The sequence below is a fragment of the Antechinus flavipes genome, chromosome 1, assembly GCF_016432865.1.
Source record: "Antechinus flavipes isolate AdamAnt ecotype Samford, QLD, Australia chromosome 1, AdamAnt_v2, whole genome shotgun sequence".
NCBI lineage: Eukaryota > Metazoa > Chordata > Mammalia > Dasyuromorphia > Dasyuridae > Antechinus > Antechinus flavipes.
In genome coordinates this window covers 702457986-702678466 of record NC_067398.1, presented here as the reverse complement: position 1 = coordinate 702678466, position 220481 = coordinate 702457986, and the positions used below count along the sequence as shown (strand labels likewise).

The following is a 220481-nucleotide window of genomic DNA, read 5'->3' as shown; positions in this document are numbered from 1 at the left end:
GAACTGAATCAGCTACATCCAGCAAAAGAACTCTGGGAGATGACAATGAACCACTACATAGAATTCCCAATCCCTCTATTTTTGTCCGCCTGCATTTTTTATTTCTTTCACAGGTTAATCGTACACTATTTCAAAGTCCAATTCTTTTTGTACAGCAAAATAGCTGCTTGTACATGTATACTTATATTGTATTTAACTTATACTTTAACATATTTAACATGTATTAGTCAACCTGCCGTCTGGGGGAAGAAGTGGGGGGAAGGAGAGGAAAAGTTGGAACAAAAGGTTTTGCAATTGTCAATGATGAAAAAAAAAACCCATGCATATATCTTGTAAATAAAAAGCTATAATATAAAAAATAAATAAATAGTCAGTAGGGATTATAAAGACATGTATATATGTAGGGTGTGTGTATGTGTGAATGTGTGTATGTCTACGTATGAATACATAAATATATCTTTTCTTAAGATATATTTATCTTAATGGTGGGAATGGGGGGTGGGAATGAAAGAGAAAAAAAAGAATAAAGTTTAAAAAAAGCAATTTACAAGGAAGTAAAAAATGGATATTCATGAATGTAATTTCTTCTATTGATATATAGATATACTTTCTTGATCTGGTAATTTGTTGTTATATATTTTTAATCCTCCCCAGTGTTCTGCTGAGCACATGAAAATGTTTTCTTTTGTTTTATGTTTTTTCTTTTTTTCTTACTCTGTTTTTTTCAAATAAAATTAAGTTTTTAAAAAATGAAATTTGATAAAGATAAGTGGAAATTCTTACTCCGATTCAAAAAAATAATGTTCAGAAGGATATACTGTTTAAGGTGTAGCTAGCTGGCAGTTCATATACTCTGAAAAAGATCTAAGGATTTTAGTGGATCACAAGTTCAGTGTGAACCCAAGATGTAATCTAATAGGAAGAAAAACTAATTCAAATTGATTCAGAGCAAAGAAAGCACAACTATATGGTGACTCATATCTCTATATTCTCAAGAAGACTATGGGTATGGAACACTGCATATAGTTTCTCCAACTTAATTCTGCTTGATTTTTTTTCCTTTGAGACAAGGAAGAGGTTTGGTGTTCATATTAGGAAATAAATGTAATATAAGAACAAAGGGAGGAAGATGGAGAAGGAGAAAAAGGAGGAGGAGCAAGGGGAGGAGGAAGAGAAGAAAGAAAAGAAAGAGGAAGGGAATAAGAAGAAGGAGGAGAAAAAGAAGAAGGAAAGAAAGAAAGAAAAAAGAAGAAGAAAGAAAGAAGAGAAGAAAGAAATGAAAGAAGTAGAGCTAAAGAAAAGAAGAATAAAGAAGAAAAAGGAGAAGAAGGAAGAGGAAGAAGAGGAAGGGGAAGGGGAAGAGGGAAGTAAAAAAGGAGATGAGCGAGAAGAAAGAAAAGATAGACATCTAGACACAAAGATAGAAGGAGAATGACAAAAAGAAGAAGAAAAGGAAAATAAGATATTAGGTTACATTAAAAGAATCATAACTTGTAGGTCTGTAATCCACGTTGTATTCTGTCTTGGTTTTATTTATATTATGATCCAGTTTTAAAAATGCACTTTTAAAATACATTTCTATCTATGTGCAAGGCCTTGTGCAAGATGCTAAGATTACAAAAACAAACTGAAAGTTTTTGCCTTCAAGGAGTTTGGAGTCTACTCCAGCTTTTATTCTGTAGCCTTCACTTCTGAGCACCCCATTATTGAACACTCATTGATAAAATGGAAGTCAACCAGGATATCAAAAGATCTCCAGAAAAGGTATAGAACATCCATGAGTGTAGAGATGGTTTCATATATGTTTTTGTATCTCCAGTGCCTAGCCCAGTGCTGGAACATGTTATACGTGTATATACATGTTATACATATATAATGTGCTTCATAGATGCCTGTTGATTGATGGAGTTCATGTTGTGTGCATATGGATCGAAGTAAATAGGGACATTTAGCCTAGAGAAGACTTAAGATAAAGATGGTCTGATTACTGTCTTCAAGTATTTGTTATTTTGAGAACAAAATAGGTCTCCCTGTCCCATTCAGGCTGGAAGTGCAGCAGCTACCCCTCAGACTGATAAAGCTCCTCTCATTTATAGACACAGGAACCTTAAGCAGCACTGACATTTTCCAGAAGGCTGATTGACTCTTCCTCAAGCAGCCTGATGGCTCTCCGCTCCCAGGGACTGGTCCAAACTTAATGTAGACACCCAATTGGCTTTGGCTCTACTTTGGAACTCTTCCTCAGCAGCAGGGATTGCAGACATTAGACACCACTAAATGCCTTCAAGCATTCAAGAGTTTAGATTTGTTTTCTTTAATTAAAAGCCCCATAAAAACAGAGTTTGTTCTAATGTCAAGCAAGCACTTAACTCAGAGAGCTGTTCCAAAGTAGAATGAGTTGCCCAGAGTCCTCTGCCTTGACCAGACTACATCCCATCAGAAGACGGCAGTCTCACTCGCTGTAGGTCCTTAGGCAAAAGCTATATACCTGCTCTTCAGCTATGTCATGGGGGGGATTCCAATTTAAGTATAGGAACTAGTTGACCTCTGGTGACTCTTAGAACTCCAAGACCCCGTGATTCAGCATGGTACCGCGAAAAAGGCACTGGCCCTGGAGTCTACTAGTAGACCTCTGACCCTCATTATTTGTTGTTCCATCATTTCACTTGGATCCAGCTCTTTGTGACCCTATTTGGGATTTTCTTGGCAAAGACAAGTAGTTTGCCATTTCCTTCTCCAGCTCATTTTACAGATGAGGAAACGGAGACAAACTGGGTGAAGTGACACACCCAGAGTCACACAGCTAGTAATTGTCTGAAGAAAGAAGGAAGACAAGAAGAAAAAAGGAGAAGAAAGAAGGAAAAGAATTTGAACTCGGGTCTTCCTGACTCCAGCACTTCACTCTCTATCCACACCACGCCTAGCTGTCCCTTGTTACTTGTATTGTTGTTGATTCATTGAAGCTATTATGTTCCCCCCAGATACTTGGACAGGTCACTGCATCAGTGAGGGGGTTAGTCTCTGAGCTTCCTTCCAGCTGTAAATCTAGGGTCCTGTGATCTATTGTTTCCCTGCCTTTCCTTACAAGCAAAGTGTGTCAGCCGAGCCTGTGCCAAAGCTTTTCATCAGCTTCTCAGGGGAGGAGAGGCAGTTGCTTGGTGACTGAAGTGTTTCCAAGCCTTTGGGAGGTTGGTCTGTGTTGTGCAAAGTCTAGATCAAGACTGAACTTCCTTTTTTCCCCACGCTTCAGGCTAACGGGACTAATCATACTGAACGTGACCCCACTAAAAGCTTCCAGTTGCTAGGTGAAAATTATAGGTGCCAAATTACTCTCAGTGCAAGGCCATTACCCACAGGGGACACTGCCCCACCTCATTTCCCCATTATAAGCAAGGCAAAGGATTGGTGACAGGCTAGTAATCCAGAGAGCAGGAATTGGATCCTGGGAGCTTCAATTCACTCAGCCTACAGATGTGGCTCCTTTGCTCTAGGGGACGAGGAAGGATTTGGAGGGTTTAGAAAGTAAACAAAGACTTCAGCAATAAGAAATATTACCTCTCTGAAATTTCTTTGGGGATGTGTGAGGCAGTGAGATTAAGGGACTTGTTCAAGGTCACACAGCCAATATCTGTCAAGTCTCTGAGGCAGCTTTTGAATTCAGATTTTCCTGAATCCAAGGCTGATTTTCTATCCATTGCACCACCTAGCTGCCCCATTTTTAAAACATAATTTCTGCGTGTGTGTTTGTGTGTGTGTGTGTGTGTGTGTGTGTGTCTATCTCACTGTCTCCCTCCTCCTCTTCTCGTTTTTCTTGTTCTTTCTTCTTGTTTTTGTTCTTGCCCTTCTTTTTCTCTCTGCCTGTGTCTCTTTCTGTTTCTGTCTCTTGTCTCTGTGTGTCTCTTCTTTCTGTCTCTCTGTTTCTGTCTTTCTCTTGCTCTTCAATGACACAAGGAGAGATTTTTTTGCCTTTCTTTATACCAAGTGATTATCCTAACACCAGTTTGAGTGAAGAGTGACTGAAGGGGCCTTTGCTATTCTTCTCCGACTTTATCCTGGAGTATTCTACTAACAGAAACCCTCTCCTTGTTCTTCCTGACACCAGTCTTCCAAGATGGATGAGTGGATTAGATGGCCTTTGAACTGGGGACCTATTTAGTTTAGCCTGAAGAAGAGAAAGCTTGGATGAAGGATAAGGGGGAATATAAAACTAATTTCAAGCAACATGCATTTATTAAGTACTTACTGTGTGCCCCAGTACCTGTACTTGGTGATGGTGTTACAAAGACAAAAAAGTGAGACAGTCTTGGCCCTCATTCATCTTATGAAAGGAGGTTAAACATATTTTCTTGGTTCTTAAGGTTACAAATAAGAAAAATGGGTAGATGTTAGAAAAATATATATTCAGGCTCCTAAGCAAGGACAAACTTCCTAATACTGTGCCTAGTTGTTTGCATGCTGTCTCTCCCATTAGAATTATGATTCTTTTTGAGAAGAGTCTGCTTTTGCCTTTTTTTTTACATCCTCAGTGCCTGGTACATATAGTAAATAAGAGTTTAATAAAGATTTGTTGACTGACTAACACTAAGAGCTGTCCCACAATGGAATGAGCCACCTGTAGAGGTGGGGGGGGGGACCTCTCTATAGGTCTTCATTCAGAGATGGATAACCCTTGTTGGAAATGATACAAGGAGAAACATTTCCTGTTCACAGATAGCTTCCGAGGTTCCTTTCAACACTACATTCTGTCATACCTATTAAATTCTGTTTTTTTAATCTTGTCTTAAGCTAAAGGCCTCACTCCTGCCAGGCAATTAGTCAAATTTTGTTCAATTAAGTTAAGACTCCCCTATCTTCAGATTAAGAAGGTAAGAGGGAAAGTGAATGTAAAGGTCACTTTACACATAAATACAAAGAGGGAAGAAAAGGAATAAACCTTTAGAAAGCACCTACTATGTGCCAAGCAGGATGCAAAGCATTTTACAGTGATCTCATTTGGCTTTTTCATTAGTCCTGGGAGGTGGGCACTTTTATTATGCTCATTTTACTGATGGGATAACTGAAGCAGATAGAGGTAAGTGGACTCACACAGCTGGTAAATGTCCAGGTTGGATTTGAATCCAGGGTCTTCCTCCTTCTAGATCTATGCGCCATCTACTGCACTACCGGTAGCTGCTTTGATCTAGGCATTGTGCTAGTCACTGAAGATACAGAGATAAAAAAGAAATAATCCCTGCCCTCATGGAGCTTAGTTTCTCAGGAAACAAGACATGGGTTCAAATCCCACATTTACTAGCTATGTAATCCTAATTAAGACGCTTCATCTCTTGCCTTAATTTCCTTATTTGTAAAATCAGTTCTGCTTAATTTAAATCCAATTCATACCAAAGTCAAGATATCATCAGTGATGCCATTGGTCCTCTTCGAAAATGAAGATTGAACAACAATTTTTTAAATGGAGATAATAGTACTTACCTCAGAGAATTATTGCAAGGATCAGATGAGATAATATTTGTAAAATACTTTGCAAACCTTAAAGTGAAAACCTGTAAATACTACCTATTATTAGATAAATATAAACAAATTAAAATGGGCAAGTCTGGGAAGATCAGGAAAAGCTTCATGTAGGAGATGAGACTTGAGCTGAACTTCGAAGCAAACTAGGAATTCTAAGAATCGGAGGTAAAGGGAGAATTTCAGGCATGTCGGGAACAGCCAGGGCAAAGGCATGGAGTTGGGAGATGTTGGGTCATGGGTGAGGAACCGCAAGCATCCCAATCTTCCTAAACGGGAGAGCATGTAAAGGGAAACATGTGCAATCAGTTGAAAATGGTAAATGGGAGTCAGAATGTGTGACCATAAAGATAAGGATAAATTCAGAGAGGTCCTGGACCACTTGGGTGGGGGCTGGTGCCAGCCCAGAGCTTGAGTTGGTTTCACTTTGCTTTGTCTCAGGCACACATTTGTTTCCTAACTCCCCTCCCCCTTTTGCCCCCACTTCAGGACTAAATGAAGGGTAAATGAAGACTAAAAAATGAAGCCCCTTCTTTACTCCCTTCTACTCAGGAGGAATTTCCACAAGGCAGCCCTCCAGGAGAGCCTCCGAGTCTCTATGGCAGATTGTTCCTGGGGAAGAGTAGCAGTATGGAAGAGGCAGCTTAAAAGCCCTATCAGTTAGTTACTCATTTGATTTTTTTAATAATTTAGTAAAATAAAATCCCAGGAACCAATAAAAATAAATGATTGGTCATAAAAATAGAATTTCCAGCAAGTGCGGGCAATGATGAGCTTGGTCAGCAACTCACAGATGCTTCAGAAGGTCAGGGAAGACCAACTGGCACCAGAGGTGACCAGCTTTGGTCTTGAAAGCACAAATTGTTTTCCAAGCTCGTTCAACCTCCCAGGCCTGCTACTGGCTCAGCCAGCTAGGGGTCTCCTCCAGACCAGCTCCCCCCGGGTCTGATAGTGATGCATCCAAAGGTGAACACCAAAGGGGAATCTCCTCCTTGTTACTTAGATCATAGTCTTGGAGCTAGAAAGGATCTTAGAAGTCTTCTAGTCTAATTCCTGCAATTGACACATAAAATAATCATAATACTATTTAACATTGTGTAATATTTACTATGTTCCAATAGAGTTTGAATGCTTGAAATTTAGCTTGAGAGGACCTCAGTATCTGATACCTTATCCTGCCGGGTGATCTGCAGCATCTTCCTAAGACAGTTCAAATGCAAGCCATTCATTTTCCCAGCAGGGCGCTGGGAGAATATCCAGATTTCACAGGCACACAACAATGAGATCAGCCCAATGGCTCCCAGTTTAGTAGTTAGTCTAATATCTCTCCTCTCCCAGCCCTTCCTTTGGAGTTTCCCAAACTCTGAGCTAACTCTGGCAATATGTGTGTCAACCTCATTATCATTGTGGACATCCCTGGAAAGAATACTGTCAATATAAGAGAACTTCTCCACAGCATTCAAAATTTCTTCATTTTCTGTAGCCAACGGTCCCACATATGGATGTTGTGGTGGAGAAGCTCTGTTTTCTTGGCATTAATTGTCGGGCCAAAATTAGTACAAATAGCAGGGAATTGATCCATACTCTGTTGCATCTCAGCCTCAGAGGCTGCAGTGAGTGCATGATCATCTGCAAACAAAAAAATTAATGCATCAAATCTCCCTCCACTTTAGTCTTGGCTTGTAGCCTTTTCAAGTTAAATAATTTACCATCACTGCCGTAGCTGATCTTTTCTCCTCATTCAAGGCATCTGACAATGTCAGTGAAAACATTAGGCTAAAATACATGGGAGCAAGCGCACAGCCTTGTTTCATTGGTTACTGGGAAAGTGCAAGAACATCATCCATTACTCAGAATCTGGGAAACTCTGCCATCATGAAACTGTCATGAAACACTGATGAACTTCTCCGGGAAACACAATTTTGCTATAATTTTTTACAGCTTCTCAAGACTGACAGTATCAGAGGCCTTGGTCAGCTCAAACCCTCCTGCAAAGAATGCAGCTTGGATGGGCTGACCATGTTGTTTGAATACCAAAAATAAATTTGCCCAGTAAACTATTTTACAAAGGGCTCACATAAGACAAGCATTCCTATAGAGGTCAGAAGAAACTTTGAAAGGAGACTCTCCAGGTCTCTCTGAAGAACTTTGGAATCAACTATGAGACATGTGACATCTGGAACCACCCAACATGGCGCACCCACATCAAAACTAAAAAGATGTCATGCTCTATGATTGAAACAGAATTGTAATAGCTCAAAAGAAATGTGAGATTTGAAAATTTAGACACATCTCCACTCCAAATGTTCAAATGGAGTATTTGTGTCCAACATGTGGCAGAGTATTCTGAGCTTGTGTGATCTAATAAGGTCATTTTAGTCCTTTTCAAGAATGAAGGATGACATCCAACCATGTGTCAGGAGCTGTGCTAAGCACTTTATAATTATTAACTCATTTCATCCTCACAAGAACTTTGGGATAGAGATGCTATTATTATCCTCATTTTAATGAATGGGGGAAACTGAGGCAAATTGAGAAACTGATGGGCAAACAGTGGTTGAGGGACTTGAAACATTCATTCATTTATTCAATAGCAGATATATCTATGTATATATACACACATGTATGTATATATACATACATATACACAGGCTTTTAACATTTTATACATCATCTTTTGCTGCAGTTTTGTCTTTTGCTTTACATAATTTGGCATTGTACTCACCAGAATTGGATGTGTTCTTGAATTCTTCAATAGGAAACCACGTGTGACATTAAATATTAAGTATATATTTGACATTTTTTCCCCCTCAGTTCTAGTTTTAATTGTAGAAATAAGGGATTTTTTTCAATTTCCTCATTTTATTTGATTTTTCAATTAATATTTATTTATCCTTCCACCCTGTCCTAAGTTTTTAACTCACCTCATAAGAACTATGCATAACCCAGCAAAACCCATAAGTATGCTTGTGTTAGCAGTTGTGTGTAAAGCTAATTGGAGAGGAAAAGAAGTCGAAGCAGAGAGACCAATTAGGAGGCTTCTGTAGCATGTAGTGTTGCAGGTGAGAATAGGCTGGTGGTCATGGGAGAAGGATAAAGATGCACAAGATGAACAAGGGGCATAAGCAAAACCTAGCAGCTGACTGCTGAGGCAGCCCAGTCATCAATAAAGAAACAAGGGTGGAAGAAGGCAAATGAATTAGGCAAAATCATTCAGCTAGTCCGAGGCAGTCATGATTGGAATTCAAGTCCTTTGATTAGGAATTCAGTGCTCTGCCCAATGTATTCCTCTTGTCACTCCTAATGTGTATACACACACAAATATAGCTGAATGTGTAGACATTTGCATATAATATATGTGAATGTATATATGTGAATATATTATGTTGTTTCTGACGTTTTGTGATCCCCTTTGGGGTTTTCCTGACAGAGATACTGAAGTGATTTTGACATTTCCCTCTCTAGCTCCATTTGACAAATGAGGAAACTGAGGCAGAGTTAAATGATTTGCCCGGGATCACACAACTAGTAAGCGTCGGAGGCTGGATTTGAATTCAGGAAGCTGAGTCTTCTTGACTCCGGGTCCAGCACTCTATCCACTGAACCACCTAGCTACCCCAATATAGAATTTAAACTATATCACATAATGTATATTAATGTGTATATAATAATTAATGATGATATAATTACAAATAATAGGAATATAATACCTGCAACATAAGCTGTACATAAATGTGTGTGTGTGTGTGTGTGTGTGTGTGTGTGTGTGTGTGTGTAAACAGTTTCTCAGTGGCAGAGTTGGGGCTAGAACTAAGTTCTTTTAACCCAGACTGATGCTACTTTTCCCATCACATCACATTGCCTTCTCCACAGAATGAGTAGAGGACCATCTCCAGTTGTCCTGCTCTGTATCTGGCCACTGGATCCAGATGTTCCTGAAGGAGAAAGTGAGGCAGGTGACATTGCACAGTCCTCCATCACTTAAACCCAGTTCACTTGCACATCATGGTGTAATCTCCCTCATGATATGGTCCTCTTCAATAACAGAATGGGTCATCCCGGTGCAGGGGGAGGAGTAGAGAGGAGGACCTTTGACCCCCTCAAGCAAACTACTTATCCGCTAGAAAGAACTTTAGACATTATCTAGTTCCACTCCCTTACTTTACAAACAAGGAAACTAAGACTCAGATGAAGTCACTTGCCCAAGGTCATACAGGCAATGCACTGTGTCTCCCTGTAGCAGGATGCCTCGCTTAAAAGTGACTTGCCCCCAAGGTTACTCAGGGAGAAGGGAGCTATCCCCAGATTCAAGTCCAGGTTCTTAGTTTCCAGATCGCAGAGAATCCAAAATCTAGCTCTGCCATCCAAGTGATATAGCACATTTTATCCAACTTCTCACTTTACTGAGGGGGAAACTGAGGTCCCCAGAAATAAGAGGACCCCAAGGTCACCCAGTTACTAGCGATAGGTAGCGTTCAAACTCAGGTCCTGGGTCTCCAGTGTCCGAGCCCTTTCCTCCCCACGTCGCTGCCTCTGTTTCCCTTCCTGTAGAAGGAGGAGGTGAGATTCGATGTTCTCTTGGTTGTCTTCCAGCTCTCAGTTCTACCATTACTGAGGGGCCGGGATTTTAAGAGTTTAAAAGCTTTTCCGTGTGGTGGGGGCAGGAACGAGAAAGAGAAAGAGGAAGGGTTAAAGGCTATTCCCCTCCCCCTAACCTCCAACCCCCATCCCGGGAGCCTTCGGAGCCTTTTCTGACCTCCAGGTCTGCGCTTCTCGGTCTCCTGCAGTCTCGGGAACACGGCAGGCTCTTGGACCCGGCGGACGCGCGCGCGCGCGCCCGCCTCTCCCCGTCTCTCTCTATATTAGCTGGAGCTCCCTCTCCCCCCAGTTACTGTACTCTTGGCTTCCTCCCCGCTGGCCCCAGGGCTGCTGCTGGGGCGCAGTCCGGGCTGCAGTGCTGAACCCGCGCTGGCTCCGGCCGGCCGGGAGGACCCACGGGGGCTGCTGCTGCTGTTGCTGGGGCGCGCTGCCCCGAGGTGCTCTCCTTCGAGCGCCTCCCTGCCTGCGCCCGCGCTCCCCTGCCCAGCTCGGGGCACCCCAGGGCAGTGGAGTAAAGGGTGTCGTCCGCGCGGGCTGCTCCCCAGCTCTGTCCCCGACCCAGCCCCTCGTCCAGCTCCCTTCTGCAAGGATGGGCTCTTCCCAGTCCATGTCGGAGGAGGTCCGCGAACTCGTGAGCAAGACTGGTTGTGAGTACCCCTTGAGGATGGGCCGGCTGCCTGGAGGGGCTCCCGGGCTAGGGGGCTCTCCTTTCTGCTGAACAGGGGCTCCCAGGCCAAGGGGTTCTAAGGGGTTCTACCTTCTGCTGGACAGGGGCTCCCAGGTTGTGAGAGTCCCCTGAGTGGGCTCTCCCTTCTGCTGGGCAGAGGCTCCCAAGCTGCTGGATAGGGGCTCCCAGGCTAAGGGGTTCTAAGGGGTTCTACCTTCTGCTGGACAGGGGCTCCCAGGTTGTGAAAGTCCCCTGAGTGGGCTCTCCTTTCTGCTGGGCAGAGGCTCCCAAGCTAGGGGGCTTGCCCTTCTGCTGGGCAGGATCTCCCAAGCTATGAGATTGCCCCAGTGGGCTCTTCCTTCTGCCCAGCAAGGGTTCCCAGACTAGGGGGCTCTCCCTTCTGTTGGGCAGGGTCTCCAGGGGTGTGAGATTGCCCTAAGTGGACTCTTCTTTCTGTCTGGCAAGGATTTCCAGATTAGGGGGCTCTCCCTTCTACTCAGCAGGGGCTGTGATATTGGTCTGAGTGGGTTCTCCCTGCTTGGGGTCCATCCACTTTCTTGTCATTCCTCTTGGCTGTGGAAGAAGGGGGGAGAAGGACAGAAGGGAGCCCGTCTGCAGGTGAGGGAAGGAAAGTGTTGGGGAGACCTCAACAGCACGGTGTCCCAGGGACTGTCAACACGCACAATTATTAGAAGAGTGTGTGTGTGATGGAGTGGATGGAGAACTAGCTTGAGTCCGAAAGTCCTGGGTTTAAGTGGTCCCCTGACACAAACCAGCCACTTGTGATTCTGAGCAAGTCTCTTAAGCCCCTCAGTGCCTCCAAACACTCCAGGAGACTTGAAGTTTCAGGGCAGGGGCCACCGGCCTCAGTTGAGCTGATTCCCTGCAATAAGGCAGCCTCAGGACTGGCCCAAGAATTCAAGTAAATGTCACTTATCTAGCACTTACAGGGGAATGGGTTCAGTTGGGAGTGAGACAACAGGTTGGGGTGGGCCACTCAGCCTGGTTCCAAGAGCAGCCTGGACACAAACAGGCTGTTTGCTTCTAGGCAGATAATTTAATCTTTCTGTTCTTCTGGCAACTCTGAAATTGTTAGAGATGAGATGCTTTTCTACATGGGTGCTGGTTCACTGATGAAATAACAAGACCAGACCCCACTCCACCCCCACTGTCCCCCCAAAGTACAGACGCATGGCTTTGGGGGTTCCGATCTGGATCACTGGAGGGAGTTTCCATACCAGAAAGTTCCCTCCCCCCAATAAAATGCCAGGTTCAGAGCATGAGGCAGTGTTTTTCATACATTATCCCATTTGATCTTAACTATCAGACAAGCCTGTGAGACAAGTACTACCGGCATTGTTATTATTTCCATTTTACTGATGAGGAAACAGGCTCAGAAATGGGTCAAGGAACATTATTTCTGGTCCTGGAGGTGAAATCTGAATCTAACTCCCTCTATACTGTCCTGGAATTGGAGCCCACACCTAGAAATTCTAAGTTCAGCTCTGCAGCTGGATGGCCACAGGGCCAGCAATCCCATCTTCCCTCTCTGAGACTCACCTTCCTGATCTGTCCAGATGAACAAGTAGACTAAACGACAGTTCATCGGTGATTGGTTGTTGTCCTTTATTCTGGGAGAGGGCCCAAGGCAGACTAGAGGTCCTCCTGCATCATGGTACAGTAGAAAAAACACTGGCTTTGGATTCAGAAGAACTGACTCCAAATCCAGACTTGGTCCCTCCTGGAGGATCCTTGTACGCTGGGTCTCAGCTTCCTCCCACATAAAATAAGGAGAAAGGACTAGCTGGCCTCTGCTGAGGTGGCTTCCAGCTCCAGATCTAGCATCCTGAGGTGCCCTTTGCCATTCAGTTTCTCCTCAAAGAGTGGGCTTGGCTGAGAAGATGAGGGTATCTCAGGCTCCATTCTGAGTGACTGGTGCTGAGAAATGAAGGCAGAGTTGAGGGAGGCGCAGGACCCCCGTCACTGAAGTGGCCCCTCTCTGTAAAAGAGGGTCCTGGTTTTTAGACAGCGATGACAGCAAAGGCAGCTGAGGGCAAGCTTCCTTCCTTATTTCACCATCCCTGATAAGGGAGAACTCCTTGTACAAGAGCTTCTGTTCTTATCAGGTACTTGCAGCTCTGGGATGGAAAGCCCCAAACTGAGGGCGGAAGGGAAAAGGGAAGAGATGTGCAATTTGGTTTCCTAGAGAAGGCCCTTCTAGAGTATTCCATCATCTATCAACCAATCAACCAGCATTTATTAAACACTTATTGAAACTGGTTTAGGCAAAGGGAGATAATATATGTAAGGACAGCCAGGTGGCGCCATAGTGGATAGAGCACCAGACCTGCAGTCAGGAAGTCCTAAATTGAAATCCGGACTCAGACACTTAGCTATGTGACCATGGGCAAGTCACTTCACCCTGATTACCTCAGTTTCCTCATTTGGAAAATAACATGGAGAAGGAAATGGCAAACCACTCCAGTATCTCTGCCAAGAAAACCCCCAGTGGGGTCATGCAGAATTGGAAACAACTGAACAATAACATATATAAAGTGCTCTGAAATTTTTAAAAATGCTAGATATTAACAATTACTATTATCAAAAGATGAAAATAAAGCAATGTATTTATTACAAAACAATCCCTTCACTCAAAAAGCTTCATTGTACAGGGGGCATACATTAATGGTCGATCAAGATGCCAGCTGTAGGAGTGCCATTTCTAGAAGAGGGAGGGAGGATTTGCCCGCTACACAAGTAAACACTACTGTGTTTGGGCTTGACCGATAACTATGATTTCATTGTTCCTTGGAGTTCCTGGTTCCCCAATCAAAAGTTCCCTATTCTGGAGTTCTCTGGATGTGTAATTTACACAAAGTTATATGAAGCCATTTGAAGGAGAGCTTTAATATCAAAAAAGAATCAGTTGTGGGATCTGGGAGCTGAACAGTGATTTGAAGAATTGTTGGGATTTATAATCAAGCTGACATGTACTTTTTAAACCCTGGGGATACAAAGAAAGATTTTTAATAAAAACACCTTACCGTATCTGCCTTCAGGGAGCTCATAGTCCAATGGGAGAAAACATGAAAACAATTATATGCATTCAAGATATAGGCAGGTTACAATAGTGCTGAAAGTGACCATAGAGCTCTCCATTTAACTAGTAGATGAATCAGTAAATCTGGAGGCAGGAAGTCTTGAGTTCAAATCTGTGGAATGAAAGACCAGTTCAAATCTGGCCTCAGACACTAACTGGCTGTGTGATGCTGGGCAAGTCATTAAGCTTCTTCCTGCCTCCGTTTTCTCTCTGTCAAATGGGGATTATAATGGCACCACCTTCCCAGGATTTTTGTGATTCTCAAATAAGATAATATTTGTAAGATGCTTTGCAGACTTTAAAAGTGATGGTTACTAGGGCAAGTGACCCCCCTCGATTTATGGCTTTAGAAAGTGCCTACTGTGTGCCAGGTACAGAGGAAGAAACCAGAGGCCAGAGTGATTGAACGATTTGCCTGAAATCTCCCAGATAGAAAGTGACAGATGGAGGCTTCTAATAGGTCAGCGATGGGGGGGAGGAGAGGCTTGTGTGAATCTGCTATTCCCTTCTTCTCTAAGCGGGGAGTTGGCTCACGATTCAATCCCAGCAGGGAGGAACTGAACAGCCCACAAAGGTGACCCAGCTCCTTCCAAAGCCAGAATGGACAAGGCCAGTTTTATCAGCACATCTCCCATCAGCAGAATTGCTCCTCGCTGTGACTCTCCCAGTTCCCTTCAGAATCCCTGCTCCCTCCCAGAGCCACTGAGCTATTTTTGGAAGGGCCTCGTCCTGCCAGGCCAGTGACTCCACTCCCTAGAGGTTTCCCAAGGCCCCCAGGGGCCTCTGGGTTTCTCTCCGGGGATGCCCACTGACCAGAATTCTAAGAATGACCAATCTCTCTAAAGCCCAAGAGTTCTTTGCTACTTCAGAGGGGATGAAAAATGCATTATACATTATACAGAAAAATAATGATTGACCCAAAGTCAGGTGGAAAAAAAATAACCTGGAGAATATTGATCTCTGCCAAGAAATCCGAGCGTCACTGATGCCTTTATTTATAAGAACCTGTGATGATGTCATTAGTGTTGAGCAATGGTGATATGGGGAGTTCCTCCAACAATATAGATTGCCACTCTTGTAGAATAGATAGCCTTAGAGAGTAATGAGAAGAGGACACAGCCATTATGGGTCAGGCAAAACTCACACCCAGGATTTCTTGACAGCGGAGCCAGATCTTCATCCACCACACTTCATCCTAGCTGAAAAATTGGAAAGAATCCCAGATCAGAGCAGCTACCTCCCACCTGACATCTTTCTTGAGCCCTGCCCTTCCCCCTCTTACTAGGGGAGAAATAACAACAAAACAATAGCAAAAAATCATTTGTATTCGTTTTGTTTATGTGTTTTGTAGCTCCTTGTATACTTATCTGTGCCCAGGCTATGCCCACCAATAGAATTTGAAGTGAAGACCAGTTTTAACTTTGATCTCTGCAGCAACAAGGCCTGGCTCACAGAAGGAGCTTAATAAATGCTCATTGATTTATTAAATCAAATCCACTTATTTTCCTCTCTGTAAAGATTAGGACTATAAGATTTGTTTAGACTCAGGGTGTGGGTCTTCCCCAACATCAAGAGCAATTTCTGTTGAATACTATAGCTGAAAGAGAGCTTTAAAATATCTCATCCATCCCCCTCATTTTTAGAGATGAAAAAACTGCTCCAGAGACATTAAAGTGTTTTGCACAAGGTCACACAGCTAGTTAGAAGCAGACCCAGGATTGGAGACTGAGGCTCTTGAACCCCAGTTCTGGACTCTTTCCCATGCTCCATGCTGCCTGCCATGATACTGAACCTCCAGGTAGAGAGCTTCCAGGGAGACCCTGCTGCTCCATTCCCCGCCTCTAGAAAAATGCCCAAAGACGCATTTGCCACAGAGGAAAAGCTGGATGGCCCCTGAGCCACTCTGATCCTGTTTGGGCCGGCGCTGTTCACAAATTCTGGAGGAGGCCAGGGTATTCAGATTCCCCATCTTCCCAGGTCCTGATACTGATCCCACTGGAAGGACAGCCAGGTTAAAACCTTCAGAAATTAGATTCTCTGAGAGATAAGATGGATACTCCCAGATTGTAGGGTTCGGGCTGTCTGTTTTCAGCTAGATCAATAACCAAAGTCAAGGTGAGAGGAAGAGAGAATTCTGGATCCTTCGGTTCCACTCTGGAGTTAGTATAGGTCAGGAGGATTGAGAATTAGAGGATTTGGGTTCAATTAACAATGGGACTCTAAATCTCTCTGGCCTCGGTTTCCTTATCTGTAAAATGAGAGAACTAGGGGAAGTAATTTCTCAGCTCCCTTCTGACTCTTAAATCAATGCTTCTAGGATGTGAATGTGAATATCTTGATATGTATGATCTTGAACAAGTCATTAGTACCTGCTCTCTAGGGTTTCCTTCCATCTATATGATCTATATGCTTTATGTGTATAGTTGCTTACATGTGATCTCCTCTATAAGAGAAGCTGAAGGGCAGGGAGTTTTCTCTGTGTTCCCAGTACTTAGCATAGAAAATATTTAAATGCTTATTCCCAACTGAACCCTTTTGCCTTGGTTTTCTTATCTGTAAAATGGGAGCTTTGGACTCCATGGCTTCTGAGATCTTTTTTCGCTCTAGTCCTGTCATCCTAGACAAATGCCTTCCCTTGCTTGAGTGTTTGGATAACAGCAGCTCATATTGCTGTCCCTGGATTCCCACAGCAGGAGGGTTTGAGTTCTTCCAGACCCTGTACAGGGTCCTTCTTGGAAAAGAGCACCCAATGTAATTATGGGGAATTAAATCTGCTTAAATGGTCTGTGTGGAGGCTTGGAACATGGACAGATGGCAATTGCAAGCTGCCTAAGAGTTTCGAGGAGTACTGGTACCAGATCTTCTGTATCTTCACTGAAATGTCAGTGGATTTCTCTCCTGAGAATCATTTTGGTTAGTAAATGAAGAGAGGTATCTTTTAGCTTCCTTCCAGTCAGACTCACAGAAAAATAAAAAACAAGAAACAAAACTGAGGATGGAGTCACTAGGAGTTCGGTCCAGAACAAGGAATTTCCCAGAAGCCCAGAATATTTCCTGAGATGGGAAATGTAAAGGATCGCTGACAAATGTTTGTCTTCCTTTGAGGAAGAAGGTGGAGGTGGGAACCTGGGAAAGAGTGGGGAAAATTGGCTCCCTATCTAAGCTAGATTGTATGTGGGGCTTCCTAGGGCAAAACTCAAGCCAGAAGGACTCAGGATAAAAGACTACTCCTTAGCAGCAGCATCATGATGTCCTCAGGGATCTGTCTCCCCTTCAGAACCACACCTCACACATAGGCTGATGCTCCCCCTTCATATCATTTGCTCCAGGTATGGTCAGTTAGCCAATGAGCATTTATTAATCTCCTACTATGTGCTGACCATTGTCCTGAGTGTTGGGGATACAAAAAGCAAATAAAAATAGTTCCTGCCCTGAAAGAGAATGCCCTGCCATTCACTTGGGGAGATAAAATACAAATAAATAAATATAAGACACAGTAGGGAAGAGATGTGACTTTAAAGGGGAGGCTCTGACTAAGGACAGCTGGGACCAGCCAGGTTGTGAAGCTTACCCTAAGTTCAAAAATATCCCACTAAAATGTTAACTCCTTGAAAACAGGGACTATTTTATTGTGTCCCATGTTCCTTCTCTCTCGCCTTTTCCCTCCCTTTTCTCTCCCTCCTCTCCCTCCCCTCCTTTCCCCCTTTCTCTTTCTTGCTGTTCTCATTCTCCTCTTCCTCCTCCTCTTCTTCCTCCTTTTCCTACTGTTCCTCCTGCTTCTCTTCTTCCTCCTCCTCCTCCTCCATCTTCTTTCTTCTCCTCCTTCTCTTCCTCCTCTTTTCTCTTTGTTTCTCTCTGAATCTATCTCTGTATCTCTCTCCTTCCCTTCTTCTTTCCCTCTTTCTCTCTTCTTTTCTTCCTCCTCTTTATCCTTATTCTCCTCCTCTTTCTCCTCCCCCTTTTTCCTCTCCTCCCTCTCTTTCTCCTTCTCCTTCTTTCTCTGTCTCTTTCTCTCTGCCTTTCTCTATCTCTTTGTCTCTTTGCCTATCTCTGTCTCTATCTCCTTCCCTTCTCTCCCTCCCTCCCATTCTTCTTTTCTTCCTCCTCCCTTTCTTTCTCCTCCTCCTCCTTATTTTCCTCTTCTCCCTCCTCCCTCTTTCTTCCCTTTCTCCTCCTTCTCTTCCTCCTCTTTATCCTTATTCTCCTCCTCTTTCTCCTCCTCTTCCTCCCCTCATCCTTATTCTCCTCCTCCTCCATCTTCTTTCTTCTCCTTCTCTTCCTCCTCCTCTTCTTCCTCCTTTTCCTCTTTCTCCTCCCCCTTTTTCCTCCTCACACTTATTGTCCTCTTCGGCCTTATCCTTCTCTTCTTCCTCCCCATTTCCCTCTCCTCCCCTTCTTTCCCTTCTTCCTTCTCCTTTTTCTCTGTCTCTGTCTCCTCTCCTTCTTTCTCCCTCTTCTTCTTTCTTTTCCTTCTCCTCCTCCTTTTCCTCTTTCTCCTCCTCTTCTACCTCCTCCTCATTTCCATCTCCTTCTCCTCCTCTTCCTCCCCTCATCCTTATTCTCCTCCTCCTCCTTTTTCCCCCTTCTCCTCCTTTCTCTCTGTCTCTATCCATCTGCCTCTCTTTCCTCCCCTCCTTTCCTCCTCTTTCCCTATCCATAGTGTCCATGGGGCATAGGGATTCTGTTCTGGCTATTTAGGGACTATATTCCTTTCCCACCAAGGTAGCTGGCAAGTAGCAGAAGCTTAAGTGCTCATGAAAAGATTGATAACATATATGGCAGAGCAAAAAGAACTCTATATTTAGATCTAAAAAGACCTGAATTCTAATGTCAGCTCTGTAGTTACTAGCTATGTGACCTTGGCCAATCCCTCCGCCTCTCAGCCTTGATTCTAAATCTAAAGTGAGAGAATCGGGATGAATCATCTAAAAAGTCTCTTCCAACTCTGAGTCCAAGAGTCTATTTTCTTTTATTCAATTCATTAAGGGAGAACATTCATTATTTATTTATTTATATTTTTTTTTGGTGTAAATACACATTAGAATTTTAATTATGAATATCAGAGATCTGTGATTTGATTTGATTTGATTTTACTTGTTTAGGCCAAATTTATTTTTTAATTTTTTTATCATAGCTTTTTATTTACAAGATATATGCATAGGTAATTTTTCAGCATTGACAGTTGCAAATCCTTTTGTTCCAACTTTCTCCTTCCTACCCCCCATCCTCTCCCCCAGATGGCAGGTTGACCAATGCATGTTAAATATGTTAAAGTATAAGTTTAATACAATACATGTCCAAACTGTTATTTTGGTGTACCAAAAAAATCGGACTTTGAAATAATGTACAATTAGCCTGTGAAGGAAATCAAAAGTGCAGGCGGACAAAAATAGAGGGATTGGAAATTCTATGTAGTGTTTCCTAGTCAACTCCCAGAATTCTTTCCCTGGGTATAGCTGGTTCAGTTCATTACTGCTCTATTAGGACAGATGTGATTCATCTTATTGTTGAGGATAGCCACGTCCATCAGAATTGATCATCGTATAGTATTGTTGTTCAAGTATATAACGACCTCCCGGTCCTGCTCATTTCACTCAGCATCAGTTCATGTCAGTCTCTCCAGGCCTTTCTGAAATCCTCCTGCTGGTCATTTCTTACAGAACAATAATATTCCATAATATTCATAAACCACAATTTATTCAGCCATTCTCCACTTGATGGGCATCTACTCACTTTCCAGTTTCTGGCCACTACAAAGAGAACTGCCACAAACATTCCTGCACATACAAATAGGGGGAACATTTATTAAACTCCTACTGTATAACTAGGCACAGCACTGGGGGCTAGGGATACAGTCCCTCTTATGGAACAAGATAAGCATAACAGCACAAATTATTTTATTTCTCAGCAAAATACAAGCTTAGCCCTCCTACTGAATGTTTCTCAACAACATGGTGCTGGTTCTATGTGAACAATCTCTCTCCTTACTTTTCTTCTCTCTCCATGCACAAGCTCCCGCACTCAGTACCCACCTTAAGTCTAAACTCTCAGCACAGGCCCTCAGCACTCCTCCTAGCACTCTCACTCTAGAGAGTCCTCAGCCCTCGCCCTGCTAATGTGTAACAGTCTACCCTTTGGTTTTTGGTTCTCCATTTCTCACTCCCTGGTCAATCCATCCTCCCCACAGCTGCCAGAATGATAAGCTTGAAGCAGAAGAGTGATTAAGGTACCATCGCCCCCATTCAGGGGCTCCCAAATGACTGGAGATAAAATACAAGTGAAATACTAATACCTGCATATGTCCATGGTCCTTGCTGTGGGGAAGCTGAAGCTGGTGGCTCTCTTAGGCTGAGGTGTTCTGAGCTTCAGTAAGCTAAGCCTGTAAGGTGTCCATGAGAAATCAGACAACATGAGAGCCCCCAGGACTGAGATTGCCTCAGATTGCCTTTGGAGGGTCAGGACTGAGCTGATTCAAGAGCTGGAGCTGATCAAAGTAGAAAGGGGCCAGCGAATAACCCCTGTACACTCAGTCTATTCAAGATTGGAAGAGAGAGGAAGGAAGGAAGAGAAGGAAGGAAGGAGGGAAGAGAAGGAAGGAAGGAGGGAAGGAGGAAGGAAGGGAGGGAGGGAGGAAGGAAGGAAGGGAGGAAGGAAGAAAGGGAGGGAAGGGAGAGAGGAAGGAAGGGAGGAGAAGGAAGGAAAGAAGGAAGGAAGGAAGGAAGAAGGAAGGAAGGAAGGAAGGAAGGAAGGGAGGAAGGGAGGGAAGGAGGGAGAGAGAGAGGGAGGGAGAGAGAAAAGAAGGAAGAGAGGAGGGAAGGAAGGAAGGAAGGGAGGGAAGGAGGGAGGGAGAGAGAGAGGGAGAAAAGGAGGAAGGGGAAGGAAGGAAGGAAGGGAGGGAGGGAGAAAAAGAAGAAGAAAGAAAGAAGGCAGGAAAAAAAGAAAGGAAAAGGAAAGAGAGAGAGAGAGAGAGAGAGAGAGAGAGAGAGAGAGAGAGAGAGAGAGAGAGACGCTCCTTTGTTATTTAAAGCCCTTCACAATCTGGTTTTGCCTTCTCTTTCTAGCCTGATTATAGGTTACTCTTCATGCACTGTATTCTAGTCAAACTGACATACTGCTATTTGTTGGGGAGAGTGGGGCTTTTTTTCATGTTAGAAGTTGGATGACATGGCTGCTGAGATCCCCCACAACTCTGAGATTCTGTGATTTTAAATTGATTTTGTCTACACTTTGTATTGACTTCTCTGTCTCTGCTTCCTTCCCCCTCGATCAACATCACCATCACCACCATCCCCTTAGACTATAAGCTCTTTGTGGCAGGTACCGTTTGGCTTTGGTCTTTATTCCCAGCACCTGGCCTAGACTTTGACAATGAAATGGAATTGAATTGCACATAAACTTTCTGGAAAAGGTAACTATCTTCATCAGGTGATGATGGAATTCCCTTGTTGGGCAGATCACCCGGCTCCAGAGAGAGAAGGGTGGCTGGACTGGTTATCCCATTAAAATGCAATTTTTGCTTTTAATCAATTAATCAAGCAGTGTACAAATAATTTATTAAGCACTCTAAGAATTTGAAGAACCTGGCTAAGCCTTCAAAAATAGACATTAAAAGTCCCATTTGCCTGAGAGCCTCAGAAACCAAGATGATTTGTTGAGTGAGAGGGAGCAAGTGATTGGGGTAATGAATGAGTGGTAAGTGATTGAGTGGGTAAGTGAGTGGGTGAGTAAGTGTGTGAAGGAGTGTGTGTGGGTGAGTGGATAAGTGTGTGGGTGAGTAAATGGGTAGGTAAGTGGATGCAAGTTGGTGAGTGGATTAGTTGCTAAATGGATGAGTGGGTGAATAAGTGAGTAACTGAGTGAGTGAGTGAGTAAGTGATTGAGTGAGGGGGTGGTTGAGTGAGTGGGTAAATAAGTAGATAAATAGGTGAGTGGGTGAATAGAGCTGTGCCAATTTTATTGTATAGTTCTCCAAACCTTCCCTGCTTGAGTGCACTCTTTGGACCAGGAGTGTTGTCAGTCTCCATAGGCTGCAGGCCTCAGACCCCCATAAACTCTCTGGACCACTCAGCGTGGGCTTTGTGTCTGGATTGACAAAAGAAAACCAAGTCCATCTTTTCCTTTGGGTTGATATTAGGGTAGTTTCACTTCTGGCTTGCTTGGTCATTGGTTCTTTAGAGAAATGTAAGGAGAGTAAGAAGTGAAGGCTTCTGGGAAACATGGTTTTGTTTGGTTTCGGTTTTGATTCTCCCCTTGAAAACCAGGCTTGCATCGCAGAAGAATTCTCATCTCGATGTTCAAGAAGTTCCAGAAGTTCCAAGAAGGAAGCTCATTTCCTGACTCCCAGGCTAGAGGTCTTTCCATTCAGGGAAGGATGGTCTATATAGAGTCAGAAAGCGTGGTCTGTCGGCCACGACGGCCCAGGACTGTGCTAGGTGGTTTCACACTTATGGGAAGGAATGGGTCAGTAAAAGGGAGAGGGCAGCTCCCCACACGCAGGAGGACAGTGGTCACCCCGTTTGTTTTTTCCCAGGGTGACCTGATACTTGGGCCCCTGTGCCTGGCCTGGCCATTCTGAAGGCTGGGAGGAATATCAGGCATCGGTTTTTCTAAGCCCCAACTCTTTCCACTTCACACATGAATAGGCTGAGTCCACCCAGTTCATAGGCTGCAAACTCAGTCTCTTCCCATTCCTCCATATTGTCTGCCGCTCCCCTGGTGCCAACCAAGCACTTGCCATCTGTGCCAGCGGGTCCCAGCTCTGCTAATCAGCAGCAATCGGATCCCCCAGAACTGCCTTTCAGAGGCCATGATGCCCAGATACTGTAGGGAATTTAACCCAGCCCCAAAGGAAAGCAGCCAGAGTCGGGGCTCAGCCCCATCACTGTGTCCTTGGAGGGGACTCCTGAACTCTCCTGTCCTTCCTCCCAAATCAAGAAGATCTGTCCTTTTGGAGTCAGCTCTGCCTACTGGAAAGGCAGAAAGGGGCTGACTACAGAGAGAGATGAGAGGAAGGACCCAGGGCTAGAGGACAGAAGGAAAGGAATAGAGGGAGGAGGGTCCTAACTCCTCTTCTAGCATTGTTTCTAGCATTTCTAGCACTGGCCTAGATGCTGGGAATACAAAGGAAAAAATTATACTATCTCTACCCTCAGAGAGCTTTTATTCTAAGGGCAGCTAGGCTGATAGAGAACCAGGCCCGAATCCAAGAAGACCTGAATTCAAATCCGGCCTCAGACACTCGCTGTGTGACCCTGGGCAAGCACTTGAGCTTGGTTTCCTCATCTATGAAATGGGGATAGTAATAGCACCTACCTCCAGGGTTGTCTTGAGGGTCAAATGAGATAATCATAAAACTCTTGCCACATTTCTTGTTCACTCAAGTCCAATTCTTCATCCATGGGGTTGCCTTGACAAAGATACTAGGGTGCTTTGCTATTTCCTTTTCCAGTAGATTAAGTCAGACATCTAGTAAGTATCTAAGGCTAGATTTGAATTTAGAGCTTCCTCACTCTAGGCCCAGCACTCTATCCACTGAGCACCCGGCACATGGTAAGTGTCGTGTAAACGTTAGCTATGATTATTATTATGGGGGCATATCACATGTGCACAAGTAGAGCAATAAAATGTTTATACATAGAATCATAGGCCTTGAGCACTGCAATCATCTGGATCAATCCCATTCTTTTACAAAGGGGGAAGTGACTTGCCCAATGTCACACAGTAGGGCTGGGATTGGAAGGAGGTTTTCTGCCGATAGCTCTTGAAGTGTTTTCCACTAGCCTCATTGTCTCCTACAAAGTCATCCAGAGGAGAGAGTTCTAACCACTGGGGATGGAATCCAGAAAGTCCTAGAGGGGAAGGTGGAACTCTTGAAGGAAAGACAATGAATACATTCATCCTGAAGCAAAGAAAACTCAATTTATAGATTTCAAAACCAGCCTCTGATGCTTGTGACCTGTGTGACCTTGAGCAAGCTAATTAAGTTTCTGGCCTCAGTTTCCTTCTTGGTAAAAATGAAGAGTTTGAGCTAGGTGGCTTCTGACATCCCTTCCAATCCCTTTGATCCTCTAGCATCTCATTAGGTTGGAAGGAGGAGGAGGATATTTGTGGTGGTGGTGGTGACCAATATTTGCAGAGTTCTTTAAGATTTGCACATTGACTTACAAATATCACTTCATTTGATCTTCACAACAACCCTGGGAGATAAGTACTATTATCACCCTTTTTCTTACGGACAAAGAAACTGAGGTAGAGAGCGGCTGAGACTTGCCAGGCTTACACAATTAGTGTCTGAGGCCAGATTTGAACTCATGAAGATAAGTTCTCCTGATTCCAAGCCCAGGGCTCTGTACACTGTGGCAGCATCAGCTGCCCTCAAACACATTAGGTACTTAATAATTGTTTGCTCTTTAATGGATAGATTGAAAAAAATGCTTTGAGAAAGCAACTTTGACTATCACACAAAGAAACCAGGTGAAGGCAAGTAAAAAATGTGTTCAAAGTCACCCAGGTGGGAAGTAGCCGGTGCTTGAATGAAGATGCTCTGACTCCAGATTCACTGAGTGCTCTTTCCCCTGCCCTTAAGACGACCAGAGAGAGGGCTTCTGGGAAAGGGGCCTGGAGCAAAGCCACTGGCTCAGCCAGTAGTTTTGCAGCCTTTCCAAATCACGTTCCCAAAATGAAAAGACAGGTGATTGCCTCCAGTGAGCCAGTCATTAAAAAGCCACAATGACAAATAGATCCTTTGTTTGAAAGCAGATGACCTTTACTGGAGGGAACAATATTGAAAGGGGGTCGTCTGTTCTTCCAAAGGTCCCCGGGAAGTCACCGGAGATCCCGAGTTCTGAGAGGTATACCAATCACACCTGGAACAGAGCCTTATGTTTTTCTGCTGCTGAAAGCTTTCCAAGCCAGGGAGGAAGGGGACATGGGGCAGGAAGCAGTAAAGGGTGGAGTCGGGGTGAGCACTGGATCCTCAACAATCAACCAGTCATGTCCCATAAGGAGGAGAGTCTGTGGGAGCGGAGCTACAATGACTAGTGTAACAGGGCAGAAGTCGGAGCCTCACCTTTCCCACTCTCAATCTGGGTGACCTTGAATGGGTCTGTTCAGCTCTCTTTCCTGGTAAAATGAGAGTGTGTGTGATGTTGAGTTGTTTGTGAAGGGGGATTTCCTACTCTTATCTGGGAAGTGACCCAGGAAGTGATCCCACACTCCCAACTCTGAGCTCACAGGGTCCAGACATGAGGCTGAGAGCTTTGGTCTATTTCATAGAATCCTGGATCTAGAGCTGGAAGGGACCTGGAGGACTGTCTTTGAACCCCGCTACATCTTGTACCCCTTCCCCACACCCCCCTCCCCTTGCTGAGGCCCAGAAAGGTGATGTCACTTGGTCAAAGTCCCACAGGTAGGAAACCGGCCAAAGTCAGATTTAAACACATTTCCTTTGTTCCAATTCTATGGGACTGGAGTGTGACTTGTTTAAGGGACTTGTTCCTATCCTGGCTCCAGGGTGGAGTGCTCTATCCACTTGGCCACCTAGCTGCCCACTGACTTGTTTTTAGTTTGTTTTTTGGGGTTTTTTTGGCAAGGCAATCGGAGTTAAATGACTTACATAGGGTCACACAGCTATGAAATGTTAAGTGTCTGAAGTTGGATTGGAACTCAGGACCTCCAGACTTCAGGGCAGGTGCTCTATCTGCTATAGCGCCACCTAGCTGTCCCTCACTGACTTGTTCTTAAAGAGGCTTGGACTTGCCCCCAGGGAGCGCCCCCCCCCCCACTCCACCCCAGGCTGGAGGACAGGACTGAAATATCTAAAGTCCTAGCAGCTGAGTTAGAATCTGTAAAAAATGATGAGTTGGCTCCTTCTGAGGTCCCTTTCTGTCCAGATTTGTGATCAATTCAGTTCAACAAACTTGAAATGACCTCCAAAGCCAAACTACATGCAGTCAACAATTATCTGGAACCATGGATGGAATGCTGCATAAGGAAAGCCTGAGTTAAAATCTGGCCAGAGTGGCTTCTGGTCACCTCAGTTTCCTCATCTATAAAATGGGTATAATATTAATCCCTATCTCCCTGGAACGGTGTTTGGATGAAATGAGATAATTATTGTAAAGCACATAATAAAGATCATATGGATGTTAGTTATTATTAACTATTATTATTATTATCTAAAGACTAATGCCCACCTGCACAGGACATCTCTGGCTATCTCCCATGCTTGGAACACTCAGCTAACATCCCACTTTCTACAGAAAGCCTTTCCCACACCTTCTTCACTCTACTATCTTACTTCTATTCATTATATCCCATTTATCTGCCATAGATCTTGTTTCTATGTACATAGTTGTTTGCACATCTGCCTCCCTTGTTAGATTGTAAGCTCCTCAAGGGCAGGAGTTGTCTTTGGCCTCCTTTTGTGTCTGGCACACAGTAGGCACTTAATAAATGTTTTTGACTGATTGCCCTACCAAGAGCAAACCGTGACTATTTAAATGCCCAAACCCTGGGTTCCCTATAAAAGAGGAGGATGGGAATTCTCCATTTTGCAGGGGTGAAAAGTCTGGCTTTCCAGGCTGGCCCCTGGGCCTCCTTTCTTTTGACGGCTGTCCAGAGGGCTTCTTCCCTTTTGACAGCTGTCCAGAGGGCACCATCCCCAAGTCTGGACTCCCTGGGCAGTGCTTGTGTTTGACAGGTCTCACTGTCAAAGCCTTGAGTCCAACCTTCCCCACTCAGACATGTTTCCTGGTCTGACCTCCGGCAGAACTGACAATCAAAGAAGGCTTTGCACCAGACAGGAAGCTGTTCATTAGAATCCTGGGAAAGCTAAGTGATGGAAAGGGGCGTGGAGGCCCAGGGGTGAGGAAGTGTTACTGCGCTCTGGTCGGACCAGAAGAGACCAAAGGACACAGCTTTAGAAGTGGTAGGGCCCTGGTAGCATTGAATGGGCAACTAGATGGCCCCATGATGCACAGAGCTAAGACTCAATTTCGAGTTCAAATCTAGCCTCAGACACTTACTAGCTTTGGGCCAGTCATCCCCTCCCCCAATTGCCTCAGTTTCCTCATCTGTAAAATGAGCTGAAGAAGGAAAAGCCAGTATCTCTAACAGGAAAACTCCAGATGGAGTCATATGTGACTGAAAACAACCGAATCCTTAACACTTGAGACCCAGAGGGGTCTTGGGATCAGACAGCTAGAGTTATAAAGAAATATCCAGTCCAACCTCCCCAATTTACAGATGGGGAAACTGAGGCCCAGAGAGGTCATAAGATTTTTATATAGAGTTTTAAGAAAACTCAGGCCCATTTAGTCTAACCCTTTACAGATAAGGAAACAGTCCCAGAGGAGCACATTCCTAGGACAGTATTCACTTTCTAGCAGTACATTTTAGGAAGGACATTCATAAACTGGAGAACATCCAGAGGAGGGTAACCAGGATAATGATAGTTCTCCAGTTCAAGCCATATTAGGATGGGGAGAAGGAAGTAAGAAGGTGAAGATGGGGGGAGGGGAGAGAAAGGGCAGATGGAAGCTTGACATCTCCAAGTATCTGAAGGGCTCTATGACTGTTGCTGTTCTGATTGGCCCCAGAGGGAAGATTGAATGGAGATTGTACAAAGGCTAGTTTAGGCTTGGTATTAAAAATAATAATAATAATTTTTATCAAGTGGGGGCAGCTAGGGAGCACCATAGTGGATAAGGCAACAGCCATAGAGCCATGAGCTCAAATCCAGCCTCAAACATTTACTGGCTATGTGACCTTGAGCAAGTCACTTAACTCTGTTTGCCTCATTTTCCTCATCTATAAAATAAGTTGGAGAAGGAAATGGCAATGGAATACTCCAGTATGTCTGCCAAGAAAACCCCAAATTGGGACATGAAAAGGCAGACAAGACTAAATGCTACAGGAGAATGGGAATCATCAGAAAGAGATGGATTCCCCTTTCCTGGAGGTCTTCTATATGGTCACTGGTGTTGTGAATGCTCTAAAAGAGATCTTGATGACCCAAACCCTAATTGGGGAAACTGAGGATTGGGGTTCAAATTTCCTTTCCCCTCTAATGTTTCCTGCACCAATCACCGAATCTCTAGATTGGACTAAACCAGCCTCCAAGACTTTTCAAAGTCTGGCCCATTGAATTGTGCACTTGTTGAATTGTTTCCCCATCCCCTACTCCTTTTCTCAAGGCCTTTTAATTACATGAAAAGTTGATGACCGAGCAAGGGAGAGAAAATTAGGCGGGAAGATGAAATGCCAGCAAAATACAGCCTGATTTCAGTCAAGTCAACACACATATACATACCCCACCCCCGCTACACATAACACACAACCATACAGACACAGACACATATACACACACCACACACACACACATACAACCATAAAGACACACACACACACACACACACACACACACACACACACACACACACACATACACACAGCTCTGCCAAAACACCACCTGCCCGAACTTCCAGCCGGACCAGTGGGGATGACTGTTCAAAAGTCCAATCAATCCATATGAGCCTCAGCCTCAGTCGGGAGAAAGGCAGCAGGAGGCTCAGGGATGAGTGAGGAAAGATTTCTTTCATCCTCTTAGTTCCTTCTCTAGATGAAAGATTAAAAAGAATAATTCCCTTCCAGGCCGCGCTTCCTCCTGCTGGTATGGAACTGTGGGCGCTCTCCCTACTGGCAGAAGAGACCAAAGTGTATCTGCTCAAGGCCAAATTCAGCTCAATTCAATGGAATAGTAATAATATTTTATATTAATAATATAATTATATTTATTATATTAATACATATAATAAGAAGAACTTTTTTTTGGTTTTTTTAAATAACTTTTTATTGACAGAACTCATGCCAAGGTAATTTTTTATAATATTATCCCTTGCATTCACTTCTGTTCCGATTTTTCCCCTCCCTCCTTCCACCCCCTCCCCCAGATGGCAAGCAATCCTTTACATGTTGAATAGGTTACAGTATATCCTGGATACAATATATGTGTGCAGAACCGAACAGTTTTCTTGTTGCACAGGGAGAATTCAGAAGGTATAAATAATCCGGGAAGAAAAATAAAAATGCAAGCAGTTTATATTCATTTCCCAGTGTTCTTTCTTTGGGTGTAGCTGCTTCTGTCCATCCTTGATCAATTGAAACTGAATTAGCTCTCTTTATCGAAGACATCCACTTCCATCAGAATACATCCTCAAACAGTATCGTTGTTGAGATATATAATGATCTCCTGGTTCTGCTCATTTCACTTAGCATCAGTTCATGTAAGTCTCGCCAGTCCTCTCTGTATTCATCCTGCTGGTCATTTCTTACAGAACAATAATATTCCATAACATTCATATACCACAATTTACCCAACCATTCTCCAATTGATGGGCATCCATTCATTTTCCATCTTAAGAAGAACATTTGTAAAGCAACTACTATGTGGCAGGCACAGTGCTTTGCAGTTATTTTCTTATTTGATCCTCATAACAACCCTAGGATAGAAGTTCTATTATTATAATTATTACCATTTTAAAGATAAGGAAACTGAGTCCCAAGGTCACGTAGTAAGTGTTTGAGGCAATATTTGAACTCATGCTCATGAGTTAAGTCTTCCTGACTTTAGGAATGGTGCTCTGTGCACTCTGGTGCCAACTAGTTGCCCTGCCTGGCACAAGTGAATGCTTAATAAATGCTTGTTGGTTGATTTTATGATTGAGTTTCACTGGGCCTTTTTGTGGCTCCTATCAGACGATACCCCAGATTTCTAATTCCCATCAAGACTCAGCTCAAGAACTCCCTTCAGTGACTTTCCTGATCCCCTGGAGCTTGCATTTGTTTTTTCTATGCTTTTACATGTATGTACCATCTGCAGGGATGAAATGGAAGCTCTATGAGGGCGGGTGAGTATGTGTGTGTGTGTGTGTGTGTATCTCCAGAGCCAAGTACAGAGCCTGGCCCATAACAAACAGCTAACAGATGCTGGGGATTGCATCGTTTCCTCTTCTCACTTTACTTCATACATTGAGAGCTGGGAGGAACCTCAAAAGCCCCCTATTCTGTCCCCATTTACAAAGAAGACACCAAAGATAGTCGAAAGTTGACACAGGAAATATTTCAGAGTGATAGGATCGAACTCAGCCCAGTTCCTCAGAATCTAAACCAAGAGCTCATTCCTTTGCTCAGTACTGGCTGCTGCCCATGACTGTCCCCAGAGACATGGACTCACTGGACCAAGAGCCAGGCTCCCACAGTGGGCATCTATGGGTCCTTCTCTGAAAGGGAGGAGCACTGTTAACAGAACAGCATTAGAAGCTTGGCAGAGGATGAAAAGGCCCAGGAAAGCAGCCGCGTCAGCTGGACCCATGGGCTGAGCTCAGCAAGGACGTCATCCCTGATGGATTGTTTGTGCTCCCTTCAGCGGCATTCTGGAAGGACTCGGCGATGTTTGTGTCCGAACTGGAGACCTTGGGCCGCTGAGGCGTCCTAGCCTGGGCAGGCCACCCGTGGTCATCAGGTTCCTTTGTTGTAAAATGAATGGATGATCTCAAACTTTCCTTCCAGTTCTAAATCTATGCTCCTTCCCTTACATCCCTGAGCCTTAGTTTCCTCCTCTATGAAATGGGAGGATTGGACTAAATGGCCCCTGAATTCCCTCTCACTTTTCATAATACCATTTGTGGTTGCTCAGTCATTCCTGACTCTCCCTGATACCATTTTGGTTTTCATGATAGTGCTTTGCCATTTCCTTCTCCAGCTCATTTTGCAGATGAGGGTTAAGGCAAGCAGGTTAAGTGACTTGCCCAGGGTCACACAGTTACTAAGTGTCTGAGACCAGATTTAAACTCAGGAAAATGCACTATACCACCATTTAGCTGACCTAAGGATGTGAATAAAAAATGAAAAACAGTCTGGTTTCAGGAAATTTATATTCTATCTACTTAGAGGCTCTATCATTTTCACAAATCAATCAATAGAAGATAGTTTGACGATCTTAATTCTATAGCTGGAAGGGACCCCAAAGTCCATCTCCTCTCTAACTTTGATGAAGGAAATAAGATTGAGAGGGATTAAGTCATTTGTCTAGGGGTGCTATCATTTTCTTTTTTTTTAATTTTTAATAGCTTTTTATTTACAAGTTATATGTCTGGGTAATTTTACAGCATTGACAATCGCCAAACCTTTTGTTCCGATTTTTCCCCTCCTTCCCCCTACTCTCTCCCCCCGATGGCAGGATGACCAATACATGTTAAATATGTTAAAGTATAAATTAAATACAAAATAAGTATACATGTCCAAACCGTTAAAAAAGAATCGGACTCTGAAATAGTGTACAATTAGCCTGTGAAGGAAATCAAAATGCAGGCAGGCAAAAATAGAGGGATTGGGAATTCTATGTAATGGTTCTTAGTCATCTCCCAGAGTTCTTTTGCTGGGCGTAGCTGGTTCAATTCATTACTGCTCCATTGGAACTGATTTGGTTCATCTCATTGTTGAAGAGGGCCACGTCCATCAGAATTGATCCTCATACAGTATTGTTGGAGTATATAATGATTTCCTGGTCCTGCTCATTTCATTCAGCATCAATTCATGTCAGTCTCTCCAGGCCTTTCTGAAATCATCCTGCTGATCATTTCTTACAGAACAATAATATTCCATAATATTCATATACCACAATTTACTCAGCCATTCTCCAGCTGATGGGCGTCCACTCAGTTTCCAGTTTCTGGCCACTACAAAGAGGGCTGCCACAAACATTCTTGCACATGTGGGTCCCTTTCCCTCCTTTAAGATCTCTTTGGGGTATAAGCCCAGTAGTAACACTACTGGATCAAAGGGTATGCACAGTTGATAACTTTTTGAGCATAATTCCAAATGGGCTCTACCATTTTCACAAATCAATCAATAGAAGATAGTTTGAGGACCCTAACTCTAGCTAGAAGGGACCCCAAAGGCCATCTCCTCTCTAACTTTTATTTTACAGATGAAGGAAATAAGGTTGAAAGAGATTAAATAATTTGTCTAAGGTCACATAGATAGAAAGAATCAGAAGTGAGATTTGAATTCAGGCCCGCTGACTCTCCAATCATTGCTAAAAACTAGGGTGAGATGGGGAAATGTATCAGGGAAGTTTCATGAACAAGATAGCATCTAGCATACTCAGAAGCAACGGGTCTAGTTAATATCTTCAGGAAATACTCAAGAATCCCATTCCTACTTTCCAGTTTTCTCCTCTTTAATGACTCCCATTAGGAGGAAAGCCAAGCACCTGCCTCCCATCTTTATGGAGGTGGAATTATCGATGTGGATCGTTGCATGTTCTTCCATTGTTAATTGGTGGGCCGGTTAGTTTTTCTGATATGCTTTTTGATCCATTCTATCATTATTTGAAATAAGCTATGACTCTCTAAGTAGGGAGAAAGAGAGAGAGTTTTAAATGTTAATGTTAAAAAAATCAATATTTATTTAAAAGAAGACTGAGAAGAATCACTGATCTGGGAAGGGGGAGCACCCTGCCCATCTTTCCATAAAGGTCATGAAGAAAGCCATTTATGGTGGAAGGGGCTGGGTCATCTTTGCTTCCAAATGTCTCCTGTCTCCGAGTTCATCCTCCTCATTAGCCCTAAACAAGCGAACACTGATGCGGATTCCAGAAGACAGGTTTTGCAGATGATGGAAAGGGGCCAAATGCTAAAAGCACTTCGAGGTTCAGCTCAGAGCCTCCAGCTGACAAAAGGAACCGAAGATCTTTGGTCTTAGGGCCACGTTTCTCCCTCTGACAGCTCCTTCTTTCACCCGTGGCCCTCCGGGGATCCCTCAGCCATTCGGCTCCTCCAACCAGAGTGGACCCACTATCCTCCCCCAGTTTAAGTTTCTTGAGGGTAGAGATTGTTTAACACTTGTCCTTGTGTCCCCATTACCCGACACAGTGCAGGCTGGCATATAGTGGGTGCTGCTTGTGGTTGTGGTGCACTCGCGTCCGGTTCTTTGTGAGCCCATTTGGGGTTTTCTTGGCAGAAATACTGGAGTGGTTTGCCATTTTCTTCTCCAGCTCATTTTGCAGATGAGGACACTGAGGCAAATTGAATCATACAGCTAGTGTCTGAAGCCATATTTGAACTCAGGATTTCCTGATTCTAGGTTCAGCATCCTTTCCACTGAGTCCTCGGTTTCCTGAACATGAGATTCTTTTTGCCATTTCTATGCTTTTGTTCCTTTTGTCAAAAATTTCCCCTCCTTTTCCCCAATACTCACTGTGATGACCGTGATAACACCCAGGGTACTTTAAAATCAGCCGGAGTCAGGATCAGCAAAAGTCCTGGATCTTTATTCTTTGTGGAGGTGAATGGGAATGGCGATACGAAGTGAGAGCAATTGGGACATGAATCCAGGCAAAAATGACTCTGGCTCTCACTCCACCCACCAAATCCTCTATCCAATCTCCTATACAACAGATCAAGCCTGCAGCATAGTGGGCAGGCCATTCTTCCTTCAAACATATACTGATAGAGTATTGTCCAATTGATAATTAGCCAATAAGTGTTCGGACCTCAATGCATCAACTCAGTTTCAGCCCATTACAACTCACCTTTCTATATCTCGATCCCTTATTATTAATTCACCTTGACAGTGGCTAGAATGTTGGACTTGTAGTCAGAAGGATCTGAGTTCAAATTCAGCTTCAAACACATTAGCTGTGTTATCCTGGACAAGTCCCTCTATTTGCTTCCTGTATAAAATGGGAATAAAAGTATCAGCATCCACCTTTTGGAGTTATCATGAGGATAAATTGAAATAATAGTATAGCGCCTGGCACAAAGGTGCTAGTTATTGTTGTTCTTGTTCCTTTATGGTTATATGTTGGATGTAAAGCATTTTGTAAACTTTAAAACACTGTATAAATGTTAGCGTTGGTATTGATGACCACGATTATGATTGTGGTGGTAGGTGAGGATGAGGGTAGTGATGTTGATGAGAATGATGATTATAAACAAAGCCATGATCCTCTCTCATCTGATCTCCTAGCACTCTTCATAGTCTATTCTTATTCACCCTTTCATATTCTAACAAATATCATATTTACTGGGGTTCATTATCTCTTAGCTCCTGGACTTTTGGTTTCTTGGGGGGTAGGAGTTGTGTCTAACTTGTCCTTATATCTCCAATATAATTACCATGTGCCTTGTACAAGGAGGTAGTTATAGAGAAGGTAAAAGGGAATGAGCCCTGGAGGCTGGCAGGATTCGGTGGCTCCCACAACCCCTTGCCAGCTCTAATTTTCTTTGTTCTGATACTGCATATTGTAAGGGACAGACATGATGCAGTGGAAACAACATGTGAGTCAAAATACCTGTTGACCACCTTCTGATTTTAAGCAAGTCTGTGTCTCCTAAGCCTCAGTTTCCTCATCTGTAAAATCAAAGGACTTGACTATAAGGACTATGAGCTCCCTTTCAACTCCAGACAAGTGACCCCATCCCCTTCACAGTTATAATTGTCCCAAAGGAGAATGGATGGACTATTTCAAGAAGCAGCGATTCCCCTCCACTGTAGATCTCCAGCTACTTTCTTTTTGGACCTCATAGGAGGGATTCTTGTTCAAATACACTAGAACATAGTGATGTCATTTTGCTCCTCTTCAAGAGTAAAGGACAACAACCAATCAATTCTGCAACTGAATACTTCTGAGTCTCTTCCCATTCTTTCTCAAAGTCTGAAAAAGCTCCTAAAAAGAGCTAAAGAAATTTCTTTGGAAATTTCAATCAAGCTGTCAGTCAACAAGCATTTTTTTTAATTATAACTTTTTATTGGCAGAACCCATTCCTGGATAATTTGTTTTACAACATTGTCCCTTGCATTCACTTCTGTTCCGATTTTTCCCTTCCCTCCCTCTACCTCCTCCCCTAGATGACAGGCAGTCTCATGCATGTTAAATAGGTTACAGTATATCCTAGATACAATATATGTGTGCAGAACCAAACAGTTCTCTTGTTGCAAGGAAGAGTTGGATTCAGAAGGTAAAAATGACCCAGGAAGAAAAACCAAAATGCAAGCAGTTTACATTCATTTCCCAGTGTTCTTTCTATGGGTGTAGCTGCTTCTGTCCATCCTTGATCAATTGAAACAGAGTTAGATCTTCTCTTTGTCAAAGAAATCCACTTCCATCAGAATACATCTTCATACAGTATCGTTGTTGAGGTATATAATGATCTCCTGGTTCTGCTCATTTCACTCAGCATCGGTTCATGTAAGTCTCTCCAGCCTCTCTGTATTCATACAACAAGCATTTATTTTAAGAAGCTACTTTGTGTAGCTAGGCTTACAACCAAGAATCACCTACTCAGCAAAACTGAGTGTAATCCTTCAGAGGAAAAGATGCCTATTTGATGAAATAGAGGATTTTTGAACATTCATGATGAAAAGAGCAGAGCTGAATGGGAGAGTTGATTTTCAGGAAGCTACTCTGTGCCAGACATCGTGCCACGTAAGTAAGGGTTCCTCCCCTCCAAGGGTTTCATTCCACTCAGGCAGCTTCACATATGTAAGTCTGGCAGATATAGAAAACAAACCCACGGTGGTTTAGTAGCTCCTTCCTCAGGGACCATCTCTCTTAAGATGCTCGCTGTGTCTGTGGGCCTTCTTTGGGCTTTTTACTGCTTTGTGGACAGACTCTAGTTTCCTGTTCTCATAGGAAGTGGTGAACAGCTGCTGACTAGCAGTAAATTTGGAACCTGTGATGGTAGAAAGGAAATGGGGCACGTTGTCTGCTCGTGGTCTGCTTTGGTCAATTGGTTAGCAAGCACTTTTTTTTTATTTTGTTTAAATACTAACTATGCTTTAGGCAACTTGTTAAGGGCTAGAGATTTAAAAAAAAAGGGAAGAAAAGACTAAAATGTATTCTCTGCCCTCCCAGAAGATTTCAGTATAATCGAGCTTTGAAACAGATATGAATTAGAATTTTAATCATAGGCTGTTAGGAAGTCTAAGGAACATTAGGAATCACATAGGAGCTCCTCAGTTTACAGAAGAAGAGGGGCAGGTAGGTGTTACTGTGGAGAAAGCACCAGTCCTGGAGTCAGTTCAAATAGGACCTCAGACACTTACTAACTGTGTGATCCTGGGCAAGTTACTTAACCCCTCAAAAAAATGTACAGAAGAAGAAACTGAAGTCCAGAGTTGCACAGCTGTAAATGGCGGAGCTGAGTCTAGAATCCAGGCCTAATGAAGCTAAATCCAACAAAAGTGCTTCTTGGAGATGTATCCCAAGGGCCTGGGAAAGAAAGGAGGGTGAAGGATTCATAAAAATAGAAAGAAAACTGGACACAGTTAGAGGACTTGATTCTGGCTGTTTTTTGCCTTTTGTGACCTTGGGCTCCAGTCTCTAAGGTCATTGCAGCTCTAAATCGGTGGTCCTTTGGGGGGAATCTTCATTATCTTCCATGCTTGCACTCCGGGGAGCCAATTAGAAGAATGGAAAAGAAAATCCAGTTGTCAGTCCCCTGCCCAGTGAACTCCAGTGAGATGGCAGCCAAGAAGTGGAAGGAGATGAGCTAGCACAGTCCTAAGGTTGGCTATGGACCATCAAGAAGGAATAGCAGCTAGAGCAGCTTCCCCAGAAGGGTAGCTTTGTTTTGGGGGTCCTCACCAAAGGGGATGCTATCAGCCCAGGAGAACAGCTTGAGTGAGTCACAGGCAAGCCCACCAGCCTATTATCAGCCCTCCCAGATTCCCCCCTCTTATGTGAACTGTGCTGATGCCCAATCAGGCTGCAGGGACAGTTTACACGTTGCTCCCTTCACACCCTCTCCATTCCAGTCAAACTGTGTCCTTGCTGTCCCTGGACGTGGCACTCCATCTCCTGCCTCCAGTCCTGTGTCCAGGACGTTCCTCAGGACAGAAATGCGATCCCACATCATCTCTGTCTTGTACAAACCCTAACTTCCTGCAAGTTCAGCTCAAATGTCACCTTCTGGAGGAGGCTTTTCCTGCTCTCCCCTACTTCTGCCAATTGATACATAACCTTCAATTTACATTGTATGAAGAGAGACAGAAACATACACATACATACAGAGAGAGACACAGAGACAAAGACAGAGACACAGAGACAGAGAAAAGAGAGAGAGAGAGAGAAAATCTATTGTACAAGTTATTGTACAATAGATTCTTTCTATATAGCATATACAGTATACACATATATATTTACACACAATGTACAATACATTCTCTCTCTCTATGTGTATATATGTATATACATTTTATATATATGTAAACAATACACAAATATATATATAACCCAGCTTCAGACCTTATTAGCTGTATAATCCTGAGCAAGTCATTTAATCTGTTTGACTCAGTTTCCTCACCTGTAAAATTGGGAGTAAAAATAGCCTCCCAGGGTTGTTATGAGGATTAAATTAGATAATAATTGTAAATTACACAGATTATTTATATTATATATTTATCTGTATATTTTAAATATTTATTTATTAGATTGTGAGCTCTTGAGAGCAGGAAGTATCTCTTGCCCAGCACTTAGGACAGTACCTGGCCCATGGCAGGTGCTTAATGAATGTTTATTGATTAATTATGTACTTATCGATGTGTTCCTGGTTTCTCTCAATGGGATGTGAGTTCCATGAGGTCAGTCATTCTCATTGTTTTGGGTTTTGGAGCTGGTGTGGGGGTGGGTGAGTGGATGTGGGTACATGTAGGTCTGTGTGGATGTGGATGTGCATGTATGTGTATGTGGGTATGTGTCTATGTTTGTGTGTGGGTGTGTGTAATACATTGCCACAGGAGACAGTGGGTTTCTCTTCTTCAAATTCAAAGAATCATAGATTCCAAGCTGGACAAACATGGAAACCGAGTCCCGGAGCCCTCACCCTGGCTCTTAAAGCAAAGTAGATGTGAGGACCCTAGAGTTAAAGTTAGAAAGGACCTTGGAGACAGGGAGCTCCGCCTCATTTTGCAGAAGAAACTGGTTAGCATAAACGCTAAATGTCTTATTCTAAGTTACAGAGTTTTCAATCCAACAAATATTTATTAAGTGCTACAATTCCTTACACCTGTCACAGTACCGGCCACAAACTGGGCACTTTTTAAATGCATATTTGAATAATTAATGAATGAAAGACTGTGTAATGTGAGGCAAGTCAGATCACCTTCACAGAATAAAGTTTCATCAACTGTGGGGTGTTGGGGCAGTGGGATAGAGCACCGGGTCTGGCTGAAATTGGGGAGACCCGAATTCAAACTCAGATTCAGATACTTATTAGCTGTGTTGTCCTACACAAGTCCTTGCATCTGTTTGCCTCAGTTTCCTTATTTATAAAATGGGGCTAATAATAGCATCTACTTGTGAGGACCAAATGAGATAAGAATTGTAAAACACTTAGCACAGTATCTGACACATACAAGGTAGTGTCTGAATATTAGCTTTTATTATTATCTCCCAAGTCTGTGATCCTCTGATGATGCTAAAGTTTGCATCTACTTCCCTCAATTAACAGAGTTTAAGGAGTTTAATGGGTATATACTTGAATGGGTGGATGGAAGGATGATAAATAAGGATGGACTGAGGACCCGAGGGTCATAGCTCCCCTGCTGTCCCCAGTGTTGACTTAGGAAAAAAAAGAAGAACCCAAGAGAGGATTCCAGAAACATGAGACTTCCTTGTTCCCATGGTTCCCACTGCATTAGTGACTTCATCAGCCAGGGTCAAGGGTTGGGTTACAAGACTTGGAAGCAAGCACGGGAAAAAAAAAAAAAAAAGTTTACCATGGGCAATCTGATGGGAATAAACAGTCTTCTAGGTGCCAAAGGAAGTCAGAGAAGAGGGTTTTGTTAACCTGAAAGGGTGTAAAGGAACCTGAAGTGATCAATATAGCTTTTTTTCCCCTTGATCTGAAGATGGACAGAATTCCCAGTATGGAGGTTCCTTCCCCCAGTGCAGATGTAACCCATGTACCTCTAAAGCTGGCAGAGATCTTAGGACAGCTGGTCCAACTCTCTCCATTTACAGATGAGGAAACTGGCCCAGGGAGGGGAAAAGATTTTGCCCAAAGTTCCACACATTCGGGAAGTAGCATTGCCAAGATTTAAAGGCTGTCGTCTGATTACCTGGCCAATATCTACTGTGGTTTATTATTTTCAAGTGTCATCTGGTGCCATAGGACGGATTTGAACCCGTTTCCCCCACTCCAGAGAACCTTTTATCTCCTGTTTGGCCACAAAGCCTCTCTAATACTGATTAATAATTATGATTTAACAATGAGATGGGGCAGCTAGATTGCAGAGTGATTAGAGCACTGGCCCTTGAATAAAATGGATAAATGATTCAAAGGGGAAGATTTCAGCTTGCAGTAAGGGAAAACTTTCTAAGGACAAAAATTATTCTGAAGGGAAAGGGCTGCTTTGGGATTCCAACTTGCATCATGTAATCCTAAACCCAGAAGTCTTTTGATAATAAATAAAGCTTTGGGATTCTGGAATTTTGAATCTTATTTTTAACATATTAATGCATTCTGTGTATCCTGAGCCCTTCTGGAAGTCTGAGAATCATCTAAAATAAAACAAATACACGGAAGTACAAAGGATATGAATTTTATTGGAATCAGTTGGGAATTGTTGATTAATTAGAAAATGTAGTTAATTAGAAACTCCATGTTGGATCCTTTTCCAAGTGAATAATAACCCCCACCTTCTGAACCAATCTGAATTTTTCATTCATTACAGTTCCTGAAAGGAACCACACCCCTATTGACACATTCATATGTCAATATTAGCAGCATTTCTCCCAGGAATCCCAGGGAAGTGTCAAAAGTAAAAGCAACCCTAACCTAACCATGCCAGTCCTAAAGCTAGTGTTAAAAGAGGACATAGTCCCAGAGGTCTCTTTTACAGATGAGGGAACTGAAGCCCAGAGAGAAAAATAACTTAATTTTTCATATTTTATTTTCAAATGTAACTTTAATAAAATATTTTTTATTTTTTATTTTTTTATTTAATAATAATTTAAATGTTGTCTATTTTAAAGTTTGCAAAGTGATTGACTATCTCATTTCATCCTCACAACAACCCTAAGAAATAGATGCTATAATTATTCCCATTTTATGGGTGAAGAAATTGAGGTTCATATAATCTCAATGACATTTCTTTCTTTTAAAATTGATTTATCTTTATATTTAATCTGCTCAAAATGTAAAGTTTGCAAAGCACTTTATATCTATTATCTCATTTGTTGCTCACATTAACCTTGTAGAGGTAAATGATGTTACTAAACCCTATTTTATAGAGAGAGAACAAGGGGCTCATTTGGAATGAAGTGGCTGCCCGGGGTCACGCAGCTGGTTTGAGACAGAGACAGAGACAGAATTTGAATCCAACACACAGGATCACAGTCAAACCCTCTCTTTGAACAGAGGGAGAAAGATGAAATGATTTGGCCACAGTGTCTGAGGTGGGATTTGACTCTAAATAACACTTTATTTCTTAAATCAGTTGGCCAGCCTGTGTCTTTTAAGGGAAGGGGGGGGGGGCAGAGAAGGACTTGGAATTCTGCTCTTTAAACCTCAAATCTAGCCCTTCTTGCTTTCCCCCTTGAGCATGAGAAATAGGAAGGATTTCTGTTCTGATGTGGGTGAGATCCAATTCTGAGATCTTGGGATTTTGCTGTTATTATTATTATTATTATTATTATTATTATTATTATTAATTAGCATTCTGTTCCACTGCCAGCCTTCTGTGTCACCCTTGGGGGTCCCAGGAAGCTGTTCCCTCAGCCTCCAACCCTCAGAGAGATGGGATGAAAGGGGAGCAGTGCTGTGAGCCCCAGAAGGGAGAACTAATGGTACCTCCTGAATCTGCTGCCCCAGGGGCTCAGAGCTAGGCCAGCTGTGCCCCTGGGCATGGCCCCAGGCACTCTCCAAATTCTGGGCTTGTTAAACCCTAGTCACTCCTTCCTTTCCTAATCAGTGAAGGAGATGGCACTTATTACTTACTACTTTAGGAAATAGCTGGGAGAACCCCAGGCCTGCCTTTAGGACAGCACACTTCAATTAGTATCACACTTTTAATGGTGTTTCAAATTAATTGCTTCAGAATTAATTCAGGTGCATGTATATTCATGATTCTTCCCGAAGCTAGTGTTTGGGTTGTGATATTTTAATCTTTACTTTATTGCTAAAGAAAATAAGGCACCGGGTGCCACATTGCTAAGCTGAGGCTATATAGTACAAAGCCAGGCTATATATTCGAACTGGGAGTTCTGGGGTTCCCCTCAATTTCTCCGATCTGAGCTTGGGGACACACTTAGTAGAGATCTTCTCTACTAAGGCAAGAAGGTCAGTTTTGCCTTTATAAAGAAGAGGAGGAGGAGGAGGAAGAGGAGAAGGAGTAGGCAAGAGCTAAAGGCAAGAATGTCAGGGTTTTTTTGGGGGGGGTTCAGCTGGTATTCTACCCCTAAAAGGAAGGGGGAAAGAACGCCATCTGTGCAATATCCTATGGATGAGAAATGGAGGGGGCATGGGGAATGGAAAGAGGGGTCTCTGTTATGAATTATTTGCAGAGAAATGGTCTTGGGACTGACCTGGGGACAGGAAAGTACCATTCGCCTGAGGACACAGAAACTACTGTTATGCCTCAGTTTCCTTGAATTGTTCCTCCTCTGTTTCCCTGACTCAGTTTCCCTGGTGGCAACGCCCATTTCCTGGCCATTAGGACTGACATAATTAGAGCTGCAGAGCTCTGGCCACTCTAGCATTCCAACGAATCATAAAACTCCAGCTGGCTTATCTCAAATGCTTGGGCATCTACTGGGCACAGATTTCCTGTCTCCCAAGTTTCTTCACTCCCAACTTATCAGAATTTATGATCCTTCCTTCTTCATCTCCAACCTATCAGAATTAAAAAGTTATGGTCCTTCCTGGAGTTTCCACTCACCAGTGCTCTGCCCCCTACTTTGCCTTTGTTTCCCTGATCACTGGAGCCCTATAAGAGTCTCTGGAATTACTTGGTGGCTGAATGCTTTGAGACAAGAATCCCATTCAAGCCGGCTGGCTAATATGGCTTCACCTGTCCTACTCTCCACTATCAAAATATTAAAAACTTCTAATTTCTGCCTTGCCTCAGTTTCTCCTGCATTACACTACAAGGATCTGAGGCAACCAGAGAAGGTCCCTCCAATATCTCATTTAAGTGCTAGGAAATTGTGTCCAGTTCAATGCTGAGGGAATGGCAAGAAAGGGGGGAAAACCCGAAATAGTTTTGTCCTCCAAAACCTTATATATGATTGTGAGAGGTACAGGGTGGGAAGGAATGAAGGTGAACACAGAGCTTACAAAAATAAGCAAGGGAGTGATGGAGGCAGAGGAGAGCGTCAGAACCTAGAGAGCAGGGGAGGAAAGAAAGAACACTCAACTAGAAAAGGGGAGAGAAAGGTTAAAAGCTCCCAACTGCGTTAAGACTTTTGGGATGTTCTGTATAGCATCATACATAAAGTGAATAAATACAGTGTCACTCTTTGCAAACCCTAAAGCCTCTCGAAAAATCAGCTCTTTTGGGGAGGGGGGGGGGCATCAAACCTTTGATTTCATTGCCATATGAAACTCCTAGATCCTTTTGCCCATATAGGTCAGCATCTCCTTAGTTCCTTGTGAGTTAATGGACTTTCTATGAAATGAGGAATGTGGGGAGAGGGGGACTTCATGGCTTTTGAGGTCCCTTTCCCACCTAGAGTTATAATGCTAATTACAATGCTATGATTGACTAACTAGGTCTAGTCATCACTGTCCTGAGTCTCAAGTCTTCATAGTCTCTTCTTGTTTTTGTTGTTGTTGTTGTTCTCCTCCTCCTCTTCTTCCTCTTCCTCCTCCTCCTCCTCCTTTTCTTTCTCCTCCTTCTTCTACTCCTCCTTCCTCTCTTTTTCCTCCATCTCCTCCTCTTCCTCCCTCTCCTCCTCCTCTTTTTCTTCTTCTTCATCTTCATCTTTTCTTCTCTTCCTCTTCCCCTCCTCCTCCCTTTCCTTCTCCTTCTCTTCCTCTTCCTCCCTCTCTTCCTTCTCCTCCTCCTCTTCTTCTATTGATCCTCCTCCTCTTCCTCCTTGTCCTCTTCCTCCTCTTCCTTCCCTTTTCTTCCTTTTCCTCCTCCTCCTTCTTCTTCTCCTCCTCCTCCTTTTATTTTTTCTCTTCCTTCTTCTTCTTCTTCTTCTTCTTCTTCTTCTTCTTCTTCTTCTTCTTCTTCTTCTTTGTTTTCTTTTTTCTTCCTCTCTCTCTATACTTATACACATAATGTGTGAGTGTATATATACACACATATATATATATATATTTCCATGTATGGTGTGTATATATATATATATATAGTGTGTAGTGTAATAGTACAGTAGCAGGAGCAGTTTGTGGTTGTGGTTGTGGTTGTGGTAGTTGTGGTTACTGTTGATGGACTATGAGTAAATTGGGGCCTGGACCCCCCAGAGCCTGGGATGAATTTCTGGGGTCAGCTTGAACCTCTTCTTTCCTCTTTCCCAGTTCAGAAGCTTCATTGGGGCAATGGAATATCAATGCTCCTTGAGGCATCAGCTGTTCTATTGTTTGTGGATTGTTGCTTTTTCATCATTGTTGTAGTTTTGGTTTTTGTATCTCAGTGTTGATTGAGTGATGTCTTGGGATGGTGGGTAAGGGTCTTGGGTGAGGGGTGTTGGAGATGGGAGATGGATTTTTCCTTTCTCCCTGAACAGTTCAAGGAGAAAGTTCCCTTCATTACTAATGACCTCTCCCTCTTTTTTTATCCCCCAGTCTCTTCAGACCAAATCGAACAGCTTCACCGGAGGTTCAAGCAGCTGAGTGGGAACCAGCTGACCATCCGGTAGGATGCTTATATGGTCCCTTCCATAGACCTGTTAAGAAGTGCCTGATAAGTTTGGGGCAGGGGGATGGGAAAGGACTCCCTCTCTTCCCAAATGATGACCTTCAGGAACCAGTGCTAGAATATGAGGTCTTCACCACATCTGTGTTCTGATTTGTGCCAAATGAACCCCTTCTAAGAATTGTACACAAAAGAAAGTACAAAGTATTATGGAGGAAACCAATTATATTGAGTTATCAAAATATAATTGAAGAAATTTTAAAAAGAAATTCATAGTCCTAAGTTAAGAACCCCAAGCCATCTTAAAGACCCCAAAGCAATCTAAAAAACACAAGGACACCATCAGGGGAGGTGTTGGAATCCTTATAAAATGTCAAGTCATTAGAATTGATAGAGACAATAATTATCTAATTTAGCATAGTTCAGTATGATTGAGATCCTACAAGGAGATGTTATGGGCCAGAACTTGAAACAAGGTACTAAGTGGAATTGATGCGAAGCAATGCTTGTGTGCTTGGATTTGCACCTTTAAGAGTTTACACATTAGAGGTCACACATTAGAGCTCACACATTGGAGTTCACAAGTACGGGAGATACACAAAGTTAACTTGGTAACTTTGTGAATTCACATCTCCCATAATCCCACTCTCGGATGATGAGTCAACCTTTTACACCAAGCATAAAAAGAGCTTCAATCAGCCAGAGTCAGTTTGGAAGATTGCCAGGAGTCGGAGTTGAGCTTTGGGAGATCATATATAAGAAGCTGACAGAGGCTCGGTCAGAAGGTCAATTGAAAAGACTCAGAGTGGAGGAGAGTCATTTCAGAAGAAGCCACGAGTCGGAGTTGAGCTAGAGCCAGAAGTCACTTCGGAAGATTGACAGAGTGAGAGTTCAGTTCCGGAGATTGAGAAGCTAATCTGCAGCCGGGTAGAACCAAGATTCAGAGAGAGGCTGAAGCTAGCAACAAGAGCTCTCAGAACCAAAGAAAGCTAACTGGGCTGTTTTGGAAGAAACAATAAAGAACAACTTTTAACACCTGGCTGCATTTGGAGTGATTATTACTCTGAACCGAAACTAAGGCTACCTCCAGAAAACCTCCCCAAGAAAACTGTTCCCAGAGAACCATCATATATTATATAAAAGAAGAAAACACCACAGGGAGGGAAGGAGCTTATAGGCATTGTAAGTATATAGGAAAGAGTGAAGAAGATGGAGAAGGTCACTCTCCTGCTGTCTTTGGACCAAATGAGAAATCTGAGATCATAGATTTTGAAATGATTTTATAGGGGAAGGAGCTCAATTGATTTGCTTAAGGCCACATGAATGATCTGGGGCAGAGACCAGGATTGGAAGCCAGATCCTTCAATTCCAGATTCAGCATCTCCTCCCCTGTGTATCCCAGAACCATTAAGATCCAAACTATGCTGGGATTTTGAGTCAGTGCTCTGGGAAAATGAAGTTATTGCTCAGCAAGAAATCTCCTTAGAAGCAAAACAGGGAGCTTTTTCACCTGGAAAAGAAAGGATGGTGGAGCTAGTTGGAAGTTATAGGGAGACAGGTTTCATTTAGGTCCAAATGTTATAACTTTTATTTTTTTTTTTTTTTTTTTTTTTTTTTTTTTGCTGAGGCAACTGGGGTTAAAGGATTTGCTCAGGGTCACACAGCTAAGAAGTATTAAGTGTCTAAGGCCAGATTTGAACTCAGGTCCTCCTGAATTCAGGGCTGATGTTCTATCCATTGCACCACCTAGCTGCCTGTGTTATAGCTTTTCAATAAAGAAACATTACTTTGAGAGTGAGGTATCACTGAAGAACCCAAATTCAAACCTACAATATTTATTAAGCTACTATCTTGTATTCTCAAATACAAGAATCTTAAGAAACTGATACACTATGAGGGGGGTAGAGAATGAGAGGGAACACAGTCTGTGTCACTGATTGGAACATATTGATTGGCTCTCTATTACCTCCAGTATCAAATAGAAAATCCTAATTTTTAAAGCCACTGGACTTGGAACCAGGAAGATTCATCTTCAGATGTGGCCTCCGATACTTACTAGTTGTGTGATCCTGGGCAAGTCACTTCATTGTGTTTGCCTCGGTTTACTCATCTGTAAAATGATCTGGAGATGAAAATGGCAAACCACACATGAAGAGTTGGATATGACTGAAAAAAATGACTAAATAACAACAGCAGTGGTACCTCCCCAACTTTCAGTTTTATCATCATTTCCTCCCTTCTGTGTGCTCTGAGATCCAGTGACCCAGGCCTCTTGGTTGCCCCTAGGTTTATGAAATTCTCTCCCCTTTTCATCTCTCCTTCCTGACTCCCTGTGATCAAGAAATCTTTCCTACTTCTCCTTAATCTTAATGAGTTCCCTCTGAGAAAACAATTCTTTCTCTACCCCAAATTTTTCCTGTCTGTATCTTGTTTGTACATAGTAGTTTGCATGTGGTCTCACATATTAGACTGTGAGCTCCTTGAAAGCAGGGACTGTATTTTACCTTTCTTCATACCCCAGTGCCTGTTATATAGTAGGCACTTAATAAATGCTAGTTGACTGACTGATACTGATAGGACTACAACCTCAGTCAAAAACAAATGAGGGAGTGTTGATTCAGAGAAGGCTTCATGTAGGAAGTGGTCTATGAAGGGAGCCTTAAAGGAAGCCAGGATTTGAAAGAGATGGAAGGGAGGGGGAGTGATGCATCAGGAGATAAAGGGATGAGTTCATCGGATGGACCAATTTTTGATGTAGGCAGTGCACCTGTCCCTTCAAGGGACAGGTTTTGATAAAAATAAAGATAAAAAAGAAAAACTTACAATCTAATGAGGGAGGGAGAAAACAACATACCAAAAAGTGTGAAATGAGGCGGCATTTGCCCAGAAGCAAAAAAAAAAGAGATATCAGTGAGGATAATTTGGGGGGCAACTAGATGGCAAAATGGATAGGGCACCAGCCCTGGCATCAGGAGGATCTGAGTTTAAATTCTGTCTCAGACACTTAAGATTTCCTAGCTTATGACTCTAGGCAAATCACTTAACCCCAATTGCCTTGATGAAAAAGAAAAAAAAATTAGAAGATAATTTTGGAGTGATATCAGGGAAAACTTCCTGACAATAATAAATGGAATGGGCCACTTTGGAAGGCAAGGGAGGCTCTCTCTGATGATCTGAGGGCTGATCACTTTGGGGGGGGGTTGCCATCAAGAGTGTTCTGATTCAGTTACCCCATGGGTACCCGATGCCTTCAGATCTCTTCTCCCTCTGAGATGACAGGATTCCAAGAAAGACTTGAACCTCTTATCTAACCCCAGAATGACAGAGTTCTATTGATGCCCTAATATATCCCCTCCCCATCCCCAGCTTCAATGGCTCCGTCCAACTTCAGGGTATCCTAGCTCTTGAGCCTCCTCACTTACCCAAAGACAAAGGAAAGGAAGCTGATGGCTCCCGTCGTTGCTCCTTTCTTCTCCCCACCAGCCAGCCCTGGCACCCATAATTTGACCTTCCTTCTGCTGTCTGATCTCCCCCAGAGGCCCAGCCCCGGGACCTGGGTGCCTGGCTCATTTTATAAACACCCCAGCAGGAAGAGCGTCTGGTGGCTAGTTGGGAAGCTCATAACACCCTGCTTTGCATAATCTGTCACTCTCCGTGTTCCTCAAGGCCTTAGAGAACAATTATCCCCAGAGCTGTCACCCCAGGGATGACAGGACAGAGCTACAGGCAACAGAAGGAGGAGGAGGAGGAGGAGGTGGAATCCTTCAGGGACTTAACCCCCTCCCTCCCTTCTTTCCTTTCTTAGGATGCCTCCAGAGCAGAAAGCATGTGTTTTATTTTATACCCTCATCAGGAAACCTTTATTAAGCACCTGTGGAGAGGGAGGGAGCCTTTCTATCTTTAGTGCCTCGCACAGTTCCTGTACAAAGTAAATACTTAATAAATCCATGTTCATTGACCTTGGATGCACTGTCATGGGTCGTGAGGATATAGAGACCAACGTGAGTCTACTCTCAAGTTGTTGTCTTGCTCAGGGAAAGGACCAGTACTTAAATTTACAGAATATTTACAAAATAGATTCCCAGAATGATAATCCGAATGGGCAATGCTATAATATGATAAGGTTTTCTAAGCACTTTTACACATATTTTCTCATTTGATACTCCAGCAACCCTAGGAGTGAGGGATTGTTGCTATCCCCATTTTACAGATGAGAAAACAGAGACATACAGATAAAGTAACTTACTTGGAATCACTCAGCTATTAAGTGAACAAGTCCTAATTTGAACTCGGGTTTTACTGATGCCAGGTCCAGCATTCTATCACCTTGATACCAGGAGAATGAATTAAGGAAAGTTCCTTCATTACGGGGACATTTCAATTGTACATGTACTGAGCCTGGCATATAGTAGGTGCTTAATAAATGCCTGTTGAATTGAATTAAACCAAGTATCTTCCAGTAATCAGGCTCTTCTTCCCAATGAAAACAAGTTCAACCTTCTAATAATAGTAGATGATGGGAAGAAAGCTCAGGAACAGAAGTATTTTGGATGAGGAGAAGGGTAGAAGGAAGGAGAAGGACAGAAGAGGGTATAGAGTAAGTAAATTACATGGCAACTGCCCTCAAGGATCTCACAATCTAATTTGGAAGAGTATTGGAACTTTTACCAAAAGGTTTTTAAACATTAAAGAATTTTTGCTGTATACAAGTTATTGCGAAATGTGTTCCTGGGTGAGGAACATGGATGTCCAGTGTAATTCTTGTTCATTTCTCCGGGGCTCTTCCACAGATAGCCAACGTCAATAAGCATTTATCAAATGTCTACTATGTGCCAAGCACTGTATATAGAAAGGCAAGAGACAATTCCTGCCCTCACAGCACTCTCGGCCTGATAACAGGCCAACAACTCTGTCCATCCAACCACAGGCTGGATGCCTTCCAGCCTCTGGTCCTCACGATCTCACAGCTGGTCCCTGGGCTAATTGCCTTCCTTCTTAATGCCTACCCAGTCTGTTTCCTCTGCCCAGTAAATGACCAGACCAGAGTGAGAAGTTGAGGAGCAGATTGTGCAAATGGACATCCTGGGCCAGTGGGGAGCTCTGGGTCAGGAGGCCTGGGATCTCAGTGGTATCCAAGTTCTGATGTCAAGAAGCTCAAGTTCTTTACCTTCCTCTAGAAAAAGAGGGAATGGGATTGGCTAACCTTCAAGGCTCCTCCTAGCTCTAACATCCCCTGTTCTAAGGCCCTCCCCGTGCTGATATTCCCAGTCCTAAGGCTCCTCTCACCTTTAATGTTGTGTAATAATACTAACTCCCAGTTATTATTAAGCTCATGAAGAACTTTCTTCACAACATTCATATCAAACAGGCACTAAAAGCATTCTTATACTCATTTTACAGGTGAGGAAACTGAGACACAGAGAGGCTAAGAAACAAGTTTCTGCTGCCATAGATTCATTAGATATTAGATAGAGATAGATACATTTCCCAGAAAATCTTCCTGGTGCTCCTGCAGATATATTAGAGATGGATTTCTAAGCCAGGTCTCTCCTAGCCTAAGGCTGGAAAATCCTACAGAGATTCCAGAAAGGGAAAGATCCTCACTGGCTGGAGTAAGCAGCCCAGAAAATCTTCCTGGAGAAGGCAAGATTAGTACTGGGAGACAAATAATTGGCAGCACCACTCAAAGATCAGGCCCAGGGATCTAATCTGACCAATAAGAAAGTGACTTCTCTCTGGTGCTCTTCTCTTATTTCGGGGTGCTGGGAAATGGTGGGAAGGAGAAACATCTCAGAACCTAAAGATGAAGGAAGGAATTGTGTGCTCTTGGTTCTCTGATCATCCTTCCAGGGGCTTTGGGGTTTGTGTCTTTCTCCACCTCTCTTCTTTCTCCATAACGAGACTGAGCATCAAGTTGAGCATTTAAAACAATCCCTTCCTGCACCTCAAATTCCACACTTTGGTTCCCTGTGGTTGCAGGATCAGTGGGAAGCCACTTAAGTTCAGAAATAAGGAGAAAGAATAGGCTTCCTTGTTGATCTGACCACCATGTGGTAAATACCATTTACCCTGAAGTCATGGTAAAGCCCAGACTGGTAAGAACTGACAAATAGTTCTGGTATCTGCCTCTTCCTCTCTCTTCAGCAACTCTTCCACCACCACTACCCCAACCCCTAGAAGATTACAGATCTGTAGGGGTGCCTAGACCCAGGCCAATGATGTCCCAACTTCACCTCAAAGAAATGGAAAAGTGGAAGGAGTGCTGATTTGTAGTCAAAGGACCTGAGTTCAAAATCTACCTCTTCCTCTTATTTGTGAAAGCTTGGGTAAAATGCTTAATCTCTCTGGACTTCGGTTTCCTGAGTTAGATTAGATGATCTTTGAAAACCATTCAATCTGTGTTCCTCTAGAACCTAGTCATGTGATGAAAATAATTGGCCCTGGAACCAAGAACTGGGAACAGTGGGTAAAAGGTGCAAAGAAGACTTTGGACTTGATGTCAGAAAAAGTTTCCTAACAATAAGAGCTGTTAAAACAAAACAAACAAATGAATAAAATAACAAGAACTGTTCTAAAGTGAAGTGGACAGACTAGGAAAGTAGTGGTTCCCTCTTATTGGAAGTCTTCAAGCAAATATGGGATGGACTGCTTTTGCAGGGACACTATTGGCTAATTTCTTTTCACTTATTGATTGGACAAGTGGACTAGCACTAAATCTAGACAACTAGGGTCAAATCCCCCTCTCTAATGCTAACTACCTGGGTTTTGAAAGGCAATATATGATGAAACTGATAAATATCATATATACTACACAAGAAAAAACAAAGAAGTCTCCCAGCATGGTCCCCTCCAGGGATGAATTGATAGAAAGACATGAGTTTGAGGCACACAGAAGGGATGGGGCTGTCACCTGTATCACTGCAGCATTGGAATCCAGAAGAACCTAGACCTGCTGAGCTGTCCTACCTGATTATCCTACCTTGGTATAGGCAAGCACTGGATAGAAGGAAGTGGCAGCTGAGATAGAGGGAAAAGAGACTTGGAAGAAAGGAAGCAGGGGCTGGGAAGCTCAGTAAAATTTGGCATTCTAAGAAATATGTGCCAAGTGTATGCAAAATAGCATCTGCTAGAGATGGCGGGGGCGGCTTTGAAAGTCAATAACTAGACATATTTTTTTGTCACAGAACAAGAAGAACCCAGCTCACGTGGATGGCCACCAGACAAAGCAGCTGGGCTTTCAATCACAGCTCCCTACAGACAGATATGTTCGCAAGGTTCATTTTCCCCCAAAACTTACAGAGCTAAGATTTAGCTTTGTTCTGATTGTTTCCCTCAATCTAGGAACATGCTACAGAGTCTCTAGATCAGCCCTGTGGTCTGTGCTCCATCTAACGCTGAAGGCAGAGGACCATAGATTTATAATTAGAAGGAGGACCTAAAAGGCCCCTTGTTTTACGAAGAAAACAAACCAGGGAAGTGAACTAGCAAGTGCAGAAGGCAGTATTTGAACCCTTCCTGACTGTTAGTCCAGTACCCTCTCCTTATATGAGGAGGCTTCAATTCAGTTCTGGCAAGCGGCCAATGTGTACTTCCCAAGGTTAGGAATCCATCACCGATTCAGAGCTGAAAAAGCCCATGGAAGTCATCTAGTCCCCCCATCTTCCAGATGATGAAACTCATGAGGCTCACAGGGGGTTGTAATTTGTCCAAGATCACACAGGAAGTAAATATCAGAACCAGAATTTGAACCAATGACACATGGCTGGCTTCAAACTTTACAGTATTTCAGGGTTCCAATTCCCTGTTTTCCCTAATCATTTATCACAGGTCATTCACTCATGAATTTATCTAAATCACAAAATTTCTCCTTTGAAATCTATATATGTCACCTTTCCTGTGACAAACAATGAATAATGCGTAGAAACTTGGCCTCTGAGTTTAAAAGACCCACATTCAAATTTACTTCTGACTCATACTAGTTATATGATCCTGGGCAGGTCACTTAACTTCAATTGCCTCACCTCAACAAAAAAAAAAAAAAAATGATTTTAAGATACAAAGTAGATGCTGCTCTGCATTGGTAGAGAGAATCTCCCGACCTGGAGTTTTCTACACAGGTTTATACCTTCCTACCCCGCTCCTTCAAGTACCTCTGCAGGAAAAAAGTTACCTACCCACCACATGAAATTAATTTATGGTCATGGCCAGTCCCACAAAGGATTTATTCAGTCATCTCTGATGCTTTATGATCCCATTTGGGGTTTACTTGAAAAAGATACTGGAATGGTTTACTATTTCCTTTTCTAGCTCATTTTACACATAAGGAAACAGAGGCAAACAGGGTTAAGTGACTTGCCCAGGGTCACACAGCTAGATGAATCTGAAGCAGATTTGAGCTCAGGAAGATGAACCTTCCTGGACTCCAGAGTCAGCACTTTTATCTACTTCAACATCTAGCTGCCTCTATAATTAAATGCCGATAATATTAATTTATGGTTTTCTAAGTGGAAAGCTGGGAGGAGAGAAACAGGCAGAGACAAAGATCTGGCTGTGTGGAAGGAAATTATACCAACTGTCAACAGTATCCAAAAGTCAATGGTGGACTAATCCATTAGACCATACGCAAGCTGAGGAAAAGGACCATTTTTTGCTTTTCTTTGCTTCTTCAGTGTTTAACACGGTATCGGACCCACAGTGGGCATTTAAATGCCATGATTTGACTCCTCTCCAGAGCTCTTCAACAAAAAGCTTCCTCCAGTTTTAAAACCATGAACTATGACCAACTCAACTCAGACATTCTGGGGTCAGTTCACCTTTTGGCTCCATTCACTATTCCTGTAACACTGTGGACCAAAGTGCCCCTTCCTGGCCACCTGTCTTCTCCTTTAGAACGAAAGCTCTTTAAGGGGAGGAGGAAGGACTGTCTGATTTTGTATTTGTGTCTTCTTGTTGAGCAAAATGGTGAAGTAGATAAAGAGCCAGATCTGGAGCCAGGAAGGATCCAGCCTCAGACATTTCCTAACTGTGTAACCCTAAGCAAATCATTTAACTCTGCCTCCATTTCCTCATTTGTAAAATGAGCCAGAGAAGAAAATGGCAAGCTATTTTAGTATCTTTGCTGAGAAGACCCAAATGGGGTCACACAAAAGTCAGATATAACTAAAAAATGACTGAACATCACATGAACAATAAATGCTTATTTATTCATTTATTCATTCACTTATCCATTCATTTATTCAGACTCTAGAGGAGATTCCAGTTCAAGGACAAATTAGATTGTTTGGTCTCTGAGGTTCTTTTCAGTTCTCAGATTCTGTGATTCTGTTTGGTATACAATAGGCACTGCATAAATTCCAGTTGACTGAGTGTTTCCATTTGACTTTAAATTGCTGTCCTGGGACCCACCATAATGGTTAAAAACAGAAACACAAAAGGGCAGCTAGCTGGTGCATCGGATAGAACCCTGGCCTTGGAGTCAGAAGAATCTGAATTCAAAGATACTCTCAGACTCTTAATACTTACTAGCTGTGTGACCTTGCATAAGTCATGTAACTCCAATTGCCTCAAGACAACAACAACTAACTAGAACAAATGGCAGAAGACATGATCTGATGTTTCTCTTCTTGATCTTTTCTTTTGAAACCAGCAAAGAAAACTTTAACAACATCCCTGACCTGGAGCTCAACCCAATCAGATCCAAAATCATCCGTGCCTTCTTTGACAACAGGTAAGAGCTCTTGGCTGGTTTCTCAGGTAATGAATTTGAATTCTTATTATCATCAATCACCAATCAACTAATATCATCCACAGCAATTATATGACCTGTAAATTTTTTTTCAAAGCATTTTCCATCCCTGATAGATCCATCTCCCCCAAGTCAACAAGGGATCATTATAAGGGGTATTATTATTTCCATTTTATTTGTGAAGTTATCTCAGTAGGTGCCTTGGAGGTCCAGTGTTATTATATTGGGATTTGCCCAATGTTATGCCAATAACTGATGACTACATAGCACTGTCAAATGCAATTTTTTTAACCTGTCTCTTCTGGGGCACTAAGATAACACAGTAGATAAGATAAAAAGTCAGGAGTCAGGAAGTGATGAATCGGAATCCCTCATTGGGATTAACTGGCAACCAACTGGTTGTGTTGATTTTTCTCAGCCTCAGTTTCTTCATCTGTAAAATTAGGATAATAATAGCATCTATCTCAAATAATATATTGGGTTATTATGAGAATAAAAAGAACAATGAATGTCAAAGTTCTACCTTATGCTTTATGCATGTTGTCCCAAAGCTCTCAGTAAAGTTTTAGCCTGGATAGCTTTTAAGCTAACCTGAGACTTTTGGGACACTGTGTCAATACTATTTTCTTGTTTGGGCATCTAAGTGGTGCTATAGTAGATAGAACACTCAGCCGGGAGTCCGAAAGACCTGAATTCAAATCCAGTCTCAGACACTTAGTAGCTATATGACCTTGTCTGAGTCACTTACCCCTGTTTGCCTCAGTTTACTTATCTGTAAAATGAGATAGAAAAGGAAACAGCAAGCCATTTCAGTATTTCTGCCAAGAAAATCAAAAGTGAGATCACAAAAGAGTCAGACATGATTGAATCACAACAACAATCTCATTTGAGCCCTAGGAATGAGGTACCACAAGGATTAAGCTCATTTTATAGATAAGAAAACCTCAGGAAAGTTGTGTCAGGTAAGTTGTAAGAGAGGTTCTTTTTTAGGTGTGGATGGACTAGGCTGAAGGGACTTGGGATCCCCCAAATCCTATGAATAAATTTCAGGATCTCTATGAACCTGGATGGGAAAAAAATCCATCTTCCTTTTCATAATCCCTAATTAAAATTCATCATTTTCCTCAATTATTTAAAAACACGATTGTGAGAAGGGACCTTGGGCTTCATCAGAAAGTTGGAGAAGTCCAGACTAGATTCATTGCCGAGATCCTTTTCAACTGAGTCAATGTGTGTAGCTGTCCATGGTACCCAAGATCAGGGGTAGAGGATTTGAACCTTTCCCTGACTCCAAAGCCAGATTTTACCCTCTGCACCATGCTGCCTCCTCCAGGATTATATAGTTAACTCATCATCTATGCATATGTTTTGAAAATAAAAAGCTATAATTTAAAAAATATTTTTTCCCAATTACATGTAAAGGCAATTTTAAAAAATTATTATTATAGCTTTTTATTGACAAAACATATGGATGGGTAATTTTTCAATATTGACCCTTGCAAACACTTCTGTTCCAACTTTTCCCCTCCTTTCCCCCACCTCCTCCCCTAGATGGCAGGCAGTCCCATACATGTTAAACAGGTTAAAGTATATGGGACTCAAGTGAGATCACATACATAAAGTGCTTTGCAAACTTTAAAGCACCATGCAAATGTCAATTATTATTATTAGCAGTAATAATAGCTAGCATTCACAAAGCATTGTGGGGAAGGCAGTCAGGGTTAAACAACTCATCAGAGGTCACATTGTTTTGTTAATAAGTGTCTAAGATCAGATTTGAATTCAGGTCCTCCTCACCCCGGGGCTGGTGCTCGATCCACCTGCCATTTACTTGCCCTATTTAAATAGCATTTTAAGGTTTACAAAGTGATTTACAAATATTATATTATTGGGAGGGTGATACAACTTACTATTTACCTGACACAGCCCCGGCTTCCTCATCTGTAAAGTGATATTGGTACTTAACAGTACTCATTTCACAAAGTTTTTATGGGGTTCAAATGAGATAAAATTTCACCCATTTCATAATGGGGAAACTGAGGCAGACAGTGGTTAAGTGAGGTAGGGTGACACAACTAGTACCAGAGGCAGAATTCTAATTCAGCTTTTCCCAATTCTGCTTTGCTGCCTAGTTTTCTCCAGTAGCAGCTGTTCTGATGGAGCCAGGTCTAGGAATACTAGACCTGGTCAGTTAGACCCTTCTGGAAAAAGAGCACAGAAGATTTAATAATTTCTTCTCTAAGGAAACAGGAGGAAAACATAAGGAAAAAAGAAGAAAGAATCAGCTTATTCTGGGGACAAAAAACATCTACTATATTTATCCTGCATTTGCTTAACTATGTTCATGTTTCCCCCCACTAGAAAGTAAGCTCCTTGAGGATAGAGGCTGTTCCATTCTGCCTTTATATCCCTAGCATTTAGTCCAGTGCCTGACACATAGTAGGCACTTGCTTGTTGGTTGATTTGTGATCCATTAAGTTCCTAACTGTACCTTGAGACAATGGAAGCCCTGCCTAGGGAGATTTCTTCAAAATGGAGGAAAATTAGAAGGGAAAAAGAAGGACTGTGTTTCCCAAACCCCAGAGACCTAGGAGAAGCTTGTTTAACAGTGATAAGAGTAGGAGTGAATAGCCCAGTGGGTGGGGAAGGCGGTGCTAGGAGGTGCAGGCAGAGATAACCACTTTTAGGTCACACCTTAGCCCAGGGGGGTTTTCACTTTTAAATGGGTCACTCGCCCCTCTGGCAGGAAGGGACCTCTTCTCAGGAAAATAAAAGAAAATACTTATTATTGCAGGGTTACAAAGAAAACCAATTACTGGGAAATACAGTTAGCCAAAGTTTACAGACTCCAGCCAAAGAACCCCAGCGGGGGTGAGGAGGGAGAAACAAAAGAGTGAGAGAAAGGGGAGAAGGTAAGGACGAGAGGGAGAGACAGATACAGAGAGAGACACTGAGGCAGAGAGAGAAAGGCAGAGATGAGGAGGAGAGGGGGAAAAACAGAGAAAAAGGGAAAAGGGAGAGAAGAGGAGCCTAGGAAGATAGAGACACTGAGGCAGAGACAGACAAAGAGGAGAGAAGGAGAGACAGAGACAGAGAGAGAGGAGGAGAGACAGAGACAGAGAGGAGAAGGGAGAGATAGACTGATAAAGATGGAGATGGAGAGAGAGACAGAAAGAGAAAGAGACAGACAAGGAGAAGGGGGAGAGACTGATAAAGATGGAGACAGAGATAGGCAGAAAGAGAAAGAGAGAGTTGGGGAAGAAAGAGAGAGGGGAGAAGAGACAGACGGATAAAGATGGAGACAGATAAGCAGAAAGAGAAAGATAAGCAGAGAGAGAAGGAGAAGGAGAGAGGAAGAGAGAGAAAGAGAGAAATGGGAAAGGCAGAGAGAGGGAAAGAAACAGATGGACAGAGATGTCCACCTGATACCTGAAAAAAAAAATTCCCATCATAATCTACCCCACAGCAGACATCCAGTGTTTGCTTGAAGACCTCCAGGGAGAACAGAACTACTTTCTGGCGCTGCCCACCCCACTATGGGACACCTTTCATGGTTAGGAAAATTTTTCTGCCTCAATTACAAAGATGTGGTTTTCAGCTCTCACTCCTATTTCTGATTGGGGGTCAATCAGAAGACCAAAGGGTCCTCATGTGAGTCATGTTCTCCACCTGACCTGGAGCTTGCCTGGCGCTTTCCATGACTATACCTCATCACCCCTGATGTCCCGGGCTCTGACTGGGGCTCATTCTGAGCTCTGCCTTTCCCCTCCCTCATTCACTCCTGCCCCTTTTGACACTTCGTACTTTATTAGGAAAGCACAAGGCTGATAAATGGCCCAGTCAGGGCCTTGTTAATTGCTCTAGTTTAATTCAAAAGTCTAGAGGGAAACATTGACTATTGAATTTTTTCAGGCTCCCCTCTCAGTCTCTTGTTTACATGAGAAAATGGTAGCTGATTTTAGGTATTTAAAGAGCCCCATTCTAGAAATCAGGAGATCTGGATCCAATGCTGATTAGCTTCATAAACATGGGCAAGCCACTTCTCGGGACCTCAATTCCTTCTTCTGTAAAATAAGGTTGGACATCATCATCATCACCGTCATTTCCATCATCATCATCATCATTATCACTTTATCTGTTTTCTCATTTGTATCTCACAAAATGAGTTAGATTAGATGGACTCTGTGGTCCCTTCCAGTATGATTCTCCCTTATGAAGTGGCTGTTATTATCCCTGTTTTAGAGATAAGAAGGTTGAGGCTGAGAGAGGTTAAATTTTAGAAGTCTAACTATTGGGTTCCTGCTATATTTAAGAAATGAGTGACGTGGGCCGATACCCTCATCTCATTGAACCTCAGTTTCCTCCTCTGTAAAAGTGGACTAGATGACCTTGAAGGTCCCATCCAGTTCTAGATCTTTTTCCCAAGCTTAAATGACTATTTGGGAGAAGTGTGGAGTCTGTAGCATTCAGTGTTGGAGAGTCTGGTGGAGGGGAGACCTGGAGAACAATAAGGAGGCACTGTAAAGGCTGGAGATTGACTCCATGCCCGGATTTGGAAGGTGACAGTGGGGGAGAGCGGAACTTTTCGACGGGCAGCTATCACTTCCAGGATGAAACACATTCAGCCTCCGCGCTGCTTCCTGGCTCAGTTTGTTTACTCCCACATCACAAACACTTAACCTCCATCTTGAAAGCCCCTCATAATGTGACTGCCACCTACCTTTCCCCAGGAGGTGTGTAATCAAGGTCTGATGACAGAAATGAGAGCTGGAGGTGATTGCATGAGGGGACAGGAATAAATGGAAAATGACAAATCAAGAGATTAGCGGGAATGGGAGAGCAAGAGACCCAACTGCTTAATTAGGGCCAGAGACAGGGAGACCAGCTGGGGCTGCTTGGCTAATATGCCACTTTTGCATCCTGCCTCAGAGGGTTATTGTGAGCATCAGGTCAGTCACGCCGCCTCTTTCCTCCGATTACCTTGAACATTCTTGTCTGGGCACCCTCTTGTGCCGCCTAATAAAATGCCAGCCCCTTATAAACAGGACCCTTTGTTCGTCTGCCTTGGCACATGTGTCTGTACTCAGCAGCTTGTATACCCAAAAGCACTTAATTTAGTTCTATTCTAGTCGTGACTGACTTATAAAGGATTTGAGGAGGGAGTTAGATAGTGCAGTGCACCAGCCCTGAAGTCAGGAGGACCCGAGTTCAAATGTGACCTTAGACACTTAACACTTCCTAGCTGTGTGACCCTGGGCAAGTCACTTAACCCCAATTGCCTCAGCAAAAAACAAAAAAACAAAAACAAAAAAAAAGGATTTGAGTATGGATTGAACTCAGGGAGATGAGTTTTCTTGGCACCTTTCTCAATGTGCCATCTAGTGCTTAATAAATATTTATTAAGTTGAGTTGGCATTTTATAAACTTTAGTGTTGAAATCCAGTTATTATAGAGTTTGAGGAAGAGGTCACACAGGTAGAACAACCAAGATATTAGAAAGCATTTAAATATTAAGGACTTATGGGTCATCCAATCCAAGGAAGGAGAGAATGTCCTTGGAGTTTTTGCCTGGTGGTCCTCGGGTGTTCCATTGGTAATTACTTCTGATCATTTCTTTTTCAAACTTTGATGGGAATCTCTCTTGTGAGTCATCATTAGATTAATTCCTTGGAACAATACTGATACTATGCAGCCATAGTGCAGAGAGCACTGGGCCTGACTTCATGAGTTCAAATCTCAACTCAGATACTTTCTTCCTGGGTAACCCCGAACGTGTCACTTCATCCTGTTTGCCTCAATTTCCTCATCTGTAAAATGAGCTGAAGAAGGAAATAGTGAACCACTCTAGTGTCTTTGTCAAGACAACCTCAAATGAGGTCACCAAGAGTCATACCTATGATTAAAATGACTTAACCAGTGATAATAATAATCGATATTTACATAGCAATTCAAGTTTTAGGAGAAAAAATCATGGGACAGGAAGAAAAAAAGCTATCCTGGTGATACCAGGGGGAAGTGTGTGTGTGTGTGTGTGTGTGTGTGTGTGTGTGTGTGTGTAGAGAAATAAGACATAGAGAGAGACAGAGACAGAGAGAGATAGAGACAGATTGAGGAAGACAGAAAGAGACAGAGAGAGAGAGATTGAGAGAGACAGAGAGAGAGAAAGAGAGAGATTGAGAGAGACAGAGACAGAGAGAGACAGGGGGAAAAGGGAGGGAGTGTGTTTGTGTATGTGTGCTTTGAACAAGAAGACTGGGTTCAAATCTCTTCCTAGCCTTAGAAACTAAACAAGTGACTTCACCCTGATGTGCCTCTGACAACTACCTAGGATTTAGGAAAGGAGGGAAAAAATATCTATTAAGCACCTACTATGTGCCAGGTCCTATGCTTAGAGCTTTTAGAGAGAGATGTCTCACTTCATCCTGTTTTTTCACATAAGTTTCATGAAGTTGTGATTGGCTATTGACTCCATATACTATTACATATGCTGTGTACTATATTATGTGTTTTATATATATATATATATTATGTACTATTGGTAGTAGTTGTAGTAGATTATACTCTGTACTATTATTATGTCCATTCTATAATTGAGAAAACTGACAGGATGGAAGGGGCCTTAGCTACCGGATCATCCTCCTTCTGTTTCTGTAGATCAGGTGGTTGCTCAGGGGAAGATTATGGGATGACAACATCCCGGGTCTGACCAAAAACCAGCCTGGTGGCTTTCAGACAATATTATGTCCATGTTTGAAATATGGTGGCACCCAAAGAGGGAGAGAAGACTCATGTAGGGGAAATGAGAGAGAACCCTGAGTATGAAAACTATTAAAGTAGGATTCCAAGGAGCTTCTGGCCCCCTGGCCCAGGAGAGTCCCTGTCAGGAGAATTCGGGTTGCATTTCTTATTTTTGGCCAGCACATCTGCACAGGGAGCGCCACTCATTAGCCAAGCGACACAACTTTTACTAGGTGCTGACAAAAGCTTGGAAGGCCTTTTTTTTTTAAACTGTTGGCAAGGATTCCTAGGAAGGTGGGGGTTAGGGACAGATTGCCAATCACAGTTATATTTAGATGGAGAGGAGGCCTTCTTTTTCTGCTGTGAATCTCCCTCCTGAGTCTCATTCTGCATAAGAAGAAGAAAGGGAGGAAAAGGGAGTCCTGAACAGCTATTACATGTTTGAAGGGCAGCACAATACAAGAAAAAGTAACCGGAATTCCCAGTTGAGGACCAGGCTTGAGATCCGATCATTAGGTTGCAGTCTGTCACAAATTATTTCAGTCTTACCTCAGCACTCTGTGCTCTTATTTGGGGTTTCCTTAGCAAAGACACTGGATTAGTTCGCCATTTCCTTCTCCAGTTCATTTTACAGATGAGGAAACTGAGGTAAACAAGGTTAAGGTTCTTGCTCAGGATCATACAGCCAGGAATGGTCGGAGGCTAGATTTGAAGTGGTCTTCCAGACTTCAGAGCCAGTTCTCTATTCACCGTGTTCCCTCTCCCTAAATAGCTCATTTCTTCAGAAAGGAACAACACAGATGAGAGGACTACCTACCGTGACTTTCGAGGGACTCTTTAAGAAAGAGACTTCAGTGTCTTGGCTAGCTTTAGCCCCACCCTCTGGTTCTTTCTTGTGTTCAACCTTGGGCTTCCTGTTGCACCTTAAGCCTCTGTCTGGGAGCTAATGCCTGTATCAAGTAAATACAGGGGACTATTTTTAAACGGTGTATATTTAGTCTGCATCTCGTTGTAAGAACAGTGAGATGATTTTAAATAACAAGGCAGGAGTGGGAGAAGCTCTCTAATGCTGATAATTTAAGACCATGGGATCGCTTTTGGAAGAAGTGCCAAAGGGAAGGTGCTTCCTGCCATTTGCAGGGGAAACGTCTCTTTCCCTTTCCTTCTCTGGAGTTTATCCTGCACAGGATTCACCTTTTCGTTCCCAGTTCTAGGTCTTGGCGCTTCTTAGAGAATGTCCCTTTGGGATGAGAGGCTTTATAGCTGGGACACAATCTCTTATTTAACACGTAAGGAAACCGAGGTCCTATGAAGTGTCCTGCCCAAGAACAATTCAAGTGAATTGTGTCATTTTTGAGGCTTACCAGCTGTGAGAACTTGAGAAATTTCTCTGGGACTCAGTTTGCTCATCTGTAAAATGGAAATAATAATATGTCTAATATGTACCTCAAAGGACTGTTGGGATCATCAAATGAGTACTTTGTGAACTTTGATGTGCTAGATAAATGTCATCTCTTTTTATGAGTTAGCTGAATGGGCCAATCCCACAAGGAACAAAGATGGTGGGCCACCGAGAAGTGATATCGTAAGATTATCCCTTGCCAGAGTAAAGGCAATTATCTTCGCTTCACAGGATTAATAGTCTATTTGGGGTTGAGGCTATGTCACTAAGGTAGTGAAATAAACAGAACCGGGAGTTTGGATGCTTCCCTCACAGATTACTTTTTGTCCCAGGCAAGTAGCTTTTTTTTTTTTTTCTGAGGTAATTGGGGGTCAGTGACTTGCCCAGGGTCACACAGCTAGGAAGTGTTAAGTGTCTGAGACCAGATTTGAACTCAGATCTTCCTGACTTCAGGGCTGGTGCTCTATCCACTGTGCTACCTAGCTGCCCCTTGAGTAGCTTTTTTCAAGGGTGATTTGAGCCACTTCAAAAGTCAACAAGGAGGCACCATAATACGTAGAGCACTGGGCCTGGAGTCAGCAAGCCCTAAGTTCAAATTCAACCTCAAATACTTAGGAGTTGTATGAACCCGGACAAGTCATTTTGCTCTGTTTACCTCAGTTTCCTCATCTGTCAGACATGTTAGAGAGGAAAATGGCAAACCAGTCTAGTATCTCAGTCAAGAAAACCTCAAATGGGGTCTAAGAAGAGCTGGACGTGCCCGAAATGATTAGATGCCAACAAAAATCAATTTAGAGGTTAGAAAATGCCATTCCACAAGTTTTTTTTTTTTTTTTTTTAAGTCCTTACCTCTACATCATAATCTCAGGGAAAAAGAAAGAGGCAAAAAATGGAGAAATCTGAGTCCTTGGCCCACCATCACCACAAAAGAACTGTATGGCCCTGGGTAAGTGATATCACAGTTACCCTGCCTGTGAGATCCAAATATCAATAGACCAAATGAAAAACATTTTCTGTGAAGAAAATTACTAGAAAAGGTAGCTTATAAATATTTTTCCCCAAGTGGAGGAAGTTCTAATTTTTCCCCCTCTCTCCTTAATTTCTTCTGGAGGAACCTCCGAAAAGCACCCAATGGCTTGGCTGATGAGATTAACTTTGAGGATTTCTTGACCATAATGTCTTACTTCAGACCAATTGAGACCAACATGGATGAGGAACAGCTGGAGCACTGCAGAAAGGAGAAGTTGAGATGTAAGTCTGATGAGAAGATGTTAAGTTCACCGAGGCCCCAGGTGTCTGGAGATTAGGAAGTGGCACCCCCTCCCCTCCAACTTGGCCTTGATCTTCCACAAAACTTCATTCTACAACCCAATCAAAGCCAGAATTTGAACTCAGATCTAGTGGGTTCCTACTATACTGTCTTATCAAGGGTTCTTATGCAGGGTGTCCTAAAAATCTTAGGGCAGTTCCAGACTATTAAAACTTAAAATGGCCCCAAGACTTTGGGGAACAACTTCTGTATGAAGCAAAAAGCTTTTTTTTGAGACACTGGGATATTATTAAGGGATTACGCTACGCTCTGGGACTATGAATGGAAAAGCAAAATAGTCCTTTCTTTTCTTTTCTAATGAGGGGAAACACTACCTAGAGGAGGGAACAGGTGCGGGGCAGATGGGAAATCCTTAGGGAGCAGCAGCATTTACAGACTTACAAGATCCAGTTCTTGTTTACCTACAGTGATGAGGACAAGATGGATCCCATGAGGTAAATAAACCCTAGTGAATTATTGTTATTAATAAAGAAATGTCCATGGTGTAGTGGATGGACTGCCAGAATTAGAATTTAAAAGACCTGAATTCAAATCTTGCCTTCCAGGTCAATAGACATTGAACCACTAACAACTACTGTTTTGAGTCATCCAATTAGTTCTAATTTCATCTGATTACATTACTGTATCTCTGTATCATCTCTATAGAAAGAGGATGACAAACTGTATCCAAAGTTTCGTTAAAACTAGGTTTCCTCATTATCTAGACTAATAAACCTGTCCAAAAAAAAAAAATGCCATTAGTGAGAAGTAGATCCTGTGTTTCATGAAACCAGGTTGGCTCATCGCGGTCACTGCTTTCTTTTCTAAAGGTTTGTCCACCATCTTTTTCATAATATATTCTAAGATTTTCCCAGGAATAGAAGTTAACTGCTTATAGTGTGGCAGGCTCTGGTCGCTTTCATTTTCTTTCTTTTTTTTTTTTCCCCCTGAGGCAATTGGGGTTAAGTGACTTGCCCAGAGTCACACAGCCAGGAAGTGTGAAGTGTCTCAGGCCACATTTGAACTCAGGTCCTCCTGACTTCAGGACTGGTGCTCTATCCACTGCACATTCCAGCTGCCCCATTGCTTTCATTTTCTAAAAATTAGGGTATTTACCCTTCTCCGATCCTACCTTATCTTTCCTATCTTCCATGAGCTTTCAAGTCTCACTGATAATGGCTCATCAGAGATTTTATTCCTGAGCATCTCCCATGACTCCATCTCATCCCCCAGACCAGTGCTACTTCCACTACTCCATGCTGTCTCTCTCTATAAATATATAATAAACCTCTTATTTACATTATTTCAATTTACCTTTTTCTGAACTGTATACTTCCAGTCCCCAGAGCCATTAAATGTATTCTGTTACTGCTTCAGTCACTCAATAAACATTTATTAAATCGGCACAGTACTAAGCTCTGGGATTACCAAAAGAGACAAAAGAAAGCCCCGTCTTCAAGGAGTTTGCCATAGAAGGGGAGAGACAACAAGCAAATATATGTGCGACAACAACTTATATACAGGATAAACAGGAAATAATTTAAAAAGAAAAGCCGCTGATATTAAGAGGGGCTGGGAAAGTCTTCCGGTAGAAGCTGAGATCTCAGTTGGGACTTCTGGGAAGCCAAAGGGGTCGATAGTTAAAGCTGTGGAAGGAGAACATTGTAGAGAGAATCAATATTATAGGGGCAGCTAGATGGCACAGTGGATAGAATACTAGCCCTGAAATCAGGAGGACCTGAATTCAAATCTGTTCTCAGTCATTTGACATTTAGTTAACTGTGTGGGTTACTGGGCAACTTAATCCCAATTGCCTCGCCATATTTTTTTTTTTTTAAATCAACATATAAAGCTGCCAAAAAGCTATTTCAGTATCAGGCTGCATGATTAAAACTCCATGCCCAGAATAAAGGGCAGTAATAGTCCCACCGTGTATCGGACTATCGGAACCCACGGGAGCACCGTGTTCTGTGCTGGATGTCATCTTTTAAGAAGGATGTTGACAAATGAGGACATATGAAAAACAGACACCAGAAGATGGTGATGGGGTCATAAAAGCCTAGCATATGGAACTGAGAACATCAGTTCTAGAGCTGGAACAGACCTAACAGGCCAACTAGGTCCATCTTCCCATTTTACAGATAAGGAAATGAAGGACAGAGAGATTATGACTTAAAATCATCTAAGACGGTAATTGCGAGCGATGGGATTTGAACCCAAGGTTCCTGAATCCAGAGTTGGTGCTGCTTTCTCTAAACCACATTGCTTTCATTGCTGCCTTCAACTGTGAAATTAGACTTACTCTGCTCGGCCCCAGAGGGCAGAATTAGGACCAAAGGATGGCCATTATAGGGAAGCAATTTTGGTCAAATGGGGTGACCTCCTTAAAGATTAGCTGTTCAAAAATGGAATATGTTGCCTCATGAGATAAAGATTTCCCCATCAGTAGAAGTAGAAGCAGAAGTAGAGCAATCGCTTACTGGGGATATTATAGACAGGATTTATGTGCATCAAGTAAAAATAAGATCAGATCACTCCCCACTAACAAATTTTTATGATTCTGTAATAAGATTAGATTAATTTATTCTATATAATTCCAGGGGTAGCTAGATGACTCATTGGATAGCTGCATCAGTTCTGAAATCAGGAGGACCTGAGTTCAAATCCAACCTCAGATACTTATTAACTATGTGACCCTGGGCAAATCACTTCACCCTGTTTGTGCCTCAGTTTTCCCATATGTCAAATAAAATGGAGAAGGAAATAGTAAACCTCTTCAGTGTCTGTTGCCAGCAACAACAAATATAATTCCAGAGGCCAGAATAAGTGAATGTAACAAGACTGACTTTGCCTCCACCTACAGAAGAATGATCTAATAATCAAATGGAAGGATCTGCCTTGTGGGATGACAGTTAGCCACAGAGGAGTTAGGCAGGTGGAGGTGAAAGAATTAAGGCCACCCCAAGCCATCCTCTTTGACAAATATTTATAATGTATAGATTACAATGCAAATAATCTAGAGGCCATACAAAGCATACTATGATCCATTTCTAGAGTGAGTTTTAACTTGTTGATTCAGCTTTTTGGTTATCTCTTTCTTGGGTTGATTTCAGAAGAGAAGGGAGAGAAGGAAAAGCTTCTAATTCAATAGTCAATGGGGACATAGCTCCTTCTGGCTTCTTCTGTATATGATGGAAGACCTGATGCTCTGGGAGCTAGCCCAGTAACCAAGAGTATTATTTTCATATCTCGGCAAGAAGTTTTAACATGATTGATTCTCATTCTCTCTCTCTCTCTCTCTCTCTCTCTCTCTCTCTCTCTCTCTCTCTCTCTCTCTCTCTTTTGCTCTCTCTCTCTCTCTCCCCTCTCCTTCTTCTCGTTTCTCCCTCCCCCTCTTTCTTTTTTCTCTCTTTTCTCTTTTCTTATCTTCCGTTCTCATATTCTCTCTCTCTCTTTCTCCCTCTCTCTCCTTCCCATCTTCTTCCTCCTCTAGTTCTGTTTCACATGTACGACTCTGACAGTGATGGACGGATCACCTTGGAAGAATATCGAAATGTAAAGTATGGTCCCCATCTTGGCCCTCCCCTTGCCTTCCAGGAGACCTCTGCACACTGACTCAGACATCACTCGAATCTGTCTCTGCCTTGGTAGGTGGTAGAGGAATTGCTTTCTGGAAACCCCCACATTGAAAAGGAGTCAGCCAGATCCATTGCTGATGGAGCCATGATGGAGGCTGCCAGTGTCTGTGTGGGTCAAATGGTGAGTACTGGAAGACTAGCCAAGCCTTCCTTGGTTGTGCTTCTCAAGGACTTTATCTGTTCCTTAACGGGGTAAAAGGTGAGCTCTTCACATTGGTAGCTTGGTCTGTCTTCCCTGTGGCATCCCAAGTGGAGCAGAGAGGTGTTTCAGCTGATGAAAAGCTCGTGTGTCCCCTAATGATATTACCGAGAGACAGACTGCCAGCTGTAGCCGTGTGAGCTCAGGCGCTGGGACTGTCCCTGGAGATGGAGGCTTCGGGTCATTTTATTTACTCGTCTTTTTCAGCCGGTCTTTGGGTCCTGAGGGAGGCTTCTGGCTAGGTGGAAATCTGGTCCATTCAGCAAATTAAACTACAGCAGCACAGAGGCCCACGGCACTGGTCACGAGGGCCTGGGAGGCCCGGCTTGCTTCCATACTGGGCCAAACTCCCATTTGATTTAATTATACTTTCCCTCCTTAAATTACTCCCAATCCTACTTCAGTTTCAATTGGCGACAGCATTCTTAATTTCCCATAGTAAAATTGTTGGCAGCTGCTGAGCAACATAAAATCCACAGACACATTTTAGTAGCTGCTGGATCGGGGGTGTGTGTGTATGTGTGTGTATATGTATGTGTGTGTTCTGTGCATTTTCCCAATATTGCTCCATTTTTGCTAAAGTCATTCCCTCCAAAGTCTCATCATGGCATGGCGACCCTGTAGTCAAAAGCTTTGGCAGGCCCTCGCCGAGCTTGGAAAGGCTTCAGATGTGGGGCCGGCGATGGGCTGTACATCTGAAGAGATGTTGGTTAGTTCACAACCATTAGGCAAATTCAAAACTTATGGAATGGCTAGACCCAAAATATAGTAGGCAGCTAAGTGACCCAATGGATAGAGGCTGGACTAGTCATAAACTGTTACTCTGGGGAAGCCATTTGACTTGTTTGCCTCAGTTTCTTAATCTGTAAAATGGAGCTAAAAATAGCACCTGCTTGCTAGGATTGTTGTGAGGATCAAATGAAATAACATTTGTAAAGTGCTTGGTAGACTTTAAAGCCCTATGTACCCGGTAGCTGCCATTGTGGTTGTTCCTTAATGATTAGCTATCCTTTGGAAGGTCTCTAGAAGAATGCTCCAAAGAGCTGTCCTTAACCTTTTCCCATTCAATCGTCTTATCAGTGGCTGAGATGAAGACATAGAAGACATGTTTATCAAAACTGCAGATGACACAAAGCAGGAAGGCTCCGCTAATGCTTCGTGTGACAGTAATCAAAGACATCTCAAGGGGCTATAAAAATGGCCCGTAATTAAGATGGTGAAATTGAAGGCATAAATATCTGTAGTCTTATTCTCAGGGTCAGAAAGAATCAACTTCAAAATTACAAGATGGAAGAAAACGTGGTTGGAAGCTCCTTTGAAAAATATTGGGGATCTTTTGATGATTACAGACCCAGCAGGTGTCAACAGTGTGACGTGGTAGCCTTGGTAGCTTGGGTTGGTTTAAGAGAGGGCTAGCAGCCAAGATGAGAGAAATGATAGTCCCATTCAGGACCCCCTTAGTCCTGGTCAGAGTATTGTGCTCATCTGCTTGGGGGGAGAGTCATATTTTAAGGGACCTTGAGAACCTGCATCACAACCAGAAGGGACCAACCAGGACACGATGTCTTGTCAAGACCATGTGATTTGAGATTCTGCGTAAGGAAGAGGACATGGAGAAGGGAAGACTTAGGGGGAAATGGAAGCTTTCTTCCAGTATCTGAAGGGAAGTATCTTCTTCTAGTATCTTCTAGGGAAGAGACCCCCAGAGAGTGCGAGTGAGAACGATGGGTGGAAATGACAGAAGCAGATTTAGGCATGATGCAAACTTCCTAATGATGATGCATTCTATCCCAGAATGCAATGAGGTCTCCTTCATGGAAGGTTTTCAAGCAAAGGCTGGGATGTGTTAGAAAAATCCATATTCAGGCCCAGGCTGCCCTGTAAGGTCCCTACAGATCTTTTGTCTAAGAACGACTGTAGTTTCTCTCAGGGAGGCTCAACCCAAGTTGACTCACAGTAATGGTTATTTTGGTCACAGTCCCTCAGATGGTCCACGAATGCCATTGTAATCTGCCTTGGTGGAGGGATTATCCGTGCTAGAATGGACCCGCAGATTGGCAACAAGCATTTACTTTATTTCTAAATGCTGAAATGCAAATAGAAGCAAAATGAAAGCTGTTCCTGCCCCTGAGGAGTTTATATTCCAAAGGAAGAGGTGGAGGGGAAATCCAACACAAAAGGAAGTTGACATGACAATAAAATCATGGTCCCCATGGAAGCATCTACACGCATCCACATCTGCATAATGCTCCAACAAGTTTGGTAAGCACAAGCCTGCAAAACTTGGGAGGCAAATGCAACAGAAAAGATTTCCATGAGAGATACGTTACCTTTACTTAACATGTGAGTATGTATGGCTATGTGTGTTCAAGTATTTTATGTAAATGCAATACACAGTAGGTTCATGAGACTACAGGGCAAGAACCTGGGAGAGACGAAGCTCGGGAGCACCTCTTGGACAGAATTCTTCCAGAGCGGGATGTTCTGAATCTTAACGGACAGGCTGGCCTTGCAGTCAAGGAGATTCCATCCTGGACACCTGCTCAGTTGTAGACACGTGAGAAAGGTCAACCCCGGAGCCCTGGATAACCTTCAACAGCTAAAGTGATGGGCTAGCCCAGAAGCACCCCAGGAATGGAACTTTGGACCCAGAGCTTCTCCTCCCCAAAGCTGTGTATGAACACACACACACACACACACAAACACACACACAAATGCACACATACATACACAAATGTACTCAGACACAAACACACATACACAAACACCACACACACATTATGATGGAGACATATACAAATGCACGTACATATAGATAGATAAAGCAACACACACATATTTCCACACCAATGCAGCCATGTACACCAAACATAAATGTACACGTATACGCACAAATGCATGTGCACATTTGTTGTTTAGTCATTTTGTGACCCCCATTTTGGAATTTTCTTGGCAAAGATATTAGGACTGGTTTGCCATTTCCTTCTCCAGCTCATTTTACAGATGAGGAAACTGAGGCAAGCAGGGTGAAGTGACTACATATATGTATGTGACATGTGCATGTACACACATACATACATGTGAATCCCCCCACACACAAAGGGCTCCTCAGGCTGGTAAAATCTCTCTGCTGGCTCACCATTAGCCAGACCCCCATCTCCAATTAAGCCCCTTTCGTCCCCCTTCTCCTCATCAGTTCTTCCCCCAGCAGAGGCCCAGCCTTGTTTTCTTGGAGTCTGGTGGTGGAGAAGGAACCTTGTGGACCTTTGGCCTTCTGAACCCCCAAATTCTTACTATGAAGGATGGAGGAATAGCCTGGGCTGGTTCTGGACCAGCACTTTTGTCCCTCTCTCTCCCTAGTCTCTGCTCACTTTTTGTTTACTTCATCCCTAGCAACCGGATCAAGTGTACGAGGGAATCACCTTTGATGACTTCCTAAAGGTGGGTGCTACCAGAACAAAGGAGGCCCACCTTCTGGGAGTGTGAGGGCTGGAAAGAAGTTAGGAATGACGTTCCTCACCCGAGCTGGTGCTCTCTGCCTTGAGGGATGATTGTGCTGTGGGAGGGACACACCAAAGCCCTGGGTCCTGTGAGGCTGTAAGGGCTCCCCATTTCTGGCTGCCCCTGGCACCAGGTCCCACACGGAAGGAGAAGAGCTCACTTAGGCTGAAAGTTCTCACTTCAGAATGCTCAGCAGCTGTCTGCACTTCATTCACGCGGGCATTCTCAGTCCTTCTGGTTGGGGTCCAATGGGAGAAAAGGGAACCAGAAAAGATCTGAAGGGGATGAAGGCAGAGAGAGGGGGGAGATAAAGTTTAGGAAGAGAAGGAGAGATAGAAGAGACAGAATGAGGGAGAGAAACAAGAGAGAAGAGAGAGATGGAAAAGGAGACAGGGAGAGAGAGACACAGAATGAGAGAGAAATAAGGAGAAGAGAGAGACGGAAATGGAGGCAGGAAGAGAAAGGAGACAGACAGAATGAAGGAGAGAAATGAGAAGAGAGATGGAGGAGGAAGGAAGAGAAACAGAGATAGAGACAGAGAGAAACAGAGGAAGAAGAGGGACAAAGAAGGAGGGGAGAAAGGGAGAGAGACAGAGTTTAAAGGCCAGAATTGTTGATTAGAATTCATCTTGCTTGAGGTTCTAGCCTGGCCTCATGGTGGTTTTCTCTAGCCTTTCTGGGGCCTCGATGTCTTGCTCTGTAAAAACAGAACAGTCTTTCCCCCGCCAGATGCTGGGTAAAGCTAGTCGTTATGAAAGTGTTTGTGGTGGTGCGGGGAGCAGAGGAGCTGTGCTCATTAATCACTCACCACAGAGCCCTGACCCCAGAGCCTCCACTTGCTCCTCAATAATGGGCCTCAGGGAGCTGCTCATCCAGAGGAGGGAGGCCGGAGGCCAGCACTTAGTAAGCACCAGGCCCACCCCAAATCCTGGCTTTATAAATCTTATCTCACTTGGTCCTCACAACAACTCTAGGAAGTAGGTGCTAGCAGCTAGCAGTATCATCCCAGTTTACAGGTGAGCAAACTGAGGTAGGTAAAGGCAAAGTGACTGGCCCAGTGTCACACAGCTGGACCAGACTGAACTCGGGGCTTCCCGGCCCTAAGCCCGGCGCCCCCTGCCCACCTCAGATGTCTTTAGGCTAGAAGGGAACCTGAAGCAGGGCTAAATGAACCCCTTGAAAATTGACTGGGCTTCTGCCCTCTGCTCCCCAGTTCCCACTCACGGTACAGACAGAAGTGACTGATCTCCATGGACGCGTCTGCACGTGCTCAGAGCTTTTCGGGCCTGGCCGAGGGGCAGCGGGGAGAGAGATGGCCGTGGGAATGGACCGGCTTCTCCCCATCGGGCCTGGCAAGCTCCCTTTAATGGTGACTCTCCTCCCATTCCAGATCTGGCAGGGGATTGACATAGAGACCAAGATGCACGTCCGCTTCCTCAACATGGAGACCATCGCCCTGTGCCATTGACCTCGGCCTCCTCCGCGGGCCCGGGAGCAGCGCTCCGCAGAGGCCGGAGATGTCGGCCATGGCCGTGAGCAGCAGGGCCGTGGCTCTTTTGCTACTGACATGTCTACAATCATCCCACTCACGTGCTTCCTAAACCGAACGGACGGCGTGGGAGATCTCACTGACTTTTTACCTCCAATAAATTAGGTTTTATTAATGAACATGGCCTTGGTGTGTGTGTCCGCAGAACTATCCGATCATCTCAGAGCTGGAAGGGTTCTTGGGGGCCGTTTAGTGGCACTCCGCTGGGCCGTACCTCTCTCCGAAAGGGTCCTGCCAGCTCTCGGGCAACATTAAGGCCAACAAGACATTGGCTAAAGGGCTGTTTTTCTCCAATCTGACAAAACAAGCAAAGTGGGGTTATACTCCAGCTCCTTGAGGAAAGGAAAACTGCACCTCCTCAAGGAAGATTTCAAGTAGGAGCCCACAATCCCTTGTGGTTTACACAATCACTTTAACTAAATAGTAAGGAAGGGAGGCAGCTGGTGGCTCAGTAGACAAAGTGCTTTGTCTCAGTAGAGACAAAGAGGGACACCAGAATTCAAATCCAGCCTCAGATACTCAGTAGCAGTAGGACCCCGCACAAGTCACTTAACCCCGTTTGCCTTATTCGACTGGAAAAGTAAATGACCAAACCATACCAGAATGTTGCCAAGAAAGCCCCACAGGGAGTCAGAAAGAGCTAGATATGATTGAACAAATAACATCCTAGAAGATTTAAGCCTAGACTGCTCCCCAGGACACATTTGAATCCAGGTATGAGATTATTTTGTGTATCCCTCATAAATTTCATTTTACTCAATCTTGCTGCTTCCCGGGGTTCGGGACAACCCCAGTTCTCTTTTCTCTTTGGGGTTGGGTAAATAGTGAGACCTCCTCTGAATAAGGCTGGGAGCTGCTCTCCATCGCCCCGGCCCCTGGTGTCCACTGGGTCCCCGAGGCCTCTCCCAAGTCCAGGAGCAGCCCAGAGTTCTGAGTAGGCTGAATTCCTCTGTTCCTCCTGCTCAGATGCTCTTCAAGAGAATCAGTTTAGGAATCCAAAAAGATCTGAGCTTATTCCAGGGGAATGGATTCCCCTTTCCACAGGTGATCCAGTAGGTATTTACTAGGCCTCCTATTCTCACCTACCAGGTGACATAATCAATCAATCGACATTTATTAAGTGCCTACTGTATGCCAGACACTATGCTAAGGGCTAGGGTTGCAATAAGAGGCAAGAGACCGTCCCTGTCTTCAAGGAGCTTACAATCTGATGAACGCGTTAATTTTCCATCCCTTCAGCACTAATTGTGCAGTATTAAGACTTAGGCATTAGGGATAGGGTTAGAGTCACGCAGGCCGTGCATTTAGGGTAAGCCAGCCTGGCTGGACCATACAGTTCAGAGTCAGGAAGACTCAAATCCAGCCTCAAATACTTCCTGGCTGTGTGACTCTGGGTAGGTCATTTAACCCTCAATCCCTGCAGTTTCCTTACCTGCAAAATGAACTGGAGAAGGAAATAGCAAATCACTCTTGTATCTTCACCAAAAAACCTCAAATGGGGTCACAAAGAGTTGCACACAACTGAAAAATGACTGGAAAAAAAATGTACTTTACAAATATAATTGCACTCACAATTGTGCTGTTTTTATCCACATTTTACAGATGAGGAAACTGAGGCAGAGATTAAGTGACTTGTTCAGGGTCATGTAGCTAGTAAACATCTCAGGCAGGATTTGAACTCAAGCCTTTTAGACTCCAAAGCCTGTCCACTGTGTACCACCCAGCTTCTTTCTAAAGCTCACTAGACCATGTCTTTGCTCAACCTCACAGAAACATCCCATTTTAAAAAAACTCCTCTGGAGATTTTTTTCTACAGCTCAATCACTCACACTCAGAACTATTATATTTATATATATAATCATATAAATTAGGTATTGAAATAAAGTTGATAGGTAGTAATGGAGAATCAGCTAGGACCCTGGTGGCCTCTCAACAAGATGGTCTGGTCTGGATGGATAAGAGCTACATTTAAAAAAAAAAGGGGGGGGGTTCTATTATGGCATCACTAACAAAGTTCAAGATAATGTTCCAGGCCTCGGAAATGGGGCTGGGATACTTGTTTTCATATTGGACAGGGGCTGAGCAGCACCTGTATTAAATCTTGACTGAGCCTGCTTCATCCCAGGTGTCCCAAAACTGCTGGGAAGCTCTGTGACATCCCCATTCTCTCCTTTTAAGAGCCTGTTAGTGTTAGGGGATTCTGGGAAGATGGCAGAGTAAGTGGGTAAATTTCAAACTCTCCAGATTGCCTCCATAAATAGAACAAATTTGCACCTCAGGGTGAACACAGATTGGTGAAAAATCCAGTGGGGCAGAACAGGGGCCTGAAGCAATGCCAGAAGATCTGAAGAAAGACCCAGGCCTGGATTAACCGGAAGTGCAAACACCTCTGGACTAGCTCCACAGAAACTTCATAGAGGGACCCCTCAGGTGAGCTGGGTGTGGCTGGAGCCTCAGCAGGAACCACAGAGGCTTTCATCTCCCCTATCATTTTGTGGAATATATTGTATGTAGGTGTATACATACATATACATATATATATACATACATACACACACGTATACATAATCATCTTTTCTTAACTGTAGCTTGCTTGGGGGTGGAGAGGAGTTAAAAGGAGATTTGTGTTTCTATGTGTGTGTGTGTATGTATCTATATATGTATATGGAAATAGATCCTTTTTTAAATATGGTCTTCTGGGGGGAAAGTGAAAGTGGGGAAAAAAGAATAAAGTAAATAAAGTGCACAACAAAGAACAAAAGAACAATTTACAAGGAAGTAAAAGATGGACATTCATGAATATAATTTCTTCTACTAATATACTTTTTTTAATTTTAAAATTTTTTTATTAAAGCTTTTTTATTTATAAAGCATATGCATGGGTAATTTTTCCAACATTGACCCTTGCAAAACCTTTTGTTGCAAATTTTCCCCTCCTTCCCCCCACTCCCTCCCTTAGCTGGCAGGTAGTCCAATAATATACATTCTTAAATTGATATTTGTTATATATTTTGAATCCTCCCTGATGTTCTGCTGGGCACGTGACAATGTTCTCTTTTGTTTTGTATTACTTTTCTGTTTTTCTTTTTTGCTTATTTCTTCAAATAAAATAAATTTGGAAATTAAAAAACATATAGCTAATAAAAAATGGATAAAAATAAAATACATCAAAAAAAAAAACTTAGTGTGATGATGATAGGTGATTTGAAATTCCTACTCAGCACCTTAAGGTTTGTAAAGCACTTTCATCACAACCACCCAGTAGATATTCACATGTTTTTCTCTCCATTTTGAAGATCAGGAAACTGAGGTGTTAATTGGCTCGTCCATGGTCTGGCGGCCAGTAACTTTCCGAGGCAGTCTTCACAGACTCAATAAAACCAACTTAAAAATGTGAACCCCTTTTTAATATATATATATATATAACTCTTTTTTTATTGTAGCTTTTTATTGACAGAACATATGCATGGGTAATTTTTCAACATTGACCCTTGCAATCACTTCTGTTCCAATTTTTCCCCTCCTTCCCTCCACCTCCTACTCTAGATGGCAGGTAGTCCCATACATGTTAAATGTGTTAATGTATATGTTAAAATGTATGTAGCTTTTGTCCATCCAGACCAGACCATCTTGTTGAGAGGCCACCAGGGTGATCTCCATTATTGCCTATCAAATTTATTTCAGTCCCTAATTTGTAGGGGGAAACCATAAAAAATAGAAGAAGGTAGGATTAGCCAGGAAAGAAGAGTTTCCCAGAGAGCAGAAGCTGCTAAGAAACGCCCATCATCCCTAGGGCTGCCTTTGAATTTTTTTCCCCCAAACCACCCTGGCTTCCTAATCACTAATGGAGGAATTCCCTGGAGCAGCCCCAGCTCTGCACTGATGCCATACAGTTAACTATGGCCTATATCCTCCTTGGGTCCACCCTTTTGATTGAGTTAGTATTTTCCTGGCTTGAGGTTTGCTTTGCTTCCCACCCACCCTTCCCCTTCCCAGCTAGAATTAAAGAGATGCTACATAGGTCATAAGTTCCCCTCCTGACCCATACAGCCTAAGCTCTCTGGAGCCCTTGGCCCACGGTCATTTGCATGGCTAATTAAGATAAGATTGATTCATCCAGAATTTGCCATGTGCTCGACACAAGATAGAATTTACAGAATCACCAAATGACCAGAACCCAGAGGGTGTGTTCACATTGGCCAGAGGAAATGTTCACTGGAACATGTGCTATGAAATTTTCTTGTGTTCTTTTCCTTTCCTCCTGGTGAGTTATTTGTATGGAATTCTCTTTCTGATCATTTGGATGACTTGGGAAATCATTAGAGCTGCCTATTAGTTTGTGGGCAAATCGGCTACCAAATAGGGGAGGTTAATTTTGGTGAGGGTTCCCCATAGTGTACTTGTGCTGCTGTATTTTGATTAATAAATAAGCTATAGGTCATCACTCCAGGTACCGCTTTCAGAAAGGCTTCGACCATCTGTTGTCCAGTCTGTGCATTCTAGGCTAAAAAGGCGCTTCTGAATGATTTTGTTAACGACGCTCTCCCTATTGGTGCTTCATTAGCTGAAAGGCCTTGATGAGCACGGGGGAATGTTGGACTTATAGCACAGAAACTGAGGCTAGCAGGATGATCAAATCCAGGGAATGGAACTGAAAGATGGCAGATGTTACACTCATTTTGAAAAACGCAGCAAGCCAAAAGATAGACCTGACATTTGTTTTTAGTCATTTCCTATCTAATACACAGGACGCCGAGACATAGTCACTAAAAGGAAATAAGACAAAAGCAAAAAGTTAGATTAAATAATGGAAAGAACCTGAGCACTCCTTCCAGAGCTCACAAGTGAGGAAGGCAGTGGGCAAAAATGTGGATATATGGTAGCTGTCCAGTTGAGGTCATATTTCTACCTTCCAGCCCCCTCCAGTCCTTTTCCCTCACCTGCTTGGAGGTTGTTGGAAACAATACGTTTATTTCTATACCTTTAGAAGTGGAAGCCTGATATAATAATAGTAAGCACTAGATTTTTTGAGTCTGGAGGAGTTGGATAAAAATCCTATACTTAAAAACATGAAGGCAGCCTCTAAGTATCAGGTCTCAAACTCTGTTGTAAAGCCATAGTCATCAAAACAATCTGTTATTGGCCAGAAAGAGAGTGGTCAATCAATGGAAGAGATTAGGTACAAAATACACCACAATAAATGGACACAGTAACCTAGTGTTTAATCAACGCATAGTCCCAAGCAACTGGGGCAAGAACTCATTACCTGAGAAAACTGCTAGAGATCTGGAAAGTATTCTGGCAGAAATAAGGCATGGACCAACATCTCACTCGACATACCAAAATGGGTTCTTCATTTAGACATAATGAGTGATATCAAAGGGAAATTGGAGGAATATGGGGGGAAATCTATGGGCAAAGGAAGAATTTATGATTAAACAAGAGACAGAACATCAGGAGAGGTAAAATACATAATTTTGATTACATTACATTAAGCAAGTTCTTCTTTTTAAAATAGTACTTTATTTTTTCCAAATACATGCAAAGATAATTTTCAACATTCACCTTTGCAACACCTTTTGTTCCAAATTGTTCTTCCTCTTTCCCTCCCTCCTCCCTCCCCTAGACAGCAAGAAACCCAATATAGGTTAAACATGTGCAATTTTTCTAAACACGTTTCCACATTTGTCATGCTGCGTGAGAAAAATCGGATCAAAAGGGGAAAAACATAAGAAAGAAAAAACCCAAGCAAACAACAACAAGGTGAAAATACTGTTCTCTGATCCACTTTCAGTCTTCATAGTTCTCTCTCTAGATGTAGATGGCACTTTACATCCAATTCTATTGGAATTGCCTTGAATCACCTCACTGAAAAGAACCAAGTTCAACATTAAACAAGTTTTACATAAACTAGAAGCAGGCAACTAGGAAAATTTTTTACCGCAAGTTTTTCTGATAAAGGTCTTGTTTTCCCAAAATATAGGGAACTGAGCCAAATTTATAAAAAGAATCCATTGTCCAGTTGATAAATGGTCAAGAGATATGAACAGTCAGCTTTCAGAAGAAATCAAAGTTATCTATAGTCATATGAAAAAATGCTTTAAATCACTATTGATTACAGAAATTCTAATTAAAATAACTCTGGAAGTACCACTTCATACCTATCAGATTGGTTAGTATGACAGAAAAAAAGTGGCAAATGCTGGAGGGAACATGGAAAAATAGGGACACTAATTCTCTGTTGATGGAGTTGTGAACTAGTCCAGTCACTGGAAAAAAAAAAGTGAATTAAAGCCAAATCTATGAAACTGTGCATATCCTTTGACCCACTAATACCACCATTACAAGGTCTGTACCCCAAAGAGAAAACTAAAAGAAAAAAGATCCACATGTAGAAAAACAAGTATAGCAGTTCTTTTTGTGGTGGCAAGAAATTGGAAACAGGAAAATTGGAGAATGGTTGAACTATGATATATGATTGTGATAGAATGTGAGTGTGCTACAAGAAACAATGAGCAGGATGGTTTCAGAAAAACCTGAGACTTCTATAAACTGATGCAAAATGAAGTGAGCAGAACCAAAACATTGTACAGAGTAATAGCAACATTGTAATGAACAGAACCAGAACATTGTACATAGTAATAGCAACATTGCAACAACAATCAGTGAAAGACTTTACTGAGTAGAACCAGATCATTGTACATACTAACAGCAACACTGTAACAATCAACCCTTAAAGACTTTACTTTGAGCACCAGAACATTATATATATAGTAATAGCAACATTGTAACAATAATCAACCCTGAAAGACAACTAGTCTGAGCAAAACCAGAACATTGTACATGTAATAGAAATATTGTAACAATAATCAACCCTGAAAGACTTAATTACTCTGAGCACAATCAGAACACTGTACACAATAAAAGCAACATTATAACAATAATCAACACTGAAAGACTTAGCTACTCTGATGATAAAATGATCCATGACAACTCTGCTGTTCAGAGAGAGAACTGAAAGAATCTGAATACAAACTGAAGCACATTTATTTTTCCTTTTTTTTTTTTTTTTTTTTTTTTTGGCAACATGGCTAATGTGGAAATATTTTGCATGCATAACTGATATCATATTGCTTGTCTTTTTAATGGGTGGGGAAAGGACTGGAGGGAGGGAGAGAATTTGAAACTGAAAATTAAAAGTAAAAAAAGAAAAGAAATAAATGCTACTGCTGATATTAGCTATGCGATCCTGGGCAGATCATTTTCTGTCTGAGCCACTTTCCTCTTCTGTAAAATGGGAATGATAATAATACCTATACCTATTAAATATTTATTGTATTTATAGGTATTTAATTCCACAGGGATGTGGCTCAAATGAGATAATGGAGTTAAACAAATTTGCAAACTTTGAAGCATGGTATAAATTATTATTGGCAGTAGTAGTAAAAGTAGTAGTAGTAGTAGTAGTAGAAGTAGTAGTAGTAGTAGTAGTAGCAGCAGCAGCAGCAGCAGCAGCAGCAATTTGCCACATTACTGAAAAGAGGAAACTTAAAAAGGAATCCAACAATCTGAAACAAATTAATTTTCTGTGTTTAAAAGAGGAGGAACTTAGGCTAAGTCTACAGTTACTTTAGAGAATAAATTATAAATAAATTGATGTTATAATGAAGCAAAACCAGCGATTTGGGGTCCGGACTATTGGTTGTCCTTTAAGAAAAGAACGACTGCTAGCCTTTAACAAAACACTTCTATTTTTCTGGACCAGGTCAGAATTCAGGAGATCCTTTTATCCCTCCACAATAGAAAGGCAGGTCTGCTTCTGACTTGACCCTTCTCTTTCCACAGCTAAATCAATCTTACCTGCACTACAGTTAATAAGGGCGAATGAGAATGCATCCTCTCCACTCCCCCCAACCCCCCCATCCGCAGTGCTGGGAACAGCACAATGTGACTTAACTAGGCTTTGGGGGAGTTAAAAATACAAGTTGCTTTGGCAAGGGTTTTGCAAAACACCTGCCTCCCAGGCTGTCCTCCCACTCAGTGACCTTGGAAGGAGAAAACAGTGGAGTGGGAAAGAATCAGCATCTCTCCCCGGCAGCTTCCCTAAGCATCAGTCCCTACCTTTCTCTCCTCGGTTCCCAATATGCCCTTTTAAGAAGCTACCAGGGATGCTGGCTGGGGTGCGGCATCAGGTCAAATGAACGCTGGAGGATGGGGCTCGGGCCGGGGCCCGGCTCCTGAGAACTTTAGCTTGTTAAGCGAGAGAGCGATAATAATGGACATGAGAGTGACTGAGAGCTGAATGGAAGGAAACACACTGTGTCGGGGAGTCTGGATGGTGTGGGCTGGAGCAGCAGCTCTCAGCCTTACTGCTGGGGTCACCTCGGCTAGTTTGTCTAGCCTCAGGTTCATTGCATAGATACAGTGGAAAGTGCTAGTACTTTGAATCAGATGGCCCAAGTTTAAACCCTGGCTATCATTTAATGCTGAGAGACCTGAGCAAGTTGATTGGCTTCTGGGCCTGTTTCTTCATCTGTAAAATGGGTGGTGCCTTCTCTTAAGCAGATGAACCAGAGAGAGCTGTGGCAGAGGGTTCAAGCTGCCATCTCCTACAGAATGGGTAGGTCAGCGGCCTTTCTGGCACGGGAAAGGGCACCATGGATATGGGGATTGATCCTGCCAGAATAGGTCTTTGCTTCTAAAGCAAAAATAGTATGGCATTGAATGAGAGCAGGGACCATTAAAACTTTCTGGACAGTTGCTCTTGGAAAGAGAGTTAATAAAAGAGAAGGTGAGTCCACTGAGTGACACAAAAGGATTTTAGCCACCTTGAATTTAAAACAGGATCCTGGTGCAGAGCGCACCAGGATTCTGACAGCAGAAGCTGGGTCAAGGCAGCCTGTGGTGGGGCTGGCTCTTCCCATCTGAGGCCCTTCACCTGCCCCTCTCCGGCTGCAGTGAAGCTCTGGACGTATGGCTGTGACAAGGGAGAAACTCAGAAGGCCGAAGGCATAGCCAATCAGGCTGGATTGAAAAGCTTTTGGACCCCACAACAGAGGCAGTTTTCAATCTGTTAACACAAAAGATGGCCTCCAAACGTGGGCCAACGGACAGCCTCTCAGGTTTGCCTTTCCAGGAAGGCCAAGTATTTCCATCCCAAGTGATAACCAGATTCTTCTCTTAGTCAGAGATCTTCTGAAAGTCATTCATAGAACTTATTTGTGCAAGGGACCATCGAGATAACAGGATCACACAATAAGAGCTGCCATGGATCTTGGAAATCATTCCAAATGGTCTATTTGACAGAAAAGGAAACCAAGGCACAGAGGAGCCAAGTGATTTGCCCAACAACACAAAGATAGTAAATGGTAGGTGTGACCCCAGGGTCAGGGCTTTAATGTCATTGCTTAAGAAACAAATGCCTGCCCCCCCACTATAACCTGTATCGCATTAGCCCTGCTAAATCCTCCCTTAGAGGGTGCCTGTGTTTATAGCCTTCCATAACTAAATTCTGCATGTGGCATAATCTTTCCATTACGAGCTGAAGGACAGCCATGAAAAATTAAGTTTTAATGAGCAAAACTGCTTGAGGTTTTTAGTAGCCAGAATTGGAAAGAGCTGAGCTCATCAGAATTAAGATTTATAGAGTAGGGCTAAACATGAGGAACCGGGGTACTGCCTGCCGACGCTCACGCGTGAGAAGTTGCCCAAAGGTGAATAAAAGATACAAGGAGAAGAATGACTGAAGACGGAGGGGAGGAAAGGGAAGGGAAGCCCAGCTTCCCGAAGCGGTCGGGCGGGATGCTGGATTACGGAGGAGGGGAGGCCAGTGGTTGTCAGCAAAGAGCAGTGACTCCTTCCCTGCTGGGAAAGTGGATAACTTGACAACCCTGGCAGAGGTCGGCTGTTTGAAGCGCACGATTTTGGCCTGATGCGCTATTCATCTGGGACTCCATCTCAAAGTCAGTGGCATCTAATTGCAATAGATTTTTAACAAATGGAAGAAGTTGTGTCCGAGAGAGATGAAAACCGGTGCAAAATTGTATTATTTCAACAGTAGTCAGTCATTAATAGTACTGTTGCTGATAGAGGAACTCATTTTTAATGGGGTTCATTTGAAATTTTTAGTAAAATGCTTATCTAACCCCTGATTTTAATACTAATTCTGCCTAATTTCATTTAAGTCAGTGACTGCCTTCCTCATCTGCACAGCCGGGTGAATGATGAAATGCAGAAGGCCACGGGAGGCTGCTTTTTGAAAACAGACACCCTCTTTGGCCCAATCACTCATTTGCAGTTCTCATTAAGACAATGCATGGGAGAAAAATGGTGGCGAGGCGAACGTTCTAAGAGGAAGGTCAGCTGGGGATCGAACCCACCCATGACTAACAGAGTTAATATTTCTCCAATACTGCAATATTTCATGGTGTTACACTAATGGAAGCTTTGGGTTGAAAGTAAACTCAGAGTAAACTTTAAAAAAAAAAAAAAAAAAAAAAAGGGCTGAACGAGGGCAAGAGCAGCTGCCTGCCGGGGAAGTGGGAAATGGGCCTCAGCTGGCTCTCCTGCCTGCCTCTCTCCATTTCTCCCTCCCCGTACTTTCTCCCTCCCTGTCTGCCTCTCCTCTCATTCTCTCTGTCTGCCTCTCTCCATCTGAAAAGCCAAAAGGTCTTCAGGGGGTAGAACTGATTGTTTTCAGGATAAAAAGTATCCTGAATTTATAAGACTAAATTACAAGACAGGAAACCCAGGCTGTTCCTTGAACAAAACAGCAAAGTTACTCACTGCGTGGCTGCTTATTTACAAAGAAAAATTAATCTTATACACAAAATAGCTTAGTAGCAGATTTAGTGTTTTGAAAAGGTCTTTACAGTGGAACATTCTTTATTCTGAGAAAAACAGTTTTGGGGAGCTGATCCTTCCAGAGCTGCTGGCTTAGGCTGGAAGACATAACACAGAGGGCTAAAGTAATGGATGCTCTGGAATAGATCCAAAATTCAGTGTATCAACTGCTCTTTTCGAGGGCCCGGTTTTCTTTGTCTGTGGACCCATGTACACCTTCAGCTTGAATTCTTCCGGCACCTCGGCAGCCTTTTATTCTGGTGTTCTAAGGTCATTGCCGGGGCCCGAGCTGGCTCAAGAGAGACCCTCCCATGCCACCTCCCTTGTCCTCTGAGCACTTATTGCTGAGATGCCGGTGGAGTTGGCTTGGCAGGGCCTGGGGGGTTCTGCAGGTTCTAAGCAAGGAGCAATGGCTCTACATTCTTCCTGCCCTCTCCATTCCAACGGAGAGAGGTGCCCTATATGTTATCGTATGGGACAGCCAGGCCAATGTTATAGTTGTAGCCAGCCACTTCATCATAGGACGAGCGGCAAATCGGAAGGATGCTCTCAAGAGCCAACTGGTCCATGGAAAACTCATAAGCATAGATGATTCCTCGGTGTCTGGAGAAAGCAGATGTGAGGGGGAAAATGCATTACTACCAAGAGAGATACACATGATTAATATCCTATGATTTTAAAAAGATGTTATTCGTAACAAAGATAAATATCTAGAAATAGGATTCTGTCCAATGTTATTCCTCTGACACCCAGGACTCTGAGAATCGATAGTGGACAGAAATCCAAGGCCTTTCCTTTCCCCCTGGCCTACTGCTTTGCCATATTTTCTTCAGGAACACGTCACATGAGGAGTATTTGTGTCCGTGTCATTATAAACTGAGGAATGAAGGCAGAGAACAACAGCCAAGGGATTAATTTGTTGGATAAAAATTTTAAAACAAAGACTCTTCCCCCATCTGCAGTTTTAAGGATCTTACTGTCAAGGAAGTACTTCTGTTCTGGTACCTGGCCTTCCAGGCAGGTTGCAGTTCCCAAATGGGTCACTTTCACGTGATGCTCTCTACCAAGTAGATGTTCTCTGGGTACCAAAGCTAAGCCCCTGTTCTAGCTACTAAGGGGTAGAGTCTACATGTGAACCCCAATGGCTGAAATCAGTGGCCCTTCCACTGTACCACAATGGCCTCCGAACTTTCTTACCCCTGAACCATTCAAATTCATCAGCAAGTCCCACCCAAGCCAGGCTGGCCAACTGACCTTCGGTGAGCAGTCAAGTCATCGTCCAGAATGCTGGCCCCCCGGGGGCTCTTCTCATCGGGGATGTTGGCCGTGATAAGGCTGTGTGTATTAAACCAGATGTGACGCACAGGATGTCTGGAAGACCAAGGGTGGGAAGACAACTCTTGAGCAGACATAGTTCTTAAAATAAGACCAGCTCACATCTTATCATTTATCCAGCCCTATAATAGCATCATATACAACTAATAGCTAGAAGGAACCAGAGAGCTTGTCTAGGCAATCCCTCTATTATAAATGGGAGAAAACTGCGGCTCATGGTTAAGTGACTGGTCCAAATTCCCACAACATCTTTCAGGGGAGGAGGGCAGAGCCAGGCTTAGAAGCCAAGTGCTCGGACAGTAAGCATCTTGAGTGTTCATGTGAATCTGTGCCTGTTTTCTCATCAATGGAATGGGGATAAAAATGGAGTTTTAGGATGTCTCATTCTAGGGCAGATATTCAAATATTTTAAAAATTAAATTGAATGTTTTCAGCGTGGAGTGATAAGGGCTTGCACTGGCATGGTAGCACTGAGAATGGAAACAAACAGAGGGATATGAAAGAGATTAAAGAGGAAGAATTGACAGGAGAAATAAGGATGAGTCAGATTTGGAGCTCAGATGACAGGGAGAATAAAGAGGAAGGTCAGAAAGAATAGCTGCTCTAGAGGAAGGAGAATGAGTCTCGTAAACATATTGAGTCTAAAATATCTATAAGGATGGTGGAAATGTGTACAAGAGAGGTCACGGCTACAAAGATAGAATTTGGAATAAAGGAGGTGATGGCGGAAGCTGTAAACAGCGATGAGTTCTCCAAAGCAAAGGTCCTAAAAAGAGCCGAGTAGAGGGCTGCGATCTAAACCTGATTCTAATGGAAACAGCTCTTTTGTCGCAGAAGATTCAAAGAGCTGTGGGATGAATCCGTTTGTAAAAGAGTCAGGGAATGGGGCAGCTAGTCGGTGCAGTGGATAGAACACAAGCCCTGAGTCAGGAGGAGCTGAGTTAAAATCTGGTCTTAGACACTTAACACTTCCTGGCTGTGTGACATTGGGCAAGTCACTTAACCCCAATTGCCTCAACCCCCCCCCAAAAAAAAAAGTGTCAGAGAAATCAAGGCTGTGATGATCTAACCAAACAGATACAACCATTGGCTTAACCCCTAGCTTCATCTGAGTCACTGATTCCTGGGAAACCCCACTCCCATGACGTTAAGGAGACAAGGCGAAACTAAGATCTACTGAAGCCATCAACTATGAAATCTCAAAATTAGTGAAATAAGAAGAAGGCCTTTTATAATTATGGCAAAGGCACTGCTGGACCTGACACTGCTAGGCCCAGGACAGTTTCGGAGCTCTCTTAAAGGTACCAGTCTATCTCAAAGGTTGAGGTAAGCTGCTGCTTCAGACCGTGGTAATTACTCTGGAAAGTAAGCAGTGGCAGGAAGGGACCATGGCCACAAGGTCCCTCAGGCCTCAGTCATCTCATCAATAAAAGAAACGTGAAATTGGACTAAGCGGATCTAGCATGGCCCTCCTTCCTCTCCAGCTATGGTCCTCCTCTGGCAAGGCTGAAAATTTCGATGGCTTCCAGCACCATCTGGTGGGAAATCAGTGCATCACATAAGAAACGCTTCCCCAGAAAGGAAACTCTTAGGGGGAATTTCTTTTGAAAGGTAGGATGGATGCCAGAGATGGAAAACACTGATGTAGCCCCGGCCTTCTATAGCCGGGGCTCCTGCAACTGCCTTCTCTCTTTAAACCTTCCTTCCTCTCGTGTGTATCTGGGTGAGACGAGAACCACCGTGCATGTGGATGTGGAGGCCATGTCTGGCCTTCCATTATGAGAGTCAGAACAGGAAATACCAGCTCGTGTTTGGGTTCTTTGAAGCCGCCCCGTGCGACACACTGACACCTAAGTCGAAGTGAGATCCCATTTTACACATTCTAGTGATTACAGTTTACGTGTGACAACCATTCGACTCCCAACTATTAAGAGCAGAATAGGAAAACATTAAAAAACTTAGGTCTGGTCAGACCCAATGAAACATTCTGGGGGAAGCTTGGGTATTTTTTTAAATAGAAGGAACTTCATTACTGCTATTATGATCTCCTTAATAATTTACTATCCAGCCATTACTGTGAATTTGCTCAAATCCTTGAAATGATTTCTATTCCCGTATAGACAATTTCTATTCCCAGTATAGACAACTACTCCGGATATTAGCAATCACTTGATTACTCGAGTCTATAAAGGCACGCTTGGAAAAATCCCAACTTTCCTGGGCAAAGGAAACGTTTCTTAGGTCTCCTGGAACACTTTCCGTGTGAATTTTCCTCCAAACAATCTTTTATTCATTGGTTTCTCCAGCAGGAATCTAAGATCCCACATGCTCTTGCAATTACAAACTCTATTTGAAGATGCTCTTGTCCCAAACCAATCTAGCAGGATTTCTGCTGATATGGAGAAGCAGTGTGGCGTGGTGGGGTAGAATCGGCCTCCAAGTCCAAGAATTTGGGGACCCAAATTCAAATCCCGCCCATAACGTGCACTAGCCAAGTGATTCTAGGTGACCATCTCACATCCCAGGCACTGACCTCTATGAGACCTTAAGTTAGCAGAGAAGGGGGAAGGAGTCCCCTATACCAAAGAACTCATGTTTCCCAGTCCTGGGTCACTGGGTCATGGATAGAGATCGCAGTTGGAGATAGCCATCCACATTCTCTTGCCCAGTGCCATAGTGCCACATAGAGGTTGGCACTCAAATCCCAAATCTCCTCACTAACAGCCCAAGCCAAGCCCATTTGAGATAAAAGCTTCTGTTTTTTTAAGATGGATCCTTTAAAAAATGAGTCCTTTTTAAAAATTTTGCTGTAGGGTTAAGTGACTTGCCCAGGCTCACACAGCCAGAAAGTGTTAAGTGTCTGAGACCAGATTTGAACTCAGGTCCTCCTGACTTCAGGGCTGGTGCTCTAACCACTGTGCCACTTAGCTGCCCCAAGAATGAGTACATTCTTTACTAACTTGGAATGGATGGTAGTTGTGGGAAAGGATTAAAATTCTATGCCTGCCGTGGAAGGCAGACATTTATTCTTACTTCATTTGTCTGTAATGACCTGGGCTTAGACTCTGGCAATAAAATCACCCAAAGGAATGCAATTACCTGGCGTGCATCTCCCACAGCTTGTTGCCCATCCGCTGGTCCCAGACACAAACCAGGCCTTCCTCGCCGCCACTGACAATTTTCCAGTCATCCATCTGAACAGCAGAGACGCCTAACTGGTGAGCGTAGAGCGAGCACGAGGACGTGCCGCTGCGTAGATCGTACACCCTCACCCTGAGCAGAGAGATGAGAAACACAGGAAGGGAAGTGGACCGTCAATTCCGTTGCTTTGGCTTTCGAAAAATAGAGAATTACCTCATTTAGAGACGCTCAGAGAAAGGAGATGAGAGAATTCTGCATAAACACGCTGGCATATTCTGCTGGCACGTGGCCGTCTTAATGTATCTCTCCCTGCCTCCGCCCACAAATGTTTAATTCATCAAATTACTCAAAAATCAATCCCAACAGTGTAGTCTAAGCATTTGGAGCAAGTCGGAGAAGCTTCCCTCCCGTCATCTGCGACCCGGGGCCAGGAACTTCCCAGGGACCCAGTTTCTTCACCTGCTAATTGGGGACCAGCAGCACCTGCCCCTACCACGGGCTCGTTTTAGGCGGTAAAGGAGAACTTAGCACTGGGTGACACATGAAGGCCTAACATGGGTTCAAAAAGCCAGCTTGTAAGCTAATTAGCCATGAATGGCACGGGGGCAATAATGCCGTTGGTAGGACAATATTTTTTCAGGCACTGAAGCATGAGTCAAATGAATCAACTCTATTATTTAGTATATCATGAATAGAAAATGAACTACTTCTCCTAATTCCATTCTAAAATCGAAGGGTTCCCGCAGCAGAAGTGCCCAGCCGGCTCGCTCAAGTTAATGCAAATGTTGCTTCTGACCAATAAAGAGAAGCAGAGCGGGGCACCGAGACGCCCCAGATGTCTGGGAAGTCGGGAAGCATCATCAGCCCGAGCACGTATAGAGAGGTGCACGGAAGCAAACAAAAAGACTGCAAGCTGACCCCGAGCAAGAGGCTGCTTCGTTAGGACCAGGCTTGGTTTGGGGAGAGACATCTCAGGATGCACTTCCTGAAGCATGTTGACAATTACCTCCATAAGAAGCGCTTCCCCTCTTATGAAGGAGGAAACTCATAAATGGGCAGTGACTCTCCAGCCCCTCAGTGCTTGGTTGCCCTTCCACCCACCCTTCCATTACGCCTCTCGCACAACCTAAGAGAGCCAACTGGACAGGGCGGACTTTGCCTCCACCTCAGGTAAGTTCTTGAATGAATAGAAGCTATGCCAATTCACCTGCAGTTGCACTTTAAGAACACAGGAGGGACAGCTAGGGGTGCAGTGGATAGAGCACCAACCCTAAAGTCAGGAGGACCTAAGTTCAAATCTGACCTCAGACACTTAACCCTTCCTGGCTGTGACCCTGAGCAAGTCACTTAACCCCAGTTGCCTCAGCAAAAAAACAAAAACAAAACCAAAAAAACCAAGGAGCTCTAGAGATGGCAAGGGTGAAGGGGAAAGAGTGCACTGGAAAAATCCAGCATCCAGTCTGGCTCTACTGCTTCTCAGCTGGGAGACCATAGATAACCACCTGATATCTCAGTTCCTTCTCAATTTGCAAAATGGGGACAATTCTACCTACATTATCTTCTTAGAATCAGAGCACCTGTAGGCTGGCTAGATCTGTGTTGAGGAACAAATGAGAAAAGGAGGCAAAGCTGTTAGGGAGGAGGGGGGGGGTTCAGCCATCCACTGTTTTTCCCTGCCATGTAACACTACCAGATGATACGTTTTGCAGGGAGTGGCCGGCATGGTAGCGACAAGCTGCAGGACGAGGGTGACGGACCCTACGAAATTCTCAAGCAGGATCGGAAAAATCTAGGCCTAGAATCATTTAGGGAAGAGCCAGATTTCCCACATGCCAGACACAGAGATAGTTGGTCTAAGCGGAGAGTTGCCATAAGAGAGAAATGTGCAGCACTGAGTTCTCTCGAGTAGACTTTGGATGAATGAAGGTCTGTCTTAGTGGCTTCCGTAAAGGGCCACTCTGCTGGATAGCGAGGTTCCCTAATTGAGATCTGGCAGTTGGGGAGACAAAGGCAAACGCCAATCTGTCCACAGGTTCAGAGTTTGCCATCTGTTTTTCATTTGGATAGCAGTATGAATGACTCCAAACAAAATAAACAAATAAACCAAAAGATACCATTATTGGGTTTTAAATGAATAAAAACAAGGGGAGGTTCTCCAGGGTCCCAGGAAAATAAGTTGCTTGGAAAGGAAAAAATTTCTGGAGAGCACTATATAAGAGGCAAAGTTGTAGCTTCCTCCCTATAGACTAGTGAGGACATGGACTAGCTCAGTCAACCAGATACTAATTCTCAGGTGAACACAATAATCAGCTTCAAAGCTGAGACAGCTAGGTAAAGCCTACACTTCGGCACTAACTCAATCCTCTCCGTGGACCGAGCCCCAGGTAACATAGCCAATGGGCGCGTGAACGTGCCAAAAAGAACAGCGTCCAGAGACAAAAAAGAAGCTGGGGTAGATATCGCAAATACATATCCAGCTCGTGTTTCATCAATGTAGTCTGCTGAAAAGAAAAATAATTGGTCCAAAAGCTATAATTGTGTTATGTTTAATATTCATGGTCTAGCTGGAGTACCGTTCCAAAGCTCCCCCTCCCGGCCCCTCTCTAATGAAAATCACTCCATAGGAGCCTGCTCTATTCCGCCAATTAAAACAAAAGACACCAGCACCATCCAAAGACTCCCACCGAGTCGCATCCATCTGATGGGCAGGAAAACGTGCTGGAACCGAGACGGAGGCACGCTCTGGGTGGGTCTATCGTCCGAGCTCTGAATAACTTATCCTGACCCTTACAGATGGAGTCAGCAGAGCATTTAGCTTGCCTGCTCCCGCTCCCTCTGACAGCAGGCCGTGCCATGAGCACACCGCAATGTAACATTAACAGGGCAAGATGGAAGCTCGGAGACTCTTTAATTGGAGATGACAACTTGGGGCTTTCTTCCCATTGGTTTGGCTTGGAGAGTCCCATCTGACAATAAAGGTTCATTGTATTTGATAGAATAGCTGGCGCCCAACCTGAAGCCCATTCAGACTCTGGCGTGGTTGGTTTATTAAGGATCTGACCTTCAGCTACGTTTCTATCCAAAAAAGCATCCAGGAGAGAGGGGGAGATGAAGTAGAGAGGCATTCAAATTTAGCCTTTCAAAAACAAAAGATTCTCCCCACCCTGAATCCCCACCAAAAACACAACAAGAATGAAAGCATAATTCAGTTTGGTTTCAGTGACAATAAGTGGTTACAGCTTTTGATTTCGGTGCATAAAGAGATGTCTAAAACCCTCTCTCGGTAGCATTTTTGATCCCTCATAAATGATTTCATTTAAATAAGATAATTAAAAAAGACAACACATTTTAAAGAACCACGGGCTCAATTCGGTGAAGACCAGGATATTTTAAGATCTTTTTTATATTTTCCACATCAAACAAACCCTCATCAAATGTTTATTATTACTAGTGATATCGATTCAATAAAGTAATTAAGCACCTACAACGTTGAAGACTCAGTGCTGGATGCTGAATGATTAAGTTCAAAATCTAATAGTGTTTGACTAGTATAGACGACCTAAAAAGGAAATATTAAAAACCTACTTCAATAAACTGAAGTGTATTATTAAAATTTTCACTTGGGTTTGGTCTATGGGCATATTTATTAACTCTCCAAGTGCTACAGTTTTCACAGACCTTGTGAAAACATAGACCTATGACTTTAAAGAATACAACACAAAAACATCCATTTCCTAAGAAAGGCCATTCAATTCAATGCACCTGACCCGAAGTTTCCTGAGAAACAACAAGATAACGTAAGAAGAAAGGACTGTCATGTAGAGAATGTCAGCTCTCCCAGGGTTCCCCTGGCAACCTGCTGCCGTCCCCGAGATAGGCCCCAGTCTCTGCCTCCGATTTTGCTGGGGCCCTCCACTGATAAGCTTCCCTTCACCGAAGCACTGACTTCATTTGAGAGATTATCAACATGAAGGCTGTTGTGGAAACAGAGGCCCATCTCTGCTCTCCAGCTACATTTGCTTAAACCATTTCTGCTGGGAAAAAAGGGGGGCTTGCCAGTGCCTCAGAAATGGGGTCCTTCTGAGCTCCTTCCTAATCTAAAGCCTCAATGAACTCACTCTTGACACAGTTTACATCCATTCTGTCTCGCCCTCGGTGAGAGAAATCTCGGTGGAAAAAGCAAAGATACTGTTAGACCAAAGGGTTCAGGTTGCATCTGACAGAGCCATGTAGAATCCCCATCGGGTCCCTCAGTCCGGCTCTGGGCTCAGCAAACAAGGACGGGGCTGGCAAAGCCCCACCTGAGCTTTTCCCTGATGACTACTTTGCTGTCAGACCTCATCTCTATATGGGGGTACCCCCTGCTTTTCTAGAAATTAAATTAATCACTAATTAGGAGATTCAAAAAGCAGCATGATGTAGTGGGGAAAAGGATATTAAATCTGATTTGGGGAGCAAGAAGCCTTGGGGCTCTAAATTGGATTCTGCTGTTAACTGGCAGGTCATTTAATCTCAGAACCTCAGTTTTCTGATCTGTAAATTGGGGAGACAAATCCTCATGCTACCAGCTCATTGAATTCTTAAAAGAATCCTGCAGACGGGGCCAGTCCTGCCATGGGGTCTGGATTTCACCCCTTAGGTCTTCACTGGCAGGTGATGGGCAAGTGAGCTCACCTCTAAGAACCCATCTCCTCATCTGAAAAACAGGGAGAAAAATCCTCGCCAGGTATCGGGAGAGTGCTTTGGAAACCCGGAGGGTTTTTTGTTTTTTGTTTTTTGCTTCTTAATTATCAAGCATAACATTTCCAGAAAAGGTCCTCCCCTATTTTAATTAATGTTGAAAATTAGTCAAATTGAATCACTTTTTAAAAAAGAAAACAATTTTTTTCCCCTACAATTGGCCTTAATTTGGATGCTGTAATATCTGGACAGTTTTATGGATTTTTACTCTAATACAATTTGTGAAGCACAATTATGGTCCAATGGGGGCTTGTTTTTCACATTAAAAAGGTCATTTTTGATTTAAAAATTTTATTTTCCTAATACATATAAAGATAGTTTTCAAGATTCATTTTTGTAAGATTGTATTCCAGATCTCCTTCCCCCTCTCATTTACCTCCCCCCTCCCCAAGACGGCAAACAATCCGATTTAGATTAGATATGTGTAATTTCACATTTTTTAAGTGATACCCCAGGAAGTCATTGTTGTTTCTAAGATAGCACTGGACATTCCCCTCTTTTAAAATCAAACATTAAACTCTGTGAGAACAGGGCTCGATTTTAGTGTGCCATTTGTGTATTCCCAGCATCTGGAACAAGCAAGTTTGACAGGTGGGATGCAACTGAATTGCATCAGGATTAAACGGGATAATATAGAGAGAGTACTTTGCAAACTTTAAGGTGCTACAAAGGTGTATATGTGTGGGGAACGTATGTAATTTGTTAGCTATAATGAGGCAGCTAAGTGGTACAGTGGAGTGCTAGGCTAAGAGTGAGGAAGACACAAATTCAAATCCAGCCTCATATATTTCCTAACTATGAGATGCTGATCCATTCACTTCACCTCTGTCTGCCTCAGTTTCCTCAACTTCCAAATGGGGATCATAACAACATCTAACTCTCAAGGTTGCCATAAGGAGCAAATGAGATAATATTGGTACAGGGCTTAGCACACAGTATATAAATATTATTACCAGCATTGTTCCACTCGCCCATCACATGTACTTGATAAACATGATCTTCATTACCTTCATGGAATTATTTTTCCAGAACACATTCACAATTTCTTTCCCAGTTCTAAGATGTGCTCCCATTTCCTTCCCTTTCCTAGCTATACTATTGTGACTGTTGAAAAACTTCTTCTCAGGCTGATTTCAGAGAGGCCAGGAGAGACTTACAGGAACTGAGGCTAAGTGAAATGAGCAGAATCAGGAGATCATTGTACATGGCAACAGTAAGATTATTATACAATGATTAATTCTGACAGATGTGGCTCTTTTCAACAATGCGGTGATTCTGGCCAGTTCTAATAGACTTGTGATGGAGAGAGCCATCCGCATCCAGAAAGAGTATTGTGGGGACTGAATGTGAATCAAAGCATAATATTTTCACCTTTTGTTGTTGTTTGTTTTTTTTTTTTTTCCTTCTCGTGTTTTTGTTGTTGTTGTTGTTCTGATTTTCTTACACAGCACGATGAACATGGAAATGTGTTTAGAAAAATTGCACTTATTTAACCTATATTGGATTGCTTGCTGTCATAGGAGGGGGCAGGAGGAAGAGAGGGAGAAAAGTTTGGAATGCGAGGTTTTGCAAAGAGGAATGCTGAAAACTATCTTTATAGGTATTGGGAAAAAATAAAATACTATTAAAAAAAGAGAAAAAAAGGAAAACTTCCCCTCGCTCCCCAACCCCCACGTTTCAAATAAACTTTAATAAAAGTTGCTATCTTGGTCCCGCCTTTATGGTTCCTCGTCCACATCTCATCAGTGATGCACCAGCACCTGCACTGCTTTGGGAAGCCCCTGGGGATCAGAGGCTGCTTTTTCGTGGGCCCCTCAAAATCAATCATCACTTTACTATTCTCACCTGTGGAGAGAGATTTAAAAGTGTGTACGTCAGGTGTAGCATCTATTAAAATGGGCTTACCGTGACAGATAATTAGGTCAGATTTTAGACTCCGGAGTGACAAGAGTATCCTTTTACACACTCTATTTGGCTCCTGCTTAGGGGATGTAGCACCTAATTAGGGATCCCTACTTAGGGGGGAAAGTCTGTTCTACTGAGTATCTATAGGCCTCCCAGTTGACAATCCAATGTGCAGCTGCTAATGGCATTACAACTTGGCTCAAAAGTCTTCCTCTGGTTCCTAATTGGGCCTGTGTATGCAGAGAGCAGGGGTCTCTTCTCTGCTCCACTGTTTTAGCTCCCTGTGAATATAGCTGTGACTGAACACCCAAATGCTCATGTTGTAAACAAACTCTGCACGAATAAATCTATAATCCCAAAGCTTTTCATTTGGACATCGCGAGTAGCCTTCTGCATTTACTCTCCCAGAAAACGAGTGGCTGCCAAGTCCCAGTGGGAAGAAGGCTATCAGATAAGCTTGTGTTCTTTGTAGCCCCTGCACAAATCAACACATAGCTTGCTTTGGTAACTCTAATACACGAGATTAAAACTATAAATTGATTTGTTTGGTTTTGCTCGGCCACATGGGGAGGCCACTCATCAAACCTGGCTTTGTAAGAGAAAAAGAGCCCAGGCTGTTTGCCGGATGATCACGATACACCTATCAAAACATCAGCTGTCTTCAGATGACTAAGAAAAATGATCGCGTGTTTTCTTTACCGACAAAGTCTACGGCGTGCTTGCATTCTCTTTGCCCTGAAAAACGGGGAGGGGTTGGCGAGGGGGGTGCTGAAAACATTGTTTGATAAAATAATTATTTTTGCAAGCTGCTGCACTGGCGGGACAGAGGTCTGGGATTTGGCAAGAGAAAGTATCCGCCTCACAATCTGATACCCACCACCGAACCAGACCACCACCTGCAGCCTGGTGCCGAGCGCTGGGAGGAGGGGTGCCATTAGACACTGGCCCCTCGCCATTCCACATCTCTTTGGGGCACTGGATCAGACACTAGCTGATAACTAGCCAAAAAAACAAAAAAGGGGGGAAAAAAGAAAACCTAAAAATTGGACTCAGAGGGTCTTTTCAAACACTTTAATCCTTTCGTGCTGACGGTTCCCGGTGTGCCCATGGCTGGCAACGACACTGGACAGGGAAAACCTGACTCTCCAAGCCAGCGAGTTAAAGGGAAGGCCGCTAATCAGCTAAATAGAGCCTGGAACTTGTTCATATAAAGTCCGTCTCTCTCTCTCTTTTCTCTTTTTTTGGTCACTGGAGGGACACCATAGTGTTCTGAAATACACTCCTGACATCATTTGGCAAACAAATTCATTTCACTGAACATGATTCATCCCTTAGGTTATTGTTTTTAATATCAGAAAGTGAGCTTTTAAATGCCAGACAAATTTTGCAGCAGGGGGAAAAAATATTCCAAGTGGTCTCTCTGGACCCTCCACCAACTGCGTCCACCAAATGGCTTAAAAGAAAATCTTCCCATGATGCTCTCAGAAAGAAAGCAGAGAGGCAGAGATATCCAACCATTACCTAATGCCAGGCCCTCCAAGCTCATGGAGATAGTGTTAGAGGACGAAGACGAGGGGGGAAGGAAGAAGGGAAGGGAGAAGGGAGATGGGGGGAGGAAGGGGGAGGAGGAGGAGAAAACGAACACAAATCCTGAAGGCGGGAGACATTCGTTTCCAGAGAGCTCCGACATACCTCCTGTCCTTATTGCCAGTGACCAGCAGGTGGGGGGGACTGTTCCGGAGGTTGACACATGTGAAGTCACCCAAGGAGCTGCCCAGGGTAGTCAGGCACTGACTGGTCTGCAGGCTGTACAGCAGTATCTGTCAGGGAAAAAGAACAGCTCCTGCACACGTGGACCCAACATACCAGGGACCAGGCCCGTATCAAGCACCATTTGCTTCAAGATAAACCAGGGCAAGATCTGAGGCCCCCACAATGGATTAAAGGCGTTTACAGGCCAAGTTCCCAACCTTCCTTGGGACAGGGATGTTAGGGGGACTCTGCAAACTTGAGGAAAATATTCTTGATGGCCAAGGAACACGTTCAGTGCCAGCGGTGAAAAGGAGGACAAAGCAGCTCTCGTGGTCGCTGCCTAAGTCGTGGGAAGGGCGTGCAGAAACTTTTAACTGCAAGTCCTCAGCTGGTCTCAGAAATGGACCCAAGGGGGAAAATGCATAAAGGATTGGGGGAGGTGGCAGCTGAGCACCGCTCACAGACACTCCACAGGATGATTCTCAGAATAAAGGGAGGAATGAGGTCAGAGGACACAGACTTGTTGGAGGCCCTCGGAGCATGTGGCTTGTGGTCAGGGGCTGCGGGTTAGAATCCTAGCTCAGTCATTTGCAGTTCATCTCGGTGGGTCTCAGTCTCCTCATCTGTAAAGTGGAGCAGCTGGCTCTGAAAGTCTCCAAGGTCCTTTCCTGCTCTAAAATCTGTGAACCTAAGACCTGGTCCAGAGCTGTAATTTAACATGGGGGGGAAACTAAGGCCCAGACATTTTTGCCCTGCAGGTAGAGGAAGAACCCAGGAAGAGAATAAGTATTTATATAGCACCTACTATGTGCCAAACACTGTGCTGTTATTATCTCATTGGATCCTTACAACAAATCTGCGAGTCAGAGCTTTGATCAGACAAGATTCTGAGGCACAGAGAGGTTAAATATATTGCCCAGGATCACACAGCCAGTAAATGTTTGAACCAGATATGCTAGCCGCCAAGCAATTCTTTCCTTCCTTCAACAAATATTTACTGAGTACTTACTGTGTCAGAGAATAATACTAAATGAAACTAAAAATCCAAAAAGTCTTGACAATCTTGTACAGGATGGGTACACCAATAATTATAATGCAAGATAAAAAAGGGAAAATATAATAAAGGATGCTTTAAGAAAGATAGAGCCTTTGGTCTGGGTCTTAAATGATGTGTGGGGATTAGACAAGCAGATCTGAAGAGGGGAGACTGTTTCAGAAAGGACAAAAAAAAAAAAAAAAAACAACCCAGAGGTAGGAAGGCAAAGGATATGTTCATAAAATGGATCTATTTAAGAAAGCTAAATTATAAGCAACATGGTGGGAAAATTGGACTTGGCAATTTCATTTTAAAAATTATCTTTCAAATAATTCACTATACTAGCTGCTGAAAATGCTCTTATAAATGGTAAGTTGCTTAGGACTTCTGGAAAAGAAGGAAGCAGCAACAGCAGTTATGTAATATTATTTGTCTAAATGGATTGTAAAAGAAGCTAGAAGGTGCCAGGTTTGCTATGTGTTATAGTAGATAAAGCAATAGGTCTGGAGTCAAGAGGACCTCAGTTCAAATCCAGCCTAAGACACTTGCTAGCTGTGTGACCCTGGCCAAGTCATTTTACCCTGTTTGCCTCAGTTTCCACATCTGTAAAATTATCTGGAGAAGGGAATGGCAAACCGTTCCACTAACTCTAGCAAGAATACCTCAAAGTGGGTAGCAAAGAGTAGGACATGACTAAATGATAAAGTTTATGTAGCTTGTGAACACACAATCACAACCAAACTCTAAGGTGGAGCTATTGGATGATAACAACTCTTTACCCGTCTCCCTGGGAGAAGTTCTGTGCTAAAGTCACACAAAGAGAAATGAAAAGATTCTTTTTAAATCACTGTCCCCCATGGTCAGTCTCCCCACCGTGAGCCTCTGTCCACGGTTTAGGAAGCACTAATCTCCACAAAGAGAAGGCAGACAGCTCATCCACTCAGCTCCAGACAGCACCATATTCCATTTTTGTAAAGCATTTTGATTTCATCCTCCTGAAAAGAGAAAATTTTCAAAACCTTATCTAGTGTCTTGAGTCTTTCTTGAAATTCTGCTAATTTGTTGAAAAATTAAACATTGTGGAAAAACTTAATTCCCGACTTTGACTTCTTTATGATTATAAGGTCATAGGTCTAAGGTCTTTTAGGAAAGGTTTGAGCCCACGGGGTAAGTGGTCTTTAGAACAGCTCTTCAGTCACCGGCCTGAGCTTGGATCCTGCAGCCAGAGGAAACTCTCCTCATGGTGGAAAGTCCAACACAACGCTCCTCAAAGGAGGCTGCCAGAGTGGGCGGCTCAAGGTTGGACTTGAAGTACCATGGGCTCCCAGGGCTCCTCTAGAGGCCAGGACAGCAAGTGATCCACCACAAGAAAGTAAGGAGCAAACTGCCAGGCACAAACCTGACTTCAGATGCCCATTCCCATAAGCAAATCACTCCCACTGCAGGAACCTTCTGCTGCTATTGTTCAGTCGTGTTTTACTCCCCATGATTCCACTGGGGGTTTTCTTAGCAGAGATAAAGCCTGGTTTGCTATTTCCTTCTCAACCTCATTTTACAGATGAGGAAACTGAGGCACATAGGGTTAAGTGACTTGGCCATTAGAAGTATCTGAGGCAAGATCCGAATTCAGGTCTTCCTGACTCCAGACCTGGTGCACTGTACACTGTGGTGCTCCTTAGCTACTCCTCCTGAAGTCTTTCCCGAGTTTCCTCATTGGCAAAATACGGGGAGTGGACAAGATGGCAGCCCCAGCTCTATAATCCATAATCACCATAAGGCAGATACAAAAAATTAGCTTGTTAATCTTGGTTTTCAGTGAATCGGCAACCTCTCCTGTCAACTTACCACAGATGGGAACAGAATGGAATAATTTACCCTTCTCTCTTAAAAGAACTAAGACCCCAAGCTTGAAGGCACGACCGAGGGCAAGTCCTTTGAACCAAAGGATTGAATTTCAATTCCTAGACGTGTTTACCACAGGCTTTGGGGGATATTGTACACCTCAGATGTCCTGTATGTTACAGAAGCAAACACGCTGAGCTGGTAGCAGTCTTTTTTATGTTAAGGATTGTCCCTACCTAGAGGACCAGCTGTTACACGTCAAGCTCATTTTTCTCACAAATATCTGCAGAACCAGTTAATACCTCAAATCTTGATATAATATTACAGCTACTATTGCTGAGGATTTCTGAAAGAAATGGGCAGGTTTATTACGATTCAAGACCAAAGAAAAAGATCTAGGAAAAGCTGAAAATAAAAATAAGATTTATGTGCATCAGGGAAGTGACCTTCTAATTCTACTAATTTTTCTCTTAGATCAATAAACAGATAATCTAATAATGAAACAACTATCACTAATAATTAATTACCCAAGAGGATTTAATTAGGGAATGTATTCAAAGACTCTGGAGAAAAAAAATTAGTCCTGGTTTTGGTTACTATGCCCATAAAATGCATATTTATTCTAACTATATCCCTAACATTTATTATAGTTCTCTTCAAAGTATTTTTCACAAAGAATAAAGTATTCATTTATAAAAGAGAAATAAGCACAGTGAATAAAGGAGTGCCCAAGGCAGAAAAAGGCCACGGTGGATCTTGAATTGATATCCAATACGTTGATTACAAAAGCCCCCTCATCTTTTCTCCTGCTTCTTTTAAAGGAGAGATGGATGATTCTTAACTGAGAAGAGTGTGACCTAAACTCTTTTCCAAAAAGATTTTCTCTATTTTCATTGTAAGGACTTCTAAGTTAGTAGTTAAGAGTCAAGTGTTCTCTAGAATGTTTAATAATTCAATGAATTAGAAATATCCAGAGTACCTTTACCATTACGTTTAGTTAAAGACCACAGAGATTAGAAAACACATTATCCATCTCAGAGGCGATTCGTTCCATGTTACAAGTCCCTTAACGACCTTTACTATTTCTCTCCTTCCCTCCTCCCTTTCTCTCTCTCTCTCTTTTAATAAGGCTGAGCAAATGGGACTTCATTTTATCTGATTGCCACAGACTAGTGAAATTAATTATTCATGCTCACACTCTCCCTTTTGTTAAGACCATGCATTAGACTAATTTTTCTCTTTATTGCACTAGTTGGGTGAGTCTAAAACTTGTGGCCACTCTCCTTAGACAGATGTACTGAGAAAGAGATGGGCAGATACGTTAGAAAGGAGGAAAAATCCACCCGGAGCTAAAGTCTCGGGGAATATTCTGCGTTAATGTGACCACTGAATCGATAGATGCCAGGGAATTTTTTAAAAGTGCAAATGTGTCTTATAAAGACGGTGAAAAAAGTGGGCACGAGGCGTATTTCTACAGAATTTCTGTTGTTTTACTGAGAATCATAGCTAAGCCTTGAAATTGTTGCCAAGTAAAGGAAAACAAACTAGAAAACAGACAGCTTTCTCTTCCCCTTCCGAGCCTTACAATTCTACATGGAGCCAGAAATGGAGACATTAAACCTTTTCAAAAAGCCCTCACAGAATGGTGTCCAACGTTGCCAGTGTCGGTTAGTTATACTCCCGTCTTAGTCTCTTGCTCGACACCCACAGCAGTTTTAGATTCACCTGTATTTCTTCTTTAGTTTTACACATCCCCAGTACAGATACTGTTTGGAAGTGGAATGATCCCAATGTACAATAAAATCATATTCCAATTGCTCCATATTTTAATGCGAGGTAATTCCGGCACTGCCCCCGAATCTAGAAATTGGACTGGGTCTTTACAAAGATATAAATCCAGATGGAAAGAGTTTACTGTGATCCTTATCACAGCTACGACCACTCTCATGGTCCTCCTCACTTCTCTGCCCGCACATGCTCCCGGAGGCCCAGACCAGGCACAGAGGTGGTGGGCACAGCTTCAGCAGCTGCCAACAGCTAAAAGCCACCTCTCTCCTTCTCCATTGGGCCAATGCCACCTGCTGTCACTCCTCTGGGTTACTGCCTAGTCATATAACCTGCTCCTCCTGGGACACTCACTCACTCCACTGCCCATGTCACAGCTGCTGGTACATTAAGCAGCAAGGAGCAGAGGTTCAGAACCAGAAAGGAGCCAGCACGGCCAAAGCCCGGATCAGACGGGGGAAAGCCAAAGTGACCTGGTGGAGGCGTGCCCAATACCTTCTGAGAATGGTCTGAACTACTTAGTGTGGCCCAGCACTTGGTTTCTATAGAAGGCCAATGAAGAGGAAACAGTGAGAGCTCCAGACAGAGTGACTGCAGATACGAAAGGAGACTGAAGTCAATGAACTCCTTCTTGCAGTCTACAGAGTAAACCTGACAAACCTACAAATGGGACTGCCTTGAAACAATGAGGGTTTGTACCTGTAATGTTCGGGCAAGCTCTCTGGAAGACCTCGGGATCAGCCCAAGTCCTTGGTCTTAGTGGAAGAGTGCAGGAGGCAGGAGAGTCACCGGGAGGATGGTCAAATATGCAATGTCCCATTTCCAGTCCTTCTTAGCCCTTATATACCTTAATACAATTACATCATTAGCATACTAAATATGTGTGAACTAGAGAACCATTACATCACCATGCTAAGGACTAAGTATATATGGGAACTAGAAAACCATCATCTCATCAATTCCACCGAGTTAACACCTTGTTTCAAGTATACTTCCCCAGAGTTCTGGCTCTCTACATGTACCCTATAAAATACCACCAATGAAACCTGGGAAGGATCTGTAAAGACTTTTAGAACAACTGTTGTCACCATCAAGGACAAAAACATCATAGTCCCAGGTTGTTTCCGGAGGGAACATGGAGAAAATAAGGATTGGAGGAAAAGTGGTTAGATTAGACAGAGTACAGAGAGAAAGTGTGTGTTGGAAATGACGATTTTTAAGGCACTAAGGATTGGATCTCCAGGAAGAGTGGCTTCCAGGCAGAGAACCAGTCTCTGAATGCCTTAAAAATCATGCCATTTTCTTCTCAAAAAATGCCATACTTCAAAACGATTCCAATATACTTGGGATGAAAAATACCATCCACATCCAGAGAGAAAATATGGAGACTGACTGTGGACCAAAGCATAGTAATTTCACATTTTTTTTTGTTTATTTTTGTTTTTTCTTTCTTGTGGTTCCCCCCCCCCCCTTTTGTTGTGCTTTTTCAATCACAACATGACAACTCTGGAAATATGTTTAAAAGGATTGCACATATTTAACCTATATCAGATTTCTTGCTGTCTTGGGAAGGGAGGAGAAAAATTTAAAACACAAAGTCTTACAAAAATGAATGTTGACAATGAAGTGATTCAAGGTAATCGCAATAGACTTGGGATAGAAAGTGCCATCTGCAGCCAGAGAGAAAACTATGGAGACTGAATGTGGGTCAAAATATAGAATTTTTGTTTTTGTCGTTTGTTTGTTTGTTTGTTTTTTTCCCCCTTTTGATCTGACTTATATTGTGCAGCATGAAAAATATAGAAATATGTTTAGAAGAATTGCACATATTTAACCTATACTGAATTGCCTGGTGTCTTGTGGAGTATGGAGAAAAGGAGAAAAATTTGGAATACAAGGTTTTGCAAAGGTGAATGTTGAAAACTATATTTGCATGTATTTGGAAAAATAAAATATTAAAAATTAATGTTGATAACTATTTCTATATGTATTTGGAAAAATAGAATACTAGTGAGAAAAAAATTCCAGAAAACTCATGATGGAAAATGCTATCTATCCACATCAAGAAAAAGAGTTGATAGAATTTGAATGCAGATTGGCACATACTATTTTCAGTCTATTTTTTTAAAGTATTTTTTTTTATTTCTTTTTGGTCTTTTTCTTTTTTAATAATATGATTAATATGATATGTTTTATATATATAGTATATGTATACATATATACACACACATACACATATAACCTATATCAAATTACTGTCTTGAGAAGAAGAGAATGAGGAAAAAAATTTGGAAGTCAAAATTTTATTTTAAAAAATGTTAAAAATTGTTTTTACATGTAATTGCAAAAATTAAAATACTATTTTAAAGATCGAGTCATTTCCAGCACACACTTTCTTTAAAAAAAAAAAAAAAAAAAAAACAATCAACAAAATATGAACCACCAACTGAAATATCTACTTTCCCATTTATAATAAAATGAATGAAGATAATAATTATATCCACTATTGTTGATGAAGATTTTGAAATGGAACAGGGAAGGTTTTATGAGTGAGAGTCCAAAACAAAACACATTTTTACCAATATATAAATAATTGAAAGATATAGTAAATGTATAATTTTACTGTACTTCTTCATAGCTTAATATGTTTCAAGTTTCAATGTGGTAAATCAAAATGCTATTTTAAAAGCTCTGTTCCAATGAGATGCCTCCTAGGCATAGATTAGAATTACACGAGTCCTTTGAAGAATTAAAATGAAGAAGTAACTTTGTTCAACCATTCCATGATCACTAATATCAAGCAAAGCATAAGTCAGGCACATGGACATTGGTTTATCAATAATATTCACTATGTCACAGTGGAGCTCAAGCCTGGAGTTCCAGTAGGAAAAAAAAATGGTGTCCTTACTCTAGACAGTTAGCTCTTTCATAAGCTGCTGTTTGGGGATGATACTGAACTGACTGCATGAAGTCCTATATATAACAGCATATAATCTCCTATATGAGACTCTTGATCACTCACAAGAGTGGGACTGATTACTAATGGCACAGGAAAGCCCAAGTGGACTCAGAATACTCTTGTCCAGCACATGATGTGCAGTTGGAATGAAAATCCACAAGCTGGTCCACCAGTATGTGTACACCTCAGGCGGACACAACAAATGGACGAGGAGTTGGTTGAAGAACTGAACAGGAGGAAGAAAGGGGCCTGGATTGCCTTTTTTGTGAAACTGCCAAGTTATTTTATGCCTCCTAACTTCTCCCTGAAACAAATGTCTATCTTTTTAATACGGTATTTTCCCAGGGACACTGTATGGTTGAGAGTCTTGAACAAACAGAATAATTACGAATTACCCCAAAAGTAAAGGAAAGTGAGGTGGTGGAGACAAGCAGGCTGCAACATATTCCAAGCAAATAATTATATAGGAGAAACCGTTGCAAAAAATTTCACCAGTAAGTCAATCAACACACATTTATTAAGACTCCCATGTTCCAAGGACTTTGCTAGGAACTGAGGAAAACAAAAACAAAAATGGAAGTTCCTTATTTCAAGGCACTTACATCCTATCAACGGAGACAATAGACACACATACAAATATATCCAGAATGATTAGAAAATAAACACAAGATAGTTTTGGGAAGGGGAGCACAAGCAGACGTGGAAATAATGACGTCTAAATGAGATGGATGTATGTATGTGTATATACCTGGACGACAACGTCAATGATTCTGAGAGGAGAGGGAGATCAGGAGAGCCGCTCACAGAAGCTGGGGTCTCGTTAGAACCCAAATCCCAGTATCTGGCATCTGATAAATGCGACATTTGGAGGATGTGCCGGAGAAGCCACCTTCGACAGGAATGGACAAACGTCCAAAAGCTCGCTCTAACTGGGCAGGCATAATGGGTGAGCTTTACTCAAATCTGGGTATGCAACATAGAAGGCAAGAAAGCAAAGGCGGAACATAAACACAACACAGGCACTAAAGTAAAGGGAACAGAAAGTGAAATGTTCTTTTTTCTTTCTATTCAAAAATGACTCTTTGGACTTAAGTAATGTAACTGGAAATGGGCTCTATAACTTAAAAAGATGTGAAGGACTTGGACCACTCTCAGCTCCGGGATGCTCTCCTCCCTCTTCCCCCAAGTATTTTCTATTTCTATATTTACTTATTTTTGTAAATGTATCTCTTAATCGAATGGAAGTTCTCTGAGGGCAGACTAGTTCACCTTGGGTTTTTGGTGCAGGAATGGGCTCTATAACTTAAAAGGATGTGAAGGACTTAGACTACTCTCTGCTTCGGGATGCTTTCTTCCCTCTTCCCCAAGTATTCTCTATTTCTGTATTTACTTATTTTTGTACATGTATCCCTTAATCGAATGGAAGCTTCCTGAGGGCAGGACTAGTTCACTTTGGGTTTTGTAGCCCTAGCTTTTAGCCCAGTGCCTGCTATACAGGAAGCATTAAATAAATAGGGTGGATTGACTAATATTATTATTTTGCCAGAGAGGCCTACCACAGAATAGGAGACCTGACCCAGAGGCAAGAAAGTGCCACATTCAAGTCCTGCATCTGAGTCCCCAGCAGCTTTCTAACTGCAAGTCACAAAGGAAATGCCGACGTGCACTGGCAGGGAAGGTTTTATAACAGTGACCAGTCTTATCCCTATATTTTAAAAATCATCGGTCTAGCTGATTTTGTTCGAGAATATTTTCTGATGTTGTAAAAATGAACTTTCAATGTGCAGAATTTCATTTAACAACCAACATTTCATATACATACACCTATGTACATACATGCATGTATATACACATATAAACATTTATATGAAAAGTTAGCTATATAAATGTGCATATATACATATACACGTGTGTATGTGTGTGTGAGTGTGTGTATGTGTGTGTGTGTGTGTGTGTGTGTGTGTATTTAGAACTATCTTTTAAGGAGAGACAAAATCCTGACTACAATGATTTCTAAACACAAAATTTTAGTTTCAAGATCTCAAGCAACAACAAATTAAAATCATTTCATCCCATCATATCTCCCTTCTCCCTCCTCCTGTCATGGACTTTTCTTCACCCCTCCTGCCATCAGAGCCCTCTCACTGCACACTGAACAACAACAGGCTCCTAACACTTTTCTTAGACACAGTTTGTACCAATCTGCCCTCTAGCCATCACCAAATGAATCTTATTAAAAGGCCTCCTTTGATGCTGTCACTGCCTTACTCAAATCCGTCAATGATGCCCAACTTCTAAGAGACTAAAGTCCAGATCCCTTAACTAGACATCAGGAGCTTTTCCTCATTTTCTCTGTTTTTCCCTTTTCTCCTTTTCTTTTTTCTCCTTCACAAGCTCCCCCTTCTCTTTCTTTTTCCTCTCCCCCTTCCTTTTTTTTGCATGCACGTTGTATGTACGTATGCATGCTTGGGTACACATACACATTTGAGTGTACACATGATCTCAGTATCTAACATGTATTTATATATCCATGGGCTTGTGTGTGTATATGCACATGTGCCTCTATGCTGTATATGTGTATATAATACATGCCTCTGGGTCTGTGTGCAAGCGTGCATGTGTGGGTGCCCTCAGCTGGTCCCCGAACCTGTAACTCCGAGGCCGACCACGTCGTGCACTGTGTCAGAGCTAGATGGAGCTGCCCGGGGCACCTTCCAGCTTCCCTTTCGAAGTGGACAGATGGTTCTGCAGAAATCTGCTCCCTACACATCTCTGCCTTTATCCACCGATTCCATCTTAGTCAGTGATGTGGTAGCTTTACTAGGAGTGTATTTTCTTGTACACAAATCAACAAATTCAGCCAATCTGTTTTCCACTAACTAACAGATTCAGCCAATTCACAAGTGCAGTTTTTCTAATATTTCTTAGCAGACATTATGATGCACAGAATGACTATTGCTGCACGTCGCGTTTTCTTTCTTTCTTCCTCTCTTTCAATGAAGGACACAAAAGAATGAGGTTTACAGGTCTTTAGGGTGCAATTTGCTAGTGTAAATGTCCCAAGTTGCTATTCTGACCCACCATAAATATGGCAAACGAAAATAAGAAATTTAACTACGAACAAATGCAGGGTCAGCATATCGATGTTCATACACAAAGCTAAGTGTATGGGCTCTATAAATTCACAGATGAGCTAAGATTTAAAAGGAATAGATGAGAGAGACAGACAATTGGGGAGGGAGGAGGAGACAGAGAGAAAAGAGTAAATCATACACAAAACAGCCAATAAAAAAATAAAAAAGCAGTTAATATACATGAATAATGGATGTTTGATTTAAAAGCAGTTTACTCCGATATGATGTAATTTTTGACAATCAGCCAGAGAGACTATTTTGCAAGTCCTTGCCAGAAATAAGTCATAGCAGAAGGGCTACTAACACAGCTATGTCTGTGAACATGTGGAAAATTGACTTTCATGCCATCCCAAAGGTGACTTTCTATTGGCAAACAAAAACTTCCATCTCAGGTGCACTTAGCGGCACTAACTAGCAATCTGCAAGGTTTGAAGAACTTGCTTAGTGAAGCAATGACCACATCCTTTCAGCTCCCTTAAGTAGAAGCCTCCTGGCAATCCCCAAGCTACACTGCTCAGGTTAGCTACAATCACCTGAGCGACCCACAAAGCCAGAGCCCCTCGCCTTTCCTAGGGTTCTGCTCAGAATGAAAGGGCCCACAAAGCTGAGATATGTCAGTGATGGTACAGTATCCCTCCATGTAGCCAGGCATGGTGTAGGCAAGAACTGGGTAAGCTTCCCCACCATCACTTGCCAATGCACCTGCAACCCCTGCTGTTCCAGCCCTGGCCCCTTCCTGGGCGGGCGCTGCCAACCTCTCAGGACTGTGCCAGGCTTGGGGGCTTTGTGATATGGACAGATGTCTACAAAGGGCTAGATCGAGGCCAAACTGGTGACTTGTGATCTAACCTGCCCCAACTCTAAGGAACAAGAGGTAAGCTGGGGGGAGACCAATTCCGACTTCTATTTTTTTCCCTCTCCACACAATCATGTGAAGAGATTTAAAAAAAGAACTAGCCTAGATTTAAGGAGTATGAAATTTAAGAGCTTATTCTCCATCAAAGATCCTATGTGTCAAGCGTGCATCTTAAGCAGGCTGTAAAAGGAAGAGTACTTGACTCAGAGCAGGAGATGGGTTCAATTTAATTCAGTAACAATTCAATTAATGAATGGGCATGGCCATGATATAGCAGCAACAACACAGAACACTTGGAGCCAAGAAATCGGGACCCCCTAAGATTTCCTGGGAACTGCCCTTTTCTAAAAATTTCCATGCCCCGTATCAGGGGAAGCAGACATGGCTAGTGACAAGAAAGACCGGGAGTGTGCAAGTTCTCTAAAGCAAAGGGAGGAGAAGGGGCCATTGTCCATAGTGCCATGGGCTTCAAAGAAGTTAGGGACTAAGGGGGAAGGAAAGAGAAGATTGGATATGGAGCTGGAAAATCATGAGTGATCTCTGAGAAGGCACATCTTATGACAGGAGCAGAAGTCAGGGTTAGGGAGAAAATGGGTAGTTTCCCAGATATTTAATATAGATCCCCTTCCCAAGAACATTGGCAGTAGAGAAGAGGAATACATTAGTAGCTAGTTGGGGTATAGAGGATTAAAAGAAAAAACAACAATCTGTTTTTGAGGGTAGTATATAAATATAATAGAATATTATTATGTGCTAAGTAATAATAAAAGGAATAGATAAGAGCAAAATTCAGGAATACGGGTATGAACTAATTGAGTGATGTGAGCAGAACCAGAACAATTTATATTGTACAGTGATTAAATCTCTGTAAATAAAAAATAGTTTGAAAGCCGACCACGATTCCAAAGGACCCATGATGAAGCAGGCTGCCTCAAAGAGGAGAGGATAAAGGGGCAGAATGAGAAACTGGGAGAAAGTGTGTGGGCTTGTTTTGCTTAATTGTGCTTTTTTGTTACAAGGGAGGGTTGTTGTTTTTTTTTTTTTTTTAAATGGTGTATGTGTGTGATGGGGAGAGACATACAGAGGGGAGGGATAGAGCAAGAGATGCCAAAAAAGGGAGGGGAGTTCAGAAGGAGCTAGACAAGAGATGAATATGTTGAATTTATTATGTATTTTTTAAAAAACAAGTGTTAAGTAATCAAGGTTTGTCATTTCACATACAATCCTCATTTTATGTTCATTGTATCTGGAAATGTTCACGTTTGTTGTTTTTTGTAATGTTCAAAATAATGAAATTTTTTAAAAAAATGTTTTGTTTGTTGGGGGCAGAGGGAAGAAAGAGTCAGTGAGGAGAGAAACTAGATTCCTGAGAGAACAATAAATCTGTCCGGACCCTGCGAGACTCAGTTTCCCCATCCATACAAATAACCATAACATCCAAACTATCTCCGTCACAGGAAAAGCATGGCCATAAGCAGAATTACCAGCTGATTGTCATCGTTATTGCTACATTGAAGGTGACAGAAAGTGAAGATGAGTACAGTGACACTGACAGAGGGGTTCAGGATGACTGATGGCAGTGGTGGGGTGGAGGAGGGGAGGAAGAGGATGGCTGACCCTCCCACTTGGCTTTCAGGACAGTAAGGTGCTCCCTCTGCCTCAGCTCACACGTCACAACCACTCTGGGATGTCATGCTCCCAGGAAAGGGTGGTGGACGATGGAGCAACAAGGGGAGGGGCTGCTCTGCACGCACCCTGGGCCCTTCCAGCTCCCACAGGGGGCTCCTAAGACCCCCTGATTTTATGGAAGGGGAAATTGAGGCTCAGGGAGGCGACCTGATTCAGACTTTATCACAAAACAGGTTCAGGGAAGTGAGCAGGGAATATCTATGTCATTATGTACTCGGACAAAGGCGCACACAGACACAAGGCAGACACACACACAGACATGTCACATACAGAGACACACGAGTCAGAGAAAGACACAAGTCAGGTACACACACAGAGACACGAGTCTCACACACGCACATCACACATACACACGCAGACATACAAATAAAAAAACACACAAGTCAGGTACACTCACAGACACAGTCCCACCCACACCACATATGATATGTACATGTCACACACACCATACATCACACACTCACATCACACACACACACACGCGCGCACTCACACACACTCACACACTCTCACACACACACACACACTCACACACACACTCTCACACACACACACTCACACACACACACTCATACACACATACACTCACACACACACATACACTCACACTCTCACACACACTCACACACACTCATACACACATACACTCACACACACACATACACTCACACTCTCACACACACACTCACACACACACTCACACATACACTCTCACACACACACTCACACACACACTCACACACACTCACACACATACACTCACACACACTCATACACATATACACTCACACACACACTCACACACACACACTCACATACACACACATACACTCTCTCACACACACACACACACACTCACTCACACACTCACACTCACTCACACACACTCTCACACACACACTCACACACACACACACTCACACACACACATACACTCTCACACACACACTCACACACACACACACACACACTCACACACTCACACACAGGTGCTGGTCGGGCACTCACTCCCCAGCCTGGGGATCGCCCTTGGGCTGACCCCTCCCGGGCCAGGACTCAGCACTGATAACGGTGACAACAGGGCGCTGTGGGGGCTAAGCGCTTCACAATGATCCCATCTGATGCTCACACCAGCCCATGTTACAGATGAGGGAACTGAGGCAGGCGTGGGCCACCGGCGCTCCGCCCTGTGGGGCCCCCTGCTGGACAAATGTCCATCAGCCACGAAGGGGACACTTGCTCCGTCCAGTCAGACCCGAGTTCCCACAGAACAGTCTTTCTCCTAAGCCCTTAGCGCGGTGTTGGACACAGTAAGAATTAATAAACATGTTTCCATCCCGTGATACTTGGTTTAATAGCAAAGAAACCGAAGCTGAGAGTAAATATTCTGAAACCTCTGACCTGAGAAAGACCCACAAGTGAAAAATGCACATACATACACATACACTCACCCACAGGTTATCCATAACGTGTTTTATGTAATTAGGTTACACATGAGTATATACAGGTATAAGGGTGTACACAGACACATACGGGTGCATATGAAGCAGGATTTTTCTCCCAGGCAAAAGCCATGAACTCACCGAGTTATTTAAATGATTCTGTTTCACAAATCCGAGGACGCAGCTGGAGCAACGGTGAGAATGCAGTCAGCAGCGCCGATGGCCGCGGCAGGCCTGGGGTGAGGCTTACGGGCAGCCCAAAGAAGCGCCCGGGACCCCCCGCGACCACGACCGGAGACACGCCGGTCACAAGGCCAGGACAGACCCCGGGTGGATGCCGCAAAGCCTCAGAGCAAAGGCAAGGCTCTCGGTGCCTGGGTAAATGTCCTGTAAAACTTTACGGCCAAGTCCAGCCGCCCTCGGGAGTGGGGACACCCTTCGTCCGTGAAGGACCAACAGGGTGTTGGTCAGCTCCCACCGGCTCGCTGCACCTTCCATGCCTTGCTCTGAGCCCCACAAAATGCCCATCTGCCCCGACTGCCAGCGGGGGCTCCTCAGGGATCTCCACGTCTTGGACATCCACTCGTCCCTTATTTCTGAACTCTTCTGTCCAGCATGTCCCCCCCCTTCCCTTCCCTGTACCTGCCCTAAGGCATGAAGCACGCGTGACTTTGAGGGTCTCTCCAAGTTCTCCAGAAAGAGTAGTCGTCTACTCCCTGGCTCCCCACCTCTCCTCTAACTCCTGCCCTTGGGATGACCCTTCATCTCTGAGGCAGCTGTCACAATAAAGAGAGCAGGAAGCGCCGAGTTCAAATCTGACCTCAGACCCTTCCTAGCTTTGTAAACCACCGCTGTCTGTCTCTGTTTCCTCATCTGTAAAATGGGGATCATAATAGCAACTACTTCCCAAGATTGCTGTGAGGATCCATAAAGACAAGAGCCCTAGGCCTTCCGACCCAGCACCCTTAGCCTTTTGTTAATAACAAGACAAGCAAATTCCCTTTCTTAACCCCCACCCCCCACGGAAGGGAGCCTGCTTGCGTGGCTCCCATTCACATGCCCACCCATCATATTGCTGCAAAAGCCACACCTTTAAGCAAGAAGAATAATTCGGTGACACAAATCCGAATTCTTCCAAGTTCTGACGGACTCTCCCATGAGCACATGCTTATTATTATGGACAAGCAAAACGAAGGAGATGCAAATTTCACATCAATGATTAGAGAAACCATTAGAGAAATTAGATCCTAAATAAAGTTCTAAGGTTCAACCCAAGAGCCAAAATGGATTAAGGAGGCTGATGTGTATTACAAATCAATGTAATTGCCTTAGAAACCTGGTTAGGGCCTGACAAATATCAGTGTCAATGACATAAAAGATAAAAATGGCCATTGTTATTAGTACATGTCAGTCAAAAGCCAATCTTGTGGGAGATCAATGTCGAGCCTGGGGTTAGGTGATGAGGTCATTCCTAACTCTGGGAAGCCATAAGAGAGGGAGAACCGGCAGCAAAGTTTAAGGCTAGATCTCCCCACACCTTCATCTGGCTTTGTACAGTTGAATGTCTCATTTAACAAATATTTATTGAAGATCCACTTGGTGCAAGGCACTGCCTTTCCAAGGCTCTGTTCAGAAATCCAGTTAGTGGAAGAGTTCCCCTCCCAAGTCTCAGTAGATCTATCTTTTCTGCCTTCCACATACTTAAAGATTTCTAAACAATACCAATATCAGATAACCCCAAATCCAATCATCTAACCACTTTACTCTTTCATATTGCCTTCCTAACTGTGTAAGTATGCTTAAAAAAGAGAGAAAAACAAAAGCAAAAACAACCAAAGAGATTATAACTATACAAGGCCAAAATCAGAGTAATTTACAAATAAATAATCTGCTGAGATGGTAAAAGGGAACGCCTTTTGGAAAATGTCACACAAGGTACAAGGTTCCTGCCCAAAGAAACCCCAAGTCGACCTAGTATAGTCTCAAAAGTCTCAGTCTCTCTCTCTCTGTCTCTCTGTCTGTCTCTCTTTCTCTCTCTCTGTCTGTCTCCCTCTGTCTCTGTCTCTGTCTCTCTCTTTCCCTTTCTCCCTCCCTTCCTCTCTCTGTCTCTCTCTCATCACTAGAGAAATTAATTTTTAAAAATAATCTTCTCATAAGTGTGGACCACAACATAGCATTTCCACTCTTTCTGTCACTGTTTGCTTGCATTTTTGTTTTTCTTCTCAACTTATTTTTACCTTCTTTCTAGATTCAATTTTTCTTGTACAGCAAGATAACTATAAATATGTATACACATATTGAATTAAAGGTATACTTTAACATATTTAACATGTATGGAACTACCTGCCATCTAGGGTAGGGGGTGGAGGGGAAGGAGGGGAAAAGTTGGAACAGAAGTTTTTGGAAGGGTCAATGTTGAAAAATTACCCATGCATAAGTTTTGTCAATAAAAAACTATAATAAAATGAAAAAAATAACCTTCCCTATATGTACTTTTTGTAGAATCACAGCTCAATCCTGGGAGCTCTAGAAGCCCTACTGGGCCATATTCATTTCTATGGGAAGCACAAGAGTACCAGGAAATACTGGTGAACAGGCCGGATATTTCACCATGGAAAAAATAATTTTCTTTTTAATTTCAAACATGGAAGGGAGAAGACTTAGCACAGCTACTAAACTGCCAATGTCTTATGGCTCAGCCACACTGTAAACTACCTCGTTCAATGTAATGATGAAAAAGAAAGGCTGCCTATATGTTTTGGTATGTATACAAAAAAAAAAAAACAACACAATCAAATTGATGAGCAATAAATTTCTGATTTCAAAGGCTCTCTCTCTCAGACAGATATTTCAACTCGTGACCAGGGTAAACAACCAATCCAGAGTCTCTTCACGTACATGTGTGGGGAATAATTATCATAATAGACATTAGTAATTAATTTCCAGTGTGATGTCAGCTAGGGTAGCAGTGCCAAGCAAGCGTTCTTGTCAAACACATTCCAGCCGTCTGGATTACTTCACTCACATCTCCCTGATTAGGATGCGCGTGGATGTGCTGCCTAATACAATCTGCCAACAAATGCCCAATACTTCAGGACTAAATTAGGAAATATGTCCGAATCCAAGGAATGATGCTAAGAGCTCTAAGTGGATTTCTCCCTTCCTTTATGAGTATGAGAACCATCACCAAGATAAAGCTCTCGACTGAGGCAATTTTATCTTCTAGCCTCCCACCTCTGAGAACAAAATTAGATTAGAGTGACAAAAGAATTAATAAAGACAATATGGCATCATAAGTACAGCTGACTACTGGAAATATTTACGGGTGATTCAGGGTCTCTACGGTGTAAAAATAAATTTGAAGGAGACATTTGGGGCAAAAAGGGTAACATTAATGGATTTTCCACTTGTTTTAAATCCACACTGCAAGGAAGTTTTCAGATTAAAATCAACTGGTCTTGTCTGTATGCTCTGAAATCAGGTGACAGGTTAAGAGCTATTGCTTTCAGAGTGTACCTCTGTGTCACTGAGGCCTGAAAACCCAAGAGGGCAAGTCCAAAGAACATGAATCAGGTTCCATCTAGATTAAAAGCCATTTTAACAGGATTTTCTCCACACATCATGTCTCCCAGAAGGATTTGAGGCCTGATGGGAAAAAAAAATAAAATTCTTTGGAAAAAACTAAAGACCAAAAATTTTAATTGCAAAGAGGTCTAGTTGAAAGAGAAGCTTTAGAAGAAAGAATCAGTCCTTAATCTGGGAGTCCTTTTTATGTAAAATTTCTCACTGAGTCAACCAACATAATCACAGCAAATAACAGAAAAATGATTTCAAAGAAAAGAAAGCTTGCTTAAAAGCTGTAACAAGGCATGTAAATAGCAGCAATCTATATAGCTAGTATTCCAGGCAGTTTGCCCATGACACCTGAAATGCTCACCCATAGTCCCCTCTGCTTTTTGGCTTTTCCTCTTCCTTCTTGGGTCATATAGGTTCTGCCTCTTCCACGGAGGATAGCTCAGATTCTCCCCGATCCTGTCTGGATCTCTACTTTTCCTATGCTTACCTGTGATATGTCATATCACTCCCGGCAGAATGTGAGCTCACTGAGGACAAAGCCTAAGTTGTTCTATTTTTTAAAACATTTGCATCCTGAGGGGCACTACCTTGGCTCATAACTGGTGCTCAATAAATGCTTTCTGAGTGAACAAATGAAGAAGGCGATGATTGGCCTCCTCTGCCATTTCTACAGTCTCTTTCCATAGTGCTGTCTCTCACTTGCCAAAGCTATTGTGCTTCAGCCTCCACCTCTGGCCTGGGCCACTCTCTCTGGCCCGAAGTACCTGGTTGGTAAGAGATCCCCACATCCATTCCAGCCCCTGCCCCGCCATCTCCCTGCCACACCGCTCTCACACTCACCCATCTTTCCTGCCACTTGTAGCTATGGCAACGGTAATTAAACAAAGGTGGCCATTTCTGGAAAGGTCACCTCAATCAATGGCCCTGGGACTCTTTCACCATCCCTATGACTTCCCCTCACCACAACTCAAATCAGTGGTGTTCCCCCATTAGAAGGTACAAGTGTATCCCTAGGGTTTTAGCCCCAGGCACAGAGTGGGTGCTTAATTCAGGCTTTTTTATGCCTCCATGCAACTCTAGGTAAAGTTACTTGAACTGACTGTCTCAATCATCTATCTGCCCAAGGGCAGGGACTAAGCCAGATCAATTCTTGACATGCCTTCTACTTCGATTTATGATGATTTCTTTCTTTTTTTCCCTCTTTTTTTTTTTCTTAAAGCTTTTTAGTTTTCAAAAGATATGCATGGATAATTTTTCAACATTCACCTTTGCAAAATCTTTGCAAAAAAAAAATTCCAATTTTTCTTCCCCTTTTCCCCACCCCCTTCCCTAAATTGCAAGGATTCTAATATATGTTAAACATGGTAAAAAAAAAATTGTAAAATCCAATATATGTATACAGATTTATACAATTATCTTGCTATAAAAGAAAAATCAAATCAAACCAGTTTTTAAAAAAAGAGAGAGAGAAGCAAAACAAAATGCAAGCAAACAACAACAAAAAGAGTGAGGATGCTATGTTGTGATCCACACTCAGTTCTCACAGTCCTCCTTCTGGGTGCTGATGGTTCTCTTCACCATAAGATCTTTGGAACTGGCCTGAATCATCTCAATGTTGAAGAGCCATATCCACACGATGATTTCTTAACAGAATCTCCTCCACCCCTTCCAATGGCCAGGCCTGTGGCTAGCCCTAATTAGGGCTTTGTGCGCCTCTGACTTTGCCGGTGTCAGGACTTCTGGTTCCTCCTCCCAGCTCAACTAGATACGACGCTGCAGGGTCTGTGAGGCTGTTATACCCATCACCTTCACCCATTCCTTTACACTACGTGTCTTTATCTCTACTTTGCAGTTAAGGAGACAGTCTCAGAAGAGTGAAATGACTTGCTCACAACAGTTTAAAACACCAGAGAAAGGATCAAAACCTAAGCAATGGCTTACACCAAGGCCAGGCTTCAACTGACCACCCCAGGCTGCTCCCGCCAATGTGAGAGTCGCCAAGGGACTCTGGGAGCGCTGTCCGAGACAGGACAGGCTAGCTCTCCATCCTATCACTGCTCTCCCGTTGGATAAGTGGGACTTCCTACCAGACGGAGGGTTTGGGGGCAGCTGGGTTCAGCTGGTATTCCCCATACCCTGGTTTAGAAGGAAAGAACATCAGCAGGAGAAGGACAAAGGGAAGAGCACTGATTATGGAGGTTGCCGAGCGTTTGGTGAACTAAATGGAAAGCAAAGGGGTGGCCAAAGGCAACCCTGCCTCCCATGCTCCCTCATCCCTTCTATGCCGCTTCTCCGATTCCTCACAAAAGAGAGAAGGGATGAGCAGAGAACTGTGCCAGCTTTCTTTCTTCTGCATTCTACCTATGTTTGAGAAGTCAACAATCTCTAATTTATATGCATGCTGGAAATCGACAAAGAATAAGTTACTTTCAAGGTAGTCCAAGGGAAAATCCCTTTTAGTTACTCCCTTTCTTTGGAAAACTCAAGTGAAAACAAGGATGGGCTATTTATATAATCTATTTACATGAACATTTTAGATCTTAGAATAATACTTCCTAACCAGATCAGCAACACTAGCATTACCTGATCAGGTAACTGCATTAAGCCACAAACTACAATAGGCTTCTAGAGACACGCCTACTTCATGGGCCTTGTTAACACTTTATAAAAGCATTATCAGATTTGGAAGTTTAAAAGACAGTCCAAAATTCAATTTTTGTTTCTGGATTTTGTCCACAGCAGCCCTCGTTCCCTTTTGTCACAGATCATCAGGGCTGAACTATAGATAAAGTCTGACTTTGGACTCAAGGTTCTCTCTCCTGAGCATTCTTCTGAGTCCTTGAAGAAAAGCCAAAAGTGCAAAAGCTAATGATCTCATATTTGATCTCATATGAAATGTAATAAAAACAATCAAACTCTAATTTAAAAAAAAAAAGTTTTGCATATGTACTCAGTTATATAAACCTAAGTAGTCAAAACATGATATTCATCAACATAAGGGTAATTCTGCCCAACGTTCAAACTTGCGTAAAACTGCCAAGAGCTCTGCAGCTTGTTGGATGTCCTACCCAAATTTAGTGTACTCTGGTAAAACCTACAGACCCTTCTCAGAATTTTGCATGTTGCCTCTATTCACAATTGAAGGAAAAGTTATACTGCAGTTAATGAAAAGAAAGAGGTGAGGTTTTTTTTTTTTCTCATACAAGGTTATAAATACCCTAAAATCTACCATGGGCTTCTTGGGTTGTAGACCCCAGGATAAGGACTCCTGACTTAGGGCAAATATCCCAATAAAATGTTTTGTGTTAGCTTTTTATTTTTATTATTTTTTGTAGTCATTAACACGTTTTCAAATATCAGCTATTTGGTGCATTCAAATAAATGAATCCATTTATCCGTTTTGATCAGATTATTCAACAATCCTTGTAGTATAAGTACTTTCACTATTCTACAATTCTTAATTTAAAAAAAAATCAGTAGGTGACGGAGGAAACAGAGAATCTGATGGAATACAACCTAAGAGAAACAAGATTCATAAAGTTAATGTGCTAATTTTTTTTGTTGGGCTTGAAAGGGGACTTTTAGATGTGAAATAAGACTCTCTATTGGGGTAGCTCCATTTTAAGAGCTAGCTGGTGAATTATAACCATGGCCATATTTAAGCAACACTTCCACCTTAACCTATATAGGAAATGCTCACCTTAACTGGTTTCTCATTTAAACATACCATTTATCTTTGGCAGTTACATTACAGGAATAAATTCAAATAAATCAAAGAGAAATAGATCCCCCTGGAGGGTTAGATAAATGAAAAATGATCTGAAAGTACAAAGAATAAAAGAATTCAAAGGGCAACTATCCTGCTTACTTCTCCTTAGTTTAGCAGACCAAAGACAAACCTAATATACTGATCCAAGGTGTGAGAAGCTACTTCCTCTACAAAACTTATTCTCTCAGTGACTTCTCAGCCAAGTTGTGATTCAAGAAAAATGAATGACCACAAAGACCACATCCTCTCAGAGACTGTAAAATTGGCTTGGAAATAGGAAGATGGTTTCCAACTTACCAAATACTCTTGTCTCAGAGGAAAAAGGCCAGACACACTCCTCAGCTTTGCCCAAGATCAGGGTCAGTACTCACAGCATAGACATCCTGCCTCTAAGTCCAACCCTCTGCACCAAACCGTGTCTGCTCCCCAAAGAAAAATTTGGAGTAGAATCCAGCACAATTCATTTTGGGGGAAAGGACATGGGAGATCATTTAGCTCCGCTACCTCATTTTAAAGATAAATAAATGAAGGCACTAGGAAATATATTAGTCTGGATTCAAACTCAGGTGCTCTGATGCCAAATCCAGGCTTTTTACTGATATATCTTAATTTGTATTTGAGGAAACTGGGCCTCTGAAAGACTAAATGGTTTGTGTCAGCACACAGCTACCAATTGTCAGAGCTGGGCTTCAAGTTCAATGGACTCTCCACTGTACTATACTGATTATGTGTCAAGAATCAAAATAATCAAGAGAAATGAAAATTGTAACAACTCTGAGTAAGCACCTCACTCTCACAGATAAGCTAATAGGACAGAAAAGAGAAATGATAAATGTTAAAAGGGATATGGAAAAATTGGGTATTAATGCGCTATTGGTGGAGTTGTGAACTGATCTAACCATTCGGGAGAGCAATAAAACTGCAACCCAAAGAAATTTAAAAAAAAAAAAGGAAAATTACATATTTGAACAAAAATATTTATAGCAGTTCTTTTTGTGATGACTAAGAATTAAAGATACCTCTCATTTGGGGAATGGTTGAACAAGTTGTATATATAGTGTAATGGAATAATACTGTGCTATTTAAAAAATGAAGATCAGGATGGTTCAAGAAAAACCTGGGAAGATTCTTATGAATCGATGCAGAGTGAAGTAAGCAGAACCAGAAGAACATTGTATATACAGTAACAGTTAACACTGTAAGATGATCGATTGTGATTGACCGCTATTCTTAGCAATACAATGCTCTAAGACAGTTCCAAGGACTAATGATGAAAAATGCCATCCACCTCCAGAGAAAGAACTGGTGGTGCCTGATCGCAGACTGAAGCAGACTTTTTGCCTTTCTTTCTTTTTCTTATTTTAGGGATTTGGGGGGCATTCTTTTTCTTTTGCAACATGGTTAATATGTAAATGTTCTGCATGATTGCATATGTATGATCTGTATCAAATTGCTTGCCTTTTTAAGGTAGGGAGGGAAAGAAAGGAAAAAAATTGGAAGTAAAAACGTTAAAAAATGTCTTAAAAATTTTACAAGTAATTGAGAAAAATATAATAAATTTTTTAAAAAGGGGGAATCATAAGAATCAGAGACCAAGAAATTCAAGAAGTAGATATTAGCATGTAATAGATTAGATACTAATATAATCCATGAGGGATTGGAGGTATAAAAAAGTAACCTGCAATTTCCATTATTTGATTGCACTCTTTCCTTTGAGGTAATTCTGCTTTTCAATGCAACAATCAAAATTAAATAATTTAATTTTTATATATGTATAGCACACTATGAAAAAAAAATCCAATCTATTTTGTTACACTACAAAAGTTTGAAAAAAAAATCAATATTATCATCAGTGTTGCTATCTTATATCATTGATTTGCAAAAATCCAATTGCCAGAGGTAAGGAATAAGGAAAGATAAATTCTTTTTCCAAAAAAAAAAAAAATACAAGTTGTGCTTAACCTGGTCATAAAGAACAGCTCCTATTAGTAATTATGGCAATCTAACAATGAGAAGAGGTTGTAAAAAGGTAGGGAAAAAATTATCTCTTTCTCCAGGAAGATTCAGGGAAGGGAGCCCTTGGCACTCTGAATTCAGAGACTTGTTCTAGAATGAACAGAAATCATTTTTTCCCAAGAATCATACTATATGTTTTCTGGATCTTCTGCTCACTGTCAGCAAGATTCAGAGCCCAGAGAATTTTGCGTGTGTGTGGGTATGGGGTATGTGTGGCTGTGTGTGTTTTAACCTTCTCCCCACTAAAACAAAGAAAAATCTTAAAAAAAAAAAAATTTCTGGAAGAATTCCATAGATCATATGATTATAGATTTAGTGTTGACAGGGACCTTTGAGATCAAGTTGACCAACCCTCTCGTTATATGGAGAAGGAAAGTGAAGGCCCTGGAGAAGTGATGTGCTCAGGGTCACATAGGTATTAAGTGATGGAGCCAGTACTCTGACTCCTAATTCACAGGTCTTTCCACTAGAAAATGCCGACATCTATCCAAACCTAGATCTGAACCCATAGCAACATTTAATCCACGACTGTAAAATTTAACATTTATTATCACTAAATTTTAATGAATTAGATTTGGACTATGCTGTAATTGGTTCAGATTTTTCCAGAACCCCACTCCAGTCATCTGACATACTGACCATCTCTTCAGCTTTGTAGCATCTGTGTGCCCTTCACACTAACAGTCAAGTAAGTCAATGACAAAAAAAGGTTAAACAGCACAGACTCCGGGGACACTCTCCTAAGTACATCCCTCCAAGGCAACAGTGACTCAGAGACAACTAATCTGAGTCTGCTTATCTAACCAGTGCTCAACTGACTCCATCCTACAACCAGTGGGTTCACATCTCTACATCTTATTCTTAAAAATAACAGAAGAGACATCATCAAATTCTTGACTGAAATCTAAGTAAGCTGTTAACTATAGCATTCCCCTAACCTATTACAACAGAGGAAATGTGGTTAGTCTCACAGGACCCTTTTTCAGCATCACCTTGAATTCTTTCTGGCCCCTAGTTGGCAGGATATATTCTTTTTTCCTTTTTTGAAATTAGTGACATTGGAGATTTTTTCTAGACCTGAGGCATCATCTCTCTATGACTAGTCTAATTTCAGGAGCACTATCTTGGTCATCATTTCAGGAAGGTCTCTCAGTATCCTGGGACACAGTCTACTCGGGCCTGATGATTGAATCCACCAAAGGAAGAAGGCTGCTCTCTTACTGTTTCCTTATGTTGCTTGAGTTTCAATTCCCTAGTAGCCAACGTTGATCCTTTCCCATCCAATCCAAATACCAGTCTTTTAGGAAGGTAGAAGAGAAGCAGAGTAAGAATTGAGAAACTCCATTTACTCTGTTTCTGTATTCATCGGCCCACCTTCTCTGAGGAGCAGGCCCCAACATCTCTCTGATTCCTCTTTTTTCCAGTATAATTCAGAGAAAAAAAGCTTCCTGCCAGCTTCATCTCCTAAAAGCCAAGGAGTACAAGAACTGAAAAAATAGATTTAGAAGCCCTGATCTAGTTCAACTTCCTCATTTTAATTCAAAATCCAGTGCTTGTCCATTACACCCTATTATTATTAGCATATTATCTTTCTATTGCAAAGATTAGCAAAAGAGTGAGTAAGGAAAAGATTTTATCAACAAGCCAAGCTATTTATTTCAGTGGCTCAGTTTGACCAGTGCTAGAGAGAGAATTCTCATATGGCATAGAAAGCTGAAGTTTCTGAGTTCTCTTTTGGATCTAAGATTCTCTGAATTGCAAAAACCCGAACTCCTTCCATCTCTGATCTAAGTGTTATCAGAATAATTCCATTTTTCATTAGCCTTTGAAAGAATGTCAAGTTCCATCTTTCCAAATTGACATCTGACTATTCTCTGTACCTTGTTTCCTTCATTCATCCATCCCAAACTTTTTACACCAAAAGCTGCCTCCTTGGAAGAGACGTCCAGACATGTGACAGGCTGGCCATACACAGAGTGAAGAACTCGGCTTGGGTTCTCTGCTTTCAGAAGGTATACGACATCTTCAGTAGCTGCAACTGCAACAGGATGTCTTCCAGTATCTGGAATCAGATGAAGAAAGTTGACCTATTAAAAGAAAAGTTTTGAAAATCTTTAATGGTTTAGCTGAAATGGCTCGTAATATCAAAATTAAAAAATGCAGCCAGATCTACATGTACAAAAACAGTAGTTTAGTAGTAATTAGTAATTAAAAGCTTCCAAACCATCTCTTCGGCTCTTTATGTGACATAGGTGGTACTTAATTCTTAGAAGGATTTTATCTTCAGATGAGGGAAAATAAACAAGTAACCTTCATCTTCATTTCATTACCATATTCACGTCACATTTATAGATGAAAAATTAAGTCAGAATTTAGTGTTCTGCCCAACATTTCAAAATGGCACCTCACTGACTAAAGAGACTAGATAATAAATCTAGACTCTTATAATTCTATATTCTTTGCTCTAAACTTTAAATTATATGAATACATGAATAATTTCAAGGTGAAAAGACTGTTTTCCCCTCTTATAGGTAGGAGTTATTTGCATGTTTCTATTTTTGATCCCACATAACTAGCAAATTATTATGTCTACAATTTTTCCTAATGTGAAATTTTCACTATATAGAATAGCCTGCAGTAAAAAAAAAAAAAAAAAAAAAAATCTGGATATGAACCACTCTGTTCTCTTAGAAGAATAAACAGTATAAAAGACAGTACTCTGACAATAGGCTAAGAGGTCAAAAGCCTAAATTCTGAAAGTCATCCAAGAGAGCTTGAAAGATAGCAAACACGGGTGACCTTGTTGATCTTCAATTTCCACAGCGTGAATAGCACCCTAACACCCCATGTTATGCAATTAGCACAAAGGATGTGCATTCTGTACAAACACTGGAATGTTGCCAAACCTATCTGGAAAAAATAAAATGGCACATCATGAGAGTAGAGAGATGCAAAAAGTATAGTATTTGCTGACAAGTCCCCCCTTCTCCCTGTCCTGGAAAAGAAATAAATATATATCTTAAAAGTTGTCTTATAATATAGTTGCTTGTTTTCTTTTCCTGGTTAGAATCTTTCCTTCTCTTTCTGCTAAACTACAGCTTCCAGGACAGAATCAAAATAGAAAACTGCTTGGCTCTCTCTGTTGGTCATTTAAATTCTGTTGAAATCTTAAATTATGTCCAAAACATCAGTGAGCTGATTGTGACATTTATGGGTAGCTAGTTACATCTCCTTCAGACAACATAAGAATATTTGTCTTAGTAGCTTTTAGTGACCATATATTTCCAAGATGAGTCTTAGTGTTTTCACACACACACACACACACACACACACACACACACACAAAACCAAGAATAACCTTTTGTAACTAGAAACAACCAGACTTCTATTTTCATCCTGAATTCAACCAATTCAACCTCTACTACCTTTGAGAACAATAACTTCTTAAGCAGTTTTACTATGAGAAACCAGGTTTGATTGTGAAAGGATAAGAGGGGGGTGTGTGTGTGTGTGTGTGTGTGTGTGTGTGTGTGTGTGTGTGTTCTTATCACCAAGGACTTAAAAATATACAACCCTAACAAGATTTCTGCCAGGAAGAAAAGAGATGGGAATTAAGACTTATTCCAATCCTGGCCAATGAATCATGACCTCATTGTTGATTTTTTCTGCTCACTCTTCTAATGCCAAAATCAGTTTGTTTCTTTTAGATCTAAATTCATCATGTTCAACTCTTCCTCCATATCTTTAAAACTGTATAGGTTCTTTTAAAAAGAAGAAAAAAATCCTAGATTTTAAACCAGTCTGAAATAAATCGTAATCTAAAGAAAATACAGTTTCAGATGTGGCATCCTGTGGCAACCAATTAACCAATTAACACTGACTTAAATCTGTGTGCACTCAAGAGTTACTCCTAATTCCACGTGAGAAAATCTTGGGATGAAGAAAGCCAATTTTCAGTCTAATTTTGACCAAAAAATTTTAATTAAAGAGTGGGAGGGATATCTCCCTCACCATATGGACTTGAATGACACTATAACACTCATTTTCACTTGATTTTGGGGCCAGAAACTGATCTCAGATTTCTAGGGGTGAGGGACTAGTCCATCAAGGCACAGATAGCACCAAAGTCTTCAATGGCTATGACTATTGCCAGTCTGCTTAACATTTTCCTCCTGTCCGGAAGGTTTCTTTTAGGGCCAATTCTACCCACCAATTATATGCATGGAAGAGAAAGTAAATGAATGAGAAACTCACCAATTTCTGTATTTCAAAATTAGCTGCTGTTTCCCAATATCCCTTGTCATTGGGGCATTCCACTCTGACCTCAGAGCCAGATGCTGTAGCAATTGTGGCACCCTCTAGGCTGAGGGCCAATGCTTGTATCCTTAGGTTGTGCTGGTAGCAATGGACAGGATCACGACCAATCATCAAACTCCAAACATTAACAGTCCCTGAGCAGAGACAACACAAGCAATGAAATGAAGAGCATTAAACTATTCAAAAGATCGAGTTTTTTTGGTAGTAAACAAAGAACTGGAAAATAAAGTAGATCCCTCCTGCCAGGGAAATAACTAGACAAGTTGTGCTACATCAATCAATCAACCTATAAACATTTATTAAACACCTATTGTGTGTCAGGCACTATGCTAAGTGCATGAATGAAATGGATGATTTTTATACTGTAAGAAAAAATGACTATAACCAATCCAAAGACTGATGAGAATACCTATGTGAAAGGATACAAAGTGAAAAAAATTAAACCAAAAAAATATATATATTATAGATATAGATATAGATATATGTATATGCATGACTCCCACAATGTAAATGTAAAGAGTAACACGAATATCAAAAAATGAATAATGATTCATTGTAATTATAATGTTAAAGTATAGATGACAAAATATATCTAACTTTTCTTTGTAGAGGTGACAGAAGTAAGTATATGGAACAATGCCTATAACACCAGACTTGACTGATATGTTGATTGAATTTGCTGAACTGTTTTTTCCCCTTCTCTTTTTTATTCTTTGCTACCAGATATGGTTCTTAGGTTCTTAGAAGAAATAGATGTATGTTTGGAAATAACAAAACAAAGGCTACCAATGAAAAAAAAATAAGAGTGACAAAGAAAGGAAAAACAGGAACCTACAAATTGGGTTGATTTCTATGTAACCAAAATATAAGGAACTCTGAAGTTTCCCAAAGAATCTAGGAAAAAAAACTGAAATTAATCTTTAATTACTGGTACCTGATATTCATGCTCAAACCATTGTGTTTTTCCCAAGGAGCTTTGTTATTCTTTGACCTCAATAATGATTATTTAAATCCTGTTTAAAATTGTAACATTTTTATTTTTCCCCAGTTCCATTTAAAATAATTTTTACATTTGTTTTTAAAACTTGAGTTCTAGATTGTCTCCCTTAGCCCTAACATTAGTCCCCATTAAGAAAGCACATGTGAAGTTATGCAAAACATTTCCATAAAAGTCATTGTGAAAGAAAACATAGATCTCCTTCTCTAAAACAAACGAACAAACAAAAAATCCTCAAGAAAAATAAAGCTCAAAAAAGAAAGAATATGCTTCAATTTGTTGTCAGACATAATCCTTTCTTTCTCTGAATATGGATAGGATTTTTCATCATAAGTCCTTTAGAATATTCATGGATCATTATGTTGCTGAGAATGGCAAAGTCATTCATAACTGATGATCCCACAACATTGCTATTACATTGCACACAATACATTTCACTTTGCTTGGGTTCATGAAGGACTTCCCAGTTTTCTTTCTAGGTTTTTCTTAGAGTATCCTGCTAATCATTTCTGATAAAACAAAAATATCCCATCATAATCATTTACCACAATTTGTTTACATCCCTTTTAAAAGTAAACTTTTCCATCTTTTTATCTTTTTCTTCTTTCTGCATTTTTATTTTCCAAAGCATACAATGATATTGTCTTTTTCAAAGAATCTAGTGTTTGGAGACTTTCTCCATTACTATTCTAAATTTCCTTTTTTATCTTTTTTTTTTCAAGAATAATAATTTCTATCCTAATTTCTTCCCTTTTCATTTATTATCTTTCTTTTTGACTCTCATTGCACTTTTGAACCATTCTGTTGGTTCTTGAAATTATTCTATTTTCCTTTTCTCAGGTTCATTATAATTTATTATAACATTTTGCTTTTCCTTTAAGAAATCTTTGTTTCTAAAAGTACTTACTTATTGTCTGTTTCCTTTTCTAATCTGTTCATTTTTTCTCTTCTTTATCAATGTCTCTGTTGTAATATCCATAATGTCCTTCTTATGAAAACTCTTCTGTTTCCCCTCTTTTCTATTTGTTAATTACACTCCTTGTTTTGCTTTTCTTTCACAAAGATCCTTGAAAGGGCCTTGTGCCTCACAAGCACTTAAGTATTTGTTTTTAAGTTACTGTATAAGTGAATTGTTCCTTTACTCTATTTGTCACATTGCCTGAACTTGGCTGTCACCTTTCAATCCATGGTATCTTTCTTTCATCTCTTATACTCATTACCCTTTCTAAAGTTTTATTTGCTAGCTTTTTAATTGCATAAAAATTCAATGTAAGAGTAAAATTCAAATACTATTTTTCCCTTGTCCTTCTTGCCCTCTCTTTTAGGTACTGGGCTCTGCCATGCACAGTCCCTTACCCCTCCCTGGCCACAGCTCTTTGCAGAGCCCTGGGAAAGGGTATAAGAGACTGGGGATATCTGGCTTAATCATTCCTGAAGACAGATTTCCAGAGCTCTAGCAGGCCTAGAGAGGCTAGAGCTCCACATTGAAACTGGAACATGGACCCTGAGCACAATGAAAGCGATGAATGAGTAGTTCTGGGTACAATGATCTGGGCCTTGAATGTAGCCATTTGCCTTGTGGGCATCCCTTCCTACTAACTACATTTTTCTCTTTGGGACATTTCTGAGACGTATAGAGAGCAATGCTAAGGTGCACTCTCCTCCACTCCTCATAAAGTAGGTTCCTCTTTTCTGGAAAGCTGCTGCTGCTACCCAATAGTACCTCCAATAACTATCCTTTTCTTCTTTCTGCATTTTTATTTTCCAAAGCACACAATGACACTGTCTTTTTCAAAGAATCTAGTGTTCTAGTGAAGGAATCCTACAACAAGATACAAACCCTAAATAGGAAGCTGGGTTCATACTTTGTTACCTAAACATCATACTGCTCTGAATTTTCAGATTTTATTCCTCTTACAGCTCTACTTTGACAAAGTGGTAAAACCTATGGCCTCCTTAAAATCAGACACAAAATGCTTGTGTAAATGCAAAAATAAAAATAAAATAAAATGTATTGGGAATACAAAGGAAATAAGTTGTATTGAAACAGTTATCAAAATATTTTTTAAAACAAGTTCATAAATCTCAGGTAAAGACCTGTGTTCTAGAAGCATTTAAGAAAGTAAAGAATAAAGAACTCTCTAGCCTTCCCTGATCCTTCTTCTTAACCTAGCCTCGTGCCATTTTCTCCCTGAAGCTTACCCTGATTCCCTCAGCTCAAAGCTCAAATCTCCTCTTTGTTCTCAACCCTATTACTTCATATCACAAAATATGTTTTTATATACTCTACTCCCTTAAGACTGCAATTCAATTTAATAACCATTTAAGGACTATTCCTATAAGGCCTTTCCTAATTCCCAGATGCTACTGTATCCCCCAATATTTTCTATATGTTTGAGTCACCTCTCCTGTACAGATCAGCTTTTCTTGGGAAGAGAAAGGAAAGGAAGAGAGGAAGGGAGAAAGGGAGGAAGGGAGGAAGGGAAGAAGGAAGGAAGGAAGAAAAAAGGGAAGGAAGGAGGTAGGAAAGAAGGAAGAAAGGAAGGAGGGAAGGAAGGAAGGAAGGAAAGAAGGAAGGAAGGAAGGAAAGAAGAAGGAAAGAAGGAAGGAAGGAAGGAAGAAGGAAGGAAGGAAGGAAGGAAGGAAGGAAGGAAGGAAGAGGGAGAGAAGGAGGGAGGGAAGGAAAGAAGGAAAGAAGGAAAGAGGGAGAGAAGGAGGGAGGGGAGGGAGGAAGGGAGGAGGGAAGGAAGAGGGACCTTGTTCTCAAGAACCTTACATTGTACTGCCTGGAAACTGCTGCCAGAAAAGATCTCTGTAGTTTTCCATCTTTTTCTCTTTAGCAATAGAACAGTGCTTATAAATGGCAGAGAATTAGTACATATGCTTAATTTGTTTAGTTTCTATATACCATGTCATGTCTTGCAACTCAATGAAAATTCCATGGCTAAAATTATATCCTGGTACACAAAAGCACAACCCAGATAAGATAACCCAAAGTGTAAAAAAATGGAACCCTCTTCAGACCCCACTCTGACCCTCACTTCTAGTTCCAGTTCAATTTATCCTCCAAAATCCATTAAGAGAAAATGACACAACCCAGAATTATGTGAATCTGAGTAAGGGCTTGTTCTGCATAAGATTTATATAGTGTTTAGAATAATACAAATGCTCAATAAATCAGTCAATATTACTAATTTCTCATGTCTCTTTTGTTCATTCATAAATTCATGTCCATTTTCCTGCTATTTCTTATCCTTAGAACACACACGTGGCTTTACGTCTTTCTTCCCTTGACAGGCCATTCTCAGCTCTTCATTCAATATGTTCTGTTTCTTTCAACTATAAGAGCTATAGACAGGGGCCTTTATCATAAAATAACATATGGTCCAGAAACAATAGAAGAATAAACTTAGGTTGGTTTACAAGCATTTCCATCTGTCAGTAGAATCAGGACATGATCAGAAATGAAACAGATCCCTCTTCTTGAGTCAGAAGTGCCTTAATTCTCCAGTGTAGTGTGTTGTCTTCACACTACGTTGAACATAAGAAAGTACCTATATTTGCCAATGATTCTCACCACTTTAATTCTGTTCTATGTACCTCTTATTTTCCTTTTTTTATTCAGAAGAACAAAGTGAATGAGGAGCGAGCATCACAGGGCGAGAGAGCACAGGAAAACTGAAATTCTGTTGCACCTGCGTCCAAGGTGTGACTGGTACCAACTATGACCTGCACAGGAGCTACATAGACTCCATCTCTCTACCTTAGTCCAAGGCTATGGCTTCCCCAAGTCTAGTTAATGCTTCATCTCCAAATCTTTATTTTGAGGCAACCCAGCAGGCAGTAGAAGGGAATTTCCTGGAGGACTTCATCCATGTGAGTATCCCCTCAAATAACAGGGACAGGAGTCCTGCCATATCTCTCCAACTGTCTCAACTCCATCTTCACTTCAGTCTTTCAGCTTCTACCCCAGATGGCAGAGACTTTTTTCATGGATTATCCCCACCCCCTCAGGAGCTCTCTATTGTATTACAATGGAAGTTATTTGAGGACTAGGTCAATGCCCCTAAATGTCTGTTGACTGGTCTCTCTCCCCTAGAAGCCATTGCTGAAAATATACATCATACTCACCACTGCCCCTAGGGTAATTTATCATATTTTGGCCACAACAAGTAATTAAACAAGAAGAGACCAAAATTACTTCCAGTCCAGTGTCTACTATTTACACAAAGCTGGAAGCACATCCTAGCAAAGAATTATAATTCCATAAATATTTGATTGGTGCACATTACCAAAATTACTCAATTTATTTAAATTGCAAATTATTTGCTATTTATTATTTCTACCATAATAGAATGTCAGCTACATAAAGACAAAGACTATTTTGATGTGGTTTATGTTTTTTTTTTTTTTCCAGTGTATCCCTAGCATGGAGCCAAGACTATAGTCTTGTATAGTAGGAGCCTAATAAATGCTGGCTGAATTGACTTCATATGCACATTGGCAAGACAAGCAGGGGAAAGATGTCTGATGGATTTGAAGTTAAAGGGACTGGGTTTAAAGCCAAGTTCTGCTAGGGATCAGCTGTGTAGCCCTGGGCAAATGATTTCATCCCTGTGGGCCGAGATTTCCAATGATGGATTTGGCCTAGACGACTTAGAAAATCCCTTCTCGCTTCAGAAATCCCAGGACAAATGTTTTCTGGGGCATTAAGGAACCTTGTAACATCAGTCATTTTCAGTGACCTTATTGGGGTTTTCTTGGCAAAAACATTGGAGTGGTCTATCATTTCCTTCTCCAGCTCATTTCATGGATGAGGAAACTGAGGCAAATGAGGTGAAGTGATCTGCCCAGGCCAGTTTGAGAACAGATTTGAACTCAAGAAGAGTTTTCTGACTCCACTGGTCCACAGAGCTGATTGCTAACACCATCCTCTCTAGGCTAAAGTTGAATGAAGTTGTCAGAATAAGAAGTCATCGGGGATAAACAATGAAAGATCTTTTGCAGAAGCTAGGGCTTGAGATGAGTGTTAAAGAAGTCAGGGCAGCTGAAGATGGGAGTGAGAAGGGGAAGAATTTAAATGAAAAGGTCCAAAGGCTGGAGATGAAGGTGTCCTGTGAGAAGCTCAGTGTTACTAGTTCATAATTTGTGGAGGGAAGTAGAACAGGAAGGAGTATAAAGGACTTCAAAAGATAGGAGATTTTCTGTTGGATCTCAGAGTAAATGAGAAAACCAGTGGTGTATACTGAATCAGGTAATGGGAGCCATACTCGAGGCCGGTGCTTCAGGAACACCCCTTGCTTAGCTGGGTGTAGAATATATTAGAATGGAAGAGGCTCTAAGCAGGGAGGCAATCAATGGGGTCAATGAGCCAGTATGGGGGTGTCAGTTGGGATTGAAGGGAGGGTTGTGTGAATTAAGATAAGGGACCACAGAAAAGAGAGGTTGTGAAGACAGAAAGAAACACCAACAATCTCTGGGTGAGTACAAATGCGGAGCTAAGAATAACCCTGAGATTACCAGTCCTGGAGCCTGGGAAGATGACATGAGGAAAGTTGGAAATAAAGAGTTTGGGGAAAAGAGAATGAGTTCTCTTTGAGGTATCTAAAAGGCAGCTGGAGATGAAAAGAGAGGCTAAATAAATCTAAGATGATAACCAATCCCACGGGAACTGCTGAAATCATCAAGCAAAAGAGTTTAGAGAGAGAGAAGAGGGCCGAGGACAGAGCCTTAGAGGACCCCTATGGTCACGGGTGCACTCTGGAGAAAGATCCAGTAAGGAGACTGAGAAGGAATGGTCAGACAGGTTGGAGAACTGGCAAAGAGCCATACCACAAAAACCTAAGGAGAGAAGAGTGATTTAGAGGCTCCATGGAAGTGAAGGATAAAGACTGACAAAAGGCCAGCAGATGACAATCAAGAAATCCTTGGTGACTCTGGAGAGAAGTAACTTTGAGGAAGGTTGGAACAAAGAGGATTTTTTGAGGCTGGTGGAGAAAGAGGCATGTTGTAGGCAGCAGGAAAGCAGCCAGCAGGCAAGGAGAGACTGAACATTGGTGAGAGAGTGGGGATGATTGAGGGAGCAATCTACTAAGGAAAATGAGACGGGATGGGATAGCTTGTACATGCAAAAGGGTTTACTTTGGTGACAAAAAAAGCCACACATTCATGTGAGACAAATGAAGGGAGAGGTAGCAGGAGAAGACATCTGAGTGATACGAGATGGAGGGGAGAAAAGGGCACTCTCGGTGAATGATCTCAATTTTTTCAGGAAAAATTTTAGAATTTTCAGAAATTCACTTTCAGATTCTACAAACCCCAAAGATCTATTTTCCAAGATTATTTATAAGGGTAAAGAAAATATGCCAATTTAGAAATAGTACAGTGTGATAAAATAATTAGAAGTATATATATAAAAGAAATCAACTTAGTCTCAAATTAAGTATTAAATAAGGTTTTCCAATCTAAATCTTAACTAAAATGTTTTAAGCCTAGCTGGTTTGCAATCTTCTCTGCGATGGGAATGCCAATGTTTCTATTCCCATCTGAAAATATGGCCATGTCAAATCTGGTACCTGCCCACCTGAGCCCTCTGGATAAAGGACCAATTAATCTCTGAATACAGTCCCAAGCTCACTCTTAGCTAATCAGGAAGTTTCTGGATGTCAAGGAAGGTTTTCAATCCCTAATCCTTTCATTACAGTAATCCTTTAACTATTTTATTCTCTCCTAGGAGCAAATGGAAAACAAGTAATGCACATGGATAAAGAGCATCCATCACCCCCAAAATCTGACATATATATAAGTCAACTCCAAAGTTCACAAGAGACCTTTCCTTCTAACACAAATGTAATAGGCCACTGCCTGCAATGAATACAATTTTTTAAAAAATATGCCACAAAGTATTCTAGGTTGGGTATAAGGCATAGCAAATGAACTCAGAGCTCTCCATTTGCCTCACTTCTTTGAGGTTTTGATGGGATGGAATTGCAGGGTAGGGACACAAGCTGCAAAGGGGCAGATCCCACAACCCTTTCACACTTTGCCATCCAGAGTGACATCCTCCCTAAATTCAGCACAGGGGTTCAGCAAACAGGTAGGTGAAAGCTCTTTCTCTAGACTTCTTGGCATTATTTAAACACAAATGAAGAATATGGGTTATGAATCAGTAAAGTAAAAACAAGAGTTTGACAAGGCTTTTTCCTGACAACATCTCCTTAGCTAGGGGGAAAAAATTAATTCTCTGAGGTGATACTGAAAACAAAAAGATGATTAACAATATTTCATTTGTTAATGATCAGAATATCTAAGAATGGCACACAAAAGTAAAAGCTGGGTATTTCTAGATGAGCAAAAGTGAAATGCGTGAGGATGCAAACACGTGAAAGTTAAGACTTAGGTCAGGGCCTGGACACAGTACCCTGGACAGCACCCAGTGGAAGTGGGAACCTCCTTCCTGACAGATTCCTCCTACAGCAGCAAAGGAGTGTTTAGTCCAGCGAAGACTATGAATGCTCATTAAGGATGAAATGAGTAACGATGGCTACTGTTTTTGAAGAGACATAAAGCCCTGTTAAGCAGCTGTGGATGGGCACCTATGCCAGCCTGCAACATGCTCCTCCCATCTCCCAAAGGAGGTGAGCCAGAGTGTGGTAATGAAACTGCACATAGTGGAAATGGGATATAAATGAGTTTAAACTGATTTATGTTAGCTTTTGTAAAGATTACTTGATATCTGGAAAGTGCTACCACTGTGAAATAATGTAGACAATCCTTAAGACCTCTGCCTAATGGCACTTCCATGGAATATTTATATTCCTCGTCATGGGAACGAGGACCATAATGGATACCATTTTTGTTTTATTAGGGATGCATATTTAAATTAATCTGCTATTTGCCTAAACAATTAGCTGCCTCTGTTTTTGTGCACAAAGCCAAAATTGCAATTAGGCTTCCATCAAAAAGATAAGTCCCCACTAAAACTGTCCCGATGGAGTCATAAGAATTCAGGGCAGAACTTTCCAAAATTACTTCTTAGCATAATGGTAATTATGTTAATTGCTTGAAAGGTAAATAACTGCCGAACTGGTTTTTAAAAAATACAATTGGCACTACCCCTCCCCTTTGATCTTTTCGATGAACCACAAATACATTTAAAACAAGTTATCAATTTGGGCTGTTCAGCCTTGGCAGCTTCACCAACTGTAGTTTTTTTTCAGCTGCGGGTTAGGGAGTACTTGCCTGGTAACTGATTCTAGGCAGGAATCCCTAGCCCCAGAACTAGCCACATAAGCAACTGAACTTGATCTGAGTTATCCTGATTAAGTGGCTAAAATCAGTAATTAGTGGTCAGAATGACTAAAATTAACTGGCTCTTTACAAAGAGTTGACAAAGGCAGTAAATCAGCCCAAGCCCGCCAGTGGAAGGGGAAATTAGTCAGAAATAAAAATGTGTGACAGGTCATTCTCTAGTGCTCTGGTAGAAGGAACAATAAAGGCTGCCTGCCTTTTCACAGCACCTTGCAAACTTTCTCTCATTTGATGCTCACAATGCCGGAAGATAACCTCCATGTTTTATTAGATGAGAAAATGGAGATTCAGAGAGCACAAGACACTGGCCATGGTCACACAGCCGGAGGGTGCCTGAGGCCAGACTGAAGCCCAGAGCTTCCTGACCCAGAGGTCAGCGCTCGGTCCTCTGGCCACAAGCTTCTTGATTCCTTCTTGCTCAACTCATCATCCTCAGGGACTTCCCCCGGAGCAGGGCTCTCTGGACTGAGGGCTAGTGTCCCGGGGCTTCTGAGAAGCTCAGCAGAGTTTCTGTCTTGAGGGTTCCAGCTCTCTGTCTAGTCTGACCTGGATGTAACATGGGATCCAAGGGCGTGACAGTAAACAAAGCAGATTCTGGAAATAGCACCGGAGATGGACAAAGAAGTTGGAGGCTGGCAAACAATGAAGGTTCTATGGGGCCATTAGCAGAAAGGAGGCTGGATCTGAATTACAGCGATAGAGAGAAGACAAGACTGAGTCACAGAGTCAGAAGTGGAGAACACTCATTTTGAACACAAGGAAAGTAAAGCTCCACAGGGCAAGTGGATTGGTCCAGGTGGAGGCAAGCTCATCCTGGCATCACAGGCTCTGAGTTCAGATCCTGCCTCTAGCACTCCCTAGACTCAGTTTCCTACTCTGTTAAATGATGGGATTGATCGCATGACTTCAGAGCTCCCCCCAAAGCCAAGTCCCCTCTTCAATCCCTGACTCCCAAGGAGAGAGAATGAAAGCAAGTATAGAGAATAACCTGGATGCGTGAGCACCCTCCTCCTTGCTCTCCTCTATTCACCTTGGCCTTGTCCTCCCTCTCCTCCCCCCCCTCCCCAAGCTCCCAGGTAGCCCTTCCTCGGACTCAGGAGACTTTGGGGGCTCTCTCTCCTTTGCTGCTCCTTCCCTGTCACTTCAGGGCATCCTTTCCACCCACAAGCAACTTCCCTGCTATTCCCCACATAGGATGCTCCTGCTCCAGTCTCTGGGCCTTGATCAGCACAGGCCATCTGACCACTTTCCTTCTCACTTCTGCCTCTTGGGACCTCCAAAATTTCCAAGGTGTCCTTAAATCTCAGCTCAATTGTTGCTTCTTTCCAGAGACTTTTATAGAGTCCCTCCTCCTTCCACTATTAGTGTCCACTTTGTTGTGCACAGAATTTTACATAGTTATGGGTTCAGGCAATGTTATCTCCATAGTAGTAAGCTCCTTAAGAGTAGAAAAATTTGAAGAACCTCTCTATTTGAGTTAGAACATCGCTTCATCTCAGTCAAAATTAAAGCCTTTGTAATCTACAGAGAAGAACTTCTCACAAAGCTCCATCAGGACTGAAAAAATAGCTTTTGAAAGGTCCTCTTGCTAACATCATTGAGAGTTGTGCTTCCCCAAGTTCCAGAGATCAGGACGAAAGCCTGGGTGAGGCCTCTTTGATAGTACAACTACCACAACTCACCAATGTGCTAGCACCAAGACTGCTAGCACACATGTCCCAGGCTTTTTGGGATTGCTTTTCTGACAAACGTTTTTTTATTAATTTTTTTTTAAATTTCAAAACATAAGCATAGATAATTTTCAACATTCACCCTTGTATAACCTGGTGTTCCAAATATTTCCCTCCCTTCCCTCCACTTCTTCTCCTAAGTGACAAATAATTCAATATATGTTAAACATGTGCAATTCTTCTATACATATTTTCACAATTATTATGCTCTTACAAATTCTTTAACAGACTTAGAAGCCTTCATTAGCTGGGGGCTACAAAGGTACTCACCTGTATGACGACCTAACTCTTCTCAGATAATAAGTCATTAATCAATCCATGCACAAAATTAAGGAGAATGGAAATAGAGAGAACAAGTTTTCTTCCCTACATGACTCAGCCTGCTTCACCCTGCTTTGCTCTCTGGAGGCCAAAAGAATCATTTTCCAAGTGAAACATCAACTGTACAATCTTAACTTACAGAGATAGTTTTTCAGTAAAACATATCAATTCCCCAAATACATAAATCTCTGCTTTATTTAAGGTTCAGGGGCTTACTGGGAAGGCTGACATTATCAAAAGCTGAGCTACTGTTGGGAAAATGAAGCTGGTTTTGCTCACTTAAAATTCCATTTATATCTCATAATAGAAAAAGTCCATGCTCAGCTATGTACAACTAAATATAAAGACTCCGGAGGGAGGAGCCAAGATGCTGGAGAGAAAGCTGGAACTTGATTGAGCTTTCGCCAAAACTTCTCCAAAGACATTTAAATGTCCTAAAACAAGTTCTGCAGAGGTAGAACCCACAAAAGAACAATTTGGAAGTCAAACAGGAAAAGTCTGTCAGTGCAGGCCATGCCAGTACAGCCCCAGGCCCAGCAAACCAGGAGCAACCTTGGGAATGACTGAATCATCTCTCAGCCCACAGACAGTGAGAGAGCTGAAATGGTTAGAAGGAGATTACAGGAGTCTCTTTGCTGGCACCAGGGGCAGGACTCTGTTGCTTTGCCCGTAATCAGATCTGGGTTGCAGTCCTGGGTGGCAATCCCAGGACTCATCAGAATTTGTGGTTAGAGTGAAGTGGGACCCTCCTTCAGGACAGAAAAGAGAGTTTGTGGGTCATTCACAGACAGAGCACTTGCCAGAAGAGTAGTAAATACATCTCTCCTTAGATCATACTACCTTGAAAGAACTGAAAATTTACAGTTCCCTAGAAGTATCTGTGAAAACATAGCTGCACAAAATCCCTAAGTCTTGGGACATTGTACCCTCTACCCTAAAACCAAAGTCCCAAAATAACAGAGTTAAAGTTAAGAAATAGGCAGGAAAGCAGCAAACAGCAGAAATAAATTCTGACTTTAGAAAGTCAGAATGTTACTTTGGTGACAAGAAAACTCATAAGAACTTTCTCATTATTAGGGCAGGTAGAAGGAGTATACATAGATGGAAGACACAGGTGAGAACTGAATATGATGGGATGATACCTTAAAAAATAAAATTAATAGGTGAGAAAGAGAAATGCACTGAGAGAAAAAAAAAGGGGGGGGAAGAGGCACAAAAGAACTGTTACAGTGGAGGAAAAGATGGGGGAAGTGTCAGAGGATATGCTTGATCTTACTCTAATCAGAATTGGCTCCAAGAGAAATTAATATACACACTCGGTTGGGTTTAGAAATTTATCATGCCCTAAAGGAAAGTAGAAGGGAAAGGGGATAAGAGATGGGGAGGGGAGGAGTGCTCATAAAAGGGAGGGTAGACTGAGGAAGGCAGTTGTCAGAAGCGAAACACTTGAAGAGGGACAGGGTAAAAGGAGAGAGTGAAATACAGAAATCATAACTGAAAAAAAAAATCTTAAGCAAGTTTCTCTGATAAAGTCCTCATCTCTCAAAAACATAGAAAAATGAGATAAATTTATGGGACTAAGAGCCATTCCCCAATAATAAAATATGAACAGTCACTTTTAAGAGGAAGTTATCAAAGTTGTCTATAGTCATATGGGAAAATGCTCTAAAATCACTCCTGGCTGGAAAAATGCAAAATAAAACAATCTGAGGTGCTACCCCAGACCTATTAGAATGGCCAAAAGAATGGAAAAGGGAAATGAAGAATGTTGGAGGGAAAGAGGGGAACTGAGATACTAATATATTAGTGATAGAATTGTGAACTAATTCAATCATTATGTAGAACAATTAGGAACTATGCTCAAAAACCTATAAAACTATACATACTCTTTGACCCAGCAATACCATTTCTAGATCTGTATCCCAAAAGAGATAAAAAGCAAAATGGAAAAGGACTTATATGTACAAAAATATTTATAGCGGCTCTCTTCTGGTGGAAAGAACTGGAGATTGAGGGGATGCCATTAATTACAGAATGGCTGAACAAAATGTAGCATAAAAGTGTGATGGAATAATGTTGTGTTGTAAGAAATGATAAGCTAGATGCTCTTAGAAAAATTTGGAAAGCTTTATGTGAACTGTGATGCAGAATGAAATAAATGAGTAGAAGCAAGAAAAAATTGTATACAGTATCAACAATGTTGTAAGATGATCAACTATGAATGAATCAACTGTTCTCAGCAATGCAATGACAACTCTGAAAGATTTACGACGAAAAATGCTACCTAAACCCAAAAAAAAGAATTGATCCAGTGTAAATACAAAATGAAACAGACTTTTTTTTTCTTATTTAGATTTCTTGGTTTTTTTAATATTGGTCTATGTTTTCTTTTATAATATGATTACTATGGAAATAGATTTTGTAGGACTATACACATATATAACTTACAATAAATTGCTTGCCTTCTCAATGTGGGGGGAAGAGGAAGAGAATTTGGAAGTCAGTTTTAAAAACAAATATTTAAAATTGTTTTTACATGTGATTGGGGAAAAAATAAACTACTAAACTTTAAAATAAATAAATATAAACTCTGATAATTCATTCTTCTAAATCACCTCCAGAAAGCTAATTTGTGCTATTCCTTCCATAATATGACAAAATACCCTAATTTCAAACATTATCCAAAAAAAAAAGTTTTAGCAAAATTACTACAATAAGCCAAAGAATCAACACCAAGACATTTCAAATGAATCAATATCTTCTGTTTCTATAAGATTACTTCAAAAATTTAGCAATAAAACTTAGGAAGAAAAAAAAAAAACTTAGACCCTTCTGCTAGCCAAAAGATTTACATGTAAGTAACAGTACATGGGAGCATAAGTAAAAGGCTCTATTCTGAACATTTTCTCCTTAAAAAATGTGGGAGATGGTTTCTGCCAGCAGCTGCCTCTGCCACTTCCAATGCAGGTTCTGTTCCAGCAGACGAGATAACATGGCACACAGCCATGACCGACTTGCCGTGCAACCTTGGGTAGGCCCTGGGTTGGGCGGGTCAGTTAAACAATGCCTCAGTATCTTTATCTGAAAAACAAAGCTCTTGGTAGAAGAAAAGTCTAAGATCTCTGGGAGCTCTTAGAGTCTGAGTCTGTTATGCTTAAGTAGTAGATAAATTTAAATCTCAATGGACTCCTCCTAAAATACTGAGACAAAGGCAATTCTGGTAGGTCCCATCATAACTAAAATGTTCTGAAGCATTGGCAATTCCATTCTGGGGAAAAGGTTGGCGTTTTCAACTGCTGGTCTTCCAAAGGATTTTTATATCTTATAAACTAAAGCTAGCAAGTCAAGCAAAAATAGTCCCTCTCCAACCAGAGATACGCCATGGGTCTGTAAAAGCCCATCTATTAAGGGACAAGATTACAAGGAGATGTTCTATCTATGTGCATGCATAGGGGTGTGTGTGTGAGGGAGAAACAGAGGCAGAGAGACCAGAGACAAAGAAAGACATAGGCAGGGAGAGACAGACAGAGAGACTGAAAAAAGTTGCGAGAGAACCAGAGATTGAGGGAGTAGACAATGCCCGCAGAGCTGTGAACGTGCTAAGTCACTTTGATTTGCTCGATAGCAGCAGGTAAAGGATCTATTTCCTGCCCTATCAATATACAAATGTGAATAGGGATGGATTCTTCCCTCCTCCACTTCTATTTAAAAGTGTTTTCACCTAAGATGTGTGCAATCTCACCACCAAAGAATGAGTTTTCGAGACAAACTCTTTGAACAGGGAGGGGGTTTCAAGTGGTGGCTCCAGGCCAAAGTCAGACAAGCGTGGAGCAGATGGAGTCCTGGCAAGGTCTCTGCTGTCCCTGCATTAGCAGCATCTGCTCATTACTCAGAACCTTCGCCTGCTTTATCTAATGCTCCAGGAAAAGCATTTTGATTTGATTCATTTCAGTACGGTAACGTGCAACACAATTAGTGGTAAAATCAAACTGGAGAATGGCCAGTGCTGACAATCGGAAACAAGGCCGAAGAAAGATGAGGCCAGTGGGTTGGAATTCAAAAATCACAACTGTGGATCGCCCTGCCAACTCCGGCACCCCAGGTGTGCACAGTGTTCCTACCGGGCAAGGAGAGTGCGGGGGGAGGAGGACTCACTTTCTCCCCAGGACAATTCCCATCTCCCTTCCTCTTTTGAATCTGATTCCTCTGGGGCTCATACTCAACAGGGCCTCAATGGTTGCAAGGCTCCCTGTGGCACAAGCATCTAGCTGAGGCTCAAGAGTCCATTTCATTATGGTACTCTTCTTTCCTGCAGGGCACAGAGACAAAATCTCAAGAGCATCTCCTCCGAAGTCATCTCCCTATCTGCCACATTTTACCTCTTTTAAGAATTTTCTTTCAGTCATCCTAGACCGAGGCAAAAGTGCTTACTTCAAATTGTCTTTGTCCAGGAGTAGCTCTTCTGTTAATATATTAATCACATTAACATCATATTAATGTGTTAATGTGAGCTGAGATGGATGATTCCTCGTGAGTGTTAAGGAAGAGTTGGAAGCAGCTGCTGTTTAGCTTAGCAGACTTCCAAATCTGGTTCAGAGGTGAGGAGCAAGGGCAGAGAAAGCAAAGAGAAAAACCCAATAGTTTTCAATAAAAAAGAAGATTTGAATCTGGAAAGTTTTTCAGAAGCTTTGGAAACATATTCTTCATAATTTTGCAATATATCCATGTTTCCGTGGCAAGAGCAATCAAACACTGAGAAAGCCAATTTCAACTACAGATATCAAATGAAGACTTCACTGATTTGTGCATCACCAGAGAGAAATGTTTAAATAAATCAATCAGGTGTTACTATGAACACTGCTAGACACAAAAGCCATCATGAATTGCTTCAAAATAATCAAAGTAAACGTCAAGCACTACAACATTTGCATAAAATTATGTGAAAAAACCATTGGAAAATAGCATATGAGCACAAGCTGCCATTAAAGTTACAGCATCTATGTGGTGTCTCAATAAGCATTTATGAAATATTAATAATAATGATAGCAGGAGAAGCAGTTTAGCTGGCCTACTTATAGAACGCTTAAAAAAAAAAAGTCAGCCCATCAATAGTTTGTACCAACATCAAACCACAAGAACAAAGTTCATGCTGATAAAACCTTGAGATGGAAATCTCTTTTATCATTTCAGCTCCGGTTTTTATTTTTATTTTTAACTAAAATGTGTGTCCAAGGCTCCCCATTAGTTGCTTGTCTTCAGTTTTATCCCTCGAGCCAGCTAACAGTATTGTACTCTGCACTGCCTGGAAATCAGCAGCGGTGCTTCTAGCTTGAATAGCAACATGGTGAAATATTATATGGTCCCCCGTGAGGTGAGTGAGGCAAGACTTATACAGAACCACTGAGTGTAATGGAGACTAGAATCTGGCAAGGCTGAAAATGAGATTTCATGTCATCGCAAGGGCTAAGCAGAAGAAAGGACCTATTTGTAGACCTTCAATGCCCATAATCTCAAAAAGTTTGCGTCTATCACCCATAACCATTTCTGTTGACTGATGGATTCCCTGGGGTAAAGCAGGCCAAAGCATATTTAATATTTTACAGCAAACAAGTTATTTGCTTAAGATGGATTGGCTAGACTTCTGCCTGGCACTCGAATTCAATGCAACAGTTCCAGGAGGAATTAAACACCAGTTTAGATGGGTGCTACGTTCCAATGCCTGCTAATGCATTTAGGGTTACTGGCCAACTTTTCCACATGAAGGTAAATGTATGTGTATGTGTGTGAACATGGGTGTATGCAAGTGTGTATATGTAGAGGATTACGGGAAGGGGGAGAGCTAGCCACAGCTGCTTAATTTTTGTAAAGCTTTTTTTTTTTTTCTTAATAGGGAGGAGGGTTGTGGTTACTTACCATCCTCATAAGCTGCTACAGCCAGAGAGTTGTTTATCCTCACAAAGGAGACATGTGGCTGAGATCCAGGCTCAGCAGCGCCATGCATTGGTTCCAGGATGGGGGCTGTGAAGTCCCAGGTGCGGGTGTCCCACAACCGCACATCCCCTGATGTATATCTGGAAGAGAAGGGCACTCTTTGTTCCAAAAATGTTTCAGAGGGCACCATTGTGGAGAAAATGGAAAGAGCCTTAAAACAACACGACAGAAATAAGATAGTCAAGGCAAATTCACTGCTTCCCCACAAATAAGATAATTCAATAAGTGATTCCCAAAGGAGAAAATGTCAAATAAATAAACTAAGTCTGTGATTCTACAACAGAATAGGAACCATGTAGAATTAACAAGATTATCCAAAAAAAAAAAAAAAAAAAAAAAAGGATGGGGAGCTATCCTTTTATAATTTTTGAAATAACCAAACTGCATTTTTATATATCTTCACAGGAACGAGACATTAATGGAAACTTTATGAGCATCAGTATTTACATGCATACATATACACATGGAAAAATGCTGTGTAGACACTAAGAACTAATGGTTTTGTAGGCATGGGCTTTCTAATACTTCATCCATGCATCAGATTTGACTGCTTAAAGTCCCCAAAGACTAATTGATTTGCTGATACAATTAAATCTTGCCTTTAGGAGCCAGACAATGCTGCCTTCTCATGAAAAGCTCGACACTGTCCAGTTTTGTAGGAGAACTCTCTTACGCATACTACCTTTTCAACACATGACTGTCTTAATCGAGTCAATCTCAGCAAGCACTGTGCCTAAGATGTGCTAGCCATGGTATTAAATGCTGGCTAGACCAGAGCTTGGAGTTAAACTCAACGTGATCACCATCATCCTCATCATCATCACAAATAATAATGTTGATAATATAATAAGAGCTAATATTTATACAGGTACTCACTATGTGCCAGACATGGTGTTAAGTACTTTAAATTATGGTCCCTCACAACAGTTCTGTAGAATAGGTGCTATTATTATCCCCATTTTACAGCTAAGGAAACTGAGGCAAACAGGGTGGAGTGACTTGCCCATGGTCACATAGCTAGTAAGTGTCAGAGGCTAGATTTGAACTCAGGGTTTCCTTACTGTAGATCTGATGCTCTATCCACTATGCTACCTGGATGGGCATAAATATGATCATGTATAATCAAAAGTTCTTATGGCTCCTTTTATATGTATATTTATAACAAAATTGACTCGAGAGTAGAGACTGACTCAAAGTTTTGATAGCAAGTTAGTCTATAGATAGTTTAAATTATTCCTTTAAGTCTCCTTCCCTAAAGAACATGACCCATTTCAGAGTCAGAGAGACTCAAACCACAGCACTCTGCTCTCACAGACATCACCGTCCAGTTTCCCTGATTTCTCCCAAGACTCAGTCTAATCCCACTATCCCTTTTCCACCCCTGCTCCTACCCCAGCTGCTAATGACTATGCTGATCAGTCTTCTGTTCTCTTATATCCACTAAGCTCTTCGCACGTTGTCTCCCCCATTAGAATGTAAGTTCCTTGAGAACAGGAGCTATTTCTTGCCTGTCTTTGTATCCCCAACTTTTATTATTGCTCTGGGCATATTAAATGCTTAATAAATACACACTGAACTGATTTATTGGCCCACATTCTAAATGGTTATGTTCACTTCAAAGCTAGTATTATCTCAATCCACTAGATTTTTTCCCCTTCATATCTAATACACGTCAAACTATGACTGATTATGGAAGATCAACTAACTAAAGAATATTTTACTTGTTGCCCCTCTGAAGGTCAGGAGATCTAGAACCTGCACCCTGAAGAGATTTTCTTCCAAGCAGAAGCTATATGACTTTTTACTGAGGAAATGACAACACTGTCTTGCATCAGGGGAAGCTGGACTGGATGACTAGCAAATTCTGGATCTGCTACTATATGATCTTGGGCCCTTCTGGAACTGAGTTTACTTATCTGTAAAATGATGGGGTTAGACTAGATAACCTTTAAGATGCCTTCCAACTCTAACCTATAAGCCTACAGAGAATGATAGAATTTAAACTTTTTTTTAAAAAATTAGAGAACTGATAGAAGCAATTTTCACAACTCGAGTAAAAATTAACAAAGTACAGGATAGAAGTAAGCATAAAAGATTAAAAAACCAATTTCAATCACCCCAAATAAATGAGTTATTTTGTGAACAAATTCAACGAAACCAGAATAAAGGATAGTCTCCACTTGGTTAAAAAAAAAAAAATTACCTCAAATAAATGAAATCAAAATCCGAAAAGCCTCAAATCAAAACAAATCAAATAAAAATCTGATATCCAAAATATATGGGGAACTGACAAATACAAGTCATTCCCTGAAAGATAAGTATATGTGCAATTTTCAAGAGAAGAAATATACACTATTAACCATCATATTAAAAAAATGCTCCAAATCACAGATAAGAGAAATGCAAATCAAAAGTCCTAAGTATTACCACATATCATATTAACAAAAATGATAAGAAGTGGAAATTGTCAAAGTTGAAGGTACTGTGGGAAAACAGGGTCATCAACATGCTATCAGTCAAACGATGAATTGGTCCAGCTATGCTGAAAAATAATTTAAAACACTACAAGAAAAGTCACTAAACTTGACCTAGCAGTCCTGCTAGTCACCACAAAGGCCAAAGAGGTCAGAGACAGAGTGTCCATGTATACAACAAAATATTCACAGCAATATTTTTCTTGATAGCAAAAACTGGAAATAAAGGAGATGGCCATTGACTGGAGAATTTTTTTTTAATGTAGCATATGAAGGTAATGGCATAAATATTATTGCATAATTAATAGAGATGTATTAAGTACTTAATCTTTGCCAAATTCTATGCTAAGGATAACAAATGGAGGCAAAAGACAATCCTCTACCTGAAAGACTTTATAATCTAACAAGATAACTTGAAAAAATATATATACAAAGCAAGCTACAAACAATAAATAGGAAATAATTAGCAGAGGAAGAGTTCTAGAATTATGAGAAGTTGGATAAAGCTTCTAATAAAAGAGAGGATTTTAGACGGGACTTTAAGGAAGCCACAGAGGTCAATAGGTGAAATGGAGGAGAGTCATTCCAAGCCAGAGAAAAAGCCCAGATGAAAAGCCACCAGTGTAAGAAATTCAAATCAGCATGGGAGAGCTTACATGAATTAATGTGGTTAGTGAAGCAGGCCCAGGGCCACCAAATGTTACAATACAAAAGCAAACTCTTAAAACAACTGAATTCTGAATAACTATTCTGGCCCAAACTTGCTTCTGTAAAACAGAAGATGAGACACATCTCCCTCTTTGTGATGGAGAGTTGGACATGCAGAAGCAGATGCAGAAGGTCATATCCACTATCAGACATGGTCACCAGGCACATTGATTTTTACTGTTCTTTGTGAGAAGAGAGGTTTCAATGGGGGTGGGGAGATGGATATAAAAACCAAAAATGTCAATAAAATGTTTAGGACTTTTTTGAGTTATTGTTTTTAAGTAAATGAAGTTCAAATGAAGAAAAATGTTAGTTTTTTTATCATATTATCAAGTATTGTTGATTATAAGTATTATTATCAGGTGATTATTCTGATAATTAATTTTACCAATTTTAAAAGCAATACATATATATTTTGATTATTTATTACATGAAACATGGAAATAAGTTTATCTCTATCTAGAACCTAAAAGAAATCAGATCACGTATGAAATAAAAGCAAGTAGAAAGCTGAAGAACCTGTAACTTCTCCACTCAAAGTCCTTATTCTTAAATTTATTCCTCTTTTCCTTTCCCCTCACTCTTGTGCCTTGTTTTTCAGTTTTTAAACCTTTCTGTCCTTTTCCATTTTAACTAAAGCACACTTGAACACGAACACAAACTTGACAAGTACTTTACCTTTTAGCTCTCTGTCCCGTGGCCAATTTTTGATTATTCTTAATCTCTTGAATATGCCTCCTTCTTTCCTGTGACAATGCTACCACCTTGGTTCATGTTCTCATCACTTCATGATTACACTGAAATAGCTGCTATCGGTCTCCCCACCACAAGCCTTTCTTCATTCCAGTCCATCCTTCTCCCAGTTATCAAATTAATTTTCCTACAGTTCAAGTCTGTGTTACCCTCCCCTTTGATTCAATAAACTCCAGCGGCTCCCTACTACCTCCAGGATCAAATATTAAACCTTTTGTTGATCATTCAAAGTCTTAACCTGCCTCCCCTGCTTCCTTCCCAGTCACCTCTTACCTTAAACCACTCCACCCTGCCACATACGTTGAGATCCAGTGACACTGGTCTCCTTGGTACTCCTCACACGAGACACACCATATGCTAATTCTGGGCATTTTCACTAGCTGTCCCCCAGTGAGTGATCTCTTCATCTCTGTCTCCTGGATTCCCCAACTTTCTAAATTTTACCTTCCACAGAACGCTTTTCCTGATCCCTCTCAATTCTAATACCTTCTCTTTATTAATTATTTCTAATTTATTCTATATACAGTTTGTTTTTTATATTGTTGTTTGAATGCTGTCTCCCCAATAGAGTATGGATCCTTGAAGGAAGGGATCAATGCACAGCACAATGCCAGGCACATAGAAAAGTGCACAATAAATTTTACTGATCAATGGTTTGGTTTTTTTGTTTGTTTGTTTGTTTCTAGAAAGAATCCAGAGTGTATTTGCTTGCATATTTTGAGGGGCAATAATAACACATAGTAAAAGCGCAATATGTACTGAAAGCATTGAGACAGAAAACAATGAAAACACAATAACAGTTTCATATTTTGAGCTTATCTTGAAGTATGTATTATTCACATGTAACAGATAGCACGTTAATAATCCTTGAATATCAATGGTTAATCCTTAAAATATTAAATGTTTATTCCAATTTTATTTACACTTTCTACTAACATTAATATTCTTCTAAAATTTAAATTGTATTATTAATTGTGAATTGAACAAACACAAATGATGGGACTAACGCTGCTGCAATTATGTCAATGTGCAAAATTTTCATTCAAGTCACACAATTGACTATTCCAATTTCTCTTATAACCACTTACATACACTTAGAATTCTCCCTCTGGGATCATCCTCTTACAGGTTTTTTTAGCTAAGCGTTTACTGACCAATCTAGTTGTGAATAGCATTATTATGAAACTTCTTTTTATAATAGCATTTTCAAAAAGAGATCTTTCTTAAGAAAGAATGATTTCCCATGTTAACAATATTTGATTTAAAACATATAATGGTTCAGGAGAACTAGTAGATAGACTGGTACCAGAGAACTGTTCAATAAGTGAATCACAAACAAGTACTACATATGGGGCAAAAGTAGCTCCTACCCCAGGCCCAAATGTCAATCAGCAAGTGAGATTGCTGGACTGAATATCTCCAGCCTTGGATACCTATATTCCTCTAGTCACCGAGGGTAAATGGCAGTGTCCCTAGGTCATGAAACTTGGTGAAGGATTCCCTGCCCCTGATCCTCTATCTCTCTACCCATACATATAAACACCCTACATAAATCTTAGTCAGTGAAGTTGTTTCTTAATGGAGCCAAAGTCATCTGGAGCAGATTTTATGTTGTAGTAATTACCCCACCTTAAGAGAGAGTAATAGCCAAGGTTAGTGCAAGGGTCTATACTATACACAAAGGTTATGACAGCACTTATCCCAGAAAACGAGGGTGGATAGCTTCCAAGGAAATACTTGCTGAATATGTGACTAGTTTATACTTTTAAGTTATTTGCCATTAACTAAGGTCAATTGAGAGAAAGTGACCTTAAACCTTGTGCTTCAATTTTCTCATCGGTAAGATGAACTAGAAGCTTTCTTCCAACTCTAGGCTCTCATCATCCTAAATACAGAGTCTAAGTACCCACATGAGGGTCAGAGATCATACTATCGTGAATTCATAGCAATCAGAGAATTTCTTCCTTGTACTTGCAGGAGTGACTTTAAAAAGTGTGCATTTCTACTGTCAAAAGAAGAATGAACAGGGCAATGTACGTCTGTCATTCATACATTCTATAGCATGCAGAAATACTCACTGTGAATGTGGTGGTACAAGTGGACTGAGAATCAAGTTAATGGGCAATATTACTATTATCCTAAGCTAAATCCTTGGCTTGCCATTCTTTCCACTTTATAGTCCAATATCATCCTCCTTAATTTGTATTATATTATTTTTTGTTTTATTGTAACTCCTTTAATTGTTATTGTTATTATTAAAGATAATACATGGAACTATACTAATCATTGACAGAATATGATACATCTAATAACATATATGAAATGGTACACTGAATTTAAGGTGTGTTCATATTTCTACAGCTACAAGTATGTTTTTATGTATACGTTTGTATAGCTCTGTCTTTATTGTCCGATCTAACTAGTTTTTCTCCGTCTTCATCCTTCTTGACTGTATCTCACACTGCTGAGCACACGCCAACTTCTAAATACTTTTTCTTCTCTGGATTTTCATGACTTTCATCTCTCCTGCTTTTTCTCCCTGCTCTCTGAGAAGTACTCACTCTCCTTTGCTGCCTCATCATCCATATTAGACCCTTAACTGTGGGTGTTCTACAAAGCTCTGTCTTGTATCCCCTTTTCTTCTCTTTCAAACTCTCCATTGGTGATGACTTATAACCATTATGTCTATGTCAATGACTCTCAAAACAGTATGTCCAGCCCCAGTGTCTCCCCTCAAGTTCAGTCCCACAATCACCAACTGACACTAAACTCGATGTCCCATAGACATCTCAAACTCAAATATCCACAACAGAACTCATTATCTTTTTTCCTCTACAGTGGCAGGACTAATGATCAGTGCAACATCCCCAAAGGCAAAGAACACAGAAACACAATAAAATGGGGCTGAATAACCCATAAGCTGATTAATCGGCCCCTGAAAGAAATTAAGAGCTAACCATCTATAAAAATGTTTCTTATTTGATTATTTCATTATGTAATGGATACCATCAGTTGGGAATAAATAAGCTCAATGATTCTGTTTTGATAAGCAAGACCTTTTTCTGTAAATATCTGCTTAAATGATCTCCACTCACTGTGGCAGTTAATGAGAGAACAGTTTTGCTGCAGAATTGCCCAGAAGGTGAATATTAAAGTCTCCAGGTCTCTTATGTTGATGGGAATGGGGCGGGGCAATAAATGCTCCATTTCAGCTGGCGTTACAACCCAATGTGGGAGACTGATTGGCTTAGTTCTAATGAACTGGTGGTTAAAAAAAAAAAAAAAAAACCAGAGAGTTTCCCAGATGTAAAATATCACAGGGAGGCAGGGAGAAGGGCAGGACAAAAACCTAAAACCTAAATGACATCTAAAAAGACTGAGCTATATTGGCCAAGAGAAGACAGAATAGATGTTGAAGGGAGGGAGGAGCAAAGGCTGCTCTCTCTGCAGAGCTCCAGATGTCTTTATCATTGCCTAATGACAATCCCACTCAACCAATTAAGACACTACTATGAAGTGACATTGTCAGAAAGCCTTTGGACCTCGGTGTACGATGGCTGGCTAATTGGTGCTGGTGCAAAGTACAACTACAACGAGCACACAAGCTGATGTGAATTCATGAAAGACAAAAATGGGGAATAAGTCTTTTCCCAAACCAGTGGCTAAGTGTCCCATTCTATGGCACGGATGAAGAATCCTATTGCTCTTCCCATTGTTCTAAATGTGCATTGAGACTCTTTAACTCTATAGATGCGGGATTTGGAAAAATATGCCTGATTTTCAGTTAAAAAGGCAGAGAGAGGGCAGGTATGGCCCTTTCTCCGCCAATCGTTGCTCAGCCAATGCTGAACTCTCGGGAACTATAACTCACAAGTGGCGAGTCTCCAACAAACACTCAGATATTTGTCTTATACAAAGAAAAACTAAAAAAGAAAGATGGAATTGTAAGTCAAAAGCTCATCTTTCTCACGGGCCAACACTGCCCCCTCAGTGTCTGGTCTATTTCTGGGTAAAAGCATATTTTACTTGCTAAGCATCAAAAAGTAGAGGGCCTGGGAAAGCTCAGGCCCAGAGGCAGAAGCGCCTGGGGTCACAGCAGAGCCACAGGCAGTGGTGGAAACCTCCGGCTCCTTTGCCTGGAAACCAGGGACAATATGACCTCTGGTAAGCGCCTCCCTTACACGGCGAGGTCTGGAGATGTTGTGGATAAAGCCCCGAGAGACGTGGCAAGCATGACGGTCACTGCCTCCGTCCAGTGACCGGGCTTGTTGGCTGCCAAAGGTGGTGCCTTCCAGCAAGCATTCTCACTCAAACACCCTCGGAGGCAGAAGCGTTAAGCCAGGACCAAAAGGAAAGAAAGTGCAAAAAACTGCTAGTTAGGGTCCCACTGGGGAGCAGCCCAGGAGGTGGAAGGACGCCAGTTCCAGGTCACTATCGTCAATCACGCTCTGTCACTTCTACCAGCTTCATCCTGTCCCATGACAAAGAGAGGACATGAAGGAGGGAAAGACATATTTAGCAATAAGAACCGGGGACTTGAAACCAGCTCTAACCAGCAGCCTGATGGCTGAGGATATAGAACAGCTTCAGCCAATTCAAGAAGCATTTCTATCACTGAGGCAGTAAGAAAGCCCAGTAACTAACAAGAAAGACCTGAGTTCAAATTCAGCATCAATCCATTGAACCTGGGCAAACTGTCAATATTTTAGTTCTCTCACCTATAAAATGGGCTGATAATGGCCCCAACCTCCCAGGGAATCATGAGGATCAAATATGCTAACACATGCAAAGTGATTTGTAAACTGTATAGTGCTGTATTAATGTTATTTATTATTAAGTATCTATGTGCCAGGCACTGTGTGAGAATCTGAGGGCACAAGACAAAAATGAAGTGTTTGAACAGAGGAGCTTACATTCTTTTGAAGCCAAATAATGTATACAGAGATGAATAAATATGTGCAAAATAATTCAAGTCAGTCAATAAACATTTATTAAGCACCCACTGTGTGCCAGTCACTATGCCAGGCTCTGGGGAAACACAGAAGGTCAGAGACATGCCCTGGCCTCAGGGAGTTCCCAGTCTAATGGGGGAGACAACACACAAACATCCACACACAATGAAGATAACCTGGGAGACAAAGTGAGGGAGGCCTCAGAACTAAGGGGGATGTGGGAAGGCTTCCCGTAGAAGGCAGGGTTTTAGTGGGACTGGAAGGAAGTCAGGGAAACCTGGAGACAGAGATGAGGAAAGAGAGCATCCAGGCATGGGGGACAGCCAGAGAAGATGTCCAGTCTGGGGCCGGAGTGTTGTTTCAGGAGCAGTCCGGAGGCAGCTGTCGTCGGGCTGAAGAGAAGGACGTGGGGTGGGATGGGAAGCGCAGAGGAGGGGGCGATGCAAACAGGTTGGGTTGTCCTCAGGAAACGGCAAGGGGGTTTTGTGACCCTGACCGTCTCCCAGAATCCCAGGCCCATCTTCTTTATACAGAAATCCTGCCAGTTCTGTTGTACAACTTTTGAGTCATGACAAACTAGCCCTTGAGGGAATTAATGTGAGTACGTGAGCAGGAGACAACACGTTATAAATAAGGAACTCTGAAACAGAACCAGAATAAATGGTGTCATCAAGGAAATGTGAGGGGGCAGGGGTAACGAAGCAAACAAGCCAATGGCAGCCACCCAAGCGGGGCTTCTGTGGCGCACCAGTGCGACTACGTTCATGCTCCAAGATGGGCAACAAGAAAGCACCGGGAGTTGTGAGTCTGACACCAAATGCTTTTAGGAATCACTGAATTTTCAGGCAAAGATAAGACCAAAGGTATTTGTTGAGAGCAGAGACAGAGGAAGGATATTTATCTGCCTCCATACAAGAAGATGGACATAGAATAAGGGTTACATAGACACTAGGCAGATCTGGCCCTTGTGTGGAAATTTCCTATCTCTAGCATATTGAAATTTAAAGGAAATTTCACTCTTCAAAATGTCCTTTCTTTGTACAATATCAAAGACAATAAATCCCTACAAATGGGAATATTAGTTGAATTAAAATATCATGCAATAAACAAAAAATTAACTTCATCCCAAAATAAAGATTTTGTACAACAATACAGCTATCACCATTAAGTAAGAGCTCACGAGGCATCAACTGGAAAATAATGAACTTTTTAATGGAGCCTCAAAGAGACTGCATGCACAGAACACTTCAAACTATTTTCTATACATCTTGGTTAATCACGATCAATAGAGTCCAAGTCAGTGATGATTACACACAGAGTTATTGAATCTGTGGCTCCTTCCATTGCTCCTGGGAGAACAGGAGATGGATAAAGGCAGGCATGAGTTCACAAGTATTTATTAAAGATATCTGGGCTATCTGTTATTATGGCTTTAATGAACTTAATGCTTTTTCTATGACATTATCAATACCTTACCTCAGTCATATTTATAAGTTTACAGATATTTTACAACACAGATAAATGAATAAATTTAGAAATATTTCAAAGAGGCAAAAGAAGAATAGTGGTTACATGGTAATTGATTACTCCTTTCTTAGACACTAATGTAGTTATAGTACAGTGAATTGTTGTCCTACCTCCTGACTAGATCACATGCTGCACAAAATCAAGGCATTTAGGGTTAGTGTGTTTTCTTCCACAGTACCTAGCACAGTGTTTTTGTTATTCAGTCATAACCATGAATCCAGTGGACCATAGCATGCCAGGTCCTTACGTCCTGCACTCTCTCTCAAAGTCTGTTCAAATTTATGTTCATTGTTTCCTCACTGCCTATTCACCTCCTCCTCTGAGGACCCCTTTTCATTTTGTCTTCAATCTTTCCTGACATCAGGAACTTTTCCAATGAATTCCAATTTCTAATGTGGCCAAAGTATTTAAGATTCAGCTTTAATATTTGATCTTCCAGTGAACAGTTTTGTAAATAATCTAAGTACTAATTTATTTGATCTCTTTGCTGTCCAAAGAATTCTTAAAAGTCTTTTACAGATCATAAAAGAGGGAAAAAGGAACCACATGTGCAAAAATGTTTGTAGCAGCTTTTTTTATGGTGGCAAGAAATTGGAAAATGATGGGAAAAAATGACTAAAATTAATTGGGGAATGGCTGATTAAGTTATAATATATGAAAGTAATGGAATATTATTGTCTTATTAAGAAAAAATGATGAACAGGATGATTTTAGAAAGGCCTGGAAAGATTTACATGAACTGATGCTGGGTGAATAAGCAGAACCAGGAAAACATTGTACAGAGAAACAACAAGTTTGGATAATGATCAATTAGGACAGACTTGGTACTTCTCAGTGTTTCAGTGATCCAAAGCAATCCCAACAAATTTCAAATGGAAATCATCTTCTGCATCTAGAAAGAGACCTATAGCGACTGAATGCAGATCAACACACACTATTTTCATCTTTTTTTTTCTCCTTCTGTTTTTTAAAAAAGAAAAAAAAAAGCTTGAAGTAATAAGGACTTTTGGTAGCAAAAAAAAATGTGCCAATCAGTAAAAATCTGCTGAGAAGAAGTGCTGGTTCACAGACTAGATACTGGGAAACATAGCTCTGCCTTAATAAAGATCAGGTTTGAAGAAGCTAAGGATGTTTAGCTAAAGAAAAAAACAGACTGGGAGATTTCATAATTGTTTTCAAATATCTATTGTGTCATGGTTCAAGTATCATGGTAAAGATTTTTTCAAGTTTTTCTATTTAGTCCCAGAGGGTAGAACTATGAGCAATGACTAGAAGGTATAAGGAAGCAGACTTTAATTCTGCTAAATATAAGTGAAGAGGTTATTAATTTTTAAAATTAATTTTTAAAAATGTTTTCTATTGTACTCTGTTATGGAAATGTTTGCTTTATTTCTTAAATTCAGAATAATAAATGAAAAAAAAAATTCTCTACCACAAGTGTTGATTCCATAGCACAAATCATTCCTTACAGTCCAACTCTTACAGCCAAATATTGCTACTACAAAACATAACTTTAACTAAACAGACCTATGTCAGCAAGGTGATGTCATTGCTTTTTAGTACTCTGTCTAGATTTGCAAACTGAATGACTAATTGAATTGAATGATTAAATTCGTCATGAAACAGTGATTAAAGTAATCATAATAACCAGGATTTATTCCATGTAGCAATAATTTGTGATCTTACCAATGATTCTCTCTTTCCCACAAAGACTGACCAAGACAACTCTTTTAGATGATCTTTTTGTGCATTTCTCTGGCTGAAAAAGCCATTATTTTAACACCAAACTGGTGATGAATCTCTCACAATTCAGTCAGACTAGTCCTTCCAGGTCCATTCTCAAAATATGTCTGACTTGGTGCCTCCTGCTAGACTTCCTATACTATTATCATAGCCTCTGCAAACACAGGGTCATCTCTAAAGTCTTACAAAAGCAAAGGATAAAGCCAAGACTTCAAGAGGAGGGGGAAATTGGAACCCAAAGTTTTACAAGAGTTAATGCTGAAGAATTATCTATACATATGTTTTGGAAAAAAAAAACTTTATTAAAAAAAATATCTAATGTAGTCAGAACAAAAAAGGAAATGTCAACCAAACCAACCAAAATTTCATTTCTCATATGTAGAAAATTTTGAAATTTGTGGAGGAATATTTCATATTGAAATAGAAAGCAAAAAGTATGTCAAAGAATTTGGTTAATACAAAAAAATTGTTCAATCATAAAATGAGTCGACTTCTCCTACTATTAGGGGACATATGGGGAATGAAATAACTAAAAATGAGGTAATATAGGAAGTTATCTTTGACTCATGTCTGTGTTTGAGTAGAAAACTTCCATTTAACAAATCCTAATGATCAGGTCTTTGTTCTGGGCAAACAGAATCAATTAGAGAAGCAGACATTTAAATCCACATACATGTAAGCTAGATGTCTGATGCTGAACAGAACATTAGAAATGGCAGTCCCAGTATTTGGGAAACACACATACTCTGTTCAATGAAGGAGTTGACTGGTACAAGAATGGCTGCTGGGCCCACAAGGGTTTACCTGGTTGATTACCTGATCATTTTCATTGTGGAGATTTGAGCATGTAAATTAAAGGTACAGCATAAAAAGAGAAAAATAATTGTTTTTTCAAAGAACAAAAGGATTGGAAGAAAGAGGAAAGGGGAAGGAATTTTCCCATCCACAAGTATTGCAAGGAAGCAAGGATAAATTAAGTGTGCGTTCCAGAAAGAGTGCAAACTGTTGACTAAAAGTTAGATCAAAAAAATTTTTTTTAAAATAAAGATGAGGGGAGAGGGGAGAGTACAATGGTAAGTAATGCAAAGAAAACATTTTGAAAACAAATGATTTTGCTAATTTTTTAACCAAAAGGTAACCCTCAAATATAAACAGAAAATTACGCTTTGTTGCAAGAGCTGAAATGCTTCAGGCTTATGAATCTTAAGCACCAGTGAGGAGGGAATTTATTGCCAAATACCATCGTACTCTTGGGCATCTGATAAAAGCTTTTTGGTAAGCTAATAGCTTAATGGTGAGGCTGAGCTGGCATAGGGGTCTCCGATGAGCACAAGGCTCAAGTTTCTGCTCCAGGTTTCACCTGAGATGCTTTCCTTCACTAGGTGGCAGTCAAGTGAATATACTTTATGTCAACTTGTAACTAGACCGACAGATCAGGTTTTCTAATTTGACCTTTCCGAACTCATGATGTCATCTGTTTTCAACACACTTTCAACTATGAGACAGCAAACAGGGGGAGGGGAAGACCCACAAAGCGAGGCTGGCAAGGTGTGTCTCACTATAGGCCCTCCACTTGTTAGGAGCATGGGAATGAGCCCTGCCTGATTCCAGGAAGCATCCCTGCTCCTCCTCTCATCCTCCATCATGGCGTCTCAGAAAGTCCCTATTCTTCTAAAAGCAAAGGAGATGTGCTCAAGTCTCCTTAACCTTACCCGAGTGCTCATGGTATTGAGTGTTCAAAAGCTCAGAGAGCAGGTATGGCCTCTAACCTACCACTGAGCTAACTTGGCAGCTGGGGGCAGGTCAAGGCCACTTTTCCCACTGATGCTCCTCAAATCACTAAGTAAACAGAAATTCCCACAGCTGGGCTAAGTCTTTGTTCCCAGAAAGACAGTTCAAAATGCAGCCATCACTTTCAATTTTCTAATAAAGTTCTTTTTCTGAGGTCTATTCAGAAAAACTCCTCACAGAAAAGTGTAACCATGAATAGTTAACGAAACCTTACACTAACAAAGCCATGATGACATTTTTTTAATGCACAGAAAATGACAGAATGAAACACAAACAAGCTAGATGACAGACAGAATGCTAAAATAGGAAAGCCTTTTTACAGATTAGGAAGAAGAGGCCCCAAGTTAGTGACAAGGGTATATTCGGAGCTGAGACTTGCTGGCTCACCTTTCAGTACTTTTAATAAGCAGAAGACAACCATTTTGAAAGCAACACATAGAATACATGTAGACAAAAATGCAGGTTAAAAAACAAAACAAAACAAAACAACCCAACCAGTGAAATGGAGATTTGCAGCTTCATGAAGAACTTTCTTGTTGTGCTCTTCTGTGCTCATGAAAAAGCTCTCTTTTGATGTCTGAGTGAAGAATAAATGTTTTTAAAAATAATTTTATGGAATAAGACAATTACCTTTTTCTCAAAATGTTACTAGAGTGCAGAACAAAAGATTCAGTCTCATCTTAAATAAAAGCAGAATGCTATTCTTAAAATCATCTTAACAATCTTTGCAAAAAATGACAAAGAATAATGTTGTGGCTCATTGGCGTCGGAAGGGACTGTGGTTATCTAATTCAAACTTCCAGCCAAACTTCTGTCTCCTCTAAAACTCTTTGGATGCAAAATCTTCTGAAGCTGCTGAGGTGGCCTGGCCCTTGATGGGCAGTTTAGGCTGTTAGGAAGTTCTGTCTTCTGAGCTGAAATCTTCACCCTATAATTTGCCCATGTGGGTCCGCCCTCTGAACAGGACCATGAGGCAACAAAGATCATCTAGTCTCTCTCCCAGAGAGAAGCCTTTTCTATTTGTTTCCTCTTAAGTTTTCTCTCTGCAGACTAAACATCCCTCAACATTCCCTCCACTGATGTCATATGATCTCAGTCCGTCAGGGATCTGTTATGTTCCAAGCATTGTGCTAAACACAAGGATCCAAAGCAAGACAAAACAAAGTCCCTGCCTTCAGGGAGTTTACAATCCAATGGGGGAGGCAACGTGCAACCAAATATGTACACACAAGCTATAGATAATGCAACCAGGAAATAACTAATAGAGAAAGTGGAATTAAGAGGGGTTGGGAAAGGCTTCTTATAGTAGATGGGATATTAGTTGGAACTTGATGGAAGCCAGGGTCAATAGTAGGAGCAGATGGTCAGAGAGAATGCCCAGAGCTGAGAGAAGGAGGGTCTTGTCTGTGGAGCAGCCAGAAGATACACTGGATTTGTGTTTGGGAGTGAGACGTAAGGAGACCAGCAAAGTGGAAGGGAACAAGTTATAAGGATTTTATATTTGTTCCTGGAGGCAATTGGGAGTCATTGGAGCTTATTGGGGACATAAATGTGTCTGTGCGGGTGAGGGATAAGGTGAGGGAGAAAAGGAGTTGGCATGATCTGGCCTGCACTTTTGGAAAATCCCTTTAGTGGCTGAAAGGAGGATGGGCTGGAGTGGGGAGAGCTGAGGCAAGCAGAGTTACTGCAGAGTCCAGGGATGAGGATGAGGGCCCATACCAGAGGGTCCCATAGAGAAGACATAAAGTCATATTTGAGAGACATTGCAGATGTGGAATCAATGGCTTGGATCTGGGGGATGAGACATAATGAGGAATCCAGGATAACTCCTAAGCTGGCACCAGGAGGGTAGCAGGGTCAGGAAAGAAAGGAACAGGTTTATGAAATGTAGATACACCCAGGGCACACACATCTTCCTAATCCCTCAGGCTCACACAATGTCCCACATTTCTCTGAAATTATTGTGGCCATTTACTTAGAGTTCTCCTTTCTCCTCTCTTCCTCATTTCTCTTTCCCCCGATACCTTTTGCCATCATCAATCTCTTCTGTCTACTTAATGCTGCTACCTTTGCCTAGAAATGGCAACCTCATACACTAGAATCTACATCCAAAGAGTCTGATCAGAGGCCTGCCACAGATCGCCAAAGCAGTAGAACTGCAAATCCTAAGTATAAAAGTGCTAACTGAATCCATGGAAGCTGATGAGATCACCAAGTGAAAGAAGAGAGAAAGGGGAGAGGAGAGCTCTGCAGAGGGCCCACCTTTACAGGACGTGACCTGGATGAAAATCCAGCCCAAAAAAACTAAAAGGGAACATTTCAAACAGGAAGGGGAGCACCAGGATAAAGCTGCATACCAGAAATCTAGAGAGAAGAGGATCCAAGAAAAGAGGTCTAATAAGACTGAGAAAAGATGAGGAGATTTGGCAATTAAGAGATTCTTCTTAACTTTGGAGAGAAAATGTCAGTGGGATGATGAAACTGGAAGCAGGGAATGAGAGGAAAGTAAGAGGAATGAAAATTGTAGAAGACCGCCTGAGGAGCTGAGCCACAAAAGGGAAAAGAAGGCTCAATAGCTAGTGAAGAGGATAGATCAGTGGGCACGGTTGGTGTGGCCCATTTCTGGGCAAAATAAGCAGCATCAAGGAGATGGAAGGGTATGATGATAAGTGGCAGAGGGGATGGTGGAGATGGCAGAATGGAATGAGATGGCTCGTGAGGAGGAAGGCCAGGGAGGAAGGAGGGGACGGTGGCAGAAGGCATCTGGAAGAAGTGAGATGAGAAAGAGAAAAGAAAGAACTCCAAATGAATGGCTTCAATCAGAGAAATGAGGAGAAAGTCCTCAGTGGAGAGAATGGGGTCAGGGGAAGCCATAGGAGATGTGAAGGAGGATGGAAAGTCTAGCAGAGCCCTGTGATGAGGGAGCCAGTGAGTTAATTAGGGAGATCCAAAAGGACTGTATTACTTCAATGACAGCCATGCTAGGATACCTAAGTTTGTAACAGACCCAAAGAGCCTCATGGCTTCCTTCTACATGAAGGGGGCACAAGCAGTGGATGGTAGGAGGACTCGCAGACTGAGGCTTGCTTGGCAGGGCAAGATCAGCAACCGGTCCAGAAGGCAGCGAATGGACAGGGCAGCACAGAGCTGAACAGGTTCACCAAGGAGTCAAGATGGGGAAGGAAGTGTAGCGAACGCAGGGAGATGGCCAGGGAGAGAACTGAGTGGTTCTTGTGGACTGGAGGTTATAGTGAAGAGGAAGTATAAGTGTAGGGGATTTAAGGCAGAAGAAGAGTTAGAATGACAACAGACCATGATCGCGTAAAGAAATTCAGAGTTGATGAACATGGCGTGGTACATTTCTGGATGATGGCAAGATGAAGGGAATGATCATTTTTGTGGTAGCTGAGAGGAAGCAGTTTCTAGTTTGCCAAAACCTGGTGCCCAAAGTGGACATGAAACTCCAGATGTGATCTGGCCAGGGCAGAAAACACCAGGTCCTTTCTGAACACGGAGTCTGTATGCCTATTAATATAGATTGAAATTTCACTAATAATGTTTTTAAGAATAAAAGAACATTGCTGCTTCATACTGAGCCACATAGGTCCTAAATATAGAATACTAAATTGTTCTTCAACCACTTAACTGTACTTTCATACATTCATTCTACTCCCATTTTGTCTAGTAAGAAATTATGAAAGACTTGATCCAATAAATGTTTTCTGAAAATCAAGAAACAAGAATATTATGGATAGTATCTTCCTGATCTACCATTCTAATCCCATCAAAAAAGGAAATGATAGTGGTTTAATGATTTGCACTTAGCAAATCCTGCAGTGAACATTTTCTTTTTTCAAGTGTTCACAAGGTATTCAACAATTTCTCCCAGAATTAGCATTCCCACAGTTTCTAGAATCCTCTTAAATAAATGCTTTTCATTTGCTTCCTCCCTCCCCATCACCATTTTGAAAAATCAGTATATTTATTCATCTCTTGTCTTCTGACATCTCTGCTATGCACCAAAGTTTCTCAAAAATAAAGGAAAGAAGTTACAATGATATCTAAAAGTTCCTTTAGTGGAGGGAATGGAAAAGAAGAAAGAGATATAAAAGGTACTTACCAAAAAATGGAGACCAAAGGTGGTCTCTATAGACCAGAGAGTAAAATACATTTTCATACATAAAAGAACATTTTGATACACAAACTTTAGACCTGAATACAAAAAACCTACTAAACCTGCTTGTTCTTATTAGGTTTCCTTTGTGTAAAAAGAAACTACAAAGAAGGAATGAAAGAAAAATATACAGGGAAGAAATAGTGAAATGGTTACTGGCTCTTTAAGAAAATCCTCAGAGAAACATAACTGTAGAAAGCCTGGTGAATACAACATTGATTGGGAGTGAGGTAACCACAAACACCACTGTCTCAAATGAAAAGGGATTCAAGATCTGACCCAGAAAACAAGCATCGTAACCACTGGATAAAATTTTAATGATAAACACAAGATGCTGTACATACAGGCGAGATTGAATTATCTGATGTTAGGCCATAAACGTAAGGCTCTTTGAGAAAGAAGAGATGCTAGGAGCCTGCTCTGACCCACAGATCAAGTTTCAGTCTATCGATCCATGAAACTGGCATCTCCTGCCTTTCATGCCGGCCTCGGCTGAAGAACAGGTCTTGGACAACAGAAGAGGGGGTGAAGGAAGGATTGACCAAATGCTGTTGGTCTTCATAAAGACTATGTCTAGGATGAGAAGTCCCTGTTAGGCTTTCTTAGAGTAGGCGAAACCAAATGACATCTCACTGTTGGGTTTCGCAGTTGAAGCGATATACCTCCTAGACAAGTCATAGGATCATGGAATGCCAGAGATGGAAAGGACAACAGAAGTCATCTTGCTTAATCTTCTCGTTTTACTGATTAGAAAAATGAGGCCCAAAAAGTGAACTGAGAAGCCCAGCTAGTTCACAACAAAAGTGCTTCCCGGCTCACTTTTTGGTACCTAGTATAAGTAGGTACTTACTGCTTTTCTTAATGTATTTCTGTGGCACTCATCTCAAACTTGCAGGACATTTTACAAATGTTTACTCAAAATAGTACTGTGATGCCCAAGATCAGCATTAATCTTGAAATCACAAATAAAAGGACAAAGTGAGAAGATAGTTTTCCTCCTGGGCATATGTTGTGTGTTAAAAGCACCAAATACTTCCAATAAGAGTTACTCAATACTGTTTTTTATCCAAACAGTAGTTGTCCATTAAAATCCTCCTGCCTACGAACTACCATTTGGAACTTCAGTCCAAACTTGAGTGCCATTTAAGAATGCTACTTAAGGAAAGCTTTCCCTATATTCACTAAAGAAACAGACCTATTTGCTATTATTATATAAATATGCTTAAGACACTTCTCTCTTGGGTAAGCTACTCTTTTAGGTGAGTCACTCAAATTTGAAATAAAACTCTGAAGAGTTCTAATCTGCACTTTATAACAATGCATACATGATTGCAAAATGATGTAGAAACATTCATGATCCATAGAGAAAAATGGTCTTCCCATTACAGTCACAAAACAACATGTGGGCATCTCTGGCAATTTATGAAGAATTCATAAGTGGTTTTCTGTGCAGAATGCAGAGAAATTTACAGATGTGAGAGTGAAATTAGACTTCTAGTGCATCAAGACACATAAAGAGTCTATTTCAAGGCAACTTAAACAGCAAATATATACTATGTGGTGGGGAAGGAAGATAATGTGTGGTCACAGCCCTTCATCATAATAAAGGCTTCAAAAATAAAGAATTAGTGTAGACACTGGTTTGTACCAACTCTTCTTCTTCTCATTTGACTTTTTTATGTCTTCATAAAATACAAACTATTTACCCTAATGAAAACCCAAGACAACATGCCACAAGAGTAATTTAAAAGCTAAGGAAGTCTTATTAAGACAAATGGCTTAAGAATCCCACTCAACAGGAGGCTGATTCTATAGTTTGAGTCTCAGTATGAGCAGTAGAACACTGGCAGTGAGAGAGATCTTGGAAATAGAGAACTGAATCACAACCCACTTTAGATGCAATGGCAAACGGTGCCATCAGTCAAATTTAAGTCTGGCACTATCCTAAAGGACAAGGGAGCCTAAGCAACATATCAAGATCAAGAAGAAAAAGTAAAGATATTTTTGCTTACCCAGCAATAACAACACCGTCACAAGAATGGACATCGCATAGAACGTTACCAAATTCATACTGCAGCTGACTCACTGCACCATTGCGATTCTGCATTAAAGAAATTGAAAATATTTTTATTTTATTATTGAGGTCATCTAGTGCCAAAATAGTTAGGTAAGTGTCGGAGCAACTTTTTACATTTTTTAAAATTGTATTACCACTTTCAAAGTCTTTCTAATCATCAGGAAAATAAAAAGAGGGATGTGTGTGTATGTGTGTGTACATATATATATATTCAGATGTATATATATATAAACAGAGTTATTTCTATAGAAGGAAAGATCCATTCTCATAAATCTCTCCCTTAGGACCCAGACCCATAGAGATAAACATTCTTAAGACTAATCCATTTAATGATATTTAAGTACTGATAAGGACAAAAAATTACAGAAGCAGAGCTGGAAGGAACTTCAGATGTTATTTAGACCAGATACAGAATTCCTCAGTGTCTTGGGAACCAAATTAAAATGTAATTGAGAAACATTTATCAAAATAAATAAAAATACAAATGTTGTCATTCAGTTATTTCAGTCATGTCTAATTCTTCATGACCCCATTTGGAATTTTAGTTGCAAAGATACTGGAGTAGTTTGCCATTTCCTTCTTCACTTCATTTTTCAGATGAGGAAATTAAGGCAAATTGAGTTAAATGACTTGCCCAGGGAAAGTGTCTAAAGCCAGATTTGAACTCAAGAAGACAAATCTTCTTGACTTTAGCCCTGATATTCTATCCACTGTACCACCTAAATGTCCCCAAAATACAATATAACATAGATAATGTTAATTTTTTATTTTCTAAGTCAATTTGCACTTTCAGGGATCCTTTTCAACACCACTGATCTAGACTCCAGCTTCTTTCACTGTGGTTGCAACCCCACATAGGGTCCTGTAACTGAATGTGGTTATAAAATGTTTTGATTTATATACTTTGGAATAGCTGCACAATATTTACTATGGCATATCCAGAGATATAGTTAAAGTTTCAAGTTCATCCCAAATGGGAAAGTAGCGGGCCTCTGAGATCCTTTAAGGGACATCATGCAGACTACATACAGAAAATAGTAAGTCAAACAACAGAAGTAACAAGAATAGAATGGAGTTAATTTACTAGCACAAGATCAGCTCTACAAGAGTGTTAAAAGCAGAACTGGGATTGGTTCAGGACATAACCACTTGTTAAGCTTCTGGTAAGTCTGATGAGTTGAATTGACTCAACTGACCAGTAGTGTTTCTGAGTCTATTTCAATTTATAAACTCATTGTGCTAGAATTTAGATAAGATCCTACATGGCAAAACAATTTCATAAATGATTTCTCATGTTAATTGCAGAGTTACTATTTAATCCTAGTTCTATCAAAAATGAATCCAAGGCAATCTCAACACCAAAGTTTCCCCAAGTTTTCTCACACTGTAAGTTTCCATCTCTGATTTAAATACATTTGGTTTCTGAAAGAATATTTAATAAGTATAACCTTGATTCCAGAGGGCAAATAATGAAATACACTGCCTTCTCTAAGTAGAAAGATAGCACATGTGAGTACAGAATGAGGTTTATGTTCTCAAAGGCAGTCAAAATATGAGTTTATTTTACTTAACTGTAGGCTTTGCTTTTTTTTTTTTTTTTTAATAAGGGAGGATTCTAGAGGGCAGTACAACATATGAGTACTGAGAAATGACAATGAGATTAAGAACCAAAAAAGCATCAATCAAACCTTTAAAAAAAAACAAATAAATTGCTATTAAGTGACTAATACAAGTAAATTATCTTATCTCCCTAGCTAAAAGGAAAGATAAGGTATATACAAGAGCCAATTTAAAGAACCATGGGAGTTATATAGGAGCTATCACAAGATGCTCTAAGCACCAAATAAATGGGAGTTCAATAACTAGAGAAATTCTGATGAGAAGGGGAAAGGCTGCACAGAAAAAAGGCAGTAAGAACAGTGAACACTGAAGAAACAAAGTTCATGCACTTTGATTTCCATAGATTTTATCTAGAAATTGAAGCAAAACTACATCAATGATAATCCTTCCTCTTGTTTCATTCACAGAAAGTTCTTGGGCAATTCCTAGCTATAATTGAATATTTCGATAAATGATATGGAATCAAGTCAATGATGATGGGAAAACAGGACTTTAATAATCTCTTCTTTGCATTTACTAAGAATATTACGTTCAACCCAGTGACACCAATGAAGGTGAAAGGAATTCCTCATATTAAAGCCAAATAAATAGCTCCAATTTAGAAGATAGAAATAAGATACTCCTAAATGCTACTATAGAACATGGGGAATGGTTTTCTAAAGACAAACAAAATGGGCATCAATTTACCAACAGCTGAGGGAAAAGCTCATCAGTCTCCCCACTGCCTTTACTTCTGGCAGTTAACTTCACACTGTCACTCAAGGGTTCCAGATTTCGGTTTTCTAATCCTCTACTGAGTTAGTCTCCTACAGGTAACACTACCGGGTACTGTTTACCTTCCAGTTGGTTCTTAACGTGTGTTCCTTGGCCCGGGATTCTTGGAAGACAAGTTTCCAGCAGGAGCAATCAGAGATGCTGGTATCTGGAAGGTACCCTTCCTGTTGGCACAATCTGTACCACAACACTTCATCTTCTGCAAGAACCTTCCACGTCCTGCTCACCTAAAACAGCCCAAGTGACATAAATGTCAAATTATGCAATTACAGAAGCCCCACTGCCATCCAAAAATCAATCAACACCTTTATTACTGCCCTAGATTTATGGAAGTGTAAAATGCCTCGTTAACAAAATGCTTTGTGTTGAAAAAAATATAAGCAAAATGTTTCCAGTTTTTTCTCCCAAGAATTCAAAACTGTTGAACTACTACCTACAATCATATCTTAGAACATTTAATCAGATTGTCACATATAAATGTGTGAGATTTTAAGAATCCAAATAAAAATGCAAAATCTATGTAGTTTCAAATGTGTTAACATCTAGATTTTGTAGTTACATAACATCTTTCATAAGAGACTCTCAGTGCCAACAAGCGTTATCTCTCTTCACTTTGAGATTAGAAGAGTGAGTAAAAGAGAAGCAAAATAATGCCCAGAAATGCAGGGATACTGTAAAGAACAGTAAACACCAGTGACTCTGTCATCGATTAGTAAATCACACTTCTTTAATTCAGATATATACACTTGACAATGAGAACCTGGATTCTATCATGTTCATAAGCTAAAAATACCTTCAGAGTATGAAAGTGGAACTCTAGCAGAAAGGAGACTAAAATGTTAACCCATGTGCTTTTTTTTCCTCCTCTGGGTAGTACAAGCTACTAACCAGGACTGATATTGAAAAATTAAGATTATGTCAACAATGGTCCTTTTTAAAACCCATTGGTATCCAGAGGAAATGAGCCATTTTAGATGCCGGTGCTTTCTTTCAATCGTTCCTTAAAGGAAGGAGATTTACGATGTACCAGACTGACGTACAAAATTGGCTGGACTGCAAAGGATGGACTTTGTTGGCAAGAATCTGAGACTGGTTCAGACAGATAAATGTGATCTGGGGTCTATGGTGTATTACGATAACAAAAGATCAAGTGGTTAATGCTTGTACTTAAGTCTAAGGTTGCAACTCACATCTAATAAAATGAGTACAGTGACCCACAGTGGATAGTAACCTGTGACCTGAACCACTCCCTGAGGGACATCAAATATACCAGGCCGGGAGAGGTGGGGAAGGGACTGAGGAAAGAACAAGCACACAGAGGCTGAGAGTTCTTGTGAACGTGAGATGAACTGTGGTGAAAGCACTCTCCATTTAAAGGTGCACCCAGAAATACACACATATATGTGTATGTTTCCAAAGCTGTCAAATCAAAAGTTAAGGAATGGAAATTTACATTAAGAAGGATTCCACAATGGTTTCTGTTGCAGATGTTAACTTGTCTGCTGCAGTCTGAATTGAAGCTTTATGGACAAATTGTGTGTCCTTTCTAAAGGGGCTGCAGGATGCTGGGTGCTGGGGTAGTGGAATAACATTTGAAGTATGTGCAGGGGTTGAACTCTCCTGGATATTTGTCCTGTAAGATGCTTTAAGAATGTTACTAAGTTTTACATAATAATAAATATGGAAAAGTATAGAAAGATCATATATTCCAAAAAGGTTCACTGTAAAGTTACTTTAAATGATGAATTTCTTTGCTGTGCATAAAATATTACTTCATTTATAAAAAAAATATTGTTTAACAGTCAGATTTTTTTTCAGATTTGCATTATCCCCCCCTTTGATAAATTCCAGGGGCTCCCTATCACTTCCAAGATCACATATAAAATCTTGGCTTTGCATGTAAAGCCAACTTTATAACTTGGCCCCTTGGGATCTTTCTACTCATCTTATACCTTACTCCCTTCTTCTTCCAATTCAATTCAATAAACATTTATTAAGTGCCTATTATGTGCCAAGCACTGCACCGAGTGCTGGAGACATAAATAAGAAAAAGAGCTCTTGCCCTCAAAGAGCTTATCATCTAAGGGGGGAAGATTACATAGAAAAGGAAGATAGAAAAAAGGGGAAGAGAAATGACAGGGAGTAATGAGAGTGAGGAACATCTTATTCCATGGGTTCAGAGCAGCCATAGTAAAGTGCAGTGAGCTGCCAAAATCACATTTAGCCCTTTATAAAGAAAAGTTTTGGGTGGAATTGAACTTTCTGTCCTGCATCCTTCCAATGAGAGGAGAGAGGAGGTGAGGGAAAGAGGAAGGCATTTAATACAGGCACATTTCAGAGATATTGTGGGTTTGGTTCTAGACCACCACAATAAAAATTAGTATCACGATAAAGCAAGTCATGTGAATTTTTTTTAATTTCCCAGTGCATATAAAATGTATGTTTATACCATACTATAATCTATTGTGTACACAATATTATGTATTTTAAAAATGTAAATACTTCAATTTTAAAATATTTTATTTCTCAAAAATGCTAACCATCATTGGAGTCTTCAGTGAGCCACAATCTTTTTGATGGTGAAAGGTTTTGCCTTGATATTAATGGCTGCTGACTAATCAAAGTATTGGTCATAGAAGGGTAGGTGGCTGTGGCAATTTCTTAAAAATAAGACAACAATGAAGTTTGCAATAATTGATTGTTTCTTGTACTTGAAGACACGTAGAGGCCATGATAGGCTTGTTAATTGGCCTAATTTCAATATTATTATGTCTCAGGGAATAGGAGAGGGACATGGGGAAGGGCAGATTGGTCGAGTAGTCACAATACACACACACACACACACACACACACACTCACGCACTCACGCACGCACGCACACACACTATTATATGGGCACAATTCACAGCACCCCAAAATAATGAATATAATAACATCAAAGATCACTTATCATGTATTATAAAAGAATAATGAAAAAGATTGAAATATTTCAAGAATTAACCAAAATATGAGGATGATACAGACAGATGATGTGAGCACAAGCTGTTGGAAAATGGCAGTGATCGATTTGCTTGACACAGGGTTGCCACAAATCTCCAATTTGTAAAAAGTGGGGTTTAAGAAAGCAAAGTACAATAAAACATGGATCCATCTTTTGCCTCCCAGCATGTTCACTGGAGGTCCTGTGCCTGAACCTTCTCCTCTGCCTCCAGTCTTCCTTCAAGTCTCTTCTAAGTGTCACCTTCTGCAAAAAGCCTTTCCCAGGGAGATTACTCCATCTGGTTCTGTCTCCACCTTGTTGTGCACAGCTGTTTGTGTGTTGTCTTTTCTAGCTGACTGGGAGCTCCTTGAGAGTTGAAGTGCCTGGCACATAGTAGGCTCTTGAGAAATGCCAGCTGACTGGTTACTATATAAAAATCATTATCAGGAAACATGATAGTAAAGTGAGAAACTGACTAGATGAGGAAAATTGTTTTGTTTCAGCTTTTTTATTAACTAAATTGGGAAAAAAAAATACCCAATCCTTCTTTGTGAACCTCTGTTTCCTTTTCTCTAAAAATTTCTCTAAAATTATTCTCTAAATAATTATCTAATTTTGATTAGATAATCTCTAAAGTCCTTTGGAGCTTAAAAATCCCAAGATTCTAAGATTTCTGTATCTAAATTTCTTCCCCTAGAAAGTAGGAATAATCACACTGCTCTCCAAGTCTCATGAAATTTGATGGGGAATAAATATATGGAGGAATAACGATGCTTCTATAACTCTTAAAAGTTCCACGAGGCACTTTCCTGCCAACCACTGCATGAGGAAAGTATCAGTGTTATAAAGGAGTTCAGAGAGACTCAAGGTCTTTCCCAGAACTATGTGGCTAGAAGTGTGGCCCAGTTGGGATCTAACCAAAGTCTCCTGACTCCCAAGTAAAGAGAGGAGGAAGGAAATCGGGAAACAAGATTTTGTTAAGTGCCTACTGTGTGCTTGGCACGGGGCTAAGCACTTTACAAATATCATCTCTTTTGATCCTCACAACAAGATAGATGTTGTTGTTATCCCCATTTTATAAATGAGGAAACTGAGGCAGAGGTGACAGGGGTTGCCCAGGATCACACACTTGGTATTCAAATTCAGTGTATCAAGGTACATCAAAACAATGACAATCAAAGGCAAATTCTGACTTAACTTCCATACCCTGGCCAAAAAAAAAAAAAATACCTTATGAGTTCTAGTTTTCTTGTTACAAATATCTTAAAGTCCAGTTTGTCAAATTTCCATTTTGCAGGGAGAGGGACTTTTGGAGGAGAATGTGGTTGAGATTGGGAAGAGAAGAGAAAAGGTAACAGGGATAGGGTAAAAAGAGAGGTTGTGAGAAAACCATGAGAAAAAATAAGATAGAAGGAAATTCACAGATAGTAATTATAACTTTAAATGCGAATGGGATGTTAATAGCAGTTTACTTTGTGAGGCAAAGAACTCGAAATTGTAGGGATCTCCATCAGTTGGAGTATGGCTGTAAAGCTGTAGTATGTGACTGTGATGATGACATGATGATGCTATAAGAAATGATGAGCTAGTTATCTTAGAAAAGCATGGAAAGACTTGCATGAAAAGAAAGGTAAACCAAGAGAACATTGAATATGCTAACAGCAATATTGTTTTAAGAATGATTTTGAGTGACTAAGTCTTTTTAATTATAAATTATATTATAAATATGCAAATTAAAAATAAAAGACATATGAACCCCCCCCAAAAAATGACATATGTATGACTATGGGTACAAGTACCAGGTATAACTCAATGAAATAAGCATGGGACCTAGAGCAGACTTTGTATTTTTAAGCCAGGTTGAGCACAGATAGACACCAATGCATGTGCAATGCATGAAGATACTCCAATACAAGCAATGTAAGAAGTTGCATGAGAAGAGTAGAAAAGGCTTAAGTCTCAGGCTACTTACATCACTTTCTTAACCTAAACTGTCAAACTTGGCAGACAGATTTAAAACTTAGCTGCCTCCAAAGATCAAATAATTGTTTTAAAGAAACTCATGGAATTAGAAAAGCCCTGAGAGAAAACAGAATCTTAAGAGTCAGAATGAGGTTCAATCTAATTTAACCCATGCCCTAATTATGAATTCTGTTCACACTATCTCCAACAAGTGAACTTCCAGCACTAGTGATGGGAATCTCATTATCCCCAAAGGTAGCCAATCCACTTTTAGATAACTGGGAAGTTTTTCCTTGCATTGAGTTGAAATCTGCTCCTCAGGGGCTTGCACCCATTGGTTTGGTTCTAGGACCTTTTGCACATAATTATCAAAGATATAACAGCTATGTCTGCCCACGCACCCACCCACATTCTTAATTCCTCCAACTGATGCTTGATGGTATAGTCTCTGGTCCCCTCACCATCCTAAAAGCCTTTTTCAAATGTGGCATCCTTAACACTTCAAATGTGAACATAACATTTCCAATGTGGCTTGCCCAGGAAAAAGTACAAAGGGATTATCACCTCCCTCCTCCCTTCTCTCCTTGTTTTCCTCCTCCTTTCTCCCATCTGAGTCTGCCCAGATCAGTGCATGTCTCCTAGGATTCAATTCCAGTGCAGTGCCATACAACAACCATTTATTGAGTACCCCTCAGTGTGTTAGGTGCTAAGAGAGAAGACTCATGTACTCAGCAGAGAGCAGACTATGATTGCGTTTGGAAAAAACTAGGTGAAAAGCTTGTTTTTTGTTAGCAAACCAGCAGAATCTCCAACATTTTAGGGATTGGTCTTGCAATTATAAAAATGCTGCCAATTTCTTTAATAAATTGAACAGGAATGGGAGGGGAATGCTTTTAAGAAAGCAAATATATTAAGTTGTTTTTTTTTTTAAGTAATTAAGGAAAAGGAAAAGGAAAAAAAAATATAAAGATTGCTCTAAAGCTTTCACAACTACTTAAAGATTCCCCACCTCCCAAAAAAGAAATCCATGTTGTGATTTTTAAAACTCAAATTATATTAAATCTAGCCAGTTTGCTAGTTTAAATTTTCCAAAGGGCCTAACCTGACCTTTCTTTAATACACCAGAACTGGCACGACACTCCCCTGTAAAAAAAGCCCCACTGAGCGAGCCTCAGCTGCAAGAAGTCTCTAATAAAAATGTCTCCAGCATTTCACTTTACAACCCCACTGTGAGTTGCTGTGTTAAAAAACAGTCCTTGGCTCCAGATCAGCTTGATTAGCTCTCCCCGAGTCGGGGTGATGAGGACCAGAAAGCAGAACGCCATTGTTCTGGGGACACGTTTACTCAGGCTCACACACAAAGTCCGCTCGCTGAGGACAAGCTGGCAAAGGGATTAGCTTCAAACCCAAGGAGGGCAGCACAGGTCACCTACGACCTTCTCCTGCTCCTCAGACTGTCCCCACAAGAGGAGGACCTTCTCAGTCCTTCACCACCATATGCTGGAGTCTTGCCCTTCCAGAAAGGGTCACAGTCAGAGCTTTGGAAGTTAATGATCAGCTCCAGGGAGCTTTGCGCTCCCCACCTCTTGTTCCCTGGTGAGATGCACAGTGACAGCCCCCTGATCCCTCTGGGTCCTGTCTGCCTGGAACAGTGTGCACAGAAGAGGCTGGTTCGAAGATGAGCAGGGTCTCACCCTGATTTTGGTGCTCTTCCTTAAGTTAAGGACTTCAATAAACAGCTCCAAAGAGACTCTGTTTTAGTCTTTTCTATCCAGGCAAACAGCAACATCTCACCATCGCAAACCTAACAGCTTATTTATCTTGGGATCACTTTTCTGCTGCTCTTCAATTCTATCAGCAATCACGGAATCCTATAATTTCTCTAACATCCATTCATTTTCTTTATTGGTTCCTTTCTGCTAAGCCCAAAGAAATGGAATTCTCTCCTCCACAAAGGTGGACCCAGACATTCAACATATCATTTTCAGACACAGTTTCGAGTACCTCGCAGGTGCTAATGCAGGTGTGGTTACCAACAGAAGGCCTGACACCTGCAGTTTACGTAAGTGGATAATGGCAACCCACACCTGAAAATCACTCTCCCCAGCACTGCCTGACATCCTAACAGCTAAACTAACATTCTCGTTTTTCACACGTAGTGACAAGAGAAATAACAATCTATTCTCACATTATAGTTCGTTTTTCTATGAGCCTCCTGGCACAATGAGGAGCATGTAGTAGGCATTTAATAAATGCTTGCTGATTGACTAAATAGACATGTCTATCTTCCCCTACTATACTCTGATGTCTTATATCTGCCACAGAGTTTAGAAAAGTACATCTGTACACAGTAGGTGCTTCATAAAGGTTTGATGGGCACGCTTTATTATTCTGTTATTTTTTGAATAGTCAAGAAAGTATCACATCCTGCAAGCACTAAATAACTGAGTAACATAAATGATAAATACTCTAACAAAGAAATATAAAGGTTGGCAAATTTCATGTATTCTCTTACAAACAGGGAGATCGTTTGAGGGGGTTTTCCAACACCACATCCTTCCTTCAACAGTGCACAGTTTCCTGAGAGACCACTAAGCCCTCAACTGCAGAAAGTCGAGGCCTCCAGAGTGAAACATCAAGGACTCATAGATCATGAGCTAGTACAAAATAGTAAGATCTCAGTCTATAAAACCTAATAAAGCAGAAACAGAAAGGAAAACAGGGGGGACAGAAATCAAAGGAAAAGGATTTCTCCAACTATTTGAATTTCCAAAGACATCCACAATCAGGCTACATTACTGTTAGTCAGTTACCGATTTGGCATAAAGAGCTAAGCAAACAGGTTTTCTCCAAGGGCACTCATATAGTTCACAATGCCAATTTGACAAAACTGGCTCCATTTCATTAAAACCCCAAGGGACCTTGATTTAAAAAAAAAAAGAAGAAGAAAGAAAAAGGACCGCTACAATCAAAATATAAAGCAGCAGGACATTCCATTCGACAGAAGGATTTTTTCTTGTTTCAAAAACAAAAACACCATGAGAAAAAAATGAAAATGCTATTTATTTTTATTACTTCACCTTTCATTTTAACATTCAAAAAGCAAGCCAATTCTATGAACTGCAAGCCTTCAGTAGGCATTTACTCTGAAAGCCTCACAAAATCCTGGCCACCTGGGGCACTGCACATTATCCAAGAGCTGTATTCAAGAATATTTTCCAATTCTTATACATACTCCCTCCAAACCAGACTGGAGGAAAAAAAAGAGAAGTAAATCCAACTGGCCAAAGGGGGAAGATTTCTGGTAGACAATTGGACTACTGTGTTGTAAATTAGCTTGTTCACACCTGCAGAATAATCTCACCAACATAACCAATCTACCCTGAAATGCAGCCCTGCCGTCTAGAAAGGGGGATGTCTTTTTCTACAAGATGATATCTGTAACTGATAAACTCTTTGGCCGAGAGAAGCAGCAGCAGATGTGAAAGCCACATGGCCCTCTCTCTACAAAGCAGGAGAATAGAAAGCAATGCTCAAAGAAATGATTTCTTAAACAGCAGTTCCCTATCAAGAGAAAGATTTTATCTTCTAACACTGACTTTTTATAAAGCAGCTATTAAACCCTCTCCCAAGATTACAACTCACAGGCCCGGCTGAAATCCAGCAATCAGATTCATCAGCTTCCCTCTTATTTTCCCTTTTGGGAAGAGAGCCAGTATGTAAAGTTAGACTCTTAACAAATCAAATGTCCAAGGAGGATGGAAGTCAATACAGGTTTCCCTTGATTAACAGAAAAGAGGTGTTCCAACAGAATTTCTAAAAGTAAATTTCTATTGAATGGATCTTCTTTTCTAATTCAGCTCCATCATATGCTAAAGAAGTATTCTTCACAGGATCTCGGCTCAAGAACCAGAAGGGACTTCGGAGGTAGCCTAATTTTGCTACAAAAAAATCTATATTCATTCAATACAAATTCAAAAATCTAACATTGATGTTTAAAAAAAAAAGATCTTTCACAATTTGGTAAATCTATAAATTCATATTTTTAAAATCACAACTTCCCATTTAAATGTTAAAAACTATTATTTTTAATGCTAAGGTAATAATAAAATAATGCTAAATATAAATTTTGATGCTAAAATAAAGGGACAGGATCCTAGGGCCTGTGATTTCACTGGGATAGGAGACTCTCCCTACCAGTCCAAGTCAGCAGCAACTCTGTATCTTTTATTCTTTGAGAACTGCTTAGAACAGTGATGTCAAAGTCAAGTAGAAACAGGGCTATTAAATCCAAGGCAAGAATCCCTGCTGGTGGCAGATGAACCCAGAACACCACATATTCTACTGCAAGGCGGCTAGGCAGCGCCATAGAGCACGGAGCACCCAGAATGGAACCAGAGTTCAATTCCAGCCTCAGACACTTTCTAACTGGCAAAGTCACTAGATCCTGTTTGCCTCTATCTCCTCCTCTGTAAAATCAGCTGGAGGAGGAACCAAGAAAAGCCCAAATGGGGTCACGGAGAGCCAGACATTTTGTTCGGTACTTTGGTGACATCAGGCTCACACATTGGAGGGTCACAGGAGGGTCTCACCAGGGTCTTCCTGGCTCCAAGGCCCAGTGTCTGATGACTATGGCACATGGCCTCTGGTAAAAGAAAACCCACCGCAGAGAGAAAGCCTGGCCCAAAGCTCTCCCCGCGTCACCCAGAAAAGGACCGGGTTGTTCTTCATGGACAGTGGGGCTCTCCCCCTGCACTAGAGCTCTGTTTGGGTCTAGAGGATCTTGGAAGTACTTTTCCATCCCTGAAATTAAAAAATTGTTTCTGATGTTCAATCATAGCAGAAGGAGCAGGCACAAATACTTTGGGAATTTCATTGAAGTTTAGTCTCTCTAACTTCATGTTCCTTTGGTTTTTGTACATAATTCCTTATTATTTAAACATATCATAATCTTTCTAACATCTTTTCCTGGGAATACATGAACAGTTAGTCTCATGGAATGGGAAAAGGAATTAACATATTCTATGGAAATGTCTAATCCTTACTTGGCAATGGAGTTTCTCTCCGGAGCCTGTGGGTAGTTAGTCAACAGACTGCCTGACCAGGATTTAAAAAAAAAAATAATCCTGCGTGTGTGCTATTTTTGTTCCCAATGTCATCATTTATTTAACTATTGGCTGGCATCTGTCCATTAGGGACAATTAGCTCATCCACAGCACGAGCTATTAAACCTTGCAAAATAGTGAGCATTATCATGTATTTTCTATTACTTTAGTTAACTTACAACACATGTAATAAAAGGAGCCAGGTATGTAAGATGGCAATAATTCCTTATGGTAGTATTGACAATATGGGGAGATCAAAGCAGAATAGGCATTTTGTTATTGTTGTTTAGGGTTTTCTTGGCAAAGATACTGGAGTGCTTTGCCATTTCCTTCTCCAGCTCATTTTATAGATGAGGAAACTGAGGCAAATGGTATGAAGTAACATGCCGAGGGTCACACAGCCAGTAAGTGTCTGAGGTTGGATTTGATCTCAGGAAGACTAATCTTCTTGACTTGAGGCCCGCCTGGCCCTGTGCAGTATGGTGCCCCCCTAGTTGCCCCAGTTCCTAGTTGCACTAAGAAACTAATAATTGTTTCCTGCATTGACCTGACAGGCTAGTGTAGAACAAAATATTTAGTGGGTTGTGATCCTTTTAGGGTCTCATGTGGAGATCCCAAAATTTTTATTTGTTATTAGTGAATGTTTGATTTGTATTCCTATTTTATACTCAGGCAAATTTCTCAGACAAAAAAGAATCAAAAGTGGAAAAGGTTTAAGAAAACTAGTGTAGAACACCCCAAATCTTCAGTGTGGAGGCTATTATTCCTTAGAACACATCACAATAATTCATTAATTCCATAAATTTTTAATTGTGTTCAGAAAAAAATGTTATTAAATGGAATCTACTTATTTATAGTTAATGGAGTTCTCTGACATAAAACTGAAATTACTCAGGTACCTGTTGCTAGTCCCTGTGACTAGAAAAAAAAAAGCATTTGCCTATTGGTAAGACTTACCTGAGCACACCTTCCCAGTTCAGTCCTGCCTAGATATTGAAATATCTTTAATGCCAATTCATAAGGTAGCTGGATGTCAAAGAAGGGGATCTCATTGATTTCATTCTGAAAAGACAAAATAAAATCATTAAGACATAAAGTTCATATTCCACAGTATGAAAACAGTTCATAATTAGCATCCAGGTAATTATTAAACACACATTCTTAAGTAGAAACAATAGAGATCACGCTGTTTTCTAAGTGAGGAGACAAATTCACGCTCTTCCATAGATCAGAAGCACGCAACTAATTAGGGGCTTAGCAACCTTTCTCAAATGCCTGACCCCTCAGGTAGCTCTTGGCCAAGCCCACTGTGCACTTTCAGCATCCTAGAAACCAGTTCCCACAATGCTTCAAAAAAGCAAGAACGGTTCCCACATTACAAGCTAGGGAGCACAGCAGGAATCTCTGCAAAGGTTCACCCACTTCAAGCAGGGTGCCTCTTATTTGTTAAAGAGATTGGAGCAGTCAGGGGCTAAAGAAAAAAGGCCTGAGAATCCAGGCATCCAGGAGCGAGAAACAGCTCTGGCTTCCAAGACAACTGCTGCTACCCCCAACTTGGAGGATAAGACCCACACACTGAGAAAGACTGATCTAATTCACTAAGTGTTTTCATTAGGAAAAAAAAAAAAGAGCAGGGTTGTGAAAAGGAATAAAAAGTAAATAAATAAAATGCTACTCTTAATTGAGGTAAACACCATCTTCCCTTTGCTGCTAGAAGAGCAGAGTTTCCTAATGCACTCAGGGGATTACACTGGTTAACCTGAGTGGGCCAATGCAAACAAAGCGCTTCTTCTACTGTGTCATTTATTAATGCTGAGAAATTAGAGCTTGCTTGTCTTTAGTTAAGCAATTAGAGATGAGGTAACGGGCTTTATTTGAAAAGTGCCTGCCTACAAAGAGAAAGGAAAGTGTCAAAACAAAAAGAAAAATAGATCCTGTGCTCCTTTCCACATGAACCTGCCTTGTTTCATTTTATATCGGGCAAAAATCATGCTCCTCATTCCACCAGCAGGTATATACTTAATAAAATGCAATCTTAATCAGCTTCTTTGGCTGACTTCAGTGGTTTATCATCATGACAGGCCAATCAGTAATTCACCATTCCAAAGAAAACATCCTTATTCATTACATGGTTCTAGGCTTCAAACAAATTCACAATCTCAGCTTTTAAAGAAAATATGGTCCTACCATAGACACAAGTCCACAGTAATAACAATATTATAAGGAAGATCAACTGTGAAAGAAAAAGGAAAGAAAGCTATTCCAAATCAAAACAATGATTCAAGACAATTCCAAAAGACCCATGTTCAAAAATGGGATCTGCCTCCAGATAGAACTTTTTCTACTTTTTATTTTTCTTGTTTTATTTTGTTTGTGTCTTAGATTGCAACATGGCTAATATGGAAATCTTTTGCATTCACATGTACAATTGATATCAAGTAGCTTGCCTTCTCGAGGAGGAAGGCAGGAAGAAAATTGGGAACTCAAGTTTTAAAAACTGATTGTTAAAAAAAAAAAAACTTTTTTACATGTTATTGAGAAATACAAAATAAATTCACACACACATATATATAATATGTTTTATATATATATATATATTTAAACTGAACTACGTCTCCCAGTTTATGGAGGAGTATGAATCTTGTGGGGCCAACAGTGTAAAAGCATGGAGACCAGAGGAGAGATCAGAGGAGAGCTGTGTGCATGGAAATGACAGGAGGTCAGTTTGGGTAAATCATCGAATGCAGGAAGGGAGAAAATATCCAAGGAACCAGAAAGAATAAGATTCAGCTATAGTAACTCGTGGGAGGGTCAAGTATTAAGGCCAGAAGGTGAAGTCAAGAAAGGAGAAAGAATGGACCTTAATTGTGGGGTAGAAAGGAAGAAAGATACTGTAGTGAGACAGAGGTACTTGGCCCACAAGAAAAGTGTCTGTAAACGGTCATGTGCCAAAGAAAGGGCTTTGACCAAAATAACGGAAAATCCTTCATGAAAGGCAGTGTTTCTCCAACTATGTTTTATTAGCTCCCAAGAGAGTCAGAAAACAATTCCAAAGGGGTCCATGTGTGAGAGAGAAAAATGTGTGAGGAAATAAATATAAATGCCATGAGTTACTACTACTAGAAGAATAGGCCTCTGGGAAAAAAACTTCAAGCAAACAGCAGTAGCTCATTCCTACTATAGGATATAGAGGGAATCCCATTTCTGTTTTTCCTTAAGTACTGAGCTTTGCTAGCACATCACCAAGATTCTCCATTCTCACTTGGGGTTTAGGAAGGATTAAGAGTGGGAAAATGTTTCTTTTCTTTACACAACCAGGTTATGGGCTGAAGGACTTCATCACCCCCTTCCCTCTTGCCAGACCTTGTTTGTGCTTTCTCTCCTCAAAGCCTATAGAAAATCCACTTCCAAAGTCCTTGTCTCTCAACTAGCTGCCCTACTCTGGGATTTCTCTAACTTCCTTGCCATGCCCCAGGAAGTTCCTTGATAACCTCATCATTCTGTAAAATCTCATCAGCACCTCTATCTCTCATATTGAAATTGGTGACTGCGGCCATGAATTCCAAACTCTCTACTGAAGGAGGCAGTTCAGCTCAGCACATCTCATTTTTAACTGGGCTGCTCTCTCAGTTCTCTGCTAAGGCCCCACTTTAGGTCCATTCTCCTCCTCCTTTTTTCCCTCCCTCCTTCCCTCCTCACATCTATATTTTCTTCTCCCTCACCTCCCCCCCATTAGATTATAAGTTCCTTGAAGTAAGAAACTGTCTTCCTTTTATTAATATTTGTATCCCTGGTGCTTAGTATAGTGCTTGAAATATTTCAGACTCTTCATAAATATTCATTGCCTGTTCTAAAGTGGCTTACTAAGCTCAGGCTCTGGGCTTATTAACATGTTCAGGACAGAAATCATCTTCTGTCCCTTGCTCAACCTATTCCCCTTTTGAACCTCCAGTTTGGAAAGCCCCACTGTCTCTGTCCAGTTGCCTTGGTTCTGATCCTCATGCTCCCTCACCCCACATATCCAGTTACCAAATTTTATTGTGGGCAACTTCACAAGCTCTCTCACTTCAGTCTTTTCTTCCCTTATAGGTCACTGCTCCAGCTCAGGCCCTTATCACTTGTCTAGATAATCATGATGACTTTTTAACCGATTTGCTGCCACAAGGCTCTCCACACTTCAATCTCTCCTCTATGCAGTGGACAAAGTGATTTTCCTGCAACATAGATCTGATCCTCCTTCACCTGCCTCTCTTTTGTAAATTACAGCAGCTCCCTATTACTTTTAGCATAAACCTATTTGGCCCCTTCCAATCTTTCCAGTCTTCTCACCCCCATCTTCTTACCCTCTTCTCACGCTATGATTCCACCAGGTGGCCCATCTGCTCCTAAAATGCTCTCACTCCTCACGGCTATCTCCTGGAATTTCTGGCTTCCTTCAAGACACACAGATCATCAAAGTCCCTCCCCAGTCTGCCAGATGCTAAGGCTTTCCGCTCTAAGGTTACCTTGAATTATTGAATGAAATAATAAGACATATTTATATATAAAGTGTCTTTACAAACCTTAAAACCACACATAAAAAGTTAGATATTCTTTGTACATGTCTTTTATGTATCTATAAATGTACATGTTGTCTTCATTAAAATATTCCTTGAGGACATGAACTGTTACAGCTCTTTCTTTTTATCCTCAATACTTATACAATGTCTGGCTCACAGTTAATAAAATGATTGATTAAACAGGAGGATCTCTTAAATTGAGTCCCTTCTCCCTTAGGTCTGTGATCTATGATATCTATAAACCAATGGCAGTACTCAGGAACTTAGGTGGCAATGGCATAGGACAGGGAAGGAAATTAAGTTTTGTCAATAAATTTTCCAAGCAATGACAGCTGTCCCAAGGTGAGTGAGCTGCCTCAGTAGTTGATGGGTTATTCCTCACTACAGATCTACAAGCAGAGGCTGAATAACCGTTTGTTGGATATACTCTAGTGAGGATTCTTATATGGCTATGGATTGCATTAGATAGTTCCTGAGGTCTCTCCCAATTTTCAAATTCAAATTCACTGATTATGTGAATATGCCTCATTTAGAGGCTATCCTCTTGTCTGGGGAGACATTTCAGGAAAATCTTAGCATGCAAAATGAAGAATTCTGAATAAATGTCTAGGGTGGGTAATATTAGGAGCACCTGATAACAGAAAAAAGGTTTTTTTTTTTTTTAAAAGATAGCTGTCTGACATCAAAGAGGTCTGAGGTGAGTAACAGGTAGGTTTCTCAAAAAGTGAGTGTGCATATAATATTAGGTGAGAATGGTGATAAGCAATAGACAAAGATAGAAGCAAACAGTAAATACTGAGCCACAGGAATAAGGTTCAAGGATAAAATTCCAAACTTTGTGAAAACTGAGGAAAATAAAGTAGGACCTCAATTCTGAAAAAAAACTGGTGCATCATGCAGGGAACTTTCAGTCTTGCAGAAAAGGGAATGACAATAAGATGGGGATTTTGAAAATTGGGGCAGAAACATTTGGTCAGAAGAAACAAGAAAAAAAAATCTCAGTAATGGAACCAGGACACAATTCAAGATAAGACTAACAACAGTCTTACTTGACATCAAGCCACCGATTATAAATTCATGGGTCACTTATATTCCATCTGCTTAGAGTACGGACTAATACCAGAACCTGGCAAAGGAACCAGGCCAGTAATTACAACAGACCCTTTTATCAAAGTATGAGTATCTCCTACATCCTCCTCTCTGTCCAAAAGAAGCAATACCAAGTTACTATAGTGGAAGAGGAGACAGGCGTGCTTCTGTCACTGATTTTGAGTAATCCAAAATCCAATTCAAATGAGATAATGCACATAAAGCTCTATGCAAACCTGAAAGCACAACAGAAATATTATATTAATCATAAGAACAACTCAAGAATGTGATCATGGATTTCACGGCACTAAGTATTCCATCTCAGAGCTCCACTGAATGAAAAACATGCAAAATATAGAGATGCAGCAAAAAAGATCAAAATCATGTGAGAACACAATTAGGTACATATCATCCATGTTGACCTGGGTGCTACTGGAATTGTACTAAGATGCTTTCCGTGAGCCTCCAAAAGAGGAGCTTATTTTTTTAATATTCAAATACAAAAGTAACTATGTGAACACCTGTGAAACAGTCCCTGGAAAAACAAAAGAATAAGAATGGGATGGTGACTCGTGCCAAGATTATTTCTCTCTGAATTCCATAGAAAACAACGAGAAGATGACATACAATAATCTGAAAAATGTTATATATATTATATGTGTGTGTGTATATATATATATATAATACATATTGTATATAATGTTATAAAATATTATAGTTCCTACAACACATAAAGCCCTATGGTAGAAAGCAAGGGAGAGGTGCTCTAAGAGCTACTTTTTCAAATCTTGTGGCTTTCTGGCCTGCCAGAACCCTCTGTCTACTAGATGACCAATATAACAATCAATCTGAAAAAAAAAAAAAAGATCATGAAAACTCCTTTGATAATATAGTCGGTGTCCAGACTATGAAGTCAACTCTAATAGTGGCAGTCTTGTATATTTTGGTGACCTCTGAGAGCTCTATGTAAATAAACAAACAGGAATATATGTCTCCTTGCTACACTAGCTCAGAGAAATATTTCCTTTGTTTACTGTGTTACAAATCACATTTTCACTTAGACCATTTCTGAGCAGGAGAACTGTATTGCTGTCCACTATAGGCATTATCAATTCAATGATAACATCAGTAACTGTTGACTTAAAAATAAAAATCCACAATTTTCTTTTTTGAAGTCAAAACAATTTCAAAAAAGGAAAAGAACTAGATAGTTATTAAGTATAGTCATTTAGCAAAACTTGGTCACATTGTAAAATATTAGTAAGTACAATATTTTTGAGGAATACTACTAATGATTCTCTAAGGAATACATAGAAGTGTGGTATGATGAAAAGAGCATTTAACGTGCAATCAGAAGAGACTTCCATTTGATTCCTGCCTCCAAAGGTCATTTAACCACTCTGAACCTCAGTTCCCTCATCTGGAAAATGAAGGTGCCAATAATATCTCAAGGCTCTCCTTCCCAAGGTTACAGGGAGGACCAAATAAAATAAAATAGACTTACAGAAATATCAGCTGTCATTATCACCCTATTACATCAAGAATTATCAAAGTTATAGGGGTTCTTCAGACCTTAAAGAATTATTCAAACTTAAGGAAAATGCTTTCTTAGTGGTTATGTTAACTACTGATGGCAAGAGAAATGTTTTTGTCCAATGGCTCCTATATTTATTGTTTTCCTAAGTCAAACCCATTTATATTTGTATTTAAAGGTAAAGACATCTCTTTACTCACTACTGTGTAGGTAGGTCAGACCAAAAACACAAAAGGGTAATGTTACTTTGTTACTTCAAAGTCACTCAGTACTCAATTTTCCCAAAGTCTGCTGGCCTTATTCCAAAAGGCTTGGTAGAAATTGCAAATAGATCCATCCCCAGGGAGAGTGAGTTGCACTCCTATGTGCTAATGTAATACTAATTCTGTAAATGGATTAGTTTTGTGCCTTACTGTCAGAAATTTAATCTGCCCCCTCATTTTTTTAAAAAAGGGATAATTAGTAAGAGCCAAATCAGTAAGAAGTGAGGAAATTGACTTTCTTCTTAATTTCTTCTCCAATATAAACCTTCAGGGAAAACAGGACAAAGAGAAAATTTCCCTAAGTGTGTTTTTTTTTTTTTTAAAGAGAGAAAAGTAACTATAACTATGATCAAAAAATGTTCATGCAATTACAATAAAACCGTATGTGACTAAAAGCTTCTCATTTCTAAGACAGTTTATCTTGATTACTTTTACTATTGGCAAAAGCTAAGTAAAGTAAAAGATATTACAATCAGATGTAATGGATGAAGCCAGCTTCTCTCAAAGCACTCCTCTTGAGTGCTGATGAAAAACAATAAGATAGCAAATGTCCTGGATAATCAAAATAAAGTTTCCACATATTCCCATCATACCACCTAAAGATTTACTTTAAAGAAACAGCTAACTAGCATTTATATTGCAACACGTGTTATCTTACTCAATTCTCCTAACATTGTGAGGTAGGTACTATCATTATCTAGTACTTTGCATATTAATAAATGTTTATTGATTAGCTGATAATCCCTATCTTACAAATGAAGAAACTGAGGCTGTGAAAGCAAAATAACGTATCCAAAATCACAAAAACAGTAAGTATCTGAAGCAGAATTTAAATTCAGGTCTTCCTCCAAGTCCAAGGCTCTGTCCACTGTATCACCTAACTGAAACTGAATTCATTCATTCAGCAAATACATAGAGAATACTTACTTTGTGCTATGAGCTTGATGCTATGATTCCTAATAAAAATTCACTATGCAATAATAAGACATGATTCTTAATAAAAACTTGTAGACTGGTTCCTAATTTCTAGAAATTTACGACGTAGGTGCACAAGATGTACACATATCAAAAGTTAAATAGGAATATAGGGCAGCACAGGCAATCCTCAATTATGATTATATTTTCCTTATTAAAATTGGAATTCATTTTCCTATTGAAATAATGTTATAAAAAGCTGGGGTGGGGGGGTGGAGAAGAGAAGATTTATGCTCCAAGTTTAGACCACCAAAGCCTATTTGCATACTGTGAGCAAAGAAGAAAGAACAATTCTTGTGGACCAGAGAACTAAGGAAAAACTTTATGGAGAGGGTGATGTCCGAGTAAGGTGAAATCTGCATGTAGTTTAGAAGTTATCACAGGAGAGTTAATTTCTTTGTTTCATCATTGATATTGATTACCCAGACCTGTAACTGACATCTATCTGTCTAAAATGTGCATATTTAAGGAAATAATTTCTTTCTACCTTAAGACAGAAAAAGATTACAATTAAATTAACTTTCCGGTTTATATAATCATAAATATATTGATAAATATATTCCAAATATATTGATGATATTGCTCTATTACTATAAACATTATCAGGTATTATCAGTGGCTAATATTAAAGTGTTAGTAATTAGAATAATATGTATTTGCCTGGATCTAAAATGTTAATCCTACAGATGATAAGGAAAAATCAAAGTCCATGTATAAGCAGGTTTTTATTAAAAGTCATACATTTTGAGGACATGAGTAGAACTATGGGTGAGTTTTATGACCTTCGGTAGCATGCCTTCATGTATAATAACAATTCACATTCAAATACTATTTTGAAATGCTATTAATGACAAAATTTAGGATGATTTATTAGCGTCCAGCTTCTTAAACTGACTTACAACCCCATATGAGGTTTCATAACTGAATGTAGGGATTGTGAAATTATGAGTTATTGTCAATAACTGTTTGATTTGTATATCTATTTGATATACCTATATACTTGAGATCATATAAAAATTTCTCCCCCTTTGGGGAGGGAAGGAAGAAGTCATGAATGGAAAAAGTTTAAGAAGCCTTGATTTAAAGTACAAATGAGTGCTATGGCTTATTTATTAGGTGCATAATCTTTGATAATCATAGAATTTCTCAGGGCTTCTGTTTCCTCACTTTATAATGAGAATTTGGCTATATGATCTTTAAGATCCCTCCCAGCACAAATACTCTGATAATGCTAATAAACAATTTTATCCATCCATTGTTTTTCACAGGGATTGATTAAAAAGAAAGAGGGGAAATGTAGACAGAGTTCATCACAGCAGGAAAGGAGAAAGCAGGCAGAAGAGCTAGAATCCTGTTGAGCCTGCCCCAAGACTACTAGGGGAGGATGGAGAAAGGAGAACAGAGAAGGGGCAAAGAAGGAAGGTGTCTACTATCAGTGGCATTCTGCCCAGGAGTATGATTGCCTTTTCTGCATCTAAGTAACTGAATACAAAGAAGAATATCAATTGCTCACTAAGTATATTTCTAACTCATCACCTAAGATGAGATGATTTCCAACTGCTATTATTAAAAGCTTCATGGGCAGAGACAACACTCAGTGGAAATCACTGCTGAGTTTTCATTTCCACTGAATTGTAGTTGTGTATCAAGCTTGGCCCTGCCACTCTAAATACATAGCTCTTCCTAGTCAACACTACACTCTAAAAATGAAGCTCTTAAGTTACAAAGATCTGCATGTGCTCTCAAAAAAAGAGGAGACATTAAAAAAAACAATATTTGCAACCAAAATTAGTCTGCTACTACTATTTTAAAAAGGGAGGGGGGAGAGTGGACATAGCTAAGTGGTGCAGAGCTAGGTAGTGCAATAGATAGAGCAGGAGGCCTCAATTCAGGAGATCCTGAGTTCAAATTTATTCTCAGACACTTAATTTACTTCATGACCCTGGACAAGTCATTTAACCATTTTTGCCTGTAAAATGAGCTAAGGAAGCAAATGGCAAATCACTTTAGGATCTCTCCCAAGAAACCTGAAATGGGCTCACGAAGTGTTGGACATGACTGAAATGACTTAACTGCTAAAACAACAACAAACTAAAGTACTTTAGAGAAAGGACTTTAAATCTGCACAATTAAATTTTAATGGAGATCAATTCTCTTTCATTATTTCACCTGAACCAACATTATTGATATTTCTACATAGTTCCAAGAGGGAATAAGTATTTTCAGTTTTAAGAATAAAATAAATTCTACTTCATAAACAGTTCAAATAAGGATTCTGATAGAAAAGTCTACCAGGAGAAAGAAGTAAGATTATCATCATTATCCAAGTTCAAGAAATCAAATAGGTTTAGGGTCATCTAAGATATTCCTCTAAGATATGAGTTACATTTCCTTTTAGAGTGACACTACTGAAGGTTACTAAGTCTTAGGTAAATAAACCTAATAAGTTGCAAACATTGGATGTTACCCACCTCCTGTTTAATCCATAAACCACAATTAGGCATGCGTCAGAATCAATCCATTAAAGGACGACTCCTTTGGGCAACTTGTCAATTTCAGGGGAATTTCAGTCCTAAATCTCAGAGGACATTTTCTAGATGTTACTTCTGACTCATCACAGTGTGCTCTTAATTAATTACATGTCTCCACAAATAATTTCCTTATAAATTATAAGCTCTTTTAGAACAAAGACCACCCTACCCCATCATTATGTCCCCATTACCTCAGATGCATAGAAACTTTCATTCATTCAACAAACATTTCATTTATTTAAAATAACTTGGTATTGAAAGCCTTTGCTTTTTACACTGCCCACTGTCTTCCTCTCCTCATCTCTTTCCAAAGAGCCATTACTTAAAACAACTTAAAAAAAAAAAAGGAAGAAAAAAATAATTCAACAAAACCAACCAACATTCACAAGAGTCCAAATTTATATCCAAATTCCACATCTGTGATCCTTTATGTCTGAAAAAAGAGGGAAGGGGCAGTATTTTATTTCATCTCTTATTTGGGGCCAAGCTTCAACAAGAATTTTATTAAGGGCTTTCCAGATACCAGGCACAGGGTTAGATGCTGGTAATATAAAAATTCAAAGAGTTTACATTATAGGAATTCAACATGTGGGTAACCTATCACTAAAGCAAGCAACAACCCCTCCTCTATTAATACTAATAACAACACTCATATGTTTTAAGGTTTGTATATCTCATTTGATCCTCATAACGACTCAGGCAATAGGTGTTATCATTTTACAGAGGAGGAAACTGAGGCATTAGTCCTTGCTGTCTCTTATGCCTGATATTCTCTTCCTCTTTATCTTAGTCTCCTAATTTCTTTCACTTTCTTCAATAATCCTTCCCAATCCCCTTTAATGCTAGTGCCTTTCCTCTGTTAATTATTTAAAATTTATTTTGCATCTATCTTATTTGCACATAGATATTAAGTGTTGTCTCCCCCACTACACTGTGAGCTCTTTAGGGCAGGGGCTGTCTTTTACCTTTCTTTGTATCCCCAGTACTTAGCACAGTGCCTGGCATATAGCAGATGCTTAATAAATGCTTGTTAACTGGCTGAACCAGAAAGTGTTCCTTTCCCTATGACACATATCACAGGTTTAAACTTGGCAGAAACTTCTGAGAATTCATCAAGTCTGACCTCCTTGTTTTAAGGCTGAAGAAAATGAAGGCCAGAAAATTAAGCTCAAGCTCACAAGATTAGGTCCTAAATAGCCTCCAGGTCATCTTTCCTCCAAATGCCACCTTCTTTCACTGCTCCAACTGACACTCTGCTATGGAGCTTCAGGGTCCCAGTCTCATCAGCCTCGTGGTGAACCTTTTGAGTAAGGATCCCACCTCAGTAACAACAACCTTCTGGCAAAGTCTCCCAGTGATCACTAAATACAAAATCTCTTTGATCCAACTGGACTTCCCAAAGTTTGTCCTCCAAAGGCAAAGCATTCAGAAAGTCTGAGTCATCATCACATTTAAAAATCATCTTAAAAGTCGCTTGGAATTATGCAAATACGGTGTCTAAAATATCTATATATTTTGATTTAGAGATTCGTTATTGGTCTTATACTTCAGGGGGAGCATTATTAAGAAGAAAGTCCCCTCCACATACACCAAAATATTTATAAAATCATTTTTTGTCTTAGCAAAAAATTTGAAAGAGAGATGTCCCTCAATCAAAGAATGGCTAAACAAATTGTAATATATGAATGTAATGGAACAGTACTGTGTTATGGAAAATGTTGAGATCTAAACTATATCAGATTGCTTGCTGTCTAGGGGAGGGGGAAGAAAGGAGGGGAAAAAAATTGGAACATAAAATTTTGCAGAGGTGAATATTGAAACCTATCTTGACATGTATTTAGAAAATTAAAATACTATTTTAAAAAAGGATGAGATAAAAGCATGGAAAGATCTATATGAACTAATGTAGAGTGAAATCAGCAGAACCAAGAAAACAACATTTGCAATAATTAAAATCCAAAAAAAGTAAAAGCAAATGCCATTAAAAACTATTAAAACAAACAAACAAACAAACAGGGCTTAAAAGAAGAGATAGCAGAGGATCACAGAGGTGGGAAGTCCCCAGCTAATGCAGAGTCCTTTGTTAAGTTTCCTCAAAAGTATTGATCTACATAAAATGCTTATTTTCTCCTCTTCTTCTTCTTTTTTTCTTTTTGCCTTTAAAATAATATTTATTACATGAAATGACTCTTTGGAGGGTGGGGAAGATGCTGGAAAACTGAAAGACAAAAGACTTCAATAAAATCTTTTAATTTAGAAAATAAATGATCCTTTAAGGTTTGAAAAGCACTTGACATACATATATCATTTCATCCATTGAGATAACTAAAAGTAGATTCAAAGTTGCTAAATTCCTTCCTGGTCTTCATTTTGTATCTCCCACAGCCAAAACTGTATCTTGTACAAATGTTCATTGGACTGGTTTAATATCATTATCTCTATTTTTCAGATGAAGAAAATGAAGCTGGAACAGTTAAATGACTAGCCTCAAATCACACAGGTCTTTCTGATTTAAAATTCACATTTTAAATGGAGGTTTCCACCTAATAGCTGCATACATTTTAGCTTTGGGACTAAAATAGAACTAAAAATGTCCTATGATCTTTGATTTTAGAGATTTAGAGATCCCACTTATAGGCATATACTGGAAGGACTTCAAAAACAGAAAGAAAAGCTCCGTATAAATCAAAATAACTATTTTGGGTAGTAAAAAGAACTGGAAACAGTTCAATAACCGTGAAAGTTAAATAATAGTACATGAATGTAATGGATTATTGTACCATAAAAAAGGAATAGGAAGAAATCTAAGAAACACATTAATAATCAATTAATTCAATAAGCATTAAACCCTATTAGATGCTAGGCACTTAAGGCATTAAGACTTTTAAGTAGGAAAGCAACAGATACAATGATTCCAACAGGGTAAAGGTCAGTAAATTATGCTGAACGACCAAACGTGAATTGAAGGGGTAGGGAGGGGAGGAAGAATGGGCAAATGCCCCTCTCTCATTTTGTTGGGGGGGTGAGGCTACATGTGGCATGTCACATTGTGAACCAACTGTGTGATATGCTTTTGTTGAACCGTTTCTTTGAGGAGTTTTTTGGAAGACTTGCTCCAAGGGAGGATCCCATGCCCTTTCGTAGAAAACATATTCCGTGAGTGCGGAGATGGGCACGCTGACACAGGCACGTGACGTAAAGGCAAACCGCTGGAATAAAGCTTCGTTTTAAAGTTATATTTGCTGAAATGCTACATTTATGCTACAATGTGCATCATCCTCTATACACTTTAACCAGGAGGGTCTATATTTGTCTCCTCTCCCAGGGGAGGGGGAGAAGAGGCGGGGCCCGGAGGGGAGGAGGAGCAGCTTCTCGGCCTCCCATTGGGCCGGGGCGGGGGAGGGAGTTTTAAAAGGGACCCCCGGAGTCGCAGAAACAACCTACCAGGTCCCTGATGAGCTGCTCCAGTAGCCGATCACCGCCGGTGGTCTCGGGGTGCTCGGGTTGGGGGGCTTCGGGGACCGGGGAGACCTCGGAGTCCCGTCCCCTGCCGGGGCAGGAGGATTCCCCGGCGGCCCAGGGAGCGGGCGAGGCCAGCGGGCACTCCCCACCCTCCAAGAGGCTCTTGGCCAGCTCGAAGTAGCCGGTAGCGGCCGGGGCCGGCTGGGCAGGGGCGCTCTCGGGGGCGGCACGCACGGCCCCGCAGCTGCTCCATTGCGACACCGGCTCGGGCTCCCGGACCGCCCCAGCCGGCCCCTCTCCGTTGCCCCGCTGTCGCCGCCGCCGCTCATCCCACTCGGGTCCCGCGGGCAGCCGTCGCTTGGCCGGCCCCTCTCGCTGAGCCAGCTCCTCCCGCCAGCGCCGGCGGAACTCTTCCAGACCGGCCCCGGCCATGGGGTGCCCCGAAAATGGAGACTGGCTCCAGTCACTATTACAGGGGGCCTCACCTAAAGGGGGATCCTGTCTTATGGATAGGGAGCCTCACCTAGAGATAAAAGGGGATTCTCACTAGAGATAAAGGGGGGGGGGGCTCACCTAGAGGGGACCTCACGTAGAGATAAGACACACCTAGATGTAGGGGCCTCACCTAGAGAGAAAGGGGGGCTCACCTAAAGATAGGGGAACCCTCCCCTAGATATAGGAGCCTCAACTAGAGATAAAGGGGGACCCTCATCCAGAGATGGGGCTCACCTAGAGATAGGGGGCCTTCTCTCAAGATAAAGGAGACCCTCCCCTACAGATAAAGGGGGACTACTTTCACCCCATGATAAAGAGGACCTTCATCCCGATAATCAAAAGGGGAATAACACAATCGAGGAGATTTCTCACGTATCACGATCAACAACTCATCCCCAAATTAAAGGGAGGTAAAGCCTCACCCCAAGATCAGAACTCACCCCTATAACAAGGGGAACCATCACCTGGAGATGAAGGATCTTCTCCCCAAAGTAAAGGGGAACCCTCACATCAAGATCAGGAGGGAAGCTGTCACGCTGAGATCAAAGGGGATTCCTGACCTTGAAACTAACATCAGAGAACTGAACTCTCACCCGAGAAGAAGGGTTCCTACCCAAGATAAAAGGGGATCCCCCCATTCACTCTCAATTAAAAAAAAACATGTCCCTCAAAAGGGGGCTCTTCCTCCAAAGTCCCAGTGAGGGGGGAGAACCCCCAGTCCGGCCAGTCCCTGCTCCTTCCCTCGCCCCCGGCTCCGCTCGCTCCTACAGGGAGTCTCCCAAGTCTCCTCTGCCCCACAGGCCGGGTCCCTGAGCCCCTGCCCAGCGCCGGCGTCTCCTCGGCAGCAGCGCCGGCGACTTCCTCGGGCTCCTCCGGATCTGTCCTTCAAGGAGAAGGGACCGCCACAGAGCGAGAAACCGACACCCGGTTCCTCGGGTTCCGGGCACCTTCTGGGCGCGCGGGTGGTGCCTAAACCCTCGGGTTCCGGGCAGTCTCGTGGCGCACGCGCGGTCCCGTCCTCTCCCGCCTCTCAGAGAGCTCTCGGGGCGTGACCCGCGCGGTCAGAGCCCGCTGGGCCGGAGACTGTCCAGGCTGTCAATCTGAAAAGGACATGGGGCGGGGCTTTGTGCGCTCGCGACAAAGGGAGCTGTGGAAGTCCGAGGCGTTGAGAGAGGGTCAGTCAACCAGCATTTCTCCACCTCCTACTATGTGCCGGGTCTGAGCTAAGCGCAGAGGCACTGAACATATGCCCCTCATTGCTTCCCACTTTTTCCAAATACTAGTAGGAATTATCGTACATCAAGCCCTCAAAACGTTATTCGTGGCTTAGTAGAGAGGACAATAAGTTTGGAATCGAAAAGCCCTGGGTTCAAATCCCGCCCCTCTCCCCCCCGACATTTGAGCAACAAGATCATGACCAAGTCATCTCTATACCTCAGTTTCCTTATCTGAAAAGTGAGGTGATTATATTTCATAAGCTCTAAAGCCCCTTCCAGCGCAGTCTGAGAAATTATGACACAGATTTTCAGGGTATCAGTTTTCTCTACAGTAAAATGGGGGCGGGGGTATTCTCGATCTATGAACCTCCATTTTTGGTGTGTTAGGGAACATGATAGACCTAAATGGATGGATGGATGCAAGGAGATGGGTAGATGGACAGAGATGGGCAGATTGAGAAAGATAATTGGGTGTATGGAGGGATAAACAGGATAGACAGACAAAGATGGAAAAATGGATGGATGTGGTTGTTGTCTTCATTCTCAAAGAGGACCAAAATGTCGTCACTGTGTTAGAGTCAAGTTGCGGTGTGTTGAACTGTGGCTGATCAGACTAATAGGAGCTCTGCCATAGGTGGGACACAAATAATCCTTATGAACATTTGGAGTGGCTAATTCAATTCTCCTTTGCTTATAGAACACAGGCAGTCTGGTGCCAGTGTCTCCCATGTCGGTTCCATCAGACCTCAGGGTCTGATATCTTATCTTGCTAAGTGATCTTCAGAATCTTCCTAACATAAGTCAAATAAATGGGGAGGGGAAAAAGAGAGACAGAGACAGAGAGAGGAGAGAGAGAGAGAGAGAGAGAGAGAGAGAGAGAGAGAGAGAGAGAGAGAGAGAGAGAGAAAAGGAGGGAGGGAAGGAGAAAAAGAGAAAGGGAGGGAAGGAGAGGGAGGGAGGGAGAGAAAGAGAGAGAGAAAAAGAGAGAGAGATTGAGAATTGGATGGATGAGGAGATAATCAGATTAGATAGATGTAGATGAGTCAGTAGATGGATGGATGGATGGAAGGAAGGAAGGAAGGAGGAACCTTCCTACGCTCAAGGGGCTAACATTCCACTGGAATACAACCAAAGACAGAACTGGTGAGATGCAGAGCTGGTTTCAGAGCCAAAAAAATGTTTTTCTTTGCTATACATTGACTGTGTGACCCTGGATCTCTTGGCTCTCCAGAATACTCTCTAGAATCACTACAATGAGACCTAAAAGATTTTCTCATCCAACCCTTTCACTTTATGGAGAAAACTGATAGATTCAAAATTGGAAGGAACCCAGAAATCTCTCAACCCAGTAGTATCAAATTCAAATAGAAATAGCATGTTGATTTAGAGCAGCATGTTGATTTAGAAAATCACAAATTAACATTATCTATATTATGTTTTTATTTCATTAGGCATTTCCCAATTATATTTTAATCTGGTTCAGGCAGCGCTCGGCAGAGGTTAGACATGTATGAATTCTAATCCAACACCCTCTCCCACTTTATTTTACAGATGAGGAGTCTGAGCCCCAGAGATGTTAAATGACTTATTTTTCTGAGATCACTAGAACAGTAAATGTGAGAGGCAGGATTTGAACACATGTTCTCTCTTTCAAAAATCAGTGCCTCTCCTGTAACAAATCTATATTAAAAAAAAAAAAGATAGGCAATATAGAATAGAGTAATATGTATCTGGGGCCCTTAAGAGGCACCATAGTGCACAGAGCACCAGCCTGGGGTCAGAAAATTTTATTTTCCATAATTCATATTCAGGCTCAGATAGTTAATAGCTGTATGACCCTGGGTAAATCATTTCACCCTCTTTGCCTCCCTCCCCATTTCCTCATCTGTAAAATAAGCTGGAGAAGGAAATAGCAAATTACTCCATTATCTTTGCCAAGAAAACCCCAAACAGGGGTCACAGAGAGTTAGAAATGACTGGAAATGCCTGAAAAACAACAATGCAAGCTAGGTACAGAAAAAGACTTGGGTTGGAGTGAGTTAATAAGCTTACATTTATTAGTCATCTGCAATGTGTAAACACCATACTCAATGTTAAGGTTATAGTTACCAAAAAAAAAAAAAAATGCTATCTTTCTGGAGAAGGAATTATTTTATCAGGGAATCCAATATGCACACGTATTGTACATGTATAATTCTATTTTTTTAAATAACTTTTTATTGATAGAACCCATGCCAGGGTAATTTTTTACAGCATTATCCCTTGCACTCACTTCTGTTCCGATTTTTCCCCTCCCTCTCTCCATCCCCTCCCCCAGATGGCAAGTAGTCCTTTACATGTTAAATAGGTTTCAGTATATCCTAGATACAATATATGTGTGCAGAACCGAACAGTTTTCTTGTTGCACAGGGAGAATTGGATTCAGAAGGTATAAATAACCCGGGAAGTAAAACAAAAATGCAAGCAGTTTATATTCATTTCCCAGTGTTCTTTCTTTGGGTGTAGCTGCTATAATTCTGTTTCTTGCCATTACTTCCTGGTCACCTTAGTACAAAGCCATGAGGAAGTTCCAAAGGCACTTGGATGCTTGATGGGAAATGATGGGCACAACTGCGGAAAGAGCTTCACTCATTGGCATCAACTTATCCTCATTGTTTATCCTTTTTGAATAGCCATCTTTTTCATGGCTAAATAAATCTATTTTTCTCAAATGTTGAATGGCCTACAGGTGTCTCATCATTTTGTTCTAATATAAAATATAAATTGCCCTGGGGGACGGCCTTAGGTCCAGGACGGAAGAAAGGAAAAGTCAAATTCAGCTAATAAACATTTATGAAGTCTTTCCTAGAGACCAGGCATTGTGCTAAGCACAGGGGATACAAAACAAGGCAAAGATCAGTTCTTATGCTCAAGGAAATCACAGTCTAAAGGGGGAGAGACAACATTCAAATAGCTATGCACAAACGAGGTATTTTGGAAATGTTGGTTTGAGATGTCTCCAGGGCAACCAGTTTAAAATATCTAATAGGCACTGATGTAGGGGCTGCAAGTCTGAAGCTCGGGAAAGATATCAGACCTAGACATAGAGATCTGTGAGACATCTGTGTAGAAATGATAATTAAGTCCAGGGGAGTTGTTAAGATCACCAAGAGAGAAAGAGAGTAGAAAAAAACCAGGGTTCAAGACAAAGCCTCGGGGTACTCCTACAGTTAGTTTGAATGTTTGATAAATGATTTTTTAAAAATCACATTAAGAACAGGAGTTGTGGGCTATAGCGTTCTATTTTGAAAATATTAAGTTTGAGGTGTTTCTGGGGCAATCAATTTGAAATGTCCCATAGTCTGTGAGTGATGCAGGGCTGAAATTCAGGACAGAGGCAGACTTGAACATATAGAGAGTTACCAGCACAAAGTTGGTAATTAAGGGGTGGGGAGGAGCATAAAGACAGAGAGAGAGAGGAGAGAGAGAGAGAGAGAGAGAGAGGAGAGAGAGAGAGAGAGAGAGAGAGAGAGAGAGAGAGAGAGAGAGACAGAGAGAGAGAGAGACAGAGAGAGAGAGAGAGAGAGAGGAGAGAGAGAGAGCGCCAGAGAGCCAGAAAGGGAGAAACAGGGAGGAGAAAGAGAAAGAGAGGAGAGAGACAAAAAGACAGACACAGAGGCACAGGAAGAGACAAAGAGAAAGAAAAAGAGACAAAGAGACATACCAGAGAAAGACAGAGAGAGACCATAGGGGAGAGAAACAGAGAGAGACTATAGGGAGAGAGACAGAGAAAAAGATTAGAGACAAAAACAGAGAGAGAAACAGAAAGATCAGAGACAGAGATATGAAGAGGAGAAGAAACTGAGAAACAGAGAGGGGAAAGGAAGAAGAGAGAGAGTAAGAGATAAAGGAGAGAGAGAGAGAGAGAGAGAGAGAGAGAGAGAGAGAGAGAGAGAGAGGCACAAGAAGAGAGAGAGAAAGAGAGAGAGAGACAGAGAGAGAGAGAGAGACAGAGACAGAGACAGAGACAGACAGAGACAGAGACAGAGACAGAAAGACAGAGACAGAGACAGAGAAACAGAAAGGAATATTCTTACCTGAAATTTCCTAACCAATAAAAATATAATTTCAGATTTTTTTAAAAAAAGGCTTTAACAATACTTAGTACCATTAACCCTGTACAGTGTTTGGTAGCTGACAGATATCACACGATCACGATGGAAAGACCTTCAGAGGTCTCTTAATCCAAACTTTTCACTTGATGGGGAAACTAAGGCTCAGAGTGGTAAATATTATCTCATTTGATTCTCTTATCAACTCTGGGAGATAGGAACCATTATTATTCCTATTTCATAATTGAGCAAATTAAGACAAACAGAGGTTGACCTGCCTGGGATCATAAAACTAGTAAGTATCTGAGTCAGATTTAAACTTAGGTCTTCCTGACTTCAGAACCAGCACTCAATTTTGACTGTTGGTTATTGGCTGTTGGCTGAGAGAGAGAGCTATCACCTTGCCCCTACCCAACTCTCTGAACCAACTTAAAATAGTACTGTCTCCTTCCTTCTCAAGAAAAGAGAATGAGAGATGAGAGGCTCCCTCTTGTGTACACACACTTGAAGTCCTCAGTTTCTAAGATAGCAGTTCTCCCTATTCCTCGGTCAACAAACAACAACAACAACAACAAAAAATTATCATCCCTCATATCTATCTTTCATTACCATGACCTGAAACAGATTCCTTTCCAAGTCACTACACAGTCACAAGTTCTGGTTCCAGATAGAGAATATCTGCACATGCTCCCACTTTTCAGATGAAGAAACTGATGCCCAGGCAGGTTAAGTGACTCAGCCAAAATCAAACGATTAGTCAATGTCTAAAACAGGGGAGGAAGTCTTAAGAAGAATGGTGTGTCAGTGTGAGAAGGCTGCTGAAATGAAGAGGGAGAGAGCATTGAAGGAGTCGTGGGCTGGTCTGGGTTTGAGATGAACATGGCTGGCATGAGTGTTTACTTAAGTGTTCATTCTAGACAGTATTTAACCTTTGTGAAGGCATTGGATATGAAGTATTTAAAGAACAGTAATAGCTCTGCTTTAATCAGAGAGTAAGAGTATATGAAGAGAAGTAGTGAAGGAGTAATATATCTAAAAAGTAGAATAGAGCCAGATTGTAATGGATGAGAAAGGGAAAGAGACAGATAGAGACATAGAGACAGAAAAAGAGACAGGCAGAGAGACAGAGACAAAGAAACAAAAACTGAGAGACAGACAGAAAGAAAGAGACAGAGAGAGAAAGAGAAATAGAGGTGGTGAGAGACAGTGAGATAGAGAGAGACAGAGACAGAGGAGAGAGAGAGACAGAGAGAGATGGGAGTGGAGAGAATCTTTTTAGGATTATAGAATCATAGGATCACAGATTTAGAATCTTGGACAACCCTCCTTGGTCCCCAGGTTCTGATGGGTGGTCTTTTGCCCTATCTTGCTGAGTTCCAGGTTTTACTATGCCAATTCATCCCAACCTTAGTTTCCCAATACTTACACCTTGTGATTCAGATGCCTCAAAAGTGCCCAGAGTCACACAACTAGTAAATATCCAAGGCAAGGTATGAACCCAGATCTTCCTGATTTTAAATCCAGATTCCTATCTACTCCACCACACTAATTCTCAAAAACCAGGAGGAGCATTTAGATGTCATAACAATAGAGGCCTTACAAATGCAAATAAACATAGAAAATCAGACACTGAAGCCAATAAGTTAGGATTTATATGGGCACTTAACATCAGCAAAATGCTTTGGCCATCACAAAACTTTCTTTAAGGGACTTGGGAATTGAAGGATGAACATCACAAGGCTATTGTAAGGATGAATTAGATAATGTCTATAAGATGATGAAGCTTTTAGGAGAGAAGAAACATGTTTTTCTTCCCAAAACCTGTAGGTTCTTTCTGCCCTTCTTCCTTTCCTTCCTCCCTCTCTCCCTCCCTTCCTTCCTTCCTCCCTTCCTTCCTTCCTTCCTTCCTTCCTTCCTTCCTTCCTTCCTTCCTTTCTTTCTTTCTTAATTCCTTCCTTCCTTCTTTCCTTTCTTCCTTCCTTCTTTTTTTCTTTCTTTCTTTCTTTCTTTTTTCTTTCTTTCTTTCTTTCTTTCTTTCTTCTTTTCTCTGTCTTTCTTTCTTTCTTCCTTTTTCTGTCTTTCTGTCTTTCTTTCTTTCTTCTTTCCGCTGTATTTCTGTCTTTCTTTCTACCTTTCTTTCTGTCTGTCTGTCTGCAAGAGACCTTCAAGAGAGATGAGAGCATCAGGTCCATATTCTTTTTCTGTTCCACCAACCTCATAACATCACTTTAAAATCAGCATCATCAACAAACTTTTATTAAGTGACTATCATTTAATAGTTCCCATTTGCTTACTGGAGCAGCTAAGTGGTGCAATGGGTAGAGTATTCACCCTCCAGTTCAGGAAGATCTGAGTTCAAATCTGGTCTCAGACATTTTCTAGCTGTATGACCCTGGCCAAGTCACTTTACCCTATTTGCCTCAGTTTTCAAATCTTTAAAATGAGCTGCAGAAGAAAATGGCAAACCATTCCAGTATTTTTGCCAAGAAAACCCCAAACCCCAAATTGTCAAAAAGAGTCAGACATGATTGAAATAACCCAACAACAACAAGCATTTTCTAATTACTTTAACATTTACAAAGCATCATCTTCATAAGAAGCCAAATGTCCATATTTATAAATGACATTGTCCTGAATTCATTAAGTCCCAAGACACCGTGGAGTCTTCTGGATGAGATTCATCAGGGATAAGAACTGTATGTATTGATTTTATCAGTATAGGAAATTTCTTGACTGAGGGAATTCTACCTTAAGTAGATGTTCTGGGGGGAACTATAAGTATAAGTAACTTAATTAACTATGATGTGTCAGAAAGCAAGACTTGAACATAGGTCTTCCTGCTTTCTTTATCCCCTATGCTAAGCCTTCCTTTCACTTCTTCATTCTCAAAGAGGAACAATGACATCTGGGAAGTGATACCTTGACATGCAAGTGAATTGTATTTAAGTGAGTGAGAGCTGTGCAAAGTCACCAGCCTCACTTTCTCCTCCAGAGCCATTTGGGTCTAGTCACAAGATACAGATCAGGATGACCAGAGATGGCCATAGATGTAGTCTTTATAAGCTAAGGTCTTTAACAGGTTCAGTTTGACTGAGGCAACACCCAATTCAGTAATTAAGGCTAGGTAAAAAATAAGGCAAAAAAATGACCTCTTTTACTTAATCAAATACACACACACACACACACACGCATACACATGCACACACATGCGTGTGTGCTTGTGTGTGTGTGTGTATATATATATATATATATATATATATATATATATATATATATATATATATATATATATTGTGTATGTATATGTATGTATACACAGACACACATACTCATACACACATATTTGGGAGGGGAAGATTATCAAGCTTTCTTACCAAAACAAATAATAGCTATTTACATTCACTCTGAGCCAAGTAGGGCCCAAATAATGATCAAGTAGGGCTTGGCCAGGGATCTATTATTGGATAATCAATGGTAACCAGAGTGATTTGGGTTTAAGACATGGTCATTAAGAAAGAAATCTAGCTACAAATCCCAAGATGTCTTATGAGATTTCAGCAATCAAAATTTACATTCCTTTGGGCAGAGAATTGACAATAAAGGTATGATACCCTATGTGGACAGAGAGAAGAAAAGGGAAAGAAGAAATAAAAGAAGAAAAGTAAAGCTCATCTATAAGAAGGGAATATGATTGGTACCTTCTTCCCAAGGTCATTGGGAGGATTTAATGAGATAATATTTGCAAAGCATTTTGCAAACCTTATAAATCCTAGCAGGTTCTATATTCTAAGACACCTCCCTCTCAGATCTGATGTCCTGTGCTCCATTTCCCCTCCCCTTCCTCAAAGAGGAACATTCTCTGGTTCTATGTCCTTTTTTTGGTTGGATTTGGGAAATTACATTAGGAAGAATAGAGAGAATTAACTGGTGGATTTAGGAGAGAAAAGTTTATCCAGAAGTTGAAGTAATTTGCTACTTGTATTAAATAGGTCTATTGTCTCTCCCTTTCCCTCTCCCTTCATTTCTCCCTCTCCCCTCTCTTTCTTTCTGTCTCTGTGTGTCTTTCTCTCTCTGTGTTCCTCTGTCTCTCCCTATCTTCTCCCTTCCTCTTCCTCTCCCTCATCCTGTTTCTCTCCTTTCTTTTGTCCTTCTTCCCCTCCCTCTATCCTTCCTTTCTTTCTTCCTTCCTTCTCCTCCCTCTCTCCTTCCTTCTTTCCTTCCTTCTTTCCCTCCTTCATTCCTTCCAACTGCAAGTCCTTTGGGATTAAAAGGGAATATGGTAACCTCTTTTATCCTTAGAAATATCCAGGATTCACCTAACTTTACTCATTTGATACTACTGGCCTAGAAATGCTTTAATTATCAATTATTTAATTGAGAAGAACAATTAAAAATTGATCATTCTTGTTTTTTTGGTGTACCAGTTAGGCAGCTCCAAATCAAAATCACTTGCTAGATTAAAATGAATCCCAAACATTGATCTATAGGTTTTGATATGTGAAAAGTAAGATTCCAGGTTCCTGCAACTACAATGGAAAATGTAGAACTGGATATTAGTGGAAATTAAATCAGTTTATAATTTATTGGCAGAGAACAATCTCTTTAATTAAAGAAGAAAACATCACTTCAAACAAATTCCTATAAACTCTTTGAGAGTAAGGATTGTTGCATTTTGTTGTTGTTGTTTTTGTACTCACAATGCCCAGCAAAGCCCAGGGCACAAAACAGACTGTTAACAAGTAACTCTTGATTGATAGATCCTTAGGGTACTACCAAGCCTCCATGGAGGTCTCAGAACTCTCTGGATCTCCAAGGAGTCCTCAGGACTAGGAATGTGATCCAGCAGAATTTCAAGGGTCACTTTAAGCCAAAATTCCCTTGTTTCCCTCTCTTCTTCCTGGATCCAGCTCAGCATTACATGGCCCTGAGGTTATACATTCAATCCTTCTAGCAATATTCTTGCTACCATTTTTTATTCATATCTGCCCATTATGTTAAAGGGATCCGTTTCCACCTGCAAGAAAAGAATATCAGATTTGGAAAGAACTTTAGATTATGGATTATCAGGGCTGGGAGGGAGCTTAAAACATATAATGTCAGAGCTGAAAAGGCCTTTGAATCCAGAAACTCAGATTTGGAAGGAACATTAGAATATAGAATTTCAAGATTGGGAAAGATCAAAGAATGAATATTGTAAAACTGATAGAGCCCCTAGAATATAGGATGTCAGAAGCGAGAGGATCCTTAGAACACAGAATGTCAAAACTGTATCTTTAAAACAAACAAACAAACAAAAATGACAGATCAGAGAATATTAGAAGTGAGGAAGATCATGGAATATAAAAAATCTGACAGATAGAACATAGAACTGTTACCTTGTGTCAGACACATAAGATCCAGTGTTTTCAGTCAATAGGGCGACTGTGGAGAAGGGAGCGACATGGCCAAGTTTTCAAGAGATAGCAGCCTCTCTCTAAAGAAATGACAGTGGCCAATGTAGTGAAAGAGTATCCAGAATGCCTCATTCTATCTAAAGATATGATAGTAGAGTAATTCTTGCTTATAACCATGTGGTAGTCGTGGAGAAGAGAACCTTGTAACACAAGTAGTGAGTTCCTGAAGCCTAAATTCTGGAAAGATTGAGAGCTCTTCTCTTGAGGAAACCCAAGTTCAGAAGTCTAACTATCTCTCAAAGAGAGATTTCCTGGACAGCTCCCAATCCTAGAATCCAACCTCTAAGATGAATAAAGAAGAAATGGAAACGTTATGATCCTTATAACACAATAGGAAAATATGAACAAAGATGGTAGCAAGAATATTGATAGGAGGATTGAAGGTCATGTTGTCCTAAAGGGGAAGTTAGGGTCAAAGGTTATCATTTGACTATGTCCTCTGCTTTATTATAGGACTTATTTAGACAGGGGAGGCTCCAATGGGAGGAAAGTTACCTGTCTAGAGGGATCAAATGTCTTCATTCAAAGGATGCCCTGAGAGTCACACCATAATCTTGGTATCTTTATGGATCTTAATCTTAATGGAAAGCAATCTTAATGGAACTTCATGATGTTGCCTACCTAGCAAGCTCAAATTCATTTCCTTTACTGGAGGAGTACAAAACACTGTACAGAAAACTGTAAATGAGTATGGAGGAATGTATTTATGTTTTGGGAGAAGATATGCTCACTGGAAAGTAAGAGGGCTGCCATCAATCCCAAGTTCATTTCCCTTCCCAAGAGAGTAGGGCTTCTTAAACTTTCTCCATTCCTGATTCCTTTTTGCCTTTAGATTTATAGGAATGTAAAATAGATATACAAATAAAATATTTACCGATAATAATCCATAATTACATGACTTTTACTTTCCGTTACAAGGCCCCATATGGGGTCGTGAACCACAGAAGTTGGGGTCTAAACCACAAAGTAGTTCAATGATTCTGAAAGAACTTCAGACTTTATGGGAAATGTCACTAACAAAAAGAGAGTTTTATGATTGTTAGTGGGCCACTAGTCTTTTGTATGTTTTGCCACATTCATGGGATATTATGAGTCCTTTTTGGTGTCCACTTAGTTCAGAGAGGGAACTACAAGGCAGGTGGTCCTAGTCCTGTGATTTCAATTTTATGGTTGAATAAACAAAGACTCAGAGAGATTGAATTACTTGCCCAGGATGACATGGCTGGTAAGTGGCTGTTGTAGGATCTCTAAATCTACGAATGTCTTGATTAATTTTTTAATTAATAATGTCTCATCTGTAGCTTCAATGGCCTTTGTTAAGATATGTATACAAGGGTAGCGTCACGACTACTCTCCCCCATCCACTTAACCCTAATATTCCTATTAGAGGAGAACACAGCTTGATTGAATCAATCAATTAGAGGTATGAAACAGGTGTGAAACTGGCATGAACAAGGTCTGGCATCTTCATCTCAGCTTGATGCTGCAGGAAGTCTGTTCAGATTGGTTGAAGAATTTCTTGGAAGCCATTCTCTGAGAGTTTTGTTTAAAACTAGAAAGCTAATTTGGAATGAAAGCTCCCAGAGACAGGTCACTTAAGATAGAAATCTTATAGCCAAGCCCCTAGAAAGGAACTGATTAGGAAGGGGAGGATACATAACCTTTTCTTGCCTCCTTCTTCCATCCTACCAGAAGGGAGTGAAGTTCAGAAGACCAAAGAACTTGGATCTTTCCGAGGAGCTCTTAGCAGTGTCTCCAAGATAGCAACAGCTGATTCTGTGTTAGAAGCTGAAAATGAACTGGATTTGATAAAGAAAAGCAGATTCCAGACTTCATAAGGATTCTAGTGTAACAGTTATGTCATCTGGGGGAGGAGGGGAACGTTTTGCAGACTTGAGTAAAAGGCCTTCTGGGAGCTATGAGTTACTCCTTTGTTATATGTTCCTTAAGCCTAGAGTTCACTCTCCTCTGAACTCTGTATGTATTGGTGGAAGAATGGGTTGCCAAAATCGGGAGGTTTATTTTGTACCAATTACAACACCATACTAAATACTCATTTCTAAAAAGGCTTTTAGTTTGTCTGGCTGATATCAACTAATAATTATAGTGGAAGCACACTGGTGGGGGCTTGTAAACTAGAACATTAGAAAGACAACCTCTCCTCCTCACTCCCAACTCCTCAGGATCACTCTTAAACTCTGAGAGGAAAAGCAGCAGCTGAATTACTAAGGATGTAATTTGCCAGTGTAGGTGGGTGTTTACTTCTCAGAATTTTGTAACCGCAAGTACCCATGTCAGATAGACCATTCAGTCATCGATTCAGTCACTTAATAAACACTTGTTGTATCCCAGCTACTATGTTAGAGCATTCTGTTGTTGTTCAGTCATGATTTATTCTTTGTGACAGCATTAGGGTTTCTTTGTTTTGTTTTGTTTTGTTTTTTGGCAAGCATTCTGGAGTAGTTTGCCATTTCCTCCTCATTTAACAGATGAGGAAACTATGGCAAACAGGGTTAAATGACTTGCCCAAAGTCACATAGCTAAAAAGTGTCTGAGGCTAGATTTAAACTCAGGAAGATGTTTTCCCGATTCTGAACCTAATAATCTATCCCCTGTGCCACCTCAGTGCCCATGTTAAAGTATACAAAGAGAAACAAGAAGCCTATCCTCAAAAAGCTTCCATTCTATTGGCATATATGTATATATATATATATATATTATATATATATATATATATAATATATATATATACATACATATATATAGCACATATTATACATCATGTATAAACTACATTTAACATATACACTATATATAATATATAAACTATAATATACATACATCTATATAATATATAAACTATACTTGTGTGTATGATTATAATTAAAAACAGAATTTGTACAAAATAATTCCTAGGGAAGGACGATATCAAGCCAGACTTCCTGAAGGAGATATCTGAGCTTAGATTTGGAAATGTTTTGTGAGGGAGAAATGAAGAGGGAATGAATTCCAGATTTGGGGAGCAGTCTATGCAAAGGCTTAGAAAAGGGAATAAGCTCTGTCCCTTATTATTATCTTTGTGATCCTCAGCTAATCTCTTAGTGTTTTGGACCTCAGTTCCTTCATCTGTAAAAATGGGAGATCAGATTAGCTGGCTTGAGGCTCTTTCTAGTTGTTGGCTTTAGTGATTCAAGTCTCAGCTTCTGCAAAAAAACAAACAAATACAAAAACAAAAAAACTTTCCCAATCTTCTTTAATCTTAGTGCCTTCCCTTTGTTGATTACTTCTAACTTATCTTTATATCTTGGACGTATATAGTTGTTTGTCTCTGCTATTACACTGTGAGTTCCTCCAGAAAAGGGACTGTTTATTATTCTTTTTTCCCTTTCTTTTGTATCTCCAGTTTTAGCATTGTATCTGGCAGCAAGTAGGTGCTTTATAAATACTTGCTAGCTTGGGTATAAATCATCTATTCCCTCAGCCTCAATTTCCCCATCTATAAAAATAGAGATCTCTAAAATGATCAAGTTAAAGCAGGCCTCTGATAGATGATCCCACAATTTATTTAGTCTTGGTTTTCTCACGTGTAAAACAGATATTGTTATTTATTCGTGTCTGACTCTTCACGACCCCATTTGAGGATTTCTTGGCAGAGATAACTGGATTGGTTTGTCATTTTCTTCTCCAGCTCATTTTGCAGATAAGGAAACTGAGCCAGATTGAGGTTAAGTGATTTGAGCAGGATCACCCAGCCAGTAAGAATCTGAGGTTGGATTTGAATTCAGGCCTGACTCCAGACCTGGCACTCCATCTGCTTGACACCTAGCTATTTTAAAGTAGGGATTACAAAACCATAGTCTTTTCCATTGGGAAGGGATCTTTGAGCTCATCCAGTCAAACCCATTTAGGAACAGCATTCCTGCTGTACTACTTGCGCTAGTTCTCTCACTGGCATATTGCAAGCAAAGACCTATGCAGACTTAAAATATTATACATAATATTATTGAAAGGCTAGAGTGCAGTGCAAACGAGCGAGACTTGGAATCGGTGGAGATGCTCTGACAACTGGGCCATGCTGCCTGCTTTGACCTTAGGCTGATGGATCCTGAGGACCCTTCCAAATCTTGATCTATAATCTGGGATTATTATCTCGCCTCCCACAGCCCTCGGTTAAAAAGACCATTTCTAAAGAGGAGGCTGGACTCTTGCGTGCTGGCTGCTGGGACGCTCCCAAGCACCACCCACTGAGTCAGACTCTTCCCGGGCTGGAGCCATAGATCTAAAGGGCAGACTTCCAAACAGGGTAATAATCGTCCCATTAAAATTAATGTCCGTGAAGAGAGCCATTAAAAGCCTGCAGATTAAAGGGGAAATTGTTCAATTTAAACCGAAAGGGCTTTTTAAATAGACACTGGGTCTTAATTCTTGGAATGCGACACCCCTGCAATTTATCAGGCCCCGGTTTTCGAGTTGGGAAACGCTAAGCTGCACCCAAGACTGGAGGAAGGCAATTCCTGGTTGGAGAAGTTCATCCCTGGCCAGAGCTCTCAGTAGTGCTTCACCAGTAGCCACCCTGGGTTCAAATATTGGTTCAGCTCCCTATTATGCGTACGCCATTGAACAAGCACCTCTTTGGACTTCAGCTTCTTATCAATAAAATGAGAGGGTTGGACTAAGTGACTTCAGAGATCTCTTTTGAAGCCCTAAATCTGTCATCCCAAGGATTTGCACTTGCCCACCCTCTCAAGTCAGCCCTAAATCTGACATCCCAAGGATTTGCACTTGCCCAGTTTCTCATAAACTTGGCCAGGAGACAATGAGAGCTAGTTTTTCCCACCCACGTCCCTGTCCATTGGGGCAAAGGAGTTTTTGAAATGCAAAGATCCTTCTGGATGTGTGCTGTAGTATCTTACTCAGTTGTTCCCCTGCCTAGACATCTGAGCACTCTGACCTGTTGGAATCTTTATTTGTGGAGGGACATTTGGGATCCAAAGTCCTTTTTAGCTCAAGTAATTGGTGAGGTATATATGTATATACCTAAAGAGAATGAATGCAAGTTGGGGGAGATTTGAGTGCTAATCCTGGCTTTGTGATCAAATTGCCGTGAAACTGGTTAAGTGTGGGTATGCCCAACCTCTCTGAGCCTCATTTTCCACATCTAAAAACAGGAGCTCCTAAAAGCTCTTTGGCCCTTCCAGCTCTGAAGTTTAGTGGGTTTGTTTTTTCCACCTGAATCTGGCATTAACAGGACTTGGGTCCCAATCCTGCCCGTTTCTTGCTGTTGTTGATTGTCCTTCACTCTCCAAGAGGACCCAGACATCAGGGAGGTGATGCTATGACATGGAAGCGAGTTGGATTTAAATGAGGGAGGGCTGGGCAAGGTTACTTCCCCTCCAGAGGCATCTGGGTCCAATGGCCAGATGTAGAGCAGAAGGACTGGAGACGACTATTTATACATTAAGAAATGGAAGGGATCTCCAACTTCAACTGGGGAAACTATGGCCTGAGGTGGGGAAGTGAATGTAAGCTATTTGGAATAATACTTTGTTTCATACCCTGTACTTATGTTCTCAGTATCTAGCACAGTGCCTAACAGATGAATGCTTGTTTAGTAACTACCCCAAGTCACAGAAATAGGAAATATCAGAAGCAGGATTTGAATGCAAGTCCCTTCACTTCAGACTTGATTTCTTTTGGCCTTTTTCCTCATGTATATAATAGGAAAGTTGTACTACACACCTATCAATCAGTTGATAAACATTTATTAAATGTGCCAGATACTGTGCTAAGCGCTGAGGATACCAAAAAAAGACAAAAAACAACTCCTTTAATTTGTAGGAGTTTACAATCTGATGGGGAAGACAACTTGCAAACAAAGCAAAAGGATAAATAGAAAATAATTAACAGAGGGAAAGCTCAGAAATTAAAAGGGGTTGGGGAAAGTAGCCAGTAAAAGAAGGAAAGAGGTCTGAGGTTCCAGCATGGAATGCAGCCTTCTGGATGAGACTCTATGGAACTCAGATCTACCTTTGCCTTTTCCATCCCCCAAATTATATCCTGCACAAATTTGGGGACTTAACCCTGATTTCCAGAGGGGTAGATCTCACTTGTCTTGCTTATTTGAAGGGCCTCAGTATATTCAACTCTACTAAAGAAAGAGGGGTGCACCATCCTTCCTTCCCCAATTCTTGTTCTTCAAATGTATCTAGACTACACTGAGATGTGTGTATATGTATATACATCTAGAAACACACACACACAAATATATATATATATATATATATATATATATATATATATATATACATATACACACACACACACACACACACACACCTCAGGGTGTATATATATATATATGTATGTGTGTGTGTGTGTGTGTGTGTGTACATGTTATATACATACTTATATACACATACTTATATGCACATACAGCTCAGTGTATATATGTGTGTGTATGTATGTATACACATATACACATATATTATACACATATATCACAGTGTATGTAGATATTTACACACCTTAGTGTGTGTGTGTGTATATATATATATTATATATATGTATACACACAAAAATGTATCTAGGCTACACTGAAGTGTGTATATCAATACATAGACCTTAGTGTAGCCTAGATACCCACATACACACACACATACACATATACATATACATGTGTGTATATATACATATCCACGCATACATTTATATAGAGAGAGTACACTGAGGTGCTAGCATATATTGCAAATCCAAAAGGTGCGACAGAGGTAGAGAGCTCTTCAATAAAAAGCAAAAGTAGCCCTTAGGTGTGACTGGGAGGAAAGAGCTGTTTCCTTCCCCAGCACCGGGGCTGGCTTCTCCCGGGGGCGCCCCGGGGCCAGGAGTGACCGGCTGAGCTCCGAGCCCGTTAACAGGTGCTCCGAGAGATGAGAGCTCAAGTTGGTTTCAGCGTCCACAGGCACCTCCAGCTCCAGCCGGGGTCGGGAGGCTCCGAGAAGCTCGGGACCGGAGGGATTCGATGACAAGTTCTGGTAGGAAACCAGCCAAGTCGGGTCGAGATGGACCCAGAATGAGGTTCTTCTCCAACACCCGCCTTCTCCCCCTCCCCCTCCCCAAATAAACACACTCTTGAATAATAAGAAGAATTTGGTTTCCACTAGCGACACGGCCTCTTGCCAGGGCGGAAAGCGAGAGAGATCCAAAGCAAAACAGAGGAGGAAATCACACCCCGAGCTCCGTTCTTGGTCTCTGCAGGTGTCCCCGGCAACGCACCAGGCTGTCCGATCGTGGCCGGGCGGACGGCTCCGGCTGGGAGGAGTCCGTCGCCCCCTGCCCAGCTCCAGCCCGATCTAGCTCCCGGCACAGGAAGGGTTAAAAGTTACCTCTCGGTTTCTTCTGCCTCCAGCCCCCCCGGGGCCGGATGATGTAACCCCCCTCCCAGCCCTCCCCCCCCTTACCATGTGACACTTTAATTAATAATAGCGCCGTCGTCCGCCCCACCAGCGCCCGCCTGCCACACCACACACACTCACACACGTACACAAACACAGAAACTTGGTGTGCGGAGCCGGGGCCGGAGCGCATCAAGGCGCAGCCGGAGCGCACGCGGCTGGACGCGCAGCGGTGCTAAGAGAAGAAGGTGCCCGCGGGCGGAGAAGGGCACCGGGTGCCGAGCCGGAGCCAGGCGGGAGAAGCGGAGCTAGCGAGTCGAGCCCGAAGAGGAGGAGGAGGAGGCGCGCGGGAGGCGTCCGTCATGTGCCCGTGCCCTCTGCACCGCGGTCGCGGCCCCCCGGCGGTGTGCGCCTGCAGCTCGGACCGCCTCGAGCAGCGCGCGGCGGCGGCGGCGCAGCTCACGGGCGCCCGCCTCAAGGCGCTCGGGGACGAGCTGCAGGAGCGGACCATGTGGCGGCGCCGGGCGCGGAGCCGGCGGGCCTCAGCCGAGGCGGCGGGCAGCGGCGGCGGGCTCCCCGCCTACTGGGCTTGGCTGTGCGCGGCCGCTCAGGTGGCGGCGCTGGCGGCCTGGCTGCTCCGGAGGAGGAACTTGTAGGAGCGCGGGGGCTTCTTGGCGGGGGCCGAAGCGGAGACTGAGCCGGAGCCCAAGCAACAGGTACTGTCCTGGGGCCGGGCCGGGGACCTGCTAGCCGGGGCTGGCCGGGACTCAGAGGCCGGTCCTGCCCACGCGAGCTGCGCTGGGCAAGCCCTGGACAGGACCAAGTTTGTCCCTCAGTGTCTCCGCTCCACTCCCCGCTTCTCCCTCCCTCTCCCTGTTACCCCCTTTACTCTTCCATTCTCCTAGTCGGTACGTTTGTTTCTCATCTACTCCCTTTTCCCTTTTCTCCCCTTCTTTCTGGCTTCTGCGTGTCAGTGTCTCTCCCCTCCTTTCTGCTCTGTCCTTCTTTATCTTTCTTCCGAACCTTCCTGTGGTTTCTTGGAGTTTCTGCCAGTCCCTCTGATCTCTCTCTCTCTCATTTTCTCCCTGCCTCCTTCTACCTCTCCTAGCTTACGCCATTCTTTGGACTTAGCCAACTTTCGCCTCCTCCTTCTATCTCATATCTCGTGTCCCACATGGGACCTCCAAAGGACTGCCCTCCAGGAACTTGGTCCGGGTCGCCAGCCTGCCTGGGAAGGGCCCTGGAGGTTTGGGCTTACGTGTAGTCAGTCAGTCCCCTTTGAGGGGCGGGAGAAGAGGGACGGTCCGGGACGGTCTGTCTCCTAAGAAGCACTGAAACCTGCTGGGGGCTGGGGGCTCGGCAGGTCTGTCCCACTGGAGGCTGAAAAACCGGGAAGAGCTAGGAGGTGCAGCAGCTGTAGGAGGGAAGTGGGGGGGGGGTTGTGGAGGTGCCCTTGAGGGAAATTGGCAATGGGGACCTGGAAGAGAAGAAGGCTGAGTCCAGCCGGGCTGGGAGGCTCACTGGTGGTAATCCGTGGAAAAGGCGCTATTGAGGAAGCCCGAACGCCTGCACGAATGCCCGAGGTCCCGGCCGGGGAGTACGTGGCGCATCCCCAGAATGGCTCCTTCAGGTATTGGGGCTCGCAGTCTGGAGCGGAGTACCAAGTCCCTACTCTCTGGATTGGGCAGGGAGCGGGGGAGGAGGGAGGAGGCCGACTCACATCGCCTCATTCCTGGGGGGTCGAAGTTGTGTGATGTTTACGAGGTGGGGAGAGGGGGTGACGGGTGCTTTTGAGGGTATGAGGAAGACGAATCCTCGCAAAAGAGAGCCTGTGAGTTTCTCCATGTCTGCTACCTCTGGGAAAGTTACTCCGCTAGACTAACCTGTGGCAGAGGGAAAAGCCTCGGGTCTCACTCCTGCCCAAAGCGGGAGCAAGATCGGCCACTTTAACTCCTCTTTCCCTCTGAGGCGCAGGGAAGTTCCCCTCCCTTTCTAGCCCCGGGTTTAGTCTGTTTTCTTCGTGGAACAGGGAACAACTTTCTGGAGAGGAAAAAAAATGGATAGAAAGAATGATAAGAAAAATGAGAAAGAAGGAAAGCTAGAGAAAGAAGAGAAAGAGGAAGAAGGAATCGTAGTTCTAGTTGAAGAGTCCCTTAGATCGGATCCAAAGGATGTTGAGCATAGAATGTTAGAGCTGATAGAGACCTTAGAACATAGAAGGTTAGACCTGGGAGAGCTCTTAGAACCGAGAAAGCCAGAGAAAGACTTTAGGAACACAGTAACAAATTAGATTTGGAGGACTCAGAACCGAGAATGCCGGAGACCTTAGAACATTAGCTTGTCGGAGCGGGGAAGGCTCTTAGAACTGAGAATGTCAGAGAAAGAGACTTTAGAACATTAGCTTGTCAGAGCTGGGAGGATTCTTAGAACAGAGAATATCAGAGAAAGACCTTAGAACATTAGCTTGTCAGAGCCGTGAAGGCTTTTAGAACTGAGAATTCAGAGAGAGATCTTAGAACATTAGCTTGTCAGATCTGGGAAGGCTTTTAGAACTGAGAATGTCAGAGAGAGACCTTAGAACATTAGCTGGGAGGATTCTTAGAATAGAGAATATCAGAGAAAGACTTTAGAACATTAGCTTCTCAGAGCCGGCAAGGCTCTCAGATCAAAGACTTTCAGAGGCGAGAGGACACTTAGAGCTATTGGCTCTGGGGGTGTAGGGTGTGGTAGATCGGAGAGCTTGGAGTTCGATCCCCTCATTTAACAAAGTTAAACTGAGAAGAGGAGAACTAAACCGGGAGGATCCATCCTGTCCCAAGTTCTAGAGCTGGAAAGGTCTTTGAGGAAATCTCCATTTAGTCCAAGCCCCGCATTTTATAGATGAGGAAACCGAGCAAGTTTCACTTCATTCATTATTGAAGTAATAGTAGTAGAGCTTGAGAGACGGGCTTTGAACCCTCTTCGGTACCACGAAGAAGGTAAGAAAAATGATTACTCTAAGAAAAACCAGGAGAAAAAAACCATGAGTGAAAGAAAACAGCAGATAGATGGGGGTAGAGAAACAGGCGCTGAGCGCTGTCAGGGGACAGCTTTTCCCGCTCCCTGGGCTTGGGGTTCGGGGCGCGGGACTGTGAGCGCAGAGGGGGCCCCTTCTCAAGTTCCGCATCCCCGCGCGCTTCGGGGAGCTGCCTGACCGGGCCGGAGCCTGAAGGGTGATGGGGGTGCTGGCGTCCCAGAGACGCCGGAGGCGGGCGGGCGGCGCGGCCAGCTCAGGGCGGAGGTGGGGCTGGAGATGCTCTTGGCCCCGGGGTGGCAGGCTGCCCGTCGCCTGGGAGGACGCTTGGGAAGGGGCTGGTGCCCGAGGTGCTCGGCGGGAGGGAGGGAAGATGCGCTCGGCTGGGGCTGGTTGGGGCTAAGCCGGGGAGAGGTCTCCCGGGGCTGGCCTGGGAATTGCCGGGGTTACCCATTCCCAGCCCCGGGCAGGCGCCCTGCCCTGGAACCAGTGCTCTGAGGTCCTGACTGGGCATGAGAGCAAGTGCCCGGCTCTCGGGAGGAGCCCAGCTCGCTGGCAGCGCTGTGGAGATCAGTCTGAGACCCAGGTGACCAGCGTTACTCCAGGCAGCCTCTGCACCCCAGAGGGGAGGCAGGCTGCTGCAGAGAATTACATTTGGTGCCAGATTTCCCGTCTTTATCATTAATCAAACAATCAGGGACTAGTCACTAAGCCTCAGTTTTCCCATCTGTACCCTTTGAGCCCTCATCTAAAATGATCTTGATGTTAATAATAGCATTTAGATAGTGCTTTAAGGTTTGCAAAGCACCTTACATAATTATCCCATTTGATCCTCACAACAACCCTATGAGGTTGGTGCTATCATTAATCACACACACATACACACCCATTTATAGAAGAAAAAACTAAGGCAGGTTAAGTGACTCACCCAGGATCACATATCTAGTAATCCAGAGGCACTATTTGAATTCCAGTCTTCCCAGCACCCTAATCCACCTAGTTGCTATGATTTTCTTGGAACCGAATTTAGGAAGTTGCTATCCTTTCAACATCCTTCTTAAAACAACAACAACAACTTCTTTAATTTTATTTTGGACTCCAGTGAAGTACCCTTCTCATTTCTCATCCTGGCCTGAAGATGAACCTGGCTTCTGTTCCAGGAAAAAAAAATCTGTTCTCATCACATAAACACTGGCAGGGGTTAGAGTAAGGACCTCGTGGTGAGCTGTGCGTCTGCCCTAGTCTAAACTAGCATTAGTTAGGGGAAAAGATCAATTCATCTCCCAAAATACAAAGCGGCAGCGATGGGAATTGGTCAAAAGAGTATGAAATCACAGGTTATTCAAGTATGGAGAGGAAACCTCATCCCCCGAGTCGAAGGCATAGGTATTGATTGGATGGATCAGGATTTGAGAGCCCATTCCAGGGCTGTGGGGCGGAGGCTGACCAGATCTTTCCCGGTGGTAAAAAGAATGGGCATAGGGTAGGAACTGGGCCTGTGATTTCCCTGACACTATAATCTCCTCAATGATGGAACTCCCTTAGCCAAAGAAGGTCAACACCTCCTGGACTGAGAGGTCTCCTGGGGTCACACGGCCAAAATGAGTCAGAATTGGGACTTGAACTCAGGTTTTCTTAACTCTGAGGTCAACTCGTTAACTACTGGGCAATGATGTCTGTTTTTACTACTACTACTGTCACTGCCACTATTAACAGTAATAATAGTTTTCTTGATGCACCATCACTATATGATCTTGGATAAGCCATTTAATCTCTCACTCCTCCCAGGCAATTGTTAGACACTGTAAATGACCAAGCAGGGACTGATCGGCACTGGGAGATGGTGTTATCTCTACAGAATTTCCCTCTATCAGTACTATCACCTTCTCCCCAAATTGGAGTGGATAGCACAGCTTTTAGTGTCTGCTTAACAACGTTGCTGGGAACCTCATGAGTATCAAAGAAGATAAAATTGATAAAGATCATTGCAAATTGTAAAATCAGTTTAAATGCCAGCAATAATCAATTGGACCGTTTTTTCAGAAGTGACTAGGGGGCAGATATAGAGTAGCACCTCTGGAGCCAGGAGGACCTGAGTTCAAATCCAGACTCAGATTAACAGGAACTAGCTGGGTGACCCTAGATAAATCATGTCATCCCAATTATCTTGCAAAAATTAAATAAATAAAAAGTGAGTGACTACAGGGCAGATAGAGTACCATCTCTGGAGCCAGGAGGACCTGAGTTAAAATCCAGGGTCAGATAAATCATGTCATCCCAATTACCTTGCTAAATAAGTAAATAAATAAATAAAGAGTGAGTGATGAGGGGACAGATAGAGTACCATCCCTGGAGCCAGGAGGATCTGAGTTCAAAACCAAGCTCAGATTAACAGGAACTAGCTGTGTGACCCTGGACAAGTCATGTCATCGCAATCGCCTTGCAAAATAAATAAATAAATAAATGAAAAGTGAGTGAGTAATCTCATCCTGCCTCCTTGGTCCCCAAACTACCTCCCAGAGTGAGGGGAGCTGACTTTTCCATATCTCCAGTGATTAACATCCAAGAAGACCGCATGATACAGTGGTACTGCTACCTCCACTGAAGTCAGAGCATCTGGGTTTAAATCCTGCTCTGGCAATTTAGGTGGGGATGTGGTTAGAACATGGCCTGGGGTAAGAAAGATTTAAATGAAAATTCTGCCTCTGACACTAGTTGTGTAACTGGGCAAGTCACTTAACTCATCTGCCTCCATTTTCCTATCTGTAAAATGGAGATAATAAGTTGCTGGAAGGAACTAATAAGACAATAATTGGAAAGTGCTTTGCAAGCCTAGGCACCGTACTGGCCCTCAAGGAGTTTACATTACACTGGGGATAATAACATGTGCAAAACACCAACAAAATGCAAGAGCGATTGGGGGAAACATTAGCAATAGGGGGAGAGAAGGGGGAAGGGAAAGGAATCGGGGAAGGCATGGGAAGCCGGAGGTGAGAAAGGCAGGAAAGGTGGAGTGGAGGCAGATGGGGCCAAATAGAGGAGCTTGAAGGTGAGTTTGCAAATCTCTTCCTCCCTCCCACCTCGTTTTTCACTTTTGCAAAGACTTTGAGGGCTCCTTTAACTTGGAGGAAGGGAAGAGGGGGTTTCTCAGGAAGACATGTGGTTAGTGAGCTGAAGGAACCTCAGGGAAATGTCCAGATGTGAGGGAAACAGGCAGCTAATGACACAGCCCTCCTCCCGACCGCCACATGTTCCGGCGTGAAGCCGGCCAACTCTCCTGGTGAGATTCCAAGTCACAAGTGACTGAGCTGTGGATGTAAATACAACTGTACGTGGGGATAATGAAATATACCAGCAGCAGCAGCTCGCTCACCAGTGTGAGGGGGCAAAAGCACCTCATCACAGACTTTTCTCGTCCCTATGTCCTTGATTTCTCTCTCTCTCTCTCTCTCTCTCTCTCTCTCTCTCTCTCTCTCTCTCTCTCTCTCTCTCTCTCTGTCTCTTTTCTCTCTCTCTCCCCTCTCCCTCCCTTTATTTCTCCCCTTTCCCTGTTTCTCTCCTCCTCTTTCCCTCTGCCTTTGTCTCTCTCTGTCTCTCTGTCTCTGTGTGTTTGTCTATCTCTCCCTCTCTCCCTCCTTCTCTTCCTCCCTCCCTCTCTCTCTCCCCCCCTTTCTCTGTCTCTCTCTTTTCTTTATCTCTCTGTCTCTGTATCTGTGTGTGTGTCTCCCTCCCTCTCTCCTTCCCTTTCTCTGCCCCCTTTCTCTGCCTCTCTCTGTCTCTGTATCTGTCTTTCCTTCCTCCCCTCCTCTCTCTCTTTTCTCTCTCTCTCTCTTTTCTCTCTCTCTCCCCTCTCCCTCCCTTTATTTCTCCCCCTTTTCCTGTTTCTCTCCTCCTCTTTCCCTCTGCCTTTGTCTCTCTCTGTCTCTCTGTCTCTGTGTGTTTGTCTATCTCTCCCTCTCTCCCTCCTTCTCTTCCTCCCTCCCTCTCTCTCTCCCCCCCTTTCTCTGTCTCTCTCTTTTCTTTATCTCTCTGTCTCTGTATCTGTGTGTGTGTCTCCCTCCCTCTCTCCTTCCCTTTCTCTGCCCCCTTTCTCTGCCTCTCTCTGTCTCTGTATCTGTCTTTCCTTCCTCCCCTCCTCTCTCTCTTTTCTCTCTCTCTCTCTCTTTTCTCTCTCTCTCTCTCTCTCTTTTCTCTCTCTCTCTCTCTCTCTCTCTCTCTCTCTCTCTCTCTCTCTCTGTCTGTCTTCTCTCTTTTTCTCTCTCTTTCCTTCTTTCTCTCTCTCTCTCTCTCTCTCTCTCTCTCTCTCTTTCCTTCTCTCTCTGTCTCTGTGTGTTTGTCTATCTCTCCCTCTCTCCCTCCTTCTCTTCCTCCCTCCCTCTCTCTCTCCCCCCCTTTCTCTGTCTCTCTCTCTCTCTCTCTCTCTGTCTCTCTCTCTCTCTGTCTCTGTCTCTGTCTCTCTGTCTCTGTGTGTGTTTGTCTATCTCTCCCTCTCTCCCTCCTTCTCTTCTTCCCTCCCTCTCTCTCTCCCCCCCTTTCTCTGTCTCTCTCTTTTCTTTATCTCTCTGTCTCTGTCTCTGTATCTGTGTGTGTGTGTCTCTCCCTCCCTCTCTCCTTCCCTTTCTCTGCCCCCTTTCTCTGCCTTTCTCTGTCTTTGTATCTGTCTTTCCTTCCTCCCCTCCTCTCTCTCTCTCTCGCTCTCTCTCTCTTTTTCTCTGTCTCTTTCACTCTCTCTGTCTCTTTTTCTCTCTTTCCTTCTCTCTCTCTCTCTCTCTGTCTCTCTCTTTCTCTGTCTCTTTCACTCTCTCTCTCTCTGTCTCTTTTTCTCTCTTTCCTTCTCTCTCTGTCTCTCTCTTTCTCTGTCTCTTTTTCTCTCTCTCTCTCTCATAGCTTTCCTTGTCTGTATGTCTCTGTCTCTTTGTGTCTGTCTATCTCTGTCTCTTTTTCTCTGTCTCTGTATCTGTCTTTGTCCCAACTTTACTTCTTTCAAGGTTAACAAACCTAGGACTGGCACGCTTTAGCAAATACAGTAAGGGATTTGGCTTGGGAAAGACCAGAGTTGGAATTGCACCTTAGCTCCCTCCCTGGGCCTATTTTCTCCCATGTGAGATGAGGGCATTCAGAAATGTTGAATCCCAGTTTTGATGGGTGGCAAGTGGACAGCAAAACACCTAAGTGCTGCTGAATCACATTAAAATGTGACTGGAAAACATTTATGAAAATAATAAAAATACAATATGGCACAGACAATGTTAATCTAAATCAATAGACTTGGCTTGAGTTTGCCACCTACTGAACTAGATGATTTCCCAGGTTCCTTTAAGTCATAAATCTCTGAGCTTACCAGTTTCAACTTTAAAATGAAGCCATTGAGATGATCTCTAAGATGATCCTTTCCAGGTCAAAATCTCAAAATGAATGAATGAAAAATGGATCGATAATTGTCAAGTGCCTTTTGTGTGCAAAGTATCAAGGACAGAAATGTGAGCCAGAGCCTGTCCTCATTGGGCCACTCGTGGAGGAGTGGGGGCTAGGGAAAAAGTCACATGGATGACTACTGAAATCAGAGGGCAGTCTGTGGTTAAGACCTGCACTCCTGATTGTTTGGATTTTTGCATCTATGCCCCAATGTTTTCCCCATTTTCCAGCCTTCTTTTATGTGTTATCTTTCTCCATTCTGGTTGAAAATTATCTTGGTATGTATTTTGAAAATAAAAAGCTATGATTAAAAAAAAAGAATGTAAGCTTCTTGATAACTTGTTCACTTGTGTCCAGCTCTTCATGTTCCCATTTGGGATTTTCTTGGCAAAAATACTGGAGTTTGCCATTTCCTTCTCCAGATCATTTTATAGATTAGGATCAGGGTGAAGTGACTTGCTCAGGGTCACACAGCTAGTAAATGTCTGAGGATGTGAACAGGGAGATGAGTCTTTTTGATTCCAGGCCTCATTCTCCATCTACTGCACCACCTATTTACTTTCTAGGCTTGTAAGTCTTTCTGCTAATATGCCTAATACACAGTAGGAGCTTAGTAAGTGCTTGTCAATATGACTAGATGTGTTTCTAGAAACCATGGTAGTGTTGATTTGGTGTTGCCAGATAGATGGGTGGAAAGGACATGAAGTATGGAGCCAGCAGGGATAAAATGAATTTTAATTCAGCTCAGCAAATATTAATTAAGCACCTACTATGTGCTAGGTACCGTACTAAGCAATGAGATTATAAAGAGGCAAGACAGTTCCTGCCCTCAAGGAGCTTACAATCTAACAAGGGTGACAACGTGAACTCTTGGGGTCCTTTTGGACTTTAGAATTCATTTAGTTTTCATTTTACAGATGAGTAAATTGAGACCCATAGAAAAGAAATATCTCCACCAAAGAGTAAGGGACTGAGCCAGGAGCCAAACAAGCCCTTCTGACTCCAAATCCAGCCTTGGTTTTCCTACCGAATCCTAGCTCCGGGTTCTACAGTGTTCACCGTTATCTAGGCTTCCATGATCTTCTTCTCTCTTGTTTCTCCTCCTTTCTGGAGGAGATGTTTCTTTTCCATCTCCCTTTGTTGAATTTATCCTCTATTTTGTTCCCATTGCCCATGGCTCTCCCCTAAGGCTCTGTCTCAGACCCTTTTCTCTTCTTGCTTTGTACAGTCTCACTTGGTGATCTCATCAGTTCCCCTGGGTTCAATTATCATTTCTATGCAGAAGATTCTGGTATCCGTATGTGCAGTCCTACTCTCTCTGCTGAGCTACAACTGCCTTTTGGACATCCCAAACCGGATGTTCTGTAGACACCTCAAATGCAACAGGTGCCAAAAACAACTCATTATCTTTCTTCCTTTAGACTTTACAATCATTGTGGAGGGTGCCACGGTTCTCCCCGTCACCAGTGCTTACTAACAACCCCACTGTCATTCTCACCTCTTCACTTACTATATGTATTTGGTACATTGCAAATCTTCTCAGGTCTGCCTTTAACATCATCTCGCATGTATGACCCCTGCTCTTTCCTCACACAGCCCTTTATCATCTTACACTTGGACTCTTGCCAAAAAAAAAAAAAAAAGCCTTCTAATTGGTCTCCCTGCCTCAAAGGAGATAAAGAGTTTCATCATTGCTATTTTTACAAAAGAGCAAACTGAGGCAGTGACCCAACAACACACAATTAGTAAGTATCTGAGGAAAAATTTGTATTCGGAGTTCCCTGATTCCAAGATATTGATCTATCTACTGAGCTACCTAGCTCCTTGTGGATAATCCCTTTAGCTCTGCAGATCATGGTTCATTTGTGACTTCTCATCTTCCAAAAGGGATTTTTCCAAAGTGCCTTCCTCTAGGCTTAATAACATTGTATGGAGACGGATGGACCACATGGGTCATTTGTCTTTGCTTTCTAAACACAAGCTATTGTCATTTATATCAGAGGGTGGAAAGTTCCATGTTAATAGCCTTTCAGTAGCATGTTGTGTATGTTAGAGGAACTTAGCATATTTATAGAATCTGAAAGGGGATTTTTGGACAACTCAGTGCGGTTGCCATTTCCCATTTCATGCCTGTTTTACTATATTGTAAATAGCTGGATATTTTAAAAATTAAAATGAAATTAAATAATAAAAGTAAAAACTTTACAAATTAATTTCAAAAATCAGACATCTAGAGTTGAAAGGGTCCTTCAAGTTGATTGATTCTAGGTTATCTTAGAAGAATAGATAAGAAAATTCATCTCCTTCCCTTAAAAGAGATGGTGGAGCATGAGTATCTGACTCCATCAGCAGTGCCTGGTACAGAGTAAGCACTTGATAAATGTTTTTTGACTTGACCCCGTGTGTTGGTTAGCTTTTTCTGACTTGTATTTTCCTTATTCTTTTTAAATCTTTGTCATCAAAATGGTTCAGTAGACAGGGAAGCAGGCAGAGTTATATGCATAAATGAAAGTGGTGTAAGAACAAATTCTATAAAGAAATAATTTAAAATTTAAAAATATATTTCACTTGATCCAAACTTTCCTTTTTAATCTCCTTCCTTTCTCCTTTCTTATGTTTTTACTTCTTCCCTCTATTCTTTCTTTCTTTCTTTCTTTCCTTCCTTCTCTCCCTCCCTCTCTCTTTCTCTATTTTCCTTTCTTTTTATTTCTTTCTTTTTCTTTTCTCTCTTCCTCTCTTCTCTTCTTCCTTCCCTTCTTTCTTCTTCCTTCCTTCCTTCCTCATTCCATCTCTCTCTCCTTTCTCCCTTCCTTTATTAAGGAACTTTAAAAAATTGTACTAATCCCTAATTCCCCTAATTATTAGTGTTTTCCCCAACTACTTGGTATTTACTTTGTATATATTTGTCTAAGCACATACTATTCTCTCCAGCAGAATCTATTTATTAAGGCCTTACTATGTGCCTGACATTATGCACTAAGGATACAAATATCAGAAAAAAAAGAAAAGAAAAAAAAAGAAAGGAAAGATGGAGGGAAGAAGGAAGGAAGGAAAGAAAGAAAGAGAGAGAGGGAGGGAAGGAGGGAGGGGGAAGGGAGAGAGAAAAGAAAGAAAGAAAAAGGAAAAGAAAAGAGAAAAAGGCATTCCCTGACCTTAAAGAATTTACATTCTAATTGTAGAAAATAATACATAAAAGAGAGTTGAAAATTTTTGGGAAGTGGTGAGAAGGCACCTGCTTGAAACATGCTGGTAAAAGTCCATGGTCAGATGCACAGCTGGATGGGAAATGAAGCATGGCCATCCTAGGCCTGACCCCAAAATGGAGCCTTTGGAGGGAATTCCCCAGGGGGAGAAAGGAGCCAGCATGTAGGAGGAAAAGACCAATTGAAAACACAGCTGAGTCATGCTGTCAAGTCTGGAGAGCCTAGAACACAAGGAAGAGGTTTATTATTATTTTTAAAAGTGTCTTTTTATCCCTGGTGTCTTGTATTTCATCTCAGTCATGATAGGTGCTTAATAATTGCTTCTGAATTGAATAAAAATGAATGCTTTTTGTTTTATATACCTGCTATTTCCCAAATCTACACTCCACCCCCATCACTGAAAATTCAGTTGTAATAAAAGAAAACAGTTTAGCAAAACCAACCAATAATAGTGATACTATTATAATTTATAATATTTATTTAGAATACCTTTGTGTCAGTACTTTGCAAGTACGTTACAGATCACCTCATGTGTTTCTCAGAACAACCCTGGGAGAAAGGTGCAGTTATTATCCTCACTTTGCAAGTGAGGCAACTGAGGCAGAGAGAGGTCAAGACCGGGGATGACACAACTAGTGTCTGAAACCAGATTCGGAGTCACGTTTTCATCACATTTCCTGACTCAGACCTCTAACCATTGTACTGTCCACCTATCCAACTAACAAAATGCTGGAACTCTCCAACAAGTTCAGTCAATTAATCCATCAACCAGCCTTACCCAGCATCTCTGCTGTGAAACCATCCCTGCCCTCAAGGAGCTTACGTTCTATTGAAGGGACAACAAACACGTGAGGATATAAGTATTTACAAAATATATATCAAATCAAAGAAAGGCGGTCACTAGGAGTGGATTCCAGGCCCAGAGGATAGCCTATGAAAATCTGAGAGATGCAGGGTAAAGGATGCTCCATTCTGCTCCTGAGGAGAGGCGGGAAGCCTGCGCTTTGTCATCTGTTCCGTGGGCTCCAGAGTGGCCATTGCCATTAATGTGAGCTTGGCTGCTTGTTAGCATTGTTTTCGATTACATTAGCTGGCCATTGTATTTACCTTCTTTATTGACTTGGCTCCCGAGATGTCTGTGTTCCAGCTGTTCTGTGTCTGGGCAGCATAGGGCATCGAGAGGCCAGATCTATGGAGATGATCCCCTGTAGGGCAGTTCAATCTATGTAGCGAACAGTTCTTCCCCATTAGGAATAGAATCAACTACCAAGTCTGGTTGCTAGTGAGATGGGATGGAACTGCACGTTACTGGGTGTGTGTGTGTGTGTGTGTGTGTGTGTGTGTATGTGAGAGTGTGTATGAGTGTGTGTGTGAATGTGTGTGTTTGTGAGTGTGTGTGTGTGTGTGTGTATGTGTGTAACTGTGTGGATGACTACTTGTAAATCCACTTCTATTGCTGGGAAAATACCTTTAAGGGCATAATGAAGATCACCCCCTGCCCATCTCCTCCACTTTAAATTAATGACCCCCTTCCCCAGTAGTTGCTCAAACAGTAGGCTAGGAGATACTATCAAGTTAGAATTGAGTTCAAATGAGATCCTTTATTACCCAGAGGATGAAAAGAAAGCCTAGGAAGAATTATTTATTTATTTGTTTGTTTTTGGTAAGGCGATTGGAGTTAAGTGACTTGCCCAGGGTCACACAACTGGAACGTGGTAAGTGTTTGAAGCCAGATTTGAACTCCAGGCTGACTTTGGGCCAGCACTCTATCCTTTGTGCCACCTGGCTGCCCCTAGGAAGAGTTATCGAGGGCAAATGTTTTATAAGCCTTAAAGCATT

The 220481-nt window shown here is 41.6% G+C and overlaps 3 protein-coding genes and 1 long non-coding RNA gene across 4 annotated transcripts; 2 read left to right on the top strand and 2 right to left on the bottom strand.

Annotated features, from left to right (window-relative positions):
- Positions 1–6171: 6171 nt before the first annotated feature.
- LOC127545520 (uncharacterized) lies at positions 6172–9215 on the bottom strand. The gene is made up of 2 exons (XR_007949678.1): positions 6681–9215; positions 6172–6564 (listed from the first exon to the last, which is right to left on the bottom strand). It is a non-coding gene; the product is annotated as an uncharacterized LOC127545520 (long non-coding RNA).
- A 1014-nt stretch (positions 9216–10229) lies between these two features.
- Positions 10230–71945, top strand: TESC (tescalcin). The gene is made up of 8 exons (XM_051972871.1): positions 10230–10757; positions 43676–43745; positions 53392–53472; positions 62742–62881; positions 66433–66494; positions 66591–66698; positions 70170–70217; positions 71668–71945. The coding sequence occupies exons 1-8, from the start codon at positions 10700–10702 to the stop codon at positions 71743–71745; spliced, it is 645 nt and encodes a 214-aa protein (XP_051828831.1). The 5' UTR covers positions 10230–10699; the 3' UTR covers positions 71746–71945.
- Positions 71946–82657: 10712 nt separating this feature from the next.
- FBXW8 (F-box and WD repeat domain containing 8) lies at positions 82658–189728 on the bottom strand. Its single transcript, XM_051972865.1, has 11 exons — positions 188347–189728; positions 174909–175013; positions 163967–164131; positions 161446–161534; positions 141234–141391; positions 123900–124096; positions 121526–121732; positions 95482–95609; positions 87103–87276; positions 83923–84039; positions 82658–83271 (listed from the first exon to the last, which is right to left on the bottom strand). The coding sequence occupies exons 1-11, from the start codon at positions 188794–188796 to the stop codon at positions 83127–83129; spliced, it is 1935 nt and encodes a 644-aa protein (XP_051828825.1). The 5' UTR covers positions 188797–189728; the 3' UTR covers positions 82658–83126.
- Positions 189729–207153: 17425 nt separating this feature from the next.
- Positions 207154–208065, top strand: HRK (harakiri, BCL2 interacting protein). Its single transcript, XM_051972872.1, has one exon. The coding sequence runs from the start codon at positions 207374–207376 to the stop codon at positions 207665–207667; it is 294 nt and encodes a 97-aa protein (XP_051828832.1). The 5' UTR covers positions 207154–207373; the 3' UTR covers positions 207668–208065.
- Positions 208066–220481: the final 12416 nt, after the last annotated feature.

Coding starts and splice junctions, on each gene's coding strand:
- TESC (XM_051972871.1), top strand. CDS start 10,700: ATGGGCTCTTCCCAGTCCATGTCGGAGGAGGTCCGCGAACTCGTGAGC. Junction 62,882..66,432: donor CAGAAAGGAGAAGTTGAGAT/GTAAGTCTGATG, acceptor TTCCTCCTCTAG/TTCTGTTTCACATGTACGAC. Junction 70,218..71,667: donor CCTTTGATGACTTCCTAAAG/GTGGGTGCTACC, acceptor CTCCCATTCCAG/ATCTGGCAGGGGATTGACAT.
- HRK (XM_051972872.1), top strand. CDS start 207,374: ATGTGCCCGTGCCCTCTGCACCGCGGTCGCGGCCCCCCGGCGGTGTGC.
- FBXW8 (XM_051972865.1), bottom strand. CDS start 188,796: ATGGCCGGGGCCGGTCTGGAAGAGTTCCGCCGGCGCTGGCGGGAGGAG. Junction 175,014..188,346: donor AGCAGCTCATCAGGGACCTG/GTAGGTTGTTTC, acceptor TTGTCTTTTCAG/AATGAAATCAATGAGATCCC. Junction 84,040..87,102: donor CTGTGGGAGATGCACGCCAG/GTAATTGCATTC, acceptor TTGGTCTTCCAG/ACATCCTGTGCGTCACATCT.